A 267,882-nucleotide genomic window follows, 5' to 3' on the forward strand; every position below is an offset into this window, starting at 1 on the left:
TGCTTTCCTCCACTCCCCCCCAATCCTCATTATCCAATACATACACATCTGTAGCTCAGGGGATCCAGACCGTCTTGGTTACCCCAGAAGTCGTTTGTAGTTGGCAAAGCTCCGGTGCCAAAAGAAAAATCTGCATTTCACATGAAGACGCTTGACACAAATCCAAGTGAAATTCTTTGATTTCCACAAGAGATGACTTGCAGATAAAGATAGGGATTCTGGCAAATGTTTTGAGGAAATCTTTTGCATTTTGCAGTGTCCTCCATCCTCTCCCCCCACCACGTTGGAGAAAATTGCAATGCCTCGCTTGAGCTGTATGGATTTGCATACATATCAGTCTTTTCTTGTGCAATTGTAAAAATTGGTATGTTTCTAACTTCCTTGGCTGGCTTGGCAGGGGTTTCATCCCATCTCACATAAACACTTGCTATAAAAACTATGAATGATGGTTATATTACTCATAAACATATTCCCTCAACCAGTTGTCATAATGTCATATAGCCTCTCCTGATTGCTGTTGTAGATGACATTCAAATGATATTTATGTCCAGTAGTTTAGTAGAGGTGAAGTGTGTATGCGTGTATGTATAGGAAATGCAGCAACACGTACTGTAAGTAAATCTGTTGGTGAAAACAACGGCAGGGTTTGTTTTGGTACCAAAACACAAAAACTAACTTTGTTTCTAACTAGTGACCATCTTACGCTGGGATCACACCAGCCGCAATGCCAGGGCCGCTACTTTCTAACATCCAACTTCTGGCACCTTTGCTCAGACCACACCCATCTTTGGTCCGAGTAAATAGACCAATCAACTACACACCTGTAAAGTTTCGGGACTGCATGTTGCATGGTTCTGACGCTATTGCAGTGAGGATATATGTCTGCGGACAGACATTTAGACAACTGGCAAAGTACTCAAAACCACCTCTGTGGTAGTTCCCGCTACAGTAGGTGCCTCCAGGACCACATTTGGCCATGATGAGACACACACCCACACACAAACTTGTGAAAACAATCACAGCATTGCAGCTGTTAATTAGGCAACATGAACCACTCACTTCAGGCAACAGATTTGATTAATAACGCGGCTTAGAAGTCTTGCTGTGAGAAACATCATGGCTTTTAACTATCCTTGAAGTTGGACATGCAATCTTGAAACATGACACTCCATATGTATTTCTTAGAGCCAAAAGGTCAAACATTTTACAACTATAGCAGCAGAGTCAACAAGTCTGCAGCTGACCAATATATGATATATGGTTGAAATAGGCTTGTTGACTCTCCTGTCAATATTACACCACTGTCACTTTATCATGTTTTTTTTCTCCAAATTCTCTTGTATAGTTTTAATGTTTATTCTATTGTTCATTTTAGTTAACGTACCTCGTATTTACTCATGTATGTTTATATACTTTCAATACTTGTACTGTATTTATTCCTGCACTTCTAATGCCAGCTGGGGATCAATGAAGGTTTATCTCATCTTGTAAATAGATTGTCAATTGATTGACTTTTACCAAGGTATCAGGGCCAATTATTAGCATGTTGCCTCAAACTGATTTACCAAACCTAATATCAAAAGGTGTCTCCTATACTCTACATGGCTCATATATAAAATATCCTCATACCTAAACAACATCATAGGTTGATTTCCAAAGACTCCAAAGACTGTGGCAGTTTAATCATGTAACCGCTATCATGTGACCGTTCTTTTTAATGTAAAGACTGCAGTTTTGAACACATAGGTAACGTTGTGAAACGAAAGTTAAGTTTAGGCAATAAAAAAACATAGGGTTAGTAAAACATCAGAGATTGGCTTAAAATGAGTCACGTAAAACTACCAAAATTAGGATGTAATGGGACATTACAGATGTCATTGCGTCATGGACCGAGATCCGTAAAACTCAAAAAACAAAACTTTCAAATTGACAGTTAAATTTGGATACGTACCCCAGCCTCCTGAGTAAAAGTCCTCGGTTAGTTCGCTATCACAATTTGCCTCCTCACTTGTTACCTCACTTCCTTGTTTGCTCTTGCAATAATTACTACAGCCATGAAAGGTCGCCTCCTAACAAGAAATGTAATTGTGGGTCGTTGAGTTGCATGCCTAATTGACCCTGTACAGATGTGTTTCTGGGTGAGGTCTGTGGTAGAAATGTTGATACCTAGGTGAGATCTGAAATAAGGCTTCATTCAACCAAGTCTTTTAAGTATTTATTTTATGTGCAAAGAAGGTTCAGTTTATCATGAGAGTCTAAGAGAATGAACAAAGAGTCTTGGAGAATCACTTGCCTATTAACCCTCTTCAAGCTGACAGCAGTGGGGAGGGGGTAAAATGAACAGCCCTGCTGACTATCACTCCTTACGACGTCTGTCCTCCAAATCTGTGACCAAAATGGGAGGTAGAGAAAAGCAAGTCTCTGCACCGAAGAACATAAAGTTAGGCCATCAGGGTCCTTACATTAAAACAGAGGTAAAGAGTTCACACAGCTAAAAACTAAAAACAAGTTACTAGTAAGGTATGTTAATAGACAAATATGTGATTTTCCATTACAGGTCAGTCTGCTCACATACCATTAAAAGCAAGTTGCACTGCGAATGCTCATCACTCAGCACTCAGCACATCCTGCAGAAACACTATAAATAGGTTTTTCTACTGCATGTCATTTTTCCCTTAAACACCTTTCACACCACAGGATTAGTTTTAGAAAAAGGCAATTAGATTACAGTTTCACTTTCAAGAAAATACACTGGTGTGGATGGTTGTGTGGAAACGCAGACACCAAGGAAAAGTTAACATTTATGAAAGCAAGTTTCACAAAAGGAAGGAAAAAATGAGAAATGAAACCCCTAAGTAATCAGCAGCTATCTTTCTTCTTGTCTGAAGATATTGGTTATGTCCACTATTATATAATCTCAACCCTGAGACTATATGGCATTAAATGATAGGTATGATTCAGTTACCGCCTTTCTCTTTTACTAAAAATGAAAAAGGCATAAACTCAATTTCAGCTGCCATAGAATTGTTTTCATATTATTACCACAGACAAATACTCAGTATCAAGCTGGGGAAAATGTCGGCCAAAACTGAGCCGAAATCTAATTATGTTGGCGGGATTGACCATTCAAAATAAGGCTACTCTAGCTATGGCAAATCTGGAAGGCTAAATTTGTGGATATGACAGGAGATCCATATTACACCTTGCATCTGCGTAATGAAAATGTGAAAATGGAGCCATAAAGCATTTGTAATATGCAGTTCTGTGTAACGAAATCAAGCAACTTTGCTACAGGAACAAAGACATAACACAGCTCAGAGATATACAAAAAAGTATCATTTTTACAACTTAATATTTAGATCAGGGTATCATCGAGATTGCATGAGCTTTTACACCTGATCACCACTGGAACTGGCGACACATTGACATTCATTAGTACGGAATGCTGAAGGAATTAACTAGCTGCCGACTGACAAGGCACAAACTGCACTTTTGGAGCACATGTTCGATTTCATCAAAATTACTTTTCACAGCTTCAACACATGATGCACTGTAGCCGCCGACTAAGTCTTACGATTTCTGCCTTCTGATGATTTTGATCCATCCAGGCACTTTTCACCACTTTATGATCACAAGAGAAATAACAGATTTGAAGTATTCATTTGAACAGAGAAGCATCCATCATGACTTCCTAAATGAATTTATGCGTGGTGAGTCAGTGTGTAAGAAAAGTAAATCCATATGGATACTGATCAGCCTCATAAATGCGTCCGTCTGTGTGGTTGAAAGCTATTTTTATGCCTAAATAAAGATGAATTCTTACCAGGCAATGACTAAATATAGGATAAGTATTAAAACAGGCTAATGAAATAATTAACTTGCATTTAAAAACTCTTAATCAGTGATATCAATTTAAAAACCATATTCCACTGAATGCCACTAATAAAGTCTATTTAATGATTAACAACCAGTTCTAATCCTCATGTTCCAAAATAATAAACCCCAGGTTTTGTTTACAAAGAAAACATCTTCAATGAGACCCGCAGCTGCTTGTTAGTGTTGCTTGTCAAGACTAAGTAAGCTGCGGAGGGGGAAATGGACAGAATACTAAGCCGCACTAATGATCTTCATTATCAGTCAATGATTTTAAGAGGCTTTGAGAAGAGATCCACAAGGGAAATGAATTAGCAAAATTTAGACTATAACACACCAGTGATTCATATAAAATAGCCTACCCTTTGATGCATCAGATTGAGTATCAGACGAGAGAGTGAGATGATCAAGGATACCACACTGAGTAACAATGTGGTTAATTTTTTCCTCTCCTGAAACATTAATGGACCACTCGACATCAATCTCTCACAATACAAATATTTTACATCAAAGCTAAACTGATCTGATGAACATTAAACAACATGAGACATAAAATAAAATGCAATGAAAAAATGTATAGCTGGAAAGTGTCTGTTGTAATCTGTGAGTCATACTCCTGTTCTTGCAGTCATCCCTCCTCTACCGCCTTCTCAGATCTGTTGCCCCTCCTTTCCAGACACCCTCTCCCCTTCCTTTTCTCACGCGGCAGTAGGTATGGAGCATTAGATCCCTGCTGCATTACCGGAGGCTAGTGATCTAATTGTTTTGTAATGCAGGGATTTTGGTCGGGATGACTCATAACTCCAAGAAGGGGAGTGGGGGAGTGCAGATGTCACCAAAAATTGAATGAGTGCAAAATAACAAGCAACAAACTTAAAGCAAATTAGAATCCCCCCTACATAGCTGTATCTTCAAACTGATAGTGCTACCTTCAAATGTCCCTCTTTCCCACATTTCTTTCTTTTCCTTTAGGACAATTTCTCCAGATTTCATGAGAGTAGCTAACACATTGAAAGGCATTATTGTCAATTCTTAGGTTGTTAATAACAGCACTATTTCAGCAGTTATAGTCCATCCAATCCAAGGTATTTTATTTTCTTCATACAATTTTATAACATCCAGTATCGCACAACAGACAAAACAAACACCAGTCAGCTTGTAAAACTATCACTGAAGAAATTGCTCAGAAAAAATTATGGTCCATTTATTACCACAAAACCACACTGAAGTGATTTTGGTTTTGTAAAGCAGTTAATGGATCTTAACTCAATTGAGGATAACTTATCTTTCCTGTTGCAACATAACAGCATTAGGCTTAGCGATGTCTGAAATCTGCTCTCATTCAAAGCTGTACAAAGTCAACACATTGCCTAAATTGGCTTCAATAGATACTTACCTCAACCATCATGCCCATAGTTGTCTTATATAAAAACCGTAAACATTTCAACATACAACACACACTGCTAACTATTTTTCACTGATGTATTTAATGCAATAGCCATTCATAATTTCTGAGTAGAAATCCATGTGCTATTTTCAAATGCTACCATAAAAATGCTGTGAGCATGTGACACACCACAAGAAGTGAGAAAGATTGGGCTATTTTCCAAATTTCTGTGACTGTTGAAGGAAAACAAGAGAAACATTTACTACACTTTTGGGTCACGTGGTAAATTCACAACAACTGTCTACATCTGGATAAATCATCAACGTAATGTATAGACATACCAATATTCTATCAGGTCTCAGCTAAACACATGGACTTTCCTGCCAGTAAACAGTGATGTAGTCTTGATATGACTCTCTCCTGATAACATTTCTGATACCTGAACTCAGGGGTTTGGTTGTTACCAAGTACCAGTCCAATACCAGTACTTAAAATAGAAAAATAGAATATATACAAAAAAAGTGTCATTTTTTTAGAGGTGGTTGAGATCATTTGTCTATGTTTAAGGTAACTACACATCCCTTAACTGTGAGTGTAGATGTTTGTATCAACAGTCTTTTCAAAGAGGTTAAAAAATGTTGTTACAATGTTGTGACAGTGACAATGAGTGAGAAGTGAAGAAACCGTACTGGATGTGAGTCGATCACATCTGGTTTGTACCTTACATTACCAAAATCTTTTTGGTGGTTCATCAAATTGCAACAAGGTGAACGGCACTTCTGCATTTGCTTTCCGTCACTCTACCGGCTATAACCGCACTATGCAAGTTCGCCAGATCGGGTAGCGGATCTGTAGTTCCAGGACAATTCCGCTTCCAACCTGTAGGGGGACCGAAGCGGGAAAAGTTACATAGTGTTGCTTTAAAGAACGACTTAACGCCAGCTGAGACTTGTTTTTACTGACCTCCAGTGGTTAAACTTTCAACTCACATTGTTGCAGTGATGAAGACGTTTACTAAAGGGTGTGTCTTTAGAGTAACCCAGTCTAATAATCCTGTTTTACCATATCACAGCTGGGTGTGGTCACAGTCACAACAATTGTGTTGTTGGGTGTGGTCAGATGTTTAAGAGACCCTTTTAACCACTAAAGGACAAAATTGCAGTGTTTTCCTCCTCTCAAAAACTGTAGTTACTTTTAAAAAGGTCTGTATGAGTGCTTTGAAGTGCAGCCGAAATGAACCTAGCTGAAACAATAGTTGATCAATCCATTAGTTGATTGTCAAAAAAAAGAATTGTATTAGTTTTCTAGGATAACAAATAAGACTTTTGCAGATGAAACTGGGAGATTGGTATTTTTTACTACAAAATGAATATCTAATAAGTGCAGCACGCCAAAACAAAATCCGAAGAGAAGAAAAAACTTTAAAAAATATATATACATTTATATATTTATATATATAACTAAATAAAGAACAAAAAGGAGGGGGGCGGCTAAGGTAGGATAGGAGAGTGGGTATTGGGGAGTACCTTATTACTTATAAGTCTTGTGCTAAATGGAGATATTTATTTTACAGATTTTTTTCTTTGAGGTAGGTCTTATTCCATGTGTGATCTCTGATTGTAAAGGTACAGTTGTCCGTGTCTAAAGTTTGCTATAATGTTGACAGCAATGAATTATAGAAATAATCACTAATTGTTGTCCTAATTATCCCTAATATATAACATTTAACTGACAGCAAAGTCCAAGATGAAGTAGTTTATTATTGAGCTGAAGAAAACTACTAAGTATCCACTGTAAGGAATGTGTACTACATGAAAGCAGGTCAGACACAGTACATCCCACAATAGCAATGATGTGTGAAATCACATTAAAATTAAAAATAGCTTTTGTTAATGCTCACCGCCCTTATTCCCTCCTCCACAATATGATTAATAACACACTCGCAAGATGATGCGATCTAAAACAATGAGCCTGTCGTCTTAGCACTTTTCTCTTCCCTGGACATATCTTTATGCTAAATGGCTCTCTTAGTTTGTGAGAGGTCCTTTTGCTGGCGCTTCTGCTAATCAGGATGTGGGCTGCTGGCTACTTGTTAGTTGACCTGCTCATTATTCTTTGCCGTTAACTTGTCTCATGTTGAGATGCACCTAATTGTTAGAAGCTAGCTGGGACTTGCCCACCATGCAAACACATTCTTTAATGGAGTCCTTGCCTGTCGGGCTTTTCAGCAATGTTAACCACAAAAAACTCATTAGGAAATATTACACTCTCAATACCTGCCCTTGCATCCAAGCTACTGTACATTGAATGTGCTAATAAAAGGTTTTTGTTTTATGAGAAAGATGTTTTTGTCAAATTGCCAGCAAAAGTCAATTGATTTGAGGATCAGCAGAGCTTGCCAATTAAATAGAGTAATCCTACCTGTTGATCATTTAAGATCTTCAAGCAGGACATAGGAAATAAAAACAAATTCTATCTCTGCATTCCACCACTCTAGATGGTGTCCTTTGTGTGTTTGTTTAGTACAGCTTCTTCTATTACATGACAAATGTCACGGTAGTCACCTAACCTGCATCCCAAACCAGAGATTAATCTTGCTTAGAACATTCCACCGTGTGACAGGCCAGATTGAGAAAAATGCCTGGCAGCTCGGCTAAATGTCTTGCCTCTACCTCTCCATCCTACTTTCTCATCTCTCTCTCTCCCCCCCCCCCATCCTGAATTGCCCTGTAGGCTTGTTCTGCTCATCCTCAAGACCAGTTGATAGGAAAGACTATGATTTATAGGCCCATACTGGGCTGTGAGGTATCTGGGTATTTGTGAGCATAATTGAGCTGTGGAGTTTTATTGGCGACTGTGACTGTGTGTGTGTGCAGAGAGTGGAAGGTAGCTGTGTGTGTGTGTTTGTGTGTGTGTGTGTGTGTGTGTGTGTGTGTGTGTGTGTGTGGCCTCGCTTTGTATGTCTGAAATTGCTTTTTTGCAGCAATTTCTTAATCTTATTTTCAACATTAAATTTTCATGTAAACAAACAAAATAAAGCAAAATCTAATCATTTGCAAACAGCCACCTTTTATGAAGAACTGATGGCTAACTACACAACATATGAAAGGGAGCAGAGATGCTCTTTGACATCCACACACCACAGAGCGACCAGCAGGAAGCTGAAGCTACTCAGTGAGAATGCAGTTAGCTCGCGTGCGTTGTACCTCTCTAGGCTGCTCTCATGTGTGAAATCCCTCAAATATCTGCAGTACTTTTACTGTGTCCTCAGGTTTGTGAGGATGCAAAAGTAGCACGGCCATTCTCCTATTCACATACTACTACATGGTACATAGCAATACAGACATTTACACAGTAGATCTACTTTATGTGTGTGCATATATACTCACACACAAGCTTCAGGGTCTTTGATCATTTTAACTTTAAACTTCAATAAAACTGGAGATCATGTAGAGCAGTACACGGTTGCAGTCACTCCCACGTCTTTTAGTTCCCTTTTGAAGTATTTTATAGTGAAGAAACAGGTGCCTTAATAGTTTCAGATTGTCATCAAAGACACCTGTGTGATCTTAAGATGTTCAGTTATTCTGACGGCCTGGCTGCTGTAATGAATATTTTAGTTCATTTCTTTACTCTTGACATGTAAAGAAAAGATCGCTGTGAAGTGCTAACCACTGCCAGCACTCCTTCAAAATGAAAAATCCAATTAAACCACCTTGTGAGGAGATGTGCAACTAGAATGGTCAAAGGCACTCAGTTAGTTGATCTGGTCTGACAATAACTACATAGCCATGTATTTTAGTACATTCATTTTGGTACATTCATGATTGCTAGAGAGTGAATGAAGGAATTGGTGATCCTAACTTTTTACTTCTACTTCTAATTTTGTATCCGCCACCCTTAGTTGCCTTGTTTTCCTTTTTTCTTTCCCGATCCCGCTTTTAATGAGAAAACCCTGTACAAGCACTTACAATAAATACACATTCTTCTGATCCTAATTGGTGAAGTCATGCCTCACTCCTTTTGGCTCCTGCATTGTTTGGCTGCAGAGTAATGCAGCCACTGCTGCTTTCTGGACCACAGCTGGTCATCTAGTACCAGGTAAGACTGGCTTGGATGCCAAATTCAGGCCCAAACATCAGTCCACAAGCTTAATTAAGCATTATTAAAATATAACTTTCACTACAGCTATATGAGCGTGGGGTTATAAAGTGTAAACGTAATCAGAAGCCCTGTGCATGCGAAGTAGTGATTATTTGGAAAGCATAATTAGATTTGGAGATATGGAACAGAATACTCTGCAGAACACATCTAATGCGATTTTGAAAGTGATAAATACTTTATTAATATGAATATCTGACATGGATGTATTGTACATTACAATACATCTTTTGGTCGGACCAAATTTCGGAGTTTGGTTCAGACCGTTGTCTGGGGGAGGTTCTTGCAGCTGTAATTTGGTTTTGGATCAGACTGAAAAGTCTGGACCAAACGAGGTAGTGGTGAAATGCGCCTAAAACACCTCAGACAGAAAGGTTGGTTAACAGATACCATCACTGCATAATAAAAACTTTTGCATGGACCCCCAACATTTCTCTTTCTTCTGTTTTAAACAGATAGACTTGTCCAGGCACAGACACATGCATACATGTACACCAAGGAGGCCAACATCAGTAATGTGTCTTTAGACCCTGAAATGGAAAAAAGGGAGTGAAAAAACATCCTTCAAAACAAGATTTTTCCAAAAAAGGCACCTGAAAACCTCAAGCGAATTGAGAGGTAACAGCCTATGCAGTTTCTTTTTAGCTCCCTAATCCACTGTTAAATACAGACAAATAAAATAAATAATTAATACTAATTGTAGTTATTAATCCTTGACTTTGGTAAAGTCCCTCAGGCTCAAACGCAATTGTGAGCAAGGTTAGATGAAATTGGTTGTAGGATGTAAAAAAAAAAAAAAAATTCCACAGTCGTGTCGGGGATGAAAAGGAGATTTTATAATTGTATGAAACATCCTTATGTTTAATTCAGCAGGTGGATGGAAGATTTCCTTTACAACAGTGTACATGTACATCTTTGTGGCTAGTTACAAACATCTTGTGTACAAAATCAAACCTGCAGGTTTGTACAATATATAGGTGTGTATGTATCTTGGCAATCTTATTTATCTGATACCTGATCATTATATAGTTTAATTCTGTTTATGGTATGTTACTTTGCCCCTCATCCTCAACTTCTGCTGTAAGGTAAACACTGAGTGGGATCAATGTACTCCAGGATATGTATAAAAAATTTGTTGTAATGTGTGGGCTCTTTGATCTATCAGTGACTTCATCAACATGGAGCATACTCCTTTGACCTTTTCATGTCTGTTCCCAGCCACAGAGCCCAGCTACTGTAATAGTTTGTGTGTTTGTGTCGTTAATTCACGGCACAAGGGTCAAGATCCTCCGCATGCAGAAAACACAGTATATAGATTGATGCATGTAATGCAGAACCAAAGTTCACAAGTGTGAGTTCCGCCCAGAAACATTTAGCCATACACCATTTGCACCATTTGCTGACGTTAGTTGATTGCCATGCAAGTCACACTATGGCAAGTATAAATGAAACTCCAGAGCTGGGAGACCTGCCTGCAGGTTCCCAGTCAGCACAACAACAGCAATGGAGAGATACTGGGTAGTAGTTTATATGATGGTGTGTCGCATTATTGCACCATTGTAGGGTACGTAAATGATAGTCTCGCATTGCCAGACCTATCTCCGCTGTGTCAGTGCTGGAGCTAGCTACACTGCGTATCTATTCTGGAATAAGGGAAAAAACAGTCTGGCTTGTTTATATTTGTTTGGCCCAGCAATGTACATCTGTTGAGCCAGACTATGTGAATGAAAAACACTTCCAATATGCTAATGCACTGGTTCTCAAACCATGATACAAGAACTGGTATGCGGGTGGAATCTCTGATATACTGTATGTTTGAAAAGAATTTGATTATTAATTTAAAAACATAGTACAGGATATAGGAATACAGTTTATTGGAATAGAAGTGTGGATGAGGAGGAGAATATTTCGAGCAGCCCTGTTGAAACTACAGTGGACGAAGACAAGTGATAGTTGATACTTGAGCAGCGGCTGTGAAGTCTCCAAAGCACCTAATGCATCAAATGATGCAAAACAATAAGGAGATACCTCAAATTTGGATTCAGTTGGAGCGGCACAGAGGAAGTACCGCGTAGCTGTCAACAACAAATATTGTTTTGAGGAATAAACCTGCCTCCCGCATGGACTGTCCGTAGCTGATTAGGGTAAGACTATGCTACTATATTTTAACGTGAGCCATGATGGTGGTACTTAGAGAGCCTAATATATTCTGAATTGGTATGCTGTGTATAATATTTGAGAACCACTGTGCTAATGCATAACCCAGATGTGCCAATCCGTAAGACCATGAAAAAGCAACCAGTATTTTGTCTTTTCAAATTTCATAGCATTCAAGATGCTTTTTCAGTTTTATAGCCCATTGCAACTTGTTGCCTTTTGATAAAGGGTTCGTACAGAAGTGATACTTACATTTCTGTCAGTTTAAAATATATTAAAAGATCCTATATATAGTACAGTATTGATATTGTCCAACTGCTGTCTCCCATGCACATGGTTGTCCCATGTGACACACACTGTAGATGTGTTCGAAATTGCTCTCTCATTCACTTACTCACTATTCCCTATATAATGTTTATTAAATAGTGAACTATATAGGGAACAATCAAATGAGATTTTGGACACTCACTGAAAACACATCATTGCGTGACTTGCTTCAGGACATGTGCCCATTTGTGTGACATAGGCCGGTGTGGCCAGCATCATGTGAACAAACCCAAACAAAATACTTCTAACACATCCCTGAAACAAACACAGCACTCAAAAGAATAGTAAAAAAAAATTGTATTTTTATTTATAAAGGACAACACACATTAATCAACATTTCTGTAAATGTGCCAGTGTTAGCCAGTGGGCTTATTTTCAACTGTAGTTTTTTGGCTAGATGATTTTAGACCATGGCAGGAAGAAGGAAGATGGTTGTATATAAGTTGCATGTTTCATATGTTTAGAAATGAAAGTCCGCTCCGTTTTTCTTTTCTGCTTCATCTTCTCTTCCGGGAAAACATGGTTGCATTGCATTGTGTAATACGGCATTAAAATGTAGGGTACATCATACGTATACTTAAATTAGCAGTGCATTGTGTTTTTTTTTATAGTGGAATATATAGTGAATTAAATTTACCGCGGAGAATTCGAACACCACTTCAAAAGGGCGAACACACTATAGTGCACTATTCTGGTAATAGGGAACGGTTTCGAACACAGCTTTTGACAGATCTTGGAAATAAACCTGTGTGTGTTTCAGCAATAAGTTCATGTTCACGCACGCGCACACACATACAAACACACACACACACACACACACACACACACACACACACACACACACACACACACACACACTCAGACTGAGTCAAAGCGACTTACAATTACTATATACGTAGGAAACACACCTCTGGAGCAACTAGGGGTTAAGTGTCTTGTTCAGGCACACATTGGTTGATCCCATTGCAGTGGGAATCAAACCCGGATTTCTTTTTTTTCACCATTTGATCGTTCACTGTGTGAGGTGGGTGTGAATGTCAAATAGACTTGATTTTGGAAAGTTACAGATATTGACAGACGCACCCCATGTTTTATGCGGAGTGGGTTTCCTAATCTGTTAGAATCCATCAAGCAGTTGTAATGGAGTAAAGTGGTGCTTTTAATGTCCTATGTTCAACAATTCAGAGCTGCAGTGTGCTGCAGCAAAAATATTATTTGAATGTTTTAGCACATGCAAGTCTTATTATTAATGTGATAACCTGCTGGACATGACTACTAAACACAAGAGTGTCCTGGTATGATACATTTTAAAGCTTTAGTGGTTTTTTTTAATATTAATGAACGTCCGGTACCTTAAAGACATTGCCAAATGAGTTGACACAAAGCTATTTAAGACTATCAGCTTCACAAAATTATCTCTGTATTTCTTGATAATTACCTCTTCTGAAGAGTTTATCATATTTTTTTAATCATCCGTGTCCTCCTTGGTTACAACTATGAGGAGGAGTATAGCTGGCTATCGTTCAAAATCTTTCGATCTGGTGCCAATTGTGATATCTCAGTTACGATACCTCAGTTTCAATACCGGTTCCTAACGATACTTTTATTGATTGAACTTCTATTTTACACCTTAATAGTGAATCAAAACATTTATCAAAATTTAAAAATATTGGTAACACTGCTCACTCAGAGTAACATTAATAACACTTGTTGTGCTTTTGGATAGGGGTGTGCCAGTCAGATACTCAGGATTGGTATCAATTCCAACTGAGCCAAAATTAACACACAAAAAAACCTTTTTGCCGCAACATGAATGTATTATAAATAATAAATACATAATTAAACAAATTACATTGTGTACAGGCTAATATTGGACTAACTAAAATGTAAAGAAATGTAAACAACATAAACGTTTTAGTGCAAACTGCATAATGACACAAACCTTTTAACAATAAACTTGGTGACTGCCCTGTTGTCAACATTGAGCTACCGTAATGGTAACTTAAGTGCAAAGGAATGTAATTGAATTGCCTTGTTGCTGAAAGGTGCTGTAGAAATAAAGTTGCCTTGCCCTACAACCTCAGCCTGTCAGTCAGTCATCAGGGCATAAAAACCATTGTTGTGCTTGCTTGTCCCAGAGGAAGTATGACGTCAACAGCACCGCCGCGACCGCTTCCGCCTCGCCATTAATATCACATCGCTGTCTACGTGAAGTTTTGATCAGCTGAAACCACACTTGAAACCACTTTATCGGCATTGCCGTGACTCACTGTGACTTCAACAAAACTTTGCTCGAGTTTACTCTGTCCGCACTTTTGCGCGGGCGGGCGGGCGTGCGCGCGCGCGTGTGTGTCGGAACTCCGTCTCTGTCAATATGCTGAGTGTAGAGAGGACAGATAAGCTTGCGCTTACGCGCACTCGGGTACCGAAAGACAAATAATTTTTCGATACTCATAGGATCGGAGGATTTCCTTCCGTTCAGTGCCCATCTCTATGGAGGAGGAGGCTGAAGGCTTGTCTCATGTGGATGTGCTGACTGTGTTGTGTTGTGTTGTCGTCATTACTTGGAATGATTGTAATTCCTCATGGGGGAGACAGAAGCTGCGCACTATAGCTTTAAAAACAACAAAAGATCTCGCATTTAAATACACAATTAATGCTTTGCACATATAAATAATAATCTTGCTTATGACAATTGAAATTCCAGCTTGGTGTTGATATGAAACCAAACATTACCTTCTCTTATTCATTTAGTAAATGAGTAAAGTAATGAGGAAGCCCATAAATTAGCTAATGGAAGCATGCCCTTTGTCATGTTTACTCTGGCAGTCATGCTGAATTACCATGTTCATTTGATTAGTGTAGCTGATGAGCTTGTTGGATTAGATTGGAGATGGCACTCTGAACGTGCAAGATGAAGAATAGAGTCCAGGATGGACAGATGCAAAGCCTCTTCTGTCCTGTGGACTCGATCCGACCTGTGTGCCAACATGGCTGACTAGTTGGCTGCGGGTACAGCTATGACTCACACTCCCACTGCTGCAGTGCACACTCACACACCTTTGCAGCAAGCAGAACTCACTGTGACTTCAGCTTATAGCAGACCACTGTCACATTAGACAGTAAAGAAAAAATAAAAACATTAGTGAAAAGAAGGACGATAAGATGAGTGACTTTAGGGATGTTGATCCTTTCCTTTGAAAAAATAAACATTTTATCTGACAGAAATGTTGGGAAAGTGTCAGAATGATCTAGAAGCCGAGTATAGCAACACACACATATATTAACGCTCTACCATGGCATTTGTCTACTCAGGAGTGATAAAGTCAGTATAGTACAGATCAAAATTGACACACAGAGAATTCAGTACAGCTCATACAAAACAAAAGAACTTCCTATGGCAAAAATGAGCCACTTTCATCAACAGGTTTTATTTTTCTGCTTCTTTCAGCCACTTCACACAAGAAGGAAGGGCCATACAGTAAAGGAGATGTACTACATCCCCATTCACCGTAATTATTGCTTCTCTGGGCTGAAAAATTGTGCAAATGCTCTATGACAGTTCAGTGCACATACAGCACTAGGGCTGAAAATAAGGCTTATTTTCATTAAAGATTAATATATTAATATTTATTATGTTCTTAATCAATTAGGCCTAATAATTTTGTCTGTAAAATATACTCTTTTTTTAAACCTGAAAAAATGTCCCATCTCCACTAGCTTGTTTTATCTGACCAATGTTCTCAAACCCAAATATTTTCAATATGTAATGTAATGTAATCCAATAAAACAGTTCTCCAGAACCACAAATTCATTCAAATTAAGTTTTAGTTTTCTTTTGAAGGATAGTTCAACACCATCACCATAGTTGGTGATGGTGTTGTACTGGACTGCATTATATTGAAATGTAAGCAACAAACTTTTAACTCTACACAGTACATACGTAATTTGCACAATACATTACATTGATAATTTTATTAACATTCTAAACATATTTAATTGTCCAAAGAACCACACCTCTTATTGATGTGTATACACTTGCTGTTAGTTACAGTGCCTGCTCAAAAATAGCACTCTCTGGAAATAAAAACAGAGGCTGATGGGAAATATGATAAGCCCTCTATCATGTCACCAACACAGAGGGAACCCACAGCCCACAGCCATGATTCTACTGGCCCTGAGACCTCCAACAAGACTTCCCTTTCATCAGCTCCTCCCAGGAGGGAGGCAGCCACCATAACCTTTATCCCGCACGAGTCCAGGTCTGCCCTCCCAGACACAATCACAGCTTGAGACAACTTTTAAATGAAGACAGATCTGCCTTGCTGTCTGTGTACACTCACAAAATTGTCTATTGTGTTTGTCTGTTGGTCTACCCGCTCCTCCCCCCTTATGTTTCAATATTGCCATCCTCTCAAAACAGGTTAGCTCTGTGTAAAAGAGTATACGCTCGAACTGCCTGCGGGCAATTTGTTGAAATTTACCAAGATATATATATATATAGTGGTGGTGAGAGAGTGCTGTGTGCTATTGTTCGTTTAAGGGTGCCCTTCATCAATTTTGCAAAGCAGGTGGATGTCTCCCCTCAATTTGACCCCCTGTTCACATCTGAATAATAATAGCTTCATGGCGGTATCATATGCTGATAGAGCTGATATAGCCTAAGTCATCCGTTCTTTCTATGCAGCTTTGCATTAACAATTTTCAGGCATTTAAGAGTGTCATAAGTTGTGACGTGGAAACTTACCACAACATCAAAAGTTCCACATTTTATTTTCATTTCATGAGCTAGGCTGCTAAAATAATGAGAAGCATGAGGACATTTACATTTTAATAGTGCTATGTGTCAGAGGTTTACGGCTCTATGCAATAAATGTCTGCAACGGTTTCACAGGGTTGTGATTAATGTTAGTGAAGGGTTTGGGTTTTAAAGAGTATTTTTGCCTTTATTTAGTACTTTTTACTGTTGATTTCTTGCTATTTTCCAGAATGTATGCGTAAACCATTAGGACATAATCTGATTGAAATGGGATTTTGTTTTGCTGATTCACATTCTGCCGGTGGTTTCATGTTATTTCACTGATTGATTGATGCCGGCAATAACGCGCTGTCAAAGGCAGGGAAGAAGAAAACTGCTAGCAAGTTAACATGGATGTAAACAATGCATTATTACAAATAGTGAAACTGGCATTGGAAATTTGGAAATTTGTGGGACCTAATATATACATAGAAACACTGAATAATACAGTATGCCACAAAAGAAGAGAAACTTTTTTAAATTAAAATGAAAATACATTTTACACACTGCTTTTACATATTACACACAGGCCCAAAATACACACACACATGCACAAACAGGACCGTATACGCTAATCGGAGAGATGTCAGAGTGAGGGGGTTGCCCGTTAAAGGCGCCCTGAGCAGGTGAACTGGAACCTCTCTAGCTACCAGTCAACGGTCTGTACTTAGTCCATACCGGGACTTTAATCTGCGACCCTCGGGTTCCCAAGCCAAGTCCCTACCGACTGCCACCCCAGGACACGTTACCCACCATGCAACTCGACTTGTGTACTTTGGAGATTCAGGTTTGTTATGCTGGTGTCGGCTAATGTAGCCTAGAACTGCTAGCCTCAAGTAGAGATGAGGAGCGGGTTGTAGAAGTCTTTGAAGATCACTTCTTTCTTACTCCACACCACCAAATTTTCTTTTCAAACTTGTTATCTTCAGCCCCAAATGACGCTGACTTAAGTAATATCACCTGAGGCAGTCAGATTTCAGCCAGCGCCCTCTGGAGCCACAAAAGGCACAACATTTTTTGCACATACTTTATACTGTAGCATTCCCCAATGACTGTAACTTGGCTGTGTGTAAGTTCGGCTTTAATGATCTTAGAAATATGGCGAAATATGGCGTATAAGACTTTATATCTGTAATTTGATTTAATACGACTTTTAAATGTCTGCCATTGTTATCCACCATGCTTGTGTCCATTTTCATTTAATCCCACCTACTAAGCTCTGATTTGTTTTGATTATTTTTTGAAATGTGGACAGCAACAGGTTGAAACCAAACAAATTAGGACAGAAATTCTCAAGACCAACTTTGTATTGAGGAGGATACCTGCACAAAACTAACAAGGTCATTCAAATCTAACAATGCAAGTTACTTTATAAATTATTACAGATTTAGCATCAACAAAAATTGCCATCATGCCAACTTATTAAATGTCTTTTTGCTTCTCAGACTCTTGGTATTTATATTTATGGTAGTGTTTGGCAAACACTGTGGGAAAAATAGAACATATTCTCACATGCTGATGCAGATTCTTAAATTTTCTCTATACCATGGGTCTTTAATGTTTTTTAAGCCAAGGACCCTTAACTGAAAGAGACATTGAGCAAAGACTCAGCATATGGCTGACATCCATTGATTAGTCACCACGTGAAGGGATGGGCTCCCCAGATGAGGGTCTTTGTCTGTGTCAGCAAGACTCACGGGAAGTTGTAGTGCACATGACCTTTCGCCATGCTATTACTCCTTTTAGATTAGATCTCACCTGAGCTATTTTCTTTTTACATGTGGATCTCTGATGATGTGTCACTCACGCTTGTGGTATTTCTCCAACTAATTGCTTTTGTTATATTTTTAAGCTACTTTTTGTGAAGCTGCTCCTGGCATCCAATAAAATGTTAAGCTCCACGGGTCAATATGGTCACCTTGTCAGTATGCTGCAAAAGAGAGCACTCAAACATTGCAGTGCTATCATTAACACACAAGTTGGCAGAGCGTGACGGCATTAACAATTCAAAAATGGCATCATCCTCCCACCATGCTCCATATGCCTCTACCTTAACCCGTCCGTTAAAGACCCAGATGGTGAAATAGCTGAATAACACTTGAGTCCTCATCTGTCCCTTGCTCTACCTCCGTGCTTCGTAGCTAGGATTTCTCTCCACTTTGTACTCCACCCTACAAAAGGATTCTCTCCTTGATTCTCTCCCTAATATGAAGTGCATTGATTTCTCCCTTCTTACATCATGTAGCAAGTGACCCCAGAGCAACCAGAATATTAGAAACTAACACTTCAGCATAATGGACACCTGTGCTACCTTCACAAACAAAGAAGATGCAAATGAAGTGTTTTCTGTCAAGAACCCGGCAACTCTAGTGTCACGTACATTTTGCTGAGATGCAGAATTCGTCAAAAATGAAGGCTTTCTTTTGGCTTTTCTCACAGAGGTCATCTGTTACAAGGCTCTTATGTATTTTTCATTGCCACCACCATTCCTTCATTCATCTTGCTATAACCCTGGCATCAAACGACTGACATTATCACGGTCCTAAGGGGTGCTGGGACATTACAAATTCATGTGCCCTATTGACTTTGGTCCTTACATTAGAACAACCACCTGCAGACACAGAACAGTTCACAAACTCAGCTACAATAATGAGATGGTGAGAAGTAAAAAATTTTGGAACTTTATTGGACACAATGTGGATAAAGATAATGGTGGTGATGTCAAAAGTCATGGGAAATAAGTCCCTTCATTACCTGCAAAAGATATGGGGACTTCCTGTTGCACAGTAATGATGAACAACCATAAATGCCAAGAGATGCATATGTGCGGGTTTGCTGATAATTACAAGTGGGTGTTTGGCAAATTTTTTGGTGTGACTGAATCCTGCATACAATTATGAGCCCAACCTCATGTAGCAACCTTTTCTGCAAGAAAACATAATTATAATCTACTAATTTGTTTTGCCAGCGACATTTTGCAGGAAACATTGGCAGTCCTGTCCGTGACCTCAGCACCGCATATGTCACTCCTTGATTTGATTGTCCTTTGTAACCTTAGGGAAAAGTGAAAAATGTCCCCTACAATTGTATCATTATTGACAGGAAGTAAATATCTGTGGGATCACAGCTATGCTCTTGAAGTTACAACCTGATGTTAACATAGGGAACACTGTTTGACTAATGACTAATTGACTTGAATAATGAGAACAGAGATTACAGGTGGGGCTAGTTCACTGGCAGGATTTATTTGTCAACAAAGTGCTTTGTTCTTGTACCGCGTAAAAGTCACAGTGAGGCAGTCAGGGTGGATGGTGGACATGCACTTGGCACCTGATACTAGGTTATGTGTGGGTCCCACATGTGGGTAGGTTTAGGTTTAGGCATAGGGTTTAGGATTGAAAAGAAAAGAAAATGAAACACACGTCCTGTTTTGCGCTTTAAGTTACTTTTGACTTTTAACCAAGATAACAATCCTTTCTTTGACCATAAGTGCTTAAGTGTCCAAACATAAGCACAAAAGGAATATACAATGCTTTAGCAAATATTGTATAGAATGGATTTAGTAGGGAAAACTAAGTGTCAGTGAATATTTGGCAGCTATGATGCTATGAACAGCACATTAGAAAATGTTTCCTTCTTATATTGATATGGCATATGGGATTATGTTTTAAAGTAGAATTGCAAAAACATGATTTATACAAGAAAGGGTTGGGGTGTTTACAATTATGTGCATGAGCTCATAGTCATCCACATTTATCACGACAGTCACAAGACTGTGTAAAAAAACTGATTATCGGTGGGATTCATCTTTACTTGAAACAGCTCTGCATAGTCACACACAGTCAAGACAGAAGCAACATTCCCACGGATTCAAGGCAACAAGGGAATTCATTAAAAAAAAAACATAGTCAACCATCTTTTATGCTGATTAAAATGCCAGAATGTCTCCAGCTAGAGCCATCTGATGGACATAACCTTTAAGTGGGTCATTAGGAATATATTAAAAAAGACTAATTTCCTGGGGACATGTCATTGATGAATTATTAAAACAGGGCAAACCATTCCTCCACTTCTCCCGCCAAAAAATGATCCCCCTTGACGAGGAGTTAACCCATTAAACGATGAGCACATTCAATTATATTTAAATTCCCACCTGTAAGATATGGACACAGCCAGTAATGAGCCCACAAATCACTAGGCATGGCCTCTGATACTATTTTCATATTGATTCAGGGTCTGGCCCTGCTGACTTTGCCAGAGTGAACCTCTGCTCTGGCCGATCAGTATGCATTTAAAATCAATTGGCCACGCAAACACACAAGGGTAAAGTGACTTGAGACTTTTAATGGTGCAACTGCAAAGTTGCTTTGGTTGGGACAGAATAAAATGTTTCTGCTTAATTCAAAATAAGCAAGCAATCAACTGTTCAATCAACATCTTTGACTCACTAAACCCAAAACCACTGCACACTACCTGCCCACAACTAAATATAAGACAGACAGAGTTAGTGACTGGTGATCATAGAAGAGCATTTAGCAACTAATAAGATAATATTTTCCTCAGGAATAGGTGGAGACCAAAACAGACCAAAAAGAAAATACATTTTGAACTTATTTTGACAGATACACAAAATAAACTTGTCAGTTATTTCTGGTGGACAGACTATGACATTCTGCAGACACTGTTCTTAATTACCTCTACTATAGCTTCATCTTTTCTGTCCTGCAAAGGTACTTAACACTGATATGAAAAATCTGTGTTAAGCTAAAATCAGCATATTATTGCCTCCTATATTGTTTTGCTTGATGCACATTTTGAACACAACATTTAAGGGAAAGCATTTTCTTTTAACAAATGGTCAAAGATAATTGCAGCATGGTTCTTAAAGTTGCTGTTCCAGGCTTATTTTTACCCCCTTAATGAGCACACAACCTTACGCAATGACACAGTATGTTCACATTATAGCGTGATAGCTGCACAGCTCAAACAAGCTTCCTCCGTTTTCCATTCACCAGCAGAAGCCCATAGTTTCTGCACACACACTGTGCTTATTCTTTGGTTTCCGATTTCACACTGTCATTCACATGCTCTGAGGTGCACAGAGTTAGACAGGTGCATGTTTTCTTCCAAATGTTTGCGCTGCTAGGGCTGGGTTTGCGTGGGCTTGCTGTAGAGCTAACTAATGTCTGTCCATAGCTGGGTTTACAGGCTTGGGATCAAGGCATGAAGTAAGTCAGGCAAACAAACAAAGAGAGTTATAAGCTTAGAAGAGAGATGGCTGGCTGAGCCGGCATGGGGAAAGGACTATGGCTAGAGCATCATGCCAGAGCAGCTTGGGTTGAAGGAGCATGAGAGAGGCCAGCAGCTGGCCCATGGGGCCCACAGATGGAGCCTCTGGATGGGGAGTGGAAGAGCCTGGTCAGGCATTTCAGATGGACTTGTGGATGAGTCACAAGCCCTCAGCATCCCAAACACCTACTCAGTCATGAGGCAGTCCGTTCCTGTTCATGTGATGCAGCTCGCAGGTGTTAACTCATGCAGGAAAACAGGAAATGGAAGTGAGTACTTCCTCTGACTTTCTCCCTGGAACATCATCACATTATCACATTGACTTATGACTGTCCTATTATCTAGTTTCTGCAGGAGGCCTGCCTAATTACTGTTGCTATGTTTGTTTTCTTTTCTTCAAAACTTCAAAAATGTTTGAAAATCCAACATATAATTAGCAAATAAAAATCAGTCTATTCGGAAAACATTTAATTTTTATTTTCACAACATTGATGCAAGTCTAACTATAGGTATCTATATAGTCTATATAGCCATCCACAGATACAGTTAAGCTTATGGATTCATTGTGCCTTCCACATGTGTTTAACATTAAGACACAATGTATAAATAATATATGAATATCCATCCAATTGCCCAGCATAATATGCAACTCAAATTTATACAATATATGTAGTAGTGGGTCCCAGCTCTGTCTCCTCTTCAGCTAAGGGGTCCTTTGCCTAAAACATCATGTACCTCCCCCATCTATGCTAATAGTGAGAAAACTAAGCTTGACACAACATGAGACTTTTCTGATGAAACTTTAATCAACTATTTTCCTAAAATAGAAATCTGATAATTACATCCTCAACGTTTTATCTAAATGAAATAATAAAGTCAAAATGACAGAGTGTATATTTACAAAAAAACAGGTTAAATAACAAAACAATTTCCTTTGACACTTGTGGGGTGAGTGCCCTGTATGTGACAAAATCTTTGAGAATATTAATACATTCTGTAGGTGGGTGTGAGTTAACTGCACACGACAAGGAGTTATTATTGCCAAGAAAGTGAGAAAAGCTTTACAGTAAAGTGGAATTCTGGGAGAAATTGATTTTAGCATCACAAGTGGTGATAAGTGGTCATTGCTGTGGTGTTTCTTGCACCCCCCTCCAACAGATCACTTACCTTCTGTACGATTGTGACTTGTAGTGTGAAAACGTGTTATGGCCAAGTGAGGGTAGACCAGAGTTTTTGTCAGATGGTCTACTACTAAAATGCAAGCGTTTCTTACTTTTCTTAGTCTGTTTAGTCATGTTTTATATTGCTACATGTGCTCATTAGCCTGTCCTCATATTCACACCAATCATTTGCTGTTGGTGGTGCTCCAAGTGTAATTTGCATAACCTACATTGAGGCAGATATTTCTCCATATTGTATTACAAAAAAGTATTGGCCAACAAAATTGTTGCTGAGGAAATGTTCTTCATTGAAGAAGGCAGCAACTCATAAATAGCATGAAAGCTTATCTCTTGTACAGAATGGTTTGAATAAAATCACAGACAAGCTGTTCTTCATATAAATCAACTTTATTGGTTCTTTTATGTCCACATTTGTTCTTTACAAATCCATGATGATTATATGATCCACCATGGACCAGCAGTTATAGGAAATATGGAAGTTTTCATAAACTAAGGATGGCATAAATCAAATTAGTTTTTTACAAATCTGTCCTAGAGAGTAACAAAATGAAAATTGGATTTTATAATGACTTCATGGATTGTAGACGAGACTACAGTGAGGATTAAACAAGAAATCACTCACAATTCCAATTTTAAAGTGTGTATTAACAAGAAAGCAATTGTCTTGTGATCATTAAAACTCTTTATTGCCTCTTCTTTGGAGGAAAAATAGAAAATCTGATATTGTTTCACAAGATGCTAGGACAGCCATTGGGCTCTGCTACGCTACTGCATCAAACCCACATTTCTGAATAGTGTGTAAACTCCACAGATAATATTCCAAATATAATGCCTCTGTGTAACCCAGCTGGTTCAGTACAGGTTTCCTCATTTGCTCCAACTTTTCAACTGGACCGCGTCTGCACAATTAGCTCCACAAGCACACAGTGCTCCGAGCAGGTCACGCAAGCCAAGACACTTCCTCCAGGAATAAACCTGACACACAGACCTCACTCTTGTCTTGTACTATTTGTGTTTTCTTGCCATTTTTGACCTGCTGTCATATGATTCTTCCACTCAAATCCAATGCAAGGAGACATCAAATCCTTTATAGACACATCATGCATATTTGAGGACAGCATTTGGCCCATAAATAGCACTGGGGCTAAATAATTGAAGTGTTTGCCGAAAATGAATAGATAAGGCTGTGCATTCAGCATAGTGGCCTGATGTCTCCTGTATGGGATATACTGCTTGTGCTGTTGAAGATGAAATACAAGCATGAATGCAGATGTTTGTGTCCATGTCTCCATCTAAAAGTGATCTCTTAGGTCTGAAATTAGACGGAAGCAAACAATGTGCACAATTTCTTTGCAATGATTTAATGTTCCAAGAGGCAAGATGCACTATTATATTAGGATATATGTAGTTTAATATACTTGTTCAGACAATTAAAACATCATGGACATCCAATATTAGATCAACGATAAATGTGTGTTGTGGCTAATCTACGTAATCACATCATGTTAGTACTACCATAAACTCTACTCATTAATTTGTCTGCATTGTCCTAAAACAACCAGAGATAAAGCACTATAGCTATCTTGATAGAAACATACTAGAATCTTGGCCAGTTTACAAAGGCAAGGCAAGGCAGCTTTATTTGTATAGCACATTTCAGCAACAGGGCAATTCAAAGTGCTTTACATAAAATCAGTTAAACAGATAAAACACAAGTTCAAACAGTTAAAAACAGTTAAACAAAGGTTATTTGGTCTGTATAAGCTCCAATTCAAATATTTATTCAAAATAATTTCTTTATGTTTAATAGTTGTTGTGACCCCAGAATAATCACATTATGAACATTTAAGCATAATTTACACCTGTGCTATTTTTAAAAACAAAGAAGATGCAATACAAAGTGTCTGCTGTCAAGAACCTGCCATCTTCTAGCTGTCACATACATGCACTGTTTCTCTTGGGAGAAATCTTCAAAAGGGAAGGCTTTCTTTTGCCCTTTCTCAAAGAGGTCATCAGTTACAAGTCTTTTTTCTTTTTTTTTTCTTCGCCACCACCATACCTTCATTCATCTTGCTATAACACTGGCATCAAACGACTGACATTATCACGGTCCTGAGGGTGCTGGGACATTACCAATGTTCCCCATTGACTTTGTTCGCTATGTTAGAACAACCATGAGCAGTTCACAAACAAGTTCACAAACTGACTAACACCACCATTCATTATTTTCATTAAGATTGACGGATTTACTCAAATGAGCTGACTATTGACACTGTGGCGCTACTACTAGCCAATGATCAGGGATTCCCAGGACATTGATTCTGTGTTACGTTATCGACTTAGTAACTAGATGATAGGTTAAATTATTGTCTCATTCATTAGATATGTGGCTTTTGCTGTCTGATGTAGTCGTTCCACCCGCTTTCCTCAAAGCTTTATAATATGTTGCATAAGAGAGAATTAGCTTTATGGAGCTTTATAGCAAGTTTCAGCACATTGTTTAGTTGTACATCCCACAATTCTACTGTATTCCTTCATTCTCGCTGCTCTTATAGACTCTTTTTTGACTGCAGTGTCAGTGTTGCGTTCACAACTTGTTTCTGCTGTCCCCAAGTGGCCAAAAACATCAGTTATTGCAAGTTTCATTACAATTTTAGGGTGTAATTGATCATCATATTAAATATGATCCATTGTTTTAGAATGACCAGTATATAAAGCAGTTAAACATGTTGAACAAGTGCAACATTAAACATTAAGTGCTTACAACTTAATGCATTAGTAATAACCCAAAAGGGTCATTCTGCATAATTTATTTCAATGTGAATATTTTACTTTTAATTGAGACTTTGAATGAATGACTTTTACATTGTAATTATGTACCTAAATAAATATTCTTAAAACTTATTCTGCTACTGACCAGCAGGAAGCATTATACGGAGGCAGCAGCTCTAAATGCCAAAAAACTTTTTCAAGGGCAGAAGTCAGTTTAGAAGGAAGTGCTATTATATTACACTGCCAGCTCAGTGTGCTGTGTGCCATTTTATACTCCCTGTAGGAGCCACATCTTTCAACTGTATGTTGTTTGTGGTCTCATTTATATTATTTATAGAACTTTTTCACGGCAGACATGTTGACATGTCATAGTAGGAAATGCACAGGTATTCAAAACCATTATTGATGGCTGGATTCCACTTAGGAGAGGCCCTGGTGTTGTGCATGCTGACTCACTGAAATAGCTTACTGGGACACTTGATCATTTTCAGATGTACTTTTCCTACTATGACAAGTCAAAATGTCTGCTGTGAAAAAGGTCAATTGATTATTATATTGGTCACTTATATTATGGGTAATAGGTGGTGGCCGTGTTTATTGTGGTTTGAGCGGATGTGATAACATTATATTTGTTTGCTTCATCTGTTCACCTGGGTTCTTTGGGCTTTGACAGGGAGGGGGTGTGCTTGGGAGCGAATACTTTCTGTTGACTGCGTCACTAACGCACTTATTTTGACTTACAAAGTAACTTTACATTTGGTAACCGCAGTACTAGTTGTATTTTACGGTTGGAGGAATAAATCATTAAAATACAATCTTAAGAACGTCACAGTGTGTTTTCCATCTCTGTGTATAGTCCCTCACAGCACTTTTTTTCACCTCTCTTTTTACCCTTTTTAACACACACACACACACATGCAAGAATAGATGCACACACACACACACACACACACACACACACACACACACACACACACACACACACACACACACACACACACACACTGCATCTAGTCACACATACACATACACACACACACACACACACACACACACACACACACACACACACACATGCATCTAGTCACACATACACACAAGTCTACATGCAAGAATAGATGTACACACACACTGCATCTAGTCACACACAAACACAAAAAGTATACATGCAAGGATAGATGCGCACACACACACACTGCATAGTCACACACATACACACAAAAACTATACATGCAAGAATAGATGCGCACACACACACATACACACTGCATCTGGTCACACACATCCACAAAAAAAGTATACATGCAAGAATAGATGCGTGCACACATACACACACACACACTGCATAGTCACACACATACACACCAAAAGTATACATGCAAGCATAGATGCACACATTCACATATGGATTTACCTGACAGTTCTGAGAGGTTGCAATAAAACGAATGGTGAGCTCATGGTGCTCATTAGACTAAGAGATGGTCATGGAAATAAAGAACAAGCTCAGGGATTGCCTGCAGATGAGATATAATATGTGAATCATCATGTATGGATATTAGGAGGAGAACACCACACTTTAGTATGACAGCTGGATACATTACTGTCTTGTTCTCTCTCTTTCCTGTCTTTCTCTTTAGCGTGCACGCACTCAGCAGAGTTGAGTGCACAACAAACAAGTCAAGTTAACTGGAACAAATTTAACTTGAGGGCCTTTTTACTGCACCCGAGCTTACAGTGTTATAAAATATGAATATACAAATATTGAGTTACTATGTAACAAAAAAATGACTCAGGAAATTTTGTTTGCTGATTTGCACAATATGTTGTGGTGGGACATAGATAGGCTTATGCAACCGAGGAAATGGGACCGAACAGTGTTTACCACAGAGCAGGTCCCTTTCCCTGTGAGAAAACAATCAGGAAACAGGTCAATATATTCCATGTGTACTTTATCTTCATCATTAACTACTGCTTGTTGGCTTTGCTCACAGTATAAACTGCACTTAATACAAATAACTCATGACAGGTTGTGGTAGTTGGTCCTTGCACTGTATCACACCTACAAAAGACCTTTTCCAAAATGTAGGACTCCAGTTTTTGCTGATCATGTAATCAGATTTTGTATCCAAGAAAATAACGTTTGATGTCAATTGTGCTTCTGTGAAGTGTTACATGTTTTTTTCTTTCCATCATAGATTGATTAGTATAGAGGTCAAAGTTAACTTTAAAGCTGTGTACGGACTGATGATATTTCTACATCCAAAAGCACATCCACCTCGTTCATTTCACTGATACCTCTTAGCATTTGGCACAGCTGGGGTTGCAGAGTTGAGGATCCTGGCAAAAAACACAAAACCTTTGGCTACGACATTTAAGGATGCAACAATCAAATCGGGTGAGCTACTGTTAAGCTACTGCTGTTACTCATCACTTCCTGCATGTGTAAAACTGTAAGTGATGACAATGCTATTTGTGTTTCCAAAAATGGGCTGGATTTATTAAAAAGTTGGCAAATAGATCAGCACTCACTGCTACACGTTAAGAAGAGCACAAGAATAATTGAAGGTGACATACTGTCGATGAACACATTCACATTTCTTTTTTACTCTTCTCACATCTGGAGTTTAAAAGCTGGACAGTCAGAGGACCCTGGAGAGATTTTTAGTGAGAAAATCAACTATAAAAGTGTGGATTTTGAAAAGTGAAAGGGCAGCATGTACTCTCTATCCCCCTGTACACCCTTGTGTTTAACAAAGCTGGATAAAGGAGAGCAGCTCAGAAATCAAGGACTAGTGTTACATGTTATTAATGAGAAATGGGGGTGTTATATTGTCGGTTTTGGTTTGGACCCTAGTATTATAAACTGTTCTGAAGAGCTTTGGTACCTGCTAGGTCTTAACTACTGAATGTATGACTCAAATTGCACAACAGCACCATCTCCAAACCAATACAGACCCTTTTAAACTGAGTTTTGTTTTCTATCTGAACATGGCCTAAATATTAACATGCTGTTTGTCAGGGATTCCTTGTAGCCTGTGTGTTTATTGGCCAACATTTTCTCTCAGCCTGGAAGTTATACTCAATTGTACCTCTGATACACTGGAGTAATCTGCTTCATAACCAAGATTGGAAACACAGATATGAATGAATATAACCTGGATGTATTGGAATTATATTCTCCTGGAGAGCTGTGGGGGGCCCCAATCTACATTTTTACTCTATTTATTTCCCCATTGAGGCATTTTTAAGCTGAGAGGGAAATTCAAGGCGAACACTCCAACACCAACTCCCTCTACATTTATTTATGCAAATTGATAAACAACCATTTATAAAAGGGATGGAAACAAGTGCTACCACAGATGTACATATTTACTATATAAAAACTGTGGATTGTCATAAATAGAAATGGGTAACTAAATAACTTATTTCAAAAGCTCTATTGTGATTTATCCTTAACCTATCTCAGAAAGAATTATTTTCTAACTCTCGGGTTATACATCATTATAAAGTTACAGCTGTGAAGCCAGAATCACAATGGAAACATAAGATATTTTTGATTTTTACTTTACTTGCTCTCTTTATTTGATCCGCGCTGCCATGACAATAGGGTGCCAGGTTGCGATTAGCTGCTATTAATAAGCAGCTGTATCCATGAATAAGTAATAGGACCAGAATAGGACTGAAGTATGGGTCACCTTCGTGGGGTAAGGCCTAATTTAGAGAGTTTTGAGTTGCAACGCACCTTTAAATACACATTCAAGAACCAAACAACAGATAACTCCCACAGATTCAATAATGATTTGCATTTGGCAGACCTGTCTAGAACTACTGTGGCTCAGGAAAGAAGTATGGTGGCTCCGGAGGGACATTTCCACTGAAGGCTGCATTTTTACTTAGAGCTATAGCATGCAACATTTTAATATTAATAGACGTCCGTTACATTAAAGCCATTGCCAAATGAGTTGATGCAAAGCTAATTAAGACTATCAGCTCCACATCTCTCACTGTATTTCTCAGTTTGGCTATGTTCAGAAACTGTGTATTCCGGCGACTTTTGCGCGCAGAAGCTTGAGTGAACATTACCTCTTAATCCTACGTGTCCTCTTTGGCTACTAACAAATGTGTGGAGGAGGGGTGGGAGTGGTGCATGATCACTGTAAGCTTGCATTATGTGGATGCACTGTATGAGTTGTTGTCAATACTTAAAATTCCTCATGGGGCGACAGAAACTACGCACTACACACTATAGCTTTAATTTTTCAAGTTCTTCAAGAGTCTAAACAAAGTTTGCTAAATATGTTTTTGGTCAAGGTAGCTCAGTGAAATGTGTATTTGTGACACTTGGCTTGACCTTTGAGTAAATGCCTTCCACAGCACATTTGTCTCATGCATTACAAATGTCCTGTGTTATTTAAAAGGGTGACTGATTTTTCATACTCTCTTCGCTCTCTGATCGTTAGCATGACATCAATTACTTTGTGGGGATGTGTAAGAGAGGCAGGGGTGAGAGGTAGTTTCTTAAAAAAAGACGGAGCAGCCTAAGGAAATTATTAATGTTTGGACAAATACGACAAGGTCATTCCTGGTTATGGTATAAACATTCTGAAAGTTTTGTTTTGCCAATTGTCCTACCACTCAATGAAAAAACACCTTTTTAGAAATACCAATGAAAGACAGCCTTGAGAAAACACTGAGTTAAATATGCGGGTTCAGTTTATCAAATTATGGCTAAGGTGTTTAACTGACTGAATCCAATATTGATTGGAAACCTTTTGGGTTAGTATGCCAAACCCTGAGAGAAACATCTGGGTTGTTTGCTCACTAATGCTACGTACTTCCTTTTTTTTCACTAGCCACTGGTTTACCTAGTCTCAAACGACACTTCTCTGAGCCTTTAAACGCATCTTTTGGTTAAATGTGTTTAATGTGATCCGTTTAATGAATGCATTGTAAAAAGGTTCTTCGAAGAAATAATCTAAAATTATGTGTTGTGATATGATTATGAAGCGGAATGAATGCAGAATGAACACATTGTTTTAATCATTACAGATGCCACCTGCCAATTACCTTATCAGCTCCTACATCTAAAATTCATTGCTCTTCCACTGATTCCGAAGAGAGCATAATACATTTACAACCTAGAAACCCTCCGACATAGTCTGTCCTGACAAAGCTGCATACGTTATTAGCTGTATTGTCAATGCACTGGTCTGAAGCTCCTTGCAGTCTCTATCACTGATACTAGAGTGACAAAAAAAAAAATACTGTAGCTTGTCTCAACGATGCCATTGAAAAGAAGTCTCACTCAAGTGAGTACAATTTGCCCCTGGCGTTAATGAGGATCTCTTCACATATTTCACCTCTGAGAAAGTGTGAATAGCAACTAATTGTCATCATGTCCTGAAGCACTGAGCCTGACAAGCCACTCCTATTTGGCAAAAGTAACGGTATTACAACTGAGGAATGATGAAACACTTTAATTAGTGCTTAGATAGAGGTTTTTTTTAATACTTGGATTTTTGAGGAAAGCTTTAGGTCTTTAATTGTGATCGTTAGTGTGTAATTGAAGGAAAACATACAGTAATTATGATTAAATGTTACATCCCCAAGTAATGAAGCTTATATTCAATACTGAATAGTTGAAGAATTCCTGCATCCAGAAAATGCATTAAAAGGTTGTAATTAAAGGTGGATGATACGTTAAATTAGTCTAATATCAATTTAAGTTAAGTGTTATTACTTGGTAGTCGGCCATTCGTGAAAATATGCCAGCCATGGGACATGTTGCACATCAACTGTGATGCAGAAGAGCTGAGAATGAATTCCATTTAGGTCACATTTATTGATTTGAAAACACTTTATAATAATAAACATTAATAAATGGTAAATTGATAGTTAATTACACTTTAGTTATTGGTAGGGCTGGGTATCGTTCAAAAATATTCTATATCGCGAATGTTCAAAAGATTGTAGCGTCCGGTTACTTTCCCGCACAGAAACTGAAATGAAGATAATTACCTCTTCTAAGGTCCATTTTTTTTTTTCAATCCTCCTGTCATGAGGGATGGGGGCGCGATCACGTAAGGCTTGTATCATGTGGATGCGCTGACAGTGTTGTTGCTTAGAATTCCTCATAGAGGCAACATAAAGTATGCACTATAGCTTTAACAAAGTATTATAATCATCAGTTGGAATTTTATAATAGCCTTCCAAATAATGTTTTTTTATCGTTTGCAAACCTTTCATGTTTTTTTGTAAAACGGTTTACAAAAAATGTGCTGTTATGGTTTCTCTTATCCTTTTGGCTGGTATAACAACCTCTTTATCCCCATTAATAGGGTGCCAGTGGTGCATCGTGCCTGACTCTGGCGCTGCTACATCCTGCACATCACTCTGGGTGTGTGCATTGGCACAGAGTTGGAGAGCACTGTGCCAACACACAAACACACATGCAACCACAAGTGCCCACACATCCATTCTCTCTATGTCCCTTTCTTTCCTTGTCTCTGAATGGAAGAAGCTACAGGGACTATGACACTGCTTATATATAGCTGCTGCAGTCCTTTTTCTGTGTAGTGACGTGTCCCACGGTTTCCCCCAGCTGTTTTTTTCAAGTCACTGTCTGCATTATTCATACTCTGCTAGTGAGACAGGGGAATAGGAAGTCCCGACCACCACTTTGATGACATGCAAAGAAGGGGGGTGGGGAGATTTGTGTAGGTAAATGGGTGCTTACGTGTGTGCATGGATATTTTCTGTCCATAACATTGTGCGTGTGTGTGTGTGTGTGTGTGTGTGCTAGATCTTGTAATCTTCACAAGTGTGAAGAAGATCAAATTTAGCTTAATGTTATTTTTGCAGTTTTCCCTCTTGTATTGCATTGATGCAATGTGTTCATTAAAGCCATTAATCATCTTCATAGCTGTGGGTTTCCCTTTTAGAACCAACAGAAAAAACACAGCTCCCTTCTGTACTATAAATACCTTTCATGGTGGAACACCCGCCTAGGGTTTGTCAGAGACAAATCTAACCACCAGCTTGGATAACATATGTCTACGTACATTATTGGGTAATTACATAATCTGAACATTTTGACAAGGCAACGGATGTGATAGACAAATGAAAATTGTGTATCCCCCATATATCATATTTCTTAAAGTCTGTGCACCGCTTAGGTTTGAAAGAGATTGTTGCTGTAAGGAATAGGGCAGATCCTCCATCATAGAGATTTTAATGTCAGTTTAACATCGTAATAGAAATACAGCAAAGACTAATAGAATCGCAGTGTATAAAAGCACACACATCAAAGGTAATGCTCCAGGAATGAAGGCATGTATGAAACCCTAAAAGTAGGCAATGGTGTGATTGTGTATGCCGGTTTTTGCAGTTTTGCGCGTGTTTGCATTAATGTACGAGCCTGATTGACAGTGTGAGTTCCCGTGTTGACTCAGTGTGATTGACACATTGGAGATGTGAGTGCACTCTGCTGGCAGCGTTCTCCATTTTTCACCATCTTGAGCCGTGAGATGGGACAACAGGCGCCCGACGGACCTGGAGAGCTCCTGTCTGCCTCTCCGTAATCCCATTCTTAGCATGTACAGGCACGTCTATGGCCCACAAGAACACCCATCTCAAGGAATCTAATCCATTGATCCCTCTCCGTGTGTCAGTCACAAAAGCAGTTAGAGCTATGAGCTACAGAGCTATGCTATGTCAAGTGTGGCCCTCAAAGCTCAAGAATCGATAGTGTGAAAGTAATTTGGGATGCAAATGGTGATGGGGATTTCAAATGATGGCTCTGTGTACAGTGCTGCTTATGAGTATAGGAACCCCGTCTTATGTTGACTATAAAGAGGAATAAAAAAAAAATCATCTTTTGGAAATTGATCTTATTGTCTAATTAAAAAATGAGGAAAAATCCAACCTTTCTGGACACCAAATTTTCTTTGTGAATGACTAATGTATCGTAAATAAATATATGTTCTTCTAAAATACAGAGGGCATGAGTATACCCACCCCTATGTTAATTTCCCATAGAAGCAGGTAGATTTTTATTTTTAAAGGCCAGCTATTTCATAGATCAAGGCTACTATGCAACCTGATAAAGTTCCCTTGGCCTTTGGAATTAAAATAGCCCCACATCATCACATACCCTTCACCATACCTAGAGATTGGCTTGGTTTTATTTCAGTTAGCCTAATAGCTGGTTTGATTTGCATTCTGTTGCTTCTACGGGAATTTAACATAGGGGTGTCTATACTCAAATACCCCCTGTATTTGAAGGGAAAACATTTATTTATTTACAATGAATTTTTTTATTCACAAAGAAGATTGTTGTCCTTAAAGGTTGGATTTTTCCTCATTTTTTAATTATGGCATTAAGATCAATTTCCAGATCAATTTTCAAAAATTTCAAAAAAAAAGAAAAATTATTCTTTTTAGTCAACTTAAGCAGGGGTTCCTATACTCATGAGCAGCACTGTGTGTGGGCACACAGCGTAGAAAATGCATGGAAGAAATGGATGCTTTTTATTTGTGATTGAACCATTTTAATCACATTGTAAATAAGTATGTATGATTGAAGCACGTTTAAATTAACGATATGTCTTTCTAGGATGAAGATCTGAGCAAGAAAACCACTGGGAAATACCATTTGTCAACATTTTTTTCTGAAATCTAAGGACAGATTTTCCCCCCTCTGTATGTATTGCATCGCAAAATACAACCCAAATATAAAGTGATATAAAATGATTTATGAAAGAGGCTCATTGGAGAGTAGGGCAATGAAAATGCCATCCGCCTGAAAATCGAATCTAGGCGGTGGCATGTACAGGAAGCCTTTCACAGGATGATCATGTATTAAACAGACTTCCCCTCGTTAAATATTCATGGGCAGAGATTTACTCATTAATCTTTCATTATCTTCTATCTCTCTATTTTGCATACATCAGGATTCTGTGAGCCGTTATTTTCCTGCTTGTGGATGCTTGCAGTTTTGTGCTGATTGCATTGCTACATGCTGCAGATAATGAGTCATCTTAATGTTTGAGTTTCTAATTTTGTCGTGACTTTTTCTGTCTGTATTGAAAATCAAAATTTAAGTTTTTGTGATGAAATAGTCCAACAGCGAGTTCTCTCTGGATTTCTAGCTCAAGGGCTTAAGTGGGTGAAGAATTTGGGTGACCACACATCACCAGGCTTACTGAGTGAGGCTTAACCAAATCTTTACATTAGCATAGATGTTTGTCTCAAGCCAAGGACACACTTCCAATTGTCAATTGCTGCAGGTGCACCACAACCACAAACAAACAGACTGTGGGGGGAAGAAGTACTCAGATCCTACAAAAACTCCTACGGAAGCATTTTAAGCTAAATGTACTTAACATACTTGTTCTGCAGTAAAATGGACCATGTGACTGATATATTAGTATATTTGACATTATAAGGCTCATTGCTCATGTGCATGGAGCTAGTTACTTAACTATTTTCTATAAAAATAAGGTTGTTTAGTCATCGGTTTCCCAATATGAGGGTCAGCCTCCACAAGATAAATCTAGTGGTTTGCAAGATAATTAATGGGGTACGAAATAGGACAAACAGTTCTTTTTTTGAAATATTCTCTATTATTATTTTTCTTTTTTTGTGACAGGGTGGGAACCACTGGTTTAATCTTTAATAATGCGTTGTGTTTTATAAATGTATCATTTGTTGTTTTTAGTTTAAAATCGTAATCATATCTCCATCTGTCAAATAAATGCAGTAGAGTAAAACGTACAATATGTCTCTCTGAAACTGAGTAGAAGTATAAAGTAGCAGAAAATAAAAGCACTAAAGAACTACTTGAAATGGTATATGTGCTTAATTTCTTTCCACCACTGCAAACAGGCACGTTGTTGCACAAAAATATTTCCCTTCTGTATTGTACAACTATAAAAAAGGCATAAAAAGAGCAGGATTTATGTTAGCTTTAAAGTTGCCCTCGTATGATTCACATTCATATCAGCACCCGGTTCTTTGAAACTCTTTGACGAGAATGATGTGTTCTAAATTAGTCTTTAAATTAGGGAGAAAAAGTGCAAACTGTTGCTTCGAGATGAAAGACGGTAGTCCACAGAGGTCAGCAGTTCACTGACTGTGTACTTGGCTTCCCAGAACCGCCTCCAGTATGATTAAAGATGTGCTGTGATGTGATCCCAGTGATTACCATAGATGACTATAGGAGGGCAAAGCTGGGAGATGGTGTGTAGGACTTCAGGGGGACACTGGTGGGCAGGGACTTTATCGACCTGCTCTCTTGGATTCCTGTTAATAATATACAGGGACTTAACACGCCTACACATGTGGACAATGTGCAGACAGAAATGCATGGACAAAAGCACACACCAAGATGGTAGAGGACATAAGAACAAACAAGCATTATTCTATAAATATATCACATAACCGAAAAAAAACATGAACTTTATAACACCATAAATCCCTGTTTCCTGCATGTGAGGAAAAACGGTTTGAAAATTGGTAGAATCTTAATGTTGTTGCCGATTATGACTTTTCTCACTGCTTCCGTCCCTTACACCATCAACACCATGGTTCTCAGTAGTGCAGACCTTGTAATCATGTCCTTAGCTTTCTTCATAGTCTGACTTACTGGTAACAGTGCAATTAATCAAATGCCATTGGTAAAATGGCTTTAAGCCATAGCGCATAGTTTCTGCCTCCCCCATGAGGAATTCTAAGTAATGACAACAAAACTGTCAGCGCATCCACATAATACAGCCTGTTATGTTCTCTAATGTTACTCTGGCCTCTTTTTGTAACTCCTAAATGACCGGAACATGGATGTCCATGTGCCAACTGCAACACATTCTGATGGTACATAGTGGGAACAGCAACTTGGTGCACGGTACCCCACTCCTCATCCATTCTGTCCTTTGCTAACACAGGTCGGGAAACCCATTTCATCCAATATGCAGGGTCGTAACACAGCCTTTTGTGACCGTGCACCGCCCCAAGCCGAGGAGGACATGGAGGATTAAAAAAAGATTATGTCCATTTGAGTTTCTGCGCGGGAAAGTCAGCGGACAAAACATTCTTCTGAACACAGCCATACTGAAAAATACAGAGAGAGTTGCGTGGAGTTGATCTTAATTATCTTTTTTTGTGATCTCATTTTTATTATACAATTAACAAACAATCCCCTGGGACATAGGAATGTGTCCCAGGACCAAAAAAGGAGGAAAGACAAGGAGGGGGGAAACCCAACAAAAACACAACAGCAGTAATGGAGCTCGCAGCTCACCAACAAGACACACAAAAAACAGACACACACAAACAAAAACAAACAAACAAAAGACATGGACAGAGAGACGGACACAATACACCCTAGACCAAACACATGCACAAATAGAAGCAAGGAGGCCAAAGCAGAAGTCTACAGCATGGACTTAAAAGACTCAGCCTTTTGTGGCACTCCATTTATTCGAGCCGTAGAGAGCTCCATGTATACGACATCCAAAAAGGAAAGGGTCCATGTACGGATGGACAAGTCATGAGGTGGTTTCTAATTTGCTGAAATCATTTTCTTAGCAGCTGTAACTCCAGCAAACACTGTACGTTTTTGAATTTTGGACAGCTGGAAAAAAAAATCAGTCTGAATCAAAACACAGGTAGTAACAGGTACAGTATCATTAATTAAGGCAGATATTTTGGATCCAAAATTGTTCTAATGTATAGAACTGACCAACAGGAGAGCAATCCCAGATCATGTGAAGATATGTGCCTTGGGCTTTTAGTGAGCAAAAGTGCACTAAGTGCTGTTAATTACCTTCATGTGATTCATTTTCACAGGGGTGTGATATGTCCTATGAATGAAATTGTAGTGAATCAGCTGATGGTCTGGATTGCGTGACACTTTTGGAATGTTAGACCATATATCATGCCAGTTACTATGGACACTCAGGTCTGGGCAATCGCGTTCCCAGACCCTCTCAAAAAGAAGGGCAAAGCGGCCAGATATTACTAAAACTGAGCCAAGATACCATACCACAGGTTTTTGGCTGCTAAGTAAAGAGTTTCCGGATAGGATGGATGGTCAAAGATCTCTGCTAGGGGACACCGTATGCCTTGATTGCTGATCTTAATTGAAGGTAAAAGAAAAATGAGGAACGTCGTAGACTGAATGCATTTTGTAAGTCAGAAAACGATAACAAGCCAATTGTTACGAGTTGAGGAGATATGGAGGACCCAAACGCAGAGAAGAGGCAGGCAGGCGGGAACAGGTGCACTAGAGTTTATTAACAAAGGCCCAAAAACAAACACAGGGATCCAAAACTTAGTAGCAAAGTCCAAAATAATGCAAGCAAGAAGTCCACAGGGTTCCAGGGGAAGAGGCAGGGAAAACTCACGGGAAAACAATCCAGAGGAGCAGAAACGATCACGGGAAAGCTGCACAAGGTGATGTATAGACAGGTAAACAACAAGAATGATCCGACAAGAGACAAAGGAAACACAGGGGTTAAATACAAGAGGTAACGAGGTAATGGGGAACAGGTGAGACGTCAGGTGGATCACATTAGGGCGGGGCAGGACAATCAGACAAACAAAGTAAAGCTAGACTAAACGAGACAAGACAAGACAGGAAGCTGACTATCAAAATAAAGCAGAAGCATAACAAACACACACAGGGAAACATAAGACAGAATCTATGACACCAGACTAGGGAGAAAACCGGGACGAAAACACAGGGAAGGCCAAACGGGAAAATAACCCCCAAACAAAAACCCCAACCCACAACACCAATGTCTTAATTAGCTTTGTAGCAACTCATTTGGCAATGGCTGTGTAATGTAACGGATGTTGATTTATATCAAAAAGTTACGCACTAAAGTTTTAATGGCAAAACAGAAATTCTTCCACCGAACGGTATTTCTCACCTTACAGATTTGTTATCATACGGGAACAATATGCTAGTAATTTTTTGCATTTTGACCAACCGTGCTCTGTCATCCCTGTCCCAGTTTTTTTATTTATTTAATGAAAGAGGAAAAAAAACAATATTTCAAGCCTTCTTGCTATTCTTTCAGTCCACCAATATGACTAATAAAATAGTGAATCATTGTGCAGAACCCAGTTAGGATCATGCTGTTCCCACTAATCGTCCAGCTTTGTGGAGGTATGCATGTCTGCCATCTGTTGTTATTTGGACATCAGCTGGCACCATACAATGATATATTGATTCATAACTGCTGACAGGTTGTCGGACTTTCATTCGGTCCTTCCCCCACGTCAAAAAATAAAAACATAACTAGAGATGAGATTGTTTGTTTGAATCCCCTGTGAAATGAAAATCAATTGTTAAAGTTAATTTGAGAAAATGTCTGACCCTTATAACGATACCCACCAAGCATTAGCATAAGCTACTTGTCAACAAAGCACATTGTAGTAACGTTAAGCTGGATCGATCAATATTGAAATATAATATCAATAAATTAGGTCTCTGCTGTATTACTGTGTTTCAGAGTGGCATGAAATCAATGAAAAGTGCTGTGTGGCAAAAAAAAAGTTGTATTACAATTACAAAGTATAATTGTTTCTTTGACATCGCGTGATTTACAATTACTCTTAAACATGTCATCGGGGTTTCCAAGTTTTGATGGAAAGTAGAGTAACTAGAGGGGTCAAAGGTTATATGACACCACTGACAGTGGACTAAACGAAATGTCCCATGTGATTAAAATAAAATTATAGATTTCTGTGGGTTTGAACATTTTATTTGGGATGGTGTAAGTACACAACTCAACTAAATATATAACATAAGTACAGTATAGTCATTTTTAGATAGTTTAATGTTTATCCACTAGAAAGCACAGCCATGTTTATTTTTCTACTCACAATTCATTAGATCACAATTCATTAGAAAAACTGAATATCTATATTTTGATTCCCCCTGAAAAATATGTAATTAGTGGGGACATAATTAAGATCAGGACGAGAAGGGAATTTACCAAAATAAAAGAAGTGTAGGGTCTGGCAAGTGACATTACTGGCATATATGATGCATGGCTGGTATAGGGAGGGGGTTTACGTCATGTAAAACACAAGATAAAGTAATAAAACATGGGCCTTTACCACCACCTGAGTTCAATTCCCAGTGGCCCTTGACACCTAAATTGCACCGTGTTGTCTTGATTACAACTGACACACCCCTTATAGTGCCTATTCTCTCACTTTAGAACACCACAATCACAGTGCATTAGCAAAATAGAGTACAAAAACACAGATTTGTGTAATGAAAATTCCAGCTCACTGCCACAGACCTTCATGCAGCATGAACCACACACTGTCATGAGTCTAATTTGTCTTTGTGTTTAATCATGTGTATCTTCAATGACCTGTTAGATGTGATACTCAACGGCTGAAGTACACTTCAAGAAGAAAATGTCAGTGGACACATAAGTTTACTTGCCAGTGCTGGATGCAATGAGGCACTCACAACTCGGCTTACAAGAACTTATGGCAAGTCCTAAGATTCAGAGAATGTTGAATCAGATTCAAACAGCACAATATTGCACTGTCACTAGCCCAGTGCCAGCTGGAACAGATGGGCAGATGAAACAGCTGTGTGTCTAAATTAACAGGGTGTGCAACATCAAGCTGACAGCCTTCTCAGTGGACATTGTGTTAGTTACTGACTACAACCCCCCTCCCCCCTCTCTTTTGTTATTTTGCTTTTTTATGTTCATGTATTGTTGTACTCCTTCATTAGCTGGCCCAATATGTTTATTCAACAACAGGGACAGGATGCATAAGGTATGAGTGAGTACAATGGCACTGTGGGCGGCTTTAGGTGGTCCTGCACAATTGGACTGTGTGTGTGTGTGTTTAGTGATTTCAGGTGAGCATCATAGTTGCTAAGCTTTCTTTAGCCATCAGTAATGGTAGCTAATAGCAACTTATGGGACTCACCTGAACTTATGATAAATGGTTCACAAAAGCTGTCCTGAGCGCTGATTGTGGAGCTGTTATGGGAACTTACCATCATTCACCAAGTGAACAGGTCAGGTCACTAGTTTGCTTTGACCTGTCAACCTTATCTTTTGCGTCACCTGTTAACCTCACTACAGATATTATATCTTGTGTGCTCAGGAGTCTGGTTGCTGAGTCTCGGGGTGCTTTACATTTGCATATCCTGGCTCTTTGCTTCCCTTGCCCACATCTCTTGCTACTCAGTTGGTTTATCTCTCTCCTTGGTGGCCAAAACTTTTTTTGTTTTTGTTTGTTACGTTATGCTGAGTCTTTAAAGTTTTCGATTAAAAGAGGAAGAAGATAATTGGGCTTATGATGTGTTTCTTACTAGTTCCTTACTATTCTGAAAACTCTGTCTGGATGGACAAAAAGACAAATTTAACAACTAAGTTTTGCTAAAATGACAAAGAAAATGTCTTTGCCGGAGAACATAATTGTCAATTTAATGTAAAAAAAAACTCCTGCAACATTGTCACAGCTCAGAAATTATAGGAACAGCAGGGTTAGATGGCGCAGACTTCATCCCGACCTCATCCTTGCTCAACAAAACTAACAACCTCTCACATAATAATAAGCACTTGTGCTTAACGAGCAGATTAAAACACACCAGATATGCACTTTTGTATTAAGACCATCACATGAAAGCAACTGTACACATACTACATTTAATAGGATTTTTCAATGTTAAATTAGTATTTGACTAAATTGGTCTTTAGTCACTACTTTGGTAATGGACTCTAACTTTATAAAATTCTCTAGAGAATTATGGCCCACCACATCCATATAGTGTGTATGACCCACCCGTGCTTTTATTCCCTTGTGGGAGACTGCATTTATATATAATCTTCCTCTGTCAGTCAGTATCATCTCAGACTTCATTGTACCAGCAGCCATAAGACGCCTGCAGCAGTGTGACCCTTCCTGCCTCTGCATCTTTTTATTATTGTTGGATTGAAAAGTGCATCATATTTGAACTTTTTTTTTTTTTTTTAGTTTACTCTTCAAAAACTACTTTTCAATGTGGGATTTTTAAGCAGTATCCTGAGCTTCAAAAGAGAGAGGCTGTCCTCTATTTACAAAGAGGCTCCCTGCTGTTTTATCTGTAGGACATGTTTTATTCCAAAGTTTTAGAGCGGTTCAAAACCGCACCTCACGGATTACTGGTTCCATGAATAGGGTGGCAAGGGACTGGATATGTCAGCAGGTTGATGACGTGTTGCCACTGGGAAACATCTCTGAAGACACAAACTGACATGTGGGTTTGATGCTGTCTAATGGTTTCTGATTAGAATGAAATCATCCTGAGACAAAACTTCCCACATCTATTCTTAGGAGATAGGAAACAAAGAATAAATCAAATCTCATAACGTCCAGCAAGGCATAAGAAATTCTTATCAAGAATGTTGAAATGATTCAACCGTAAGTATTATTTAATTTTTAGAGAAATGTTTATCTCAAATATGCTTTAGTCACTATGATTTATCTGTTAGGTATGGTTGCTACCAATCAACGAGCAATGCATGCTGAATCAAATTATTTTGTATCATTTCAAAAATAGCACCTTCAGAACGCAATTGAAATTAAAGCTGCAAGCGTGCCAAGATTTATGGGGGACGGCAATCTTTGCGGCTGTGCATTTGCGCAGCACTCAGTCACTGCAAATCATCACCATCAATCATCATTGGGTGGGCCAAGCCATCACCAATGAATAAGGAACTATCTGCTGAGTTCAATGATACCTCACACTTCACAATAACTTTTCATCTTTAAGGTGTTGAGATGGTACAGACCAAATTTGAAGTCCATCAGAAGAAATCTCTACAAGGAGTTTGTTAAAGTATAGCATCTTGACTTCTAGGTCTTCTTCCTGTTGCCACTACGGGGCACTATGACTTTGAGCCAATAATAGCCTGTAGATGTCATCAGGGTTGGACATTGATGAATCCTGAAACGTTTCAAGCCAATTGGACAATGTACACTCAAGTTACACCCACTTCCTGTTTCGATACAAAACACACAAAATAGCCGCCCTGCCACAGCCATGCCCGCCACGGCCATGACGAAAAGTTTTTCTTTCTTTTCATCTCTAAGGTCTTAAGATGGCATAGACCAAATTTGAAGTTGATCAGATGAAATCTCTAGGAGGAGTTTGTTAAACTACGATATGTGGAAATGGCTAATTTCGAATTTTTAGTTAAAAATGGCGGACTTCCTGTTGAGTTTAGGGTAGGGCTCCAATGAGTTTTTTTTGTACGTCTTGACATGTTACATATGTGTACCATATTTTGTTAGTCTACATTAAACGTACTGCAGGGATTTTTGTGTGCCTATTCCTGAAACTCTTAAAATGCATACATTTTCACCAAGCTTGATGCAAACGCCAATGCTGTGAGTTTTTGAGTAGGTTAAGCCCCTCAAAAAGGTGATTCATTTGCCTGTGTTCTCTGGTAGAGTTGCACCTCTCACTATGCAGGGGAGCTATGGCGTTTCAGTGCTGTGTGTTTCTTTGTTTATTTGATTGTGTTGTTGTTTTTGTAATATGCGGTTTTAGCAACAATCGGGATATGAACATTAAGGGAACAATGCCTGGCAGCATGATCCTCAAATTCCTGGTTTCTGCGGATGATATCATTAAGTCAGCAGCAAGAGTCAATCGACGCAGCCGAGCCAGAGGGAAGAGAGCTGGGGCTCTCTACAGGTGGAGGAAGAGGGGACACCGAGTTCCTCTTCCTGCTGTCTGCCTTTCTAACGTGCGCTACCTCAGTAACAAAATTGACAAGCTTAATCCGCTGTTAAGTGCAACAGTGATTTCTGTAGGAATGCTGCTTTTGTCTTCACCAAGACCTGGCTGAACGCGGGACAGCCCGGGTTCAGCTGTGGAATTACCTGGATTTAATCTAATCGGAGCCAACCGTGACAAAGGACTGAGTGGAAAGTCATCAGGCGGAGGTTTGTGTTGTTACATTAATTGAAACTGGTGCAATAACGTTTTGGTATTACACAAACACTGCTGCCCCTTGCTGAAGTTTACTGCCATGGACTGCAAGCCTGTCTATGCCCCTAGAGAGTCTTTATCATATTTGCATGAGTGTATATCCCACCCAAAGTTAACACACGGGAGGCGCAGTACGCCCTAACGGAGCTGATCATAAACATCGAGAATAAGCACCCTAACTTTGTGCTTCTCGTTATGGGCGACTTCATTGCACTGAAACAGGATCTGCCCTATACAAACAACTAGTCACCTGTCTGATTTGTGGATTAAATATACTGGATCATTTTTATTCTGTCCACAAAACAGCATATCGCTCACTTCCCTGGGCCATCCTCGGGAACTCGAATCACTGTTTATTTCAGATGATCCCCACCTACAAACTAAAACTAAAGCAAGCCAAACCAGCATACGTACATCTAAAAGATGGACGACAGAGGCAATTGGGATGTTATAAGACTGTCTAAACACCACTGATTGGGAATTCATGTGTGCCTCTTGACTCCATGGACTCATATACAGACACTGTGTGTTCATAGATTTCCTTTTGTAAGCAAACTTGTATTCCCACCAAAACTATGGTGAAATATGATAACAACAAACCTTGGTTCACAAAATTCCTCAGGCTGCTTAGGAAGACCAAAGAGCAGGCCTACAGGGAGAGGAATGGAGATGAATACAGGCTTGCCAGACACAAGCTAAATTAAGCCATTAAGAAAGCAAAAGCTGCCTACAAGATGAAAATGGAGGACCAATTTGGCACTTATGACTCCTCTTCAGCCTGGAGATCATTGAAGAACTTGACAGGTTATAAAAACAAAATACAACAAGTCACTCCATCGGCTAAACTGGCCAATGATTATAATGGATTTTATACCAGATTTGAGAGATCTCCCTGCCCTCCCCTTCCAGGTGGGATCTGGGTGTCATCACCATACAGCCTCATAATTATGAAGTCCCACTCAGGGAGGAGAACAACACTGTCCCTCAGAATCAAGCCCCCTTTGATATTGAGGTGAAGGACGTTCACCTGCTAATTAGCCGGCAGAATGTAAGGAAGCAGGTGACCCTGATGGGATCTCGCCTGCCACCCTGTAGGACTGCGCCAGTCAGCTTGTTCCAGTTTTTACAGACATTTTTAATCAGTCGATTGTCTTGTGCAAGGTTCCAGTTTGTTTTAAGTCACCAACCATTATTCCAATACTGAAGAAGAACAGTGCCGGGGGCCTGAATGACTACAGACTGGTGGCCCTTACATCAGTGGTCATGAAATGTCTTGAGTGGTTGGTTCTCATCTTGGTATCTGAAACCCCCCTGGTCCACCAACATTAGAGCACCTCAGGGGTACGTGCTGTCACCATTTCTCTGTTCACAGTACACCAATGATTGCACTTCCAACAACAATTCCATCAAGTTGATTAAATTTGCAGACGATACCACCTTTGTTGGCCTTACTAAGCGCAATGATGAGACTGCTTATAAGCAGGATGTGTCTCATGTAGCTGTATGGTGTGACAGGAACAATCTGAAGCTTAACTAACAAAAGACAGTGGAAATGATGATAGATTTCCGTAGAGCCCTCTCCCCTCTCCCACCCCTAACCATCAAGAGCTCTGTTGTTGAGGAGGTGGAGTGAGCCATTCAAATTCCTTGACACTGTCCTCACAAAAAAACTGAAATGGGAAGAAAACAATTCCTCCTGAGGGCTCACAGTGGAATATTTTTCCTAAGCGTGTTTTTCCTGAACGTCTCAAACTCTGTGTGGTGCAGGTTTTGTAGAGCCACTCTGGAAAGCCTTCTGTCAACATCCATTACTTTATGGTTTGCCTCAGCATCGGCCCAGGCAAAGAACAAACTGCAGTGCATTGTGTGCACAGCAGAGAGGCTGACTGGACAGAGGCAGCTGTCAATCAGTGACCTGAATGAGGCCAGATTCAGGAAGAGGGCAGCTAAGATTGTTGCTTATCAGTTCTGTCCAGCAAGTGACACATTTTTAGGCTGCTTCCCTTAGGAGAAGTAAGAAGGTAAGACAGTACATTGTGATGAGGACAAGGACCTCACGCCACCTCAATAGCTTTTTTCCAAGAGCCATTACCCCTCACCTTAAACTCTGTGTGTTGGCATTCTCAAAATCCCTTCGCTATGAAAACAGCAGAAAAAACTCCAAGCTAGTTTTAAAGAACATGTGAAGTGTGCAATAAGGCAGCCCTGCTTGGTTCTTTTGGTGAATTATTGTAAATATTTACAAAGAATATGTTGGGGTGTTTTGTTTGGCATGATTGCTATGGACAAAGTACACACAGCAATTACATTGTATGTTTATATTTTTGCGTATTTAATGTGTAACTCTACGTTGTTTTGCATGTTTTATGCCTTGTCTGTTGCAAATGAGAATTTGTTCTTAATTGGCTTACCTGGTTAAATCAAGGTTAAATAAAAAAAACCTATCATCTGTAACATAGTTTACTCTTGATGGGCTACTTAAAACTCCCAATACCTTGTAATGAAATGAGAATTAGGAAACAAGGTACAGGGATACACTGAATCTGATGTGGCAGGACTTGTCTCACTTCAAGTGTGCTGCACCCTAAAGTATTCATATTCATGAGAGACACTTAAATAAAACTTGTCAACCCATTCTCTTCCCTTTTTATTAAAAGAAAACCATCCACATCTTTAGATAATATAGTGCACAGTTTAGTGACTACATCTATTAAACCGACCTGTCTGTCCAAAACTCTGGCAGGTAGATGTGTGATGCCAGCTGATCTAACTCCTCAGAGACCCAAGTATATTTTCCTTTGTACAATGGCAAACGTAAAACATCAGCGTTATTATCTGTAACAGTACTGCATGTCAGTGTGGAATGGACTGTTGATCAGACTAAATATGCCCTAAAGTCCAATACATAAGGCTATAATTTGCAATGACAGCCTGGACAATGCATTTTGCAAGATTGACCCTTCCCCGAATGTAAGTGATCTAAGTGGTAATGAGGTTTTCTGGTTAATGAGTCAAGTCAAGTCAATTCAGTTTATTTATAGAGCAAATGTAAAACAAACCTAGGCTGAACAAGTGTTGTACAAAGTTAGATTATGTTATAAAAACAAAGGAAGACAATAAAAATATACACACAATGAACAATATACAAACACACTTCTATACAAATGTCCCTAAACTAAATCATACACCAAAGAAAAAAATGTTTTAAGACGAGACTTAAAGATCTCTGCAGTAGAGGAGGACCTAAGATGAATGGGAAGTTTGTTCCAGAGTCTCAGGGCCGCAACAAAGAAGGCACGATCACCCTTTGTTTTCATCCAAGACTGTGGAATAGCTAAAAGGAACTGAGGAGTAATGTAGGGTAAGGAGATCAGCAATATACAGTATAAAGGAGCCAATCCATGTAATGCCTTAAAATCAAGTACCGTTACCTTAAAATGTATTCTATATTTGACCGGTAACCAGTGATGAGAAGCCAACAATCTAGCAGTCTTATTTTGGTCAAGCTGCAGGCGTGATAAAGATGATTGGCAAATCTCAGAAGGAATTGCAGTAGTCAATACATGACAAAATAAGAGCATGAATAACAAGTCCAAGTCTTTACGAAAGAAGGATTTAAGTTTAGCAATAGCCCTGAGATGAAAAAGCTACATTTCACAACAGAACTAATTTGTTTGTCAAATTTGAATACTGGGTCAAAGATGAAACCTTGATTTCTGGAAAATGGTTGCACACTTAAGGCTAAAATCCCCAATTTTTTTGAAAGTTTGTCAACTGAATTTGGGGTGGCCAAACATGGATATTAAAATCACCAAGGATTCAAATCTTATCAGATTTGGCCACAATCAAGGATAGAAACTCAGACAATTCACTGATGAAGTCCTTATTGTACTTTGGGGGGGTCTGTACACCAGTGTACAAATCAGTGGGCAGGACAAATCAACCTCAAATGCTTGCACCTCAAAAGAAGTGTACTTATCAACTGGCAATTGATGGCGTTTAGAGCGATTTTTGAAGATTGTCGCTAAACCCCCACCCCTGCCAGTGGATCTGGGAGAACTAAAAAAGTCACAATCACCAGGGGAGAAATCAGTGAAAAGGCAACATGCAGCCAAGTTTCCGTGACAAATAAAAAGTATATATCACGTGATAGAAAGAAGTCAATCAAAATGAATGTTTAATTTGAAAGTGATTGGAAATTCAGCAATACAAATTTGATAGGTACTGTATCCACAGCCCGTGCTGATCCAATTTGATCACTTGAGGAGATAAACCTCTTTTGTTTTCTAGAGGCTATGATGCAAATAAATCTCTGGTTATATCTGGCATATCTGTTTTCAGTGCTGCTCGACATTTTGTTTTCTTAACTCAAGGCACACTTGTCTCGGAGGACGTTTACTCTGTCTCTTAGTCACTTGTTTCACTGCGAGTTTCCGCTGGCTCTGAAGGGCTTGCACTGAAGACTTATGGGTTTATGCTCACTCTGCCCTGCATTTCTTGATTACCTACATTGGATCTATGACATCATGTTGGTAGTTTTACGCTGATTGTGGGGCAATTTTGTTGGACTGAATGCAAATGTGATCTTCAGTTGTGTTCCTTCTCTGCATGTGATTGTGTCCATCTGTGGAATACTGTATCTACTGTCTGAATGTGGAAATGGCATAAACATTTGCGTATACAGACATGCATATATATGCAACATACTTGTGTTCACATACACCTCCTCTCTGCCCTCCTTGCAAATGATTCATGTGTCTGCCGTTCTTAGAGGAAATAAAAAGAGAACAGAGTGTTGACAAGTACAAACTTATGTTTATTTTTAGATGAAAGACTAAATAGCAAAATCCAATGTGGCTTTTTGACCAAGCAGCATCAACACAAACAATCAGCGGATATATTTTTCCTCTAGGTTTGTCTGTCTTCTGTTTGGATCTATTTATGAACTCACCATGGAAATGTTATATCAGCTCTGATCTGTCCCACTAACTGAGGGAATCAGCTGCTGCACTGCCAAATCACAGGAGGCTTAACTGTTCCTGCACTAGTGCGGGCAGAATCAACAAATCTGATTTTTGATAGAAGGCAAAATTCATTCTCTGCATTTAACCCATCGTTCAAGGGAGCAGTGGGCAGCCATTTACAGCGCCCAGGGTTCAACTCCAGATCTGAGCTGGTGTCTCGAACAAGGGCACCCGGAGGAAACCCACGCGAACATACAAACTCCACACAGAAAGGCCCGGAACGACCTGAATTCGAACCCAGAACCTTCTTGCTGCTGCAGGCTGTTAACCATTGGGCCAACATGCTGCAGAAATTCTGGTGTAAAACATCAACATCTGGAGACTGCTTCCCTTGCCAATATTATGGCAGTCAACTCACTCATGTTTTTTGCTTTATTCATAGTCAAAAAGTTTGGGGTCACTCACAAATTTCCATTGCACTCCATTGTAAACAGAATACCAGCTGAGATCAGTTGCATTGTTTTTTTAACCAGGGCAGCAGTTTTCATATTACATTATGTGCTTACATAATTACAAAAGGGTTCGCCAATGTTTTTCTAGTTAGTTTTTTAAAATGATATCAGATTAGTAAACAGAATGTGCCTTTGGAACATTGGGTGAATGGTTGCTGATAATGGGCAATGTAGATATTGCATTGAAGATCAGCCCCCCACTCAGATCAGCTGGTATTCTGTCTATAATGGAGAGGAATAAAAATTTGTATGTGAACCCAAACTTTTGACCGGTAGTGTACATATACATATACATCTTTATATGTATATATATTGTGTATCTATCAATAAACCTGTTTGTATACTGTGTATGTATGTATGTATGTATGTATGTGTGTACAGTATATACTGTATTTATTTATAAATATGTATTTTTTATATATATATATATATATATTTATATATACAAACACACACACGCAAACACATATATACATACATATATACATGCACACCCAAACACCCACACAGTATACAAACATCCAATCCTGATCTATGGATCATCTTGGTAAAGAGCTTTTTACTCTTCTCCCATGCTTTTTCAAATTAACTGACTAATTTAGGTTTCACATGTGAACAGCCATCTCAGTCTGTGAACTTCATCCATATCTACTAAATCAGTATCTGCTTTTATCTTACTAAACAAGGTGTGTGTACGTGCGTGTGTGCGTGCGTGCACGCATGTTCTGTAATTTCAGGTAAGCATCGTAGTTGCTAAGCTACATTTAGCCATCAATAATGGTAGCTAATAGTAACTTATAGGACTCACCTGAACTGATGATACATGTGTCACCAAAGCTGTCCAAAGTGCTGATTATGGAGTTGTCGTGGGAACTTGTGGGATTTACATTATTTAATTACGTCAGCTGCAAAGAGGTTACAGGTTTATTGTTGATCATAGAATGCTACAGTTTTATTTAGTTAACGTGACACTGGGTTTAGGAGTCTGGGGGATGTGTTGACTTACAGTAGTTTATATGCATTAGTTGTAGACACAGTGAATTTTTCACGGTTGTGCTCTGTAAGTGAAAAATATGTTACAGTAATTGCAAAAATTTTAAGAAGTATTTCCCTGATACACTGAGTAGGCAATATTTGGTCTGTACTGTATATTCATGTTACAAGACAAAATGCAGTTATTAACTGTAAGTAAAGCATTCTTGGTGTTTTTTTTTGTCACATCGCAATAGCCAGTTTATACTGATTATATACCAAACAGCTAAATAAAGCTGATACTGGATGATAAAGGAGTCATAATAACATATTACGTGCTTTAAATTACTAGTATATAGTTATGTAGTTTTTTAAGCAGCCTGGCTGAAAGACAGCAGGTGATACAACACTCATTATAACCACAGGAGACTTGAGACTTGACATGGATTTAAGCTCAAAGACTTGAGACTTCAAGGTGCTCTAAGCGATGTCACGCTTGTTTTAGGCTACAACATTTCTTGTCACATACAGCAAACATCTTCTCACTCTCCGCAAGCTGCCTGTCCCCAGAACACACTGTAAAAAAAAACGTGGTCTCTGTAGACACAAACAGTGTTCCAGCTTTCCAGCCAATAACTGAACAAGAAGGCTGTGGAGGTAGGGGGTTAGTGCGCTGAAGGGAGGGGACGGGATGAGGAAGAGGGAGGGGCAAGCTAGTCTTGTTTTGTTTGAAAATTCTTTGAACGTCAACAAGAAGTAACGTCACCCAACATCGCTTAGAGCACCCTTTAACTTGGACTCGAGCTCAGAGACTTGAGATGTGTGCATCTCTGGTGTGAATTCACCAACACACATATTGGATATTTCTGACTTTATTGTTCTTCCTTTCATACCTGTGTGGCCATTAGTCAGACAATGTCAATCATTTGTATTCATAGCCTAGTACACACACAACCACAGACTGCCCAGAGCTCAGTGCCAAGTCTACTTACAACTCTGAGGGCAAATAAAAATGTACCAACCAAAATAAGACGGAGAAATCAGACATCTTGCCATCTGAATAACAAAAGACTTCACCCTGCTTTTAATAAACCTCGGATTCCCAAATCAATCTGAATTAAAGTATTTGATTACCAGTTTCCTAGCAACCCAAGACCATGGCCATCTGTTGCTTCTGCAGACAGACGAATCGGCCTGTGCTGTAGCCAGCAGGGAGGAATTCCACCACGCTTTCCATCTCTCGAGCTCATGCAGAGGTCTTTTTTACACCATAAGAAGAAGAAGAAAAAAGGACCCATAAGAATAGAATCTGCGATATCTACAAAGTACCTCGCAAAGACTGTTTTCCAGAGTGCATTCTGTTCAATAATTTAGCATTGGACTGAAGGAGAAAATGTAATATTCATACAGACAAATGTCCCACTCTATTCCATTCAGGCCCTTGGAGGACCGAGAGGATGCCCCATACTTTCTCTGACTGCGAGACTCAAGAGTACACTAAGACAGGGTATCAGTTAGAGTTCAGCTAGTGGCAACACCTGCCAGGAGGACAAGGTAAACTCATACCATACCAAGCATGTTTGGAGCACTCCATTTAAACTCTCAATGGAAAATATCCTTTTTAAAGGACACTTTAAAGGGAAACAAACAGTACATAGCCATCGTAGATGTAAGACATAAATGAAATTGGGTTATGATTAGATGAAAATTACCTTAGATCCTCATGATTGCAGAAATATTTTTGTTTTTTATTATAATAAATATAAGGCTTTTATATATAGATTTAAAAATGTACAAATATTAATTGCATTTTGGACCATTTTTTTCTCAGTCCAGAAAATTGACATCTTTGATAGGACAGATTGATTGGATCGAGGTATGATTGCACCTGTAGAGAAATAAGAATAATAAGAAAATAACAAGAAAAAGAAAAAAACTAAAGGAGTCACACAAGATATGCAATGCTATTTTGCAATGCAATGTTGTTTCTATTGTTTAGATTGTTCTGCTGTTTTTATTATCCTTAAGATGTTGACCTCCAAACCGATTGTATTGCAAAGACGCTAACGATTGTCCTCTTGGGAAATAAAGCATGCTTATATGATGCATTGTATATATGCATGTACTGAATGTTATATAATATAATCAATCATTTTATTTGTATAGCACTTAAGGATGAAGCACAAAGTGCTCTCCAGTGCAGGGTAATAGAAAAGGCATAAAAAGACAATACCCAGTATATAGCAAAACTATTGAAAAAGTAAACAAATGACACATAGAGAATAAAAACAAACATAAAATCTGGTAGCAAATATTAGGGTTATTTTCTTGACAAAGCTACTCCAGTGCCACATAAGACATTATATAACTGTTTTCACAGGCTAACAAGTAAACTAAACCTTATACCTTATATAATCAGTGGAGTTTCCCATTAAGACATGATTTATAAGCAGTTATAGCAGATCAAATTCTTTTCAATTACATAGTTTTATGGAGTTCTCTGTAACCCACCCTCAAGGAAAAGGATTGCAGAATTTCATATTTTACCTAATTTCTCTTATATAACCTTAAATCAAACAATCTTATCTGTGATCCTCAAAGGTCACACTAAAATAGAAATTCAATGGATCCTGCTATTACTGCCTAATTAATTGATTTTTAATAGATGATATATTTATACTTTAATAAGGTTGGAAATCCTATTACTGACAGACCAACAGAGAGAGGCCTAAGATAGCGATAGGAGAGAATCTCCTCAGTGTCTAGACACTGGTGGTTTTGTAGTGAGTATGTTGAAAAATGAAACCTCTCAACTGAATCTACCTCTGAAGATCCTGCTGGCAATGGAAAGTGTTGAGTTGTGCAACAGTTGTTCGGATTTTTAAACATCCAACAACCACTTGGCTCAGGGAGGTATCTATGCCTGGACCGTCTTACAGTCAAATAGATCTGGCTTTTTTATCATTTATACTTTCATTGATTTGACAATATAAACAAATGTGCTGATTAGCTAACAAACACATCCCATGATGACAAACAATAATATTTGGCTTACGTCTATATTTTTTTAGCCTCCTGTCTGGAGTATCCCTCAAGGGGCCAGTATATATATATATATATATATATATATATATATATATATATATATATATATATATATATATATATATATATATACAGTGGGAAAGTTTGGGGACCCCAGGTACAAATTTGTATTAATGTGCATAAAGAAGCCAAGAAAAGATGGAAAAATCTCCAAAAGGCATCAAATGATAGATTTGACATTCGTATAACATGTCACAAAAAGTTAGATTTTATTTCCTTCATTTACGCTTTCAAAATAACAGAAAACAAAAAAATGGCATCTGCAAAGGTTTGGGTACCCTTCAGAGTTAATACCTTGTACTGCCCCCTTTGGCAAGTATCACAGTTTGTAAACACTTCTTGTAGCCAGCCAAGAGTCTTTCAATTCTTGTTTGATGTATCTTCGCCCATTCTTTCTTACAAAAGTCTTCCAGTTCTTTGAGATTTCTGGGCTGTCTGTCACGCACTGCTCTTTTAAGGTCTATCCATAGATTTTCAATTATGTTGAGGTCAGGAGATTGTGAAGGCCATGGCAAAACCTTCAGTTTATGCCTCTTGATGTAATCCACCGTGGATTTTGGGGTGTGTTTAGGATCATTATCCATTTGTAGAAGCCATCCTTTCTTTAACTTCAGCTTTTTGACAGATGGATTTAACCCTTGTATTGTCCTCCCGTCAAACATGAACTTGTCCTTCCAGCTCAAAATTGAAAATTTGCTTTTTTTTGTCCATTTTTTACGCTTTTTTAAAAACAAGTTTATTAAACTTTAACACTTTTTTTATTCATGGTCAATAAACCTAATTTAAGTGACAACACCTAATTTTTGAATTTGAAAAAAAGCTAAAATTATGAATTATTTTAAGTGTATCGCAGGCTAGTTTATGTCAAAGTTTGGATACTATAATAAAGCTATTTATAAAAAAGGTAAATGCTATAAAACTATATAAAAGAACAAAAAAATTAAATTGAAGCAATCATTAATTTTACCTTCGAAGAACATATGTTTTATGGGTTCCCATATTTTCTCATATAAATATATTTGAAAACGGGTCAAATTTGACCCGAGGACAACACAATGGTTAAGTTAGCCAAAATTTGTTGAAATTTTATTGAATCTATTTTTCCTTCTACTCATGAATCAGAATCAGAAATACTTTATTGATCCCCGAAGGGAAACTCTGTGTTGCAGTTGCACAAAAAGTAGAAATATCAGAGTAGAAACATAAAGAAATACAAGGAATGTGGATATATACGGTATTTACATAGTTAAAGGAATATTATGATACAGTATTTACATAATTAACATAATTAAGGAGTTGCAATGGTGAAAAGTAATAATAATAATTATAATAATAATAGTAGCAGTTGAGTATTGCATGAAATGTTCCTTGTGCCACTGGCTGCAATACAACCCCAAAGTATGATTGATCCCCCCCAAGCTTAACAGTTGGACAGAGGTTCTTGTCATTAAATTCTGTGCCCTTTCTTCTCCAAACGTACCTTTGCTCCTTCCTGCCAAACAGTTCTATTTTAACCTCATCGGTCCACAGAACTTGTTTCCACAATGCATCAGGCTTGTCAATATGTTCATTTGCAAACTTCAAACACTGATTTTAGAGGTTTTCATCTTATGACTTTTCCATGGAGACCATATTTGTACAAGTATCTATTTATAGTGGAATGGTGTAGCACAACTCCAGTGTCTGCCAGGTCTTTCTGGATGGATCGTGCAGTCAAATGTGGGTTTGGACTTGCTTTTCTCACAATCCTGCAAGCTGGTCTGTCTGATATTGTTCTTGGTCTTCCAGATCTTGCTTTAACTTTCACTGTTCCTGATGACTGCCATTTCTTAATTACATTCCAAAGAGAGGATATTGGCATCTAAAAACGCTTTGCTATCTTCTTATAGCCTTCTCCTGCTTTATGAGCGTCAGCTATTTTCAGTTTCAGTTTTCTAGACAACTGCTTAGAAGAACCCATGGTGCTGATTGTTGGGGCAAGGTCAGATGAGTCTGGGCATTTAAAACCTTAAGATTGACATCAGCTTATCTTTCCATACGATGATTGAGAACAATCCATGTCACTGTAAGGCCTATGCTTTCAAAAAGGGGCGGTGCATGCTATAAACTCTGCAGGGTGCCCAAACGTTTGCAGATGCCATTTTTTTGTTTTCTGTTATTTTGAAAGTGTAAATGATGGAAATAAAATCTAACTTTTTGTGACATATTATACAAATGTCTAATCTGTCATTTGATGCCTTTTGGATATTTTTCCATCTTTTCTTGGCTTCTTTATGCACATTAATAAAATTTTTTACCTGGAGTGCCCAAACTTTTGAGCCCCATTGTATAGTGCTTGCTCATGGTGGGAATTGTTGGGTTTCTGTAAATAACATCCCAGAGTATGGTCTAGACCTGCTCTTTTATGAAAAGCACAATGAGATAACTGTTGTTGTGATTTTGCGCTACATAAATAAAATTGAATTTAATTGAATTGAAGTATACTCAGTCAGTAGTGTTTCTCTGATCCCAGCACACCTTTCCAATGTCTTATTAGTGGGGTGGCTGTATCCGTCAAATTCTGTAATTCTCGGAAACATAAATCCGACATTCACACCCATTTTACTGATTTTACTGATTGGGTAACTGTACTGAAGTGAGAAAGGAGCCAAAGTTTGAACCTCTCTCACCGACTCTCTTTATTTAATTATTGACACAACTTTCACACAACTGACGCAACAGAGTGTAAAACTATGAGTGTCATCCAGAAGAGACCGTCTGAAAATGTATCCCTGTATTTAAACAATCTCACCTCTACCCCTTTATATGACAGCTGGCTTTTCAAGCTACCTTCGACCATGGCCATTTGGAACAACTATACTTTTGATTTTGGACACGTCTTAACAAACCAAATCTGAACAAGCACAACCCAACTCCTTAGTCTTATACTTTCAATAATGAAACAGACAATATGTCTGGTGGTCAAAGTCTTTAAGTGCATATATTTATACAGATTAAATTTATATTGTTAACAAAAAGGTGGTTTAGCCTCAAAAGGGAAATTTGTTTTTTTTTCAACCTGGAGAAGATAACAACACCAACTTTTAATTTCTGTAGGCTACTCTGAAACAACCGACTCCTTCAGAGTTAATACCTTGTACTGCCCCCTTTGGCAAGTATCCCAGCTTGTTAACGCTTCTTGTAGCCAGCCAAGGGTCTTTCAATTCTTGTTTGATGTATCTTCGCCCATTCTTCCTTACAAAAGTCTTCCAGTTCTTTGAGATTTCTGGGCCATCTGTCACGCACTGCTCTTTTAAGGTCTCTCCATAGATTTTCAATTATGTTGAGGTCAGGAGATTGTGAAGGCCATGGCCACTCCCAGAACGCCTTATTCCCGACTCGCGTTCCACTCTCCACACCGCTGTCTTCGGATAAGAAGTCAAGCCACTTTTTAATTACAATCTTAGCCTGTCAGTGGTAAAAGCAATCACTTTTAGTTGACAAAAATCAAGGATGCACAAATGCCCCATTAGGTTACATTGCAGCTCAGGTTGCACCAGCCCGTCGCTGAGATCTTGCTCAATATTGGAACACTTTAAAAGATTTTTTGTCACATCAGTCTATTAGACACAAAGGCATGGGGAAATGGGTTCCAGAAAAAAAAAACGACATTACCCTTATATACAAATAATAGGTTTAGTTGTCCCTTTTTTCATAAGCCTGTCTAATTTAAACTGTGATTTGATTTGTAGCGGAGGAGTGTCTGATCTATAGCACAGTTTGTCTGTCTGCCGGTTACTCTGTACAGTTTGCTTTTGTTTCTTTTACATTCTTCTGAGATAGTTTATGTGTCTTTAATTTTGGCTTGTGATGTGAATTGTTACAGGAATCGTAAATACGGCTTTGTCCAACTGAGAGTTAGCTCAATTTGGCAGTGGGACACCTAAGCTGTTTTAAAGCTCTCCCTCATCTTCTCTGTCTCATTCTTCTCTTTCCCTCTCCTTGCCTCACAAAGTGACTTGACTCCAGGCTGTGTTTGCTATACACTGCAATATCACTGAGACATTCAATAATGTTTTTCTATAATTAGGAGCTGTAGTAGCGCACTCATTTCCCCTCTTTATTGCTTTCTGGATGCTGTTGCCTGGTGTCCCTGGTTTGATGATATGAGCTATATTTTCCCACCATATGTCTACCTGACATATACGTAAACTCTTTAATATCCAGTGTTTTATTACAGCATATTAATTTCCCCCATGATTCTGTCAGAACGTTTTTTTTTGCAATGAATCGGAAGTTGCTCAACTCCTGCTGCTAACTTTGTTATAGTTTTGTTGACTTCCACAGGCAACATACAACTGACACTTCATGAATTCAAAAGGAAGCACTTAAACATCTACTGAGAAAATCTTTGTTTGCATTAGCTGTTGTCTTTTTACTCGTAGGATCCTCCCTTTTCCCTCCTTCAGCCACCACTTGCATCATTACACCATTCAGCCATGGTGCTGGTGTGAAGGGAGTAAACCAGCCCTTTTGGAATCCTTCAATGGCTATTATCAGTATTCAGTGGGGAAATAAAAGGACCCATCTGTGGAGGTGGTGATGAGGGGATGACAGGAGGACGGGGGGGGGGGGGGTGAAGGGGGGCGTCCCTTGAGAGACGGAGGGATTAACCACTGACACATGGAGCCTGCTAATAAGGCAGTTTGGAGAACCCAATCTATAAGATCAGTAAATACATGTAACACACACCAAACACATACTTGCACAAACACCCATATAGTTTCATATAAGCATAATTGCAGTGTTCCTAACACACACATACTCAAGCTGAGTCTCAAAGTCTGTTACACACACAGCCAAACACAGAGTTGCATCACTGCATCTTTATTAAATTTGTAGTAGGGCCACATCTGGTCACATACAGCCAGAGAACAAAGGGGAGAGTCAGAGGGAGGGAGAAAAGCCCAGTGTCAGATATGGAGATTTCATTCCCTGCCGCAGAGTATTAATGTGCGTGTGCACGTGCCGAGCATCTGTCACATATAATTGGAGGGTGTCAGCTGCAGACACGGGGCCAGATTCAGTCCACCCACAACATGAATTGTCTGCTCCTGTGACTGGTAAAATCTGTGTGTCAACATCTATATTTATTATGGGGCTGACCCAGAGGTTTGGGAATGATGACTGCCTGATGGGGGACGAATGACTCTCAAGATTGCCATGAATCATGCTGCATCACCTGGCAGACCAGGAGCATTTGCATCCACTTTGACGTTGTTCTCAATTTAATCGGAATTCATTGATTGTCCAGAGATTTTCTCCAGAGAGGATATCCAGCTTTGTGTGAAGTAAAAACATTCACTTCAGTGTCTGATGTAGGTGAATAGAGTTAATAGAGCATCTTTGTTAAAGCAGGAGTGTTTTGCTGAAATAATCTTGTTGCCAAGTGCATAAACATGATACCCTTCCTCTCATGAGACTTAACTGTCAGCATTGTACCACAACAGCACACAAGCCCACAGGAGTCCCCAATCCTGCTTGATAGAAGAAACCACTGACACCTTCTTGCAGTGGTTTTGTTTGTGAAAGCGGTCCAAATTGTCTGTGTGCAGTTCCGGTTTCCGCTTTATCAGGCTGCTCATGAATGTCTGCTGACATGAGGAAAAGTATTGCTCATTACCTTCAGGTTTCATTCACGCTTCACAGGTAATGTGTCACACAGGTTGATGAGACTGCTTGGAGTGAGGATGTACCCAAAGGGAGAGGCAATTAATAGGCACACAGAACAGCCTACACAACAATATGACAAACGTGTTTTGTCTAACCTAATTTTTACTTAAATGACAATATGGTTTAGAGTGCTTGGATAGAAATAGATTACTAGGACGGGAGGAGAAACAAGGTATTGTATTGTCATTCACCGCGAACCAGGTCTTGTTGGCTTCCTGAGATACGGTGGATCTAGAAATAGAATTTTGCTGACAGAGGAAGTTGTTGCTACCAAAAAATCGATACCCTCACTCACCCCCCTGGCTTACGCTTAAGGTAATTTTCTGAGCGCTGCATTTTGTTTTCCCTGTTCCTGTCTGGCCATGCCCTGATTAAAGTTTTGACTCGTACAAAGTTTACTCAGTTTACTGAAAGATTGTAGTCCCCACAGAGTCAGCATACTTGGGAATCAGTCAGGACATTGCCACGGAAACATAATTTTTTTTTAATAAATAAGGATTATTTTCAGTGTTAATTAGTCTGCCAATAATTATGGCTTTGGACTATGAATGTATTACAGAGTAAAGGGTAAAAAACGTTCTACAGGAGGTTTCCTTCATACCTTATTGAGGGCCTGCGTCGGTCTGGCATTCCATGCATGTGCATTTCTCTCGGTTTACAAAGTGAAAAATCCCAAAGTCCACCCCAAAGTGACTTACCATCTCCAACAGAAAATACAAACTGCTCCAAACAGCTCTATTGTTGTCCAGCCTTTACTTCTGTGATGAACGTGCGCCACTTTGTTTTTACATAGTGCTTTTCTAGTCTTAACGACTACTCAAAGCGCTTTTATGTAGTACAGGAACCATTCACCATTCACACACATTCATACACTGTGGCCGAGGCTGCTGTACAAAGTGGCCACCTGCTCATCAGATAAACACACACACATTTACACTCTGATGGCGCAGCATCGAGGGCAACTCGGGGTTCAGTGTCTTGCCCAAGGACACTTGGACATGGGACTGCAGGGCCAGGGAGCGAACCTTCCGCAACTGCTCTACCACTGAGCCACAGCCGCCCCAAGTAAGTAGCTCTTACCTAGGTACTGTGAATGTTCGAGGGTGAAAAGAGCTGCAGCAATGTGCAGTAAAACAAAAATATGGTGTTTTTTGAAAATTAAACCATGTAAACCCAATCTGATATAACCTCTAAATACATTTATGATCCTGAAAATGAGCGTAATATGACCACTTTAAAGACAAATTATATAAATGTGGGTGACAGTGGATTTCCTCACACAACTCTCTTCAGAACAATCCATTTTGTGATCTTCTTCTTCTTTCCTGTTTCTCCTTCTTCTCCTTGGCAAACCAGCTACAGTTGCGTACCCCTGCATACACCACCAACTGGACTGGAGTGTGGAACAGCTAGAGCATGTGCCTTAGGCATGTGCCAAATTTCAGTACCTGAGGCAGAGTACAGTGGGGCTCGACAGTTTGGCCACTCCATGTACAAATTTGTATTAATGTGCATAAAGAAGCCAAGAAAAAATGGAAAATTCTCCAAAAGGCATCAAATGATAGATTAGACATTGGTATAAAATGTCACAAAAAGTTAGATTTTATTTCCATCAAAATAACAGAAAACAAAAAAATGGCGTCTGCAAAAGTTTGGGCACCCTGCAGAGTTAATACCTTGTCATCACCTGGTCTTTCCAGACAATGATTAAGAACAATTCATGACACTGTCAGGTCTCAGCTTTCCAAAGGGGGCGGTGCATGCTATAAACTCTGCAGGGTGCCCAACTTTTATAGACGACACTTTTTTGTTTTCCGTTATTTTGAACGTGTAAATGATGGAAATAAAATCTAACTTTTTGTGACATTTTATACCAATGTCTAATCTGTAATTTTATGCCTTTTGGAGATTTTTCCATCTTTTCTTGGCTTCTTTATGTACATTAATACATTTTTTTACCTGGGGCGCCCAAACTTTCGAGTCCCACGTTACCTTTCCTCTGCATGTTTGACAGAGAGCGGGGGTCAGCCTCGACACACGCACAGATGGAGCAAAACTACTACGTTGCCTATGCAGGTTGTTCAATTCACAGTGAGTCACTGCAATGCCGGTAAAGAGATTACTAGTGTTGTTACAGTTTTCAAAACTCCACGCAGACAGCGTTTGCTGTAATATAATAATGACGAGCCAAAAGCGACCGCAGTGCCATTACGCTTCCTCTGAGAGCCCTGGTGGCAGACTGACAGACTGGAGTTTGTAGGGAAAGACAAGGCAACTTCATTTCTAAAACAAAAAAAAAAACAGGCTAAATTAACCTGCAAATACAAAAGTTACAGTGCAGTATAAGAAATTAATTATGTGATTTAATAGGTTGTAGGGATGGGTTTGGTAGGGGAGTGAGAGGTAGGGTGGGGTTTTATTTTGTCTATTGTGTAAAATGTTCTAAATATAAACTAAATAGCAAATAAGTAAATAGGTTTAGAATTATTTTTGAACTGAAAATAACATTTTGCTATTTCAGAAGGGAAAGTAATGAAAAAAAGGTTCCGTTAGGTACATGCACCAAATTGCAGCTACCTATGTCAGTACCAGTAAAATTGTCAAACGGTACCCAACCCTATTAGGCTTGCTTACTAGATATAGGCTACAGTCGGCACAATCACTTTTTCGGGACGCACGTGGACGGTCCACCAGGACCCTTGTGGACATGGAAATATATAAATCCTGCTTAAGAGAGCTCATGCAGCACAAACAGTCTGCCTTAATGTCAATTTCTATGTCACTGTGGGCAAGGATTTATATGGGGCTGTAGTTACTTCATAACTGTCACCAAGTAATGCTCCAAATAAGTTACAAATTGTTTAATTATCGGATTAAAACAAGTCTCAAACAGGTTGCAGTTTGGCGTCATGATTAATATTTTAAAATGAATACCAACCATTTTTGTAATAAAAGAACTGGCAGCACGTACTCGTTTAACTTGTGTCCCTTATGATAGGTTCTGAAAGTAACTATTTACTTTACAGCCTGCAAACAGTTTCCATTGTCTACAATGCTTCATGCATACTCGCAGCTTGTTTCTGTATTTGGTTGTAGAAAAGCTATTGTTACGTGGGTGATGCCAGGGAGATAAAGGATAATGAGCATGTGCAGTGGGCCAAACAATGCCAGAGGAAACCAGGAAGCTTAAAAACATTTTTGGGTAATGTGCTTGGTGAGCAATTTTCATTCAAATGAATAAGCTCTTATAATACATAACAGTTCTTATAATACATCCCGACATTAGAAAACATTTGGGGTTTTGCAGAATTGCCCAATCTCTACATTGTTGTTTGGTGATGGGGTTATGACAACTTTAAGTTAATTGTGACAGTGAGTCGATCATTTTGGGCATTTTTAGTGGAGTAATCCATGAGTTACACAGTTGGTTCCATTAGTGCCGGCACTAAACTATTCAGCTTATCACGCTAACTTCCCCAATGTTCAACCCAAGTAAAAAAAAAAAAGCTTCTGGGGGGTTGTTTGGCTTGAGGTCATGGTGCAAAGGACCCTGGGTAAAATTACTCCGAACCCAAACTTGCTCATCTCATGCCTCTGCAGTGGCTGTTTTAAACTATAAATGAAGGTCCTAAATGAACATATAGATGGCTTCTGTCTGGCATAGTGCTGAGTTTTACACTCTCAGAATGAAACACTGATGATTTTGCCATTCGCCAGCATGCGGCAGTCAATCTTTTCTCATATGGCTCTGAACATGCTCACAAGCTGCTGTCAGCTAGTGACTAGATACCTCCTACACCAAACAGTGGAAGTGATATGGGCTTACATTACATGCAGCAGATGGTGAATATTCTGGATCCACGAGCCTTTGTGATGGACACCTCTGAGACTCGACTGAGTGACAGCTGTTTCTCAGTACGTGTCCAGTTACTGTGCAATCAGCTGCAGATCGGGAGAAATTACCTGGAGGGTGAATTGGCAGGAGGATTGGAAAGAACATCTTAATCACAGATGAACATGCAGCCTTAGGTGTATCATTAAGTGATAATGGCGTGGTCGGAATCAGCATAGGTAAAGAATGTGGTTGTTTTTAGAGGACTGGGTAATAAACATGAACTAATATGGATTTAAAAGGTACAGTTTCATTTTTACAAGGAGATTAATTCATACAATCACTGAAAAGAGACTCATTGGGTTCTGCTGTTTTTCTGCAGCTGAATGAAACAGTGACTTTATGATTGTTTCTCAAAACAGATATATACTGTACAAGGCCTTACAAGCAGTCTAATTAGAGATTGTAGTCATAGCTACAAAGGTAATGTGCCTAATTTGGTTTTCTATACCGCTGGACCTATATACCAATTTTTGTTTTCTCAGAAGACAGGAATACAGCATGCACTACTTAAGGTATGTGACCGTTTCAGATAGAACACAAGAAATGTGGTGATCTGTTTAAATTTGATTTTAGCGTGGAAAGTGCAACAAGTATAATGTTAAGCAAATGATGTGTTATAAATCACTATATACATTCTTCTTCTACCACTTTTTCTTCCTTTCATCTGCTTCTTGATTTTAAACTGTGCAATGTTTGGAAAGAAATTGTAAACTGAGCCATTAGAACTATGAATCTATGACTGTCAGTTAGAAATGCATTTATAACATTTGAAGAAGACCTGTTTTGATATAAGACTTATCTTAAACTCTTTTGTGATTATTGCTTAGAAATAAATGGTCCATGGCCTTGTCTTATGGTAATTTTGGAGATAATGAGATTTACTCCGTTCTAACCCAAAACAAATGTCCTAAAAAAAAATATAGCCAGTGAAAAAAGCTTTGAGCACAATGTACTAAACCAGTGTTTAGATACTTCATCTCCAGCTTGTGTCTCCGCTGAGCGTAACATCAGTCAATAAAATTAGCTTAAAGTGGTTATCTGCAGTGTGTTTGTTTTTATTTAAAGACATCTTTGGTGCTAAGCAGTCATACCTGTGTTGTTTTCACTGCATTTCTGAGTAATCACTGTGTCAGTATACTGAGTGATGATGTCACTGGACTAACAGCGGCTGCCAAACCCCTAAACTAGCAAGCATTATCTGAGTTTCTACTCTACTGAGACTACAATTAACAGAACGGCAGAAATTAACATAGTGACCACAGTGATAAACATCAAATGTGTGTGACCTTTAACACTTTTATTGAATATTTCTATTAATTCCACATAATATGTTCCACAATTCCAGTATTTATCTTGTAATCATGATCTTTCCCTAAACCTCACATCATTTTTGTGCCTAAACCTAATAAAACCTTAACCAGTGCATTGTCGCACCATACAATAGATTTACTTGTGACAGTTTGGGAATGACACAGACATGATTTTGTCCTGTTGGGAGTGGCATAAGATCAGAAAACTCTTCTATGTGTTTTCTGGACTATAGTAGTATGGCTATCACTAGACCAAGCCAAGCTCAATAGATTTGTGATTGAACATTGGTCTGGGGAGTCTGCTCTGTATTTTCTCAGCAGAAAAGGAGTGTGTTTTGGTGGCGTTCAGTGGCCGCTATGTTGAATGTAAACAAGAAGCTGCTTGGTCGCTTCTCTATTGTTATCGTGTTAAACCCGCAAATAGCGCGCCAGGTACATAAGCCAGTTTGTGATTGGTTACCTCAAAATTGTGAACTGAAACAAGATAATTAAATGTGCTGGTTTCTAGATCGAGCTACAGGGCGAAATCAAATCTCCGGCTGAGTGGGTGGGGTTAACCCAGTCTGAGACTAGAGGGCATAGACACACAAATTATTGTGTTGTTTGATTTGGACTGTTAATAGTAAGCTCAGCTTTCTTTAAAATGTAACTTTTCTACCAAAGCTACTTTAGTTTTAAGCCAATTTCAACTTTGATATTTTTTTATTAATGCAATGCAGAATCCACAAAACTCTGCTTTATCATTAATGGCAGCAGAGGAGAATTCCACTTCTGCAATTGTATACTTTTTTAGATTATGTAATTTGTCTGATTACAATGCTAGTCTTAAGTATTGATTGATCAATCAGTGAGTAAGTTAGTCCCAAAAAAGAATACTGGCTTGGAGGACGTTACAGCCCAGAACATTTCACATCCATTCTGGGGCTGTATTTCAGCAATATGTCAATCACTGTAACAAAGAATCCCTGCTGGGAAGAGATGTGTAGGAGGGGAGTCCTCCAACAGAAGGGAAGAGGAAAAAAGGGTAAATTGTGCGAGACACAGGCAGAGCCCATTTCTCTACTGTGAGATGCAGAAGCTGTAACCCAGGAAGCGCAGGATGTCGCTCACAGTTGTGAATGAAGAGCCTGGCTGGTTTTCTCACCTCTCTATGTTTCCCACTCACACCTCTCTCCTTCTCACAGACTCACATCGCAGAATATTCCCACAGAGTTATGTGTTGCTCGGTGACAGTCATTACCTTTTGTTTTGAATATGTGGGAAAAGACGGTATGCCTATGCCTGCTTTGTGCATCTGCCACTCAAAGCGAACGCTTACCCTTTGGTGTGAATGTGAGTTGGGAGAAACCAATCTCTAGGATCTCTGAATGTGATCGCTTGCAATTGTGAGAAGTTTTTAAGAACAGAGAAGATGCAATGTTCCAAAGGTGATACAAGAATGTTAAAACAAGAAACAAGTTTTCATTATGAACATAAGATGTTGAGACAACATTAGTGTTTCTTGTAGGCTTTGTCCTGGAGAAAATGGACTTCTCAGCTTCTTTAAGTTCTCCAGCAACTTTTTCTTCAAACACTTGAGTTTCATTGTCCATAGAGCTTGTGAATTCTAACGTTGTGTCATACTGTGGCATCCCCCTGTATTATACAGTCTTCTCCAATCTTTCAACTACATATTAAAGCATTCCCCGCCACTAGTACACACAATCACACTCAAACACAAACACACACCCACACACACATCACACACACCCATATCGCGTTCATTAAAAGGAAAGATGTAAGATAACATAACCAAAAGATTTGTGTCAGTGTGTAAATTTGACTCTCATGAGCACATGAAGCCCATGAAGCCTGAACATGACAAGCTTCTCTTTCAACTCTCGAATGTTCTCCATTCATTAACGCTCATCTCTTTCAGGCATCTTTAGAGAAGTGAGGGTGAATGATGTGGAAAGGGGTGCAACAGTGGATCCCTGCAGGGGGGGAAGAGTAATAGGGTGTCTTTTTCCTTCCTTTAGAGGTAAGTGAGAGAGACAGGGAGGAGAATAAAAATGAGATGAATATGTTTCTTCTCACTAATCTCACACTGATTTTTCACATCTAACTGCTCCAGCAATGCTACATTATTCAGTGTTTGCACAGCCAATCCAGGGCTTTGTGAGTGTATGGGCTGCAGGCAAAATAAAAGACAGAAAGATTGTGGAACTTCAGCTCACACTGAACTGGATGCTGTAGTGCATCATCTGATTTTTAAAACAATGCATTAAGCAGCAAAGATTAATTTTGGGATTAATACAAAAACACAACGTAACTTACTATTCAAGTGAAGTCATCACACTGGGCAAAAAAAGTTCAAAAGCCAGCAGGCCCACCTGCTGTGGCACCCACCCACTGCCATTGTTCTCCACAGACATTTTGAGAAGTACATCATGGGACACAGCAGCTCTGTGTGTGTGTCTGTTGGAGAACCACACTGGGAAAAGACTTTTAAGAAATGTGTTTGATATTATACAACACAGGGATACAAGCTTTCAGGATTTTACCAGTTAAGTACCACTGACTGCAAGACGCGAAGGGCTTTGAAAAATGATGGCTGACTAATGACCGACAAGTCCTCCAAACCATATGATGATAGGTTGTTTATTCTTACACTATAATAAGAGCCACGGAGGAGTGCTTTCCGTCCTCATATCTAAACCACAAAATAGTTGCGGTTTTAAGCACGTTAACATTGTGAAACGGTGGCAGTTAGGTTAGGTTTAGGCACAAAATCTACTTAGCTAAGTAGGGTTAGGGTTAACTTTTATTTTCAAACACAAAAAAACTCCTGACACAAACTCCTGGGTGATAATCCATTGTTTGTGTGACCCATCCACCACCCCAACCTGCTTTCTTACACGGCATTTGATGTTCTTATAGTTCGTCACCAGGATTCTAAATTAACACCCGCCAACCCGCCAAATGCGGGTTGAAATTCATTTTGGCGGTTGTTACTAAAAACTTACTAGCCAATTTGGCCGGTGATACAAGGGCATTACATGCATGATACACAAGGCTCTGTTCACGACTCGGCTATCCCCTGGCAGCACTTCCTACATTTCCCAAGAACACTGTGCCGTAATGCTGCGTGATGACATTTCATATGCCCATTGGCTGCGTGCAATCAAACCAGCGCGAGAAACCATGGAAACGAACGGAGCCAGAGCAGGGAGCATAGACTGAAAGAGAAGGGAGTTAGCTAGCTAGTAAAGTAAAGTAAAAAGGTGCTCTGAAGACCTATTATTCGGTAGATGGATGGATGGATGGATGGATGGATGAATGGATGGATAGATAGACCCCAAACTTGTAATGAAATGTTTGCACTTTCTGTGTATATTTTGTTGTATGTATTGTACTTTATGTTTTTTTAATACCAACAATGTTAATAAAATGAACAAATGCATTTAGTGCCACTCATAATTTCTCTTATTTTCACCAGACAAAAATTGGCTAGTGGTAGTTATGATTGGCTGGTAACTTTAGAAAGTCACCAACCAAATTGGCTGGTGATCAAAAAAGTTCATTTAGAACCCTGTTCGTCACCTTACTTCCTGGTTAGCACCCGCCATAATTACTACAGCCACTAGAGGACGCCGCGACTATAAATGTAAATGTGAGTCATAATTGCTGCATGAACAAATAACTTACGTGGGTGTTTTTCGGGGGTGGACAGTCTCCAAATTAGAGCTTGTCGATAGTGGCACATCTACAAAAAAATGATTACAGACAAATCTGCGTTTTAGCTTACTTTTTACCTCATTATTTTGGTTTTACAGTAACTTAAAATCCTTGGTTCAGTCTCACCACTCTTATCAGCTGTGTTTCCAGCAGCAGTAACAGCAGCTGTTTTCATCAGGAAAGCCCTGCTAACCCCACTGTACAATACCTGGTCAGCACCAAACAGCAGACAGACAGTTTTACCTTTTTCACACCACCTACCAAGGCTGAGCTAGGGTTGTCTGATCAGGGTTCAACCCTTCTGGTGAATATAGCTGGTGAACATGGTGGAGCATTTTGCTTTAAAAAAAACAAGCTAAAACAAGAATAGATTTTAGATTTAAATTCATTGGGTAGCCAGAAACATGAGTTCAAATAAATACTAATGTTGCTCTGGGTCTACTTGCCATGTAAATAGCTTAGTGCCTGTAGTTTGTATTACTTGTAACATAGTAACAAAATGCATCTCATTGCCCACATCTCCTTTTTTCTTCCTCCCTGTCTCCTCTGTCTCTCTCTCTCCCTCTTGCTGCTCCCAGAGGGGCTGCTGTTTACTGCAGAGTGCCTTCTGCTTAATGGTTGATGTGACAGAGCCCACCACAAGATGATATATAAGCTAGAAAGGGACTTTTTCGGGGCAGCCACGGTCGTGGGTTTCATTGCAGCCATGACCAGACCGTCCCCCCAAACCTGACCACTAAATGATTCACGAGGTGAAATGCAAAGGAAGGGGTGTTCGGGCAAAGGGGTGAGATGTGTGTGATTGCATCTTTGGTGTGTCTGGGCCTCTCTTGTGAGTGCTGTATTCCTAACCCTGACATGCAAGAGAGATGTCAGGGGAGAAGGAGGAGACAATGTTTGTTTGAAGAAAAAGCAGAAATGTTAATTATACAAGCAATAAATCCGTATTAAGCATGCATACACACTCCTGGCTTCACACTCTAATCAGACACATGACAAAGAAAGCTGGGTGTGGCTGTGGTGCTTGGGGGTGCAGTATGGGTATCCCCACTGGAAAAGCCCTGAACACAACCTCCCCTTCCCCCTTTTAAAACCTTATATATGATGAAGATGTGTCTAGAGGCATTGTAGGGCAGAGGGATGATTGTTAAGAGCTTTGTATGTTTCCAGACTCTGTATAGTGTGACCTGGCTTCTTTTTGTAGCTCTAATTTCAGGGGATCATCCCACTTTTCCTCCCAAGAATCTGCCAATAACAAGCCAAGCCAGGGACACTACTGTATGAAAAATTCAGATCAATTCTAAAACAGCTCGAAGACAGTAATGGCGGGATAAGAAGTGGAGTAATGCATGGCATAAAGGAGCGATGATGCAGGGAGGAGGAGCCATCTTATATTGATTCAGGCTTTAATGTACATTATGTACAAATTGGTTCAGGATGGCCCTTCATGTGTAGCCTACTGCTGCGCAAACAGATTGGAGCATTTGTATCAATATCCACTTGTGGGCGTGAATATCAAACCCTATTTATTTGTGAATACATTTTTGGTTCATTTCACCTGACTCGCTCGCTCCATGCATCTTTTGTCAATCCAAAAAAATGCCACAGGAGAAAACTAAGAATCTCTGCTAGTCAAGAGGACTAAGCTTCATTTTCTTCTTGACAGCTGAAGAAAGAGGTGGGAAGGGGGGCTAAATCAAGAATAGAGTTGTCCTATATATCACACAGGTAGCTCAAACCCTGACAATCAATAATCTGCCAGCCTTTTCATAGCAACAGGGCAACTCCTATGAATCAGGAAATAAAGATGTAATTCCCAGTGTGTTGTTTGGCGGTTTCTTGTGGCTAATTCATTTTGTTGAATTTCATTAATCATATTTACCACCTGTGCTCGACTGTTCCAGTGACTGTTGCTGTTATAACACTACCTGTGATAATGTGATATACAGACAGTGTGTATGTGTATGCTCAAATGTAGAACCCCATCCCAATACAAGGCCTGCTCAAAGTCTGCCTTTGTTGAGCACACACATAGCAAAATACACACATAGACACACACGACACACACACACACTCACAATCTCTTTACCTCACTCCCTTTCCACACATACAAACACACTTGACACATGCGTATACATCACTGTGTCCCTTTGTGGACCGTTGCCATGCAACATTTTTCTGATTGGGTTAGTTGAGCTCTGGTGCATGTGTGCACACACACACCCTTTCTGGCTGATGAGGGTTAGAACACACACACAAACACACACACACACTCTCACTCCTTTGCCATACCCATCCTCCTCTCCCACGGGACACAGCTGCACTTCCGAGGCCAAGGATGGAGTGAGGGGAAAGACGTGGTGCTGTTCCTGGAGGAGGGAAGCTCTCGGAGCTCTGCTGCTCAGTGCAGGGTCGTAGCTTATCTCGACGAGCTCCTTGGATATGTTGGGTGGTTCTTCTATTGATGCATTTACTTAGATGTATTCAGCCTTTTTCCCCGTCTTAGAAACTGTAACATGAAATTCTAAAACCACCTAGAATTGTCATGATGTGGTAAGGATTGGTCAATAAAAGACACCAAATATACCTCACTTTGGTTTTTTGTTCATAATTCAATGTTAATTCCTCTTGCTAAAAGATTAGATCATTTCTGAACAATGCACCAAGTTTCTCGCCTATTTTCCATTTCATTTCTGTTTATCTGGCTACAGAAAGATACATTTAACTTGATAGGACCTCAGGTCAACAAAACCCACTGGAAAAGAGTTGTCGCTGTGGTTGCTAGAGAATGTTCCACTTTATTGGCTGTAATGTGACTTAAGGTTTGTGTTTGTTTCAGGAGACGATCTCTGCTCAGACTGAAATGTGGCCCTTGGTGATCATGTGAAGTCCTCTTTTAAAGGTAGATTTAAGTTTTATTCTGACGCAAACAAAAGACTGTAGTCAAGATGTGTAACAAGGCTACAACTGTTCCTCTACCGTTGCTCTACTTTCGTTGTCTCACATCACATGTATCATCTTAAAAATGACATATTTCAAAGATTAGACAATTATTAGAAAATGTTGTTTACAAAAATTTATTAATACAAATCTTACAACACTTTCATAACATTGAGAAACGTCAAACCCCATATAAGGACTCCTGTGTGTATAACCATGTCACTTGTACTAAGGTTCACTTTTAAAACATTGTTTTCAGATAGATAAGAGATTAAACATTGAAGTAAGGCGTTTGGCGCTTTCAGAAATATTAACAACACGCATTTTCTATGATCTGAATAACATCTCTGTCATGTTCTGAAACCCTTTTATTCTAAATAGTGATGCACATAGTTGTAAATAATATGTTGGGGCTATTTTCTGATTAATAAATTACTGACCAATATCAAAATAATCAACAACACCTCATAATCAACAATAACAAACACCGGCCATTGTTCACAACTCTCACAGACACTGAACACCCGAAACTCATGCACACACACACACACATTGCCTGCTCCATCAAAATATACATTCTCTTCTTTTTTTTCTTTTTTATACTCAATAAATCATTGGCCATGCTTTAAAAAAAAAAGCCTAATTCTACTACTCTTGGGGCAGACTAAGCTGAGCGATTAAACAGAGTCAAAGGGAGTTTCAATGTAAGCTAATGGACTGCAGCATTGTAGGGCCACTAAAATTGCCATCTGTCACATGTGGCGAATTTTTTTATCTCATTTTTTTTTCTCACGTTGAAGCAAGGCACCAAAGCCAAAAGCAGTTTCCAGCTCCACATGCGCGTTCAGTCACTCCTTCACACAAACAAACATTAAACACACACACACACACACACACACACACACACACACTCTCACACACACACACACACACACACACAAAGCCTGTTGGATAAAGCCAAATTGAAGAAAGATTGTATTGATAGTTTCTGCGGGCAAACACACTGATTGGATTGCAGGGGTGCATAAAGCTGCTTTCGCATAATATTGAATACATACATAAGATGTCTCCCTAATAAAAGTCAGTGGGATTTTCCTTTCCTGGAGGGTTGAATTTCATTCACCTCCATTCTAGTGCCAGAGGGAAACTCAGTGTCCAGCTTCACTCACATACTGTTTATCCTTCTGCTGGTACCAAAGTGAAGGGAATTCAACATCTGATATTTTCAATCAGACTCATTGACCCTGATGTCACTTTGGCAGGTAAGGAGAGGCGGCGGCGGCACTCGCCTCTCGTTTGCTCCTGTATCCAGCTGCGACAAACTCTCTCAGGCTTGCGGGTGCTGTAACTTGCGTCTTATGTAACTCTCTCTCTCACACACACACACACACACATTATCTCTTTGTCTCCAGCACTCTCTTCCTCGCCATGCACACCTCTCTCTCTTTCTCTCTCTCACCTAACACTCGTATCAAATCTTTATCACATCATCACTGCAAAAACCTCGGTAGACACATAGATATCGTTCCATATCTATGGGTAGACATCTAACACAGATCAGCCTTGTCTTAACAATGAACCACAGCACTGTCAAGTCAACAATTTAGCACGGCGATCTAAAAGCAAAATAATCTTTAAAAACTGCTGCCAGGACAAAGGCAGTCAGCAAAACGAAATGGGGGGGTCCAGTGTATTGTCTGATGATATCCACAATGACAGCAGCAGGGGAGGTAAAAATTCAACAAGTCAGTGCAGTACCAGTTTCCACCACCTCTAGCCCTCCTTGTTCACATTTTCAACACATCTGGGGAAAGGGAGTGGTGCTGAAATAGGCTGAGCACAGCCCACCTCCCAAATAGCACAATCCAAAAAAGCATGATGGCATGCAGTTTCTAAGCAAAATTAGCAAGGGTTCAGTTTCCACATGCACCAATAAATAAGAAGTAAGAGTTAAATATTCCTGTAACTCAGATGCTACCTTTCCTCTCCACCTCTTCACAAGAATGCTTTATTTCCTGCATCTTTACATGTTCTGGGTCCATTCTGAAAATTTGTAGTGCTGCCCAAACACAACTGTTGAAGCACATTCTCCACACTAATTCTGTTGACTGAACACAGACAACATTGAGATGAATATGTGCACTGTGTAATTCCTATACTGTACATAATACACACATGGAACATTCTTTACACGGTCCTATCACGCACGATTTATCGCCCTACAGTAAATGACTTTGAGGCAAGTGAGCAAGCAGTGTTTGCAGCATACTGTTACCAGCAACTTGAGTGCTTCCTTTATCTTTAGTAAAGGCAATAATGCCCTCACGAAAGCCTGCAATTAAATTTCTGCTTAAAAGAGGGTCGGGTTTTACCACCAGTTACATGAATGGCCGTGTAAGTCGATCAGTGTTTCTGGCAAATGGAAGGCTATTCAACAAAAGCCATCTGAAATCCCCTGGAGGGGCAGCGAGCTATACAAACCCACAAGGGGGGGGGCAAGGGCATCATCCATCATTTAGGATAAGCCTGATATGCCTAACATAGCATGCTCACTGCTTCTTTGGGCCTGTTTGGAAAACAAACAACACTAAAAAAATAGAACGTTGGTTACAAAAATAAGTATAACATTCAATACTTTGATTGTCTTTTTAAAATCTATTTATTTTCTGCATATGTAGATGACTTTTAAAGATTTCAAGCGCATAATATTGAAGGTGCACAATTATCTCTTTTTTTTCAAATGTCTTCTTTTTTTTATCATTTTGATTTGTTTTCCACAGCTTAACATGAAAATAAAATATTGGTCCACAAAGTATAACTGTGCGGTTTCAAGTGCTTTTGTACAAAAAGAAAAAAAAAAACGATATTATTATTAAAATATTCATTTTAATGGCTTTACTTCATACATAAATACATGTTGAAAGAACACAGGCGCAATCCACTGGTTGGTCAGATATATCTGAATGACTTTGATTTAACGACTGGATGTATATACACAGGAGGGCAGTTTGGGCGCTTTAACAACGCTACAAATAGGCAAGTCGGCGTCCTTTGTTCCTAACTCTCTGTCTGTACCTTCTTCCCAGAACCGCTGCCAGGTATTTCTGCACGGCCATCTGCTTTCTATAGCGACTGTAGCTGTCGGTGAAGATCCCATCTGAATGTCTTTTGGATAAGGGCTCTGACTCTTCCTCCATGCTGTTGTCTTCACTGAAAAAAAAACAAACAAACAAACGAAACAAAAAATAGCGTTAGATAAAACTGCAGCCTTTAACTTCTCAACAGATTTCTGCTCTTTTTGACGTTTTAGCTTTGATAATCTCTTTATCTTGCCATTATGTAAAGTTGCCTACAATCATTAATAATGAAATCTCTTTTTTAATTCTCTTTTTTTAAGGGGCAGCAGGCAAGCAAGACAGTGGGAAAAAAAACAGGGATTTTAAGCGTTTTAGAAAAGCCATACATTATTAATTTGCAGCCAATTGCATGTTCTGACACGTTTTTTTATTATCAGAGCTTGAGAAAACAAAATCAATGTATAGATTATTAATTACATATAAATTAAAGGGTATTTTAGTCTCAGAAAACTGACCCTCATTCCTAAAGGACACTAATCGTGAACGCAATGCGATGCCACGCCACAACAAAAACAGAAACTAAAAGAAAATGTATAGACGATTTTAATAGAGAGATAGAAAAGGAAATAAATGAAAACAGCACATAAAACGATAGACAGTGATGCAGCAGCCTGGACATGTGCAGCGGAGGAACATTAAAAAAAAAGAAAAGATGACTGCAGGTGAACGCTTATAAGAAATGCCCTTACCCTGCACGAATTGTCATCAGAGAATGCAGATAATGTCTCGCTGTTAACTGACCCAGGATCTCCCTCAAGGCTCTATCTAATTCTTCCTCAGCATGCCTTTCTGTTCTGAGATGATAAAACGCCAAAACACATAGATCATCAGTAACTAAAAAGCGCACACAAAATGACTCAAAGTAGCCTAAAATGTCTCCACCCAACCACAGGTTCAATATCCCATCAGGTGCAATCAGATCGGAGCCTCATAGCCGGTTCACACGCAGGCTATCCTTCCGTATCTGCAGAGCTTTTTATTACCGTTTATGTACAGTATTTGGATCCAACATTTTAGGCTACTTTGTATGACAATAACACGGAACAAATAACATGAGAAACTTTGGGGAAACAGAGCAAGCAAACAGTATCGCAAACAGCAAAAAAGTCATTAAAATGGAATCCAGCTCAATCTTAAGCTGCGATCTGAAAGCAAATTTACCTCTTCTCTGGAGGGTAGTATAGAGTGTACGCGTCGTCGTTTAAGGATGGTGGGCTTCGTATAGCAATCTGATCGCTATCAAAACCCATGTCGGATAATGAATTCCCATCCTCATCGAAGGCGTCGTTTTCAAGTCTGCAAAAGGGAGAGCATTAATCATAAATTTGATCTGTGCGCAAGTGGGATGCAACAGTGAAAGAATGCCAAAATGCTTGCATCCGTTTCTAAAATCACTGGGAGTTTAAATGCATTAGAGATAAGAGAAGAAAACGAAGAAAAAAAATGCATTGTGTTTTAAAGTCAGATGTTTTAAAATAAAACCAGAAAACGACTTATTTCTAATATAAACCCAAAAATAAATAATGGCTTAAAATGTATTCTAAAATGTATTTATTCTTTCTTTAAATAGATATTTTTTTTCATCGGGAAAATCTGTTTGTAATTCCAACTTGGTGCTGCTGCTCTCACCACTACTTCCTCATTAATTATTTAAGAATCGTAACAATGGGTGTGAAAATGATCACATTTAATGTAGGCGTGGAGCTAACATTTTATTAAAAGAATGGCGCAATGGGTAGTAAAATAGTAGAATCAATAAGAACCACGCCCAAATTATGGATATGCTTTTCACAGAAAAACAAGAATAAATCTTAAATGGATAGAGCTCTCCTATTCGTTTTGCCTCGCCTCTCTTTGGTGACGCCAGCCCACCGTCATCCCAAGAGCTATCAGTTGCATTGACTGCACTTTCATTTATAATAAGGGGAGTTCTGTGAACCGTCCCACCGGACAGATACCTCTACGCAATTTCCATTGTCATTTTCCACACAAGATTTACATGTTCGTATGGTAAAATAACTGTATTTCCTCTCGTCATTCCTCTCAATTCTGTGATTTTAAATTGCGCGCATAGTTTGTGCGCAATTACGCACACTCATTAGAAAAAAAGTGCCCACATCCTTAAGTAAGATATAATCATTCATCCCAATGGAATGCCATCATTGATCAAAAATGGTGTTAGATGTTATGATGCTATAATCAGGTTATAAAGACTCATAAAGCAATTACACCTACCTAATCTTAGGGTAACTTAGTCCGATAGGTGTGCAGAAGACGCTGTAGTGCATTAAGATTCCGTAGACGAGCAAGATTAAAGTCGCTTTACTCGAACTGGCCATGCTGTTAGAAAAACAAAAAACAGACGCAACATTAAACAGGTTAGTCACTCCTATAGAAACAACATGCTCGCTCTTTGTTCTGTCGAATTCACATGCTGTGCTAGTTCTCTAATCACAAGCTACAAAGCTGGACCAAATATAAGCCTGTTTAATATTAACACAGCGTCCGTTTGCTCAAACCAAAGATGTTTCTCTGTTTTCTTAATCCCATTTCGTAAAAGTTTAACCGTGGAATTGACACCGAACCCTTTGTATGCAGTGCCAAAGTTATTTAAAAAAAATAAAAATAAAAAGCAGATCCGCAAGCAGTCAAAAATATATAATTTCCATTACTTTATCTCGCTCTCCATCAATGAATTTCTCCGACATGTAAGACAATCCGCAGATAAAGCACATACCTATAGCAGGAAAGCAGGGAGAGCGCTGTGCTGTAGGATGTGATCCGGGCGCGGCTGTGGTAGTGTGTGTGTGTGTGTGTGAGTGTGTGAGAGTGAGAGAGAAAGACGGTTTCTTTCTCACGGCACTTCTTTCCTGGCTGAAGCGCCTCCGTCGTCTCCTTATGTTTCCCTCAGTACTGCCTATCTCACTTTGAGGCACAATTAACAAGACTCAGCCAGTCGCACAGGCAGACAAAAACTCGGAGGGAAAGTGCGCTGTATGTTCGTCTGCATAGCGTTGCTCTAAACTTTTGTCTTGTGCTGTGATTGTGTTGGATTTTTATCCATGTATCATAAGCCTTGCCACCCCCCCTCCCCCCTTCCCCCCTCCCTCCTCCTCTCCGATATGTCACATTAAGGATGCCATAGACGTCATCAAGTTTGCCTCCCGGAATATAAAAGTACACTTCCTTCCTCATCGATGCATCCGCCACCCCCCCCCACACACACCTCCCTCCTCCCTCCTAAAATGAAAGTTTACTCTGAAACTTTCTTCCTTTTGAAAATAAAATAAAAACAGAAGTGTGTGTGAGAGAGAGAGAGAGAGAGAGAGAAGGTGTACGTGCGTGTGCGTGTGCGTGCGAAGTGAATGCATACAACGCCTGACCTTTGTACAGGACGACGTGATGGCTAACACACATCTGCCCCTCATCGCGACCGCGACGGGTTTTATCCCACCGTCACCAAGTCTAATTAGGCTTTTATGATTATGAAAGAGCTGGGAAATTATCATCGTTGTTGTTGGTGATGCTGGTTGTTTCGTGTGACTGAATGGTTCTGATGAAAGGGGTGGTGGGGGGGGGGTGTTAATCACACTTCCGCTGACCAAGTTCAAGGCCTCTGAGGAGTCAGGAGCTGTCCAGTGCTGAAACCAATCGTCTCAAATTACGACTTTCTGTATTTGGGCTACAGTTACTTTTTCTAATCATTTACAATAATTGTTCACTGGATACTGAGAGGATATTTTAATGGCCGTGCAATGACAGCGCGAAGGCCTCGGCCTATCCATTAGATTGTTGAAATAGAGAGGCACATAATCGGATTTGAAGCTGGTGACGCAGGATGCCATTTCAGAGAGCTGTCAGCCTACGTGGCTTTAAAACGATTCACTCATTTCCCCAACATTGTTCTGAAATTGTCTATATCATCATAATGCGCTGAGTGATTCGTTAAAACGAAAAAAACTCGAGAAAGGGCTTTTAGCTATACTATTATATATGTGCTAATTAACCAAGAAGCATTTGGGCCTAATTCTTTCCACCATGATGAAGCCTTATTTGGCACATTTTTGGCAATAAGTCGAACCCTTTTAATGCTTGCGGCTGCTCTTTAATATGCTACTTATTATTTGCTAATAATACAGTCAAATAAAATCGTGTCATATGAGCTTGATACTTATATTCATAGAATCGTTGGCTGACAGAGTGTGTGGAATGCAAGTTATGAGACTTTTCATTTGGAGGGTGAACGCCTGTGTGAAAATCTAATTTGGTAGTCCTGTACAGGGCCTCGTTTTAATCACCAACTCTGGGCCACTGCACCTTTTGATTTTGCTCTGTTCAACACTGAATCAGACCTATAGCTCAACAACCAATTGAAGAGTTTGGCAAAGAGGCGAGAGATTCACGTCAGCGTTTTGTTTACTCTGACGCAATATGACGACCAGTGCCTGTCACTGCCACTGTGGGCCTATCCACAACTTCTTCTTCGCGGGGCGTAATTCCTGTGAAGAGTAGAACTTAAACCCCATATGGGTTAACTGGAGCAGAATACACACGTTAGGCTTGTTAGAGCAAGTATTGCTGCAGCTCAGTAGCCTAAGCAAACGGCGCCATCACGAGGACAAGAAGAGAAACACGCGGGTTCATTCATCAACACCGGGGACAGATGAGTTAGTATGCTGTCACATTTGGTCGTGAAGGGGTTAACGACCATAGCCTAAAGACTGTTGTGTTTTCTCAACTTTCTCCTATTCTTCACTCACGACGAGATGTTTGGATTGGAATTTATTTACAAATATTTTTTTTTTTTAGTAATATAACCTTTATCAGGTCATTTAACTGAGATCAAGATCTCTTTAGCATACGTGTAGAATCTACTGTTATTTTATTATCTTTCAAATTGTTCTAGGAAAATATTTTGTTTGTACAAAACTTTACCTAGCATAGGAAACTTGGGCTGAATTCAATTTGTATTTCATTTCTTTTGGTGGATTTAGCAGCGGTTCATGAGGGCCTTTTTGGTTGTGGTCCATGAAAATGAAGCAGGTTGCCATGGTGCAGTGTTTTATTTAAAAGGTGACACACGTCATTATTTCTCAAGAAAAAGGCATTTATTTGAGATAAATTGGATATAAAATAGTTTAACAGAACTAGCCTACTTTCTTTCTTTCCTATCTTATTTATCATCTTGTATGGAAAACTCCTAGAAACTCCTAAATTAATGCATATTAAAAAAAGTAATGGAGTGAAATACAATGCACATTGTAGTATATCATTTATTTCCTTTAAAATGTATGCTTATATTTTAGACATGTTTTCATTAAATGATGACATATTAAATGCATACATATCAAGACGATGCATATAACAACATGTATAGTATTTCCCTTGATGTCTTTGTTAGATTTTCTTTCATTGTGACATTTTAAATCTCCCGTAATCTTGTGACCACTTAGAGAGGTCTAAACCCTCAGGTTGGGACTCCACTTGCTCACACTGCTCGCCACCACCCCTCAAAGGATTAAATAACCTAATTATCCCACCAGTTAGACATTTTATCAGCCAGTGAGTGAGTGCGTGAGTGAATTTGTCCAATTACACCTTTGGAAATGAATACCTCTTAAGAGTAAATAATACTTCTTAAGTATTTCACCATGTGTGTTTCTGATCGCTCAATAAATACAGTATAGCCGGGGGGGGGGGGGCTGTGATTACTTCACATGTCTGTAATAACAGCAGGACAGTTGAGTGTCTGATATCTAAACTGTTGAAGTCAGTTGAACAGGTAAAGTGAAGATAATGTTGTTGGTAGGCACCTGTGTTTTTCATCAGATCTATAAGGTAAAATTTTATGTGGAATCAGTTTGAAAAAAATGAAATAAATCGGGACTAGATTAACTGAAATGTTAAATATAATAATATGACTTGAGGAGCTCAAGCGAACAATGTCTTGCTTTACTTTTCACCCTTTCTCTAGTCTCGCATTGCCAGACCTTCCTCCACAGCGCTGGCCTGGCTAGTTCACACAGCATTCCGGGATGGGAGAAAAACGTGCCCTGGTTTATTGGCATTTCTTTAAACCAATCCTGATCGTAATGGGCGGTGCTAAGCTCCGCACGGAGCCACTGCAAAATAGCCTTGGGAAGGTGGACTTTGTACGTTCAAAAACTTGTTTTTGTCGTGCTACAGAAAACTCAGATTGTCTAGCTAGCTGTATGGATTTACCCTGCAGAGATCTGAGGAGTTAAGTATAATCTTCATAAATCCACTGGAGTTTAAAATTCCACCACAAAGAAAGCGCTAGGAAACGGACATCAACGAAAAGACATGCATCCAGGCATAATTTTCCGCGAAGCAATCCCAGAAGTGGAACGTCGCTGGTATAGACTAACTGGGAAAGTTGGCATTGGCAGTGGTAGAAGAAGTACTCTAAACGTTTTTTTCTAAAGTAAAACTATTAAACAAAGTATATCAGCAGTATATGGTTGAATTGCTTTGGGGGCCTTCTGGTAGTTTTGGGGTACAATGATTCTCATGAAAGCTGCAAGCACAATACCACAGGCCAATCAATCAATTGTTTCGAACAGGCCGGTTTTGAAAGTGTATGTGTTAAGTACATCTTGATTCCCACAGGGGCCACTTTGTTTAAGGCATCCCTCAGGGCCGCCTGCGCACAATGCAGTCAAAGTCAGTAGAGGTCAGCAAATCACTTCAAACTAAATCACAGCATAATGTCTCATACATATAGAACCTTCAGAGCTGTAGTATTGTGGTCAGTATTTTTGCTCATACAAAGAAGCAATCTAAACATGACCCTCCCCCTCTTAAAAACCTACCCCCTTAGTTTTTTTATTTGTATTATTATAAACTGTCGATAGCAATAATTTATGCCAATGCCCACTCTATTGGATTTGGGACTGACCGGAAGTTAAATAGGCCAGCATACACTATGTGTAAACTGCAAAATTATATTTCATTTAAAAGAGGCATTTAATAAACATGAAGCCTTCATGCTTTATACAACCTAGAGGGCGCCAGATGACAAAAATGCACATTGCGAGTAAGGTTCAAAGGTTAAATGGCATGATACAACGTCGCTATGTATGTCTAATAGTATAATATTGGAAGAAAAAAAATGATTACATGATTTGAGTGTAATATTGAGAACAGTTTATTTGGTACTTAGCCAGATGGTGGACTTTGTCCTCAATCTGGGCCAGTGAAGTCGGCCATATTGGGCACAAGGGAAAACAATTCAATAGGAGATGATGTAACGTTAAAGTGTTATCGGAAATAATCGAACATGCCACCATGGACCTATGAAATAAGAAGCCTGAATTTTCTTAGAAATCTAAGTTCTACAGATGTTTTTGTTGAAATATAACTCAATTATTTCAGACAAATAATCAAAAGAAACATCAATTACAATGCATCGTGCTTATGTTCTTTTTCTTTTTACTATGCCACTGCATTTCAAAGTATTCATGCACAAAGTAATGGATAGCCTAATGCAGCTGAACTGATCAGTTGATTAACATTACACAGGCCTACGTCTATCTTTGTCAATGTGATCATTTGCTCTAAAGTTTGGTTAAATTGGTCAGCAGGTAAACATATAGCCTACAATGGTGACGGGGTTCACAAGTAGGGATTGCTTGATTGCTTTGTTTTAAGGGATCACATGCCAACAAGTTTGGGGCTCTGTGTAGTCAGTGAAAGCAGAGGGTCTCAACCAATTTACTTGGGGCCGCCTGGCAGTGAGTCGGCATTTGGGCAAGGGAACATCATAGGATATGTACTTAAAGGTTATCAAAAACAACTGCACATTCCTAGAAATAAAAGGCTGAATTCTTGAATCTAAGTCCAGTGTTTGTTGAAACTAGATCAATTATGGTTGGACAATATCAAAAAGACATCAATTACAATGCATCGTGCTAGGTCTTCTTTACTTGCCTGCATTCAAGTATTCAGCACAGTATGGCAAGCCTACAGCTGAACTGATCAGTGATTACATTACACAGGCCTACGCTACTTAAGTGATCATTTGCTCATAAAAGTTTGTTAAGTTGGTCACGCAGGAACACTAACCTACACTTGGTGCGTGGGGTTCCACAATAGATGCTTATCTTTGTTTAAGGGATCACATGCACAAGTTGGGGCCTCGGTTAGTCAGTGTAAAGGATCAATGGAACTGGGAAACCCGGATGTACGTGTCTATTCTGAGTACTTGAACGCAGCATTATTGCTTCTTTGGCCTCATCTGCTCGTCGGCACTGGTCCGGCTATTGTTGTGTGTCTTTCAGGGCAGCACTGACCCATCAGCAGGCGGTGATTTCTGGATGTTTAACTGTTTTCCGTTGCTCTTACGCCGCCATATTACGTTGCCTTTGTCAACGCGCGGTGTCTTCTCGTTTGAGAGGAATACCAAGGATCCCGGCGGAGGACTTTGGGTTGGTGAAGTAGTTTTAATCGGTATGGGACAGACGGAAGACTGAGATTCAACGTTAGAGACCGCTTCTCTCGGCCGTTTGCACTTCTTTACATCGTCGACGTGAAATAAAAACGTGGAGGAAAAAAAGATCACAGGACGCATGTAGCCGAAGTACAACACTGCAAAGGTCGCATTTAAGGTAAGAAAAAAAAACCCGTCGCATTCTGTCTTGGAAGTGAGTGAGCAGGGCCTTTGACACTTGGGAGAAAGTTGGGGAAAGAGACAAGGAGAGTTTTCTCGGTGTGTTACATTGTTATAAAAGTCTGTTTCATTGTTAATCCTGAACCAGGACTCTTTAGGATTATTTGCTTCTACCATTCGATGGGGGAAGAAAACACTGAGAAAAGACTCCCAACCCGTCCTGGACAATGCTGAATTGCTGCATATGCACCGTTTTAGCCATGAAATAAACGTGTTAACAAATAAAATATCTTTTTTTTTTTTTTTTAAACTTGTACAGCTTCATTTCAATTGTGCTGTAGAGTTTCTTTCACATAACACATTTTAACCACTTACTCAGTTCTTTCTGCCTCGCCCAATCTCTATTTACTTTAACACAATCAGCTGCTGTAGGCCTCAGCTGTTTATAGGCCTTTATTGCAAGACTATACTGTGTTACAACAGTCTTTCCAAAATGTCAAATCCTCTACAATTTTTTGTCTTTTCCAAGTCTGTTCTTGCATGCTTTTATTGTGGTAGTGCAACTGTACTTCCCAGATTTCCACACACCACAAAATTAATGTGTGTAAGAAGATAGAATTTACAAGAATGTCATAATAATGTAGTGTGTGTGTGTGTATGTGTGTGTATGTGTGTGTGTGTGTGTGTGTGTGTGGTATGTGTTCATATCGTCACTGTCCCTGATTGTGCATGTGTCTGCTGTGGGTGCTTATATACTCCGGTGCCACAGTAATCCTCCTCCATGGTAATCCCAGACCCAGTTGGCTGGACAGCCGTGTCTCTCTCACACACACACACACACACACACACACACACACACACACACACACACACAGCTGGAACGAAGAGGGCTGTTGGCAGAGGAGTGAGGAGCACGAACAGGTGGTGCTGGCTGGGGTTCAGTGGACTTGAGTTTAACTGCAGTCATTAAGGATCCTTGCATACTCCTCAAGTGTCCTCATGGCTAGAATGAGACTACAGTATCATCACAGTTTGCTGATTTGAAGCTGCCAATCAAACAGATGTTAGCAAACTGAACAAACTTAGATTTCAGATATCCTCAGTCACAATGGGGGAACAGAACAAGAAGAGCAATTCTGTTTTATAGCTTGAAGATGGCCCTTTCTGTCTCCCAGCTTCACTCCAACCATTGACCAGCACAGCAGGTGGCCTCAATGGCATGAATGGAGTCGGAAGGAAGCCCCCCCCCCCACTCCACTCACTACGATTGGTAAAGATGGCAGGCTGCCCGAAGATAAGACCGAGTTGCCCCTCAGAGAGTGTGCCAGGGCAATTACTGAGTTATGCTTCAGTAGCAGTTTGCAGACCTTGGTACCGCCTCATGATTGCTGCCAGTTTTTACAGAGCGAGTCTGTCAACTTAGCGTTCAGGCTTTTAATGTAATTGATGTCTTTTATAGCATAAGTAAGTTCAGCTTGTGGACTTTAGATGCTGCTTTTTGCCTAAAACATGTTAAAAAGGATGCTCAATAGTAACCGGATGGGCTTCTTGTAAGGCTGAAATGTAGAGCTGCAGCAATTAATCGTTTAGTTGTCAACTTTTAAATTAATTTAAATTAATTGCCAAGTATTTTGATAATCGATTAGTCGGTTTGAGTAATTTTTTAAGACAAAAGTAAAAATACTTTGATTCCAGCTTGTTAAATGTCAATATTTCTAGTTTATTCTCTCCTCTGTGACATTAAACTGAATATCTTTGAGTTATGGACAAAACAAGACATTTTAGGACATCAACTTGGGCGTTTGGGAAACACTGATCCAAAGTTTTCACCATTTTTTGACATTTTATAGACCAGAAATTAATCAATGAATCGAGAAAATAATCAACAGATTAATCGGCTATGAGAATAATCGATAGATGCAGCCACACTGAAATGATCAATGGAAAACACCATTGTAGTGAGTAACTGTTCAGTGGTTTCAGCTTCTCAAATGTGAGGATTGGCTGCTTTCTCTCGTTAATATCGTTGTACGTTGAAGACTTTTGGACATTGGTTTCATTTGTCGGACAAAACAACATTTGAGGATTGTGTTACCCTTTGCTCCGTGAAATTGGTATGCGTCTTTCACCAATTTCTTAAATTTTACAGCATAACTGATATATCAGTAAAATGTTTTGTATGAACATTGTTTTATTGTTTGTAACGATATGGAAACTAACACCGAAATCGCAACACTCAGCTACATGAACTTGTGTCGTGGAGTGAGAAGGCAGACTCGCAACACAACTTTTTGATTTTAAATTTAGAACTATCACTGATCATAGAATACATAAAGAAGTTGGGTTCATGCCAGTACCAAAAAGTCTTTAAGTTTCATACCCATTCTTAGGTGCTAACGTCTAACTGGACATTATCGTGAATATAGTTACTGAATATACAACCTTTTACAAGTGTGTCAGTTTTGTCCCAAGTGACTGCAAAGGTTACACAGGGCAGTGGCTCAAAGGTGGAAGGGCCTCTCCCAGAACACTCCGGATTTGCATCTTATCTGATTAGTTGAATGGTTAGGATGGTTAACGAGAGTTCAGAGCTGTGCCACGCTTGATCTGCTTGATGAATACATTACCAAAACTTCATGGTACTCAGCAATATCCTGTTAATACACACCTTCATTATCAGTAATAATATAGAGGGACTCTTGATGGAATACTTGGAGATTGGCTCATCAGTGTATAATGTGGGATTTTACTTTCATATACACTACTGCCATGTTTTTCTATAATATTTTCCAAACATTTCACTGACTGTCAATTTTGTTTCTGTTTTACACCCATTGTTCCTCTTGGAATGCCAGGATTAAATCCTGAATTTTGTCTTAAGAGGGATTTCAATTCTTTATACAATGCATGCCTGTAAAACTCTTTGAAAGTCTAACTGAAAAACTGGGTTATACAAATAACTTACAGACATGAGTTGACTCTAACCCATTTTGGTATAAATTGACCTCAGTGCAAGGGCCGTGTTATACTAGAGAAGTGTTTCTTAAGATGTGTTGGTTGACCTCATTGGTGTCAATTATTTATTCTTTGGATATTAATTAAATATGGAGCTAAGAAAGCACGTTTTCAGACAGTCTTACCTGGAAGACATTCATAATGTTGCACTTAATTGTTTATCATTGTAGTGACCTTTTTTAAAGGAAAGTTCAAATCCTGGCTCCTTCCACACAGCTGGCCAATCATGGTGCAAAGTAGGTGTGCATGTCAGAAATGGACGTACATCATTGGATACGTGGGTAAGGGGGTTCTCTGAAAATTATTATTATATTATACTGGCCCCTTAAGGCTAATGTGACCTTGTGACGTGTAGTACTGGGATTTTTTTCTACTGGATATTGCCTGCGTGCCAGCTACCGCAAAAGCTTCCCCCCTGAAGCTCTCCAGCATTGTTGTATTCGGCCCTGTGGGAAGCGGCAGCCTGTGTCTCCTTAATCTGACACAGCATCACAGGCAGTCTGGCACGCTGCCTCCCATGTCCTTGGATGGGGTCTGGCTCCAGCATTTGTTTGAACACATACCACTGCCTTTTGAGGGCTCTTGTACAGTATGCCTGGAAGTAAAGTTATTCACAAATATCTGTGGGAGTCTGTGCATGAATTTCCTTCCTTTACGTGTCATATTCAATAGAAACTTGTTGAAATATATTGGGTCTCTTGTGTGGTATACTAAATGTGTACTTGAACTCATTTGCTACATCTAAACTCATACAATTTTTAGTTTTTTGTAAATGTGCAAAATAAATTATTCTTTCTATACCTGTAAACGAAAAGTGTGTAAGATGTGGCCAGATTTTTAGTTTAAAACACTACATTATCAACTGTGGCATGAAATGTGAAGAAGCGCCGCACAAAGCCCCAGTGTTGCTGCGGAATAGCCTCAGAAAATAACTTGTTTTGGTGGAAGATGTGTTCGTTCAAAAGTTGTCTTTAGTCGTGCAACAAAACTCATATTGGACAGATTGTCTGGCTAGCTGTCTGGATTTACCCTGCAGAGATCTGAGGAGCAGTTAACCGTAATCCTTATAAATTGAACGGAGTTTAAAATTCGAACGGACATCCAGCCCAAAAAAAGGACATTGACAGCAAAATTTCCAGTGTCAACGGAAGTGGAAGGTCGTGGATTTAGACTATCCCGGCATGGACGCAGCAGCTGCACACCCAATCTGAGATTCTGCGTTTACAAGACTTTTGCAATGGACTCGTCCCCTGATATTTTTGCTCATTCCCAGTGGAGATTACTCACTCAGCGGAGCGCACCGAGACTAAAAGCTTAGCTGAGAGAAAGCACAGGCGGCGATGCAGAGTTGGGTGTGCGGTCTGGTAGCTCCACTGCTAAAGTCTGGGATGGTTTTGTGCAGCCAAGTCTCCGTTATCACCCTTCATTGGTGTCCAGCAGTCTCATATCGCCCCACTTGTTGACAAGACAGCGGGCGTTGGCGAGAAAGACGCTGGGGACAGCAGGTTTATGCTGAGCCACTCTTGGCCTAGCCTGAATTCCAACTTACTTGCCTCGCTTCTGCTTCCTCATCCATCGTTGGCTCTTGCCCCGTGAGCTCTGCTGAGCTAGTAATCTCTGCCGAGATGGAGCTAGACTGCAGGAAACCCTCCGTTGAAACAGCCTCTTAAATTCAGAATCTCAACTACATTTTGGAGGACATTGCAATTTTATTGCGTGTCTAACTGTACCTAAGCTTTGAACAGTATCATGATCATGCAATTCTTGCACAATGTGAAATGCCGCCCCTATTTTTTTGGGTGTGGCCAGGAATTACACATTACACCTTTTTTTTTTAAGTTTTAATAGATGCAAAAAGCAATTTACTGTACATTTGGTCATTAAATCCCTTGCCCCTCATCTCTGTATGAGCTTGAAGCGGTATTTACTGTGTTCCCTTGGAGCCACCAGAAGCACAACACATTTCATCTAGCTAATCTCATTGCCTATATAACAGGGAATTCATTCAGGAAACCTCTGAGAGATAGGATTCAATAATATGCCTGTCATTTGATTTGCAGTGGGGTGAGCTATCATTAGTTTTGGAAAAATTTGCAAACAAGAATGATCACTCTTATTTCTCAATTTGTCATGGACGGCTTTTCTTTCCCAGGACTAAAACATGTAATTTGAGGACAGTTAAATCTAAATTAAATACTCAATAAAGGATAAACCAGGACTGGGAGTGGTGGATACAAACAGGAATCCCATGCTAAAATTGTGTGTCCTTGTCCTTGTGTGACATTCTGTTAGGTTGTTTGTATAACGTTATCTGTTAGTGTCTACAGAGGCATCTGATTGTTTTGAATATTTAATTGGAGCACTTGGTTTGATAGTTGGGATTTCTGGCTCCACAAATGTAAGAACTGTCTGTGCCCTGATAAGCATTTGTGCTGCTCAGTGTTTTAACATGTGTATAGGAGTGTATAGTTCAGGGGATTGTGAGTGTGCTGTGCTCTGTGGGGGGAGCACCACAAGGTACTTTCTCTTCTCCATAACAAAAGGTAGACGAGACTGACAAAAGAATAAATCGAGAGGCTTTTTTTTGGAGAGGTGGCCTTTTTCCTTCTTCTCAGAGCACAATTCTCCATGGGTGGTTTTAAAGTGGGAAAGTACATTTGTTATTTAAAATGGGTTCTACTTTAGAAAGAACTTTACTAAAACCTAAAGAATTGAGATAATTTAAAAAGTTAACTACGCTGATTTTGTGATTTTGGAATTGGGTATGGACTCGATTTTAAAATCAGAAGGACAATCATTCAATAGCCTTCATTTATGCTCCCTAGTTCTTAAAGCATTAGCAGTTTTGGTCTCTCTAGATGAATCCCAATTTTGATATTGGATTTTGATATAGTCACTGATATGACATTACTGTTAACTGACAAAAGGTTTTAAAAGCTTCTGCTCATTCACACTTGAAGTTAAATGCTTTGATTCTCAGCATTTCCGTTGTTGATCTGGATGGTTGGCTTCATTATAAAGAAGATATTCAACATGCTTTAAGAACTCAGTTGCTAGTTGGCACAGAATCTGTGTACTTGAAGTCATCACCTTGATGTCTGGTTATATCAGGATTAGCTGTAGTATTTGTTTCCAAGACCAGCAGAGCATTTAAACCATTCATACCCTATTTAAACTACACTGATACACTGACATTGTTTTCTTTCCAGGTCAGCCCTTCGTTTGCTGTAGCATAAACGGGTCAGGCACTAAGTGTTGTGAACATTTGGAAACGTATTGGTTGACATGTTGGACAGGATAAGGTCAAAGGTGGTGGTCATGTTTATATTGGCTTCTGGTCTGATGTCAGTGTTTACTATGACGTTGGATTAGTTTGGCCTACTTGAAGATATTCCACAATAAACTTGGACGTTCAAAGTACTTGACCTAGGCTGCAACTAGAGAGATACAACTTTGTTAATCCCAAAGGAAATTCTTGTGCCAGAGTTTGCCCAAAAATTAAAAACAATAGAGTAACTATTTTTTTTTTTTTTTTTTTTTAGGTATTAACCAAAATAACCCAGTACCAAGTAGTATCAACTTCTCCAGTCAAATCATGCCTGCATTTGATGTTCTTTGTACCCAGATGTTGAAAAAAAACCTTAATGTATGGTTTTGCAGTCAATCATTGCAAGGGTTCTTTGATTTAATACAGCTTGTGATTAGCAATACTAATTACTAATCATTGGGTCTGTAAAATGTCAAAACTAGTGAAAAAAGCTCATTACACTGTGTTGCTCTGTCCAGCAGCATAGGAGTTTCTCTGTCTTACAAAACTGCAGATATGTTTCATGGTGCATTACAGATATTAACCAACATTAACAAAAATGCCAGGGTAATTAATGCTGCCATGCTCACAAGGCTCCCATGCTTTTGTAATCAGCTGTTATTGCTTATCCTGTTTGTGGTAACACTCCAATGGAGAATGTGTGGTTTCCAAAAAAGCCATAATTTGTCTAAATGGACTAAATAGCTGGCCAATTTACACTAGTTGGACTGACTGACTGTACTTGTATTTGTTAAAAATAATTTAATTCCATATTTACCCACTTCACTTACATTTTGTATCTGGTATGTAAGAAGTGTTAACTGTAAAATATGTTGCTGTCTGCTTGTCATGAAGTTAAATACAAAAATACTAGTAGTGACTGACTGTGCGAACAACTACACGAAGAATAAAAACATGTCAGCTGAGTTGATTAGTAATTTGGTTTTTAAACGGTGCAACGACAGATTGAACTGCAGCATCAATCTGTCTCTCAATCTGTTTGCATGAATGATAATTCATCTTCGTTCATCCTTCTTACCCTGTCATTTATCGTACTGTTTATTTCCACTGCCTCAGCATTGGCTTCCAGTCGATGCCGTTTGTTCAAGGGGGGAAGTCAATAGACCATCCATCTCAAATAAGTATATCCATACAGTACATTGATTGTTGACCCTCATCCGGTTTAGTTGTAGCTCTGCCCCTTACAGGCCAATGCTGTTCTTCCAGCAGAGACTGAAAAAACGACTTTCTTCACCCGTGGATCACGTCTTAGTTTGAACTTCCAAATCAATACATCCTCTACAATTGATAGATGGACGGAGTCTTTATTGGAAATCACATTTAACTTGTCCTATCAGTCTGAGAAGCTAAAGAACTCAAACATCCAACAACATCCATCCAATATGTGTGCACAGAATATGCATACAGGATGTCTCAAGATAACAAATTGAAAATAAAGCTAAAAACCAAAACACAAGGCTTATTATACTGTGTTGAAACTTTTTAATTCACAGAAATATGGACACACACACACACACTTACCTACATTGTGTATGGGTTAAAGCCTTTTAGAGCATAGCCACTGTGAACCACTGGGGCTGCCCTGTGGATTCTGCTTGTCTTGTCTTTTCTTTTTTGTCTTGGCTTTGTTGGCCTTCCATCTGCATGACAGGAGCACACACCTCTTCTCCTGTTACCATTACCAATATGTAACCTGTCACTGACAGTTTTTTAAAACGATGTCATAACAGTTTACGAATGCCAGCATATGAGTCATTAAGAGTGGATCAGTCTTGGACTGAAGTGTCTTTTTGTTATACACTGGAAGTTTGTTTTACTGTGTAAAGTTAGAAAGACACACCTATGTACAGAACCACTTGACAAAGAGGCTAAAGGTAACGGAGAAATAAATACACAGAGCAGGCTCTGTAGATGATGCTGTCAACTCATGACAACACACAGACATACTTATACACTCATAAACTGACGTGCATTTGTCTGTCCCCGGATACCATTCTTGTGAGGACATCCCAAAAACGTACTCCTTTTCATGATCAATAAATAATCTCATAAAGATAATTACTTTCCAATTTAAAGACTAATCCTAACTGAGCCAAAACCTTTTTTCTCCTGTGTTTCTGGAAGTCATTTGGTCTTTGTCCTTGATGTCACACACACACAGAGTCTCATATATCGCTAACCTCAGAAGGAGAAAGCACCTACTCTTAACACCGATGGGCTTTTTGCCCCTCATAAATCTGTGTCACTGATGGTGTGATCACAGGGGAGAGCTGAAATGGCCATAGGCTGAAACATGATCTAGCTTGACAAGCTTTTGTGGGGACTTATGAAGTCATGATGTGAGGTCATTCAGTGGCATGCAGTCTTTGTTTTCCGAATGGGAGAGTTATGTCAAGATCTCCTTTAAAAAAAAAAACAACAACAAAAAAAACCCGCTCCAGCCTAGTACGTACAATATCATAATTATTTCTCTCTGTTTTGTGACACAAGCTCAGCCCCCATGACAAAGCATGAGCTCACAACTGTTGCTAATGTACACATGAGTTTACATATGAACATTTTAAACATGTCTAATTTTTACAAATGGAATCAGCAATGTCAACATCCAATAGAAAGAGAATTAATGATTTAAACCTAACTGCGAACAATCTGTAAAATAGTTTGGTCACTCTATTGAATTTTATTACCTCCAGATATTTAAGGGTCCTTGTTGTCCATGGATTTTGATCCACCATCTTTTTGCAGGCTACCTTGTGACACAACTAGAATCATACTCTACCTGTCGTTCATTGTGTTGAAGTCATTGTTCAGTTCACTACAATAAACGGCGTATATTGGTGTACATAGTGTGTGTTGTCTAGTCTTTGCAGGTTTCAATCACCTGTTTTAGCCACCTTTTACAAATCTTTCATCAAAATCTCCCAATTAGTCAGCCACTTGTTTTCACCACATTAGCAGTAAGCCCCTCCTTGTTTCCCATTCACATAAATTTCTGGCAGAGTTTTGCTAAATTATTAGCCTGCTTGATTCGCAAGCATTTCTTTGTTTGGGTCACCCTGCATTCACAGTTTTGTAGTTTTGGTCTTAAATGTGTATCTAATCACTTCCAGAGAAATTGTGTATGTTAGGTTGCATTTAAAGTTGGGTTTCTATACAGTTCATCACAATCCATAATCCAAAGCCATTAACAACAGTAAGAATCCAAGATGTGTGACAGTAGATACTTCACATGGTTTAATCAATGTAAATGCAGCCAAACTCAAACTGTAATTTGAAGATCCAACTCCAGTTGATCCAGTCTTCCTTTTCCTTCTCCTCCCCGCAGGCTTGACGATGGGTTGCGTCAGGAGTAAAGAGGACAAGGGGCCGGCGCTGAAGTACCGACCCGATAACTCCAATGCCACGCAGATCAACGCCCACCTGGGCCATTACGGGCCTGACCCCACCCTGATGGGTCATTCACCAGCTATGAAGACACTCAACAACAGCTACAACAGTCATGCCGCTGCCCTCACACCCTTTGGTGGGGCGTCATCAGTCATGACGCCCTTTGGCGGTGCCTCCACCTCCTTCACCTCCGTGGCTGTGAGCAGTCCCTTCCCTGGTGTTATCACAGGTCAGTTTGTGGATAAGATTTAAGCTTTTAGAGGGACAGATGGGAAGAGGATCAAAGGATGAATAAACTGAGATGAAAAAGCGGATTTTAATAGAACCCGATACTTTTGAAACATTTCCATCTGTCATTACCAATTTTTTCTTCTGTTGTCAATATGTGTAAATCAGTGTACAACTTTAGAATAAACTATACTGAGCATTTGTTATGCACAGGACCTTATGTGCAGCAGATGTTATGCAAATTAGACATTTGAAATGAATCAGCCAAAACATCAAGGCCAAAGAGAAACCCGAAATAGGTCTGTAATATGGGAAACAATGCAGCAGGCATTGCATCTCTGGAGCCAAACAAAACAATTAGATGCACTGAATGCGATAGATTTTGTCATGCACATGTATTTATTTTCAACAATAATTTGCTTCAAAAGGCTTTTTGATAATGAAATTGTTGATGATTAAACGACTATTGGTGACATGAAAAGTTACAGTCATTCCCATTTCAGGTGGTTAATACATCATAGATTGGATGGGTAAATTATGCAATGAGCCGCAAAGGATAATGTTTTCTTCCAAAGCTCCCTGTCTCACTCTCTCTGGACTGACGCCTGTGGTTGATCTAATCCTGCCCATTCAATTTCCTCCTCGAGATAAACATATCAGGGTCCTGTTGTCTCTTTGCACTCTGTCACGTCAGATCACAAAGAAATCATAATATACAATATATATTTGAGATCAAGTGACATCAATTTGATTCACTAACTTGAGAGGTTGACAATTGTAAGAGAAATATTCTGTTTTTCCTCATGTGTTCTTAAATAAATCAAAGTTAAGACTGAGCTGGTTGTATTTTTAATCCAGGCTCTGAGGTGCAGGAAGTGAGATATTTCAAAAATGCTGATAATATAATGATAATAATAAAGGGGTATTTTAAACAAATAATACTTTTAATTTTTGATACAGTCGTGATTTGTATTTAGCATAATTGTGTATCAGTTTGTTCACTTGTTACTCAAGTATGAAATATTGTAAATGGAAGACAGTAGTAAAATCAAAATGAGCATTTTGTCTTCTTTATTTGATGGTCAAAGGTTGATGGTGCTGTTTTCATTTGTTGTGCAACTTTTTGTTGTACATTTTCAGAGTAAAATTAAAAAAGACTTAATCAACGAAATCTGACAGCGGCTCTTGGATTAACTAGCTGTCGTGTATATACATTCGTCTAACGCTTAATTTTTCTTGCTTGCAGGTGGTGTTACATTTTTCGTAGCATTGTACGACTATGAAGCGAGGACGTCGGATGATCTTTCATTCAAAAAAGGGGATCGTTTCCAGATTATCAACAACACGTGAGTACACTTGCTTTTTACACTGGCTTACTCCTTATGTAGACGCACACAAACACACACACAGAAGGTGTGTGTGTGTGTGTGTGTGTGTGTGTGTGTGTGTGTGTGTGTGTGTGTGTGTGTGTGTGTGTGGTGTGTGTGTGTGTGTGTGTGTGTGTGTGTGGTGTGTGTGGTGTGTGTGTGTGTGTGTGTGTGTAATCCCTCATTTTAGTCAGGTCTGATATTAAGGCAGACATCTGTCTGGGTTAATGGGTTCCTTTAATGGGCCATCTGTTTAGTTCCCATCACTCTTCTCCCGCCATAGATCATTCCTCTAGTTCAGGGTTTTGCATTTGGGTTCCACTGTAAAACATAACACTCTTCCCTTATTAAGTAAAAGACAAGCAATGCACATAATGAAATAGATTAATGGGTTGCCAACATCTACAGAGTTTTACTGTTCACTGAAAATATAGCTGAAGGTCAAACTCATTACATTTTTATGGAAACAGTTTTTCTCCATCGTTGCTTAGTAACTTTAATTGCCCTCTTTAAGAGAATTCTGTTGTTAACGGCAACAAACAAATCTGAAACTTTGCTTCATTCTTTTTTGTTTTTTTTATCCACTTTTATTTTAATCCTTTTTTATCCACAAACAATAAGTATAGTGTGCCATTTATTTCAACAACAGAAATAAAGGCAATAACAATAAATTATAATGAAAAGGGAAATTTCTTTCCAACAGTGATATTCAACATACAAGGAAGCTGCCGGGTGGCTTATTTAACAATAAAAATTACTGCTGTCAGTAGGCCTATCACAATAATACATTTTGCTGGACGATAAATTGTCCCACAAATTGTTGCGATAAACGATAATATTGTTGTTCTGAGACCATTTTCAGCTAATGTAATGATAATTACATCATAATGATGGTACATCTTTTCAAAGATAAATAAACTTTTATTTCTAGAGAATATTTAACATTGGAACTGGAAGGCATTTTAAATATGTGGCTATCAGCCACATAACGAATAAATAATTAGTTGACTTAATTAAGGATCATAGCTTTCATTTGGATCCACTGGCTGGTGTGGAAAGAGCACATGGTCTTAATATTAGGAGTATATTGACACTCATAGATGAGAAATAGTGAGTTTAAGTGTTAGTTCAACACCTCATGGATCTAAACCATTTTAAGTATGTAATAATAAATCAGAATCAGAATCAGAAATACTTTATTGATCCCCGAAGGGAAACTCTGTGTTGTAGTTGCACAATATTATAAATAGAGTAGAAATACAAGAAATAAAGAAATATAAGGAAATATAAGGAATTGGATACCACACACCAGACATTCCCTTAAATAAACTTTCACTAAATTGCCATGCAGTTACATAACATATTGGTTCAACTTTGTCCCTTATGCATTTAATGGAAATAGGGCAAATAAACACCAGGAGCATGCTAATTTTCTAATACATGAATAGGCATTAAAGAATCAAGCAGCCAGAAAAATTGACTTAATTTCTCCTCCATGACTTAGATTGCTGACGTGGTTAAATGACGCATAAAATGACCTTGTTACTTTTCTGTCTTTGTATAGTTTTAGACCTGCAGTATTCTTTTTAGAGTAGGTGTATTTTTTTCCCCCAATCGTGTCTTTGTGTGTTTCTGATTTCTAACTTGCACTCTATTCAGGGAAGGCGACTGGTGGGAGGCTCGCTCCATCAACACCGGACAGAAAGGTTACATTCCCAGTAACTACGTGGCTCCAGCCGACTCCATACAGGCTGAAGAGTAAGAGCTCATTTATAATTTTCTTGTTTGTCTTTTATTCTCTCTTTTTAAATTCCTTTCTGGTATCTCACCCTATTCAGTTAGTTCTCTTCTGATTAAGAAGACATGATGCGGCTGGGCGGTCACGCATATTGACTAACCTATCATGAACCAACAAGTCTAAACAATGGAGCCCTGTATTGTCGGTGGCCTCCTCATTGCTGTTCATCCGGTGTGACAGGAACGTTAAGGGACTGCGCTGCTTTTAGACAGTTATGGCCTGGTTTCTTATTGGCTGACAGACAGTTTACTAAGGCGTTTCTGTTGCGTGGCGTCTGCATGGCGTTTTCTATGTCTTTGCACACCAGAAACGTGTCATAACAAGGCGCTGCTGCTGCTAGCCTTGTCTGTACACATGTATCTTTCCCATTGATAAAATGAAATAATAGCGTGTTCTTGAACTTTATTTTGTCAATATTTTTGTGTGTAAATTTGTTGGCACATATTTTGATATTTCGTTCTGTATTGACAGGTGCAATATTTGAAAAATCGACAACTATTATTTTTTTAATTACATTTATATCTGCATTTATGTCAAAACCTAGAGACTTTCAAACATCTAAATGTAATTTATTAATTTTAGGTCCCATGGCATGAAAATTTCACTTAATGAGGTTTTTTAACAATTAGATGAATTCCCCCCAGCTTGCCTATGGTCCCCCAGTGGCTAGAAATGACGATAGGTGTAAACCAAGCCCTGGGTATCCTGCTCTGTCTTTGAGAAAAAAAAAGAAAGCTCAGATACCCCCCCCCCCCACCGAGAATTTGGCCCACCCATGAGAGAGAGATATTATGGCTTTCTACTCCTCAAAGCTACAGACTCAGAAGTGGCACATACCAAGGAAAGCTCATTGTGGGACTGGCTCTAGTGGCTGTAATTCTGCACCAAGGCTAAATTTTGGGAAAAGACTTCAGATATGGTATTAGGTGACCACTAAGACCTGTATAAAAGCATCCAAAGAGCATCATGTCATGGGACCTTTAATCATCTTTTGTATTCTATTTTACCTGGAACCGCTTCCAATGTGCTTGCGTGTTGCGTGAAAAACAGGCATCAGTCTTATTTCTAGCATGCACACACTTCCACGGCTCGAGACGCTGCTGAGACGTGCGTGTCACGCAGGCAGTGTGCAAGCTCTAACCGGTTAACATGGGAGCCGAAAATAAAAAGGGACACGCTCACGCCACGCAGGCAGTGTGCCGGAGCCCTAAAAGTAGATGTTTTAAGCTTCTAAAAACTACAATATAAAGCAGATAGCTATCTGAGCCTTTGGTCTAATAGAGTGAGTACAAGTGATCAACATAATTTTTAGTTCCTTGTCAATTTCCTCTGGGGAAAAGAAACATTCCTGTCAGGTCAGACAATTAAACATGTAAGAACTTGTAACGATGTCTTGAAAATGACTCTACTACTCTAAATTCTTACTCCTACTGAAAAAAACAGAAACCTGGATTTTAAGATTCTTAACATGTTCTTTTTTTATTCATAGTAGTAATAGACCTTATATGTAATGGAACAAGCTGAAGACGTTTTACTTGGAGCAGAGGTCATAATACACTGTAATTATCATAGATTGGTTTAAATTATTTTGACTTAAATGAGACTTTAAGCTATTTAATTGCTTCTGTCTGACTTTGAAGGCAACCACATATGAATCACATATACAGCTTCCTTATGTCAACTGACTAACATCAAATATGTTTTATTTCCCTATTCATCTGTTTTTGATGTTTAACTTTTTAACAATTTAACAGACAGGATTTATATGAAGCCAGAGAATTTCCAAATGCCCAACATCTAAATATATCACACCACCAGTGCCATATTCTTATTACATGATTAAGAAAATCCTACTTGTACAGTATATCGCATTAAGAGCTTCTCTTGTGTCTGACTATCTGACTGTGTCTCTTTGTGCAGATGGTACTTTGGTAAAATGGGCCGCAAAGACGCCGAGCGTCTCTTATTGCTTCCAGGGAACCAGCGGGGCACTTTCTTAGCACGAGAGAGTGAGACGACCAAAGGTGAACACATTTATTTCTTGAAAGCAAGACTGTAATGATAATGATGCTGTTTTAAGTCATAAGGAAAAGTTTTTTTCTTTATTTGTGCTTTGCAAGCTGTGGATTTGGTTTTATTGCAGCCATATGTTCATTTTAATGGAAAAAAAACTGTTTTAAAATGTAGGTTAGAAGAGCAATGGGTTTTTATATTTATCTCTTGTTATGTAGACTAAAAGCCTGAGATGCATTGCAGATTTAAGTGAGTTCCGGTTGCTATGAACCACAATCTAACTTACTTTCTGTGGATCTTAAAGGAGCCTACTCTCTGTCTATCCGGGACTGGGATGAGGTGAAGGGAGACAACGTTAAACACTACAAGATCCGAAAGCTAGACAACGGTGGTTATTATATCACTACTCGGGCTCAGTTTGAGGCACTACAGAAGCTGGTGAAACACTACACAGGTATGCAGCCCGTCCACCTAATTCTAATGTAGGAAGCTTTTAGACAACTTGTTGTTTACAACTGGACTGCTGATCTCACTTGGAACAAGGTTTTTTTTCTTCCTTTTTGACTCATGGTTGGAGTGTGTTTTCTAGACAAACATGCCAATGGTAATTATAGTCATTTTGGGATACAGAGGTCTTTTAAAAAAAAAATGCATTCTTGATTGTGATTCTTAAGCAGTGCTTTAACTGACACAGTCACAGCTCCGCAATCCTGACAAAGTCCCCAAAAAAGCCAAACCATGTGAGCAAAAGAGACATGAATATAAAACAGTCTTAAGCATGCTGTAATCTACAATATTGTAAGGCAGGCAGCTGTTCCTAAGAAAACCCTCAGACAAATCACAAGAATGCATCTGGATGAGGTAAACACATGCAGCACAAACTGTTTGTTGAATACTTTACAAGAATACAGTTAAACTCCCAAAAGCAGAATCCATAAACAAGAGGATGTGTATGTGAATCTTTAGCGTTTGATTTTGGGTCTTGTGTTGTTAACTCTGCCAGGCTCATTTCCACGTAATTTGTGTCATTCACTAACTGCAGTGCTCCTTATAATTGACTCCTTTGTATTCCACTAAGTGCATCATTTTAAACAACCAAACAGATGTCAACAATAGCTAAGAAGTCACGCAGTCACTTATTCAGTAGCGTTGAATGTAACATGCTGGTTTCCCAACGTGTGTCCCTTTCTGTGTGCAGAATGCCAATGCTACACTTCACAAGGTGGTTAGTAGGGGTGTGTAAACAAATTGATTCAAGCTCTACCAATTCAAAATTAATTCATAGAACTGCAAAACTCATATATATATATATATGAATTGAATATATATTGTCATATTGTATTTCATAAAAAAAATATTGATGGGATATTCAAGGGCCAAGTAGCTTACAGACATCACACACAACATACACATACATCAAAACCGAATGTTTAAATAACAAACAAATCCACATGAATAATATGGATATGAGTATATGTAATATATATGTATACTATATACAGTACGTTTGTGTACATACATACATACATACATGCATGCATGCATGCATGCATGCATGCATGGGAAAAGTAAATAAATGTACATACTTTGAATCATTTTTTAATCAAGAATTGTTTTTGAATTGATATTGATTTGAACCGTAACATTTTCTGAATCGTACACCCCCAGTGGTTAGTGCTGATGCTGTCAGCTGCTCTCGCTGTACCTGAAAAGGCTTCAACACCAAAACAACCCCTTGATCTTTTTACTTTCTTGCTGAATTAATTTTACACGGTTCATATGGTGAAATTACATAGTTGATTATTTCTGAGACCGAGCACTAAAAAAAAAACGATTATTCTGTGAGGAATGACGGGTCAAGAGTTCTGTGCACTTGCTTCAATGGGATTTGATTGTATGTTGAATGATGTTTGTTGGTGTTGTCATACATGATATTTTATTCATCACGCTTGCATTCCATTTACTGTATGGCTCTGCTTAAAGCTACGACTGTGTATGTACCTAACACGACACGCAAGCTGATTGCTAACCAGCTCCAATTTAAAGCTCATTCTTTTCCTGTTTCTCCCGCCTCTCTGTGTGTCTTTACATGTCTGTTCCTGTCCAGAACATGCAGATGGTCTGTGCTACAGGCTGACAACTGTGTGCCCCACAGTGAAGCCTCAGACTCAGGGACTAGCTAAGGATGCTTGGGAAATCCCGCGAGAATCCCTCCGACTGGAGATCAAACTTGGCCAGGGCTGCTTCGGAGAAGTCTGGATGGGTAAGCGAGCAATATAGCAGTATATGTTTCAAAAACACACACAAACACATGCATGTTGTCTTGTGAAGTGGTTTATGAATGAACCGTGGTGCCACAGAACCCAGCCCTAACAAGTGTTTCTAGCATTTTAGTCTTTTCTATGTTTTTTGGTGCCCGGTCACACCAGAAAGCAGTATTCATTTGCACAGCCTCTGGAAATAATTGGTACTGGATGCTTTGTGGAATAGTGACTACTTGCGCCCTCAGTTGCTAACTGGAAAGTATTTCAATACAGGTAACATATAGGCTAGCACAGTATATGTACCATTCAACGGCTGACTGCACACCATGCTGCATTTTTGTTGTACGTCCATTTATAATCTATCTGAGCAGGATTAGATGATTATTTTCATCAGCGATAAATCTGCAGAATTTTTTCTTGTTTAATTAAAAAAAAATTGGGTCTATCTGATGCCTTAAAGGTCTTCAGGATTTATGTTTGAGTTCTTCTGTTAATTCCATACAAACAGAAAATGAAATTTACTCCTTGGAATCCGTAGATTAAAAGCTGCACAAAGAGGATACAGGTTGAGTCATATTTCTGTGAAATCTGTCAGCAAACGTTAGTATATGGAAAACCGCATGTAGTCCTGCCAGGATGCACTGGGATAAGCCCACAGCTTCCCATGTCAACATCACACACATGCACGAATACACTCTGTGGTATTTGTCTGACGCAAACACTGATCATGAATTAATAAAGACTATAAACAACTGCATGGACATATTCTCACACGGCCGTTAGGGCTTACATACAGAGACAAAGCATCTGCTGCACATTATTTATAACTAATGTAACTTTAATGTGAAACAACTCAGAAGCAGTAAATGCATAGGTATATATAAACTGAGTTAGTTTATAGAATTATTCATTTTTGCTTTAAGCAACACTATGTAACTTTTTCCCGCTTCGGTCATCCAAAACGTTGGAAGCGGAATTGTCTTGCAAAGTGCGGTTATAGCCGGTAGAGAGCCGCAAAGCGAATGCTGCAGTGCCGTTCACCCTGTTATGAAATGATTTTGGAAACATTTTAAGTTACAAAAAGTTCTCTAGTGTTGCTTTAAAGTTGAGTGGGACTGACCTTGGTAAAGAGCTCATCTTGCTGCCTCACTGGCCCACATACTGATGTAAATGATGATTGCAGTTGGTTCACACACACACACACACACACACACACACACACACACACACACACACACAGCTCAGTAATCACAGGTCACCTCCTACGCTTCAGTTCCCTGGCTTGCATGTGAGGCGGGGGCTTTTGAGTGAACACGACTCTCTTCTTTCATCACTCAGTCTTTCATTAAGCCTGGCCTGCAGCAAGCCTCGACCTGCAATCCTCTGCTGTGCAATCCCAGGAATCCCTCCCTCTCTCTCCCTGCACTGTTCATTCTTGATGGTTTTTCTGCACAGCTGCAACTTTTTACCAAAAATCCCATTCATTTGTTCAACTTTTTATTTTTTAAATGTTTTGCTGTTGGTTGTACAAGTGTACCTCGGTTCTCGCCACCTCATATTATTATTAATATTAATATTATTATTAATATTATTATTAGATATCATCCTTGCCCTACTTTGTCCTCCAGCTTGTGTGCGCGTGTAGTTTGTTCAGTGTGATTCATTTATGAAGGTCAGCCTTATGACGGAAGCAGTAGATCTCCTGCCTCAGCTCATTGAATGCAAGCAGGGCGTGAGTAAGTGGCTGTCAACCAGGAAGTGGCTGATTATTTTAGCGTGTAGCGTTTACTCGTGTTCTTTCTCTCCTGAGCTGCTCTTTACAAAAGGGAACGCTGCCAGAGATCACTGGCACGGCAGCTGATTTTAGGATTTACTTTTTAATCACTTAAAAGCGTTCAAAAAGTATTTAATTTACCTTTTAGTGTTTAGGTATTACAGTATATGTCACTTAATAAATTGGAATAGATTAATTATTTTTTCAAAATACACACACAACAGTGGTTAATTTCAAACATGAGTGAGCATTTTGTTTTCATGGTATGTTTTCATTCAGGCACATGGAATGGTACTACTAAGGTGGCTATTAAGACCCTGAAGCCAGGCACCATGTCCCCAGAGGCCTTCCTGCAGGAGGCTCAGATCATGAAGAAACTCCGACATGACAAACTGGTGCCTCTCTATGCTGTTGTGTCTGAGGAGCCCATCTACATAGTGACTGAATTCATGGGCAAAGGTAAGGACTGAATTTCACAAACCAGAAATCAAGAACAAGCACAAGTCATATGTAGACACACTTGGGAAAAAAGACGCAAGCGCAGTTGTAATGGAAAACCTGAGGCTTCAAAACGATAATAGAAACTGAATCAGGCTGCAAGTGCTACAATGTACAGGCACCAAAGATAAGGGCTCCATATACTGGATTACTGTTGTTTTTGTAGAGGGAAATGTGCACACAGAATACACAAGTTCAATTTAAACATTCCGGTTCATTCAGCATGACGTGAATGTCGTCATCTGCCCATGTCCATAGGGGTCCAAACACCCAAAAAAGTGGTCGCTGCGACTGTACCTGTTGTGTTTGCTCCAGTTGTTCCACACTTCGGTCCAGTGGATTGCATATGCACCTCTAGACCGGTAACAGTCTGCGGTCACTCAGGGATAAACGCACCAACTCCATGCCGACCATCCTTAAAATAAGGGGTTTTATACTTTGTTGTTTGTCCACTTTTCTTTATGATCTTAAAGTCCCCCTCCACTCAGAAATGTGTTTTGCTTTTTGTTACTTCACTTGTTGAAGCGTCACTGTGCAGTAATAAACCTGAAACTGAGAAAAAAAAAATTATGGAAATGAGTATGACTGATTATGGCTCTTATCATGAGCAGTGATGGGAATAACAGCGTTACTTTTTTCAGTAACGAGTAATCTAATTGATTACTCTTTCCATCTTAATAAGGCCGTTATCGTTACTGCCGAAAAATGCGGCGCGTTACTATAATTAAAGCTGGTTTTTTTATCAAACCAAATAGATCTCTGTGCCGATAGGCAAAGACTTTTTTTTTCCTTCCTTGGTTAGTGGACCATGCACGAGACAAGTGCATAAAAGCTGATGATTGGCTGAGGTTGAGTAAAATTTCATGGTAAGCCAATCCGAGGTAGAGTTGGGCGGGTGTTTGAAAGCATGCATAGTCAGACACACAACAAACAACACAAGCAAGTCGTAACGAGAAAGGGATTTTTTAAATCAGGGGGGGGGGGTGTAATTTTCCTCAAAGATTTCCCCCATGGTCAGAAAACTAGAGGGGAGCTTTTTTCCCCTTGACCTAGAGTGGGTACCCTCCGAAACTAATTGCTGTACCTATCCCCTTTTCCCCGCTCTAAACCCCAGAAAAACTTATTTGGGCTGGTGACCAATGGACCAAATATAAATGAATAAAAATAATGACGAAAACCCCTTTGGTTTTTGTTCAGTTTCCTTTGAGGTTTTTTTGGTATTTTTGATTTTCAAAACCCGAGCTTTGGGCCTGTTCACAAAATAATAAAAAAGGCCCGGGTAAGGAAAAAGGAGCTTGACCGTGTGATTGCTCACCGGCTTAATCGGTTCACGGGTTTCCGGCCAGGATGAAAGGGGAGCTATGTCAAGCCATGAGATAGCCGGATAAGTGCACGTTTACGGGCTTCTCAAAAGCCCGTTATCGACACAATTTTCTGAGGAGAGAGAGGGAGACCGGCCAAAAGCACCCAATGAGCACACTTTTAATGGAAAAAAAAAAAACCCAGGGAAGAAATAAATGCGAGAGGGAAAAACGGCTTGGGCAACCCAAGCCGTTAATAATTTTATTTAAAGGTTAGGTCAAACGGGAAAAAAGCCCGACATAGCGGGGGCCGCTATCAGTCTAGCATTTGCCTCAAAATGGCAGGGGAAAAAATGTTCCTCGGGAAGGAAACCCCCAAAATTTGGCTTTAATTTTAAACCCCCTTTTTTACAACGTGAGAAAAGGTTTAAAAATGCACAAATCTCATAAGCTATATCTTATTCTTTGTACAATTAATGTTCATACAGAACAATCAGAAAGGGACAAACAACTAGAAAAAAAATTAAATGACTAAAATACACGCTGTGAACATATATGTAAAACATATCATGTTTTTTTATTCTTCTGACAGTGACCGCACCAAAATAAAAGATTAAGAAGTATGTGGTGTTCCCGGTGATGAATGTAACTACACTACATACGTCCGTGTATTGACACGTTATTAGTCCGGTGATGTGAGACTTATTAGGAAGGTTATGAAACCAATGTAAGCTATAACAAAAAACAATAGGCCCACTTATTAAGGAGTAACACAAACTACCCTTTATTAGAGAATGACAAGCAACAAGAAATGAATCATGAATGTATTGGTCTCTGACCAGTCTGCATATTATCATCTTGGAATATCGCTACATTAATATCGTCACACACACTAATCTTCGGAGCGCGTCCTGTAGAAACCTGAAGCTGAGACCACGGACGCTGCGCTGCTCATCTCTACTTTACAGAGAGAGTGGACACTGACACAACTCACAAGTCTGCTGGCAGGCAATAGCCATTGGCCACCGGCCACCGGCCATGGCCACCGGGCACCGGGCACCAGGCACCGGGCATCAGCCACCGGCCACCGGGCACCAGCCACCGGGCAGCGGCGGCCACCGGCCACCGGGCAGCGGCCGCACGCCAGGCAGCCTCGACACACTACCGTCCCACCGGGAAAAGTCCCACTCCGCATCAGTGCAACCATTTCTAACCATCTAAACAACTGTAGGGTTTAAATCAAACTCGCGAAAACAAAAGTGACAAGTAGGCTAATGTATGTTAATAAAAATAAAGCAGAACACATGCAGAAGACAACGCAATAACTGTTAAACACGTTTATTTCGGACCAGACGGCAGCTAATTTGACACATGAGACTCCAGGATTAATCTTAGCCTGGCTGTTAGCCTGCTCTGGACCAGGCTAGCCGCAAATAATAAATCTCCATGGTTACTTGGCTGGGCTTAATTCAATCTGGTTTGTTGCAAACCAGTCCAAGCTAAATTCATCCAGGATAACTGAATATCCGGCATAATCCCTTATCCTAGTTTCGTGCAACAGGCCCTTGTCTCAACTGATGCTGCATTTATTTTTGTTTTGTGTTTACACAAAATCCTGATGTATTGATTCTGCTTGACTCTTCTAAACTCTGACAGGTAGTTTACTGGACTTCCTGAAGGAGGGAGATGGTAGATATCTGAAGCTGCCCCAGCTGGTGGACATGGCTGCACAGGTAGGATCAAAACACAGCGTGTGAATAGTAAATTAAGAATAGAAACTAGCTTTGGATATTCAGTTTAATAATCCAATGGTTTCAGTTTGCACGTCATCTGGCTGTCATATTTATTTAATATCCTACCTGACATCTCTCCCCTCCTCTCCCCTCCCTCTTCTCTTCCTCCTTATTCCACTGTATGTGCCTCCCCTCGTTTCCCACCACTTAACTGCCACTGTAGCACTTAAACACTGCCCACCAGAGACCACTTAAGCTTGCTGGTTCAATCACCTACAGTGATCTGCTCTTAATTCGCCTCTCCACGCTCCCAGACTCCCTCTTCTCTCTTCTCCTCACTCAGCAGAGTGGAAAAGTGTTTCCGAATTAGACTAAGGCGGGTTGGAACCTCGAGATGCCTCTGAGTTGACAGCCAGACTGAGGAGATGCTGGATAGTTGTGTTAAAGATGTGTCCATTTGTTATCGTAGCAGCTTCATTTAATAAAAATTTTTTTTCATTATTTGGGGCAAATCTTTGATCAATGAGCAAGGTTTCCGCAGAGTGTTAAAAATTTCAAAATCAAAATTTTGAGGCCTTAAAAACGTCTTAAATTTCAAAGTATTTTGGTCTTAAATAATTTTAAACAGGTCTTAATTTCCCTACGTCCATGTAACACTAACTCTAATGCTCATTGAACTACTTTTTTTATTCTGTGGTCTTGTCGTTCTTACTTTTGATAGTCCAAATATGTGTGTGTGTGTGTGTGTGTGTGTGTGTGTGTGTGTGTGTGTGTGTGTGTGTGTGTGTGTGTGGTGTGTGTGTGTGTGTGTGTGTGTGTGGTGTGTGTGTGTGTGTGTGTGTGTGTGTGTGTGTGTGTGTGTGTGTGTGTGTGTGTGTGTGTGTGTGTGTGGGTGTGTGTGTGTGTGTGTGTGTGTGTGTGTGTGTGTGTGTGTATGTGTGTTTGTGAACTTTGTCGCTTTTATTCAATTTGAATACATTTATTTCCCTTGCAAGTACATTTGTGACTGCATTTTGTTGTACTTGAAGCTTTTTATATTGGTCTAACCTGCACAAACCCTGAAATAATGTATATTTCTTAGATTGACTCTAACCCCTCTCAATTAGTATTATTCCAAAGTGATATTTGATCCTAATCTTTTAATTAGCAAACTTCTCATTCCTTAACTGTTTGCTTTGTTCGCATACTTATGCCTTTTTCCTCTTTGTTGCTCCCTCCTTCCTCTCTGTATCTCCTCTCCAATCCCGTCCCAGATCGCAGATGGCATGGCCTTCATTGAGAGGATGAACTACATCCACAGGGACCTGAGAGCTGCTAACATCCTGGTGGCTGACAACTTGGTGTGTAAGATCGCAGACTTTGGCCTGGCTCGGCTCATTGAGGACAACGAGTACACCGCCCGACAAGGTAGGTGTGCGTGTGCCTGTGCAAGTGTGTGCGCGTGTGTGTGAACTAGATACACTTGTGTCTGCATTTTTGAGATCCTGTATTGGCTATAAATAGACTAGAAATTAATTCTGAACCTCTCCGCCTATTGGGGACCTTCAATTTATCTCTTGCCATGACTACAACACTGGTTTTATAGCTAAAACTGTTATCTTATGTGATAGAAAACTGAATATCTTTGACTTGTGAAGAGTTGGCTGGATAGAAAAGGTCATTTAAATATTTCACGTCATGTAGAAATAGCTATTTTCTTACTATTTACTGACCTTTTTTAGACCAAAATTATTGATTGATTAATCAAAATGAAATCAGCAGATTAATCAATAATGACAATGATTTAACATTTGATACATACTTGAACTGAAGTGCAAGTTCACATGCTGACACAATTATTTTGTTATATATTCTGTCTATTTAGGCCACAGTGCTTTACTCATTTATTGATTAAGCAATAATTCAATCATCAGAATTATTTTGGCCTTTTCATAAAGCAAAAATACCAAACATTCTCTGTTTTCATGAATCAAATGTGAGGATTTGCTGCTTTTTCACTATTTTAAAGACTAAACTATTAATTGTGAAAATAGCCAGAAGATCAAACATGAAAATAATGATTTAACCTGAGCCATATTGATCATTTCAAAGCCTATTACTCCTATGACTCTTTCTTTCCTTTTTTCAGGAGCTAAATTTCCCATCAAGTGGACGGCCCCTGAAGCTGCTCTGTACGGCCGCTTCACTATCAAATCAGACGTGTGGTCGTTTGGTATACTACTGACTGAACTGGTGACCAAGGGCAGGGTACCATACCCAGGTAACAATAAGAGCCAAACAGATATGTGGTTGTCAGAAATGTGTTTTTATGTCTTCCTTCCTTTTTTCCTTTTATATTTTATCTTTGGAGGCTGTCTTTTCTGGTCATGTTCTGGTTTTAAAGTTGCTCATCATCTTTAATAAGTTGCTCATGTTTTTTACGTTTTGCCTCGGGAGAATTCTGATATGCTACTCATCATCATCTAAAGTTTTTAATAATATTTTCTTACACATGTAGATCAGAATACATCCCTATACTGTATATAGCTGATATGAGTCAACGGCAGATGAGTAATGACTTATCAGTGCATGGGAAAGTACCACTTACTCTTACATATGATATCCCTCTTCCTGTCATCTGCACCTCATTTCTGACCCCTGCTGGTTGAGAGCAGCACTGCAGTGTGTGTCTGGGGTTGACAGTGTTCCACTGGCACTGATTACAGAGCGTGCCATATGGCAGACTTAACCACCATCTCTTGTAAAGGTCCATTTGGCTCCCGTGGCCCTCTTGGTTCCCGTGCTAACCGTTCGGTCTAATTATTCACTGCAGAGCAGCAAATCGTGGAGGCTGTACCCACTCTTTTCCCTTCTTAAAATTTTTGTATGACTCATCAGACATTTGTGGCTCTTGTCTTGCTGTGCTGCAGTCGATTTGGAGAGCTCTATTTCTATCCTCTTGTTTTAATAGTGTAGAAGCAGTATGAGGCAGGTTTACCAAGACCATGTACCAAGCATGGGCTTTTTTCTTATTAGTGTCAAGGATGTAATCGTTAACAAAAATCTACAAAAACTAGGTGGGAAAAAACATTATTGTTAACTGAAATAAAAATAAAAAGGAGGCATTACAAAAAAATCATTAACTAACTAAAACTGTGATGTCTGTTTGCAAAACTAACTAAAATAAAATGAAATCATCAAATAAATGTCCTTAGTTTTCGTCTTTGTCAAGCTTTGTTGCGCAGATAACGTTATATCTTTTCAGAGTTGACATTTCTGACCATATACCTGTATTTTTTATTATAGTTTCCGACTGGGAACCCAGAAATTCCAACATTTCATGTCAAATTGAACACAACACAAAAAAATTGAACACAGACTAAAAAAAACTAAAATTAACAGTAAATCTAAGCATTTTCAAAAAATTAAACTAAACTAGCAAAACTGTTTTAACTAAACTAATTAACAAAAAGTCAAATTGAAATAAAAATAAAAACTAATGACAAATGCAATAATAACCTTGGTCTATGTGTGTATTTATAGATACATACGCTCACTCAGATATAAGACATGGCATGTTATAAGAGCTAAGGGTTTGCAATCCAAGACATCAATCACGCAAACACCTCGGCATCCGACACACCACCGCCACCATATCCTGGTCTCAGCAGTTGCTCTGGCCTTCCCTCTCCCCAAGCGTGAGAGATAATCTCTCCCACCGAGAGGTGGAGGGGGGTGACGGAGTGGAGAGGGGGAGGATGCGGTTGTGACCATACCACTGACTCTGCGTCATAACCTCTTTTAGCTGCAGTTCAGCTCCCCCGTGGAACGGTTTTCAACGCTGTGTCACAGGGTTTAAACTTTAGGATCACTGCCTTCCTCTTTTGGGAAGGAATCCCCAACTCTGGTGCTCTAGTAGGGCAGGATCAGGCCAGAAGATGAAGCACGAGGACATAGTCACATTGACATGAACATCTAAGAAATTAACAAAAGATAGGAAACATTCCTATGTTGATAGTTTTTCATTTAAGTTGCACTTAAGAGCATTTAAACTCCTTTCCCCCGCTAAATCTCTGTCTCGTTGTCTTAATTTTGTCCTGTTGTTACCTGCACTAACACGATTACACAGGTCTTTCAAAACAAGGAACTTTAGTTTTTTAAATGAAATGAAAAAATAAAAGCTACAAAAGTGTGTGTGTGTGTGTGTGTGTGTGTGTGTGTGTGTGTGTGTGTGTGTGTGTGTGTCAAAATATGAGGAAAATGTCAAATTGCATTTATTTTTGACTGATGTTACAATATGATTCACGAAATTGGTGGGAATGACCAATTTTTTGGATCATCATTTTCATTGAAACGCAAATAAAAATATTTTTTGCAAGAATCTGTACCAAACAAAGATGTTTTTCTTTAGTCTGTAGGATAGTATTTGTAGACCCAGGAAGTCTCTGCAGCTCCACAATACTTCATTCAGAATTGTTAGACACATATTTTGCCTTTAACAAATATTGTGCTCCCCCCCCCCGTGATTTCGATATTGCACTAGTCCTTATTGCGATATCAATAAAATTGCGATTGTACAGCCCTAGTGTTTGTGTAAATGAGACAAGTCTTTATGGATAAAATTGTGGTATATAAATGCAGTGCATTTTGTCCCTTCACACCATATTTCTTTGTGTTTTTTCCCCAGGTATGGTAAATCGAGAGGTACTTGAGCAGGTAGAGCGGGGTTACCGCATGCCCTGCCCCCAGGGATGCCCCGAGTCCCTACATGAGATGATGAGGCACTGCTGGAAGAAGGAGCCAGACGAAAGGCCAACCTTTGAATACATCCAGTCCTTTTTGGAAGACTACTTCACAGCCACAGAGCCACAGTATCAGCCAGGAGACAACCTCTAGTCTGGTGGATTTGGGTGCAAACTCTGGTTCAGAGGTACATCAGAGGAGAGCAAAGCTTGGGGCAACCAAGCCCTTCAACACAGGGAAAAGCCTTGATGAGGCTGCAGAGAAAGACGCAAACTAGTCCACAAGCACTGCAGTATATCTAAGTGCAAGAAGAAAATGTTTTCTGAAGTAGTGGGTTGTCACTTGCGTACCCGGAGACTCAATGTTTGGGGAAGTGTCCAACGGGCGGATCGATGCTGGTACGTTAAACTCTGGGAACCCTAATCCGAATGATCCACACGGACCGGCTACATCAGATCAAATCAATGGCTACTTGTAGATGATTTTTTTTTTTTTTACTTTTTTAAATGATACATTTTCCCTCTCTCCTCCAATTTCCCCCCTTTTTATTTTATTCTACAACACAGTTCTTTGATACTGGAGTCAAGAGCTTTTGTATGTACATGAGTTTGGTTTGAATATGTAGGTTGATGGGTTATGTTTTTGATGTGACCAACAACTGTGGTTGAATTGTCAAGTGTGTGCCGCGTCTGTGAAGCTTTGATTGAGGTGTGAGGTGAAGTAAATGGAAAGGTTTGTACTTTATGGATGTAAGAATGTACTGGGAGATCAAAGCAGGTGTACATACAGTATGTGCAAAAAGATGTATTATTAGCATGTGTGATCAGGGGGATGAATGAGAACATGAGAAGACCGTGTTAAAGATCCTACAAATTCTATTTAACGTGGTCACTTGAATGGCAAATCATGTCGATTTTAATATGCTGTCAATTTTTTTAATTTAAACGGGGACTTGAAATCATGAAGAGGTATTTTGATAATATACAAGTGCGAGAACATTTTTCCTGTTTAACATTTTATAAATGTTTTGAAAAGAACATTTCAGCTGTGAAATGTAAGTAAGTTTGACTTAATTTCTATCTAAAAGTAGCATCTTGTGTTTTGTTTGGTGCACATTTCTTAATGCTGTAAAAGACTCTTAACATATTTCTCCTTATGTTGCACACATCTACAGTCTAACATCACAGTAGGTGAATTATCCCATAGATGGTCCAGGAATATGTTCGATCTATTAAATTAATGTCATGTAAATCCTACATGCAGCTATATTTCTTTCTGTTATTCCCAGTAAAATCCCACCGAACTATGACATAACATGCCTTTGATGTCTGCTGGAGGGAAAGTTTAATCCAAAGCCAACAACACAAAACAAGTCTTTTAAATTTGTAAATTCAACTATGCATTCAACCAGTGATGTTTTATGGAACAGAACGTCTCATATGGTATTTGCCTGTGTCAAGCTCCCCTTTATGGTTTTCTTACTTTAATTCCTAGTTGTAGAGATGATGGATCGCTTCGGGAGTGAAGGAGGTAGAACCAGACAAAACAAACACCTTGCACACACTGTTTAGGTCAGGGTTTTAGTGCTTTTATATTTTTATAGATATATATATATATAGTCCAATAACAAGTTCTCAAAGGTACTTCCACTGTCTATCCAGCAGTATGTGATGGGAAAGACATCTTCTTGTTGTCATTCAATAAGGAGTAAGCTTAAGAAAGGGACAAAGATGTGAACATTTTTTTTTATTTCTTTCTGTGCATCAATCACAAGAACCTAATGTGTTTGGTCCTGAAGATGGGACTTGACGTAGTGGGGAGATAATGAAATTACTGAGAATGACAACGAATATGATTTTGTACAGAAAAAAATAAAGTTTTACTCGAAAGGGTAAAGCTTTAGCTTCTGTTTTTGACAAGCGACAATGATCCTCATTCAGATTGAGACTTGAGACGTCTACGTTTCATGGTTCCCATCTCGGCCGACTCGGCCATTAAGAAGCTCAGTGAGACGTTGACTCAACGCTGTGGAGATAGGTCTGGCAACGCGAGTCTAGACTTTTACAAACCACCCGACTCCTCTTGTGAAACACATCTGAGTTTCGTTTTTTTTAATTCAGTCACGTATTGTAATTTATTTGTTTTAATGTAAGTACAACATTTGACAACAGTATGATACTTTTTCTTTTTAAATTCAATACATCGTAATGATTGACATGGTTACATTGTAGTGTATTTACATTTTAACAAGATTAATCCTACAACACAGGATCACAATCTAGTTCTGTTCACAAAGAAAGTGCTGGTACAAGTTTAGAAAAGGAGACAGTAGTTCTACTCATCCTCAAACCTGTAACAAAAGTGAGAATACATTCATGTCAGAATTCTTGTATAACAGTAAATGTAAGTATAAAACATTGCAACCAAAATATAGGGAAAAAAAGGCTCATTATCTAATGACAATCAGATTTTTTTACTCCTTTTTTTAGGAACATATTCAGAAGCACAATAGTGATAAGAGATGATGGGTGACAGCTGTCTCTGGTGAAATTCAACCCTGATAGCAGGAGTGCATGGTGGTACGATGGAGGGATTTTGAAAGTTCTCACCTGACCATCTCCTTGTACTTGTTCAGAGCCTCCTGGGCCACATACTGGATGAAGGCTGGGTCCTGCAGCTGCAGCTCCCCAGGAACAGAGAGGAGAAGTGGGGGAGAGTTCAGGATGTGTACCTCCACGTTGGTGTCAGTCACAGATGCATTCTGCTCGTCCTGGCTCTTTGGCGCCACCTGCAGAACGGGAAAAGTTTTTTTTTTTTTTTCACCAACCAATGTCAATCAATTATTGAATGCTGATTAAAATTACCCTCACTTATCCTCTCCACTTGGCCGTTGTTTGTTTATTTTATATTTAAGGATTTTTATTTGAAATGTGTAAAGGTTCCCAAGTTTGGTTCATTCATCACACGGACAGAGCTGAAAAATATCCTTTAAAAGTGTATTAAATGTAAATAATTACTCCCCGAAGACTTTTTTTTCCTCACACTGTCCGAAACATGCACACTGTTAATCTGCATTGTCATTCATTTCCTCCACTCCGCCTCACCATGGTGATTCGGAAGATGTTTTCAGGAGAGCTGCTGTTGCTCACAGCCGGAGCCACCCAGCTGAACTCGGACGCCATGTTGCTTAGCCAGTTGACCGTTTCCTCAGTGTGGCGCTGGACAATAGACAAGATCTCGTCATACTGCTCTTTGGACACATCCAGCAGCTGGGAAACCTCATCCAGCTCGACATGCAGCTCCCGAACACTGGGGCACTCTGGAGACAGGAGGAGGAGGAACGGACAGATGAGCTACTGTGTGATGTCAGCTGAGGTAAACACAAACTGGGAGGGTGGTGGTGGTGGTGGTGCTTCACCTGTGAGCAAGGCTCCCTGGCAGGCCTCACACTGGTTCTGCAGCTGCCAGCACTCTGAGGTCTGCTTGCGAAGGTCTCGGCACAACTTTCTGTTTTGCAGGAAACGGGGGAAAATGTCCCTCCCTACATCAAAGAGATACGTGTCTTAACAATTACATTAGTGTTTTATTGTTGATTGGCATTGTGTCACTGCATCTGAACTCTGGTTTTGGTGCAATATGTCTTAACTCGTAACTGTTTTTAAGATTACAGTTGCTCAAACCCAGCGGTTCAACTCCAGCTCGGTGGTGTTTTAAGCCCCCAACGTCGACTGCCAGGCAGCGCTCCGACCGTTGACTTCAAGGCATCTAACCCTAACCCTAACCATTGCCTAATCCCAGTTCCTTCCAGGCAGCGCTGCCTAGAAGGTGACGTTGGGACCTTAAAATACCAAACACCTCACCACTTTGTACCACTGAAGCCAAATCACTTTACCTTACCTTACTTTACTTTGCTTCAGTCTACCTTTCTGCACATTGTCTATTGTTTACCTGTTTTTCTTGTGTGTTTACTTGTTTGTTTTTGCTCTCATTGTAGAGAATTGCTGCTGTAACAAAAGAATTTCCCCTCTGTGGGATGAATAAAGTATCATCTAATCCAATCTAATCTAATCTATATTGCAAGTTTTAATTCCACCCAATCATGGCAGCTGCTGATATGTAAATTCACACATACAACCAGAGAAACCTAACCAAAGTCCTCCAAACCATACGGCAATAAAGGTTTATTCCTAGAGATTCCTACCCTGAAATAGGACCCATGGGAGCATTTTCTGTCCTCATCTAAACCAGAAAACGCGGTTTTAAACACGTAAAATGGTCATAGTTTGGTAAGATTTCAGCACCCATACTATTTAGTTAAGTTTAGAAAAACATTGTGGGGTTTGGGTTAAAATTAGACGTTACTGTACTTCCGGTTAACCAACCTATGGGAGTGTTTTCAAGTGGAGGACAGTCTCGAGAAAACAATAGTATTATTTTTCAGCTATTTTTGGTCTCACTGGCACCAACTAACTGTTGCTTCACACTACCTTTCTTCTTCTCTTCCTCTACTGCCTCGTGGATGTCATCAAACACCTGGGTCACCACAGCTCCAAACTCCTCCACCACACTCTTGCCAAAGTCGAAGAAGGAGTCCAGCACATCTTCCAGTCCCACCCCCTGCAGGAAGCCTGAGTCCTGGCTGGGGTTGTAGGGATCCGCGGTGGTCTCCTCCGTCAGGATGTCGCTGTCGTTCAGAAAGGCCCTCAGGAGGACTTTGTCCAATCTGCTGCTCATCCTGGAGACCAGGGCAACGCTGCGGTTCACCAGCATGCCCACCCTGCTGGTCAGGCGGTTGAAGGAATCCTCGATGCGGTCAACCTCAGTGTCAGTTTGGTCAGGGCCCTGATTCACCAGGATGTCCCCTGCATCCATGCGAGACTCATGGGGGCCAAAACGCTTGGACACCCTACGGAAGAAGTTCTCCACCTACATTGTGAAAGGTAGTGGAGTTAATTTAACTACTGTTTAAGAATGGGGCTGCTTACCAAGATGATTACTGGGGACCAACATAAGAAGAATCAATTTCTGTAACACACAATCAATTTAACTTTTATAAAAACATTTTTTTACTTTTCTTGTTAAATAGTTTTTACTCTTCAGATCTCCAAAAACTATTCAAATGAAATATACTGTGCGGCAAATGAAACAGTTTGTGTTTAGTTGAAGTGTTCCCAATCAATAGACGTGAGGGGGCAAATACGACATTATAAGGAGCCACAAGGAGAAAAAAAAGTTTGGGAACTGGTCTAAAGGAAAGTTACGATTAATAAAGAAAATGTTGTGGCATTACATTTGCATAGGTGCAGCCATATTTAATCATTAATTGTGCTACTGTCTGTAGTTTTCATACCTTGACATGAAAAGCGCCAAATCCCCTGCGGCAGGTGGAGGCGTAGAAAGATTTGCATGCATCCTTCAGACAGGGTCTGCACTCCTCCCACTCCGACTGCAGGGAGTCTTTACACTGCTCCTCTGCCTCCTGCAGCTTCTCGGTCACCTCCTTAGCCAGTTGGTCTGCCCCCTGATGGCAGACAGGGAAGCATTTCTTATTTGCTTTCTTTTCTTTCTGTCCGCCTTTCTTTCATAGGAAAGGTTAACGTTGGTCTTACCTTCTTCTTGTCACTGCTGTGTCGGAGCGACTTCACGAGGTGTCCGTGCTTCTGCTCGTTCCTCCACATCACCTCCCTCATCTGCTTCACCCCATACAGAGCTCTCTGCACCTCCCCATCCACCAGTTTCTCGCCATTCAGCGACAGCTCTGAGAGAAGGAGAAAAGAACCTGGGTGAGATGAACACTTAAATTTTTTGAAACTTCAAAAATGATTCCCCGACGGCGCCCAGATAGCTCAGAGCGGGCGTGTATATATAGGAGCATATATACTCCTTGACTCAGCGGGCCGCGGGTTCAACCCTGACCCGCGGCCCTTTGCTGCATGTCATTCCCCCTCTCTTTCCCCTTTCATGTGTTCAGCTGTCCTGTCAAAAATAAAGGCCAAAAATGCCCAAAAAATAATCTTCAAAAAACAAATAAAAATGTTTTCACGGACAAAACCAGAAAAACGATTGACTCTTCAAAAATGACTGCAGTGGGATTTATATGGCACTGGACCAAATTAAAAAATATCCAAAACGTATTAAATAATACAATCAAAACAGCTGTAAAAATAAAAAAATAAAAAAATATAATAAAAAAAAAAGTCTACAAAATGAGTGTTTGTATGCCACTGTATTTACTGTATATTTCAGAACAAAAACACTTTTTTAAAGTAAAATAAAGATAAATTTAGATTAATCTGTGCTGACCATGGTGCTGACTCACGTTTTAAGGTGTCCTCTGAGACGCCTCTGGGTTGATCCTCTGGGGCGGAATAAAGGACCCCCAGCATCACCGCCAGAACAACCAAACCGAGCAGACGCGTCATTCTTGAGCTCAGTGTCTTGGAAGGTAAAAAAAACTCAGTCTGAACGACAAGTGAGGTTATGACGGGTACAGAAAACATTTACCTTATGATCACACATACACAGAATGTGTTTCAAAAACAACAGGTGCTAGCTAATCTGATCCAGGAAGCTAATAGGATTTGAGTCTGAGCATGATTAAACATTAACAATCCTACTGTACATGGTCATAAGTAGGTCTGCCACTTGGCGGTGCTACACATCTGTCTGGACTTAAAAAACTAAAGTTGTATGTTCCTAATACTTGTGAGATAATAACTGGACCATGGACAACAACAAAACCTTGAATAGCCTATGTGCAGTACATTAAAAAATCCTATGAGATTTAGAAAAAAAAACAGCTAGAGTGCGTAGTTACAGATTATGTTTCAGTCTTATGTCATACTACATCTTATTCTTTGAAATGCTTTGCTGCACAATTTGAACTACACATATATTATAAAGAATTTCTCTTTCTTTTTTAAACTTTGCTTATTTGGTTTTGCATGAATATACAATTGTGTCATCAGAGCGTTTGTACAAAGTTTATATTATTCCCTTTATACAAAGACATTATAAAAAGTGACACTTGACATATTGCTAAAAACCAAAACAGTCCACAAAGATTCCTTTCTTTCCTTCTTCAGTGGACTCTGTTATTTATTAGACTGACTAATAACAACCTTGCTCTTGTTTTAGACTTTAAGAGTTACCATTAAGAGGTCAACAGTAGGGTGTGAGATGCATAAGATACATCATAGGCCTCACTTCAGCTTTAAAACCTGGCAAACTGTGTTTATGTCTCGACCATCTGCTGTGTCAGCAGCCGAGGCTCCATCAAGTCACAAAAGCTGGTATCATATTGTGTTTACATGTTAATTTTGTAACCGTTAACAAGCTAAATTCACCCGTCCCAGTTTAGCCACACAAGGAGTTACACAAGTTGGCATCCAGCAAGGATTTACAGTAAATGGGGATGTACTCACTTGCATTCAACTTGACTTATTCTATTATGGGTTTAAGCTGCTGGTACAATCAGCTCTATTAGCTCATACTCACAGCATTTCTAGCTGTTGTTTCTAATGCGTACATGCAATGTATTCAACACTAAATGTGTATCATAAATAAATGTAAATGGGCACAAATTAATGAGACGGATAAACATCATAATGGTAATTATCACTTTAAAGTAGCAAGGAAACACAAAGAGCAGTTCAAATGATAAAACGTTAATTTATCAAACTAATACTCACTATTATAACACCTCATCCTAAAAATATATCCTGATGTTAATACAATATTCAATTTGACTTAAGTTAAATCCAATAAAAGGGCCTAAAGTGACCATCACAACATATAAACTTACCAGTAGATGACTGACGGTGCTTCTCCACTGGCAGGTATAAACAAAGAGCTCTGTGTGGACAGTAGGCGGGAAGTTTATATTGACCTGACCAGGTCTATTTGTGCCCTTTCCTCTTGAGCTTCATCCCATTACAGTCTTTGCTTGATGTCGACTGCTGTTAATCCAGCATGAACATGCTGCCGAGAGGTTTGTTTTGCATAAGAGATTGCTTACTCATGTCAGACAAAGGCTACTGTTCACACTAGGATCAATTGTTCATTTGAAATGTGGTAACATGTCACACAAAACCAGTACACACGCCAAAAACCTCTCTGTACACTTATATTCATTTGATTAAAATACAGAAAGGTTGAATTGTATACCAGAGGAGGAAATAAATGAAATATTTGTCATACTGTCTTTCAAAACAGTTACTATTTCTGCCAAATATATTTCTGTTAAAGATTAAAAAAAAACTAATTATATTGTTTTAAGTAAAATTATCTACTATTGATTAAACCTGGTAAAAAGAGCTGTTTACTTTGTGCAAAAATGTATTGGAAATGTTCATAACACACACAAATAATGAAACATGTTATGTTAATGTGTCTATAAACTATGGTAGACAGGGCCCTTTGGGAGGACTGACATCAGCTCTTAAATAATTCCTCAGTGGGAAATCCTTACAACACACACACACACACACACTCATAGTGTTTCTCGTATTTGATAGATAAGATAATTTGTCAGTGTGGAATTATTACGGTAAAACTTGTAGTAATTCTCAAATCCTGTAAATATGCAACCAACCCTTGCTAACGTTAGTGTGTCATGTATAAATTACCACCAGCTATTTTTAGATCTATACCCAGATGTGAATCCAGATTATTTTTGGTTTAAGGGCACATTCCTTTTAATATCAAGCTGTTTAGCATCTCCACTCCTGGAATGTGAGGGGGAAAGAGTTCCCTTGGTCCCCATTTCTTCACTGGTGCCCCATCTACCTCAAAAATGTGCCCTCTTTGCATGCTGTGACCCAGAAAATAGGGTCTTCGCTGGATAATAATCCAAAACAGCCAGCGTTTCAGCTCAGTCTGCAGCTTTGCTGACACCTTCAACACCTGTTTCCTATAACACTGCAGGGAGAAACATTCTCCCCATGTTCTCCCGTAGTTGACCTAAACGTAAAACAGTGGACAATAAAAAGGTCTGAGGCTGCATGCACGCAATCATAGGGCAATAAAGGAGAATCCCCCAAAAAACTTTAGGAATTGATCTAGGAGAAATCTATTTTTTGCTAATCTGATGTTCGCTCATCTCTTAAAGTGCAATTTAGAACTTTTAGAGTGATTTATAAACTTCAAGGGGAAGCAGCAGGTCAATATAACTAGCTCACGATGGGGTCTTGTGTAAAGTTTTGTGGTACTGATCAAAGCATGGAGTCCTAAAATAAAGAGATAAACAGGTGCAGGCGGTAAACTGTTTCACAGAAACCTGAGGTATAATGGATGAAACAGTCAACGACTGGGATCCAACAGGTCTGAGAGGTGGGTTGAGTTTTGTTTGAGGAAATAGGATTGATGCGAGGGATGTCTTATTGTAGCTCGTTCAACAGAAAAGCTCAAAGGGGGGTGTGGAGTAGATATTTCCTCAGTCCAAAATACAATAATGAGCATGCAACAAGTGTCTGAGGAATGGAAACTCCAATGGAAAAGAGTAGCTGCATGAGGTTTTGCCTTTCAGCAAACGTCATGGTTAACAAACAGCAGATGTTAAATCCTTCTTTGGATTTTGTGTTATTGTCTTCTGTGGACAAGTGAGCACTGTTTCCAGTCCATTTGCATAGTTGAAAACTGCAATAATAATGCTTTTATATAACAATACATTATGTGAATACAAGCAATGTGAATAGTGGCACTTAACCTACAGATGATTACTACCCGAGGCTGCAAAATTTTACATTTCTCAGCTCATTTTTGTGGTTTTATGGCCCACGACTTTGCTGTTTTGATTCAGTTCCACCACTATAACTGTTTTTAGCCAAAGCATGCTGTTTTCAGTGAAAAAGTTCACCGTAAAAACCCACTTTACACTACATGCCCAGCACCAAACAGCGGACAAGACAGTTGCACCTTCATGTATTGTTATTTTTAGATGATAACATATTTAAATAAAACCCTAAATTAGACAGATTTCCATATAAAAGTATGAAAATAGTTACCAATACAGAAACATTTCACTCATACTTCATTCGAAACCACCAAACCATTGGCAGTTCTAGACCATTTCATATTATTTTAGGTGTACCAATATTAAGCACAAGTGTTACATACCACCAACACTCTATAGATTTGGTTCTACAAAAGACTAACAATACTTACAATAAACACAAGAATACTCATTCAGTGTAACCTACTTTTTTTATCACCGCACATCAATAATTTCCCTCAAGGTGGATTTAAAAATGTATGAAAATATTTGCCACAGCAAGGGGGGGGGGGGGGGGGGAAATGGCCACACTTGATACCCCCCTCCCAACGTACGCACACACACACACACACACACAGAGGTGCAGACGGTGCGCACAAATGTGGGAACACGTTGTTTCTCCGAGCAGCCCTACGGGCGCACCACTTCCTCTCAAGTTTGGATTCCTTCACTTTTAGAGTTTCTCCGGTTACTAAGCTGGGCTGGACTAAGATACACCTCACCTCAGCATCTTTCCAAACTACCAGATAAATAAGAAGATACTTTTTTCTCTTGTTCTTTTAACTCCTGATTGCATTCTCTCCTTGCAACGAAGTTCATTCCTCTTTTTGCTGCACCAACTGAGCTGCGACACTGAAGTTACCTGCGCTGTAGGAGAACGTCCCCAGTGTAAAGAGTCACGGATGGAGCTTTGAATTCTCATTTCTTACTGCTACTAAAACTGTGGATATTGGCATACTCGAAGATCCAAGGCGCTGTGCACTCGAAGGGAACTTTGGGTCAAATGCCAGTGCGATGCTGTGGATGTGACTTCAAACAACAGCTTCACTACGGTAGAGTCCTGTAAATCACAATGAAAGGTATGCTCATTCAGAGGCATGCAAAAACAATTATTTAACTAAATGAAGTGAAGCGCTCGCCGCCGTTTCTTTCATGATCACTTTGGTCCATTTTATGCTTGCATAACATTCCTCTAGCACTTTCTTTGTCACTTCTCTGCCTCTTTCTCTCGACGTGAGGAATGCGTGGGCTACAACTCGCGTCTGACATCTGCTTTCAATTAGGGGACTCTGCATGGGATTGTTTTGCATCTGGCTGCTGCTGCACATCAAACACTAACCTACTATTACTAAAAAATCAAAACAAAGCAAAAAATAAAAACAGGGTTATACCTTCACCAAGATAACAAGTCCGTAGTCACTTTGTGTTAGTAATTAGATATTTAAATATTTACTATTGAAGTGCTTTTTTTTTCTTTTTTTTTGCGCATTAGGTCAAAGTTTGTCTTGGTTTAAAGAAATAAAGAGCACTAAAGTAATCGGGCCAAACTCTCGTGCATGAACGGTTTAATGTGGTACAACTCCGCGCAAATGCTCACCCGGACCCTGAAGCCAATGACTTGGTGTCTTTGACCACATTACATGGAGACCCAAAAGTGGATGGGTCATGGTGGTCAGTGTTTGACAAATAATGAATTCCATGTATTTCAAGTTTGCCCAGATGTGGTTCTAATGTGGTGACCCGGTGTTTGCTAAATTGCCTGACATTCTCACCCACTCACAAAGGCCCCTCGTAGGTCAGCAAGCTCTGGTCCATTACATATAAATACTACACCACTCCTGCCACCTTGCGGTCCGCCTTAGAATACTAATACAAAGCTGTGCATTATGTGAATGAACACGAACAACTCTCAGCCCTCAGAGTAATCTGTGATGTGACTGCCATGCTGGCCCCTTCCTGTTGCTACTGTAATTGCATTCAGAGGCAATGGGATTTAACATAATCACCATTATGTTTACATTTTCCAAGGACAGTAGTGGGAAATTGTATTTCTTTTTTTGTATTCGATTTATTCTAGATTTTGGTTGTTTTCTGGTTATAGTTATTTCTTTTATTTTATAAGAATCTGGCAGCACTGTAGATATCTTTATATAAGAAAAGCTGTTGCTTTGGCTACAGGTAATGGGGATCCTAATACATGAGAAATATTAGTAGGCAGATATACTGTAGGACCAGCATGCACCTGGAGGGTCTATTGTTGTTTACTGGAGCTACAGAAGCAATAGAGATAATGCTTTTTTTGTTTTTTGTTTGCATAATTGCTACGGATCGATAAACCACAAGAAAAACGTCTTGAGATTGTTGTCAAAAAATCTTGTCACAAAGTCCATTTAACTTGTTGTTGTCTGGAACTTCAGGCCTTCACCAGTGGACGGCATTTACTTATCCGCAGAGGAAGGCCATGAAAGGTGGTTAAAAGCTACAGAAAACCCAAGAAGAGAACTTTGTTAAAAGAATTGTTTGTCAAACTGCAACACAGAAAATGTATAAACAATGGACTTATTTTGCCTGCATCCAGTTTACTCCTGATAACAAACTTGTTTGGTTTTGATTGTTGACTAATAGCCATACAGAGACAAACACTAGCAAGTTACAGGGTGCAGGAATGCATGATAGTCAGTGTCAGTGTCATTTTCATAAAATGATATTGTGGCATGTCATCAATCCCAGTGAGCACTTATTTGCTGGCCAAAGATGTCTTGGTTAGAGCTGAGCTAAATTTGGTTAGAAAGTGAGAGTTCTAGTTATAAGATATGACTATTGTTTCTACAGCATTTCAATAACCATATTCCAAATTAAGAATGTGCTAGCTATATCTTGAAATATTTCCATTAAAATGCTGTTTAACCAATAGTTATGTGTAACCCAATTTTAACCATGATACTTGAGCTATCCTTTGACCTGCAAAGTAACCCAGGACTCAGTGGGATCTGTTCCGGTGATGTTGAGCAATCATTCTTAGGAATCATGGCCCCATACAGCAATATGTATCCCAAAATCCAAATTACACTGAGTTTCTATTTTGAAATCTACTCAGTTTTCAACCCCATTGGCAAAATGCTATGAACTCCATTTCCCCGAATTGCTTTTTAAAAGCCAAATATACTTACGGTAACATTGTAATAGAACACAATCATGTTGCTTGGAAAGTTTCACAAACAGGAAACAGAGTATTGAGGTTACTGGGAAAGGCAAATTCCTCAAGTAAGATGTGGTTTCAGATTATTTACAACTGTTTAGATTGTTCTTGTCACTTTTACTCGCTCTGCTCTCTGTCATGAGATGTCTGCTCATAAGTCCCTGTGATTTCTTGCACTTTTAAACTCCATAACTGTCATTTCTGAACATATTAAACTCAAGAAGAGACATGCCATACATCAGTGTTTTTCATTCACCTGTTTTCACTATAAGGAGCCATTATATATTTCTCTGATAGACAGCCATTGTTCTTAAATTGCCACACCTCATTGCTTTCGGAATTTTAGATGAAGAGTTTTTTTCTGAAGATGTTTGGGACTTGTTCTCCTACTTAATTTTCCCCGGCCATGGATGAAAAAAAGCTATCCCACAGACACAAAAGCTACTTGAACAAAGACATTCACAGCATGTCAGGTTATGGGAGATGGGAGTAATCCCACCAAGTGAAAGAAAAGCAGAGTTCACTTTAAAGATCTGAGCTAATCTGATCAAGACAGGGTTTATTTTATGTTTAATAGTAAGCACTGACTGCACAAAGAATAGCGTCGGTGGACTGTAACACAGATTAATAGATATCAAAAAATGACTAAATAAGACGAATAGGATTGAAAGTGATTGTGAATGTTCATCCTTGATCTATTTTTTAATCCAGCTACCGTTTCCAAGGTCAAGTTCCACTGAACTGCTTTCAACAGCATTCTTCATCAGCAGAAAAAGTTTGCTGAGTTTGCAGGAAACTGAACAACCTTTATCTGCTGATGAAGACTATGAAAGCCCTGGAAAAAGCTTGTTAGTGGCCCTTCAGATTTTTTGTGTTCTAGTAATATTATGCTTTGGTGGTAATAACCCTTAACTGCCTTTTTTAAAGTCCTTCACCCTTGGCATCTTTAATGTTGCAAGGCTTTGTTCTGGGTGTCTGGGTGTCTCCCATGGGTTACACGAGATTGTCACACAAGATTATTTTGACTCATCCATGGTGGTTGACGGGAAGAAAACACAAGGGTTAAAGTACGAGTAAATGTAATGTTACTTGGAATACTTTTGGTATTTCTCTGTCCATGTATACATGCTGTGCCAAGAACTTCTGCGATTGGATTTTGTATTGTAACAAACATATAAGTAATGGCACTCTATAACTGATGACCTGTCTGACGATAGGGACATTCATAGACAGTACTGTACGATGTATGCACAAGCTAATATGCTGAATTGCAAATTCAGTATGTGTTCATTATCTGTGAATACCACACTTTTAAAAGTTTTGATGCACCCCAATGTATGCTGCCCACTTGTAGCGGTGCAGTAAAAAGCAGTATGCAGAAACTCAATGTGGCATACAATGATGGCATGAGGCTGCTGCTTAAAATGCCACGATGGAGCAGTGCAAGTCAAATGTTTGTAAGTGTTGATGTATACACCTGTCCTGCTGTACTTAGGAATCTCATGTACAGATGTATGTGTAGATTAGCTGAGTCATTTAACAACACAATTGCAACACTAGGGAACCCTGCAATGAGTGCGGTTTCACTTCGAGATTGTGGAACCATTGGCGTTTTAGTCTATACGCTAATATCTGAACACTCTTTATGTGTATTGTGGAACTCTTACTGTTATAGTCATTTCTTATTGTATGTGTTTTGTCTTGTATTTGTCTGTCTTTTGCTAGTTTTGTGCTATGGACCATTTTTTGGGAGGTCCTGAATAAAGAATATGATGATGATGATAATGATAATGATGATAAAGACAACAGAGGCTTCAACTTAAGTTAGTCCAGTTAGTCTTTTTATTTATTTTCAGTAGATGTAATAACATAAGGTATCTTTAATTTGTAATTAATTAATTGTGTTCTCCCTCCAGACGACTTTGCTGATGAGGAGGAGGTGCAGTCCTTTGGTTATAAGAGGTTTGGTGAGTATCAAGGAACTTCTTGAGTTCAAGCTGTGAACTTAAAGGACCACTTTCACTGGTTTATATCCTAGCTGGCACAAGAATTATTTATTTAAATACAGTATTTTTCTTGGCTGTTATCCCCTTACAATAATCCACAAGTTTAAGAGAATACCACACCTTGTTTCCACGAAACTCATTTATTTTTGGCTGCTGCTTTCTTTTTAGTTCTTGTTATAACAGCAGTGGTGCACATGGAAAGGGAAACCACAGCATCCTGGGTGTTCCTGACCAGTCGCCTGACTTTGCTGCCTTATCAGCGTTTAAGTGCACTTTTCTTTTCTCTCAGCACAAAACTACACATAACAACTTGGTCCAAAACCAAGAAAGTCTCAAGAATGGTTCTACTGATATCCTTCTTCTGTTTCTCAGATCCAAATTTTCCAGACGGATTCATAATCTCACTCACTCATCAGGCAATGAAAATAATACCCATAGGCCAGATGTTGGTAACACAGCTGTGTGTACCACGTTTAAAAATGTTACGTTTACACATTCCTTGAGTTCAAGCCGCTCTCCTGACACAAGCCACAGTAATTTTCACCAAGAGAGATTTTATCAAAATATGCAAAACTTACTTTTGAAAGCTTTTCCAAAGTTTTTGCCTGATGTATTAAACTCTTTTAAATGTTGGTACTAAAACCTTAGTACCTTTTTTTTTTTTTTTTTTTTTTTTAAAGAGACAGTGTAACAAAACAAGCCATATCTCTCTTAAATGCATGGATGTTTAATGTTGTCTTGATTGTTGCACGTTTGATTTCTAATTGAAATCAGGCAATATCTGATCAAAGAACACGTAAACATGATTTCTGTACAACCATTTGGTACTTCTTTTCCATTACTTACCCAACATGCTGTCTGCCTTTGTTGAAAGTTGACATACATAATTAGATAGTGACGATACATTTGTCACTACAATTTCCCAAAATTGTTTATACTTGGTAATATTTTTGTTAACATCTTTGCCACTCTGAACGTCCTACCACACAATAGTACACAGTTGCTTCCATGTTTATTATTATATGTCAGCGTGCCGCGTGTGACGTCCTTTATTCTTTTGAGCATGCGGATTGGATGGAATGCTGCCCGCCAGAGCAACTCCTGCCTTAATGCCTTTTTTTAGATAGATAGCTTTGAAGAACCATAACTTCAGTGTGATGTATCTGTGTCTCCTGATAACTTTCTCCTGCTTCTGTCCCAGAACATAGATCAAGTTTTAATACTTAGAGGAGATAAGGGTTGCAGTGGACTCTCTGGTTTAATAAGTGTTTTAGAGTATGTGTGCCATCCAAACACTACGCAGTAGTATGGCAGGAAGTGTGAGAGCAGCAGGAGTCCACAGTGTGTGGACATGATACATATGTGCACACAGCTTATTGCCTAACCACCAAAGGTGTGTGTTTGAAACCAAACTTTTTTTTTAAGAATGTGTGATTCAGACAAGATTTATTGAACACATATTTATTCATAACATCTGTACTTTTTACTCTCGCTCCTTGAACTCTGGCTACTAAGCATCTGTACAGGAGCAAGGGTTAAAGGAACTCTCCACCAAAAAAGTATCAAATACTTGAAACATGTCAAAACATTTGTAGAAACCGCTCAAATAACATAACATGATGACCCTTAAGGCCGAGCTGGCGAGCACCAATGTGATGGCGCGCCAGGATTTAGAGTGTGCAACAAAGCGGAAACAGGAAGCATGTACAAACTCCTGGGCAACCAGATGCCAGGAATCTCAGAGTGACTGCATGTCTCGCTTGTAAGCTTACTGGGTTGAGATGAGTTCTTTTATGATGAATGAAAGGTATCAAATTGAAGCATTGACGTCAATGCTGCTGCCAGTTCTGCCCTTGTTTACTTTTTTCTTCTTCTTCCAGTCAGTAGAAATAGCAAAGTCTGAAGATCATATTTCCCTGCACTACACCTTGAAAACACAGCACAGAGTTGTTTCCTCTCTATTCCTCTGCATGGAAACAAACTGTTGTTTTTGTGGTTCTATTCTACATGAATTTGCGACATCTCGTGAGTCCTCGAGACTTAGCTGTCAATCATGGCTGCAGCCGTTCCGCAACAAATCCAGACCTGGTGGGTATGGACGGACGGCAGAGCACGGAGCCGTCACGCAGCGGAGCCGATCCGTAGCCGTTACACATCCTGTGGAAATTGGGGGAAACAGCTCCCTTAACGTCACATTGGCACGTGACAGGTCTGCTGCTGCGAGTATACCCCACGCTTTATGCATCCTGTATGGAAGCACCCGCATTTGTTGTTTCTCCCCTCATTTATTACTTTTTTTAAAGGAGTTGTTTGACATTTTAGGAATTATGCTCATTCGCTTTTGTACTGAGAGTTAGATGATAAGAGAATGGTATTGATCTTCATCTCAGCAGGAAATAGAGTAAAAGTATTTTGTTGAACTGCTCCCTTCACATCTGTCTGTGACTTCCAAACATACTTGTGTGCTGGCAAAGAAATATGTTATATGCTTCCCGATGTCCTCAGTACGGAGAGGAATGAGGTCCTTGACTCATTTTGACATCTGCTTTCCACAAGAGGTCTATTATTCCACTGAGATTATGTCCAAACCTGAGAAGCTGCTGATCCACTTCCTGTATCCATACTGGAAGTTTATGCAGTCCAAAACTATATACTTTGAGAGAGAGAGAGGTGGAGAGGGAGACATTGTGGGCCTTCAGAGTCTATGATTGGGCTGTGCTGTGTCAGCAATGTGCTAAGGAAAAAGAGAACAAAATACAACCTCAAGTGGAGAAGATTCAAGAAAAAAAGTATTTTACAACTTGGTGTTTCTCTGTGCTTTTATTATTATGCTTTATTTTTTTCTGATTTAAGGGGGAAGCATTTGTCAACAGTTTTATTTTCGGCTGAGGAGTAGCATTCCATTCTTGACTTATTTTTAGGAGCACAACAGCAAGTGGTTTTAATTTACGTGGACTTTATTACCAGAAAAGAATGTCTTCGGAATGCCTGCCTGTTACTTACATCCCCCTCCAGGTCGTCCTAATGAAAGATTACTTGCTTGTGTTTTGAATAAAGAGTGGAGTGAGTCATATGAGAGAGGGATAAAACATTAAAGGATTACACAGCTGTAGACTTTAACAAAAAGAGAGACAGATAAAACTCCACAGAGCACTGCTTGGTTAACTTGTTGATCTTATCCCAGACCTGCAGATCTGCGGGAGCGGTCTGTGAATGGTCAAAAGGATGGTGGGTCAATCCCGGATTGACCAATGACAGGCAGACGGGAATGCATCCCAGACACCACACAAATCACTGCGTCCCTGCAGAGGCGAGCATAGAGCATGCCGTGCAGACTTCTGCTGAGAGAGTTGGCGCGGGAACAGGCGTAGGTCAGCTGCAGGTCAGCTTAAAAAACTCTGCACTTTAGAGCAGATCTTTGCTTAACAAAGCTCGTAATGACTTAAATGCAGACAATGATTAGACCAAGTTTGCTGCAACTCCTCTTACTAGTCAGTAGAGAAATGTGTTCTCACAGTGGAGGCTAAGTGCAAGTCACACATCCAGTTACATAGTCAGTTGTTAAACAGCACAATACTGTTTTTGTTTTTTTATCCCAGGGTCCTACATATTTGATTCATCCCAACATATCCTCATACCTAAACAACAGAACACATGACTGTAACACATGACCAGTAAAGCAGTGGCAATTATAATTACATGACTGTTCGGTTTAATGTAATGGGCGCAGTTTTAAAGACGTAGTTTACGTTGTGATATGGAACTAGTTAAGTTATGCAACAAAATACTCAGGGTTAGGAAAACATCAGGGTTTGGTTTTAAATTTGTCATGTAAAAACTAATAAATTCAGAGCGTAACTAGACAATGTCATGGACGTACCTACATCACAGACTTAGCTCTGTAAAAGATGGTTAATTTAAAAGTAACTGTAACCGACTTTTGGTTTCACACAGGACAATAAACCCTGGTCTCCTGAGTAAAAGTCTTGTGTTTGTTTGACCCATCCACCAACCCAACCTGTCTTTATATGCAGAGTTTGACACTGTTATACTTTGTTACCTTACTTTCTTGTTTTCCCGCAAAAATTACTACAGCCACTAAAGAATGCCGCCTAATGACAATTTAAAAAATATCAGTAAGTATAAGCCGCTTGCACAATTGACCTGAACATCATTTTCTGGGTAAGGACGGTCTGTTGATCCTAGACTTAATGTGCTACCATCATTGGTTATTAATGCAGGAAGTAATATGCCCTTTTTGTACTGAGACTGACAGTAATGGTGTATTCCCACACACTACTCTCTCTTACAAGCATGGTCATGATTATAGGTCCTATGACACGTTGCTTTTTGGATGCTTTTATATAGGCCTTGGTGGTCCCCTAATACTGTATCAGAAGTTTCTTTCCCGAAATTAAGCATTGGTGTAGAATTACAGCCACTAGAGCTAGTCCCACAATGAGCTTTCCTTAGTATGTGCCATTTCTAAGTCTGTAGCTTTAAATGCTAATGAGGAGGAGAGAAGCAGAGCAAGGTGGAGGATGGGGGTGTAGCCTTGACCAGCTTGCCATGGGCAAAGCAGAGAAAGGGGAGGTAACCACCTTTCCTCTTATGACAACAAATAGGGAAGATTCCAGATTGGCCCATCTGAGCTTACTTTTTCTCAAAGGCAGAGCAGGATACCTAGGTCTTGGTTTACACCTCTCACCATTTCTAGCCACTGGGGGACCATAGGCAGTCTAAGGGAACTCATATTAATGTTAACAAAACCTCATGAAGTGAAATTGTCATGCCATGGGACCTTAAATGCACGCAACAACGTATGTGTGTCGTTAAAGTCATATTGTAGAGAATTGGGGTGTTTTTTACCTTGACAATCCGCTTTTCTTCATTTTGTGTTTTTATTTAGTTGAGTGTAGTAAATAACAAATATGTGTGAATATCAGGGTGGTGAAATGGGCCTGTAGTGCATCTTGCTTTCATACAGGAGTGCAGAGTATGTGCTCTGTTGCAGACAAACAATTGGTGTTGGGGTTGTTTTCAACCCTAACCATAATTTTAGTTAGCTAACCTCAACCACCCTAACTCTACTGTAACTATATCTTATTCATACCATACTTTCTGTTCCCAAGCAAAGCCTTTTGGCAGCATTTGAATTGACATGAACACATTTTGAGAAAAACGTATACTATAAATACATCTACTTACACATAAATACATCTACATAAATCTAAATATGAGAAGAAGGTAGAGGGAGTTACATTTGCAAGAAGCAGCACGGATGCAGTACTCTTTATTGGTGTATTCAGCTAAGACTGCCAAATAGTTATTATGGAATGCCTGGTATCAAATATTGCACATTTTCATAAACTGTGAGGCTGGTACATGGAACAGCTTGAACTAATGCATGGCTCCATTTGCTATCAAGCCAGTTGATCAATGAACTACAGCTGCATTGACTTCCATATTATCTTATCTTTATGGAAGGCACTTATTAAACACATACAGACATGCATACACAGACATTAGAGAAGGAGCCCCTATGAACTCAATATCTCAATGAAAAAGGATTTCAGATATAACACATGACAGTTCTGGAGTTGCAGTGGAGCTTCTGTCAGTAAATGGTTTTATATATAGCCACAGTTGTTTTGAACGAAGTCGGCTAAACCACCTCATCACACTTCTTCACACCAGTCAATGCTACGTGTCCCCTAGGGATACGTTAACATCTCATAGGGTGTCTTCTTTCACATAATGGATGTTTGTTAAGCTCTTCTTTCCCAGCAGGTTTTGGCTCAGTCACAAGAAAAACACATGCGAGTATTGGAAGTGTCTGACTCCATTTTCTGTCAACAAGTCTCAGATAGGCTGCAAAAGTTCTGCAAATGGCTCAGCATCCGTGTTACACTTAAGGGAGGTCTTTTGGCTCCAGAGAGGGCCAACAGCAACCTTGTTGCTTTCTCTCTTTGAAAAAACAGCAGAAAGCTAGAATGAAAAATGTGTATTTTTCTTTGTTGTCCTGTGGGTCACAGTGCTAGTCACTATCCGACTCTTGGACCCGCCTGCGTTTGTTTCTCTGGCTGTGATTAGGTTGGCCCCACACCAGCACACCACTCACTGTTTTTCTTGTTTATGTTTTAGTACTTATATTTCTGGAGATACTAAAAAATGTGTGTTGTGCAAAGAAGCCAGCCATGTAGAGTTTTTCCATTAAGCTTTCAAGTGTTTCAGATGGCCGTTTCAAGTCAGGCATGGATTTGTATTTTCACATCTGTAAATCTGGTGCAAAGGAAAATATCAGAATGACTCAGTCTGCCTGAACAGACTTACAGCAGCTTTTTATGTCTGCAGGATTAAGTGTTAACTAATTTGGTACGATAGTTCAGTGTTGATTCCCCCACGTTAAACATTAACGATTTTCTGACTTGCTTCTTGAAGTATAGCAATATATGTAGTTTTGGTGAAATATTTTATTTTATTTTTTACATTGGAACTACTAACCACTACTACACATCTGAAAAAAACAGCAAAATCTATGGATTATCCAGATTAATTGGGATACTGTTTCTGTTTCTTAACATTTGCCATGAAAATTAAGAAATGCTGATTGAAGAGATGTTATTTCTGTACATTGATTCACAACAAGCTGCATATGGTGTCAGTCACATCCAAGCTAATTGCCATTCTTGTGACCATTTCTCCGTCATGATTCTTCTGGCTCTGGCATAAGCGGATGACAATTTATTCTTATGATTATGATGTGATTATTTGTTGTTTTTGCAACTGTGGAAACAGCTGTCAATGAGCACAGTAACATACCGATCTGACTTAACATTTGGAAATGTGGGCAAAAATTCAGAAGCCTGGAACCAAGCTAATTATTCAATGCTTTGAGAGCACAATGTTTTGTACTGGGTAGCCACAAAAATCAATATCTCAAAACCGTTAGTGGATGCAATTTAAACAGTCTGCATGACTGTAGCACCAGCATAAGTGTGCTTTGGACAATTGGAATACTGCATCTCTTGATAAAATATTAGTTTGATAATACATTACATAACTTTTGAAATGGACCATAGTGCAGCTATGCTGGCCTGAGCTGGCAGTTAGACCTCCCTCTCTGTGGCAGTGTCTTACCCCAAATGTAAAGCCAGACTTGGCTGGACGGCTGGCTGGGTCCACACTGTGTGGTTTTATCGGCTTTACTGGGCAATGAAGCTTGAAAGTGTTGTGCGGTGATGGGATGGAGTGCAGCACAGACTCAGCTCAGGCTGATGATCATCAGGCTGAGTGCTGATTGTTGCTGATACAGTGTCTTAAGTGCTTAAGACGGGCCCACCCAGCAGGCATGACCACACAAAAACCCAACTGCACAGATGTTTTGTGGCGTAAACTCCAGTGTTCAACTTGGCACCAAAGCAGCGGTTTTGGGTCCATATGAATGTATGATATATTCTTAACCCACATGACAAAATATGTTTTATGTATGTATTTGTGTTTGTGTTGTTGTGGTGAGGTAGAGATTAGAAAGAGTCTGGCTTTTTAATTGATCTCACTGCATCTGATTTTTAGATGTCTTCCAAGGCACAAATAGTTCTCTGTGAGGCTTAATTGTAGGAGCCAATATAAATAAAATCTTTCTCCAGACTGTGGTTACAATTATAGATTTGTTTGATATTGATCACACTTCCAATCCATATTTTACAAATAGAATGCTGATTTTGTTCTTAGTAATAGGAAAATTAGTTGGACAAAAATGGGTTCTTGAGAAATAATGAGATCAGAAGCATAGCACAGTGCTTCTTGAAGGTTTCAGTCCTAAAGTACAACATTCTGTAACTTCTTGCTTTACTAGACCCTCTTGTGCACTTTGCCAAACCCTGTAAATGACTTAAACCAGTGACGGAAACTGTTTTATATCTAATGTGGGTTTTGTCATTGAAGTGGTAAGTTCTCTCCCAATTGGGTTTTGCTATAATAACCATAGTTCTTGTGTTGGCAGACTACATAATTCACTGCGCCTTTGGAACCCAATATTAGCTATTAAGGACCTCTCACATTGGAGAAGTGCTTTTCAAAATGAGATTGAGTTTTTGAGCCAAACCTGGGTAACACGCTTGGTCAGGACCCCTTGGCATTACTTTTTAGTGTGCAGGGTAAAATCCTTTAGTGAGGGTTAGGGAAAGATTTTGGTACGGTTTAAAAGTGTGATTTTAAGTCTCAAGTTAGGAAAGCTTATGGGTGGTTTTACTAATTGTATGTTTAAGTGACATCCAGGACAACAACAGGACATGAACCCGTCTCCTGGGTGAAAGTCCTGTGTTATTTGACCCACCCACCCCAATCTGCCTTGGTCTTTAATACTACTTGGTACCATTGTCGCTCTTTATATTACTGTATGTCATCTTACAGCGCCGCGGTTGAGCTGCTGCTATGCCCAGTGTGGCTCATACATATGCTAAAGGGGGCCTTGTGCGTCGGTATCTTACGCTAAGGGCCACCAACCAAACGTCAGTATTTGACAAGTTGGGAGTAAAAACACATTGACCTAGTTTATACCTATGGTAAACATTCCAAGTAACTGCTCACTCTTTGGCTAACTGTTGATGATATGTATGTACTCTTTCTTGTGAACTCTACATGTATATTTGTTGTACTTCCTATAGGTACTTAAAGTTGTTTTTTCATTGGTGATACTACAATGTTTCTTCCTGACATGATGTACAACATACAATCTGAACAGTTAGTCCATACCTTTGTCAATCCAGTTTGCTTGTTACACCACTTATTCATTTTAACAATATCTTTAATCCAACATGTGTTCATGGTAGCCAACTGCTGTCTTCAATCTTTACTAGAAGAGAGTTTAGTTCGCTGCATAGTTATGCAGCTACACACATAGTGAAAGCAGAATAACATCTAAGGCACATTCTAACAAGTCATAAGTTAAAGGCTTATGTGGCGTAAGTGTGACTGACATTTTTTGAGGATCAACCCCCACTTCTCTCTCTCTCTCTCTTTCTCTGTCTGAGAATCACATAGTCCAATTTTTGCTTAAAATGACCTCATTCCAACATGCCAACATGCCAACACTGGAACATGAGCAGGGGGAGCCAGGGGGTCTTTAGTACTCCTCTCAGGCCAATAAAGTTAGTTTATGGCTTCCATGTTTTTCTAAATTCATGGTGTGATGGTAATTGAAACACCTGTTTTGAAGGAGTTCTCACTGTAAATGTCCAGCATTTTAGTTGGAAATGTAATAATTCAGATGGGGATGAATATGTTGCAATTTAATTAATATTCATTATTTAGTAGGGAAAAGAACTGCTTTGAATTAAATGTGTTACTATTTTCAACCCTCACTATTCTCTATCTAAGGCCCTTCAGAGTTGTCATAACAATGTCAGACCTTGGTTTGTTTTTATTTGTGTAATAATGGATTATCAGGCTGGACTGACCATGTTTAGTAGAACCACGGCATATTTATGTTGCATGGTCTTCTGAGCACAAGAATGATTAAATGGTTCTCCTCCTTTCTGGTTCAGGCCTAGTTTTATAGCACAGTCATATAAAATAAAAAGTAAAATAATCATTATTTAGAATGATGAGTGATGAGAGAAGTGTAATTATTGAGTTAAAATAAAGCTCATCATAAGGTAATATGTCCTTATTATGTTTGCATAAGTGCCAATACTTGCATATGCCTGCTTTAAAAACATACACTTTTACAGTGTAGTTGCAGGTGCTGTTTGAGTTGCATTTTACAGCTTTCCCAGGGAATATTAATTCTCAATTACATTAAAACTACATAAAATCCTGCCTGCCAATGCCATCTCTGCTTGCCAGCTCACGGTGGACCTACAACACATTCCTGAAACTTGTGGTAGCAGATGTGACTCTAACTATTTATCTCAAAATCTCACTATCTACAGTGAGACCAGGAGCCACACACAGTGAACTTGGATTTCAGTCTTTGATGGAAACTGCTGACTGAAACACAAAGACTTTTTTGATATCCAATCCTGCCCCATAAACCATCCTTAATACAGTGGCCCAGCTTTGTTTATGAGGCACACTTGCGTGCTTTAAAAGTCTGTCTCTTGAGATTACGACATAGGACCCATTTGTCACAGTCTGTCTTCTTCTAACCAAGCACAGATGGGATGACAAAACCAGATCTAATCAACTCCATGTTCTCTCCTTCATTGCATCTAAATCCCTATTTTAATAGGCCATCTAACTATTTCCTCTACCAATACGCTCTGTTTATGCTTTTTTAGCACTTTGAAGAAGAAAACAGCAGCATGCTCATTATGTGAACTTTGCAGAGAAAACGTAATCTTTAAGCATTTATAAATCAGGTGGTGATAGACAAGGCAATGCCTTACACATTGCTTTGACAGTCCATTCCAGCCACTCTTTTTTTCACACTTTTGCACAGTAAATGGTTATTACAGCTGCAGAATGGCTGCACCGCCTATGAGTCCACTTAATGAAAATACTGTATATGAATTATATCAGATGCTATTAACTAATATGTATATGATTAGATGTGTGAATGTTCCTCAAATCCGTAACATGATGCCTGAGTCACATAGCTGGCTTTGTCAGGAGACATTCCTTCGAGACAGCTCTTTCAATAAACTCAACAGCGTTAAAAATAAAAATAAAAGCAATCTTTGTCATGTAACTTTTTAATTTAAAAAAGTAACCTTTCACATAAAATCTCACAAAGGAAGAATGTATCTGGGATGAGAGAAAAGTTCAAAAGATCTTCCCATGCTCTCTTAAACAAATCAGTTACCTTTCCTTCCAAAAATTATTACGTACAGTCCCTGAGTACGTTTTTTTGCAAGCCTATATAGACTTAAGGTATGATGGCATGCTAATGACGATGTTTTCCTGAGCCTCCGGTCCATATTGTACTGTATATCCCAGTATGGTGTTTATCATATAGTCTGTGGCCGATGCCTTCAAAGACACTGTTCAGCTTTAGGCAATGTGTGTTTTTGTGCATGTGTGAGTATTTGTAATGAGGGCATCTCATCCTCATCCGCTCAACCACATGCAGCTAGCGTACAGATCTCTGGCGGCTGTAAACCACTGATCTCTTTACTCATCATGTCTTGTGTTTCTTAGAAAAACAACCAAAATAGCACACAGAAGGCAAAGTAAAAAAAAAAAGAATTGTTATTCTGATGATGCTTGGCACAAAGGGATTATGTATTAAATGTTAGCATGCATCCTTTGATTTGGCTCCACTGTAACGAGGTCCAGATGTTCTAGAATACCGGTGCCCGATCTAAAATGTCATAAACCTGTTAGCAACAAATGAAATAAAAAAACATGGCCCAGGCTATCTCAGAAATTTGAGGACTCTAATGTCTTAGTAATTTGTCTCAGTGGTAACTTCCCCTGTTCGAGAGTGTTTACTTGCTAACATTCCAGTTGGTGACTGTTTATACTGGGGTAGTAATAAGTGCCAAAGGGGGACACCATAACCCCACCACACCTTGTTAGCTCAGTTATAGGTTCAGCGTTGTCTCAAGAATGAAGTCAGAAGCATCACTCACAGTTCTGTAAGCCTAGGTTGCACTATAATATAGATAAGTACAAGTACATCCATCTGAATTGCGGTGAAAAGAGAAGACCATGAATCAATTAAGTCACTTTTTTAGCTAAATTCAAGTATAGAACATAGACACAGGAAGTAACAAAACTAAACCCTCGAAGTAGTCTGGACCTCTACTCTAATGAGAAGCATGCAGCTTGACGCCCCACTTCTCGGATGCGTTGCCTGGATGCATACATAGACAATGAATGGGAAGCCTGGACATTATGCTTAGTCCTGTTTAATTACTTCCCTTTTTCATGTAAAATACTGAATACTGTGACATGCTCCAAATAATACAAATCCAAGAAGTAAAAATCTCTCTTTGGTTAAATTGCTTAGTGCCCACGTTTCCATTAAGGCCCTGTGGTCACAAGTAGACATTACATAATTTTAAGGGGTCACAAGCTAAAAAGATTGTGAACTATTAGTCTAGAGGATGTTGAAATTCCACCAGAACAAAATGTGCTGTTCTACAAACTTGTTGTAGTTCCATCCCGAATGTGGATCATGTCTACTATGAGTTATTTTTGAATGGGTGCCTTAATGGAACACCTTTTGCCTAACCATGACAGCAGTATTATATATGTTTCACCCACTGAATTACACATCTTCATTCAAGTAGATTGGAGTTATGAGGGAAATTAACTTTATTTAATTTGTGTAACAAATTGTTTTATTATTGTTTTGTCTTTAAAAATGGTATATCCTCCTCAGTGATTATCTGTGGTTTGTTTTATATACGTTAATCTGTCTACTTGCATGTTTATGGTTTATTGAACCAGGTGAGCTATCCAGGTGCCCCGAGTGGAAGCCACTTTTAAACCAAATTTTTTCAGTAAGGCTGATTATGGAAATTATAAACTAAAGCTTGAGCCACAGTTAGATGTAACTGTAGTTTTGACAGTTTATACATTTGTAGCCATATACCACATAGTAGCTGAAATACTTGAAAGAAAAAGTATATATGTGGTCCTTCTCAGAATGTGAGAAAGAAATGCAGCATTTGGCATCATTGTAATCCACAAGACTCCATTCATGTGGCATAAACAGGCATGGCCTGTCTGTGCAACTACTGTTTTTTGGCTTGTGACCATATTCGGCTGTGGTAGCCACCCAGTTACTGTATATAACATAGTATTAACACTCCGCACAAAGGGTCTTCACACAAAAAGGCTCTAGTCTGTACAGGCTTTCTTTGTGTTGCCATGGAAGTTTCCACTGCCAGCCAGGAGTGAGACAGGGCATGCAGGCAAGTCTAATGGCAGGTACATGAAATAATGGAATAAGTGATGAGATTTTTTTTCTTTGACTGATTCAGAGTCCAAATGAAATACAGCTGGACTGCCCCCATCTTTCTCTCTCTACCTCTTTTCTGGTTTTTGCATGCCTCTATCCATCAGTTTCACAACAATGAGGGAATTAAAGTGACAGCCATGGACGATTTTAGACCCTGTATAGGGGATCTTAAGCTAAAACAATTACAGGTTTAAAGGGCTTGACTAGCTTTTTATATCCTGTATCGCTGACACCAATGCTATGCACCTGTAACCCAGTCAAGGAAATCAAGAAAACAGAAACTTAGTTTTGACCAATTTAAGGTGGTTGTTCCAGACACCCGCCTTTGGCTTAGTCTCTGTCTAATCTATCAGAGGGAGAGCAGGAGTGTGGTTGTAAAGTTTAATGTTGGTAGAGAAGAAGTTGGTAATTTCATGGCGCAGTATAGAACCCAAATTCAAACGTAAGCAACTAAAATTGCTGAATGTTAGAACATCTTGTCAAATTGGTCGTTATTACTGTGAGTTATATTCAGTGTCAGTGTTTAGTTCCATTATAGTGTTAAAATACATTAGCTGACGTTGCTCAGTAGCTAGCTCAGAGAATATCAGCTAATGAAATTACTTATTTAGCGGGGGGGGGGTTAACACTTTTGCAAGGCACTGTATCCATGTCACATTCTCATTAGGGGCTGAGTGCCCCCAAAGGTCTGATCCTAGAATCGCCTCGGGTGACAGCTAATGACAAAGCTGAACAAAAACTGACGATAACTTATTCTTCGCATGAGTAATTTGTGCAGCTCTTCCACTGGTCAGATAAATTACAGTAGATGCTCTAGAGGTATCTAAGTGATTCAAATAAACTATTCAAATAGTTTCTTTGTTCTTAAGCACCCGCATATCCACCTGTGTGCCCTGGTGTTCTTGTGCCATCTAAATAATGGAGAGAGAATTCTGTGACATCCGTCCCACCTGTAGATGTATAATAACACCACCCATCTGTGCCATGTTGCACCTTCTAAACTGGCGTTCGGGTCAGGCCAGATCTGGCTATTGTGCCCGCTCTTTTGAACCCCTTGCCAAGTTGCCCGGCGGCGAGTCGCTCACCACCATCTTTGCTGTCATCGTCAAAATCATGTGGAGTTAAAGGCCCTGGCAGCAGATAAAAAGAAAAGTAAGTGTTGAGAAATGTCAGTCTGGACCAAAGTGGTGGAACAACTGACAGACAATCATCCCGAGAGCCAAATTGGTTGCATGGCTAAAAAGTAGTTTGGAGATTAATGCTCATGGGTATTAATTTATTTCTTGGTCCATAAGATCAGTTCTTAAATGATTGCGTAAATAAATACAAAAAAATGTCCAAAAATGGAGATACATAGTTCTCACTTGACAGTACTAATATGTAAGATACAGCATTTGTCATGTTACCTCTGCTCTTTCTAGGCTTTTCTGGCATTTATTTACCCCCTGGGGATAACCTGGCTGGATTCCATCTTGTTGATTGGGACGTCCTGGCTGCTGTCCAGCTTCTTAAACCCCCCCTCCTGTTCTGTACCGGCCGTTTATTTTAGCAATGTGTTTTCAGTCAGCTCATGACATGTAGCCTATGTGTCAGCATGTTTATGTACTGTGGTAGTTTATGCGTAGACAGCAAGTCTCAGCCCTTTGGTATTCAACATGACCACCGAACTGACTATGCAGTCTCATGGGGGTTGTAACCAGGGTTCAAATTAACTTTTTCGTCCACCCGACAATGGCTAGTGAATGTTCAATTTTTACCAGCCACTCATAGATAACCATTGTTTTTTTGGCTGCTGAGTGAAAGCAAATCTGCATCCATTTGCATAGTCTACCAGCATTGCTAGTAGATGGTGCTAATTTTTACCCTGGTTGTAACACACACCTGAATAAGCAGTACAACAAAGAAGAAATTATGGTGACTTTTGGATGTGAAAGCTCTAGTTGATTTTATTTTATTTTTTTCATTTTATTTGAAAAGATTGTACATGATGCTTTTGATTGTACACGACTAGCATGCTCAGATTATCATCATGAGGATAATAAACACTATGAGTTCAGTCTCAGAAATGTTTACTTTACCATGATTACCTTAACATACTTTAACATCCTTTGTGGATGCAATTGTGACAAAGCAAGCCATCAAGAAACTACTTTGCTCACATCTAGTATGAAGATAGAAACCCAGTGGTTTATTTTCTTTCTGGATTCTATGTAACAGAATACTGCAGCTACCTTGGAAGCATTTGCTTTTCATCATTACTGTGTGCCACATCGCTGTAAGAATTGTTGCTTTAGCAAAATCCCTTAGAGGAGAACAGAAAACACTTCAGTGACAAGCAGTGGGAAAATTTTGCAACCCTGGAAAGTGTTACTGGCTGCTCTTCCCAGAATGAATTTCCATGTTAGTTCAGTGAAACCATCATTGCTTTAAGAACATGACAATCTGAGTTTGTAACCTGTCTCTGCCAGGTTCTGCAGTACAGCATATAACTCAAACAACTTTAAAGTTTAAGTCCTGGGTGCCTAGGTAGCTCAGTTGGTAGAGTGGGTGCCCATATGTTTACTCCTTAACACAGTGGGCCCTTGTTTGACTCTGACCTGTGGCCCTTTTCTGCATGTCATTCCCCCTCTCTCCTCCCTTTCATTTCTTCAGCTGTCCTTTCATTGAAGGCCTAAAATGCTCAAAAAATAATCTAAAAAAAAGTTTAAATCCTGACAGTTAAAACACCTTCATCTTTGGTTATTATTTAACCATCATAGACAAATGTTTCACATTATTTTCAAATAGCTTGAGCATCCCTGTTCCAAGCCAGAATCCAAAGGTAATGGAGCATTTTACATTGCTAATAATGATAATTAATCAGCAGGTTGGTCTTTCCCATCTATTCTTAAAAGAATACTTAATTGATTTAGTATTGCACTCTTATACGTATGTCAGATGGAAACAATGGAAAGTTTGCTACATTGATACAGCAGAACCAGAGAAATGGTCATGTCAAGGCTGCTTTTAAGATGCATGCTCTGTTTTTAATCACACAATCTGACATACAGTCTAGCAAACAATGGTATGTAGGGGCATTATAACATCTAGAATCTGTTTTTTTATTTTCATATTGGGGGGGTTGTAGAAATGTTTAAGCATGTAGAATGGAAAAAGACTGGATGAAAGTGTTTTTGACTTTTAAAAAAGTATTTAAAACTCAGGGACCCTGAAAGCATGAGGGACACACATATGATACTGCCAACATGTTCAAACTCTAATGAACACAGAAATACCATCCCTCGCTCTGCTCTTGACCCAGAACCTGCAGACTGCTTTGTTTACATGGTGTGATGTTGTCCTTTCAGCAGCATGTGGTCAGGACCAGCGTGGGGGGATCTCTGGGGGAGCTCTCCACACTGGCTCCCAACACATGGCTCTCAGCACACATAAGGACAGTGGCCTGCATATCCATGTCTGAGTCAAACGCTGGGCTTCTTTGAGGTGGTCAGACATGATGTTTGCACAGATGTAAAGGTCCAAAGCCAAGATGCCAAATCCCTGGGATACTGGGGATTCTGGTGGTTCTGGCCCACCCCTGACTGGGAAGGATGGAGCCTCTTGTGGCTACACATTCAGTACCATCATGGGTGACATGACTTAAAGAGACAGAGACAGGCCTCTGGTACGCTGAAGTCATATGAAAATGTCAGTTCTGCTGGGCAATTTGTGTAGCTTCTCCTAGTGGAAACAATAGACCTACCCAAAATGCCAAATGCACGTTTTTTGAAATTTAAAGCAATGCATAAATGGTAAAATGATCAGTCATGTGAACACACAGTTTGTAATCAAACCGCCACATGGGCTAAGAGAAAACAAAAAACAACTTTAATTTACCTGCCGTACTTGCCACACAGTTTTCTGTGCAATGAAGGATTTTGACATTCCGGGTGTGCTCACTTTTGGTTTAGCCTCCAAATAAAGTGGTACAGTAATGAATATTGCTAAACTCTTGGCTTGTTTACAACTAGCATGATTGTCTGACTGCTTGTGTTTCTTTCTATTTTTAGCAATGTGGTCCTGTTTCCAGATCTCAGCAATATTTGATTTTAATGTTACTAGCAGTGTTTTCATTCACGTAGTTTCATACAATGTTTTGATTTATTGTATTAGAGAAGCTGGATGGAAATGGCAAAAAAATTAATAAAACTTCCTCAAGACTTTGACCAAAATAGAGTTGATTTGCTTAATGGAATATGGACGTGCCTTTGCAAAATAAGTTCTGACGTAGCGGACATTTAACTCACAGAAGTGATCAACTGTTTCTGCTGTCAGCGTCTGCCCGGACATTCCAATAAAGTGTCTTAGTCTCCAAACCAGTTTGTCAACCTTTTTCACATTTGTTTTTGTTGCTACTTTTTAAAAGTTTGCTGTTCCCAGAGAGAAAATAATACCCATGTTGCAATAAACCATAGTTTTCCTGTAAGTCACATTTTGAATAGCCCAAATTTTAAGAGAAGCTTGAGATTACAACAATAAAATTGAATTTTAAACAGTTTTGTTTTTGCTCAAGCTATTTATTTTAAAACCTTCCTGTCTGATATAGTGTTACAGGATTCCAGAAATTCCCCTTTTTACATAATATGATTTAAAGAAGAAAGATCTTCATTGCCTGTTGTGAATATACACCAGCTGCCCGCTCGCTCTGCTTGCCAGAGGCTACATGGTTGGTTCCAATGAAGTTAAGTAAACATCCTGCCTATAGTGTAATGTTTAGCATTGTATCACATTATGTTGGTGTTTGTCGGGACGTTTTGTTAAGACTAGTGAACATCTGTGACATGAATGACCAGAGTTTTCACTGCACCAGGGTTTTTGCTTGGATGGCAATGAGAAATGACACACACCAGAAAAATTGTACTGTTTTGTTTCGGTTTCTGTCGTATGGCGAACACATGTTCAGTGATTTTTAAGTTTCACACTCAGTCCTCTTATTCATGTGGGCAAATGTTTTCAATTGTTTCTTGGCTGAAGAAAGGAACAGTGTATCCCACTTTATACACGCAGTACTAAACTTAGTTATGAAATGAAGAAAAATCCCCTTGTGATTTCATTTTTGAATGAAAACCTTTGGTGTATTTTTATTAACTCCCTACTCCAGTTGCACAACATTGAAGTTACTACTGCTTCTCAAAAGTGTGCTTTGTTACTAGGAAAAGGCAGACTAACTGTACAGTCTACACAGATTTGTGACAGAACTTCTGTATATTGCAGGAATTCAGGAGGGTACGGAGTGCACCAAGTGTAAAAACGACTGGGCATTGAGGGCGGCCATTGCACTGCTCTATGTGCTCTGTGCCCTGCTCACCATAGCAGTGGCTGTCCTCGGATACAAAGGTAAGACTCACAATCAATCCCTTATATTTAACACAGAATTACTCAAATAAGACAACAATAAGTGCACAGTTAAAACCCATAGTCTCTAGATTCACCTCTGCAAGTCCACTTTCTTTAAAAACTACTAGTGGTCTAAATGTTGCATGTTTAGGGCATCACTTAGGTATTAGATAGTTGTTTTATAGCAGTCTTTTGTTTCTTTTACAGCCAAATGTTGAACAGATTGCCCTGAAATGTTGTACATACATTCAAGGTCCCCAGAGGACTTATACAACTACCACCATAATCAAGTCAGAGTCTTTAATTTGTCCAAAACGACCTGAAGTAGAAAGTAGCAATTTTGTTAGTATGCAAACATGCTAAACTAAGATTGTGAAAATGGCAAACATTGCCTGTCAAACATCAGCCTATTAAAATTGTCATTTGTAGCATGTTTAGCATGCTGCCATTAGCATTTAGCTCAAGCACAACATAAGAGTTGCTAGCGTAGTTGTACACTATTAGTTTTGTTATCTCGTCTCTTTTGATAAAATATAAAGTAATTTAGCATTAATGGTAGATTTATTAGTTCAAGTTTTGATGTTCTTATTTTCAGCAGAATTTCCCTTTACTTACCTGTACTTTCTCCATGTGCAATCTCTCTCTTTCTTTCTCCCTGAGGTTTGATGAAAGTCAAAAGATCATATCAGTGCGTCAGAATGTAAAACTAAAACCAACCAAGTCAGAGAGTTCATTTTAAGATTTACCACTTGAAGAGACTCCCTTGACAGAGTACAATGTTTACTCTCAGTTGTTTTGCAACATTGTCCTTACTGCTGCCCATTTTTGCTGTTTCTCTTTGTTTAACGCAGGGCAATGATGTTGAATAGAAACAGAAAGGAATTCCTACATCTCAGGCACCATCAATATGGAATTGTATATTGTTCAGCCTTACACATTTGTGGCCCCAATAAATCATGCAAAACCTGTCAAAATATTCTTGAACAAAGATATTTGACCTACCTGGTCCACGGGTGCCCTAACCTAGTGAACCATGCAGCTCAACCAACTGACAAAAACTGGATTTATCCAGTGTGGAATGATTTTATTCAAAATATGGTCGACAAGTTAAGATCTGAACTGTGCCCTGTAAATGCTGTCATAATTGTTTTGGGTTTCCAGCTTTGGGTCTGTGTTTGCATGGATCCCATGTGATTTTGGTGGTTTGGCTCTAATGTCTACAAGATGACCATGCAGCGACTACACTGGCTTAACAACCCAGAAGAGATTTTATGGCTTGGTAGCAATTTGTTGTCTCATGAACCACAGGTTGACTCACAAATGACTGGAAATGTCCAAAATAGTTTGCAAAAACTAGTGAAGTTATTTCTGTGTTGTTGTTTTTCTCTTCTGTACTGATCAACACGTTAGTCTTGGCCCTCCAAATGACCCACTTTGCTAAACGTTAAAAACAATGTTGGTGTTTCCAGCATTGATCAGCATTAATTTGCTGGGCCTCATGTTGGGTAACTGCCTAAGTATAGCTTATAAATTCACAATAGGCAGCCAATAAGCCTTACTGAAATTAGTCACCTTATATAACTCATAATGCTTTTCCAATACAGTACTGGGGGGAGTGGGGGGGATTATTATTATGTTAGACATAAGGCAATGCAGGCATTTATGTCACTATTATAAGGCGCAAGTTGCTTTAGCAATTAAATATGAAAATTTTGGGGTAACAAATGCAGTTTTTCAAAGTACAGTATTCAAAAAGTTAAAGAAATCCACATTTAAGAAATAGAGGCTTAAGATGCATACATACAGCAGTTGACCAACAGCTCTTTGAAACTGGCCCATGTGTTGTTGTTTGTCCCAAGTGCATGTTATTGTTTCATGTTTTTGTCACTTTTGGAATGATAACAGTGAAAGCTAAGGATGTTTTCCAGTGCAGTTTTTAGACGCCCACATACTGACAGAAAACAAACGGTGGAACAGAGGAGACAGATTCTTGTTGCAGATGTTAGGAGGAGAGAGAAAGTGGAACCAGAGACACAGTGTACAACTGTGGTATTCATCATGTGTTTGACATTGTCTATACTCTTGAGGTGGAATTTGTGAATGTACTCTGAAAATTAGATTTGTATTAATCAACAGATACACAGTTGCCTGGTTACAAAAGAAAACATAGGAAACATGCACAATGTACCCTGCTCACATCCTGCGTTCAGAAATGCTGTTTTAGTTTCCAGTTATTGACTTGAGAAGAATGAATACAGTAGCACCCTCTTCTGTTCACATCAACATAGCTTAGCAAAGTTTCTATTTACACGTTAAGGTTTGAGAGGGTTGATCTATAAGTGGTGGAAGAAATATTCAGATTCTTTTCTGAGGTAAAATAATAATACCATGTAAAATTACAAGTACATCATAAGTAATAGTACGCATTAAACAGCACAATGGTTCCTGTGAGTGGTGTATTAGTTTATAGTGGATTATCATTACTGATGGGTGGATTATTGTGTAAGCAACATTTTAATATTGTAGCTTGTAGATGTGTAGCTTCTTTTAACTGCTTTAAATACTTTTTGTAATTTAATCTGCAAGATTTTTTATGTTAAATCTTAATCTGAAAAGGTATATCTATATATCTATCTGTCCCACAGAAAGGCACTTCCTGTTAGTGTGTTAGTGTATGTGATGATTGGATAAGGATTTACCTTATTAAACAACTTTGCTTTCCCCCCTGTGTATACTATATGTATCTATTCACACCTTCTCTTCCCTCTTTTGCCAGTGGTCGAGCGAATGGACAATGTTACAGAGGGCATGCAGAAATATGGGGGCCAGATTAATGATGTGGAGACAGACTTGAAGAAACTAGGTAAATCTCATTAGCATAAGATTAGATATCAAATATGGATTGTTTTAATCTACAATAGCTGAGACCAAAAATTGAATGCTGTGTTTTTTAATTTTTTTTTACATTTTCTATTAACATAGATATGTTTGTGTGTCACGTTTCAGATGATCAGGCAGGAGAGAAGTCAGTTAATTCCACAAGTGACATCAAGACTTTCAAGTCCGATCTCGTGGCATTACAGAAACAACTGAATGACATTGCCCTCAGGGCAACGAGAAACAGGGATGTGCTGGATGAGCTTCAGATCACAGGAGATGACATGCAAAAAGGCCACATCTCCCTGCAGAGTTTTATCCAAAGCAACGAGGCCTCACTTCATGGGGTCAACCAGACCTTGGCCTCCTACAGTGGCGTGATTGACAACCTCCAGACAAACACTGCACGGCTCCAGTCAGAGATACAGGGCCAAGTGAAAGTGCAGAGCCAGACTCAGGTTAGTATCAGTGCACTAAACATCACCCAGTCCCAGCAGCGCAATCAGCTCAGCACGCTGCAGAAGACGGTCGAAGACGCAGGCCAGGCGGTGCAGAAACTAAAGAATGACTACCAGGGTCTGCAGCAGACAGCCAGGCAGACCCGGGCTGACACAGAGTGGCTGAAGGAAAAGGTCCAGAACCTTCAGGTTTTGGCAGCTAATAACTCAGCCCTGGCCCGTTCCAATGGAGAAGCTCTGGATGACTTGGGGGCTCAACTCAGCACTTTAGCCAGCCAGATCCAGAACACCTCCACTCTCAATGAGGAGCATGGCCAGAGCTTGCATGAGCTGATGGACCACCAGAGAGACCACGATAACACCACCTCATCTAAGTTTGATGCGATGGAATCACGGTTAGACAGACATGAGAGCGACATGGACCGTGTGACAGGAAATGTGAGCTTCGCCACGCAGCTCCTCGGTGCCATCAGCTCCAACCTGAATGGCCTGAGGTCCTGCGCTGAGACAGTGTTGCGACATTCCGACCTGTTACTGGGGCTGAATAGTAGTGTGACAGAGGCCAGTGCAGATAGCAAAGAGCTGCGTGCACAGCAAGATGAGCTGGCAGCCAGGTTGGACAAAGAGGTCAGCAACCTCTCTATGGTGATGGAGGAGATGAAGGTGGTGGACAGCAAGCACTCCCAGCTCATCACCAACTTCACCATTCTGCAGGGTAAGAATAACAGACCTACTTGGTGCGTATCCTGGAAATGGTGAAACTAATGTTTCTGATTACAAGATGATTTATTGGTTTGATTTTAATTCTGTCATAAACAACATGAACATAACATACTTATGCAAGTGTGAATGTTGTGGCATGCAGATTTAAATATTATCGTAGGTATTTGTAAATTTTTGCTAAACTACATTGACAAATCTTTTTCAATCTTTCCATTTCCATTTATTAATCTTTTTTTAAACACAAACTGTAACAGATTCTCACATCCTCTTGTAAACTGCTTTAAATTTTGGTGCCACGTAATTCAAAAGAACCATATCTATGAATTTCAGGATTATAACTCTGTCTGGTCTCATTACACATTTATCAGCAAAATAATATTACAATGTTTTTTTTGTGAACCATGTTAACATCTCAACAGCAACAGTACATTCTAACTCATCTGCTGGTATTATGTTTCAGGTCCACCTGGTCCAAGGGGCCCCAGGGGTGACAAGGGTCCCCAGGGGCCAGTGGGCCAGTCAGGACAAAAGGGTGATAAGGGAGACAAAGGGATTCCGGGGTTGGTGGGACCTAAAGGAGAGAAAGGGGCTGCTGGACCATATGGTGCAACAGGTCCAAAGGGTGCAGCTGGGGCTCGGGGTCTTCCAGGAGCCAAAGGATCAAGAGGGTCTGGAGGTCGACCTGGAATCCCTGGTGAAAAAGGTGACCCTGGGGCGCCGGGGAGTCCTGGTAGGGATGGACTGTCAGGGTTGCCTGGACCACAAGGGCCACAGGGGCCCAGAGGAGCAGCAGGACCTGCAGGGCTCGAGGGGCCTCGCGGACCTGTTGGACCCATTGGCCCTCCTGGTCCAGCAGGACTACCCGGGATATCTGTGCCTGCCCCTCCACTTTCAAAGCCTCCTCAGCCCACTCAGCCTGCTAAGGTCGCTGAAACCCCAAGACCACCTCAACCCCCCAAACCATCTCAACCCCCCAAACCAGCAGAGGAACCAGAAGGCTCCGTGTCCAAGCAGGTCCAGCTTCCTGACGCCAATACTACAGTGCCTGGTGAGTTAAATGATTACACCAGGGTTTTGAGTAGATTTATGGCCCATTCTAAGTACATTTTACAAATCCTGATACATGCAATTTCACTTATTATATACAGATATTGTAATATTCTGTAAATGATTCATTCCAGGTTGCCCACCTCAGTTCACAAGGTTTGGAGACAGCTGCTATTACTTCTCCTCTGGTCCTCAGAGGCTCAACTTTGACGAGTCCAAGCAGTTTTGTACTAACATGACGTCTCTAATGCTCATTATTAACGACAATGAGGAACAGGTAAGTTAAATTAGACCCTAATTTTGACTTGTTTTTCTGAACTAATTATCCTGTAAAATATCTTTTTCTCTTCTATCCATAGCAATTTGTGAGAAACAAAATTGCAGGGAAGGGTTATTTCTGGCTAGGCCTTACTGACAGGGAGGAGGAAAATGTCTGGAAATGGGTGGATGGAACGTTACCTGTTTTCAAGTGAGTTAACAAAAAAATGTATTAATCTGTTATATAGCAAATGAAATGTATTTAATGTATATATATTGTAAAATTTAGTTATTTCTAACTTGATTAATTGCTTTATTATGTTATAAAACACCAGACCTCTATGAAGGTAACAAACACCTTGTATGATGCTTTGAATTTTAATACATACTGTATTGTTCATTTTGTTGCTATCAGGAAGTGGAAGCCTGGCCAGCCTGATAACTGGACCCATGGCCACGAAGACGGCGAGGACTGTGCTGGCCTTATCCATAATGCCAACTGGAACGATTTCTACTGTACTGACCGCATCGGTTTCATCTGTGAACGTGCCTCTGACCGTCAGTACCTCCTACAGTATACAGCAGATCTTTTTGTATTTTGAAATCTCTTATTTGTACATGTATTGTTAAAGGCTTGAAATGGCTATTCTGTATTTTACTTACTGGCAACAAATCCCATGCAAAGACCAGAACACACAGTGTGTTAGTTCGACCTCCCCGCTCAGCCTGTGGTACTCAGCCCTCAGTCCGCTCAAAGATGTATATCTTTAAAAACGAGTCACAGATATACAGTGCTGCTCATAAGTTTAGGAACCCATGCTAAAGTTGACTAAAAAGAGGAATAAAAAATTTTTTAGAAATTAATTTTAATGCCTTCATTAAGAAAGTTAGGAAAAATCCAACCTTTAAAGACACCTATTTTATTTGTGAACCAATAATGTACTGTGAATAAATAAATGTTCTTCATTAAAATAGAGGGGGCATAAGTATACATATTCTTAAGTTAAATCCCCATAGAAGCAAGCAAATTTTGATTTTTAAAGGCCAGTTATTTCATGGATCCAGGATACTATGCATCCTGATAAAGTTCCCTTGGACTTTGGAATTAAAATAGCCCCCCATCCTCATATACCCTTCATCATACCTAGAGAAAGGCATGGGGTACTTTCCATAAAATCATCTCTCAATGCAAATCAAACCAGCTATTAGGCTAACTGAAATCAAACCATGCCAATCTCTAGGCATGGTGAAGGGTATGTGATGATGTGGGGCTATTTTAATTCCAAAGGCCAAGGGAACTTTATCAGGATGCATAGTATCCTGGATCCATGAAATGACTGGCCTTTAAAAATCAAAATCTGCCTGCTTCTATGGGAATTTAACATAGGGGTATGTATACTTATGCCCCTGTATTTTAAGGAAGAACATTTATTTATTCACAATACATTATTCATTCACAAAAAAAATGTTGTCCTTAAAGGTTGTTTTTTTCCTATTTTTTTAATTAAGTCATAAAGATAAATTTCCAAAAGATGATTTTTTTTATTCCTCCTTTTAGTCAACTTTAGCATGGGTTCATAAACTTATGAGCACCACTGTATTATATCCTGAAACCAGCTCAGTGCTGTAGTTTTTAGCAAAGAGTACTAAACAGGAGTAACCTAAACAGGAGTAACCTAAACAGGAGTAACCTAAACAGGAGTAACACCCCTTCGCCAAATGTGTGACTGCATCATTCTATTAAAAAAATGGTTGCAGAATACCCTATTAAGGTTTTGTTATTGCTGTTGCTATAACTGTTAATGTTGTTTTTTTTACAGTAAAAGTTCCAGTTTTATAGCATCTATCGGAGACGGTGTGAGCTGTCTCGGGGAAAAAGGTGAAGAGGCTGAAGTTGAGGTTGAAGATGAAAGGATAACGAATGACTAGAGGACGATTAGAGGACTCTGATAATGCCAGCTTAGTCAAGCATCACTGAGACTTGGACTGGTCTTTGTCTTAAAGGCACTTTACAACACAGTATGGTGCAAAAGACAGAGCATGCACAAACTCAGCCCACTATTGTATTGATTTAGTAGGACTGAAATAAACATGATTTATTTAGACTATAATAAGTCATAATCTGGGACAGCCGCTGTTGTACAGGTGTATCTTAATATTTCACAAAAGATACATTGTTAGTTGGGATTGTATTTTATACTGTTTTATTTTTTGGCTGCATTCTTAATCTTTACTTTTACAAAAAATCTACATCAGAGGATTATGTTATTAATAAAGTGGAAATATTTTAATACTGTCAAATACTTCACATATTCAGAACTGTGATTAGAAATAAGCTCCCGAGAAAATGATGAGCACACATCCATCAGCAAATGACTGCAAACTCAGATAATAAATAGAAATAAAGTAAGTGGAAATTTCACCTTTCTACAAACTGAAATATCAATGTCTTTTTTGGTTGAGAATGGATGCTCAGTGTGAGCAGTGCTGCTGTTTTATGAAGGACAGTAATTCTTTAGACTTTAGACTGCCAGTGTGAGTTTTGTAATGTTTGAGGCACACATTAACAACATGTACATTTTTTTGTTATGTAGCCATCGTACAGTGAATCATTCATTATCCAAATACAATTTGTGAAATGTAACATGATGTAAAACAAATTTAAATGAAATGTAAATTTGTAACATGTTTATAATTTGCATAATCAGTTGGTATTGCTGTATGATTGTCCTTTTCCAATTTATATAATTCTTAAGGACTGAGTAGCAGTTTGTAATCTGGCTGGTTATGTCTTTATGAAATTACTAAGAAAATGGGAAATAAACTGTGTGGAGTCAGTGCTTTTTGTCCTATGAAATATTGTAATAAATGCATTTAGATCATATGGCATGAAAAGTATTTAGGGCAATTTTAAACTAAAGAAGAAAGAAAACTCCTAATTGATACATTATATCAGGCTATGCACATCTGCATCCTTTTATGTATTTGCAGCTCTTTATTGTATGTCTTTCATAACAATGCCAATGAACAACAATCAGACAGAGCTCAAACAAAAGCAAGGACAATTACATGTCACAACAACCTTACGATTGTCAGTACAGCTTGTATTTATTTCAAACACTTGGACATATATTAATTGTTACGGAAAGTCTTCACAGGCTACTCAACTGTATGTAGCTTAAAGAAATTAATTTGAATATTTTGGGCCTTAGTATACTGTGATTAAAACTGGATCTAAATAATTAGGTCTGTATATTTTTCAAAACGCCAGTGATAAAAGTCACAGATAAAGAATATGACGTGTGTTAAAGGCACAGCGATGACCAACGTCAGTAAATATGATAATTATATTCTTACTGGAGATATACGTATTTTGTGACTTTAAGTGTAGGCTTTTTGTTTATAGAAGAGATAATCATGTAATAATGTAAGCTTGACTGCCTTTACTAATCGAGGTTAATATAAAGGTGAAAAAAGTGCAGCTTTGTAATATTTGGCTAATATAATTACGTTTACAAGATTAAACTGACATTGTTGGAAACTAAAAGGTAGCCTGTTGCTTGACAAGATTGTGTAATCAACGCGATGACGTCATCGTGATGATCTCCATCACGATGACATGCTATTTTTTTCAGGGCAATTTGTACCTTATGGTTCACTTTCTCTAGTATACAACCAAGACCGATTCGTTAACAGCAGTGTGACTGTTAAATTATAGTTGTTGACCGCGGTTTATTAAACACCCGACTGTCTGCTTCATTTACCCAGAATGCCTCGCTTGTTGAAGTGACTGTGTGGAATAGCGTCAGCCAGCTAACTACATTTGGCATACATGAAGTTGTCGCTACTATGCATGTTTACTGTACGAAATAAGATAAAAGAGGGAAATAAAATAAAAGGGGAAGGAGAAATCTGTTTTCAATACACCAGCAATGCCTCTCTTCACGACCAACCCATTTGACCAAGATGTTGGTGAGTAATCAGAACTGGGGACTATTTCTAGCAGACTAGCTAGCTAGCTAGCTAAACTAGCTTTTAATACAGCTTTGTTTGTGTTCTTTAGCTGTCGGTTGCTTAGCTAGCTAGCTAAATGTTACCCTGAAGAGCTAATTAGCTTATTTGGTAATGTTATATGATTGTCTTGTGTTTCGTGTATATTGCAGGCTAGCTATATAAACTGACAAGCTGTAGTCAATGTTGTTTTTAAATGTCTGTTTTGCCTGTGTTTGTTTTGATTCGCTCTGTTAGCCAAAGAGCACAGTAGGCTAACTAGCTTGCACTCTATATTATTTGGAGATTTAACGTTAGCTAGCAAGCTAGATACCAGCAACTAACATTTGCAAACGTAGTCAAGGTTACTTGTATAATATTTTTAAGTCATATTATATGTAACCTTAGTTAAAATGGATTTTCTTTGGTCAGGTAAACTGTGGACGTTAGTAGACGTGGGACAGATATGTTGTCATCAGATAACTAAAATAACGTCATCAACACCTCACTGTAATGCACCGTATGTTGACGAGCCTGCCATCTCACAGTAGCAGTGAAAGAAGATGCGGTGGTGTGTGTTAAACCATAAAGTCACATTGCGTTTCCTCTTCTCTCTTTGTTCTGTGTCAACCACTTCATTAGCATGTAACGGTGCAGGAGATGAAAAAGGGTACACAAACATACACACTTTTCCATATAAACCATATAGCCCTCAAAACCAGCAATAAATGCTAATTTGGTAAAGCTCATGGTGGTATTGTTTGGACTGTTAGATGTTAAATCAGCTTTAGTGGTTGTTTTCAGGTTATGTATAAATATGCTGATCAAATCTCTGTGTTCATCTGTTTGTAGCTAGGGATTGGGGATATATAAATAAAGAATCCTTTATTATGGTATTTGTAATCTGATATTGTAATGTCTATATGAATCTAGCACATTTTTACAGTTGAGAACCTGTTAATGAATACGTCATAAATCTTTTTTATTTGGGCCAGTTCAGCAATTCAGTCTCAAAAGTCAATTAACCTAACCACATTGATGGTGAAATTGTATAACAATTCAATAGAATAGCTATTTATACTGTATATACAGTATATGTATATGATATCATATCACCCACCCCCACTTTTGACCACTTTGTCTCTTTGCCAGTGCAGTCTTTCAGTTTTGCACAAACGTACATGGTTACAATGGCATGTGGCTAGAAAGGTTGGAGAGGTTGTACTTTTACAATTTTAGTAGGGACTTTTAATGGAAATATGAGGTAACTTGTAAATCAAGTACACAGAGGCTAAGAACTCTACTAATGTGACGTCAAAATGATGTAGATCTCGCTGGCGTGCCAGGATTTTAAGCACATGACTAGATGGTGTCCACCACGCTTACAACAAAGCAGAAACAGGAAGCATGGACAAGTTTGAGTGCAAGCTTTGCGAGCAAGTGCGCAAGTCTGCAACTGCAAGTCTCTTTTGTAAACTTACTGGGTTAAGATGAGTTCTTTTATGGTGAATGAAAGGCTTGATCCGATGAAGTGGGTCATCGAATCGTTGTGCAGACATTCTTAAGTATTCAAAATGCTTCTTTTTGTCTACCATTCTCATTTGTTTTACGAAGATATTGAACTCACCGTATTTATGTCTGGCGTTATTCAAAGGACGAATATTCCACCTTCTTTTTCTTTGTTTCTTTCAAGCAGGCTCAAAAGCAGCTGTTCTTCCTCGTCCAACAGTATCTTAGCCACTGTTGACATTGACGTCAATGCTGCTGCAAGTTCTGCCATTGTTTACCTTTTTCTTCTTCTTCTATTATTCCGTAGAAATAGCAAAGTCGGTAGCCTTTCCTCAGTTGCAACACCTCTGTTTAGGAGAAGACTGCAACTAGTGTCACGACCACCGCGCTCAAGTAGAAATAATTACAGTGCTCCCATGATGTCACATTTGCACACAAAAGGTTGGCTGTGGCAAGTATACCGGATGCCTAACACTGTCTAATTATGTAATTTGGCAAAAGGAGAAATCTCAGAAAGGCATTGCAACTTATGCCAAACTGACCGGGAAACTGCCGTGGCAAATAGGAACTCTCACCACCACTGAATTAAAGACCGCCACCAGTCTCAATAAAAAAACCAACATTATGAGGGCTTCAGGGGCTTCTGTTGTTTTGTGCGTGTCACTCTGTCTGTGCTCATTTGTATGATTTAACAAAAAGACCAGGAGGAAGGAGAGTATCTTACACAAACACAGCTTGCAACTACAATTTCTGTTTCAAGAAGCTTTATTATTTCTGATGGAACCTTACTTGCTCTTTCACTCAGTCTCTAAATATAATAAGTAGTGAAAAGAATGCTTTGTAATCATTTTGTAATCACTTTTCTGCTTACCTTGGTTGTTGTGCTTTTTTTTTCCTGCAGAGAAAGCAACCAGTGAGATGAACACAGCTGAGGACTGGGGCCTCATTCTGGACATATGTGATAAGATAGGGCAGTCACGCACTGGGTTAGTTAACTGTCTTCATGCTAAACCTGACACACAAGCACTTTTATCAAGCATTGCATGAAGGTTTCTTTAAGGTTTTTCAATCGTAAAACACACGTATCCCGTGGGCGATAGAACCCAGGGACAAGGAGAAATGTGAGATAAATATTGATACCTTAATGTTCATTAAAACATTGATATATTTTACTTCACATAGCTGATTGATCTTTGGTGCTTGTCAAGCAGTTAAGTGCCCATATAATGAAAAAAAATCACTTTGTCTGGGATTTGGGGTGTTATTTTGTGTCTCTGGTGCTTCCACACGCATACTAATGTCCTCTGCCTTCAGTCTCCGGGGGAGCTGTTTAAAATCTCCATGGCTTTCTACGTCACTAGTCAAGATGAGGTGGCTAACATAGCGCATGCTAGCTCATTCTCATTGGTAAAACACTGCTACAACACACACTAGTTCACCATAATCTACAAAAGAACTACTTCCATGTCCCCTCGTTTAGAAGTCTCCCAGCTAATCCTGCCTTGTACTGACCAAAGTTGGAGAAAGAGTTATCTAGCTAACGTGATCTTACCTGTAGCTCCTGCACATGTGCGACTCCCAACAAAGATGGTATGGAAGTGAGACGTCTCACTCTGTAGCTAAAAAAGTGAGATGTCTCACTCTAAAAGCTAAAACGGAGACCTAAATTCAAAGGGTGAAAACAGGATCTGCAGCAATGTGCGGTATAACAAAAATATGGTGTTTTATGAAAATGAAACCATGTAAACCTATCTTGGTACAACCTCCAGTTATGAACTTGAAAATTAGCCTAATATTTGCGCTTTAATATCCACAGACTTTTAATTTCTACCATTCTGTTTCAGGCCTAAAGAATGTCTCCGCTCTATAATGAGAAGAGTGAACCATAAGGATCCCCACGTGGCCATGCAGGCACTCACTGTAAGCAGACTGCAAACAACCTTCTTTGAAGTGTAAATTGTTCGGTTCTTGGAGGCATCACATAGTCCTCTTGTCATATTCTGTTAATTACCCTGAGCTAGTGGAGTAATCCGCTTTATTCTATATGATAAGTGTCACATGGATTAAATACTGAGTTTGATGAACTGTTTGTACCAATGTTCTCACAGCTCCTTGGTGCTTGTGTCTCAAACTGTGGCAAGATATTCCACTTGGAGGTGTGCTCCAGAGAGTTTGCCAGTGAAGTCAGCAATGTCTTAAACAAGGTGTGTGTGATGTAATTTTTACTTTCAGTGTGTTGTCCACAATAATTATGTTTTGATTACTTGAAGTTAGGCCGTGCTACAGCTACTTCTTTGTTCTCAGGATGTGCCTTTTTTATGCTTGTCCCCAGGGCCACCCCAAAGTGTGTGAGAAGCTGAAAGCCCTGATGGTGGAGTGGGCAGAGGACTTCCGCAACGATCCTCAACTCAGTCTGATCTCCGCTATGATCAAGAATCTACGCGAGCAGGGTGTAACTTTCCCAGCAGTTGGGTCACAGGTATGTGTATAGGGTGGAATAGACTGGGGTTTTATGTTATCTTTAGCATACTCAGTGTATTTTTTTAAGGGTTTCTTGTTGGACTCGTGGTTGAAAGCCATATCATCAACAAATAAAAACGTGCCCGTTTTGATTCCGGCCGAGGACCTTTGTTGTATGTTCTACCCTTCTTTTGCTTCCCATATTGTATTGCCTAATAAAGGCAAAATGCCAAGAAATGATCTAACATAAAATATTTTATTTAATTGGGGAATTTGATGTTGTTTTACTTAAACATTGAGATCCACACTGATCCTTTTTATTCTTCTAGTTGCGGATTTACCTGAGCATGCAATTTATATTTTTTTCAAAGGCTGCAGAGCAAGCAAAAGCAAGCCCTGCTTTAGTGGCAAAGGATCCCTCCACCTCAACAAACAAAAAAGAAGAAGAAGACTTGGCCAAAGGTAAGGAGCTGATTGTTTACCGTTAATGCACACTGAAATGCTTATTTAAGTTTTTCAATCCTCTGGCTATGGAGAAATACCTTCTTGAAGAAGCATTCAAGTGCATTCATACAACATGCACACTAACACCTCTAATTCTTTATTTACATTGTGACTTGCATAACTCACTGTTTACACTGGATTAATGCATTGCAGATGTTCAACAATAAATAAGGACTCACAAGGGCAAATGCATGATTTCACATATTTGTCTCTTTTGTGTGCAGCTATTGAGTTGTCACTAAAGGAGCAACGTCCACAGCCTCAGACCTCCCTGTCAAGCCTTTACCCAAACACTTCCAGCCTGCTCTCCTCAAACAAGTCAGACGGCAGGAAAGTCCGTGCCATCTACGACTTTGAGGCCGCTGAGGACAATGAGCTCACCTTTAAGTCAGGAGAAATCATCACTATCCTGGATGATAGGTGAGTTTTTACACATAAAAATCATAAGAGGGTAAAAACAGCATGCAAGGATTTGATCTCATGACTGAGAGGTCTAGATGACATTCTGATTTTGGTGAAAACATCCAGATGTTTTTAGAGAAGCTTAATACTGTGCAAACTAAGGCGTAAAATGTTCTTCTTATCTAATCTGTTGAATATTTAATGAGATCTTAAAGCAGCATAGAGAAGACAACAATTTAATCTGTTGTTTGATCATGTCTGAGGGTTTTCTTTTTTATTTCAGTGACCCCAACTGGTGGAAAGGGGAAACATACCAGGGAGTGGGGTTGTTCCCCTCTAACTTTGTCACAGCTGACCTCACTGCAGAGCCTGAGATGAGTGAGTACAAACACACACACACACACCACACACACACACACACACACACACACACACACACACACACACACACACACTTAAAACACCCTTTATCCTCTGATGCCGTCTCTAGTTCTTTGATTACCCATTTAGTCCATTTGCAATATTGCTTTATTGATCCTAGAGTGCAAAATGCACTTGCACACAGCTGGTCAAACAATACAAATAACACAGTACAGTCAAGACATTGGTCAGACTGAAAGTGATCAGTAAATGGCAACATTGCCTGTACTTCGCAAATCGCATTTGGGAAAAATTACCTCTTATTAGAGAGAACTTTATACACTTCCAACTTTTAGTAACTGCTGTGTTGATACAGAATCTTTTTTTCTTTTGTAAGTGCAGAAATGTTAATAAGCCATTCATATGCTCCTTTTATGTTGTTGGCACTGTCTTGAAGTTAATGCATGCTCTTTTTAATTCACCATGCATTTAACATCTCATGTATTGCTGCCAGAATGGATTCTGTGTGTCCATAAAACCTTTTATCCTCTGGCATCACTTTTAATAATCTAAGTAGTGTCCTGTCCTGATGTAGTCATGCCACAGGAAGTTTAAGCTCCATTATTTTGTTGTAAAACTCATTGCTGTTTTTTCCTCCAACTCTTTATTTGAATTTCACAATATTATGACATACGGTGGTAACTGGCTGTGACATATGAGGCATAATTGTACAACAGTATGTCAGTGACACTTATTGCTGTTTTTAAATGTTCTGAAGAATGACAGTTTGTCAATAGCTTGTATAAGATTGTAACTATTATTTACATCTAAAATCCGGATCAATCTTATGCGCACTTATCAGAACATTACTGAAGGTCCAGTCAGCGCATCCTGAACTCCTTATGTACTGCATGCGTAACTGATTGTTACTGTTACATTGTTTTACTGCTGCCACATCCGCTGTTACTTGGAAATCTACAGTGAAGACAGAGAAGAAGAGCGTACAGTTCAGTGAGGACATCCAGGTGGAGACCATAGAGCCCGAACAAGAGCCTGTATATATAGACGAAGTAAGTTCCCTGGTGTGAACATTTGCTAAGCTTTTCTGCCTCATTGAGATCTCACTGTTGCAACAATACATTTAAGAGTTTTGTTCCAAAATACAATCTGCCATTTAAAAATTGTCTCCTGCTCGCCAAAAAAATCAGACTAGGTTTTATTTTTATTTTAGGCAGATAAGTTGGTGAACTTTCAATACCAGATTAAAAGAGTCACTCAAAGCATTTACCTGTAAAGTGTCATAACAGGAACTTTATTAAAATATTTCAGGACAAAATGGACCAGCTACTGCAGATGATCCAGAGTGCAGATCCCACAGACAACCAGTCAGACAGTGTTGAGTTACTACAGTTGGAAGGTAAACTAAATTTAGGGTAGATGTTGTGTAAAGGGAATGTCAGTATGCAGAAGATAATCTGTTATTTTGTTTTGCAAAGGTGGACTATTATTATTATTATTATTATTATTATTATTATTATTATTATTATTATTAACTACAGAATAAATCAATAACTTTTTTTGTATTTTTTTATCAGGTGCCTGCAATCAAATGGGGCCCCTCATTGACCAGAAGTTGGACGATATAGACAGGTACATTGTGGTAACGTGACACGCTTTGCCCACAGAAAGTGAAGAATCTAACAATTCAGATAGCAGACAGAAATAGCATAACACTGAGCCACATAAATATTTATTTTAGAAAATCTAACTATCTTTGTGTGTGTGTGTTTGTGGGGTGTGGGTTTGTATCAGGAAGCACTCCGAGCTGTCAGATCTGAATGTGAAGGTGATGGAAGCTCTGTCTTTGTATGCCAAGATAATGAATGAAGATCCAGTTTACGCCATGTATGCCAAGCTACAGAGCCAACAGTACTACATGCAGCAACCTGCCAATGCAGCACAACAGGTATAGTCACTAACACATCAGAGTCAGTCCTTAAAAAATGATTTATGCTTTTATTCTTTTTAGAATGCCCAAATGTCAAAAATGTCTATTATACAAATGGGTATACCAGAGGATTGAACGTATTGAGTAATTAATTATCCATCCATCCATCCATCTTTGTCTGCTTATCCGGTATCGGGTTGCAGGGGGAGCAGCTTTAGCAGGGGAGCCCAAATTTTCCTTTTCACATTAGCCACATTAACCAGCTCCGACTGGGGGATCCCGAGGCGTTCCCAGGCCAGGTTGGAGATAAAATCCCTCCCCTCCCCACCCTAACTACGCCTCAATATCCTGTCTATAAACACTACAAACAACATTGGTGACAAAGCGCAGCCCTGGCGGAGCCCAAACCTCACCTGGAATGAGTCCGACTTACTGCCAAGACCCCGGAAACAGCTCTCGCATTGGTCATACAGAGATTGGATAGCCCTGAGAAGGGACCCCCTCACCCCATACTCTTGCAGCACCTCCCACAGTATCTCCCGGTGGACCCGGTCATACGCCTTCTCCAGATCCACAATACGCATGCAGACCGGTTGGGCATACTCCCAGGCTCCCTCCGGGATCCTTGCAAGAGTGAAGATCTGATCCGTTGTTCCACGACTAGGACGGAATCCGCATTGTTCCTCTTCAACCCGAGGTTCGACTGTCGGCCGAACCCGCTTACATTCAGGATCTATTAAACGCCCACGCTTCTGGGCGCTCTCTGAGGTCTTCAGGCCAAGACCTTTTAACTGTCCTCAGAACACGTTTTAAAACCAAACGTGATCGTGCCTTTTCTGTGGTGGCTCCAAGGCTCTGGAACTGTCTCCCTTTAGCCTTGAGAGCTTTGTATTCTGTGGAAACTTTTAAAAAACACCTTTGCCACATATTTTTAGACTTTAAAGTAGCAATATGGCTTAGTATTTTATGTGTTGCTGTTTTATTTGTTTTTACTGTAAAACACTTTGTGACCCCTCTTGTCTGTGAAAGCTGCTATATAAATAAAGTTTACTTACTTACTTATTTACTTACTCCTTTCATCCCCCTGCTCTGCCTCTACCATAGAGGACGTGTCAGCTGGATTTAGGAGTTCCTCAAAGTGCTCCTTCCATCGCCCTATTACCTCCTCAGTTGAGGTCAACAGGATCCCATCCTTACTGTACACAGCTTGGATGGTTCCCCGCTTTTGCTAGTTTGACGGCGAGGAAAAAAGGGTCCGTTTGCAGAGTGCATGGTTCAAAAGCGTTGTAGTTAGTGTCTTCATTAATTCATAGGTGTGTTTTGGGCGGAGCACCCAATAAACTAAACCGATCAGAGTTATCTTCCATTCCTTTTAAAAGCCAGGTGCGTTTGAACCTTGGCACATTGTGGGTGTGGGTGTGGGTGTGGGTGTGTGAGACAAGCATAGTGTGTGTACGTGCTGTGCATAAGCCTAGGTGCATTTTACTAATGCGCTTTTAAAATGACAATGAAATTCTGCGCTATTGACTTTAAACCTTGGTAACCTCATTGCTAGGTTACCTTGTAAATTGATATTGATCTTACTGTTGAACTTACTGCTCACTGTGCATGTTTGTGACCACAGGTCTACGCTGGTCAGCCTGCATCAGGTTCGTATGCCATGAGCGGTACTACAGTGCAGGGTTACACCGTTCCCATGGAGCAGCTTCCAGCTGGAACCCCCATACCGGGTCAGCCTGCTCCCAGGTGAGTTCCAGATACACCGGTAGCTAGAGCTGTTACAATTCCAAATGTTACTTTACAATTAATTGTCTCAAAAATAGTTGGGATTAACAATTTAATTGTCTCTCTCTCAAATTTAAAAAAAATATTTATTTAGGTTTTTCTTTTTTAAAACAAATTAAAGTTGTGAATGAATTACAGGATATATCTGTTGGTTATATAGAATTACCATTTGGCATATCTAAACAAAATCAACAATTACCTGTCATTAGCCTTAATTGCGGTTCAACAAAGAAACCATGATTATTTAAAAGAATTGACAATTAGAAAATAATGTAATATTCCACTAGCTTTTTTTTAGGTTTGTTAAATACATTATGATCTCCAATCTTATCACTCTCCTCTGTATACTATTTAACAAGGAAGAAAAGAAAGTCTAGTCAATTTAAAACATCAACATAATGCCAAAATACCTTATTTAGTTTTTCACTCATTTATATGCTCTTTGTAGTCTCATCTAGGGTGTATTTACCCTTTTCCTAACTTGTTAGTACTGTAAATTCTCAAATAGTGGCTTGGGTCTTTACTGCAAATAGACCACGTCCTTTACTTTACAGGCAACTATATATATACACAACAGAATTTCTTTCTTAATTGCCCCTTGTGTTTTTGTTTTAGTATAAAGCCTCGATGTTTCAACATTATCTAAATTCGCAGTACTAATTTCTCACTACACCAACAGAATGAGGTCATACTCAACACACACTGTTGTACCCTATACCTCTCAGAAGAGAAAACAGAAATACTGTTTATTCTGTTCATTTACTAATGAGTGCTGTTACAGCACCATCAATGACACGTCCTTCAGATGTTCCCTCCCATCCCAGGAAGTGTTGAGCTTTATTGCCAATAACTTAACTGCGCTCAAAAGAAAAAAAAGAAATTTGACTTTGCAATTGAAGTATTTGTATTAAAAAGAAATATAGTGCAGCAGATTGGCGAGTGTGGCATTACTCTGTTTTTGTATAGATGGAATTAGTGCTGTGGAAATCTAAATTAGGCTGAAATTACCATGCAATTAAAGTTAAATTACAGGTTAATTCCATGTCCGGCCTTTAATGACTACCTGGACTAACTGTAATTATCCGTACTGTTCACGGCTATTATTTGAGTCTTGGACAGTATTTGAATATTGGCTTTTATTGGAGAGCTTAGGGTATTATGAATTCTACCCTGCTTTAGTGTCATAATTGGTGTTGCTTCATTCTTTCCCATAGTGACGTTCATATGTACATGGGCCAGCCGCCAGTCTACACTGCAGCTCCAGGGAGCATGGCCCCAGCAGACTTGCAGTCTTACCAGCTACCGGCCCCCGGCCCGGCCCCAGGCATGACGCAGATGCCAAACTACAGCACCCCCTCTGGGCAGAGCATAGCACCTTCCTCAGACCCCTCACAGGCCCCCTACTCAGAGAAAGCTTTGCTATAGGGCCCCCCCCTGAGCTCACCGTTATCGTCACACATACACATGAACCAGACCTGATCGTATAGTGGTCTTAGATCATTTATCTTATGTTTTACGATTAGTTTTATCATAGAACACCAGCTGGATGAAACAATTCAAATAGATTAGACTAAAAAAACTTGACATTTGGCACACTTTGAGTTGTTTTATCTGGCAGATAAATATACAGTTACACTTCTCAGTCCAGGTTTAGAAGTGATCACGAGGGTTTGATTTGAAGAGCTCACACCAAGACATGCATAGTATAAAAATGGACACACTGTGTTCTTTTAATTGATGAAGTTTCTGCATTTTCACTCTTCTTCTCCATGCCTTTACATGACTCAGATGTGAAGACACGGAAGAGTTTTTATTTGCACTTTTATCTTCAGTTGCACTTATTTAAGTTTTGGTCATTTAAGCGTGATCACTTCCAAATCTAGCTATATATAAGCAATATATGCATTCTCCATTGTTTTTATGTACGAGACCTGACTTATTGCTCCCTTTTTATGATAGGACTTTTGAAAAATTGTGGTAATGTTTTATTTTATGGTTCCGGATTACATAATGTAGTACCAATTATAGAGGAAATGAGACCAAGTTAATTTAGTTAGGCTTTATGTAAATTAAAAATCAGTTAAATTAAAGGAATTTCCTTTAATGAATGAATATTTACTTACTTAACTTCATTTGTCATTTATCATTGGAAACCTTTTTCTTCTACAGCTCTTTCCTTGAAACTACTAAGACATTACGGACCTGTAAAATAAAGCATTAACAAAGTTGCTTTGAGAAAACAAGTGTAGCTGTAGCTGTAGCCCCTTATCTAATCCAACCACAAAATAGATATGCAATTACTATTTGATCAAGTGTAATATACACACGTGCATTCCTTCACACCACCCCTCAAGAAGCCCATTGAAGCTACACACAGGACACACAAACACACTACAGGCAGGTGGACAGACATACCAGTTGGTTCGCATCCTCAGCCGATCATGATCATTAACCTTCACTCACACACTAACATACCACAGCCTTCTCACCCACTTAAAGCAACTGCAGTGCTAATCATGTCACAAAAAGGGGTGTGAACTTACATTTCACCTTACTTTCTTTTTCTTTTTGTTTAATCAGAAAAGGACTTTTAGCGATGCTAAAAACGTTGAGTTACTACATTCTGTATATGTGGTCAACTTTTAGAAGTACTGAAAACTGAAGCCACTTTGTTTTTTGGAGGGAAAAAGAAACCAGAGGAATTGAAGCATGCACATGACTCTTGTATATACTGTACCAAACTAGTAGTGAAGCCACATGATGACCTCGTGGATGAGCTGGATGTTCGCACAGCTCCAAGTGTTTCTCTCAGCCTTAAAGGTGAACTCTGCAGTCATGGTGTCCCTGCTGAACTAATGGTGTAAAAGCCAAAGAGAGAAAAGTGAAAAAGCGCCAGATTACAAGATTTTTTTCTTTTCTTTTAAGATTGACTCTTAACGTCATACTGCAGAGTTTTCCTTTTCAAAATGAGCAACTCTTGATCCTTGTTGGTGGATGTAGTGTTTGCGTTGTCTCTATTCAGGCGCTGTACTAACACTACAGACATGGCAACTAAAGGGCAAACTGAACTGCCCCAGTGTCTTTAAAGCATCTCTTTAGTCAGTGTTAAAACGTGAATGCTATGGGTTTTTTTTCTAGTGTGTTTTAATTTATGTTTTGATTGTTATGCTATTTTAAATGAAGCAGTGCAGGATGTATGTATTCAGAGAAAAGCATATGTGATATTCTGCCTAACTTAGTTGTATATTTAAGTCTCTCACATCAGAACGTTTTCTCAGTGTTTGATACATGCTTATTGTACTGTAGGGTCAAATGGATGGTAATGTGAAAAACTGATCTAACCTCCCCATGTATTTCAAACCTGTCCTTTCTCAGAGCTGTCTAACACTAAAAACAAATTCTACTTGAAGCAGAACTGAAATACAGTTTTATGATTCTGGAATGCACAGTTGGAGTTTGTAAAACACCTCTTTCTCAAGGTTCCACTAAAGCTATCAGTTACCTTGACCCTTGAAAATTGTTGTTGAAAGTTGAAATATTGTAGAAAAGTCTACTTCTCATATTATACTTTACATACTCTTCCATGGCTTCTACGTGTTCAAAGTCTTTGGGAAAAAGTTGATGTTTAAGAATATTGACTGGACAGCAAAACACTGAAGAAACAGGAAAATTATTTATCCCTTATCTGATATTAAACGATGCTACATTAAGGCATTGTGAAGCAGTTTTAAATATGATGAAATAGATTTTCCAGTTGCGGGACAAATTGGTGTGTTTATATTTGTGTCATTTCAGTTTCTCTTGAGGTGCTATAATTGTGCTCCTCGTTGCCACCTCTGTGCCACCGTAACAATATAAAAGAACCCCGCTTGAGTCTTGGTACCTGGGACTTTGCAAACGTGAAGTCATTTAATTTTCCAGAACTTGATTTTAGCATTAATATACCTGATTTAAAGGATTAAAATGTTCTTTTTTGCTGCCTTTAACTAAGTGCAAGAGTGAAATAGTGTTAATCTGTTGGATCAAAGAGGGCTGAAAATATCAAATATATAAAAAAGTAGCAGCTATAATGGGACCACAGGACCAGGAGCCAGTTATACATTACACATCCTCCAAATGTAAAATCTTATTGTACCATAGCGTTGGACTGCAGCCCCAATGTAACTGTATTGCACAGGAGTGAGATGCTGCCTGTTTTTAAGTTTTAAACATCGTTATTGTAAAGGTTATGTCTGAACTTGTATCCTGATGTTTGTATGTATTCTTTTAACCATACTTATTAATTGGTATTCACAATAAAACCAGGCCAAATGTACAGAATAATATGAATGGCCTTGTTGTCTTATTTTTAGTGCACTTGCTGATGTGTGAAATGCAACACATGTTTTATATAGTTATATTTAACTGCACAGAGTTAAACTGATGAGAGGCAAAGTCAGGAGATTTGAAAGACCTTAAAACTATATGAACACTCTTTTCTTTTGAAGTTGCTCTCTAATCTTTTAGATTTATCCAATCAGGGCTCTCCTCACTCTACATCCGTATTGCTTGTATTCCTGTCCACTCTTCTTTTCGTGTGTGTGTGTGTGTGTGTGTCTGTGTGTCTGTGTGTCTGTGTCTGTGTCTGTCTCTCTGTGTGTCTCTGTGTGTCTCAGTGTGTGTGCGCGTTTCTCTCTTTCATGAGCCAAATACCATGTTACTTCATCTAAAATAACATCTGTAAAACCCAACACTGGTCTCAGTGTAATCAAGAACATTTCAGCAGTCGGCTGAGTGTAATTCTGTCCTTGAAATTATGGGATGGGAGTGTTCTTTTTTTTGTGAGCCCATAAAAAGGCGAGCGTGACCACCTCATTACCTCAGCAATAAAAGAATACAGCCTCAGTGCAGTGTAAGCAATGTCAGTGTGCAGAGTCCAACAGCTCGACCGACTCATTTTGTGGGAGATGATTGTCAAAGTCTTTGGTTCCAAGTTCAGACCAGCAACTGGTTTTCAGGGACCATGCCCTCGGGGAAGAAGGTTAAGCTCGTCCTGTATGAGGTTCTGCAGCTTGCAGCCCTTATCATACCCATCTTTGTGATTATGGAGAGGTTTGCCAGCCTCATACACGATGTGAGAGGACGGGATCTGACAGCCTACTGGCTAGTGGTGGCAGCCTCTATTGCCTATGTGACCTCTGTGACCCTCCTGGTGTGGGTTCCTCTGAAATATCTCATTTTGAAGCGGCAGAGGTTTATCTCAGCGATCACACAGTGGTGAGTACAGCTGTTTGGATAAAACACAAACCCTTTGAGGCACATTCGGGATTTTGGCCCAAATTTGACTCGACGAGGAGAAAAGCATTTAAATAACAATGCAGTAGTGAAAGGACAAACAAAGTAGCAATATTACAATGTATAAACACCTTTTTATTAAGTCCTGAATTTACAAGTATTATCAGAAAAATATACTTACAGTATGCACAGTTTATCTCAAGTAAAAGTGCACACGATGCAAAATGTAGTTGGCATTGTAGCTGGTTGATCTGGAGCTAATCTTAACTACTATTTTGTTTAATTTTTTAGCAAAGCATCATATTTTGTATGATTTTGTGAAGGGTCTTCTGAAGGGTTTTAGTACTGACCAGATGCTTATGATGGCTAATGTAAGCCAACTTTAGTTTGCTGACCCAACGTCTCCTATCTACAAAGTAAACTGGCTCAAAGGCTGTACAGTACCTGTCAAATGTTTTGACACAATTTCTCATTCAAGTAAATGGGAAAGTGTGTCCAGACTTTTGACTGGTTATTGGCATGAAGCCTGACATCAGGAGATAGCAGACAATCTGCAAAGTAACTACTAACTATAGATGTCCGATAAATGTCATGGGTAAAATGATTATAGGCCTGACAAGATAGATTAAATGCAGTATAGTATATATGTTGAGAATAGGATCGGAATTGTTCAAATTTGAAGTAAATGCATCCTATTTTGTTTTTCAGGAGACCAACAGCACTAGCGTATCTGATCCTATGTACATTACCGTCCTTTGCTATTTTAATAGCCAGCTCCAAGGTAAAGTCATCAAGACTGATTGTTCTTGTCACAGAGAAGCACTTGTTGATGTTAAGTTCGTTCATGCTCTGACGGGGTCCTTGAACAGGCATATTTGTTTGGCATTTTGTTTTGACGTTTTTGGAACAAGCTCGTTTAAGGACCCCCCTTGTGTAAGTGACTGTGTTTAGAGCACTATTATTATTCACTGAGTGATAGTTGACACGGCACATTGCACCACAGCTTCAGTCTCTTGAGATTTTGCTTCCAAATATTTTCTCACCATGTACTGAGAGGGACTTTGGCACCATCATAATTGTAAGAAATAGGGCCGTGTCCACCGTCACATGCCTGTACTCTCTGTTGGTATTCAGTAACCCACAGTGAACATAACGAGGTGATCATTAACTCAAACTAGCATCCACCACTCTCAAAAAAAAATTAAAAGAAGTATACATATATAAATAAAAGATGAAAAATGTCTTTTATTCCAAGATGAGCAAGGACATAAAAAAGAGCATGTAGCCACACAAAGACTTGTCAGATATATTCATACATCCAATATTTATACATCTAAGGGCATTCAGCAGCATCTTAATGTCCATAGTGATGGGGTGATAAAATCAGATGGCTTCATAAAACTTGACTCCTCTTTCTCAGTCCAGCCAAATGCCGTGATGAAAGGGTTTCGACTCAGTTTTTTTCCTGCTTTATTCCTCATGATTTCTCAGTGGCAGATTGGTTCTTTTTTCTTTTTACTATTGAATGCACATTTATGTTTGCTGTTACCTCTTGTACTGTACTGTAGGTGCAGGTGGACAGAGGAAAGCGAATCGACTATTTCACTGAGTTGCCCGTTTCCTTGGTACTTTTTTCCCTCATTTGTGTGGATGTCATAGAAAGGATTCGCCCCTGCAGGCTCGTTGGACAATGTAAGTTTTAAAGTTGTTGGCATTATTACAATTTAACTGACGTTGAAGTGTTCATTTCCTGCATTTTTTGTTCTGCAAGAAAAAATGGATACCAGTAAGGATTCAGCTGGACTCAATTCTCTATCATACTGTAGGCGCCGGCAGTATTAGTTGACCACCATACCAACATTTGGTCAGCTTCTTATCAATCACTAGTCAGTAAGTCTGCAGTACTAATGCAATGGGCAACTATGGGCCCCAAGGTTTCTGTGTGGCAATTACTAATTACAAATGTATTTGGCAAACACTAAAGCACAATAAAAAACAACATGACACCTTTAATGTTTCAGTTAATATTATGTTTACATGGTAGTGGAGACAGGTTGGTTTCTGGGACCCTGGGCAATTTGACTTTGGGTGTCATAGCAGGCTAATCCAGCCCTGATAGTCCAGATATACAGTATACAGTGCTGCTCATGAGTACAGGAACCCCTGCTGAAGTTGACTAAAAAGAGGAATAAAAAAATATGAATGCCTTACTTTAAAAATGAGGAAAAATCCAACCTTTAAGGACACCAATTGTCTTTGTGAATGAATAATGTATTGTAAAGAAATAACTGTTCTTTTGTGAATTTTATTATTCAAGGCCAGTTATTCCATGGATCAAGGATACTTTGCGTCCTGATGAAGTTCCCTTGGCCTTTGGAATTAAAATAGCCCCACATCATCACATACTCTTCACCATACCTAGAGATTGGCATGGTTTTATTTCAGTTAGCCTAATAGCTGGTTTGATTTAAATTTAGAGATGATTTTATGGAAAGTTCCCCATGTCAATCTCATGCCCCCTGTTTTATAAAAAAAAAAATATATATATATATATATATATATATATATATATATATAACAGCTGATGTTGTGTGTGCTCCTTTGCAGTGGACAGTCTGGATACTGACTTTGACATGCCAGGCCCCGTCCTCACCTACCTGGAACAGGTGACCACCGTAACAGGCCAGCTGCATCCTGATGAAGGCCAGAACGGTTCAACCCAGGGCCACCCAGAGGCCAGGAATGGCAGCACCCCAGGCAGATGGCAGGACCTCACTGGCTCACCCAGCCGCTCAACACTCAGCTCACGAGCACCCGGCACTGCCTACCTATACCCCTCATCGTCCCGCCAACGATCCTACTCTGGTTCTCTGGGCTTCTTGTTGAGGAGGGACGGAAGGTCAGAGGTGTTTGTGGATAGTTTTCTGTTCTGGTTCGACACTGTGGAGATGGTAAGAGTGGCAGGAGAGCCGTCAGTCTTCTACTCGGCCTGGGTGTTTCCTATCTACATCCTCTCCTTCATGTCTACTCTCCGCATGGTCATCACTCCTCACAATCCGTTATTGTCTTCTGCTGGAGTTGCTCTGCAGGACCTTCCTTTCTTCATCATTCGGGTCGCTCTGATTGTTGTGTTTGGTTATGTAACTCCTGTGTTGTACACATTGAAAAATGTGCTGGTGAGCCTGACTTTTATCTACTTTACATTTCTGACCAGGCTGAGGATTTTCAGAAGGCAGAGCATGTTCTGAGGAGGATTGGCGCATTGTGTTGTTTATGAAAGATCCACTTTGATTGTGGACTTTTGAACTTTCGGTGTATTTTTGTGTAGGGAGCGGCACCAGAGAAACACAGAGCTGACCTGGAGCTGGTACTGATGATCAAGAAGAACACACTTTGAAATGTAATGGCTGCAAATCTTTTACGATTTTTCATCCAAATCAAATGTAGAAAGAAAAGATTCTGGATTTCAAACAAAAGGTGTGTAGGGGAAGTGTACAGTAAGCTAGTTATGATTTTTTTCTGAGAGACATTTGAATCCAAATGTATTTATTAATGCTTCTTTTTATATTTACCTCCTACATTTTTTTTATCTGTACCATATTTGTTAACATACTAAAAAAAGTAATGAAAAAAAAACACATTTCTTGTAAACAAAAGCTTCTAAACCATTTCCAACATTAACTATGTTAAATAAATAACCTCTGTGTAAACATTTTGACAATATTTTAATTTACTATACTATTATGTGCCAACAGAGAAATTATCACCTGACTTCGCAGCAGTGGCGGAAATCCTTGAATCAGTGGGGGTGATTCTTTTATTGATAAATGTTGCATTACAAATAAGTGTTATATAAATAAATAGTTAATTAGGTAGTATTACTTCAAAAAACAGCTTATGTTTCCTTTAACATATGCTAAATCCTTTATCATAACAAAAATTAAAACATCTCCTTATTTTAAACATTGTATAAAAAAACTCACCTTAGCCTTCATTATGACTGAATCGCCATTTTATTTCACTTCATTCATTTCATTTTGTTTGATCTGAGACAACCACGAAAACAGTTCAGTTGCAGTTTTCGTCTTCAGCATATATTCACCTATTGCTGAACCAGCAGATGGATGTACTGTACTTTCTAATCTTTTTATCTCGCCTTGCCTCTTCTAACTCACTTCCGGTGTCCTTGACTGTTGCAAATTAGCCTCTAATCCTCGTCTTTTGCCTGCAGGCTGTGTGTGTGTGTGTGTGTGTGTGTGTGTGTGTGTGTGTGTGTGTGTGTGTGGTGTGTGTGTGTGTGTGTGTGTGTGTGTGTGTGTGTGTGTGTGTGTGTGTGTGTGTGTGTGTGGTGTGTGTGTGTGTGTACGTGTGTACGTGTGTACGTGTGTACATGGCAATATAACTCACCAAATTGTAACCTTGGGCTGTATCAATAAAAAATGCCACAGTGACACTACAGAGAGATGCAGGTGTATAATCGGTAGTCCTCCACCAGGACACGTCTGACAGAGTTATACCCCATGAAGCACTTGGTCTTTGTCCGTCTGATGGATGAGCCAGGGCTGCAGGACAAACTGTTTAAGGGAATTGCCGAGTTGGTGGCTCATGTCTCTCGCCCCCCCACAAAAAAGGGAAAACATGAAGGAATTTGAAAGATAGCGGCAACCATCCTTGTGCATCTATGGTGATAAATTGGGTGAATCGCCATTGCCACACTGAATGGGAAGGTTTGTTACATGCATTACACGGCCAGTGACAGGACACTAGACAAGCAGCTGTAATTCATAAAGAGGGACCAGAGCTGGCCTGCTTTCATTTACTGGTATGGAAACTAAAATTAACTTCCCTTAATTTCCCCACAGCCATGATCATCCTCCTCTTTGATGATTCATACTATAATCTGCAAGAAAACATTAGTGCAGCTTGAGTTACTGTGGCCATTTTACAGTCATGTTGGCAGTTCGAGCACTTTAGTCCCATGACACAGAATGAATGCTCTGAAAAGTCTGTATGATCAAAGGAAAAAGGCAACAGCCTGCATCTATTGCTTATCTAAGTCTGTAAGATCCACATTCAGTTCTCTGAGGCAAAGGCTTTCATTTCCTTATTTTTCATGCATGCTGAGAGAAGCTTCACAAACATTCATCCAGTTTTGACTTTTATTCAGGATGCAAACAATTTAAATTGAGTACTTACAGTCTAATTTTATTAAAACAGGTCAAATAAATCGGCCAGTTCAGTAGGACTACTTAGACGCTAATCACTTATTTAATAACATATATCAATTTATTTGAAGTGCTTTCTAAAATTGATGGTACAGAAATACAGCAACCTGCCTTTTTCTTTGAACATACAGATAGATGCCAGGGCCATAGCCAGGATTGACGAACTTCTGAGATCATGAGTCCAAAACTTTTTAAGCTCAGCATACCAATGTTGGAATTTGTTTGACTTATAATCAACATAACTCCTGTCAAAGTATTTGAAAAGTTTAAATATTTAAATTTTAATCTTTTGCAGAGTTTATCTCTAGTCACGCTCTTTGTGTGACTCCTGGGGAAGCAATGTTGTGCTGTCGGTTGGTTGATTTATTTTACTCTCGGGTCCAGACTAAAATATCTCAATAACTATTGGATGGGTTGCCATGAAATTCTGTGCAGACGTTCATGTTTAAATTACATATTTATATTTACAATGCCAGAAATTTCCTCTACTGCCATCCAGAGGCTGATTTTGTGTTTTGATTTAACATCTCAGCTTTGTAAATTATAGAGTGTGGTATAGATCTACTCTACCAGCAGGTCAAAGTTTTTACCTATCTGTGAAATATATCTATTATTGGCGCAAACAAACAGACATTTGGGGTCCCCAGAGGATGAATCACAGTTATTTTATTTTTGTCTGACTTTTCCACTGGCAGGTAAAATCTCTCAAAAATGAATAGACAGATTGCCGTGATATTTGAGCCATCCAATACTTTGCTTTATGACCAAATACTTTTAAAACTAAGGACATTCCCATCAGGCTCAGCTGTAATTTCTTTGCTAAACATTTACATGCAAACCATATCATTTTGAGCATTTTAGCATGGTGATGCTTTTAGAAAAGTTGATTTCTTTTGGAAATAATCTCACAGATTTTCTTCACTTATATCATGAGGATTTTGACTCAATTATAGATAGAAATGCAGTGTTGAGCAGAAGCACAATTACCCCACAGTGCCTCCTCATTTCACTCTCTATGTAACATGAAAAACAAGCAAAAGTATGGCAGCAGAGGGGAGAAATGACGCAAAAAGAAGCAACAGTGGAGGGAGAGGGAGCAGACGTGGACAGAGATGAGGAGAATGAAAGGGGGGGAGCACAGATAGAGAGATAATCGAGAAGAGGAGATGGGGGGTTGCTGTTAAGGAGGGGTGGAGGCTTTGTAAATCTGAGGGGCTGGAGGCGCATTTGAATTCAGGCTGTGTGTCTCCTGCGCTAGCCGAATGTTACCTGCTCTAGCATGGCAACAGAGAGAGAGGGAGAGCGGTAAGCTTCAGCTGCAGCCTACACACACACACACACACACACACACACACACACACACACACACACGTGCATACCCGGTCACAACAGGAGTGCAAAGAGTGACTCAGGTAAGCAGGAGTGCTCCTGATGAGAGAGCACCCTTGATAGAAGGAAGCAGCGTGGCGGAGTGAGAGATACTGGAGGAGGAGCTATAGAACTGGGATTTTTGAGGAGGAAGAAAACAGGAGTCACACAGAAACTGAAAATCTGGATTCCCAGGGTGGGCATAAAAGGGAGAAATAGAAAGGGATACAAGCAAGATGGATGTGGAGTTATGCAAGCCCTGATTGGATAAATCTGACAGACTAGAAGGTGCTGTGAGATGTTTGCCGTCCGGATCACCTGAACTCATCTGGGGACATAACTTATGACAGGGACCAGCCAGAAGTGATCCTCCCCTGGGAGAACCTGTGGACATAAGAGATTTTTTCTCCGGGATCTCCCTGAAGAGGTGGCGATCAGGTGGCTCACCTGTGCAATGAGGGTCCTGTGTGTGTGCCTGGCCTGAGCCGACCCGCCCCAGAGGCTCCATCAGCCTGTCCCCTCCTCTTTCCCGCAATTGGATGTCTTGATGTATTGCTGTGGGCTGGGACACTGGCGGAGAGTGCAGTCCACCCATGTGAGTAACCCATCTCAGCATCACATGCGGCATTCATCCTCATATTTTTGATCCCATAGCAACAGTGGCGTCTTGTGACTGAGAGAGGGGGGTAATACATGAGCAATGGCAGAGTAATGCATATGTATACAGTATATAATTATATACATGTATACAATTATGTGCTACTGTAGTGTGTGTAGTCATCACTCTATACTTTTACAAACAATGCTGATAATTCATTCACAATTAGTGTAATCTTTTGCATCTGTTGTCTGTAAGCACACTAACGCAAGCAGTGCAGTGGCAGCTTTGAGTGTGAGTCTTACAACCTGTTATTCGCTCACTTCTCAGTGACAGTATGTGCTTATAAGTTTTCAGACATGCTGCAGTTTATCAGGACAGACGGTGTCATTGTCAAACAGCTCTCTGTATTGATCCCAAAACAGGACTTTGTGAAATCATTGCATGGAAGCCAAATACCTGTGCGGGATGGTTTCCACAGTTTGATTCAAGGAAGTGGAACTAAAGATAAGGTTATTTAAAATACATGATAAATAAATGAGTTAAATACAGGAATACATTCAAATACATGAAATACAAGATCTGTCCCGGCTCAGCTGTCTAAAAGAGGACAGACGGGTGCAGTTATTTCATTACAGGCCAGGTTTTACTGTCCTCTCAATGACAGGGAGGAGCAGGAAGGACAGTCGCTCCTCTCCTCCACCTGTTTCTCTTTATTTCTTCTTGACTTTCCACTAAGTCCCTCTTCCTCTCCTCCCTCTTCTCTCTGCCCATCTGTCTACTGCTTCATCACATGCATCTTCATCATAGTCATTGTTGCTTTTCTTGCATGTGTCCACACAACCTCTGTTGTGTCCTGTTACAGCTGATACTATAGAGTCTCAGTGCATTGTGTGATGGCGCTGACTGCGGAGGACTCTAACGCAGCCACATTCCTACATGAAATAGGCTTACTGTCAGCCATCAACACTCAATAGGCTGTCAGCGCAAAGCCTCGCGGATTACCACATACTGTTTTGCTGCATGCAATGTGCGCCCACCTCAGCAAAAAGCCAGGAAAAAAAACTTACAGAATCAAAAAGCCACACACGGATTAAAGCAGTGACACATCATGAAGTGGGATGTGGTGACAACAGTCAGTTTGGCTTCATTGGTTTTGTGTGCTTATAGTTTCGCACAACTAAAAACCCTGAGTCGATAAAATGTATTTTAATATAAGGAAGTAAAAAATAATCTACAAAATGTGTTGTTTAGAAGCACTCAGGCTTGAAAATATTTAGATTAATGGTAAATGCCTTTCTGCCTGTGGTCCAAGAACATTACTCACCCATTATTTCAAAAAGATGGATCAATGAAAGTCACAATTTGGCCTAGTGGTTCCTAACCTGTGGTCAAAATTTACTTTCTAGATTTCAAAATACAAAATTAAATGCACACCACTACACAATTTATGGTTTTCTGAGTTTTGATTTTTCTCTAATCTTTTTTTTTTTCATTAGGAAAGACTGGATAGTTTTCTTTCATCGTGTTTCATAAAACTATTCAAATGAAACAGTCTGAGTAGGGAACATCACTCCAAAAAGGTTGGGAGGTTGGTAAACACTGGTTTAGGATCCATTTTTGACATGATACACATCCCAATCAACAGATTTGATATATTAAGTAATGTTAGTTGATCAAAACAACAATATCAACAACAACTGATCTCAAATTTATGAGAGATTTAAGGCTGGATCACCTGAAGTGCTTGCCTGGCTCTAAGAAGGAGCTTAGGACATCTTACTATTCTCTGCTTTAGTTGCTGCTGTTCTCATAACGTCGGTGTCGGGGCAGCTCAGCCAATAGGTGATGGGCTCAGTTATCCCCATTATATAAATCTGATTAAACTTTAGGGAAAAAAAGGCACTTAAAGGGGGGAAAAAAACTTTAACAACTTTTTTTTCCAACATTTCTTTCTCAAACCTGGAAAACATGATGCTGCCCAGTTCAATTAATAATGGACTAGATTTCAACGTGAAATAGCCATTTAAATTAAGGCTTCTACATTTCTTTTTGCAAGAACACTGCCTTGGACCTCTTTTCTCTTTTGAACGTTTGTGTTCCCCTTCCATAGATCAATTTCATGATTTGTTTAAACTTCTGAGCACTTCAAACTTTTGTTTTCTAAAATATCCCTCCATATTTAATATAACAGTTGGTTGTTAAGCTTGTCATGGCTTCCGTTTAGTGTACTAAATGTGCTATTTTTATGAAGAGAAGCCAGGTGAGGCAGTTGTACTTGCAAGACCTTTTGCCAAAAGACACTGACAAAAAAATGCACCTCAAAAAAGTACTGCATGAAGCACTTTGTGTTGCAACAAGAGCGTTTGGCCTCAAACTTATGGTCAAGAGGCAGACAGGAAATGTGGAGAGAGGGGATGGGGACGGATGACATGCAACAAATAAAATGTTTCTGTCAGTGTGTAAAGGCATGCCGTATTTTAGAGGCTTGTAAGGAACCAAGTGATCATTTTATGGGGGTATTTTATTAGGTCGTTTTTAGGATAACATTCATAAATTCTGTCTTAAGATGCCTCATGTGATGGTATTTCATGGTAAGTCAACATATCACTTTACTTTGGGAAGATTTCAACTCATCACGTGGTTTGTGTTACTCGCAGCGACCCTCATAATGTGAAGAATAAAGAAACAAGCCATTGTAAGAAAATCATTGTTTTACTGTACATGGCACAAACATAGTCCCGGCTGTGACTCCTGGCCTGAATTCACCTGCTGTGTACCTGAACATCAATTTGAGTAGGATTGAAGTTCGTCGATAATCACTAAATGTGACTGTTGGGAGAGGCTTCAAAATTCACACGAACAGATAATGTCACCGATGGAACTATTTGACTTGATTTTCAGTAGTGACAGTTCATTTTTTAATCAGTTTACGGAAATGTATATTCAACTGTTCTCAGATGTATCAAGTCTTAACTAAACAGATAACTGAAACAGATATATAACACACCATGTGTTTGTATACACATATGTATTGCAAACAGATTTGAGTACTACACAGATAAGAACATCTGCCTCTGCACCACCAAAGTGAAGATAAAATAACTATAAAATATATAAAAATATATAAGTGCATATGACACTGTTGTTCAAACCCACGCATTTGACAGACAGAGACTGCATCTTGGAAGTTTGTGATCAATTCTGTATGGTGATGTAACCAAGTGGTGTCCCATTTCATAGGGGTATGTTTTCACCCCTACCCCTTACCCCTTGGTTTCAAGGGCCAAGGGGTAGGGGTAAGGGGAAAGGGGTAGGGGTGAGATGGAGAAATGGGATTCTAATCTTAAATCTGGAGAGGACACACGTGGAGAAACTACCAACATCTCCAAATAGAAATACACTTCCCTGTGATCTTACCATCCATATTTCTGCCTCTGTTTCATTTCTCCGTGCCGGATGCAGCGTCTCTTGAATTTTTTACCTGTCAAGGTAAATCTATAAGGACCACAGATCCATGCAGCGCTGGGGTGGACATTGATCGCACCGCTGAATCAAAATCCTGTGGATTTGTTAAACACGCTGCGAGCTGGGGTCGGCATTATCTTGTTTCCACACTCGCACTGCTATGTCCTACTTCACCAGAGGCGATGGGATTGTAGATCACAAACAAGTATCTGTGTAGGACCAAAAAAAGCTCTTCAGGGCTGCTTGGCCTCAGCTATTTATTTATTCTTAGAAATGCAGTTTAGATGAGTAAATGGGTAACATTAATTGCTTATAAGGTAAACAAAACAGGTGTTATCTTCTTCACTGTTTCATGTGGATGCTGTTCAGTTCTTGAATTTAATATACCGTGTCTGACTAGAAGAGGCCTTCGTGATGTATTTTCAGTGATGATTTAGATAAAAGCTATACTACTGCAGTTTGTTGATCGGAATACATTTTACACTTAAAGAAATAGTTAAACATTTAGGGAAATATTCTTATTCTCTTTTTTTCAGACGGTATATAGATCCCACTCTCACTTCTCCTTTTGAAAATATTCTGTCATTTGCAGTTGCTGAGAGTGCAGTATGAGTTTGGGATTGGCAGAGAGAGAGAGAGAGAAAGAGAGAGAGAGAGAGAGAGACAGTCATGTGTAAAACCATCAATCTCTACTTCTGTCTATTCATCTATTCCACTCTCTGACCAATCACTGTCGTGGAGCTCAGCAGTGAGATTCCAACAAAAAATGCAAGATGACATAAACAGCGACACAATCATAAATGATCATTCATATTCTGTATTTCCAACAACAAAATCAATGTAACCTTTTTTTTTTCTTTTCTATGATCTCATGTTAAGGATCAGTAACCTGTCTGTCAGTCTGTGTCGGCCCGCTGCAGCCTCTGACTGGCCCTCTTCAGTCATCTGTCCTCCCTCCTCAACTCTCACTCTCCCCTCCATCCTAATATACTCACTAGCCATCCATCTCCCTCGCTATGCTCTCCTATCCCTTTCACATCTATCACCATATTCCTCCATGTCTTCCTTCCTTTCCACTTCTTTCCCTCGCTCCATCTCTTCTCAATCTCTCTTCTCCCAGATGTTAAGGAATAGTGGTTTGCTTGCACCGGCATTCGGCATCCAAGAGGAGGGGCATAGCCAGATGTTTGGTTGCATATTCAAACAGCGTTTATGGATCTGAGTAGAGCAGAAAAAGAAAAGGAGGATTCAGGTGAAAAGACTGAAGGAATTTTTCTGCATGTTCTAGGCTATTTCTGCCTCTGACGGACACTTTTGGAGTTATCTCTGTTTCTTCATCTCACTCCTACTCCTCCTCCTTCTAGAGTCAGTTTTAGATCATGTTTAGCTGGTGGGATTTGAGGGCAACGCTCCAGGCAGATGTAAATCTGGTGAGGGTTGGCGTGCGTGCTTGGTGTGTGTGTGTGTGTGTGTGTGTGTGTGTGGGGGGGGGGATGCTGAGTGTTTTGGGATTAGGACCGTTGACCTCTCCGTCTGCAAGACATGTCAAAAGTGTTCAAGAACAAAAATGTCTCCTGGGTGAGTACTGCCTTTTGGCTGGTGGGAGGGGGGAAGAGTGGACGGAGGGGACGGAGAGGGGAGAACTGTTGGCGGTGGATATTAGGAGTTCAGGTTAAGTACTTTTTCAGTTTTCTCAGCCTTGTCTGCTTTGAAATTTATCATTGACTGTAATTTCTTTCAAGAAAAGGTGATGGTTAGTCTCGAAACAATGAGTGTGAAATGACTGTAGTTTACAGTTGAATGAAAATGCTGTTTTGGTTGCGTCCAATATGCAATGATGAAGTATTTCTTTTTCTTTTTTTTTTAGCTGAGGGCAGATGTGTGGTTTCTAGCTGTGTGAACAAAGTGGAGGGCAGAGTGGAAGGCTGGTCATTGATTTCTCTCTGGGCAGCCCTGCCCTGCACTAAGTCCCCAGATTGACAACACACACACACACACACACACACAAAGAAGCTTAGGAACAGATGTTTGTTTATATATGTTTGAGAGCACACACTGTATGCACATAATCCCAAATGCTGTGTAGGGGTGAGATGGCATTGTGTGATAGTGGCTCTGTTCGCCTCTGAATCAGATGAATAAGATCTTTCCTCGAGTCCTATACATTACTAAGTTCATTCTGAGGCTGCATTCACATTAAGGCAACAAAAAAAGCACTTCCACTATTTGTGCCGCTTTGTTTCAGGTCAAGATGTTAGTTTAGTTTCATAATCTCTCATAAACCTTCACCTAATTATCTTTTTTTCTCTGTGACAGTGGTCTGACATCTACAGGTGAGAGCCACTTGAGCAGTAAAGATATTGAAAAGGATGTGTGCGTGTGTGTGCGTGCGTTTGTGTATTGTAGGTCCAGATGTTTGTTTGACCCAGAGGTCAGTGTCACAGCTTCTTACTCCACACTGTCACAGCCTGGCCCAGTGATGCCAGCCCTGCATGTTATGTAACCCTCCTCTGTGTCCATTGCCTCCCGAAGCTCTCTCTGGAGATTTTGGTATCTCACCGTGTTTCCCATCTGCTTGCGTCCCCTGCATGGCTGTCTGGGTAGCAGGCCACAGTGACACATGAACCAAAAGCGTTACTTACCTTTCAGCTAAATAGTGATGGAGGAAAATTCTTAGCAGTGCCATTGAGAAATCCATAAATAAAAGTCTTTTAAGTAAAGATTCCCTAATGTAAAAGTAAGATAGCATATAGTATTTAGCCTCACAGGTATTTGTTGTTGTTTGTTTTTTGTTTTTGTCCAACTTTTGGGAAAGGAGATGACTATATTCTCCAACATGCACCCACAATCACACCTGATAGACAACCTTTAGTACAAAACTACGAGGCAATTTAGTAAAATGTAAGGAGTTATAAGTACCGATATTCGTGTTAAAATGTAAGGAGTAAAAATAAAAAAGTCTCCACAAAAATAAATAGTAAAGTAAAGTAAAAATATCTGAAAAATCTACTTAAGTACAGTAACAAAGTACTTCGTAACTTCCCATCTCTGCCTGGAGGCATGAGAAGGAAGGTCTGGCAAGGCAATACTACACTTTGCCAGACCTTCCTCCAACGCGGCGCTGCGAAAGGGGGGCCTGGCTAGTCCACAGGACGGTGCAAAGGTGTCTCTGCAAAAAAGCCTCGGGAAGGAACTCGTTTTGGTGGAACGTGTGTACGTTCAAAAGTTACTTTCGTCGAGAGAAAACTCAAATTGGACATAGCTAGCTGTCTGGAGTTACCTTGCAGAGATCTAAGAAAAGGTTAACCATAGTTTTGATAAATTGACCAGAGTTTACAATACTAACACAAAAGAAGTCCAAGGCAACGGACATAAATCAGTTCATAAATGTGTGCAATCCGGCGGAATTTCCGTCGGCAAACGGAGCAATCCCGGAAGTGGAACGTCGAGGATATAGACTAGTGACATGATATGGCAAAAGAATCACTATTGCGCTCTCGAGATGACGAGTAGTATGTCCGTCTGTATGCTGTATCGAATGCACAAAATAACTCTGTCGTGTTCACTTTATAATTTCATTTTTCTATTTTAGAGCCAGGCCATTATAATACTCTATTCGTGCAACCAGCACAAATTGTTGTTTATTTGGATGCACACACACTAATCAGGCATTACACAGCGGAGGGAGACAACTCTGGTCAACAACATAAGTGAGACACTCCTCACTTTGCGCATGGACAGTGCGAACGGTTTGGACAGGCAACAGATGCCGCACCGAGAAATAAGCCTTTAATACCCCTAGGACTCAGCTAGGGTAACTACACTCAACTCACAACACAGACTTGAGTGAAACCCCTCACTCTACTCGTCCGTGTCTCTGGCGGCGTCCAGCGTGTCGCGGTTTTTTAGGAAACATTTCACCATTGCGCGCAAAACAGCGCTTAAAGAACGGTGTTGTTGCTGCATTTAAGGGCATCCGCGGATACATCCACCTGTTTCAGAGGTAAACTCGGTCCCGTGGCATAATGTCTCATCTACTGGAGCCAGTTGAACGATAATCTGATCTGGTGATTACAACCGGGGGATAACACAGTGGACCGCTTTAGCCACCATGCCACCCAAGAAAAAGGTACAATTCTGGTGATTTTCGTGTGTGTGTGTGTGTGTGTGTGAGAGAGAGAGAGAGTGAGTGTGCGTGTGTGTGTGCAGGAGAATGCACCATCTGTTGCACTGGGTGTTAATCCTTGTGTGAGGCCTTTCCACATCATTGAGCTGACTAAAACAGTTACAAGGGCAGATATAGATGCATATGCACATGCATGTATCATACCATGTGTTTAGTTGAAAACCTGGGCTTCAGAGAGAATTGCATAACCAATGGCCTGTGGAGGTCAAATGGATTAAATCTCTATTCTTGCCCTCTTCCTTTTTCTCTCTTGGACTTGATGTGAACTCTGTGATTTTAGAACTGAAAATGCACATGTTTTCAACCCACATGTCATCCAAGTTTTAAATTGTACATCAGCAGCAGGTGCAGTAAATGTCCTCCTTCTCGTGCTGTACAAGCCATCAATGCACATACTGTATGACTTCCTGAGATACGTCTTACCTTACCTGAGCAAACCAGTGTTCCAGTGACTTATATCATGCTCATTGTTTGCCTGAAAAAATGTATTTTACTTAGGATTAAAGTACCAATATTAAAGCAACATGCAAAGAGAGAAGTGATCTGTTTTAGTGAGCACCTACCCCTTTGTGCTTCTCATGCATGAGCACTACATTCAAGTCACAGAGTGAAGTACCCAGCTGTCAATCTTTAGTAACCCACAGGGTTGGTTAACAACACTTACTGCTGTTCTGAAGGTTCATCCAAGAATCCTTAAATATTCTTTCCAGCCATCTGAATGAAGAAATGATCTGTCTGTTGCACAATAAAAACATTTATTTTTATTTTTACAATTCATATTTGTTAATCCAAATATGATTACATTATATGTCCTTACCTAATTTAAACAACATGAACCAAAATTAAAACGTTTTATCATCAGTTTTATAATTTGTCTGTATGAAAGTTACTTGCCACTACTTTATGTTTTAATTTGAAATAATAAGTGCATATTTTCCTCCATATCTGCTGGATGTGTAAATAATCAACTTCTTTCTAACATGTTTGCCATAGCAACTAAAAGGTTGTGATAGGTCAATGTGGGGTTTATACGTGTCCAGAAAATCAATTAATGCCAGTTTAAGGATTCTTGAATACTTTCAGAACAACAGTTACCGTTGCACAACATTCTGTGTTTTTCAAAGATCTCAGGGTATTTATTGAAACAGATCCTCAGCTCTGCAACTCAAATGTAATGATAACACATCACGGACACAAAGTGATAACACGTCAGGGACACAAAGTGATACCACATCAGGGACACAAAGTGCTAACACGTCAGGGACACAAAGTGGAGCTTGAGGGAACCTCAGTCTCTGGATGGTCTACTGTCCTGCATTACAGTGCAGGTTTGTGCTGGCCCACTGCTTGCTACTTAGAATAGAAAAAGCCTCTTAGTAGCTGTGGCTGGGGCGTGACGTCTAGAGACCTGCTCTCCATCCAGGCAGGAAGTGAAGCAATAAGGTGAAGAATACTGGGTAGACCAGTTTCTTTTGGGATTAGGAGGGTTTCCATGTTGTTCATAGTGTTGTTTTAATCTTTATATATCTATCTTTTTTGTGTTTAACCTGACAAAAATGTCCTCAATTTTTTCCATACCAAGAGTGACCGTGTGTTAGTGGTGGTTCAATAATTGCCTCAGTGCAACAAGTGAAAAATGATCACAACAGGAATGATTGGCAGATGTTTTTTTTTTAATAATCCCCAAACACACACACCCCTTCTGATACCAACAGGATTCATGATAATGCTGTGTAATGCATATGAACAGAGAGTTTTGCCTACTACAGATTAAATATCCATTACAGGAGCCAAGCAAGCCAGGAATTAGGTTGCATAGATACTATTAATGCAGCTATTGTTTCGCTGTGTGATGACTGTCAGAGAGTTTGACCACATGCAGTCCAAGCAGCAGTGTTGGCTGTCTATGAGGAGGTTGCATTCGTCTCTCTGGCTCTTAATCCTGGATTGACGCATGCTATCTTAATCTCCTTATTCAGAGACAATCATGACCCAGAGAGAGAGGAGCCCAAATACACATTTTTTTCCCCTTCAATGATTTTTGGTTCTGTGATTTTCTTGGAGGCAAATCAATTTTGTCTTTTTGATGTCCCTTCAAATGTTCAGATTCTCTCCATATTAGTACATGCTTTGCATGAGTACTGTAGTCATTAGCTAAACGATTTGAATTATATTAAAATCGTATATGATGTTAAAAAATCATGTTGGTCTCATATCATTACTTTTACCTTAAGGGTAAGATCTGATTGCAAACACTGAATGTAATTACACTGGTCCAATTGAATACGGCCACGCATCATACAGATGTCTTTTTAACATTTATTTCCACAATTCCATCCACAAGACACCGTGAAAACTATAAAGAAAATAAACACATAAAATACAATAAGTCAAAAATACTTTCAGTGATTTTACAGTCTCTTAAACACGTTTCCTTAATTAGACGGCCCCACAATATTATTAGAGTTAGCGTCAAACAGTGCGTAAAGTGCATTCAATACAAAGAAATTACAACAAATATTCAACAAATGTAACAAAGCTGAAATACAAAAGCACAATTACCGTGTGCGCCTCTTGGACCGTGCAAATCTCAGTTTAAGCCCTACTTTTTCTCTGCAGCCACGTTTGCTCTAGCTGAATACCTTTGCCCACAATGCAACAGGTGTGGCCTTCACTTAACTCTGGTCATTTGACCTTTGATTTCAACATAAGAACAAACATTTGTATAAAGAACAAAATATAAACATATTTTAATGTAAAACATTTCGCACAATTTGAAATCAAATGTCCCTTTTTAAACTTTTTTATTAGACATTTTAAGGTTTTTAATTACCGTATATGGACTAAGGTAATCTCAATAGCACTGTCCCACAGACAGTTACACTCCCATCAAATTACTATGATTTATGACACATTTAGGGAAAACATTTGAATAAATCTAGTAATTTCCAGAAATAAAACAACTGGCATTTTACCTCACAGGTCAACACTCCCATTTAACTTCCTTACTTTTTACTATAAATTCTTAGAGCTTAGTTCATTACAACACATTTGAGTTGTTTTCTACAAGTACAACTAACTTGGAATAGGTCTTTCAAGAATGGATGAACTACCAAGTCTTTGACCCTCTTTCCTGGACCTTTCTGTTTCCCATTTGGACTGTAACCTTTCGCACCAACCCATCTTCATCTTTACAAAACTCTAGTACCCTGCAATTCTCATTCATTACGGGGCACCTCGTCTTCTTTGATGATGACTATATCTCCCACCTTTACATTACGCCTTGCGAGTGCCAGCGTTGTCTGAGGATAATGTTTGTTAGATACTCTTTCTTCCATCTACTCCAGAATTGTTCTGTCAGGTACTGTACCCTGCGCCACCTTTTCTTGGCATACACATCTTCTGCCACAAATTGCCGGGGAGGAGGAAGCGGGACAGAGCTTTTCATGGTCAACAAATGGTTTGGAGTAAGTGGTTCTAGACTTTTGGGATCATTAATGCTGTCAGTAGTGAGTGGTCTACTGTTTACTATGGACATGCTTCATAGAAAATGTTCTTAAAGAAGATCATCTAACCCTTCCAGCACTCTTGGCAAGAACACAGCTAAGGACGCCCCTAACTGTCCTTATCTGCCGTTCCCAAACCCTCCCCATGTGAATGGAATCAGGTACGTTCATGATAAAGTCACATTGTTTCTCGGCTAGGTAAGACGTCAGTCTACTTTATCAACCTCTTTAAAGTTTGTGAGTTCATTTTTTGCCCCAACAAATTGTCCTCGATCTGACCTGATTGTCTACAGCTCCACGATAGCTATAAACACCGTAGTGCTTTATGAATGCATCAGTTGTTAGATCTTCCCAATATTCTATGTGGATTGCCCTTGAGACAGGCAGGTGAATATCGGGACCGTACCGCTTATGCTCTCTGCGACCCTGCTTAGTAAGAAAGGGCCCAAAACAATCCATCCCACAGAAAGAAACTGGTGGTGAGGGATCACACGGTTAGCAGGTAAATCTGACATCTTTGTATTTCTGTTGGTCTGCGTGCTCTTGTGCATGTGACACTTTGTTTGATGTAACTTGCCACATTTTGCTGCCACCCACCACCCAGTAACCATGTGCTCTGAGCTCATTGAGAGTCTGTCCTCTGCCTTGATGCTGACTTTTTTCATGGCAGTACCTATGATCAGACGTGTAATCACCCCATCTCTTGGAAAGATTCCCGGATGCTTCAAGTCATGATGTAAGGAGGCCTTCTTAATCGCCCTACCACTCTGAGAACACCATCTTGCATTACTGGTTTCAAGTGGAACAACTGGTGATTTTTGTGGCAGTTGCCATGGGTTCAACATTTGTATTTCCTTTGAAGGCATTCTTTTGAGCTAACTTCACAAGTACAAGACTGGCCTTCCTTCTGTCTTCTACACTTATGGGCTCTGCTGTTTTTGCTCTTTTTGCCAGTTTCTGTATTCGAGCAACAACATTCACTGCTGTATGCCAGTTTGAGAAACGCCCCAGTCTTTCCAGAAAATTGTCCTCTTCGACTACTTTTGTCTGTAGTACTTGTGTCACTTTGACTTCTGGATCTCCCATCATAAGCTGTGGAATTGTCTTTTGGGCAATAATCTCTCTTTCCCACAGGAATTTTGGTCCAGTGAGCCACGTTGAACTCACCAGCTCTGCCACTTTGAGCCCTCTGGAAGCATGGTCCGCCGGGTTTTGGTCAGTGTCAATGTAGTACCACTGGGCTGGATTTGTTGTTTCTCTGATTCGTTGGACTCGATTAGCAACAAAAACATGAAACCTGCGTGCCTCATTGTTAATGTAGCCTAAAACCACTTGCGAGTCTGTCCAAAAGTATTCTTGATCAATCTTGAGCTCCAGCTCCTCCTTCAACATACTGCCAACTGCTGAGGAGACCACTGCAGCTGTTAACTCTAGTCTAGGTATGGTTACAACTTTGGTGGGTGCAACCCTGGCTTTACCTATGACTAAAGAGCAATGCACTTTGTCTTCTGCCACCACTCGGATATATGAACACTGACCGTACCCATAGCTACTCGCATCCGAGAAGTGATGCAGTTCAATCCTCTGTACCTTCCCTAGGTTTTCAGGAACAAAGCATCGTGGAATCTGGAGTTTCTGCAGATTCTCTAGATCATTCAGCCAATTCTCCCATCGAGGCCTTAATTCTGCGGGCAATTGTTCGTCCCATCCAATGCCCTTTTGGCACATTTCCTGCAGTATTTTCTTTCCCAGAAGAAGGAAAGGAGCCAAAAAGCCTAGCGGGTCGAACACAGAAGCGACTGTGGAGAGAATTCCCCGCCGTGACGCTGGCTTCTCATCTAGGACGACCTTAAAGGAGAATGTGTCACTGTTTGCACTCCACTTCACTCCCAACACAGTCTGAACTGGGAGCTCTTCATGATTGAGATCTACATCCTGTACTCCATTAGCTAGTTCACTGGCAGGAATAGACTCCAAGACTTCTCTGTTGTTTGAAATGAACTTGTGAAGGTGTAATTTCCCTTTTGCACATAAATTTTGCGCTTCTCTGACTAGTTTGATGGCTGTCTCCACGGAGTCTACGCTGATCAACCCGTCATCAACGTAAAAATTCTTCCTTATGAAGTTGGCTGCTGCAGGATACTCCTTCTCGTTCTGACTTGCGAGGTACTTCATTCCATAATTTGCGCAGCCTGGAGAAGATGTTGCTCCAAACAGATGGACCCGCATTCGATATTCTTTTGGCTCTTCTTTTGTATCACCGTTTTCCCACCACAGGAATCTTAAGTAGTCTCTGTCCTCTGGGCTTACATGGAATCTGTGGAACATTTTTTCAACATCACAGATAAGTGCAATTGCGTGTTTGCGGAACCTGCAGAGTACTCCTGTCAATCCGTTTGTGAGGTCAGGTCCGGCTAACAAGTGATCATTCAGAGCTGTACCCTCATACTTAGCGGAGCAATCAAACACAACCCTGATTTTTTCTGGTTTTCTAGGGTGGTATACTCCCTGGTGAGGAATGTACCAGACGTATCCTGCCCTGGGTTGGTTCTCAGCTCTCTCTGCATCCCCATCTTTGAATACACTGTCCATGAACTTAATGTAGTCATCTTTGAATCTGGGATTTCTCTCAAATTTTCTCTTCAGCTGCTTCAGCCGCACCAGAGCCAGACGCTTATTTTCTGACAGTTGCGGGCGTGTCTTAAAAGGAAGAGGCATTTCGAGGTGTCCATCTGCATTCTGATGTATTCTTTCATTCAGTATATGCATGAACTGAATGTCATCTTGTGATATGCTCTTTTCCCCAGGGTTAGTGTCTTTGAAGTCAGCTTCCAGGGCTCTGATGACATTGGCTGGTGTCAATGGTGGAAGTTCCTTGACAGATACTCGATGACACAGACCTGTCACTTCTGTTGACTTTGCGACCTGAGATGAATTGCCAACAATACCCAACCCAAGTCAGTTTTAACACCATACGGCTCGTAGTCCCTCCTGTTAGGACTTGTCGTGGAGCCAAGGTCTGGGGCAGTCATAGCTAAAAGGAGCCCAAACCTCACACTCCATCAGCTCTGGTATTTCTTGTGCAATTTGGGTCAAATGTTCCACTTTTTGGCAGTTTCAGGGGTTTGGGATGTGAGAACGTTCTAGTGGAATGAAGTCTCTGGTGTAAGCAGGTGGCAAGTTAACAAAGCTATTTGAAGCAAACCCTCTAACTCTAAGCCCACTGACTCTTTCACTCTGAACAATGGAATCTTTTCCCATCATAGTGGTAAGCTTCAACTTGACTGGCTCTGAACCCGCCCCCATCTTCTCACTTACCCCTTGGTCTACAAAAGTGTTGCTACTCTGTGTATCTAGTAGGGCATACACTAAAGTCTCTTTTTCAGGTGTGGTGATTGAAGAAATCCAAACAGGCACTATCATGGATGTGCTCCCACCTTGGTCTCTACCAATGCAGCAGGAAAGGGAAGATGTGTTTTCTTCTGCTTGCATAGCATGAGAAGAAGATGCGTTTGCTGAAGGAGCACGGTTTTCGTGAAGTGGTGTTGGATGAGATTTTTTACATATACCACAAGTAGCCTTATTCTTACAGTCCTTTGAATTGTGTCCTTTCCTAAGACAACCAAAGCACAGATTATTGTCCAATACGAACCTTTTCTTTTCCTCTGTAGGCTTACTGGACAACTTCTGGCATTTGTGGATGGAGTGACTCTCTCCACAGCATAGGCATGTTACTGGGTGTGAAGATAAGTGGATATGCTCACTTCTTTGCTCCATTTGAATCTTTTTAGCTGGGTTCTCTAGAGCACTGTATGTTTCATAATTTTCATGATTTCTCAGATTCATCTTTCACATTTGTACTGAATGCACTAGCCTTTGGACGTTTTACATCTCTAGTGGCCTTTCTTCAGGAGGACTTTAAGGCTTGAAAGGATGTCATAGGATTGCATGCTATATCTGCTTCCTTGCTACAAAATCAGCAAACTCCTTGAAATTGGGATACTCCTCGGTTTGTCTCAGCTGCTTGGTGACGTGGCGATTCCAGCGAGAGGTCAACCAATCTGGGAGTTTCTGGAGCATCTTTCGGTTTTCCTCACAGTCATTCAACACCTGGAGTCCTTTGATGTGAGGCATGGCATTACTGCAGGCTGTCAGAAAATCGCTAAATTGTCTTAATTTCACTGACTCTCTTGAGCCAATCTTCGACCAGCTGTTTAATTTTTCTCTGTATGCACATGGATCACAAAGGGATGGCCGTATCGTGCATTCAAAAGCTTCCCATGCTGATTGTAAGCTTCATCATCTTTCTGTAGAAGGTTCCTTTTACTACAGATCTGCCCCCCACTGAGTATTTCTGCAGGTAAAATAACCTGTCCACTGGATTTATACATCGACGTTCTATCAGTGCTTTGAAACTTGTTCTCCACTCTAAGAACTTAAGTGGGTCTCCAACAAAGACTGAGGGTTCAGGTGTAGGAAGTCTTGTAAGAGAAATTGCATCATGCAGGGCTTGTACTAATGATGCTTCATTGTTAGTATTGGTTGTTTGTTCATCATTTTTATACGTTTGTTCTTTTTTAATTTCTTTATGTGGTACTGGAGGTGTTGCTTGATTTTCGCTGCAAATCTCATTTGAGTCAGCTTCAGAGTATGCCCTAAGCTTAGCAGCTATCACATCAAGATCTCTCTGATTTTCCAGTCTTTTAAGTTCTTGCTTTTGTGCAGCAATTGCCTCTTCCATGTTTATTTCAACTTTCTTTGCGGCCAGCTGCGCTGCACACTCTGCTCTTTTGGCTGTAATGCTTTGCTGTTCTGATGACTGTGAAGAATGGTTTGAGTGATGGCTACGAACAGTAGATTTGGTTTTTGAGGAGCCAAATATTGACTGGGCATACTCTTTGTCCAGTATAAAATGAAGTCTTGCACTTTCTGCCTTAGCATCAAAATCCTCTTGCCCTACTTCACTCATGCGTACTTTCATTAGCTCCATCAAGTCTCTTGATACCGCTGTGCAGGAATCCACCTTCCTTCTAATCTCAGTAGAAGGTGCTGATTGAGATCGTACATTTACATATGCATCTTTAACTTGTTTTTCTAGCCCTTCTACAGCATCCATCATTTCACACAAGTCTTCATCAGAACACTCATCTTTAAGATTGTTGCGTGCAACTTTAACCTGCTCTTTCCATTTTCCATACAATGTTATGAATTTACTCTCATTTTGAGAGGTCTCTAGTTGCTTCAACTCCAGCATTTTTGGGGTTAATTTTCTATCTCGTGAAGATCTCCTGAGGTTGTCTGTCTGGGAGGTAGTAGAAGTAGGTTCAACCGTTGATACTTTTAGTATCTCTATTTTAGCAATAATGTCACCTATAAGTGTTTCTAATCTCTCCTTTTCAGCTTCATCCGTTTGTGCCTTTAACTGTACTCTCAAACTACTTAACTTCTTCTGAAGAGAATCTATTTCTTCACTTAATTTGGCACTTGGTGATTTTTCTTCATGAACTGACATTTTGCAGATTTTAGAAAAGGCACTGTATGCATTAACTTGCTAATTGTGCAGATAAGCCCTTTACAACAAAGTAGTTATCAGTGTAGTCAATTGCTATTTCTATTCACCTGAACTTGATTGAGTACTTAAACTCTCAGATGAAAACTATTAGCAATAACATTAAAACATTAACAATTACTCTGTTTCAGTAACAGCAACTGGGCTGTAAAGACAGATAAAATTACTCTCTCAATGAACCAGCAGTTTGTTTTATCAAGTCCTTTCTTTCAAACTGTAGCCTACAAAGTTCCATAAAGAAGCACAGGATAGCACAATCAAACCTCGCGCTGTCCGTGGAGCCGCCCGTTTTGTGTTGACAGCAAAGGAGGAAAACAGATACTGCACTCTGTCGCCTGTAGGGGATATTTGCGGCGCTGTAGTCCTCGTTGTTGCTGTCCTCTGTTGGCGGAATCGCGGCACTCTGCACTCTGTGTCAGGAACGGCTCTCCTTCCTTATCCCGTGGGTCAGCACGATCTCTTCTCTCGCTTCTTGTCCGGTCACACGCTGCCTCAGCGATGCTTTTCTCTCTCTCTCTCTTGCTCTGGCTCTCTTCACGGACTCACGTTGCTCTTTAGTAAGGCTTTCGCTTTAGACTCTTGGCCATGCTGGCGTTACGTTTTCACTGTAATTACACTGGTCCAATTGAATACGGCCACGCATCATACAGATGTCTTTTTAACATTTATTTCCACAATTCCATCCACAAGACACCGTGAAAACTATAAAGAAAATAAACACATAAAATACAATAAGTCAAAAATACTTTCAGTGATTTTACAGTCTCTTAAACACGTTTCCTTAATTAGACGGCCCCCACAATATTATTAGAGTTAGCGTCACAACAGTGCGTAAAGTGCATTCAATACAAAGAAATTACAACAAATATTCAACAAATGTAACAAAGCTGAAATACAAAAGCACAATTACCGTGTGCGCCTCTTGGACCGTGCAAATCTCAGTTTAAGCCCCTACATTTTCTCTGCAGCCACGTTTGCTCTAGCTGAATACCTTCTGCCCACAATGCAACAGGTGTGGCCTTCACTTAACTCTGGTCATTTGACCTTTGATTTCAACATAAGAACTAACATTTGTAATAAAGAACAAAATATAAACATATTTTTAATGTAAAACATTTTCGCACAATTTGAAATCAAATGTCCCTTTTTAAACTTATTTATTAGACATTTTTAAGGTTTTTAATTACCGTATATGGACTAAAGTGTAAATCTCAATAGCACTGTCCCACAGACAGTTACACTGAACATAATTAATCAAAAGGGAATTGACCATTCATCAATCCTTCAATGAACCCAGCTAAAAACTTTGGAGTTAAACAGTGGTGTGCATGGGGCAGTAGTCAAACTAATATTCTGTTTATAAGAGACTGGATAGAACATTAAAAAAGTGTAATAAGTGGATTACAGAATGTACACCAGAGATGGCAAAAGTACTCACTTTCCGTACTCAAGTACAAGTACAGGTAATTGTGTTTAAAAAAAAATACTCTGGTAAAAGTAGAAGTACTGATTTAACTTCTTTACTCAAGTAAAAGTAAAGTACAGGCCTGGAAATGTACTTAAAGTATAGAAGTAAAAGTAGCCTTGCGAATGACAAAGTTGGACCAGACAGATGTTACTAGAGAGCACGCTGAGAAACTACAGTGGACATGGGAAAAAGGCTCTTTATAAGACATTGGCTACATTTTAAATGGGTGTTTGCCAATAGGTCTAAAACACACAGCTTATTTATTGTGAGACTGGGACTTCAGGTTAATAAGATTCTGACCGAGTAGCAAGATATGAATTCAAGTGCGATTTCGTGAGAAGTCTGTGTATATTCCCATCCAATTAGATTACATTTGGTATTGTTGACGCAAAAAAAATAACTAACTCCAGTGAAAGGATTTAAAAATTAGTGAATACTAGATTAGGACTGGATTTAAAGCTGATTCTGGTTTCCAACGTCGCCCCAGGTGTTTCCGTTAAAACACAAACGGAGACAACTTCTCTCTGTTGATGCTTTATTACAATCAAGCATCAGGATTAACATGGGGGGGGGGGTAGCTCTGCCATTGCTTTTTGTCTGGTAATTAGAGAAATAAATAACATTGTAAAGGTTACCATACACAATGCATAGGAATCATACACGCTTGTAAATAACAATAAACCCACTATTAATTACATTATCTTAATGAGCAAGGGCGTTCAACAATCCCCATTATATCGAATCAACAGCCAGGTGTAACCTAGCTAACAGGTGAAGAACACAAACAAGCTAACTTTTAAATTTGCAAGAACTATAGACCAATAAAACAACAGGCTTAAATGAACTGACAACATCAGTTATATGACTTACAGTTCTCAAGGACGCACACATACTCAACTGGTTACCCTCCAGACAGCTAGTCTCTTTTTCTTTTTCGCCACACCTGATAGACAACCTTTACTACAAAACTAAAGTAACGAGCCAATTTTGTAAAATGTAAGGAGTAGAAAGTACCGATATTCATATTAAAATGTAAGGAGTAAAAGTAAAAAGTCGCCAAAAAAATAAATAGTAAAAATAACGGAAAAATCTACTTGAGTACAGTAACAAAGTATTTGTTCTTCGTTACATCCCATCTCTGATGTACACCATTGTGAATTGCAAGCTAACAAAATAGCTAGCTAAAAACAGATTAGATTTAAGGATGCCAAACCTTTCTCTACCAGAGAGGACCAGTTAGCTGTTAGTAAGCTAAAGTTAGCTATGTGTTAGCATGCGGAGGCACTTGCAAAAATAAAAGTGCAGTATGCAACTTGTGTTAAAGTGAAATGTAGATAATCAACATTCCACTATAACACAAGATGCATACCGTCAAAAATGCTTTACCTTTTTTTACAGAAATATAGTTAGCTTAATCCCACAGTTTGCCTGTTCTTCATGCTGCTGCCTCTCATCTCTTATTGCCAGTATTGACTTTTTTTGTCTTCCTAAAAGCTTAGTTATAACTACGTTTTTTTTCAACGTGTTGTTAGTGCATCCCACCACGCAGCAGCATTTGTGCATTTTTCTGTTGTTTGCTAGCATACAGAATTAATAAGGAGGCAGATTAATGCAATACCTAGTCAATGGAGAGCAATGAATTGTTTTCCCCTTTGGGCGTGGGCGGGACTTAAACACGCTCTGTCTCTATGGATGATGGGAATGCTTGACAGGCCTAACAACTGTAACTAAGCATAGCTAACTGAATTATTTGTAGTTTACATTTTTTAACTCTTCACTTCTCTTTCATTTTGTAACCACAAACTCGCGACATCGTTAATAATGATCAAACCCATATTAACATACTGTAGCCTATAGACATAAATTAGTTTTAGTGCCGCACAGATCCACTGCCATTCTTGATCTATAATTGGAGATCTAAAGGGCCGTGATGCAGCCTTTAACTCCGCAGACGGAGACTTGTGCCAAAGTAAAGGTGGCGGTGCCAGCCAGGCCATATCTGCTCTATGGTAGCATCAGGCAGAGGGCATGGAGCCAGTCTCCTTCAGACAGATGATGCACAGCAGCTGATTAGACAGGGCTTGGAGAAAACTGAACACACACTGCATGTTAATGAAGAAAAGAGAGAGTAGCAAAGAAATCCTCAGAGTATACGGAATAACACATCAGAGTAAATGAGCAGCAGCTTAATTGCAAGAGGATTGTTGTTATCAGATAACATTTCATTGTTCTTCTGCAGCAGAAAGAGCCAATACAGGAAAATATTTATAGGCGAAAATTGGGAAATTGTGAACACCGAGCTAAGTGCCTGCAGCTCATTGGAGGGATGACAGGAAATTAGTCACAATTAGATTAGTGACCTGACCTGCATACAACAATGAACTGTAGTAAACGGTGCTTTGGATGTAGGCTGTGTTTTTATTGGTTTCGGATACACAACTCTATCCACTGAAGCTCACCAGCGAGGTCTTAGCGAAGCTTATTCATTTAAAAGCTACAAATGTTTCCGCAAATCCACTAGAATATCCCAAGAAATGAGTAAACATATTTCAGTTTTGATCTTCTGTCATGAAAAATCCTTTACACTTGATCAAAGCACAAGCTGCTCTGCTTTCCACTAGAGTAGTGAATGGGATTGGAATGGAATGGAATTGCTGCAAAGGCAATTTTTAGAGGACTGGATTTTTAGAGAAAGCCTTAATCTGTTATCTGTACATCCCTGGAGGTATTAATGCGGAATTTTACCCTTGTGAGCAGCAACTGACCCACTATTGACTTGTGCAAGCTCTGAACAGACAGATGAGACAGACATGATGCGCATGTCCCAAAGTTTGAAATATGGCATGTCAATATGTGGAATAAAGTAACTAGCACTGTTTTGCAGATTTCCTGTATTGTTAGATCTGCAGTTTTGACCAAGTCAACAGCTGAACTTGTTGCTTGGTTCACAATCCCTCGATTGTTTCCATCATACTGCTTTAATTATTTCCACCGCGGTTTTAGACAAATATGATTCTACATTTGTCCGGTTTTTATTCTTATGAACATTTGAATGCACCTGCATGTACACTGGGCAGCCCCCTCACTAGATAAGATTCAACAAAGTTAACTGCATGATGAACCTTTTTGGCTGGGCAGTGGATGGTGCCTCAGTCTTGGGGTTTCTGCACACAATCAACTACCTAGCTCTGGAGCTCACTGTTGCTCACTAAGTTGTCACTTCGCCTTGGGTTTATGAGGCACTCAGCAGCTACACAGCTGAAGGAACCACCGATCTGCTGCTCATACTGGAGCTGCTTTGTCGAGGTGTGGAAACACCAAACCCTAGTTGTCTTTTCATAGCTACAAATGAGAGATAGATAAGTGGCATAGCGAGTGGCAAGATTATACACACACACACACACACACACACACACACACACACACACACACACACACACACACACTGTAATTTGCCACATACCCTTTATCTCGACATGAACCCTTCTCTCTACTACTTCACGCTACTCTTTCACATGGTACCCCTCACCACTGCTGCTTCCATATGGGCTCTTTGATGCTTACATTTTGTACTTTAATGCTTACATTTCAACCGTGAGATGTACAGTAGCAGTGATGTTGACCACTGCCAAATTTACTTAATTATATGGACATTCTCTGCACAAGGTCTAACTACCACTTCAGTAGCTCCTCTGTGGATTTCCCAATGATTCCATGCTTTCCATGCTCTAATATCTTCAAGACTTGATTTTTGCAACTCTGTATTTCGGTATCAACCATGCTCTATTCACCGCTTACAACTGGTACAGAATGCTTCAACCAGAATCCAATGCAAACATAAAAAATAACATATTACACATGTACTAGCATCTTTGCATGCTCTTCATTCGGCATTGTATTCTTTCGAATATCCTTCTTTGTGTTTAAGTTCTGCATAGTCTCACCCCAAGCTATATCCCAGATCACCACACAATACAGCTTGGCCCCTCAGATCTATAGATCAAAGGTTGTTAACCATCCCACAATCTCATTGAAAACCTTTTGAAGACTGGGCTTTCTCAGTAGCTGCACCAAGACTCTCTGATAAGAACAGCAGAATCTTGTGACTCTTTGAAACGGTGTCTTAAGACCCACTTTCACTCCCTTGCCTCCCCCTGCAATAATTCTTGACATGATGTACATTCTACATTTACATGCCTGAATGTCTGTATGTGTGTGTATGTGTGTACACTGTATGTGTTTATGTGTGCACTATGCATTTATGCATATGTTTAAGTATGTATTCTTTGTGATAATCCTTTTGCTCAATTATGTGTGTTGTAGAGCACTTTGGCAGAAAACCTGGTTTGCTTTTAAAGCGCTCTATTAATAGATTTGTCTTTAACCTTGACCTTTCTAGTTTACATGAAATGCCTTAAAAATAATGCCACTGAAGGGCTTTATTAAACAAAACAAATTTTATTATTATCTTATTATTTATGGTTTTGGCCATTGTTCCTTGTCATATTTACATATTACTCACCAAATTGATTGCTGAGTTCTATGGATTAGATGGGGGCTTAGCTTTATGGTGGCGGAAGAACCAGCTGTTAGCTAACCAGACAAATAGCGTTTTAAGCATGTTTGCTTTTTCTGGTTCAATTTTTCACTTTTACAATGCAGTAGACAATTGAAAATGGATTTGAATTGCATTTCTTTCATTGTTGCTGTCAAAAGGGGTGGCAGTAGCACGGTCCGTAGGGAGTTGGGTTGGGAACTGGAGTGTTGCTGGTTTAAGTCCCTGTACAGATGAAAGAGTATTAATAATAAATAGCATACATTATAGAAATAATGCAATGTTACTTTCTCTTGACTGTAAACTGTATAACATAACCCCTTTTTGTCATGTTCACCTGACATTTGTTGTACAACCCAAGTTAGTTCTCCTCCTTTAATCAAGTTTTGATAGAATAGTGTGTCGTGTTTATCTCTCTTGACAGACTCAAAATTTAACTCATACAAGACACAAAGCTGAGGTTTGTAAGTATTTTTAAACAGTATGTTTTTGTTTTATAAGAGAAAACTTCCAGGATGAAGATTAACTTGTTGGGTTGCAAATGTACATCAGTTTAACTTCCCTGCTTTTGACGAAGACCAGTGCATTGCCTGTTTCCTGAGCTTTTCAATGGGAAACATACAGATCGATTCCAAGTGGCCGTACGTCCAACTAAGACTGAACTGAATGAATATCATGAAAGTCCATTCATTCAAGTCCCCCAAAAACACTTGAACATGGGCCCCTTTATCCCCTGGCGCAAGTATTTTGTGCTACAAAATGTCTCAGTGTAAAATCTATTTTCTTTGGTCAAAAATTGGTTGTGAGAAAATTTACTTTGTTGCATGTTTGGGCACAACAATGTTCTTTTTTGTTAAGGCCCATTTTGCACATGTGAGCTGGGCTTGGAATCAATTGCTGTATGTATCTTATTTAATCAGACCACGTAACATGTCATCTTGCATGAATTAGAGATTTTGTCCAGTCTGCTTGAGAAAGAGACATTTTCTTAGCTGCTCAAACAAATCAAACCATAAAGAGAAAAGAATTATACATTTGTAACTGCTTGAAATGGGAACATAAACCCCATCTCAGCATTTCTTTAAGACCCATTCCATAGTTAAGTTTCTCCTCAGAATCGCAGTGCTCCAGGCCACTGACCATTTCAGTTTAGGGATGAGTCCATCTCCCCAATCAGACGCATCGTTCCTAATGTACTTCTTTTGGCACATGCAGAAAGAGCTGTGTAAACACTTTAGTGCAGGAAAGGAGTCACCTTCAGGTAGCACACGCAAGAATATGGCTTCACTTGTCCACCCACCCTTGTCCACCATCATCCTTGTCCTCTGCCTTCCTTTGCTCACCCTCTAAGCCATGTAATCACGTTAATGGACTGGGAACAGTGTGGAGAGGAAGCAAGTCGGATTGGTGAAGAGATGGAGAAATTAATGAATGAAGGAGAGAGTTTAAATAAAATACCAAATTTGAAAATTTGAGGAGCCGTATTGGAATTGTTTTTTTGAAGCTACTAGATGGTTCAATTAGTCTTTCGCCCCTATTAAATTGGAAATGACATGAAATAAGAAAAGAATAAATAAATAGGAAATACTGCACAGTATAATATTATTATAACTTATTAATTCAGCTCAATTAATTATTGGTCAATAAAGAGGAAGTTTCCTTTAACTGAACTGTTTTGTAATTTATGACAAAGCCCTTGTTTTTTAATATCACAAAGTGCTCTGTAAATTGGAACAGGTTGCAACTAAGGATTTTTTTCAGTATCAAATAATATGCCATTTTCTTGATTGATGTGTTCTATAAAACGTCAGAAAAAAATGGAAAAACACCCGTTAACTGGTGATGTATTCACCAGCATTCCAAAACTAGCTTTTATAAATCACAAAGAAACACATTTGAGTAGCTGTAACCAGAGAATATTTTGTCATTTTTACTTGAAAGATTGTTGAGACAATTTATCAAAAATCCCAGGTTATATTTTGCTAGATTGACTAATCAATTAAAAGATTTAGCTCTTTTTAAAAAATATACATGGCTCCAACCAAAGATAAAATGATTAAAGCCATTCAATTTTCATCCAATATATTATTTATTTAAAAGAATTAGAATTACTTTCACTTTTAAAACTTGTTCTATTGTAAAATACAATCTAGAGTAGCATTTTATTTACATACTAAACCTGTGGTGCCTTAGACAGGTGAGACATCAATGATGGCTCACATTTAAGAGATGAATCATATCTGGATGATGTTGATGTTAATCTGTGACCTTTTTGGGGTAGATATTTAAATTCACACTAATGCAGGACAAAAAAAAAGCCAGTGGATAATTCATATAATTCCCTTATTGTGCAAACAAATCTAAGTCACCTGCCGTGGAGCTGAACATTGTTTAATAATTCAGCGGGGGCGTTTTGTTCTTTTGGCTGGGTGACATTGGCTTGCAGGAGAGGCGGTTGCTGTGCGAACAGATGTCTACACCCGTCATGGGTAAACAAAAAGCCATGCCAGGGCATAATTCTGCCCTAGGGAGATTTCCCTCATCCTCTTCTCTTATCCCCTCCTCATTATGTTGAATTCTCTGTCTTGACTGGTTCTTCCTGCATCCTGAATTTTAGCCATAAGTATTTTTAATTGAAAATCTAATACATTTTGAATATGATATTGGTCACTCTGTTTCTGTTTTTCTGCTGTTTTTCATCACAATACCCCCTTTTGTCCTTATTTCAGTTATGCTTGATATTGTGAGCTAGTGTGCTTTTATATGATGGATTGCCATGAAATTTGCAGAGGCATTCATGTTCCCTAGACAGGTGCATAGCACACATTTCTGGGCCCTTAAGAAAGGCATTCTCCAATCCCTCCAGGATTTCACAACCTTTTTTGAGATTGTTGTGGCCCAAAATGCCTGATGTTGCGGGGGCTTTCGTAAAAAATTGACCCTCAGCAGCCCAGCCCGCTGCAGAGAGCCGACAGGATTGAAACAGCAGCTGCTTCAGCAACTTTATAGTGAAAAAACGTTAAAGCGTAGATTGATGTTGTTAAAATGTATACAGGTTGGCAGAACGGTCTGAAATGTTTTGCACGGCTTTTTGCTGCATTTCGTTGTTGGTAAATGTGAGATGTTCAAGTCACATCAGAAACACGGACATGAATTTGACCATGTATGTGGGACGTCAACCCGTTCTCACTCCCGCTTGGTCATTGGCTCTCAGAGTCACATACTGATTCAAAGTCTGGCATGTGGGACTGCTGGGATTGGTTGAAGTCGCAGGAAACTCTGGTTATTGGTCAAATTTGCAAAAACGTTGAGGTAATTGGTCAAATTGGTGAGTTGCACCAAAGTCACGGTAATTGATTGAATTGGCGCGATTGCAATATCTCTATGGGCCCCTGCCCACATCAACAGCTATTCATTCTAGCATCTCATTGGGCCATCTTCCCATAAGGGCCCTGGGTTCTCAGTCCCATTTCCACCCTCAGTATGACTCCGCTGTCCCTAGATGATAATTCCTGAAGGTGTCCTCGGGGAAGACCCAGGAATAGGTGGAGAGATACAGAGATTATATCTCCACACTGGCCCGGGAACACCTCGGCATCCCTCAGTCAAAGCTGGTTAATGTGGCTCGGGAAAGTGAAGTGTGTTCTCCCCTACTGGAGGTGCTGCCCCTGCGACCTGACCCTTGATAAGCGGTTGGAGATGGATGATAATTCTTAATCATTTAAGTTTTCTCATGTATCCTCATTCCACTCTTTACTGATAGTCTCTTTTTCTCTCTCACCTCCCTTTCTCCCTCTGTCATCCCACTTACAGTAATTTCATAATACACACTATTAAAGCTGAGTCTTTTGGACTTGAAGATAGTTCCATCATAACTATTGGCCTATAGTAATGACACGCTGTATAATCTGTCATCGTCAAAGTGTCAGGCAGCGCAGTGTGCACTCACTTGGAATATTGTAGAGAGTAGGAGTGGATGTTGGGGTAAAGAAGAGCCAAAGGGAAGTTGTTCTCTGCTGGTTGAGCATAAGGTTTGAGCAGTGAACACAGTCAGGACTGACATTCATACTAACCCTGTGTATTGTTATTTCTCTCTTTAATTAACATATAATAGGGAAACCTTGTCTTCTACAAAATGCTTTTATATTCAAATAATTTGCTTTTGTAGGAAGTTTTGTAGGATACATAATTGCTCCCCGGAGGACTTTTGCTTCAGTCCAGAAAGTGTAACCTCCTGACTACAGAGGTCATAGGGAGAAGGTGGATGGTTCATATGCTGGGTCCCACATGTTGTTATGTTCAGGCTACTAAAACACTTGGTTAAATGAATTTTTGGAACATTTTGGAAATAAACTGATTTGCTCTCTTTCCTAGAGTTAGATGAGAAGATTGATACCACTCTCATGTCTGTGTTAAGAGCTGGGATTGGGACATGGTTAGCTTAGCTTAGCATAAAGACTGAAGGCAAGGTTGTGTCATTTCAACCCGTTCTCACTCCAAACTTGTAAAATTAGGACGTTTGGGCAGTGGCTGTCCGCGTGTGATGCGACGAAAAACGCACCCTTTGGTGTGTGTGTAGAACGTACTGGGGAGAGTAGCATCTAAACGGGGTTTAGCGAGTAGTATGTAAGGGGGAAATTCCACATAGGGAGGGTGCTTGGGGTGGTGAATGGGTCAAACACAGGACTTTCACCCAGGAGAACGGGGTTTGTGTCTCGCGTGTGTCCTTAACCAACCCGTTATTGCAGTGTTTCAGGGAAGACACTTTCTTCTTTAACCGGCCCGTTATTCCCATTCTCCAGAGAATTAAACCATTAAACCAGAGAATTCCCATTCTCTGGTTTAATGGCATTTCGTTAAACCAATCAGAATCATCATGGGCAGTGCTAAGCTCCACACAGAGCTGCTGCAAAATAGTTGTGCGAGAGAAAATTTGCCCGGCAGAGATCTGAGGAGCAGTCAACAATAGTCCTCATTAATCCACCAAATTAAAATTCCAACACAAAGAAAGAAGAAGAAAACTGAAAATAAATGCATCTGACAGAATTTCCTGCGGCAACGGAGCAATCCTGGAAGTGTAGCGTCAAGGATACACTCAAATGCTCCAGACTGAGCAGAGTGTCAACAAGACAGCTGATTTGCGACTTTAGGATGCAAGTGGGAATCTTGAGTGCCAGATTGATGCAGAGGGTTGTGCCACCTCCTGGCTATGACACAGAGGGCATAATTACCATGTCCTTGGGGGCACAATCTAATCACTGGGACACATGGCACATAAACCTGTGCATCCCAGGAGGGATCTGCTGCAACACTTCCTGACAATTAAAGACGAGAGGGTTCTGGGGAGAAGGGAACAGTAAATGAAAAGGCATGTCTTGGTTAGGTCAAAACCTTAACAGGGATGCCTTCAGTCAGTGTTTGCATCGTACAGTTTAACTAGCATGAGTTTCAAGGTCTTCCCAGAAGATATGTGCATAAATTATTTCATATGAAATAAAGACATTTAGAAGAGAGGATATAAGACAAGATACAAAATACCAAAAAAATGCCATAATGGAGAGGGAACAGCGGTGCCTGCAGCAGCATGAGCCTCTATCGATCAACAAGCAGACATCTTTAAAAAGAGCAGCAATTGATGTCCTAAGACCGAGTGTAAAGTCATAAATTCTATTTCAATAAAATACTTTGTTTAAACTTTATATGCTTAAAAGACTAATTTATAGATATCATTGTTCCGTAACCAGCCGGGCAATAAAAAAACAACAATTCTCTAGCCAATTTAACATCTGTGAAGGAAATTCCAAAAGGCTGTCATTTTATAACATAAACCTGTGAAGACCTTTAATATGAGGGAAGTAATAAAGCAAAGACTTAAGCTTTAAACATGCATGCATGTAGCTCCTCACATGGCTACTCACACCTCACCATCAGAATCCTTCAATTGTGAAATAAAAGGGGCACTCCAATTTTATGTTTTTGTAGTCACCATGTAGTGCGGCCCACGAGGAGCTTAGAGTCAGAAAATGTATTCAAGTGACTGCATCAGCATTAGCACATTAGTACATGCATTAGTACTGCGGTTGTTGAGTTTGAAAGATGCTAGCATTCACCAGTCAGGGAGGATCTGATGTAGGATGCTTTCAAGGTGTGTTATAAGAGATAAAGGCTTACGTGCTTTTGGAGTGTGGCTGAAGCTAGTGACTAATCAATCATTTTCCTGTTTCTTACAAGTCCCCCTACTTTATGGAGGTACAAAACAAAATTTCCCGTCTCACCTCTGATGTTTGGGGATACATTTGAATCTCAATGTGTTCGTCTTAATTTAGTGTGTTTATAGTCTTGCATTGCCAGGCCATAGTAAGATCTGGCTACAACACCTTTCTATTATGGGATTCAAGCGACTTTGAGTTTGTGGAAAGCGCTATATAAATTCAATTTATTATTATAGGGGGGAAACAACATTGTTTTTTGGGGGGGATTTCTTTAAACCAATCACAACTGTCCTGGGTAGCGCTAAACCCCGATAGTGGAGATGGCTTGGGGGGGAAAACAACATGTCAGGCTATATCCCAACAATGTGCATCCGTTGAGCCAGACTAGTGTTTCTATAGATTAGAAAAAATAGTCATCATTATAATCATTTATTGATACTTTGAATTGCAACTAGTTTGCTTTGAAGAGACCAACTTTGGTCATCTGCATAATTTCTAATAATTTTGTTCAAAGGTATTTTGTGTTATCTGTTTTAAGATTGTTTTTTGGGGCATTTTAGGCCTTTATTTCAACAGGACAGCTGAAGACATGAAAGGGGAGAGAGGGGGGGGAATGGCATGCAGCAAAGGGCCGCAGGTCGGAGCCGAACCCGGACCCGTTGCATCGAGGAGTAAACCTCCACACATGGGGGCCTGATCTGCCAACTGGGCTATCCGGACGCCCTGTGTTTTCTGTTTTATGTGATTAGTCTGTAACTCATTGTTATCACGGCCTCTCTTTAATCCCAATGAGGCCAAATAAATACATTATCAATACAATGTGTGTTTCCAACTGCAACTTGAATCAATCATACATGGCACATTTTATCTATAAGACTGTTCGTAAACCAAAACTGTAAAGCGTCTTTGAGTGTTTAGAAAAGCGCTATAAAAAATAAATGTGTTCTTTTTTTTAATCATTATTAAGACTGTGTTTAAGTGATTTATACGTAATACTCTATCTTTCTGTTTCTTGTTCTTTTCTTACTTATAAACAAAACGGAATTTTCCACATCTTCAAAAAGTCTATAAAACAAGGCAATGCATAATGATCGAATCAATGTAGAAAATGGATTCAACTAATCATCGTTACTCTCCCTCTCCTGCAGGGAGAGCGTCAGGACTTGGACGCGGTCGAGGAAAGGAACGCCCAGGTGCAGCTGGAGAAGGCCAAGGTACTTTTTCACTGTTCTTGGTACCATGACGACCCGACCCACCGCGGCCCTCACAGACACATTTTTTAGAGCGGGTGCTCTCAAGGACATGATTACATCACAGGCAGGAAACACAGGCATCAGGACATCGGATTAGCGGAGGAATATTCTGTCACTGAAATGAGTCACTGAAATCTTCATCTTTGCCATCCCTTTATGTGTTTAATGTCTGGAAAAGAAAAATAATGAAGGATATTAATTATCACTGATTCAGTTCAAATTAAGTCTGACCCTGTCTTCAGCCGATGGTTTTTATAGCAATAGGCTATATTTCCACTGGAAGAAACCAGAGTGTAATGCAACAACAATTCAACCGGCCAGCTTTTTTAAAATGTGATAAATGTTTTTGCATTAACACCTTTAATGATATACGAGGATAATAATCTATAATCCAGTGTGCATGTGAGGTAAGGGAAAGCACTTAATCTCATTTTTTTACTCTGTGTTCCGAGCACAAATATTTTTACATTACTTCACATTTATTCACATTCAATTCAAGGTTATATAAGTAGACTTCTTAAAGTATGAATTGATTATTTTTTCATTAATTTACAAGATAGCAACCAGATTGCTTCATGAAAGGTATGACAGTCTGAAAGGGTATTTCATGAGAAAAAAGCAAAGATTTGAGAAATTAAAAAAAAAAAAACTGAATGTGAATGAAGAATTATTTTGTGCAGCAAAAATGTTTTCCCCTCTTCTTTCCTATTTCATTAATCATCGTGAAACCCCTTTGATGTATTTTGCAACCCCTTGGGGGTCCTGGCCCCCAGGTTAGGAACCAGTACAGTATGAATGACATACTAATAATAATGACAGACACTAAAAGAGAGGGTGATGCAAACAATTATTTCATTGTTTCTGAGCCGTTATGCTCATACAGTACAGTACACCTACAGGACATGCCTTGTTGAGCTCTTTCATTTTGTGAAATGGAATCCCCATGAACAAATAATCAAGAAATCCGCACAAGACTGCACAATAATGAATTTACATAAATCAACATACCGCTTGGGCTGTAACTTAAATTTATGTATCCTTTAACATCAAGTGTATCGCCTGCTAAAGGTGCAGGTTTCTAGGTTTTCCAGTCTATCAATGATGTGTGTGTTGAATCCTTGAGTATATAGTTTGATGATGATACAGAAAAGATATTCACCACTATGACATTGCGTTGGTTGCATTTATGAACAGAAAAACACTGCACATAAGAAACAAGCCAATTAAGGTATAGATTTGATGGATAATTGAGACAGTATCTCCCTGTAGTGGAATAATGAAAAGTTAGCCAGAGAGAGAAGCTCAAACTCTGGCTCCTTTTGCACAGCTGGCAAATTACTGTGTGAAATGGATGATGATGTTGAGTCGTCGATTTGAAAATGGTCAGTTTGTTTGCTTGTGTTTTTAAGTAGCAATACGTTGTGCTCTCAAAGCCACTATATGTAATAACGATATGGCATGTGCAGTACAAGACACAGACTGTATCTGAGAAACTATCGGTGGAGTGTATTGGAGTTCCCTGCACTGGCAATCCCTGTTAAGTGTGTCCTACATAAGCCAGTTACAGAAGGTCAAGTTTTCCACAGTTTTCTATCAAACTCTCTCTCTTATCAAAGTCTTATTTCTCAGCGCCTGTTGATACATGTCTCATTGAATTTTGAATAAAATCCTCCTCCACAGATTTAATGTGCCCCCACTGGTGCTTTGTAATTAAGCTGGCCAACACACGCAACCTGTCTCCTGCTGTCCCTACAACCTCTCCCAAAGCCTAATTTTCCCAAAGTGGAGTAATTAGCAGCGTGATCTCTGTGGCCACTGACATTGGACTCTGATAAGATTATGCCACCAACAGGCCTGCAATCAGAAGGAAACATACTTTAGCTTCTGTGAAGCAAAGAGGAAGATGCATGGGTCTTTTTTACAGTAGGCATTTTGCATTTATCATAGTGGGAAAGCAACTGATCATATCATTAAGGAAGGCTCTGTTCTGTTTAAGTGTCCCAGTAAGCCATGCTGTGTGTCAGTGAGCAAGCATACACAATACCGAGACTCTGAAACTGAAGCAGCTAAAGTGAAAGATGCAAGAGCAATGGTATTGTCGAGTTAAATCAGTTTATTGATAGAAGACATACAATTTTAACTACACGTACAAGATATAATTAAAATACATTTATGTGGTTAATGTAAAACAATTTGTAATTTTAACATACGTTTAAGGAACACTATATTGTTCAACAGGCAAACAGCCTAATTCTTGTATATCCACATATCTCTGACTCGTATAGATTAGATTTGCTCTGCTCTTACAACCGTCACCATGTTCCTTTTGCATTGGATTAGGCTGCACCGATGTATACAGTATGGACACTTGATGGCAGCCAACACTGACCAGTGTTACTGACACAATGTTCAGTTAACAAGATGAGATAACCTAATGATATTAATATGGTGGAATGAATTGAGTATTTGTACCAAAACACAGCATGCTATCCTGCTGCTAACACGCCTACTTAATGTAGGCGTATTAGTTAATGAAGAAGGAGTGTTAGTGTGGCTACTCTAGTAGCCAGTAGCCTACTCTAGTAGCCACACTAACCTGTAACTTCAGTTCATACTGTTTTTTAACTGATTCAGTAAGATGATATTGAGTTTTAGTAGCAGGTTGATTAAATTGTGTGGCCATAGACAATGTAATTTATTTCATCTAGTTTTGTATTGATTGTGTAAGTTTAGATATGTACAGTACTTGAATTTTCAATGTTGTGTTATCGTAAATATCCTGACGTGTGATAATGATATTGTTTCTGCTGTATTTTGTCAAATTAATTTCAAAATACAATTTATTAATTTCTGTGCAAGAAATGTATTAATTTCTGGGGAGTTCTTTGCTCCATGATACCAGCTGGGTTCTCTATATCTGCAACATATTTTGCTATCTTTTCCAAATACATCCTACTTTAACCGTATTGCATTATTTATTAATCTCCCTTACATAAGTACCGAAAGGTCAAATGCAACAATTTAAAGTTGTTAATATTTAAATCCAGAGCTGATTCAGCAGTAGGGAAAAGCACAATAAAGAAAATAGTACATGTACTTAAAGACCCACATCAACACATGCCACACACACACAGCATGCACACAGCCAGGTACAACACCATGCTCTCAGGCATGCACACCATAATTATGCTGGTAGCATGATGTTTTAAAAGAATATTTAGAGCCTAATTCACACTGAACTGTACAAAAACCATTTGTTCTCTTGTTGACAAATCCACTGATGTTTTTCAAAAGCACTTTTGGGCAGATTACAGTATTTAATGTTTCTGTCTGGAGATGGCTTCATTTCCCATTAGTTCAGCATCTCCAATACACTATTAGTTGTTCCTGGTTGTGAGAAAAAAAATCACAATGTAGATTTATTATAATCTGTGTTATATACTGTAGATAAATTGAGTGAATATTAATGATTTTTTTGTGTATGTGGGTAAAATGTGGGGATAAAAGCTGACTTGATATCCATTAGTAATTACATTTTGTTACAAACACACTGTCCTGTGTCCACAGTACAAGCCTGTGGCATTCGCAGTACGTTGCAACTTCTCTTATACGCCAGCAGACGATGACAACGTTCCCTTACCGGGCCAGGCCGTCACCTTCGAGGCCAGAGACTTCCTCCATATCAAAGAGGTTTGAAATAAACAGTCACATACAGGTGTGAAGTAACAATGACATAAAATGCAATAATGCAGGTGTTGAATAGACTTCTAAGCATCATCAGAGTAAACAATTAAATATGAGCCAGGCCTTAAATTCCAATTTCTTTTCTTCTTTTAATTACCAGAAATGTAACAATGAGTGGTGGATCGGACGGCCGGTGAAGGAGGATGGTGTGGTGGGCTTCATCCCTAGTCCTGTCAATCTGGAAACCATTCTCATCAAAAGAGAAGTCCAGGCGAGGAAAGCTGCCAAGGCCTTAGCCAAGTATGTACAACATTCCCACTTTCCACACGTTCATTCGTAATCCTACAGCCTAACAATAATAATAATCTTTATTGTTCCAGCACACATACAAACACAAATATCACTAGAAAGTCACATACAAAGGATTATATGACAAAAGCATCCACAGATTTGTCAACTACATTTTGAGTAAAACAGTGCTTTCATTGGGAAAAGGTCACACCAGGAATTGTTTTTTAGATAGAAGGAAAGCAAGCGTGGCTAGATCCAGCTGCAAACCGCTGCAATGTGGCTGAAATTAGCTGAGGGCCCCGAGAGAGTCCTTTCTTGCACTCTTTATGCATTAGTAAGCATAAATGAACCAAACAAACACAATGTACACACTTAGGGGGGAGTTGAGGTCAAGTAATGTCAGATTTATCTATATAGCCAAAAATAACCAATTTATGTCAAGGGGCTTCACAATCTGTACAGCATACAACACCCTCTATTAGTAGAACCTTATCATTTCAGTGGAACATACTCCTGAGCAAATTTGTAATTAATCAAATGCCACAAACCAACTTTCACACAGTGATACTGCAGCTTTTTGGGGCTAATAATGTTTTTTTAAAGATTTTAAACATTTTTCATAGCTTTCAGACAGCCATTCTCTTCGATTTATGTCAACATGCTATAAAATCCACTTTCAAAGAAACAAAAAACTAGTTTTGTTCAGTCAGCAGGTTGCTTTTACTCTAATCAGCTGGGCAGGCAGGACGATCCACTACAGACTGAAAGATTTAGACTTTCCCTATTTAGGTTGAAAGAAAGTCATGTAGACTCTGTGGCAACTGATTTTGCTGAATCAAGGGATTTACCATCTAAGCTTTAAATAGCTGTGTCTTATAAAAGTAGATACAGTCTGTAAGCACACATTCTTTTATTCCAAAGATACATAGTGCTCTTTTTTCACCATGAGTGAAACATTAAGATTTTGACTTTAAAGAAGAAGGCTATTTTTTTCTGTCTTTAGTGAAAAGATCTGACCTTTTCTCATTCCAGCAAAGCCGCGTCTCAAGTAGCTCAAGATATGAACTCAAAGAAATATACTCCTCCATCACAAGGTCAGTGTGTGTGTGTGGCCAATTGCAAAAAAAAAAGAGACATGATTTTGTTGTTTTATTTTTGGTGATTGGTGAGTTAACATTAGATACATTTCTGATCCTTCTGCATAAACAGCCAATCAACAGGTGAAAAAGAAACCGGTAAGTGAGCCAATGTTTGTTGTTCTGCTGACATTGCTTTTAACCCCATCATTTTACATCTGTATCTGGAAAATGTTTAGTAGACCTTTTCTTTTTTTTATAAAGAGCTTTATAGAACATTAGAGAAAAAACACATTCCATCCTTGTTCACTTTGTTTTTGCATCTACTGTTATGTCATCTCAGTCTTTTGGATATTTGCACTCTTTTGTTTGTTCTGCAACTTATGAATAGCAATTTCCATCTGGATAAACAAAGTTTTATATCTTATATTTGCCCTGCATGTTGCATTAGCAGCAACTTATACACTGAATTAAACTTGGGTAACTTCTTTGTGGCTATAGGGGGAGCAGGTGGCTATGTATGATGTAGTGCCTACAATGCGTCCTGTGGTTTTAATGGGACCATCACTAAAGGGTTTAGAGGTAAGTCTGCCTCACACACTCTTTGTTAGCTCTTAATAAGTTGCCTTTTACTGTGAAGGGCCTAAGATGCTGTAAAGCTGAGACACCTAATCTAGTATTTTAAATACGTATTGATGTTTTGTATTGAACTTGAATAGAGCAGAATTTTTTTTTAAATGCATGTTTCTTTTGTAATTCCAGGTTACAGATATGATGCAAAAAGCACTATTTGACTATTTAAAACATCGATTTGAAGGCAGGTAAGTTCTGATTTAAGTCTTTAGTGCCACACTTTTTCATGAGAAAATATAATGCAAATCACAACTGTGTAACAATCCCTGCTCCTCCTCAATCCCCTGTGTCCTCTCCAGAATTACGATTACACGGGTAACAGCAGACATCTCTCTGGCGAAACGGTCCATCCTCAACAACCCTGGCAAAAAGGCCTTAATGGACCGGTCGAACACCCGCTCCAACTTAGGTACACAGCTTTATCATTGCAACATGGAGCCAGTAGTCGTTTTTTCAGACTTCTGTCTGTTTTGTGAGCAAGACGGTTGGGGTTAAACTCATCAGTACAATTCACAGAGTATCAGTAACAGAGAAGTTCACTAAATTGACTTCTGAAATAACTTCTTGTAATTGTCTCAGCTTTCTGGCACTTGTGTTGTCCCTGGTGGCAAACCTCACCCATTTGCAACCCTAATTAGGTTAAAACAAGCAACCGATACTATCTCACCTAAGTCTAAAATTAATGTGTCATACTTTCCCTTTTATCTCATTAAAACACTGCGGTTTGGGTTCACAATATGTTTTGTATGTACTGTATACTGCATAGATAGAGGATCCTTTACTCAACGGAATGATAATGCCAGAGATCACTGTATGCACCACACTGAAGATGATAATAAGAATAGTTCTACATTTTGATAGATGCACTCATTTGCTTTTTTGCCGAGCGTTAGATGAGCTAGCTGCAGATTATATGGTAAGAGTTTTAGTTGATATTTACTGGGCATTCACTGTCTTTGCCCTTGTGACATTGTGTAGTAGTGGTTAAGAAAATAAAGAATGGGTATCAGACAGAAGGGGGATAAGATTTACTTGGTTTTCTCTACTCTTCTGTTTCTCATTGCTCTCTCATCCCAGATGCTGCCGGTATGTATGACTGAAAGCACTGGTTGTCCATGTCTGTTTGAATGTCCACCTTCATTTCATTACCTCATCAGCACCAACAGGCACTGTTCTGACACTGTTACTGTGTAAACATACACCAATGTTATCTCTTCTGTTTAGTTGTTTTAGTTAACTATCTAACTGAGAAGTGTAAAATGTAATTCAACCCTTCTTAAAGGGCTGAAATGTGCCATGCGTTCCTGTTCTCCCTCTAGTGGACAATCTGTGAATTACTCCTCCCATACATCCTTTATTTTATAACCATAGTCTCACAAGTAGGCAGTGTTTTGTCATAGGTCACACAGTTTTTAATCTGTTGAAGGGTTTTGTAAGCTGTCCTGTGAGTTTTTGTTATTCGTTCCACAACAGCTACTTCAGTAAATTGAACTTTTCTGTCAACTGCTGCTTCAACAATAAACCTTAAATCTCAAAATATAACTTGATAACTAAATTCTTATCTTACCTCTGGTCTAACTTTCCAAATGAAAGATTTCAGATTGCATCGTCATTTCTTCATCTTAATTAAATACAATAGAGAAGAACAAAATAAATCTTCACTTACCAGCTCTTGCAATGCAAATACATGAGAAATAATTTAAAATTAAACACAATAGCATAATGAAAGTGTTTCAAATAAATGATCGTAAAGTTGTTCAATAACAATCCGAAGGTCAGTAACAGGAAAATATCTACTGCAAGTTAATAAGTTAAATGTTAACAAGGAAATTAAATATGCACAATTGATGGATTTCCTAGATCTTAGTTATCAGAATCATGCTTTTCTTTTTTGCTTTTTTAGCCCAGATCCAAGGGGAGGTGGAGCGTATCTTTGAGCTCGCCCGCAGCATGCAGCTGGTGATTCTAGATGCAGACACAATCAACCACCCGCTTCAGGTGTCCAAGACCTCCCTGGCACCCATCCTTGTCTATGTCAAGATCTCATCACCAAAGGTACGCTTTACTAGAGACTTGCACTTTTCTGGCCTGATTGTTCTCTCAATATTTTGGACTGTATGTGTATACTAAGCAAACATGATCCTGTACAATGCAGACAGCCACCTTAACCTTTTTTTCTTTTTTCTATGTTCTTTTTTCTCCTCATCTCTTCACTGTAGGTGTTGACAAGACTGATCAAGACTAGAGGGAAGTCACAGACCAAGCATCTTAATGTTCAGATGGTGGCTGCAGACAAGCTTGCCCAATGCCCAACGGTGAGTGCCATCTAGTGGCCAATGTATGAAATTGCTTCAGTGGTCGTTTCTGTTCAGAAATACTACATTTTATCTTGAATAGATCAATGAATAAATGGATTTTTATGTAATAGGCTAATGTTAGCTATTTCATATGCTGCACAGAATTATACATTTGGCTGTGTCTCTGTTGTTGAAGTTGTTAAACAGGTAACAACTGACCAGGAATTGAAAGAAATCAGTTCTGAGTTTGGTGCAAACTGGAAATACATTATTGTCCCTCTTGACTTTAATGCAGGGACCTGGCTACCATTTATGATAGTGAGGTCATGTTCTCAGTAGTCTCGCATTGCCAGAACTGTCTCCACGGCGCTGTGGAGTAAGGTCTGGCTACACCACACATAGAAAGAAATAGAAAAAAATGCTTTGGGTTATTTGCATTTCTTTAAAGCAGTCACAATCATCTTGACAGTGCTAAGCTCCGGATGGTGACTCTAAAATATACTCTGGGGAAGGAACTTATTTTGGAGGAACAACACACACAACACACCGATAAAGAAAACGCAACACAATATTAAATTAAGTCAACTATTCCTACAATAAATTTAAATTAGCTGGATAAGCTGTTAATTGCTCTTGCCAGTGTATCGCCGTGTTTGCTTCATCAACAGCAACCCCACAAATCAGATTTAAAAACATTCCCCGAAAGAACCAAGCAGGCCTGCGTCATTGCACATTTTCTACAAAACTTGCTATTTTCAATACTAACTAATACTTACTAACTCGAAAATTGTTGTTTCTCAAAGCAAAAGGCGTTTTGAGAACGGCCAACACACGGAGAGCAGAAGTGTGAGCTGAACAGATGTCAGGCATTTATCCTGGAAATGTACTTCTGTTGATCCAGACTATGTTCCCAGTATTTTATTCTTTGAATTTGGGGGGGTCGTACAGCTTGTTAGAACAATGGTTGTTGTTTTTTTCAGACAGAATCAATCTTTTTTTATTTTTTTTTAAGTATTTAATTGAATAGAACACAAATGATTAAACTGCTAAAAGAATAAATACATATGAAGAGACTTTGTTTTTGGTGCCCATGCAATACCTTTGCATTTTTTTACACTTTGCTCAGACCTTGATTTTATTGAAAGGGCTACTATAGATATCAAAATTTGTGTTGTATACTACATAGTCCAATTCAGCATATTTTTCTGTTGCCAAATTCAAAGTCTTCACTGGACGCTCATGTCACTGTTTACATTTTTGAGATTACTTTATTTCCTTACTTCCCTTTCCCTAAATCTCGTCGCAAGATCTTATTACAGGCACACTTCTTCTGCTACATTTTCACTGGAGTCATAGATTATACTGTCAACTATTGTCTCGGTTACAGGGTAGTCCTTTGTTTGTCCCCTACTGTTGGTCTTTTATTTATTCTTGTCCTTATTCTCATTTTCTTGTAGGAAATGTTTGATGTCATCTTAGATGAGAACCAGCTATCTGATGCCTGTGAGCACATTGCTGATTATCTGGAGTCTTACTGGAGAGCCACTCATCCACCAGAGATGGAGCCTCCCAACGCAATGGTGGCCCAGCTGGCCGAGAATACACTGCCCACCAGTCCTTCAGCAATACCGGTACTTGTAACACAGACACATAGTGTAAATGGGAAACAACTACATTAACAATAAAGTTAAAGGATGTAATATAATATGCAAAGATTTCATACATCTCATCTCATCCTACTCATCCCACCTGCACATGCATTGTGCTGAATGGGGAAAAACTGTTTGCACAGTAAATTATGAGCTCAGCAGGAATGTTATTTTTCTAGACGGAGGAACTCCACAGTGTGCTGCATCTGTATTTGTTTCCATTTATTCATCTAACATTTTCATTTCATTTTTCCTCATCCTACTCCACTGGAAAGTTGAAGAAATGAGATAGGTCTACTCTGGTGAGTGAAATAATTTAGTGTATTGTCTAAAACAAAATTAGACAAACAAAGATTAACATGGGTTTTCTGTTTAGGGTTAAGCAGGTGCAGGCAATTTATTGCTTAAATATGATAGCTTATATGCAGTATTTCTTTTAAATTAAGAAATAAAGCAACTCGCTGAAAACCAGTAGAATTACTTTATAAAGGTAAATAAATATGCTGGCCTCAACCATGCCACATGAAATCTGTGTATAAAATAATATAATATAATATAATATTCAAATTACCTCTGGTAATTGCCAGTTTAGGCACTTGAGAGCCAGCTGCCTTTCTAACAGCAGCTGCGTTTGTAGATATGGACTTGCAAATACAAGTGTGTAGGTGAAGACATACAGTGTATAGACTTGGGCCCAGTATTGTTGTGTGTGTTAGAGCAGGCTGTCTACATATGAGTCCTTCATGTGCATGTATGTGACATTACGTTGCATTTTCTTTTCCCAGGATGGGCAGAAAAACAAGAAGTCAGTTGCCCCCAAGAGGAAGGGTTCCCAAGAGAACCATTTAAACCAGGAGCAACCTTTAGCCCCAGCACAGGAGCAGAGGGCTGATGAGGGCCAAAAAAAGGAGGAAGAACAGCTACCAAGGACTGAACCAAAGAGACCCCAGCACACCCACCACCATCACCACCGCCGGATGGAGCATCACAGCCATAGCCAGCACAACCAAACATCCGGTGGCATGGAAGTACGGTCGAGCAGGGATTATAGCCAAAGGCTTCCCCGCAGACGCCTGCCTGATGAGAGGGAGGAAGAGGTGGAGGATGTGGAGGAGGACGAGGAGGAGACACGCTATAACCACCGAGGCCATAACCACCACCATCATAACAGCAACCACCACCATCACCATCACCACCAACACCAACAACAGCTGCACTTCGGGAACAGCCAGAAACACGTTAAGGAAGACTGTGAGCAAGAGCACAATGAACGTAACCGTCAGCACAGGCATCACCAGCATATTCCTCCACGGACACACCAAGCAGGTCACTATCCTGCACACAATCATCACAACTACCACGGCAGAGGCAGGGACAGGGACAGGGACAGGGACAGGGTCAAGGACATGGATAGAGAAAGACACAAGGACAGGGAAAGAGACAGAGAGAGAGATCGAGGTAGAGGCAGAGGTAGAGATAGAAACAGAGATGCACGACAATTGCACAGGGATTCCTATATACACTAGTGACAGATGTTTCTTCTGTGGGTTGGTGCATGGTTTTCTTCTGCTCAAGTTATAATGCACTAATGGACAGGACAGAGTGTGTCATCTTTGTAGAAGTGTTACTCTTCATATTGTTCGACTTTTTTTGTACGCTCTGCCACTCACAAACATTGTCCTTTTGTTTCTGTTTTTTTTGTACTAGTTCTTATTTTCTGTTCATCTAGTTCATGTAGCTCTGTCTGTGTGTATTTTTGCACAAACATTAGACAAGATTATTGCAACGGTTTGCTCATGCAGCATGTATTTTTGATTTTGCATTGGTCATGCAAAATGTACAGAAGCCAAGAACAGTCGAGGTTGCAATAATTTCATTTTATCAATGAAATTACTTTTCTTGTTATCTTTGGTTTATTTTATTGTGATAACCATAAAATTAGACAGAGTTGGGTAAAATAAGATAAACTTTATTGTTCCACAATGTGGAAAAAGGTTGTTTGCCATGCTGCTTCAATTACCATAACAAACATACATAGTGTATCTTCAAAAGCCAACAATTTATTTTAAACATTGGTAAGGAAAGTCAAACTATTTTTCTATGTGATTAAAGGGAAGTCATACTTTGCTTCCTACTTTTCTAAATGGTGTTCAAGCATATTTATTGACTTGCATTTGATCTGTCTGGAAGCATGACATACTGTACATATCTTTTAGTGACATTGACCTGTGCTATATGCTGGATACTCTATGCATCTTCTTGTGATAAAATATATTGCTTGAATAAAATCTCTATGCATTTGTAGATACTTCATAATTGCCTTGTTAGGTAAACGTACGGAGAACCAGAGAGCCTGTTGCACTGTTCGGTAGAACTTTACCTACTGTATATGATTGCTTTGAGTTGATGTGATTGAGTTGACTCTGTTCTTTTCAAAATTATTTGTTTTGGTTATTTTTGTTTTGTACAGCATTAAGAAGTTAATTTTGAAAATTTGAAAAATATTAAAATGTAAAACAGAGAATGTGTTAATTGACATTTAATGTAAAGCTACCAGCAGCTCAATCACTTATTACTCTCCAGATGGTCTTTGACATGGAATGTTGGATGATACTTGTGTTGTCTTATGAGACAGTAGCTCAAAGTGTGTCTACATTTAATTATTTTATACATTGGTTAACTTGTGACTGTCCCCCAGGATCAATTATTTTAATCTATAATATACAGTGTGTGTGTGTGTGTGTATATATATATATATATATATATATATATATATATATATATATATACAAAATATAATCAACAAATAAATGTTGATTATATTTTGTATTATTCATCTGAATTTGCAAAGTACGTAGAAACTACTTTTAAATTATATAAAATAAATGTAATGCAGTGGAAAAAAAGTACAATATTTGCCTCTAATGTAACGTTAGTGGAGTTGTATATAGTATAAGTGTATATATATATACACTTTATACATGTGTGTGTATATATATGTGTATATATATATATATATATATATATATATATATCGCTTTATATAAAAAAAAGCGATTTCCTAAAAGTGCACAAAAAAATCAAAGTCAAAAATAATTCTACCTATGGGGTAGCGTTAGCTAGCCCATGAAACAGCGCCCCAGCAGGTAGCTAACGGCTGGTAAATGTAATCCAGTCGTGTTGATGGTAACGAAGTCTACTGTATCACAGGTAAGATTGCCAATCTTTATGCTAGTTTACATAGGCTAGCTTGCTGCGCAAAATGTGAACTGTCTAAGGAACAGAGAGGTCTCTAGAAAAAGTAAATTGTAAAGACAGTAACTTACTCTTGCTTTAAAAATCAAACAGAAAGTTAACAACTCATTTAGCTCGCTGGCTAATGCTAACGTTACAGTTAAACGAGCACTCGTGCTAGATTGTTTTCCAGTGAAACGCTGGCGAACTTTATGAGCATATCGCTAGACATGTCTATGGCTAATGATGTATCAGCTAGCTAAACTTACGTTAACATAAGTTTTTACGTGTTTTTGGCTAACGTTAGTCGGCAGCGATGGAGAAATGAGATGGATTAAAGTCAGCAACAGAATGAATGGCAACATATATTGGACATATGGCATGGATACTTCAGTTCTATGACAGAAAGGAGAATGGACTTCGTCGTCAAATGTGAGTAAGATAACGTTAACGTTTTCCTTTTGCATGTCTGTTTGTCACAAAAAACTTTTACATTTCAACAATAATGCATTGTCACTAATATTTAATTCCCTACATTTGATACATTAAAAGGCACCAATTTATAGTAAAAACGGCTATATTTATGGCAAGGGAATCGCAAAATTCTTGTGGCAGGTAACAACATAGACAGTTAAAGAAAGTAACAATTCAAAATATAAAATTTAAAGGAATATAATCATTATTTTCAGTTTTCCAGTAAGAGGACTTCCACATCCAGGACATGGGTCCGGATAGACTACACCTGACCTCAAAGTCGTTGTTTAAAGTAGTTGTTTAATAAGTAAACCTATGAACGCGGCTTTTTAGTCACTTTTTTCCCTCAAGGGGCTAGTTAAAAAATGTAGGATTGACCTACATAGGCTACTATGAGTAATGTTTTCTACTTTGATCAAAAAAACTATCAGTAATGTTGAGCCTACGGTGTGACAGACAATAATAGTTTGTGCAAACATGTGAGCCACGGATAGTTAGTGCATACCATGGGGGTAAGCCTCTTCTCTCTAAGCGTAGCTCAGATGGCGCCATTTTAATGCTACGAAGCCCGCACCTGCCGTTAGCATCCCATTGACTGCCATTCATTTTGGCGCCACTTTGACAGTGAATAACTTTACATTTGAAGCATTTCAAGACTATTTTGTCCATTGTTTATTTCCAAAGAAAAACGACAATGTATGAAAGGCTCCATTACACAGAAGAAGTTATTGAATACAACTAACTTCAGCTGGTAGAGTAACAGCGCGAGCTGGAGCTGGTGGACCCAGGCCTGGGCCTGGACCTGGGCCAGAGATGTGACATAGTATCATAATATCATAGTTCATAAAAATGCAGCGCAGTGAAGATACAGACGTTTCATACACACGACGTGTGTATCTGCCATTCGACCCGTGCTGGACCCGTTCATGATGATCAGCCGTCTCTCTGTGAGTAGCGTCCATCACACTCCCTCTCGCAGTTATAAATAGCCTATGTGACGATAAAATTTGTTTTGGTTGAAATCAACAAATAATTGTGAGAATAATCGTGATCAAAATTTTGATCAAAAACAATCCATGATTATCATTTTGGCCATAATCGTGCAGCCCTACTGCAAACCCTTGGTGTTCTCTCTATGAGCTTCATTAAGGTAGTCACCTGAAAGGGTTTTCACGTCACAGATGTGCCTTGTCAGGGTTAATTAGTAGAATTTCTTGCCTTATTAATGGAGTTGGGACCATCAGTTGTGTTGTGCAGAGGTCAGGTTGATACACAGCCGACGACCCTATTGGACAACTGTTAGAATTCATATTATGGCAAGAACCAATCAGCTTAGTAAAGAAAAACGAGTGGCCATCATTACTTTAAGAAATGAAGGTCAGTCGGTCCAGAAAATTGCGAAAACTTTGAATGTATGCCCCAAGTGCAGTTGCAAAAACCATCAAACACTAATACAAAACTGGCTCACATGAGGACCGCCCCAGGAAAGGAAGACCAAGAGTCACCTCTGCTGCTGAGGATAAGTTCATCTGAGTAGCCAGCCTCAGAAATTGCAAGTTAACAGCAGTTCAGATTAGAGACCAGATGAATACCACACAGAGTTCTAGCAGCAGACACATCTCTAGAACAACTGTTAAGAGAAGACTGCGCGAATCAGGCCTTCATGGTCAAATAGCAGCTAGGAAACCACTGCCAAGGAGAGGCAACAAGCAGAAGAGATTTGTTTGGGCCAAGAAACACAAGGAATAGACATTAGATCAGTGGAAATCTGTGCTTTGGTCTGATGAGTCCAAGTTTGATCTTTGGTCCAACCGCCGTGTCTTTGTGACGCTTGTTAAGGGTTCATGTTTACTCCTGTAGGCCTACCCTTTGCATCACAACAAAATCTGCCAGCTGTCACCTGAATGCCTCTGCTTGCTCCATCTCTTTTTGTTAATGGATGTTATGGAGGTTATATTATTTGCTGTGCATCTTGGACATTATTGCTCTTGCCTTTCTGTCTATAGAGACACTGTAGCCGTAACGGAGTATAATATTTTGAAATTTCTCAATTCTTGCATTTATTGATTGTTGTGCCACCTGTTGACTGTGAGACCTGTAAATGAGCACATGCATATGGTCTGTTAGTTATTCAAGGATAGTTTCCCCAGTCCTTAGCTGTGTTGTGTGTAAATAGCTTTAACCAGTGAGCAGAATACTGTAGGCCTAATTTCTCAATCTGATATGCCAAGCATATGAGCAGCAGTGAGTAAGCCATGTATTTGATACATGCATTGATGCTTTTTGATGTAAACATACACTTCTTTAATGTTTTTGGTCTTTTTAGTATTCAATAATATCTATATAAAGTTTTGTAATGTATTGCATCGATGTGGGCCTATAAGATTCTGACGTTACGATAACCTTGAGCTACAGTCACGGAATTGGAGAATTGCATTTACAACTTTCAAATGTATTACTTTGAAATGACTGGTAGTGTCTTTTTTACATTGAACATAATGTATTTTATTTTCAAACACACTGGCAGGGAGAGGGATTTCTAAATGTCACTTTCTTTCCTTGACGACTCATAAACCAGCTCATACCGCAGGAACGGTATGACGGAAAATTTTAGTGGTTTTAAAACTGTTAGAATAATTTCATCATCAAGAATAGTCAGGAACCACTGAAGTTATATCAAAGTTTAATTTTACTTGTGAACACAAGGAGACAGTTTCCACACAATAGTATAGAAAATGCCTTACTGGAAGCTCTCTACAGCCGCTTATTTATACAAATTGGATGTTGATACAAAGTCATAACAAAGTCGATGTCAGTATATCTCATTCGTTCTGGGAATCTCCTTTGCCTGCTCTGCCCCCAGAAACATCCTGTGCCTTTCACAAGGACAGATGATGGCTCCATTGTTAGCATTTTTAGAGTGATCAGTATAATATGGCATTCTTATGCAAAATGTTTTAATAATAATCAGAGAAAAACTAAATGGAGCGATGTCAGAATGATGGAAAGGCACCCCGAGCAGTTGAGGATTTGGTGCCGTGTTCAAGAGCACCTTGACAGTGCCCAGAAGGTGAACTGGCACCTCTCTTGCTACCAGTCCACCACCTTACTTTCCTTACTGGTCCTTACTTTGGTCCGTACTTTGGTCCTCCAGTTCCCAACCCAACTCCTTACAGACTGAGCTACTGCCACGCCAGAGCGCGTATGCTGAGACTCAGTCCTCGCCACAGCGGCTGTGGGTTCGGTTCTAACCTGCAGCCCTTTGCTGCACGTTATCCTCCCTCTCTTTCTCCTTTCATAACTAAGCAAAGAAAGCCCTGTAATGCCAGAAAAATGCTAAGTATAGCTAAGCATTAGGGCTGCACAATTAATCGAATTTTAATCGCAATCACGATTTTGACTTCCCACGATCAAATTTGCGTGATCGAGCGATTATTTTTTATAAAGCGTCATTTCATAGAACGTTCGGGTTTTTTGCAAAGCCAATCTACCGCTCCATAAAGCCGTCTGCTCATGAGCTAGTCAGAGTAGTTCACTGCACCCGTGCAGCTTGTTTCTAGATGTGGGGGGAGACAGTCCCAGAGGACAGAAGTAACGAGAGGAAAACTCAACAGATAGCAGTCAGTTATACGTCGGTCTTAAGGTTTACCAGTTTACCAGTAAACGCAACATTTTGTCCCGTCTGTTTTTCAGACAACAGCAGTAATCAGTGCTAGTAGTGTCTGTTAGCTGTTAGCTCCTCTAGGACGCACCGGTGATAATGTCCTTGCATCCGCTGCAATGCTGTTTATATGGATATGGTTTAATTTTGCGTTACATGACCCATTTTGTCTGTAAAGCCGTGACTGTGTTGGATCTCTCCTCTACTCTCTCTCTTTCTGCGCCCGGCCACACAGCGCCGGTCCACACTTCTGACATTTGTCTACAGTTTTAATTTTTTATTAACACAGCTGTATATTGTTAAGTATGGGGGGCAAACCTGTGTTTGTACCAGTGTTTCCGCGGGTAACTCTGCTATCGTGCCCGCCACGGCAAAGAACACATAAGAAGTTATTGAATGCAACTAACTTCAGTTGGTAGAGTAGTGTGTGAGACGGAGCTGCTGGGCTGGCCAGAGATGTGACCCATTGCGAGAATATCATAGTTCATAAAAATGCAGCGCAGTGAAGATACAGACGTTTCATACACACGACGTGTGTATCTGCCATTTGACCCGTGCTGGACCCGTTCATAATGAGTCAGCCGTCTCTCGTGAGTAGCGTTCATCACACAACCTCTCGCAGTTATAAATAGCCTATGTGACGATAAAATTAGTTTTGGTTCAAAAATCAACAAATCATCGTGAGAATAATCACGATCATAATCGTGCAGCCCTACTAAGCATGTCAAAAAAACTTATTTATCTCACTCTTTAAAGTTTAAAAAAAAGTCAGACAAAATTCAATCTTAATGCCCATGGGTATTTATTCATAATGCATTTTAATACAATTGTTTTAATTCTCATGTGCAAGACCGACAAAGTGTTATCTACAGAAATGCAGTGGGCAGATACGGTCCGCCTTATCTCATACTATGGTCCAGTTGGGGCATTAATATTTCTGCCTTGTTAAATGTCTAGTAGACATTTCACAATCCTAGCAAGCATAGTTGTTTAAAGTAAAATATGTATGATTCAATTAATTAAATCAATCAATAAAGTCTCCATCTTTTACAATTCCCCCTGTGTATTCAATCAATCAGTACATTCTTAGTTGCCATAAAATATACAACATACAACAACAACAAACATAATTTCAAATTTTTGTAGAGATTTGTATACTAAATAAGACATCCTACAGCTTAAATTGTTTTGTTCATTTAAGCCAGTTATTGCCATCTACATTGATACTCTCATTTCCCTTGGTCGTGAAAATGAAAATGCCATCAACCCTCTGACCAGGATACATTGAATGCCCCAGTAGATTCTGCTGGTATTTACATCACACAGTTATAACAGAGACAGAGTTCTCTTCGTCTGCATTTACTACCAGTTTTTTAGCGTCAACCAGATCAGGCTGGTACCGCTCATTGCTGAAAAAAAGTGGGTTGTCAAAGGTAGATAACTTTTCAGGAATAGGTATGCGGAGGCCAGACTTCTTGAAGAGAAACAAGGCGATGACTGCCCCTATGGATATCACAGTAATAGCCAGCACAACTGCCAAAATGATGTGGCCACGGGTTTGAGGATCCACCATAGGATTTACTGCACAGATTCAACACGTAGATGATGAGCCAGAAGAACGTATGATGAGACGTAAGAATGTACAATTGTGAGTCAATTAAAAAGGATAAGGAGATGTAACTTACCAACAGTTGTCTCTGCCGCTTGTCGTAATACTAAAAAGATAACAACAAAAGGCGTATCATTTCTGTATAATTTGATTTATATTTTACATATCAAAATCAATTTAGGAATATAGATTTGATTTAATTCGTTGTTTTAACTAGGGCTGGGCAATATTTCTGTATTATATCGATATATGAAGCTCGTTTTTCGTCTTAAATTTTGGATAACGCAATGATACAAATGTTGTCTTTCCCTGGTTTTAAAGGCTGCATTACAGTAAAGTGATGTAATTTTCTGAACTTATGATTTGCCTTTTCTAGGGCTGTGATGGTATGGGTTTTTTTCACCACAATATGGCTGTGAACCACACCGTGAGTGAGTGACGCCAGTGCTTTTTTGCAGTTTTTCAGAAAAAAATTTCCCTTTTGGGCTCAAAAAGCCCAAATTTTGGGGTAGATGAAAAAAACCACCGTTTAAGCCTATTTTTTTTAATATTTTTTCTTTGATACACACCCAAAAAACTGGTAGGGAAAGTTAAGATTAGTTTCAGCCTTTTCCCCGGCCTCAATATCCCTTATATTGAATGAAATTTTTTATCAAAAATCTTGTTTTAAATATTTGCAAAAGCCCCGGGTTTTCAACCTAAATTTTGACGCAATATCAATTAAAGATGTCAAAAAATTTGGGATATTTGTTTTCTTTCCCTATTGCCCCGGGTTAGTTTAAAAAACCATGGGTTGCATGTGAGTCCCCAAAAAGTATGAGATTCAACCTTTTCTGTTTTTCAAACATTTTTCTGTCATACCAATGACTGCCTGTGACCAAACTCCAAAAAATAGATTTAAAAACAAAAAACCAAAAATGTTGGGAAACCCGGGTTTATCATCATACCGGGTTTTGGTTTTGGGCCATGGGGTTTTACCAACCTTTCCAAATTCCTGGGGGGCAAATTGAAAAAACAATATTTTTTTCCCTTCGGTTTTTTTTTTTGGTACTATATTAAGTGTTTTTTTTTTATTTTTCAGGGAGCAAAAAAAGGAGGCAAAACAAAGGTGAAAAAAGATTTAAAAAAAAAGGGGGGACGTAATGGGAGCCAAGGGGAAGTGTTTTAAGGGGAAAAAAAAATTTTTTATTTTGCCCCCTTTATTTTTGGCGGTTCCCTTTTGGGAGGAGGTTTAAATTTTTTTAATTTTTTGTTTGTCCCGTTTGTTTTCCCTGTTTTCAATGGGGGGGTTCAAAATTGAAAGGGGCGCTGGAAGCAACCCGGGTAAGGGGGCGTTTTTTTTGGGAAAAGGGAGTTTTTAAAAAAAAGATTCACAATAGCAATACATTTTTTAACTTTAAATTTCTTTCCCAAAAAAACCCTGGCGCCCCCATTAAAACCTGCCCGTTACCACTGCAATGAGACCGTGGATTAATTTAAAGCTCTGTGTTCTGTCAACTTTTTTTGGGGCGTCTGTGCTTTCCTCGGGGAAAAAGGGACCCTTCAGAGCATCATTCTTTAAAAGACCCCTGTACTTAAACTGAAGTGAAAGTTAAAAAAAAAAAAAAACAATGCCCCAGAGTTTGTGGGCGTCTGTTATGTTCTTTAAACCCCCCCCTCTTTGCACAATAGGGCTTTATCTTTCACAGTAAAACTTTTTTTTTTTTGATTTTTTAGAGAAATCATGTTTTACTGCACCTGAAGGAAGCTTCCTTTCATGGGGGGAGGGGAGAGATATTTAACGTTTTATTTTCTTTGATAGATATTATGTTTGGAAAAAATTTTGCTGTTGACAAAATCCAAACAGTTCGAAGTTTTTTGGTGTTTTAATACTTTTTTGTGGAAGCGATAGAGGCAGTGGTGTAACTGTTACTGTACGGGAACAAACGTTTTTTTTTTTGCTATTTACTTGCAAGACAGACAGTAGCAAACCTATACTCTTCTAAGCATCAAAAAAAGGCTCTCACTAACTTCCAAAGGTTGTAAACTTATTTACATTCTGAAGTAGTTTTTTCACCAAGCACTTTTTTACTCTTACTCAAGTAATTATTTGGATGACTACTTTTTACTTTTACTTGAGTGATTTTATTCTGAATTAGAAGTATTTTTACTTGAGTACAATTTTTGGCTACTCTACCCAACTCTGCAGTATTCCATGCCAAAAACAGAAAGATGTCTTAAAATGCTTTACAGTAAAGGTAATCAGGTTTTCATTGTATACTCAACTCAGGAAAACATGATTGTATAATATACTAGGGGTGGGAAAAAGAATCGATTCTTAGATGCATCACGATTCTCTCTAGAACAACTTGAGGCTCGATTCTGATAAGTTTATAATCAATTTGTTTTTTTTTAAAGAACCGTACAAAAACAGTGACTGAAAGAAGATGGGAAAATGAACAACTTAGAATTTAGGCAAGACTGTAGAAAACAAATGGCCAAAAGGAAAATACATTTTGGATATATAATTATTTTATAATAATACAATAAATAATTAGGCAAAACACATAGAGGCTGTTCATACTCTATCACACACAAACTCATGTTTCATGTTCTAAGAAGCTGATTCTCCACCTTTAAACATGACTGAGAAGGTGACTTTCAGAAGCATGTTTAAGGCTGAAGCATGGAATGACTACACAAATTAAAACCTCCAATAGACAAAACATTTCATTAAAAGTTGTATGTGACAAATACTGCATGTCAAAATATAAGCTTTGTCTAGGATTAGCAAACTCCAAGTAACAAACTCAGATTTTTATACAGATTTATATATATATATATATATATATATATATATATATATATATATATATTATATACTGTGTATATATGTGTTTGTGTGTGTGTTCTCCATTTGTTGTTGACCAGACCGTTTCTATCTAATAAAGATATAAAGATACAGTAATCTGTATCTAATAAAGAGACAGCAATTTTATAACCATTTTCTTTCAGAGCTTCTCTTGTACAAGGATAATTTCGTTTTTTTATGTTCAAGTATAGCTTAATGTGTCTTTTTATGAAAGTGCAGACAATGTTACTGTACCTGTGTGAGTTTTATACAAGCCAATCCAGAACGACGATTGGCTGTCTTGAAATGTTCTAATGATACTTTGAATGAATTCTTGCTCCGAAGGATCTTCAATGCTGGCAAGATTTCCACCTTTACAAACAAACAAACAAACAAATGAGCAAACAAAAAACAGTAGGCATTTATTTCAAGCCAAACAAAGCTCAGGGATTAAGAATATGTATTAGACCATCCAAAGAAAATCCTTACCGTGTCTTACACAGTTAGCAGATGCATCTGGCCACTTAGTCCTATCTTGGATAATAAGGTAACAGTAATACCTAAATGGTAGCCAGCTGTTCATCTGGCTTGAGTGTCTAGGGGTTTCTGGGTCTTCGGGGCAATATCCTGAGAAATCGCTTGACTCTGTCGGTGGCATATCTTTGAATGAGAGAAACATTGATGACACTGGGATTAATTTACTGTACAATACATGATTTCAAATCCAGTGCACTGAAAAAGCACCCACTGTCAGTATTATAGAGTGAAAGAACTACGTCAAAGTTGTAATGTTCTAAACCGATAAACAAAGGATGTATGTCGAAATTAACATCAACATTTAGGAATGAATAACACTAGCCTTACCTGTAGACTTCATGCAAATGCTGGCCATGTTCTGATCACAGTCAGAAGTCTTCCATTTTCCATCCACATTTACGAACACACAAGGTTGGTGCATTGGTTCCCGTCTATCCCAATTGGTTAAGGTGAGACTCCGGCCATCAATATATCGGAAATATCCACCAGTCTGAAAGCAAAGATTGATCAAACAGCATTCAGCATAATTAATTCAAAAATATAGTCATGTTATTTTTTCAAGGAAATATTTTTATAGCAAGTATGAACTCTCACAGCGCCCCTAAGAATTAAAACTCTTCTCCTTAGCAATTGACACCTGACGTTGACATTTTGATTTTCTCCATCTCCAGCCGCTGATCCGGTATCGGGTCGCGGGCGCAGCAGCTCCAACAGGGGACCCCAAACTTCCCTTTCCCGAGCCACATCAACCAGCTCCAAATGGGGGATCCCGAGGTGTTCCCAGGCCAGGTTGGAGATATAATCTCTCCACCTAGTCCTGGGTCTTCCCTGAGGCCTCCTCCCAGCTGGACGTGCCTGGAACACCTTTCTAGGGAGGCGCCCAGGAGGCATCCTTACCAGATGCCCGAATCCTTTCGACGCAAAGGAGCAGCGGCTCTACTCCGAGCTACTCTCGGGTGACTGAGCTTCTCACCCTATCCCTAAGGGAGACGCCAGCCACCCTCCTGAGGAAACCCATTTCGTCCGCTTGTACCCTGGATCTCGTTCTTGCGGTCATGACCCAGCCTTCATGACCATAGGTGAGGGTAGGAACGAAAACTGACCGGTAGATCGAGAGCTTTGCCTTCTGGCTCAGCTCCTTTTTTGTCACAACGGTGCAATAAATGGAACGTAATACCACACCCGCTGCTCCGATTCTCCGACCAATCTCCCGCTCCCTTATCCCCTCACTCGCGAACCTGACCCCAAGGTATTTAAACTCCTTCACTTGGGGTAAGGACTCACTCCCTACCTGAAGAAAGCACTGCATCGGTTTCTTGCTGAGAACATGGCCTCAGATTTAGAGGTGCTGATCCTCATCCCAGCCGCTTCACAATCGGCTGCGAACCAATCCAGTGAGTGCTGAAGGTCACAGACCAATGATGCTATCAGGACCACATCATCTGCATAAAGCAGCGATGAGATCCTGAGCCCACCAGACTGCAACCCCTCCCCACCCCGACTACGGCTCAATATCCTGTTAATAAATATTACAAACAGGATTGGTGACAAAGCGCCACCCTGGCAGAGGCCAACCCTCACCTGGAACGAGTTCGACTTACTGCCGAGAACCCGGACACAGCTCTCGCTTTGTTCATACAGAGATTGGGTGGCCGTGAGAAGGCTCCCTCCAAGATCCTTGCGAGAGTGAAGTGTTCCGGGATGTGTTATCCCGCAAGACTCCAGGACCCCTTAAGTCGGACGGCTTCCCTGACCACCGGTGTCCACCAGGGTGTTTGTGGGTTATTGCCCCTTAAAGGCACCTAAGACCTTTAGACCACAGCTCCCTGCCGCAGCTTTAGCAATGGAAACTTTAAACATTGTCCACTCAGGTTCAATGCCCCCAGCCTCCACAGGGATGTCACGAAAAACTCCGCCGGAGGTGTGAGTTAAAAGTCCGTCGGAAAGGGGCCTCCTCCTGACGTTCCCAATTTACACATTTTTTAAATAATTCTTTATTTTTCATGACTTTGATTCTCATTTAATTTTTACGAATCGACTGCAACACAAACGCTACTACTTTCTTTTGTGAGTTTTAAACATAGACTGTATAAAATGCTCTCCCTTATCTTCATTGACGCCTCTAGGCTTGTGGTAATGCGCAATGTGCTATAGGTACCAAAATAATCTGTTTGGTACTGCCAATTTGTTTTGCTTTGTCATGGTCAAATATCAATTCTAAGCTAAAAAATCGTGATTCATATTTTTCCCCTAATCGTGCAGACCTACCATTAATGTTACCGGCTAGTTAAACCTGTGTTTTGTTTTTAACTATATAAGGTTAACTTTAGCATTTGAACCACTGTACACAGCCATATAGTCTAGCCTATCTAACAGCTTGTACTCAGGTATGTGCAGAATAGGTATTAAGGAAAAGTCAGGGCAGGAGGGAAACATAGCAATAACAATGATGAGTATTTTACATTTTTTAATCACAGCGCCCAACGGTGTCCACTCTGGGTGGTTCTAGTTCTAAGGAGATTGAAACCACATCACTTTTTCTAAATTTGTATTAATAGTATAGGCTATTATTTGTATACCCTTGTAGGCTATATCTTATGGTCTATTGTGAGAAACCAAAGCCTTTCTATTTAAATTTAAACATTCAGCACTCATCATATAGCCCAAATGGAATGATCTTTTCTTTTGTGCCTGTGTGCGTGCGTGCATGTGTGTAATGGGAGGGGATAGGGTGTTAGGACCTGATGTGCAGCTTTGTTCCTATCAAATTCTATTTCAGTAAAATTATACTTTCAAATACTTGTAAAGGAGTGGGATGTGGGAAAGACTGAGCCCCTGATAATGTTATTGCTGCAACTTTGAGTATAAAATTGTATTTTCTGATGTTTTGTATTCCTCTTGCATTTAATATTTATTGCTCTACCCACCAGACCAGTGACTGCAGGTGGAAAATAGCAATGGGGCTACATCCTGGTGGATGCATTGCTCCTTGTTTATACTATGTCCATGTTTCATTGTGCACGGTCCCTGTTTTGAATAAAACTGCGTTACAATTTCTAAGGTAAGCATTTTCGATTTATGAGGCTTTCTGCCCTGTACCTCCATTTTGTTCAGTCCAATCCATAGAGGAGCGTTGAGATTCAAAGCCAGCAGCTCAACATAGGCTTGTGACCACTCGTTTCGCAGGCTAGCCAGTTTGGCCCATCACCTTCGCAGTGCTTTTTGGCTACATCCCAGTTCATTTGTTGTGTAACAACCTTGATAGAGTCATTGAATATTTTGACATAGTTGGTAGATGTTGTTGGTTCTGGGGAATCTTGTAGAGATGGATCTGTTTAGGGTGAGAAATTAAACACATTTAGTTTTTCTATCCTTGTTAAGTTCAAGAGCTCTGTTGTATAGATTCTTAAGTAGGGCTGTGACAATAATAACAATACTGCGGTGCGATGACGTAAAGCTCCCCCTGAGCGTTTCTTTTTTTGGATTAAATTATTTTTGCTGGTCGTTGTTACAGGAGTGCATATGTAATGATATGAAATATAGTAACACAGAGCCAGACCGATATATCGGTGGGCCAATATGAACGGCAGATATTAGACATTTTTATTAGACATTGGTATCTGCATTTATAACGGCCAATAAATAATATTTTAAAAATAAAAACGGATGAAACATCCTTCAACCATGTTATGGGTGTTGGTTTTGCATAGTTTGTCCACCGGAGGGCACTCAACAACATCCCTATTGTCAACACTTCTATCCTATGTATAAGGGATTCTGGATTTTAAAAGAGTAACTTGTTTGTCACTTCGGCTTTGCACAAAGAGGATGGCCAGTCCAGTAAACATATTGGGGGATTTCTTTTGTGTGTCTGATTATTATGAATTATTTCTAGGCTTTAGTACTTTGGTTCTTAGCTGAGATTCATGGCATAGTGCTTCAGTTTTCCCTCTTTTTATAGCCTGCCTGCTTTTGTGCCTAAGATTGTTAAAACAGAGCAGCTTATATTGGTAAAGAAAGCAACATGTTAGCTGACTGCCCTCTCTCTCTGCTCAGCTGCTAGTCTGCTGTGCTGCAGAGAGCCTCTGCTCCTGCTGTGTGTAAGCCCCCCCCTCTTGTTATACCTTTTTTTTTATCTTTATTGACAATAGAGCTTTCTGAACTGTCTGTGAAATCAGTGTTTCCTCTATGTTGATTTTGTAGTGGCGGCCCCTCGTGGCAAAACTTCTGCCGTCAAGGTAACAGAAATAAGGCAGAATGTTGATTAAATTATCCCGCGGACATAATAACCGCCCCGTTGGCAGCCGCTCACATTGCAATTTAACAACAAGTACTAACAACAACTATTCAGAAGTTATTGGGCCCAAGATTGACTGTGTGTTTGAATGGGTTAATTCTAGTCGATCGAATTGGCTTTGCAAACCACGTAGCTAAGTGTGTTGGATCAGGTCAAGCAAGAGTCGATTTCAGTGTGAATTGCACACGGCCTTGGTCGCTAACAGCCAGAATGGCCCAAATAATGTCATTGGTTGGAAATGAGAGTGGGGCGGTCGTCACAGGTCACCGCACACTTAAAAAACAACATAGATTGTGTCTGCTTTATGCTGGATTTTCACAGGCAGCTTTAACAAAAACAGAGCGGAGCGGTTTAATTCATTCCCTATCAGAATAGTCCGCTGACAGTGTGCCCGTCTCCAATGTTGACTCCACGAGTTCAACTTTTGCAGAGCCGTAGCAGAGTTTTGTGGAAATAAGCCCAGTTTAAGTTCCTTCAAAACAACTGCTCTCACTCCCTTCTTTGCTTGTGACACAGGTCACCAGCCTGATATTTGTCTTTTTCTCTCTCTACTGTACAATGACAAATTCAAGTACCTACAAAACATTATTTATTGGGGTATACATCTGGCCTGGAGTATTTAACAAGTTAGCTGTTCTCTGAATATAACGTGTTAAGCCCTGCCGGTTTCTCTTAAGGTAATTGTTAAGCGTTGCTCCCTGTTTGTGCCGCAGGTTGTACCTTAATTGTCATGACCAGGAATAAACCCACATTGACTCTCTTGGTTAAATTTCCAAATAAAGAGTTGAACACAGGTCAGATAATTGAGGCCCAACCCAGGTCATTTGTGTGAAAGAGGTATAAATCATGAACACGCAATATACTATGTGCCGGCTGTTAATAGTGCAAGTGCCCACAACTATGGTGCACACTGTTTAAGCATGTGATAGGTGAGGCTTAGCTGATGGTATTATGTTTTGTCTGTTAGGGAATTACCAAATATTGGGTAAATGTTTAAATATAAAAATATCAAAACATTGGACAAGTACCATAAATAAACCATTTATAAACATTCTAGCCCCAATGAATTGCATTCAAGAGAAAGGGCAAAGAATAGGCTTACCAACATTTCGAAGACAGACATATCCATTGGTGTCATTGCAAGACCTTTTAATCCATTTTCCTACACCAGTGTTGGGATTGGTAGTCATCACAACACATGCTTTCTGGTGAAAGACAGCAATGGTGAGTTAAAGAGAAAACTACGGTAAATTCCAGGTGACTGACAGCATCTTTACCGTAAAAAAAACAACTACTAATTAGCAAAATATTATCATTAGTCGACCAAGACGTTAACTACTGACTAAGAGGAGGCAGCCCTAATGTCTCTGCATACACATTTAAATCCCCATTTAAAACAATTACAAACCAATTAAAATAGCAGGGCACCCAATCATTTATATACAGTATACTGTAGCTACTTCAAAAAGTGTTAATTGTAAATTCTCGATTTATTTATTATTTTATTTACCGGTATTTAAACATATTCTAAATATCTTCACAAAATAGCTAATTATCCAAGTCAAGACAAATTAAGTTGTATTGCAAGTAAAGAGTATTACCTCATAAGTCGTTGCCCGATTATACAGTTCAATATCCATCATCTTAAATGTAAAATCAAAATGTCAGAAATTTGTATGCATATAAACGGAAGCTATATTGCAAACAATACAAATGCATATTAATAATCAAAAAAGAAACCCAGCTTGTCATAAAGTGTATTTTGGCTCCAAGTGTAGATTAATGAGGTGGTATTGCATAGGCATGGGCTGGTTACCGGTTTTAAGGTATACCACGATATGAAAAAGTCACGGTTTCCAAAACATTAAAAATTTTCCGTTATACCGTTCCTGCGGTATGAGCTGTTTTTAATGAGTTGTTGCGGACAGTAAGTGCAGTTAAGAAATCCCTCCGCATTTACAGTACGTTAAGAAAAATTGTACTTATATTGTTCATATTATTCATATTTATCTTATATATTTTTACCTAAAAACAATTGGATCATGTAACATTTTGTTTAACTTAATGTTAAATCCAGTGCTATATTACAAGAAAGATTCCGGTCTTTCTTTATTTTTCATCTTTTTAGAGCAGCAGTAGCTCTGGCAGCAAAGGTTGATTGTATTTATTTGAACTTAATATGATAAACATTCAAAAATATACCAAATATTTCATAGGCTATGCTGTTTAAAATAAAATACAGTGTGTTTAATGGAGGAAAAGAACCCAGACATTTTAGAATAATACGTTTTAATGCTATAATTGCAGTACCGTGAAACCATGTTATTTTTGCTGAAGGTTATCATACCGTCAGAATGTCATACCGACCAGTGCCTAGTATTGCACATACAAATTGTCAAAAAAGTTTTACCTCATAACGCCGTAGCCTATAGTCGTGAAAAGAATGTGGCCTCTGCAAAGGAAAATAAGGATGTCAGAAATATTTATCATTACACCAAAAAAATGTATTATAAACATAACAGAAGTTGTCACAGTTGTGCAATGCCTCTTGCACAGTAAAGTTTAAACATATTAACTACCCCAAAAGGGTCCCCGTTCCATCTAGTTGAAGGAATCCGGCGCTGCAACAAAAGAGAAACAGTCACATTTTCATTAAAAACAGTGAAGAATTTGTTATTTATTGTAGCACATACCTCTTGTACTGTACAACTTCACGTTTTAATACCAAAATTACAGTGTACATTTACTTCATTCCCCCAGTTGTTGTATCTTCTTGGTCGCCCATCAGTCCAGAGAAATGGATTGCCACGTACACTAGACAAACCAATCCACAGGTCTGTGGTTGGTGCCTCAGCCATCTTAGTAGTCAAAAACACTGAAAAGGTAACACATATTGATAATTATAAGTTGTTACCTAAGTGAATACAATGTGTAGTTCCTTTTTAGCAACAGTATTTGCACATATGTCTTACAATTACTTTCTAGGATATTGTGTCCTATAGTGTCTCTCAAAAATAGAGTCTTTGGCTCAAAATAAAGTCCATTTAACTTTATGGAGTTCACACATAACGTTAGCTAATGAACATCTCGGATCACATTTTCACTTATTATGACCACTACCACTGCCATTACTAAACATAAGCCAAAATATAAAGAATAACATTGCAGTCAGCATAGGGCTGGGCAATATAGAGAAAATAAAATATCATGATATTCTTGACCTAATTCCTCAATGTTTATATTGCAATGACATTGTATGGTTGACTATTGGTGCTTTAACAAAATGTTATTTACACAATGAGATTTTTGATAACTATTTTCCAGAAATGATACTCTCGATTATTTTGATCAATATTGAGATCACGATTATTTGTTGATTTTAACCAAAATTAATTTTTTTGTGACATAGGCTATTGATAACTGCTATCACATCCATATTGTGCTATATTCCTCTAATGTTAAAGTTGTATGTTGTGTACATACAGCCGCAACATATGTAATTGAAAATCATCTGAAATAAATAGCCTAGGATATATTTAAAAAATGTGTCTCTGAGATAGCTCCTTGACTTGTTTTCAACAATAACTGATTAAAAAGGCTAGGGAGAGAGAGCGAGTGCCATGGATGTATACTACAGAGTGACGGCTGACTCATTATGAATGGGTCCAGCAGGCTCCGTGTCACACACTATTATTCTACAAACGGAAGTTAGTTGCATTCAGTAACTACTTCTGTGTTTTTCGGCCTGGATGCTGCAATAGCCAGGGTGTCCGCGGGGTTTTAAAAAGTATTAAAAAGTGATAAATCAAAATTGTCAAATTTAAGGCCATTAAAAGTGTTAAATTTAGTCTCAGAGGTATTATTTTTTTTAAATTAGGTATTATTTTTTTCAGACTATCAGGTGTCCTATTCTGATTGAAATTCTATCCTGCGTTTGCGTTAGTCCGTTTAAATATGGGCTTTGGCGTGTCTGGGCACATAATCGATCTTTCGTCTCCGTCTATGTTTGATGCTGACGTCATGACAAGATTTTTTCATCTAAACATGCTTCTCCGGGTGAGCCGAATTGTCCCAGCGGGACGTTCCCTGCAGGCTACGCTCGCGATTCCTATTCCCGGGAGTGGCAGGTGGTCTGCCTGGACGTTCTCACTGGGGAGGATTTGGATAATTGGAATTCTGTTGGTGGGGCTCCTGATCATCGGCCTTGGGGTCTCACTGACCTATCGGAAAATTGGTAAGACAGCCGCCAGCAAATTCACCCACAAGCTGTCTGGGGAACTTAAAGAGTGCCTACACGGAGTGGTTGAGGGGATGAACGTTTTACATCTAAGGGCTAAACAGTCCAGTGAACTGTCTCGTAACATCTCAGACCGGACCGTGGAAGCGCAGAAGGGGATTGATACCAACAGGGCCCAGTCGGTGGAGTTGCTTCGTGTGACCACTGGACTGGCAGAGAAGGTAGATGGACTGCAAAAATCACTACGTGATATGGATGCTCGCATGACGCTGAGGTCGGTGACAAATGATTGATGGACATTGATTTGGATAAATTCTACCGAGTCACCCTAAATTGGACTGCAACTGATCAACTACCCACACCCCCCCTCCCCGCCACCCTTCACCCGAGCAGGAAAACAACCAGCAGCTGGCCTTCTATCTCGTCCTGTGCTCTGGTTATCTCTTCAAGGTCACGCCGATGAACTGAGCTTTTAACAACACAGACAGTTTGACGCGCACATTGCACACACAACTCACTATCTCACACACACACCATACACTCCCTCCCCCATCCCGCCCCACATCCATATGTCTGCCTCGTTTCTGTGTTTCTCGCACCCTCTATATGCCACCTCAAAAAATTCCTTCATGTGTCCACATGAACTGTGTGTTGTCTTGCATTATGATATGTTGTTATGTATTGTACTTTATCTTGCTACAATGCTGATTGATTCTGTTTCTGATGCATCTGAAGTGAAGTGTGCGCATGCGCTGAAAAGTGCGAGCTGCCTGTTGCAGTGCTCCGTCTCTGTCTTCTTACTACTGGTGCTACTGTGATGCAGAGTTTCCCTTCGGGGATCAATAAAGTATTTCTGATTCTGATTCTGATTCATATTCAGTGGTCGTTCGACATCATCTCAGAACACTGCGCGCCCAGCAGAAGTGGCTGGCTTACGTTTTATTTTAGACTTGCTTCAAGCCATATCTTCAACGACTGGACAACCATCGTCATCTTTTAATGGGCAAATGCAAGTTTTCTGATAGCTGGGTGAACAACCCAGAGTTTAGGACTGGCTCAGGCCTGTAGTAGGGGGGCCATTGGCGCCACACCAACACTGCGCGCGGAGGCTCTGTGGTGTCTGAACACTGCAGTTAAACACCACTCATTTAACTCAAATAAAGGAATTTCAGAGCTGTTTAAAGAAATGCTTCCCGACTCCAGGGCTACCAACTCTCACGCATTGGCCGTGAGACACACGCATTTGACTGGTTTCACACGCCACACCCCCAATTTCTCACGCTGTCGGTCAAATTTCTTAAAGATGAGTTTATCTATAGATCTACTTGTTGAGCCATTTATGATCGACTAGATGTGCTTTCAGAGACTGTGGGGGGGTCAAGAGCGCTCCCTGTCTTCGGAATTTTCAAATTGTCGCAAACTGAGAATTCTTTTTTACCTGAAGCCGGGCATTTCCCCGGCTTCAGGTCTGAGCTCTGAGTATCACAGACCCGTCCGTCGCTTCGTGTCCTCTCTCTGTAACAATAGAGGTGAGCAGCGCGGCTGGTGGACCCGCTCTGCTGTGGGCAGTGCCGCGTTGCATCCGCGCGTAGACATCCGAAAAATGAGCAGCGTACAGCCTCCTCGTAACTTGTTTGTCAAATGGGCCTCTGTGTCTGTCAAACGGTCTGAGTGAGATCCACCATATGAACGGAGCAATGACATGCACAGCAGACTATATTACAACTCTCCAAATCTCGGACAACAGAGATGGGATGAGTTATATTTTGAATGTGCACAAAGTTGTAAACATGAGCAAAAATCTGATGATCTCTAAATATCTAAATGTAACTGTAAATAATTCATTCAATGTTTCATAAAATGAACAAAAAGTATTTATTTTCCCAAAAAAGTAAATACAGTAAGTGGGGCCCAGAGGATGAGGGCCAAACATTACTGAGCCTTGGCACAAAGGCTAAAGGATTAGAAATTATGTAAATCAGTGGTTCTCATTCTTTAGAATTTCAGTGGTCTTAGTTGATCCCTCAACATTAATTTAACTTTGGGTCCCTGGTCCCTACACCAGGGACCCCTGGACCTGTTCACCACAGACCCAAATCTTCTCAGCTGTTGCTGACATATATACTGTCTCTTCATGTGGTTCATTATGTTTGGCACATTGTCTGGGTCAGTTCTTATATCATGAAAAGTTAATAATGTAAATGCTGAATGCCCTAAAACCTGTTGATACTACAACAATGCAAAGGCTCTTAACCCTACAGTTTTGCACATATCATGCAAGACTTAATTTCTCAATTTTTTTGCACAAAACTCTCCAGAAAGTGCCATTTAATGGTTAATTTAAAAAAAAAAAAAACGGGGGCATACCCCCAGACCCTCCCTACTTTGGATCTCAGTTCTCAACTATCCATTCTCTTCATTGCACATTCATGTAGTTTGTTTTACTTTTATTTACTAAGTGAAATAAATATGTGCAAGATGTTGTTAATGTTATGTTGTCTCTAAATCTAATCATTTCTGTATGTTATAAATGTCAAAATCTGTGTAAATAATAGAAAGGTCGCTGATTAACACTTGCAATTCATTGTCGTGATGGTTTTAAAAAAAATTCTGAAGGTAGTAAAAAAGGTATTAAAAAGTAGTAAATTTAACTAAAGGATTGCTGTACATACCCTGAATAGCAGAGTTACCAGCGGTAACACTAGTACAAATACAGGTTTGCCTTTCATGCTTAACATTATACGGCTGTGTTTATAATAATTAAAACTGCGGACAAATGTCAGAAGTGTGGACTGCCGCTGTCGCCGCTGTGTCTCTCCATGTTGCTGGGGAGCCGTGTGTGAGTTAATTGGGGGCGGGGCTGTGCGGAGAGTAAGAGGAGTGATCCAAACACAGGCACGGCTTTACAAAAGAAATGGGTCATGTAATGCAAAATTAAACCATATCCATATAAACAACATTGCTTCATTTGTGGGGAGGCAGCGGATGTGAGGACATTAGGTGCACCAGTGCGACCTAGGAAAAATGTTAGTCGCACTCTTAAGCTCTGTGAGCTAACAGACAGCACTGGTCACTGCTGTTGTACAAAATCTTGCGGTTACTAGTAAACTGGTAAACCTTGTAACCGATGTATGACCGGCAGCTGTTGTGGAATTTTTCTAACGTTACTCTCTATTATCTTCTGTGACTGTCCAGATCTAAAAACTAAGCTGCGCGGTGCAGGGAACAACTCTGACTGGCACATGTGCAGACAGTGGTTTACGGAGCGGTAGATTGGCTTTGCAAAAAGACCCAGAGCGTTCTATGAATGGAATAACGTATTTAAAATATCGCTTGATTACGCAAATTTGATCGTGGGAAACCAAAATCAGGATCGGGATTAAAATTCAATAAGTTGTGCAGCCCTAGGTTTATGTGCTTCTTACTTTTAGCCACACAGGTGCCATTATTTTCCTCTCCCTAGCTTTAGTTTCACGCTCGCAGCTGCCTGTACACTTCTCGATTTAAAAAATAAAATAAAATAAATTAAATTTGAATTGGTGTGAAAAGAGTAATATCTGTGCGTGTGAAACAATATTATTTGCTCGTGAACATGTTTCATCATGCTTGCAAGATGTGAGAAACGCCTTCTGAGAAGGAAAGTAAACATTACTTTTATAAAGTTGCAATACTGTAGCTTCACTCTTTTAAATGTGGCTTTGGGAAGGAAATAATCTTGTATTAATCACACTGTTACAAAACTACTTAAGAAGCATGAAACCACTAATTCAAACTGTTAAGTTTTTGTGCCAGAATGGATCTAAAATAAGTCTTAAATTGCATTCATTATGATCTTAAAAAGTCTTAAATTTTACTTGTAGAAACCTGCAGACACCATGAAAACCAATAGTTTTCTGGAAAAACATACTTTAATAGTGGAATAAACACACCTTGCACTGGTCTTGAGAGAATTGAGGCCAGATTTCCTCCCATTGTTTTGCATTGTGTCTTTGCTCCAACCCACGTCTCCGTCTGGCTATTAATGATCCTGTAACACTATAGGTGAAAAATCAACAGCTTAGTTTGATATCTTAAAAAGAGCAGTAGCTTTTTAGTTTTTTAATCCACAAATAGATAAATGCCTTTTCAGATTGTTGGCCCATTTCATCTAACATCAGTTGTATTCAGATCTTACCAAACACCAAAAAAAACAAAAAAACAAGTTGACCTCTGACCTTCGAGGCAAGTTTTTCCCAGTTTTGTGGACAGCCACCTTTTGGAGAAACGGTTGGTGCTACAGTGGCATTGGCAGGTGGTGAGCTACTGCGTTTACAAATTGACTTATGCTCATACCCACAATTATAATCATGCCAGAACCCTGTAAATCAATCCAAAATATTAATTAAATAGTTCAATGAAAACAATGAGCATTACATTTAAAACCAAATCTCAGATCAATTCTCTATAAATTCATTAAATGAAAGTATGCCAGTGCAGGTTAATCACATTTAAGTTACTCACCCATGGATGTAGTCATGGCAGCACAATTCTCATCATTGCGTAGGAAAACAGGTTGATTTTCATCCCAACGTGTAAACACCACTGGGGAACCATCCATCCACCTTTTGTATCCCAATAAATGAAAATTTAAAAGACATCATGGTAGGCTCTACCAGCTAAGCTATTCGGGCGCACAGGGCTGTGCAATTAATCAAATTTTGATCATGATTTTGATTTTGGCTTCTATCGATCACAAAAAGCACATCATAATGGTAATAATATAAAATATATATAATATATAAAATTAAGTTGCATATTAAACTGGGCCTAAAATAGCGTGTGGGTGGCCTAAAGCCTTCTTTCATATCTTTTTAGTACATACAATACTAAGCTAATCAAATATTAATTGTTGGCATGATTTTATAAATCATGTTTTAATGTTAAGCATACATGTGGTAGAGTGAATCCTTAGGATTAACTGGATCTGTGACTACCTTTTAGAGACTACCTTACCTGTAGGCCAGTAAGCCTATCATCAATGTGTGTTACTATATTATTATTTCAAATTTATATTTGCAAATAATATGTTGGACTCATTTGAAGACATTTCAATTTTTGACAAAACATACAAATTATTACACATTGTACAATAATTTGGCGGCACCCCTGCAGCAACTGTGAGGACCCCCTGGTGGTCCTGGTCCCCTTTTGAAGATATCTGCTTTAGTCTATTTTGAATCATTGTTTTGGTTTTCTGACCCGCAAACTCAGCTCCCATCAGCTTCCTTACCAGCCGCGGCAGGCAAAAGTTGTGATAAACCAGTTGCATACTACCTGCCCGGCGCTAAACAGAAGATACTTAAAGTTAGAAACTATTGAAAAAAGTACTTTGTAGTAAGCTAAAGAGAAAGATATTTCCCTCAGGATTTGGTTAAGACACTAATGAAATTAGATTGAGTATTTGGCTTGCTTACTTATTTGGGTGGCCATAAATGTGTGATGGCCATGAAAACAAAAAGACAAAGTTTCGATGTGCCTGAAGCTATAGCAACCAAATTTATAATGTTTACAATAAACACAAATCTCACTGACAGCCTTGCAACAGCAACTATTTAAAAATGTTCCAATGATATTACATAGCCTACAGCACAATACATTATTCAACTGGTCACACCATCCTCACGTCACATAGTTTTAATCCTTTTTTAAAACTTTTTTTTTCATTTTTATTTAATCCATTTAATTCATACTCACCAATATGTTCTATCAAGATCTACGTTCAAGCCTATCCAGTAGGCCCCAAGACTCCTGGATATCTACACACAAACCGAGGTGCACAGTAATACCAGCAGTATTTAAATAGTTTTGAGCTTAAATGCCATGGCTAAGTTATGTCAATAATGTAAAATAAATGTCATTCACCTGTTTCCATAAAAAGACACTTTCAGCTTCACTGTTGATAGTTACCAAGTCACCATGGTTCCTTTGGCAGAAGCGACGGGCTTCTTCCATGGCCATCGACACATAGTTAATATAATACTGAGACCCATTCCATTCTAGCCACTGGTTTGAGGTCCTATTAAAGTCTGGAGACATGCCAGAAATATGTATACAGTATTTATTTATTTTTTGAATATGTAGTTGCATAGCAAAGAAAAAATCCCATTTACCTGGAGTGACAGGGTCTGGAGGTGGTTTTGGAGTCACTCCTGTTAGAACATACAGTAGATAGAAGAACATTATACTCAGAATACTAAAGAGTGAGTGCACGGTAGTGATAGTAGGCAGCGCCGAGTTGTGAATATGTTCACCTTAAATTTGCGGAACACATTGTTGGAAAGTCAAGCTTGCTCAGTTATGCTTCAACAAAGGTTACAAAAGAGTGACATGCTCTTCTTTGTAGGGCTGTAATCAACCAAAGAAAATCTTGGTCGACTGAAGTCCTGAAATTTCGACTAAAAATCGACTGGGGGGGTGGAAAAAAAACGTTAGATTAATAACTAATACTGTACTGTCCCGCAGTACTTGTCCTTGTAGGCTATTTACAGTATATTAAATTGTTTTTGACCTAATTATTTTGCACTGAAATGAGACTCGTCTGTCGGCTCTGACAGCGCTGCATCACGTCCTCACACGGACCGCTGAACATTGGAGCTCGACTTTGCGGCTGAGACACAAATAGACTATTAATTTAAAGCTTTTACTCTTAAACACAAAAGGGACGACCACTTTAATGTATACTGTATATTTAAACATGTTTTGATGAGTCTGGATGTGTCTGGGGAACGCTGCCGTGGTTGCGGGTGGGTGCGCCTGTAGTTATAAAACGATTGTTAGACTATGAAATATGCCAATTCTGATATGTTCATATAGCCTACTCAAAACAGGGCAACCTAACGCAGACAAGAGGTGATATGCCATGTTTGTAGTCAAGCTGCGATATGCAAACTGTTGCCTGCGAACTTTGCGTTTGATTTTTTCCGTTATCTATTTTTGTAAATTCTGCCACACTGCCGATGTCTTTGACATGGTAGAGGAGGGCTGACTGTAAATTAAACACTCACAATTAAATAAATATTCAGCAAACCACTAAACCAAGGCTTTCTAGTTCTTTCTTCAATCTGTCTCCAGTGGGTTGGGCTAATCCCAAAAAGTGAAAACAAGGAAGTGTTCTGAAGACAGACTGTTACCTGTGAAACAGGGGTGCTCTGACAACACCCCTATTAGCCATTTAGGGCTTTCCACCTGATGAAATTAACACGCCAAAAAATCGACTAATCAGAATTTTGGTCGAGCCAGAACGTATCGACCAATAAATCGACTAATTGACTGGGAGATTACAGCCCTACTTCTTTGAAACCTTAGTTACCAAACAATACAGAAAAAAATGGTTGGTCATTTTACCTATACGGATCTGGCACAGCCATTTACGGTAACTCTCACAGTGCACATCATTCCAAGACCCACTGCTATCCCGCTCGTTCATTTGGAATTCAACGCAAGATTCCACATTGTTTTTATTGTTTGGCTCTCCATCCGCCCAGTGTTGGAACTGCAGCTGTAAACAAAAGCAAAGAAAACGCACGGTGGTTTATAATTTTCAACTAACTAAAAAGGATTAATTCAACTTAAGTAAAATACTGTTAACTCACTGGGGATCCATCGCTCCATACATAACCAGTGACGGGGTCAGGAGCACTAAGTCCTATCCACAATGTTCCATAGCTATATTGGACAATGATTAAAGTACATGTTTATTGTATTGGTGATGCAAGTATAAAACCTGTTTAAAAGTTGTTAAGGAAAACTTTTTTTGCTTTTCCAATTTTTCTGTCTTATCAATAATGTTAAAATTCGGATGTAAATATTAAACGTGGCCAAAGCGTCAAATAATGAGGTAAACTTATTATCTTTAGTCCTTTTTTTGGGAGAGGGGCTACAGGGGGAGACAGTTGCTACAACAGAGCGTCTCAGATAGATGAATGAAGTGAATACAGGTGCAGCAGCCATGGCCAGTATGATTTAAAAATATGAATTTACATGAAAATTAAAGGATGTAAACATTTTTAAGTAGTAACGAAACACAAGTATGAATCTTAAAAGTCTATTAGAGCTCCCTTAAATTCGACAAAACTGTTATCTGTAGAAGCACTGTCCTATTGCTCTGCTGGACTCAAATCAGTCTTCAACATAAAGTTAAAGATAAAGATGTATTTTCTTAATTATGTACTGTGAAAGGTCATACTGTACCGATGTGGTAGCTTTTCTAGCTCATCAGCACTGTGGATGCTCAGCAGGTCTCCTCCGATGACCCTGCAGTAATCTCTGGCTTCATACCAGGTCCTCATGTTTGAAGATGGACCTAAAAACATCTTGACCAGAAGACAGAAGTTCAATATGGTTCGGTAGTGTGACTTCACAAAAAGCAACCTGTGTTTTATTGTTTTTACACTCTTTGTATGTGTGCCTATTAGTAGTTTCAACATTTATAGCCCAAGCGTATACACATTTCTATGTATCTTATCCACGATGCTTGAATTGTTGGTTAGATTTTACTTGAAGGCATCTACATAACAGTGTCATGACTGTCATGAACATGTCATGAACATTATAAACAAGTCATAATTTTTTGACATAACTCTTCTTTTAGTAAGTGTCATTCGGGTTTTTGTCATGACAGGTAAGGGTTCCTGTGTCATGACTGTGCCATGACAGCGTCACACTTTTATGTAGATACTTTCAAGTAGTGTTACCAAATTTTCTAAATTATGTCATACTTACACTTTCAACTGTTGAATAGGAGATCATATTATATTTTGGGTAGTTGCTTTTTGCATTATCTATAACGCTTTAACTCAAGGGTTATGTAAACACTATTTTATTACCAGACTCATAAAGCTAACGGAGAGGAGAAATTTAATCACAAGTAGGTCAAAAGGGCTAAAATATTATTACTCACCCATTCTTTTCATCCCATGTCCCAAACATCATATAATGCTTTTATGCTTTCTCTTTCTTTTTTTGTTTTGTTACATTTGGCTGTACCTTATAGCAATAGGGTCTTAATCCTATTCGAGTCCATTTGTCTGCACACACGGCAGGGGTGAAAGTGGGTGGTGCAGGGGTTAAAACTGCCCCCTCAGCCAGGTGTTTGCAGATGTATTTTTCCTTATTGGTGCAGGACAGCACATCCCAGAGGCCAGCAAAAATCCCGGTTGTCATGGCAACGCAGCCCTGTTGGTGACCTTGCATTTTCGAGGTAGAAATGGTGAAATGTCAGTTGTGTGGCCACTTTTGTACAGCTTTTACAGATGGAGTTTAAAGTGTATCCATACCTGGCATTTCAGCGTTCCAGTGAGTAAACCTCACTGAGTCTGTGTTGGTCCACACAAACTGATCAATGTCTTTCTGGTTTGAGAGGCCTAGCCAGAAGTACTTCTCTGGTCTCATCCCCACCAAGCTGACGAGGAAGGCATTATCCACCCTGGAAATATTTACACTATTAGGATCGTGAAATTTCTGGTGTCATAAATGTTTACAGCAACAAAACCTTATATGATTTTGTCTGTTAAAATCATGTTCGTAAATTACAATGCATTACACTTAAATTTGGAGTAGAAAGAAATGTTCTTACCCATTTGAAACATCAGCTAAGTAAGAATCTGAGCTCTCGCATTCAGTTTTGGCTTCATCAAAAGTTTTGGACTCTATCCCTATAAAGTAGCAGTATGAGCCGTGTCTTCTCCAACCCTGGCTTGTAGAAAAACAAAAAAGTAAAGAAAAAACATCGTATGGTTTTTCATAATTTACAGTGATTCATTATTTTCTAGAGGAAAAAACAGACAGCAACACACCCCATCAACCTAATAAGCAATCAAACTTATGCCTTATCAAAAAATCTATGCTGAAAGATGCTGTAATAACAGCAATCACGTATTTTATATAAAATAAATATAGCCTAAATGAAAGTGGCCTAAATTATAAAGTATTATGAAGCTAAACATTTAATTTAATAATACATTAATCAGTTGATATATTTTATACCCTAGTAGGAGGAGTAAAGAGGGGCATTAGCATTCAGTTGAAACCATCTATTAATGTAAGGGTAATATTTAATCACCTTTTAGCAGTTTATTTGGTCTCTATATCATATATCTGTCACTTAATGTTTTTATTTTATTTATTAGGGACCATGTACAATTGTAAACATAAATGTTACTATGTGAGGCATTGTACCAGAGTTAGCCACAAGCTAATTTACACCTGCAGTCCCCTGGAAGGCTAGACTGGGTAAACCCTGCCAACTCTGCTGGCCATTTGATTTTGCCCTGCAGCTGAGTCTGGAAACCTGCACGTTTAATTCTCCTGCTTCAGTTCACAATTTTGCAGGAACCAATCTCAAACCGGCTTATCTACCTGGTGTGCTAGATAGAGATTGTGATCGTAAGATCGTGATAGAGAAGCGACCAAGCAACTTCTTGTTTACATTCAACATAGCGGCCCCTTAACGTCACCAAAGCGCAGCAACCCGTTGATGCCTCTGTCGCTTCTATCTAATTGCAGTTATTTTGACTGATATTGCAATTGCGATATGACTTACTGTATTGGAGTGAATCATTTTTTTTGTATCATTATTCTCGTTTTCATTAAAAAATTATTTATATTGAAAAAAATTAAAATGATTATAGTGTGATTTTTGCAAGGATCTGTACCAAAGAAAGATTTTTTTCTTAACTCTGTAGGATACAATTTGTAGGCCGGGACATCTCTGCAGCACCAGATGGTTTAACACATATTTTGCCATTAACAAATATTGCGCCCCTTTGGATATTGCACTAGTCCATATTGCAATTTCGATACAATTGCGATTAATTGTGCAGCCTCTCATGCAACACAAGTTTTGAAAAGAGTCAAACATTTTCAAAACTCAAAAAAATATGTTTGTCTAGGATCTTGCAATGGTGGTACTGACATAGCTTTTTATCAAGGATTTTTATAGTTTTATAGCTTGCTTATATTGTATTTCTAGAGATTCACTGGCCTGTCCCCAACAGGTGATACAGTATGAGGTATGTGTAAAAATAAAGCATGCATAAATATTTTGGCTACATCCATAGGGAGGGGCAATCTAATCTGTCTAAAATTTGCCACGTTATATTTTATAAATATATAGTTATATAGTTTTTATATAGTGTCTCTAGTTCTATAGTTTATAGTATAGTTTTCATTTTCTTGATGTGTTTCTTGAAGTTAAGATTTGAATCTTAATCTGTTTGGTTCTCCACTGTGTTCACCAGCTATCTTGCCGAATTTGTTCACCAGCTATCTTGCTGGGCAGGTTGAGTATCGTGAATTTACCAGATCTTTGCTGCGCTGGAGACAACCAAAACACAAAAAAAATGCTCTGTTGAGCTTTAAGAGGGTATTGAATTGGGTGACGTGCCTTGAAGTGTTTGGACTACACCCAAGTTAAACTTTGGGGATTATTTTATGAACATGCCATGAACTATGTTGAAATAGACTTAAAAAAAGAGTAAACTTAACCCACAGTTTTGCAGCCTAAATCCTGTTGGACTTCATCTCCAGTGGGTTTTGAGGCACTCATCTTCATGCAAATGGAGCCATGTTTTTCCTCACATGCACGGTCAGCCCAGTTCCCATTCTGCAACAAAGTACCGTTAAATATTTATTTGTGGAGACTGGATGTACTGGAAGGAACTACAGGCAATGCACTGGTCAATCATATGTAAAACCAAATTTAAAGTCTTAAAACTGTACAATATGAAAATACTAGACAATCTATTCAATGTAACACATGTAGAGTTAATTAAAATATGTACATTTTTAAAATGAGCCCTTTTGCTGCCTGATAGGTCAGGTTTCAGAGCATTATTTAATGTCACTTTCACTCATTTTTGTTTAAGTGTATGTTCTGTGCATATACAGTACATAAAGTTAATATGTCCACCATATCTACATAATGCTCCTTACCTCTCCCCTGATGAGAACACAGTCTTTTATATCCGTGGAGACAGCCGGTTTCCCAAATTCCCAGCTAGTGAAACTGACAGTTGAGTGATCAATCCAGTCAAACAGCCCCTCTGTTGTCCTATCATTCAGTCCAATCCAAAGCTCATCAGTGGATGCTGCAGATATGAACATAAAAAACAAGATCTTTCCAAAAACAGTTAACCTGATATGTTACTAGTGAATAACCAACATCTGCACATTTGTGTGTTTATTCATATGTCCTTCTTGACTGGTTCATTCATGCTTCCCGATCACTGACTCATTCTTCAACCATTTGGCTACCAGCTGGCTGGTATTGTTCAATTTCAACAAGAAAGTCTATCTACGTTATTCTGCAGCCTATCATAGCAGAAAGGCATAAAAGTTGTGTTAATTCAACCAGTACATGTAACTCTGTTTATTTTCTGTTTTCCGGTGAACTCCACACTAGTGGAAACACGCCTTTCTGTCACATCTCCAGCAGTCAGATTCACTGTGTGCACTCGCAAGGAATAACTGCTCATGGCTAGGGACTTGTAAAGACATTTTGAATTTAATAAAAACACTTTTAAAACTTGCCCTGTTAAAACCTGTTGGGTGCTAACTCTAGCAGGAGGATAACACAGTGTATACAGCACCGATTCTTTTATATTTTCTTGCTAATCTGCTCCTTGTATTTTAAGGAAGAACATTTATTTATTTACAATACATTATTCATTCACATAGAAAATTGGTGTCCTTAAAAGGTTGGATTTTCCTAAATATTTTGAATTAAGGTATTGAGATCAATTTCCAAAAGATGTTTATTAAACCGTGCGCACGGATTATGAACAATGACAATGAATGATTTTAAACTGTACATTCAACTTGAGGTAGTTAAAAAGCTAAGAGAAAGGCCTGAGTATATAACGGAGAATTCCGGTGGATTCCAACTCGTAGCTCTGTTGTTTGTAAATTTGGAGTGCTGTCTACACCGTGTTATCCTCCTGCTAGCGTTAGCACCCAACAGGCTTAAACAGGGCAAGTTTAAAACGTGTTTATAGCCTCTAAACATGTTCAAAATGTCATTACAAGTGCCTACCCATGTGCAGTTATTCCTTCTGAGTGAACCAGGCCCGTCAGGCCCACCCACTTTTCAACAGGCCCACCCACAAATTTTCATAAAAAAAGAAAGAAAATAATATATTTAATTATAAAGAATTATTAAAAAGTGTAAAATTATCTCATAATTTGTTCTAAATTAGTCTAAATCTTAAGTAGTTTTTAACTTAATTTAAAAAAAAAGTTGTTTGTCTGTTAAAGTGACAGTGATCTGCGCAACATTTCCAACGCGATAGACTGCCAGCTTAGTGAACTGAACACTCGATTCCACAGTGACACCTCTGGCCTCATGGCATCTGCAGCAGTCCTGATGTCTCCTAGCCTTCAGACTAATGACACCATCAGCAGTCCTGATGTCTCCTAGCCTTCATACAAATGACACCAGCTGGTCAATGAGGACGTTTTCCCAAATATCCATGCTTTCCTAAAAGCTCTGAGAACACTGCCGATGACGTCCTGTACAGTTGAACGCGTCTTTTCCAATGTCAATCGGATTAAAACACCAAACAGGAGCACCATGCTTACGTCTCGCCTTATGTCTCTGTATGTCTGTTGACATACGAGAGCTTACAGTAACTCTTGACTTTGATGATATCATCGACATTTTAAAGAGCAAACCCGCCGACTACTGCTGTAATTTGTGTCAGTGTGTGTGTGTGCGAGGCGACCTAAAACATGCGATGAATTCGTAGGCTACATGTTGAAAGTTAGTAACATAGCAGAGAGTAAAGAGGAAATGAGTCGTTCCTTGTTCGCTTCTTCCAGGCCTTTTTAGCGAGTTTAATTGTGTACCACGAGGGATAAGAGTAAGGTATGTGAAGTCTACTCTGTCTGTATTGAGATATATTAAAATAATCGATTCATAACCCGTTACAAATCTACAGGAGCATTATATTTCTACATAGCTTGTTACTGTTCTTTTTCCCTCCTGGGTTCCCCTTGTTATCGGCGCTGTGTTGTTGTTAATGTGATTTATTTCCTTTTGTTAAATATGGTTATAACATGAATCACACTAAAGTAACAGTTTGTCTCTTTCGGAAATAACTTGAGTCTCGTTTTACACGACAGATGACGTCAATGAACAAGTCCTGTGCCCGAGTATTGAATGAAACTGTCGGGAGGTGTTGTTGATTTGTAGTGTTGAAAACTTAAAAACAATTAAACAGAATTGTGAAATCTTCGGCCTCTTGTTATACGAGCAGAACTAAATTATGTTTTGGGGAAATATTAAATGCCTGACCACTGTTCCAGTCTTAGGTCTATGGAGCTTTGCGTAATAGCGCAGCCAGGTACGGTGCGTAATGGAGATTCCAAAGCGCTCCTCTCTGGGCAGAACCAAGGAGAGCGGTGGCGGATAGGGTCGTCCTATACAACCAAACGTTTGTACAATGTTTTTTTACAACATATTTAAAGAGCATCAAGCTATTGAAATCTCTATTATGTTACCACAGATAATTTAACAGTATATTAGTCATTTGTATTAGGTTAAACAGGGATTTGATATCATGTTTTAATTTAAGGTCCACCCAAAATTGGTCCGGCCCATCCAAAACTGAAATCCTGGCGCCGTGCCTGGAGTGAACACAGTGAATCTGACTGCAGTAGATGTGACAGAAAAGCATTAAAGTTCTGCTATTTCAGCTCTGTTTAGTTCCTGCGTTGAGACTACAATTAAATATTTAAAACGTTAGTTACTTTGGTAACTCCAGATTCTATTAGTATAGGCGTAGCCCTCTAAGGGCTACGCTATTGGGTTTATCCCTTCGCGCATGCGCAGTCGTGAAGATTTTCTTTCCCGCCCTAGCGTCCAGCTCGGGCCTCAACTACGTCCGCATTTACTGCATATATACAGAGCGGACCCGTTGTTCGACTCCCAAAACATCAGCTTTTCTTCAACTAATGTTCTAGGAGCAGGTGGCCCGGACCTTAGAGGGCTACGCCTATACTAATAGAATCTGGAGTTACCAAAGTAACTAACGTTCTATTTCGTATAGGCTTCGCCCTCTAAGGGCTACGCTATTGGGTTAGGGCGAAGCTGATGTAGTCAATGCCACCTGCGGCACAAGGTCCACAAGACCGAACATACCCACATTGCCCCAGCAACAATGTACAGAGGCTAGTCAGGAGTCATTCTTCTGACAAAGCTGCCTGCCAATGGCGTGGCCGGAAAGGTTCATGTGGCCCGCAATATGATGCGTAGTACAATGATAATGGGGGTTAAGCGTGATTGATCCTGTCGCGCATGCAACGGAGAGACATGATTACCTCGTGCATGGCAACATGATTATGACAATGTATGAGATAAAAACTGGTCTCACAAGAAATACCCCAGGTAAGGAGAGGTGAGACAGCAGAGCAGGGTCATTCAGCACTAGGTGTGAAGGAGATTGGCAACAATCAAGGCATCGCTTTTTTTTTTTTTGCACATTCAGCACGGCATTACGCGTCACTGACTGTGGACAAAAACCGCAGTGAGACATGGAAGATTCAGACATATCTCGCAGATATAAAGCGGATGAAGGGGCACGGGGAGCCCAGGAGGCTGCGCGCAAATGTCGGCTACTGCCATGCCTTTAAATAGAGCCGCAGACGCCGACAGAGCCCTCGTAGAGGACCCCGAATGTCTTGGGGGGGCTCTTTCCCTCCGAGCTATAAGCCTGGGTAATTAGCCTCGCACAGCCAGTGAGACAGACGCTGTTTTGAGAGGGCTGATCCTGGGAGTGTTCTCTATAATACACAAACAGCTGCTGAGTTTTCTGATATTGCCGTGCGTAAATGTATGTGACAGAGCGCGCACCGGACACAACCGGTGGGGAGCCTCCTCCGCACGTTAGCGTGAGGTGGGGGGAAAAAAAAACCCTCGAGGGAAAAACCCCCTTTGCCCGAAAAGAATAGTTAAAGTCTCGGTGTAAGGGGGTTTTGGTGAAAGGGGCTGCGCTCCGTCCCCTAAGGAGAGGCAGGACGGAAAAAGACAGTGCACAAAAAATCCTCACTCTTTGGCCCGAGTTAGGCAGGAGAAGGCTGTTTAACGAAGCATTTGAGCGAAGCCGGGGTAAAGGGGCCCAAAAGGGGGGTCCGAGCCCAGCACCAAGCTAGGCCCCATTGGGGGGGGGGGGGGCCCGAAAGCGGTTTTTGACGCCAAACCCCCCTTTCGGGAAAAATTTTTCCCCGGGGGATGCGAAAAAAAACTGCCCTCTCACCGAAACCTTCGTGACGGATGGATGGCGCGGTTGTTTGCTGTAGATGGAGCCAAAATCTATCCCCAGATTTTGTAGGTAGTCAGCACGAGAGGTAGGGGACACGTTTTGGGGGTCTGGTCCCTCTGGCACAGCGCGGAAGGCAGACCAGGCCTGCGTAGCCTGTTTGGGTAGAGGGGGCTCTGGAGCCCTGGTAGGCGTACCACGGGGGGGCAAGCCAATCTCGTAAGCGCTCCCCCAGCAACCAGCCCCACGTCTTGTTTTATCACTGGGGGTGACAGCGCACCTTTCAGTGCGTAGTGCGTCTCTCCCCCAGGGAAATTGCCGGGGGGGACCCACAGCGTAAAGAGGGTTGGGAAAGGACGCGCCGTGCGCCCCGGTGCCCCCAAAAACAAAAACAGCCCTCCTCTGGACGCGTTTCGGGGGGCGAGGGGAGGGGGACCGGGGGGGAAAAGATATAGGAGGGTTTTGGGCCGGGGTTTGGGGGAGAAGGGTCTACCCCGGGGGGAGGGTTGTCCGCGGCAAGGGAACCCAGTGTGCACTGTGTGTTTTTCCGTAAGGAACAGACCCCACCCCCGCCCCCCGAACCGCTCTAATTTTGAACGAAGGGGGATTAAATTCCCCATCGTTGTGGGGGGGGGCCCCCCCCGAATTTCAATGGGGGCTCCGGGTTTTAAAACCCGGGGGGATATAAAAGTTTTGAGAGACAGAGGGGCTGTGCGCCCAAAGGAGGCGTCGGGCTTTTTCTAAACCCGGGCTGGGGTATGCCCCCCTGGGGTTTAGAATCCCGCCGCCGTGAGTTGTCGCCCGACTACAAACCCTCCCGTCCCCACGGTAAAAAGTTTTTCAAACCCTCAACACTGGACGCCCAGGCAGTTTATGTGGGGGGGGGGGGAGGAGGCCGGCCCCCCCCAACCACCGTGCTCGCACATTCCCCCCCACCCAGTGAGGGAGGTCGTGTACACCGTAATATGAGTCCCCCTTCCCCGGGGGAACCCGGAAGACGGGGTTTGGGGACTCCCCAGTTGCCAGGTTGAGGGGGGGAAAAAGAGGGAGGACAGTATTCGCATTTGGGGGCGAAGGGGGGTGAGCCCCTGGCGGTGAAACCACCTTGGATTTTCCCGTGGGGAGGGGCCCCGGGGGGCCCCCGTGTGTGCCCCCCCGGGCATAGCCCCCAAAAGCCGCATAATGACAGCGGGCACTGGGCGCGGCCGAAGGGGACAAAGAGAAGTCGGGCTTTCCGCCCGGTGGCACCCGGCTTCCCCGCTGATCGAGTCTGTCTAGCCCCGATAAACTATCGATTGTGCGGGGACGAGGGGCTTTCTTCATTTTTGGCAAAACCCCGCGTTGTAGGGGTGCAGAAACCCCCCTGGTGCAGCGGCCCTCCCGGGGGGGGCTAGAATGAGAGAGTCCAAAAAAAGAGGACTTGATGCCCCCTCCCGTAGAGGTGGAGCGCCGTTTCCATGACTGGAAAAGGTGGGGGGGTGGATATCCGAACGGAGCCGGGTTACTGGAAACGGGCCCCTGGAAGGAGAAAAACGCAGGAATTTTCCTGTGCCTGGGAGATTTGGATGGAAAGTAAGGTTTCAGAACGGGTAAAAAATTCGTTGGGGCGCACACTTCCAACAGTGCCTGAGGGAGATGTGGAAGGGGGGGCTCCATGACTACGGTTTAAAATTTGACAGGCGAGGAGGGGGCAGTCCTCCTGACTTTTTGGGGGGGGGAAAAAGCGAGAGAAAAACCCTTTTTCCTCCCCCCGGGGGGAGCGGGAAATAGCTCGGCCAGAAAACCCCTTTAACTCTGAATCATTTCGTCTGACTCTGCGGGGGGAAAACCGGGCCCCCAAAAAAACCCGCGAAAGGGGGGGGGGGGGGGGGGAGGCGAAAAGGAGTGGTAACCCCGGTTATCAGTTTAAACCACGAGTCCATGGTGTCAGCAATCCATGCCCCGTGCACTCTGACATGGGCGAGCAATTTTTGAGGTTGTTCAAGAAATGGCAAGCAGGGAGCGCAGAGCCCCTCCGCGGGGGAGACGGTGATCCGTCGCCAGCCCCCTGGTAGGGCTTTTGAAAGGGCAGTGGCGGGCGCCGCCCTGTGGGGCGGGAGCGGTCACTGGGTTAACCCGACCCCCGCCCCGCCGGCATCGCCGTGGGGAGGTGGGTGGACAAGCGTCGTCGTCCCCCGTGGGAGGACGCTCATCTCCAAGGTGCCGCCGGATTCCTGTCTGTCTGCCCAGCTGCCGTCTCCGTCCCCGCCAGCCTGGCAAACCAGAAAAGCTTCCGCCCGTCGAGTTAGCTCTTTAGACGACAGGCGGGCGCAAAACTGGCAGGAGGCGTGGCGGGTGAGAGCCTGGCCGGCGTGAACGGCACCCAGGCAGGCCTCGCAACGGGGGTGGAGGTCCGGCGGAAGGATGTAGCCGGTCCGGCAGGAGGGGCAGACACGGGCACCGGCGGAAGGTCTTGAGCTTGACTTCATACTGCGAAGTTGAAGAAAAAGTGGGAGTCGAACAACGGGTCCGCTCTGTATATATGCAGTAAATGCGGACGTAGTTGAGGCCCGAGCTGGACGCTAGGGCGGGAAAGAAAATCTTCACGACTGCGCATGCGCGAAGGGATAAACCCAATAGCGTAGCCCTTAGAGGGCGAAGCCTATACGAAATAGAACTTGCCCTGTTTAAGTCTGGGTGCTAACTCTAGCAGGAGGATAACACGGTGTAGGCAGCACAGATTTTTTAAATTTTTCTCTCTACTGACAGCACTCCAAATTTACAAACAGCAGAACTACGAGTTGAAATCGACCAGAATTCTCCTTTAAAGGGGTGTTTTTTGTTGTAACTAAGGTTTTCTTACTTATAGCTAAACTTAAAGCATTATTTTTTTTTTCACGTACTGTATCCAAGTTGAGAGATGACAAAGCTTTGATCCTCCACATTACGGATGCTGACTAGGTCCCCTCCTTCATTACGACACTCTCTTTGAGCAACAGACCATGTTTTCTGAGAACGATTAAGGTGGAAGCAGTGGCCATTGTAGGGAATCCAAGGGCTTGAACAAAATGCTGTCTCAACAGCTGAACAAGAGAAGAAAGGAGACATATTATGTGTTGGATGTACAATATAGCTATAGTATATGGTTCTGAATGGATGGGTGGACTAGAATATAATAGATCTTTGTCTTTACCTTGAGTCGGCAGTACCTCGGCCACTTCACTGTAGCAAATGTACCCGAGTTTTTTGCTGCAAGTTGAACTTTGCCAAGAGTACTGTACAGCAGGATCAACAATTGCACAGTTTTGTCCCGGATCAGGAAGTGGATGTCCTAAAACAAGATGATGATTATGTTTGACATATTGGTTTTGCAAACAGCCTCATGTCAGCTCTCAGATTTCTTGCAGTTTTATAGTATTGCACACTCAAATTTCAGTTTCTGTATGTATCTAACTATAAATCGCATGTTCCTGCATGCACAGTACAGCAGCAGGGGCGGCTAGTTGCTACATCCCTACATGGTGATTGTGTTACACCGGCTGCTGGTGTGCCAAAACCGCCGAATCTCTAGATGAGTTGCAACCGAGCTGTGCTGGTCTTCCAAAATGAAGTAAGAGAGCGGTTTCGAATACAGTACCAAAACAGTACTATTTTTGGCATGTGCATGCATTCGCCAGGGTGCTAATGATCGCTTCATTTCTTAGGATTGCTGATAATAGATTTTGTGCTGACGTGCTACTAGGGCCCCATTTTGCACCTGGCACAGCGCAAAGCCTGATGCAAGTTTCTTTGCTAGTTTAAGACAAACACAGTTGTCAAGTTCCCATCCAGTGCCCACGTTGTTTAAACAGCAAATGCACCGGCGTGCTGGTCTTACAGGGACATTTGTTCAGGTGCATTCTAGGCACATTGCTATCTTGAGGTAGTGGAAACTGACAGCATCATTGACCAACAAAAACCTGGTCTTAAGTCAAAAACGCAGCATTTCATTGTTATTTTAACAGTGCATTAGTAAAATACAACTTGGCTCATGCACAGTGAACACACTATATGCTGAGACGCGAAGCAGCACACAAACATGCAAAAGCTAAAAAAAAAAAAATTACAATATGAAATAGTATGATATGATCTACTCGCACTCCTACAGCAGACCAGTTTCTTCTCCTGAAAATCTCTCCTTCCTACTTAGCAAATCCTCCATCATAATAGCAATTCTTTTAAAGGGAATGGGAGATGACACTCTGGTTGGTTTATTGCATTTTAGGCCCGTAACACACCTTTTAATTAAGACACTAAGTCCAACCCTTCTGAACCTTGCGCCTGGCGCAGGGACCCACAAAATGGTTACCAATTGACTCAATCTGGTTGCCAAGAGCAACCTGGCAACCGTTACTGTCAAACCCTGTACCTGAGTCCCATTTCAGATAGCGAAAAGGCCTCCCATTAGACCATTTCCAGCCATGTTCTGGTTCCAGGATTAGCCCCGTCCAAAGCTTATTGCCCCCTGTACCTAGCAGTGCTGTTGGGGACATGGGAAACAAAAATGACAAATTAATGAGTCTTTCCCTTCTGTCATGCATTTAAAAATGTATAAAAAAATAATCTTATTCATTATAAGTACTATTATAAATCAAATTCATTAATAGAAAAACAAATAGCTAATTATTGTATGTACCCTGATGCATGCTCTTGTATAGAATCCCTGTTACCTGTGACGTAAGCCTGCTGGTGAGGATCGGTGATACTAAGCAGGGAGGACCCCTGCTGTTTACAGCTGGCTTCAGCCTGGGGCCAAGTCAGCGCTGCCTGTGTGTTGAGCTGGTAATACGCTCCTGTTGTTGGGTGTATAGTCCAGCCTTCTTTTGCTATGAATGTATACAAAATATGGATAGGTTATGTTTCCACAAAGTACAACGTTTTCTCCTTATAACCTAAAGTTGTTTTGTCTTTATTAAATGAACAGGGGTTGACTTAACTGTAAACTAGCGGTAGTAGGCCCTAAATTAATTGATGCCTGTAGGTATATGTCTCAGTGAATGTGCAGTGGCTCTATGGACTGACTGTTCAGTGAGTGGGAGAGAGCAGCAACGTGGTCGACAAATGCGCGTACATAGTAAACTTGGTCATCAGATAAACATTCACACACATTGACACACTGATGACGCAGGCCAAGCACACTTCAATGTGGGAATGCAGAGCCAGGGATCAAACCTTTCAATTGGGATCGTTTTAGAATTTGTAGCTTTATTGCAGCAACTTTGTTATTTGATAGGGGTGGGTGAAAAATGTTTTTTCCGTCCACTAGATGGTAGGGCTGTGCAATTAATTGTATTGCGATTTCAGTTTCGATTTGGCTCCCCAATCGATCACCAAAATAGTATAATTGAGAAAAAAAGATTATTTTGCCATGTTCTGTTTTGCAAGAACACTATTAATTTTGTTTTGTGTATGCGCACATCCGCACCTGCACATCCGCCCCCTCCGCAGCCACAGCAGTGTTTGGTGAGCAAAAAAAGGCAAAACCAACTTTGTTGTCTGGGAAAAGTTAACGGTAGCTAACCCTGCGGTCCCAGCCTCCCCGCTGTAGTAGATGTTGTATTCCCCCAACATGCTGTATTACCTTACTGTTTCAAACTTTTTCCAGCTGGGTGCATAGGCCTACTGCTCAAAACCAACATGAAAAACATAATAGTAATGTTCCCTCAGCATTGTTCAGCATATACATACAGTTTTGTTAAACTGTATGTAAAGTGAGTCAACATGAGTTACAGAACGTTATTCTAAGGTACCTGTCTACGTACTGGATCTTTCCTTAGGTAGCTAGTAAATAAGCCCACTGAGGGCAACATTAATGTTCATATTTTAGCACAATTTTTAGTAACAGTAGGCTAGTAGTGGTCATAATGACTGAAATGTGACGTGTGATGCAATATTGTGTTATGTATCTGGAATTGTTCATTAGCTGTGTGAAGTTATGTGTGACATCTGTAAAAGCTGAGCCAACTCACAGTATTAAAACACAATTTATTCTAATACAGACTCTTTCTGTGAGAGAAAGGACACTAAAATATTATACACAATCCATTATATCCAAAGGTTAATGAGTAATTGTGTTCAATATTGACCAAAATAATCGGGATGATAATTTTTTTTACACAATCAAGCTGCCCTACTAGATGGTGCAAATTTATCTTTTTAGATGAAACATATGTTGACAAAGTTTTTCTTAGGGTACATAATTTAAAGTTGAAAAAAGTAATAAATAGCAATATATCGCAGAATATCACAATATGTTTAAAATTACACTAATACTGTATAGTGACATAATTATCATGATAATATTGTCAGAGAGCCACTGGGGATTCCTATCCTTAATATTTAAAGCGCTGTCTACTGTCATGGCCACAACTTAATGTTCTGTTCCGCTGGTTGTCAACCACAAGCTCATTGGTTTTGCTGAAGCTGAATTCAGCTGTTTCTTGTCCCCATGTGACAAAGCTCTCTATCAATTCTCTGTACTTCTCCTCTTTAAAAATAGTCTCCAAGGGAAGACAGCATGTTTCTCACTGGAATCAATCACTTACATTATAAGTCTGGACAGACATAGATGTGAACGGCAACTTACTGCAACGACTGGTTGACAGAGGCATACAACCGCAAGGCCATAATTCTAGTTTCTCAAAATAGACAGTTTACAAGAATAACTTTTTTTCAAGTGTCTGGATCCTCTCTACTCATGGCACTTCAGTTTAACAGTGATGTTTTTAAAATTTGAAGTAGAAAAAAGATACATATTGATTGAGATGATAGCAGCTTGAACAATAATAATGGCTAATATGGTACAGTAAGGCTAGTAACTGTCAGTTAAGTTTAGCTTGACTAAATATTTTTTTTACTTTAATTTTGTTTGTTTTTTAACGGTATACTATGTAGTTACATTTGCAATACTGGCTTCTGAAAGATTTCATGACTGACTTTTGAAATACAGTACTCACAAGTAACTGGGCAGTAGCCCCAGCGTTCACTCTGATATTTTGTCTCAACTGCACACCAAAGATCCTGTCTGACTGTAGTGCAGTCTGAGTACCATTTGTCTTTGTACTGGAAAGGAAACATGCACGGCAGTCCAGCAGCATTTCCACCAATGGCATAAAGTTCTAAGGGGTGATAAGAACAAAACAAAGATTAGTTTCAGAGTGTCTGTGGTCTGCAGTGTTGTACAACATACAACAAACAACTTCAAAACATGACACTAAATTCTCCTTTAAATGCTGAATACAATTCTGAGATAATGTCAGTTTTATTTTAACCACATTTTGAATAAAGTACTTAAAGCTATAGTGCATAGTTTCTGTCGCCCTATGAGAAATTCTTAGTAATGACAGCACCGTTGTTGTTGCATCCACATGATACAAGCCTTCCGTGATCGCGCTTTACCCCCACCCCTCCTTCACACATTTTCTAGTCGCCAAGGAGGACACTGAGAATTAAAAAAAACATTGATGTACTCTTCAGAAGAGGTACTGTAATTATCTTCACTCAAGTTTCTGTGCGGGAAAGTCACCGGAGGACACAATCTTCTGAACATAGCCATACTGAGAAATACAGAGAGAGTTTTGTGAGGCTGATATTAGATTTGTATCAACTCATTTGGCAATGGCTTGAATGTAACATATGTTCATTAATAATAATTAAAAAAAGTTATGCACCAAAGCTTTAATAAGTAAATAGCAATGCACGGGTAGCTGTTTACCAGTTTGACCTCATGTTGGATAAAGTGAACATGTAAATGTAATGTTTAACATTACCTCATCATCTCTCTAAAAACATAATATCTGAAACTGTTGTCTTCATCATTACATTTCTTACTTGAAAATTCTATGAAAATGGTTGTGATTTAGTGTAAACAACACCGTTTTATACTATACCTCTGTATGTTCTTGTACAAGCACCACTGGAGGTCCCTGAAATAGTGAGGTGGTTATTGGGTCCTATTGTTTTGGAGAGAACTGCTGTGTTATCTGCAGTGAGCTCAATGTAAAGCTCTTGGTCTTTGAGGGCGAGCACTGTTCCATTCTTGCATTCCCACTTTTGGAGGTCGCTGGTTTCATCACAATCGTAGAGGCTTATTTCACTTCCCACACTTTTCCCCTGGACTCCCAGGCACTTTATCCTTTGTAGAACAAGAAGTCGGTCACCAGTTGTCCAGCGTAGGTCATTGCAGTTACTATTTGTTTTAACCAAACAAAAACCAGTGTCTTTGTTGGTTAGTTGAAATGGTGAATCTGTATTGAAAGAATTACACACTTTTCAATATTTGCACAGTTCATCACTGGGGATGTTTTACTCGTGTCTAATTACATTTTTAAAATGATTTGGATAATATAACTAAGATTTATTAACTGAATACACAGAATTGAGTATAGTGCACATCTAAACAACCTCACAAAAAACTCAAATTAAAAGTTTGAATACTCTACCATCTGAAGCCAAACATTGTAATATTTGGATGAAAAGCACAAAGGCTGCACAAGTTATCTTCATTGTTTGTGTTCGTCTGAGATGTCTCACAGCTGAAGACTTTATCCATGCATTTCTCGCAGAGGATTTAAGAGTTGTGTGAATGATTGTCAAAAGTCAATCTTAATAGTACTGACCCATCCTATCTTGTCAACATTTCTCTTCCGACTTATACCAGATTTAAAAAAACGGAACCAAGATTTGGATGTTTATACGGTTTCATTGTAATACACAGTACATTCCCAGAACACACTGCTATGTGGATGTGTCATTTGCCATTGCATAATAAACAGACATTCTGGGAAACAAGAAGTTCTAGTAAGTGAGCTTTAAAGGGACTGCCAGTCCACGTACATACCATACAAGTGAACCAGATCAAAACATTTCCAATTTTTGATTGTTATCATTTATCCTATTTATTACACTAAGGTAACCACCACTTATTCCATTTATTAATCATCTCCCCAATTATTCCTGAATTTATTTAACATTTATGACAAAACCAACAGTTTTTCTTTCACTATTGATGATTTCTCCCTCTCACCCTCCCCCGAGGTTAAGAGTTGGGGTGTCATCCTTGACAACACACTATCCTTTCAGCTCCATATCAATAACATTTCCCGGTCTGCCTGCTTCCACCTGCGAAACATCAATCGTCTCCGCCCCTCCCTTACCTCCCAGACTGCCGCCCTCTTTGTCCACAGTCTTGTCACTTCCTGTCTGGATTACTGCAACTCTCTCCTCTTCGTTCTCACTCACAAATCCCTCCACAAACTTCAATTGGTCCAGAATTCAGCTGCCCGCATCATAACTCAAACCCCCTCCATCCACCACATCACTCCTGTCCTCCAACAGCTCCACTGGCTCCCAGTCCAGTTCCGTATCCAATTCAAAGTCCTCCTGTTTGCATTCAAGACAAACCACGACCTCCCCCCCCCCCCCATATTTGTCTGATCTCCTCCAGCGTCCCGTCCCTTCCACTCCCTCAGATCCTCTTCCTCCATACACCTCTCTGTCCCCTCCGCCTGTCTCACCATCACGGGGAGCAGAGCATTCAGCCGCTCTGCTCCCCGTTTCATTACCACCTCAACTCAGAAACGTTGATTCATTCCCCCATTTTTTAAATCACTCAACCAACTTAACAATCAACTCAAAACACATCTGTTTAAAACTGCGTATTCCACTTGAATGTCTATTGCTCTACCTTTTTTTGTTGTTATTGTTCTATAGTGTTTTTTTGCTGTTTTTAAAAATGTCTTATGCATGTATACCCTGTACGGCATCCTTGAGTGCCGAAAAAGGCGCCTTGAAATAAAATGTATTATAATTATAATAATAATAATTATTATTATTAGTACAAGGAACACGACTATGATTTTGACACCATATTTAAAGACAAAGAAAGCAGATGTGATGCAAATTGTGGTGGGAGCAGCCAAGCATGATTCACACAGATTCTAGAGAACATTGAAGTTGGCCGTTTTAAATTCTTGTCCATTTCAGCTTGATTGGAGACTGTATTGTGTAATATCCACAAGAAAGCTTTCATAATGCTGACTTAGGTTGTCGCAGAAATATTCCTGGTTTTCCCCTGAGATTGTTTTTTATGAGTTTTATTTTGCTACTCTTAAACAAGAAGGCCTTTACACACATTCTGTTGCACACATAGATGTAGATGTTAAATTACGTTTAATAAAATGGTTTGGGGCTTCTTGCCTCCCCGCCTTTGCTCTACGGTCCCACTCTGACTCTTTCCATACACTGTGTGCAAACTTATAAGGCAAGTTTTATTCCTGAGGATTTATTGTATTGTAACAAATACATTGCTCACAGTTAATCTGTTAATAAACCTAAAATCTGAAGATTTAACAAAGTAAAAGTGAGTTTTGGCATTCTCTGGAGAATATCTGAGTGCAGAATTGTTAGGCCTCTCCGGGAACCATCACCTTATCGTGGTGGAGAGGTTTGTGTGTCCCTATGAACCTGAGGGCTGTGTTGTCTGGAGCTTTGTGCTTCTTGTAGGGTCTCCCATGGCAAAGAGGTCTCAGGGGAGGGGCCAGACCAAGAATGGTTCAAAGACTCCAATGGAAGAACAAGGAAGGGATCGAGGGACCCCGCCCGGAGGAAGCCCGGGGCCCCCGTCTGGAGCCAGGCCCAGACGGTGGGCTCGTGAGCGAGCGTCTGGTGGACCGGGTTTGCCACGGAGCCCGGTCGGGCACAGCCCGAACAAAGCGACGTGGCACCTCTCCCTCCAACCCATGGGCCCACCACCTGTGGGAGATCCAAAGGGGTCGGTGCGCTGTTATATGGGTGGCAGCGAAGGTCAGGGGCTTCGACGGACCAGAACCGGGCGGCAGAGGCTGGCTCTGGGGACGTGGAATGTCACCTCTCTGTGGGGGGAAAGGGGCCGGAACTTGTGGCGGAGGTGGAGCGCTACCAGTTAGATCTGGTGGGGGTTACCCCTACGCACAGTCTCGGTTTTGGAACCGTTCTCCTGGATAGGGGTTGGACTCTGTCCTACTCCGGAGTTGCCCATGGGTGAGGCGCCGGGCGGGTGTGGGGATACTCACAAGCCCCCGGCTGAGCGCCGCTGCGGTTTGGGGTTTACCCCGGGGCCCAAGGGTCGCCCCCCTACCCCGCGGGTGAGGGGGGGAAAACTCTGAAGTTTTTTGCATTTTGCACCCAAAAAAGAGTTCCCAGTATTCGGGGTTTTTGGAACCCTTTAATTTGGGTCCCGATGGGGGCCCAGTAGGGGACTCCATGTTTTTGGCCCGGGGGGACTTCAAAGCAAAACGTTTGGGGAATGATGGAAAATATTGGAGAGGCCCTATTTTGGGGGAACGGCCTCCCTGATCAAACCAGAGGGGTTTCTGTGGTTTGGGCTTCTGTGTATTTATGGATTGTCCCCCACAAACACCAAATTTTTTAAAATAGGGGGCTCTAAGTGTATTGGTACCCCGAGCACCCTAGGCCCCAAAAGGGCAATGGGGATTTTTAAAACGTTTAAACTGATCTGGGGGGCCGGATGTTTTTGGAAAACCCCCCTTTGAAAAAGGGGGCATAGCTGTCCTGATCACCATCTGGTGGTGAGTTTGGGCAGGGGGGGGGGGGGGAAGATCTGGACAGGGCCGGGGAAGCCCAAACGGGGAGTGGGGGGTAAAATGGGGAACGGTGGAGAGGCCCCTGTCCGACCGGGCTTTCAACTCAACCTCCCCGGGGGAGCTTTGTGCTCCCATGTGGAGGGTGGGGTGGGGATTGGGAACCCGATGGACAATGTTTAAGTTCCATTTCAAAGCCCGCGGCGGCGAGCTGTGGTTTTTGGGTTTTTGGTTTCCCCAAGGGGGGGTAAACCCCCGAACACCCTGGTGGGGGACCCGGGGTCAGGGGAACCGTCCGACTGAAAAAGGAGTTTTTTCCGGGTATGTTGTTCCCCCGGGGGACTCCCGGGGCAGTGCAGGGGGACCCACGGGCCCCAAAAGGGGTGCACCTCGGGTGTGACAGAGGGGAAAAAGGGGGGGTGTGGGAGAAGTTCGGAGAAGATTTTGGGAAGGGGGACTTTGGCGGCACCAAAGGGGTTTTTTTGGGAAAAAAATTCGCCACCTCCGGAGGGGGGAACGAGGAACCCTCCAATGTATACCGTAAGGGTTGGAAACCCTTTTTTGCCTCAACTGAGGAGGTAATAGGGGGTGGAAGGAGCAAATTTTAGGAAAACCCCAAATCCCGCTTTCCCCCCCCTCTTTGGTTTGGGGGCAAGGGTGGAGGATTTTTTGGGGGAGTCCCTCAAATTTCCCTGGTGGAATTTGGAGGTAGTCAAAAAAACCCACGCGGCAAAGCCCCGGGATTTATGGAAACCGTCCCCAAAAGCGAAGGCTCTGGGTGTGGGGGGGCTTTTCTTGGGGTTTACACGCCTCTTCAAATTGCGTGGAAGTCTTGGGAAAGGGGGCCTAAGGAGTGGCAGACCGGGGGGGGGGTTCCCCTCTTCAAAAGGGGGACCAGAGGGTGTGTGCCAATTACAGGGGTATCACACTTCTCAGCCTCCCTGGTAAAGTCTACTCCAAGGTGCTGGAAAGGAGGGTTCGGCCGATAGTCGAACCTCGGATTGAAGAGGAACAATGCGGATTCCGTCCTGGTCGTGGAACAACGGATCAGATCTTTACTCTCGCAAGGATCTTGGAGGGGGCCTGGGAGTATGCCCAACCATCTCATGTGTTTTGTGGATCTGGAGAAGGCGTATGACCGGGTCCCCGGGAGAAATTGTGGGAGGTTCTGCGGGAATATGGGGTGAGGGGGTCCTTCTTAGGGCCATCCAATCTCTGTATGACCAAAGCGAGAGCTGTATCCGGGTTCTCGGCAGTAAGTCGGACTCGTTCCAGGTGAGGGTTGGCCTCCGCCAGGGCTGCGCTTGTCACCAATCCTGTTTTTAATATTATGGACAGGATATCGAGGCGTAGTCGGGGCGGGGAGGGTTGCAGTTCGGTGGGCTCGGGATCTCATCGCTGCTTTTTGCGGATGAGTGGTCCTGATGGATCATCGGTCTGTGACCTTCAGCACTCACTGGATCGGTTCGCAGCCGAGTGTGAACGGCGTGGGATGAGGATCAGCACCTCTAAATCTGAGGCCATGTTTCTCAGCAGGAACCGATGGAGTGCTTTCTTTGGGAGGGGAGTGAGTCCTTACCCCAAGTGAAGGAGTTAAGTACCTTGGGTCTGTTCGCGAGTGAGGGGACCATGGAGCGTGAGATTGGTCGGAGAATCGGAGCAGCCGGTGCGGTATTACATTCGTTTATCGCACCGTTGTGACGAAAAGAGAGCTGAGCCAGAAGGCAAAGCTTCGATCTACCGGGCAATTTCGTTCCTACCTCACTATGGTCATGAAGGGTGGGTCATGACCGAAAGAACAAGATCCAGGGTACAAGCGGCCGAAATGGGTTTTCCTCAGGAGGGTGGCTGGCGTCTCCCTAGAGATAGGGTGAGAAGCTCAGTCATCCGAGAGGAGCTCGGAGTAGAGCCGCTGCTCCTTCGCGTCAAAAGGAGCCAGTGAGGTGGTTCGGCATCTGGTAAGGATCCCTCCTGGCGCCTCCCTAGGGAGTGTTCCAGGCACGTCCAGCTGGGAGGAGGCATCGGGGAAAGACCCAGGACTAGGTGGAGAGATTATTCTCCAACCTGGCCTGGGAACGCTCGGATCACCCAGTCGGAGCTGGTTGATGTGGCTCGGGAAAGGGAAGTTTGGGGTCCCCTACTGGAGCTGCTGCCCCCGCGACCCGATACCGGATAGCGGATGAAGATGGATGGATGGATGGAATTGTTAGGTACGGAGCCCCACTAGAGTGAGCGACCCGGAAGTATGACGCACTTCCATCACCAACAAGCAAGAGGGCAGTCAGGAGGACTTCTACCCTTTTTCCAGGCGGTAGTGATTGGCCAAAAGAATGCCAGATAGTTACGAGTTAAACTCATAATGCTACAATCGTCACGTTCTCCCAGACCAAGGCAAAACTTTCCTGACTGACTTCTACTTTTACTTTTGGACTGCTGGTTCATAGACCGTACGTCTCTTAACAATTAACTTTAAATGCTACTAATTTGAAACAGCAAATACTGAGCTTAGGGGTTCATTACTGAGCTTGGACATACATTTCCCAGACTTCTTAGTCACATAACATCCAATTGTAAATCTTTGCCACTTTAAGGTATATTTTTGTTTTTTGCTTATCTTTTATATTTTTTATATCTATAACCAGACCTGCCCAATTGCATCTATATCCTTTTATCTGGTTAATGGGCTAATAACGCGTCCTCCCTCTCCATTTTAAAAGCACTACACTACAATACACAACTACTACAATCTCTATAGCAGCAATGACACACACTCCCACAAACACCATACACAGCCAGATAGTCTAATAGTCTACACAAAACTGTTGTGTACTTAGCAGCGTAAATGTGCTATTTTGCTATCTATTTTTATAAAAAAATATTTTCAAGCTGCCACCAGATGCAGTAATAGTCCAATCATTTGCCCTGTGTGTCATTTAGTTTATTACACACAAGGTCTTGGAGATTTTTGTGAGCAAAATAAATCATTTTTCATAAAAAATACATAATCTATTTGTTTCTGTCTAATACTGTTATATCTAAATTGTAAGCAGCGTATTACAGGTAAGGCTAAAAATGAAACCTTGTAATTACATTTTATTTTATCAACTATAAATGGTAAATGTAATCACAATACAAATGATAATATCTCATTTTGTGAACGAAAATAAGTCCCCCTTAGCATTTATATTTGTCTCTCCATCTCTCCCGTGGGCACTGGGTCTCTTTAGTTCACAGCCAACACACAACTGGCCATCTGATCGCACACATCACCACACACACCAACCTATAAAAATAATACAATTTTAAAACGTAGAAAAGGGTTTAGTTCAAATGATTCACATAAATAACCTTCCTGCTATTGTAACACAACTTTTATAGTCAGACATGAAGTTTGATTAGTTTTGCTTTTATTTCAGAAATTTACACTTAAAGGGTTAATACTGTGGGGGCAAACTTTAGTGTGTTAATAAGTGAATGTGAGTGAATATGTGCATGCAAATTAGTTTCTGTTACATTCATTGTCTTAATGTGCTGTATTGCTGCAAGTCGGTCCTCATTTGCCCATAGTTTTAACCCTCAGCTTACTTGCGTGCATGGTCATAAGGGAGAGAAAGTGTTGATGTTGAAATACTACCTTAAGCACACTTATCTGAATACCCAATGATAGTCTTTTCTTTACCATAAATGGTTTGTAATTGAATTAATTAGTACCGGGTAGCAGAAAGTATGATGTAGTTGATGGTCCAAATTGATTACAAATTGATACGTCCCTTTTTGAATATAAAGTTACATTCAAAGAGGAAGTGGTTCTTTGAAACTGAGAAGTGTACTGTGAGCACACTAGTGTTGAGTAAGAGGTCAAAAAGTAAACAGGTGAGATGTGCTGGTACAAATTGCTTAGTTGACAAAACAAATTGTGTGTTTCAGCACAATTTGGCAAAAACATTTCCTCTAAAGAGTCTTTGGCCGCCTCCAAATAAAAAAAATCTTGCCACTTTTGTCCAAACTGAATATAAGTATCTTGCTTGAATGTGGTATTAACCATGATTTAGGGAAGCTGGTTAGCTTGTAGTAAAGGTGCTTCTGGACTACAGATGTTCAGATAGAAACGCTGGTATCGGAATCGGGAAAAATTGGAGTTTATGCGCCAATCCGAGCCCATGTAATAAAGCCCTAAAGAAAATATATGTTTGTAGTAGAGTAGTTTATATTATTTTCCGTTTTAACTGACTCAAACTGGATTAAAAAAAGAAAATTCAGTAGTGTTAATTTTTTGAGTTTGTTCATGTTTCACAAAAAGTTTAACTTGAGCCAGACCGACAACAAAGATAGAAATCATATTACATCCATACATCGATAGTAGTATACAGTTATTAAAACATAATAAAATACCAGAATTTCCAGCTGCATATGACTAAGTATCATGTAGGGCTGTGACGATAACCCCATCACCGCAGTACCAGCAGTGACGCAACACTACTGTGGTGATGACATCTTCACGTCCACCACCGCATTTTTTTAATTACTTTTTTCCCGGCAAAAGTTACAGGAGAACTGATATTGTGTGATATCAAATATTGTGAAAGCAGTCATTGTGTAGTTATCCTCATCAACTGTCTTCTTTCTTATATTTAAGAGATTGTGGTGGAGAAAATACTTAAGTTGCCCCTCACTTCAGCCTTGCACAAGAGGATGAACAGTCCATAAAGGCCATATGGGGGATTTGTTTTGTGTGTCTGATTATTATGAATTTTTTCTTAAGGTAACATTTTATACAATACACAGTAGTAGGCCTGAACGATATTGTGTTTTAGCATCAACATGTGCGCATGTACGATAGTCACATCGCAGGACATTGCAATGTTGACACTAATCCTTTTTTGTTGCTTGGTAGAAAAGTAAACTTTCACTGTTCTCGTTTAACATGATCATT

General features: G+C 39.8%; 8 protein-coding genes and 5 long non-coding RNA genes across 18 annotated transcripts; 7 read left to right on the forward strand and 6 right to left on the reverse strand.

The window, feature by feature from the left end:
- Window positions 1-2,453: 2,453 nt before the first annotated feature.
- LOC116698541 (uncharacterized) lies at window positions 2,454-17,753 on the forward strand. The gene is made up of 3 exons (XR_004334243.1): window positions 2,454-2,557; window positions 6,770-6,772; window positions 17,743-17,753. It is a non-coding gene; the product is annotated as an uncharacterized LOC116698541 (long non-coding RNA).
- On the reverse strand, window positions 12,164-17,075 carry LOC116698544 (uncharacterized). Its single transcript, XR_004334246.1, has 3 exons — window positions 17,010-17,075; window positions 16,512-16,513; window positions 12,164-12,177 (listed from the first exon to the last, which is right to left on the reverse strand). It is a non-coding gene; the product is annotated as an uncharacterized LOC116698544 (long non-coding RNA).
- An 8,522-nt stretch (window positions 17,754-26,275) lies between the features above and the next one.
- On the forward strand, window positions 26,276-32,859 carry LOC116698542 (uncharacterized). The gene is made up of 3 exons (XR_004334244.1): window positions 26,276-26,385; window positions 31,313-31,315; window positions 32,849-32,859. It is a non-coding gene; the product is annotated as an uncharacterized LOC116698542 (long non-coding RNA).
- Window positions 32,860-71,209: 38,350 nt separating this feature from the next.
- adcyap1b (adenylate cyclase activating polypeptide 1b) lies at window positions 71,210-77,275 on the reverse strand. 2 transcript variants are annotated; one of them, XM_032532057.1, is made up of 5 exons: window positions 76,963-77,275; window positions 76,461-76,565; window positions 75,387-75,521; window positions 74,915-75,019; window positions 71,210-74,298 (listed from the first exon to the last, which is right to left on the reverse strand). In XM_032532057.1, exons 2-5 carry the CDS (start codon window positions 76,562-76,564, stop codon window positions 74,115-74,117), a joined length of 528 nt encoding a protein of 175 aa, XP_032387948.1. In that variant the 5' UTR covers window position 76,565; window positions 76,963-77,275; the 3' UTR covers window positions 71,210-74,114. The 2 variants fall into 2 exon arrangements, with proteins under 2 accessions (XP_032387948.1, XP_032387950.1); XM_032532059.1 differs by lacking the exon at window positions 74,915-75,019.
- Window positions 77,276-82,468: 5,193 nt separating this feature from the next.
- yes1 (YES proto-oncogene 1, Src family tyrosine kinase) lies at window positions 82,469-111,823 on the forward strand. The gene is made up of 12 exons (XM_032532559.1): window positions 82,469-82,852; window positions 92,523-92,813; window positions 94,059-94,158; window positions 95,839-95,937; window positions 97,898-98,001; window positions 98,295-98,444; window positions 100,098-100,253; window positions 102,308-102,487; window positions 105,484-105,560; window positions 106,814-106,967; window positions 107,689-107,820; window positions 110,227-111,823. The coding sequence occupies exons 2-12, from the start codon at window positions 92,531-92,533 to the stop codon at window positions 110,433-110,435; spliced, it is 1,644 nt and encodes a 547-aa protein (XP_032388450.1). The 5' UTR covers window positions 82,469-82,852; window positions 92,523-92,530; the 3' UTR covers window positions 110,436-111,823.
- A 586-nt stretch (window positions 111,824-112,409) lies between these two features.
- On the reverse strand, window positions 112,410-118,238 carry clul1 (clusterin-like 1 (retinal)). Of its 2 annotated transcripts, none has more exons than XM_032532562.1 (9): window positions 118,087-118,238; window positions 116,602-116,719; window positions 115,892-116,040; window positions 115,633-115,803; window positions 114,770-115,208; window positions 113,701-113,823; window positions 113,387-113,601; window positions 112,892-113,070; window positions 112,410-112,632 (listed from the first exon to the last, which is right to left on the reverse strand). In XM_032532562.1, the coding sequence occupies exons 2-9, from the start codon at window positions 116,702-116,704 to the stop codon at window positions 112,617-112,619; spliced, it is 1,395 nt and encodes a 464-aa protein (XP_032388453.1). In that variant the 5' UTR covers window positions 116,705-116,719; window positions 118,087-118,238; the 3' UTR covers window positions 112,410-112,616. The 2 variants fall into 2 exon arrangements, with proteins under 2 accessions (XP_032388453.1, XP_032388452.1); XM_032532561.1 differs by having other exon boundaries at window positions 116,602-116,743; window positions 118,087-118,215.
- A 2,393-nt stretch (window positions 118,239-120,631) lies between these two features.
- colec12 (collectin sub-family member 12) lies at window positions 120,632-151,487 on the forward strand. Its single transcript, XM_032532558.1, has 10 exons — window positions 120,632-121,133; window positions 125,170-125,220; window positions 143,426-143,548; window positions 146,325-146,411; window positions 146,555-147,598; window positions 148,067-148,654; window positions 148,788-148,930; window positions 149,013-149,122; window positions 149,327-149,469; window positions 150,732-151,487. The coding sequence occupies exons 1-10, from the start codon at window positions 121,127-121,129 to the stop codon at window positions 150,749-150,751; spliced, it is 2,316 nt and encodes a 771-aa protein (XP_032388449.1). The 5' UTR covers window positions 120,632-121,126; the 3' UTR covers window positions 150,752-151,487.
- Window positions 151,488-152,512: 1,025 nt separating this feature from the next.
- Window positions 152,513-165,827, forward strand: stam (signal transducing adaptor molecule (SH3 domain and ITAM motif) 1). The gene is made up of 14 exons (XM_032532560.1): window positions 152,513-152,883; window positions 155,312-155,396; window positions 156,255-156,330; window positions 156,519-156,614; window positions 156,743-156,889; window positions 157,242-157,332; window positions 157,599-157,794; window positions 158,060-158,154; window positions 159,118-159,206; window positions 159,466-159,553; window positions 159,732-159,786; window positions 159,949-160,102; window positions 161,709-161,830; window positions 163,084-165,827. Exons 1-14 carry the CDS (start codon window positions 152,844-152,846, stop codon window positions 163,292-163,294), a joined length of 1,545 nt encoding a protein of 514 aa, XP_032388451.1. The 5' UTR covers window positions 152,513-152,843; the 3' UTR covers window positions 163,295-165,827.
- A 782-nt stretch (window positions 165,828-166,609) lies between these two features.
- tmem236 (transmembrane protein 236) lies at window positions 166,610-171,019 on the forward strand. Its single transcript, XM_032532563.1, has 4 exons — window positions 166,610-167,125; window positions 167,852-167,924; window positions 168,712-168,835; window positions 169,751-171,019. The coding sequence occupies exons 1-4, from the start codon at window positions 166,872-166,874 to the stop codon at window positions 170,389-170,391; spliced, it is 1,092 nt and encodes a 363-aa protein (XP_032388454.1). The 5' UTR covers window positions 166,610-166,871; the 3' UTR covers window positions 170,392-171,019.
- A 2,727-nt stretch (window positions 171,020-173,746) lies between these two features.
- cacnb2b (calcium channel, voltage-dependent, beta 2b) lies at window positions 173,747-216,469 on the forward strand. 4 transcript variants are annotated; one of them, XM_032531762.1, is made up of 15 exons: window positions 173,747-174,331; window positions 204,447-204,512; window positions 208,119-208,241; window positions 208,396-208,535; window positions 209,559-209,620; window positions 209,736-209,761; window positions 210,104-210,184; window positions 210,365-210,423; window positions 210,535-210,644; window positions 211,313-211,321; window positions 212,139-212,290; window positions 212,455-212,550; window positions 213,990-214,163; window positions 214,457-214,483; window positions 214,967-215,218. In XM_032531762.1, the coding sequence occupies exons 1-14, from the start codon at window positions 174,284-174,286 to the stop codon at window positions 214,466-214,468; spliced, it is 1,158 nt and encodes a 385-aa protein (XP_032387653.1). In that variant the 5' UTR covers window positions 173,747-174,283; the 3' UTR covers window positions 214,469-214,483; window positions 214,967-215,218. The 4 variants fall into 4 exon arrangements, with proteins under 4 accessions (XP_032387653.1, XP_032387651.1, XP_032387650.1 ...); XM_032531759.1 differs by lacking the exon at window positions 214,457-214,483 and having other exon boundaries at window positions 173,757-174,331; window positions 214,967-216,469; XM_032531761.1 differs by lacking the exons at window positions 173,747-174,331; window positions 214,457-214,483 and adding an exon at window positions 181,465-181,931 and having other exon boundaries at window positions 214,967-215,707.
- Window positions 190,480-192,101, reverse strand: LOC116699261 (uncharacterized). Its single transcript, XR_004334405.1, has 2 exons — window positions 191,974-192,101; window positions 190,480-191,765 (listed from the first exon to the last, which is right to left on the reverse strand). It is a non-coding gene; the product is annotated as an uncharacterized LOC116699261 (long non-coding RNA).
- A 6,224-nt stretch (window positions 216,470-222,693) lies between the features above and the next one.
- LOC116699260 (uncharacterized) lies at window positions 222,694-223,496 on the reverse strand. Its single transcript, XR_004334404.1, has 2 exons — window positions 223,236-223,496; window positions 222,694-223,131 (listed from the first exon to the last, which is right to left on the reverse strand). It is a non-coding gene; the product is annotated as an uncharacterized LOC116699260 (long non-coding RNA).
- A 2,624-nt stretch (window positions 223,497-226,120) lies between these two features.
- Window positions 226,121-260,082, reverse strand: LOC116699251 (macrophage mannose receptor 1-like). The gene is given in 31 exon segments (XM_032531757.1): window positions 226,121-226,361; window positions 226,479-226,649; window positions 226,854-227,016; window positions 229,626-229,729; window positions 229,732-229,857; window positions 231,926-232,028; window positions 232,425-232,466; window positions 233,234-233,275; window positions 233,403-233,444; window positions 233,571-233,698; window positions 238,990-239,095; window positions 239,275-239,417; window positions 239,561-239,661; window positions 240,794-240,855; window positions 240,962-241,125; window positions 241,210-241,248; window positions 242,444-242,597; window positions 242,692-242,764; window positions 243,290-243,411; window positions 244,085-244,284; window positions 244,375-244,523; window positions 244,674-244,789; window positions 246,588-246,701; window positions 247,031-247,185; window positions 254,235-254,414; window positions 254,525-254,662; window positions 255,740-255,850; window positions 256,041-256,196; window positions 258,327-258,488; window positions 259,260-259,616; window positions 259,812-260,082. Coding segments are annotated over 31 exon segments (3,933 nt in total). The 5' UTR covers window positions 259,876-260,082; the 3' UTR covers window positions 226,121-226,215.
- Window positions 260,083-267,882: the final 7,800 nt, after the last annotated feature.

The sequence above is a fragment of the Etheostoma spectabile genome, chromosome 12, assembly GCF_008692095.1.
Source record: "Etheostoma spectabile isolate EspeVRDwgs_2016 chromosome 12, UIUC_Espe_1.0, whole genome shotgun sequence".
NCBI classification, from domain to species: Eukaryota; Metazoa; Chordata; class Actinopteri; order Perciformes; family Percidae; genus Etheostoma; species Etheostoma spectabile.

Coding starts and splice junctions, on each gene's coding strand:
- colec12 (XM_032532558.1), top strand. Junction 147,599..148,066: donor CAACTTCACCATTCTGCAGG/GTAAGAATAACA, acceptor ATTATGTTTCAG/GTCCACCTGGTCCAAGGGGC. Junction 149,470..150,731: donor CTGTGAACGTGCCTCTGACC/GTCAGTACCTCC, acceptor TTTTTTTTACAG/TAAAAGTTCCAGTTTTATAG.
- yes1 (XM_032532559.1), top strand. CDS start 92,531: ATGGGTTGCGTCAGGAGTAAAGAGGACAAGGGGCCGGCGCTGAAGTAC. Junction 95,938..97,897: donor GACTCCATACAGGCTGAAGA/GTAAGAGCTCAT, acceptor CTCTTTGTGCAG/ATGGTACTTTGGTAAAATGG. Junction 105,561..106,813: donor TGGTGGACATGGCTGCACAG/GTAGGATCAAAA, acceptor ATCCCGTCCCAG/ATCGCAGATGGCATGGCCTT.
- cacnb2b (XM_032531759.1), top strand. CDS start 174,284: ATGTATTGCTGTGGGCTGGGACACTGGCGGAGAGTGCAGTCCACCCAT. Junction 204,513..208,118: donor TGCAGCTGGAGAAGGCCAAG/GTACTTTTTCAC, acceptor CTGTGTCCACAG/TACAAGCCTGTGGCATTCGC. Junction 208,536..209,558: donor GCTGCCAAGGCCTTAGCCAA/GTATGTACAACA, acceptor TTCTCATTCCAG/CAAAGCCGCGTCTCAAGTAG.
- stam (XM_032532560.1), top strand. CDS start 152,844: ATGCCTCTCTTCACGACCAACCCATTTGACCAAGATGTTG. Junction 156,890..157,241: donor TCCCAGCAGTTGGGTCACAG/GTATGTGTATAG, acceptor TTTTTTTCAAAG/GCTGCAGAGCAAGCAAAAGC. Junction 161,831..163,083: donor CCGGGTCAGCCTGCTCCCAG/GTGAGTTCCAGA, acceptor TCTTTCCCATAG/TGACGTTCATATGTACATGG.
- clul1 (XM_032532562.1), bottom strand. CDS start 116,704: ATGACGCGTCTGCTCGGTTTGGTTGTTCTGGCGGTGATGCTGGGGGTC. Junction 115,209..115,632: donor TTGGCGCTTTTCATGTCAAG/GTATGAAAACTA, acceptor TTCACAATGTAG/GTGGAGAACTTCTTCCGTAG. Junction 113,602..113,700: donor CCAGGGAGCCTTGCTCACAG/GTGAAGCACCAC, acceptor TCCTGTCTCCAG/AGTGCCCCAGTGTTCGGGAG.
- adcyap1b (XM_032532057.1), bottom strand. CDS start 76,564: ATGGCCAGTTCGAGTAAAGCGACTTTAATCTTGCTCGTCTACGGAATC. Junction 75,020..75,386: donor TACTACCCTCCAGAGAAGAG/GTAAATTTGCTT, acceptor TTATCATCTCAG/AACAGAAAGGCATGCTGAGG. Junction 74,299..74,914: donor CTGATGACAATTCGTGCAGG/GTAAGGGCATTT, acceptor TTTTTTTTTCAG/TGAAGACAACAGCATGGAGG.
- tmem236 (XM_032532563.1), top strand. CDS start 166,872: ATGCCCTCGGGGAAGAAGGTTAAGCTCGTCCTGTATGAGGTTCTGCAG. Junction 167,126..167,851: donor ATCTCAGCGATCACACAGTG/GTGAGTACAGCT, acceptor TTTGTTTTTCAG/GAGACCAACAGCACTAGCGT. Junction 167,925..168,711: donor TTTTAATAGCCAGCTCCAAG/GTAAAGTCATCA, acceptor ACTGTACTGTAG/GTGCAGGTGGACAGAGGAAA.